The sequence below is a fragment of the Gymnoscopelus braueri genome, assembly GCF_963280865.1.
Source record: "Gymnoscopelus braueri genome assembly, chromosome: 10".
NCBI classification, from domain to species: Eukaryota; Metazoa; Chordata; class Actinopteri; order Myctophiformes; family Myctophidae; genus Gymnoscopelus; species Gymnoscopelus braueri.
The window spans coordinates 24,489,013-24,733,650 of record NC_137611.1 but is presented as its reverse complement, the minus strand read 5'-3'; the positions used below and the strand labels follow the sequence as shown (position 1 = coordinate 24,733,650).

The window sequence follows — 244,638 nt, the reverse complement described above, 5'->3', positions numbered from 1 at the left end:
TGTCCTAGCTCATATCAAAGTTGTATACTGTAGCCTAACCTCATCACTATCAGATTTCTAGTTTTACTGTAGGGTATGTCTATATCTACTTGGGGAAGAATAGAACAGACAATACCCCATTGAGAAGGGTGGATGCAATGAAGGTTAACAGCCTAGCCTACATATTTACAGTTAACCTTCTTTAATGAGAAAAACACGCACTGCTCATCAAGTGTAATCAATGCCAGTAGTCTACAACTAGATCTTAGCTCAATATAAAACATTGAGCAAACAGTCTTTTTTATTTATTTATTAAAAAAAAGATATAAGTAAACATTTAATTATAAATTATTTTCTCAAGCTATAGTAACAATACGATTTCATTCATGAAAGTGTTCTCTTTATTTCATTTCAATTATTATGCCAAATCTTTTCATAATGAATAATCTCTTGTGCAAGCTAGTTGAAGATGTTTGTTAACCTCTACAGCAATGTCATTAATTTATATACAGTGACAGGACATCATTATAGTCAATAGCAAAGGCTCTGCCTACAGAGATGAGATCAGTTTACTGGCACTCTGGTGCCAGGAGACTGGGTTGCTCACCATCAATGTCGACAAGACCAAGGAGCTGATCGAACCTGGTATGGAAACTGCCTGAGAAAAGAAAGACCTACAGCGGGTGGTGCGGTCAGCAGAGTGCATCATGGGAGTCGAGCTCCCCTCGCTCCAGGGACTGTATAGAAGAAAAGGTGCGTATAGTCAAAGCTCAGCGCATCATCAAGGACAGGCACCACCCCAGCCACAAACTGTTCAAACCCCTACAATGACCACGACCACGGCCTAGTATCAAGGGCCAGACCATCAGGTTTATGAACAGCCTCCACCCAGCTACCATCAGACTGTTGAACAAAGCATGACCACCGCCTGTCATCGTGTTGGCCTTGGACTTTTGCTTTCCTCATGGACATACCTGTGGATTATAAGCAACGTTTTGTGGACTATGTGGTTGACACTACAGTGACGCTGATACTCTGCACCTTAATCTCATGTACAACGCACTGATACTCTGCTTGCACTAATGTCATGAACAGTATATACCAGCTTCTATGCTCACGCACCTTATTTCTAAACCTCATGTACACAATGTTTGAATGTGTGAATATGTAGTTGTTGTCTCTTTTTTGATTCCTTCCTTCCCTTGCCCCGGCCCTGCCCCCCCCCCCCCCCTCTTTCTTTTCTTTCAAGAAATAATCAAAAACGATGGAGCCACTGTTTTACACCTGTAAACCTGTGATGTTAAAATAAAGATTATTCTGATTCTGATTAATAAAGTCAATCACATATCTAACACATAAAGATAATTGAAGTCTTTATAAAGTGTCTCCTGTAAAATACTCTACAACGGCGGTTCCCAACCTTTTCTGGATCAGGGCCCACATCTGGAAAGCGTTCGCGGCCCCATGTGCATTTACTGAGCATGTTTATTTTAATGATCAATCAATTGATTGTGATCCGGCTTGGATCAATGGAACTAAGTATACTTTAATTTAATGGTATCACAATGAAAACACGTTTTTCAAGGTTTTAAAGAAAAAAACATGACATTTTTTACATGATTCTTTTTTAAGAATAATGTCAAATTATAATAAAAATAAATGTAATGTAATAAGATACCAGGGTTGTGGCTCTTTCGGAGCGGGAACTTTTGGGGGGTGGGAGGGGTAACATAGACTGTTTTTGTATGCTTTATGTTATTGACCTGTATGTGAAAATATAAAATAAAGAAACCTTATCAAATACATATTTCTTTAATTAAATTATAATATAACAATTATTTGGAGGACCACTTGCAATAACCTAACAGCCCAACAGTGGGCCCAGCCAACAGGTTGGGAATCGCTGCTCTACAATTCTTAGGTGAGGTCATTTTTTCTTTGAATATTTTTTATCCCACGATTCTTTCACCCAGTGCCAATTGCCTAAGATGTAATCCTGGGCGCTACTCTCCCTCTGCCAGCCTGGGGAGAGCCCAGAACTGAGCTCATGCTTCCTTCAATGCATGAGGAGTGCGCAGGCCGCTTCTTGTCACGTGACAGGGGGGAGTTTCCCCGGTAGGACGTAGCGCATGGAGGGAACACGTTATTCTAACCAGTTCCTTTCCCCTCCATCAGGCGCCCCTGCTGACCAGGGGGAGGCAGTATAGATTACTGCATGTTTTTTGTGAGGGTACCTACCCTAGGGGACACGGGGAGAACATGCAAACTCCACGCAGAAAGGCCCTTTCGTCAACCCCACCTAGGGTATGGGCACTGATGACGCGGAGGAGAGAACACACCCCCAGCGCCCACATGCGTCCCCGGTGGGAATCGAACCCAGGACCTTCTAGCTGTGAGGCGACAGCGCTACCGTGCTCCCCTTCGGTGAGGCTAGACTATAGTAGTAAATACCAATCTTTGACCAGAACCAACACTTGAAAATAAAAAGAGTTGGTGGTTATAAAAGAGGAAATTAACCAAACCTGTGAGAACATGGGCTACTGTACAGGTAGATGTAAGAAAAATAATCCCAACCTTTGTAGACCTCTGTAGACAATGAAATGGTAAAGATGTGTTGGTATGGAACCTTTGTTAACAAAGTTACCAAAGAAAATAATAAAAAGTCCAATGGAGGACCCAAACAAAACAAGATAGCCTACTGTCTCTAGTCCAGTTAAAGCCAGAAAGAACGTAGGATACAGGAGCTAAACTGTCCTTAAATAGAGCCATGCTCAATCACACTGGTAGTATGAAGGTATTATTAGCATGAGGCCACCCCTCAGAACACTAATAGGAGATGGAAATAGAAAAGTTCAGCACTCAGCTTTCAGGTAAATAACCTTGGGCCTGTAACAGATGGTAAAGATCATTGCAAGAGAACCCAAGGGGGATGATAGGGTAGGCCCTACAGCGCTACCCTATAACGAACGCACAAATACAAAATGTCTACAAAACCAGTCTTTCACTGCATAATAATTTATACACACTTACAGTACAGAGCAAATGTGCCATTCAAATATATATACAAGAGTAAATCTGTCCCTGGGAAGGGAGAAGAAATACAGTTACTATAGCATCTATTAAAAAATAAACAATATTCATAGTAATTTTCACTCTCAATAAAACTCCACCCCCCATTTGGTTTCTGATGGCAATTATACCTTCAAACCCAATGCTTTTGTGTATCAGTGCCATCGAGTGCTTTACTTTGTAGTCCTAAAAAACAGAAGTGAGTTATCAATGGTTTAGCATCTTAGCAGCTTCTTCTTTTCCAGTTTTTTGCAGGCTCCTCCTCACCCTTATCTGTGTCAGTGTCTCGTTCCTTGTTGTTCTCCTCTAGCCTGGCATGGCCAGACTCGACTCGAGGTATTTTTTTTGCAATGGTAGATTAGTCTGGAACCAGGCTAGTTTTCCTCCTCTTCTTTTCACTTCAGGTCATCTTGTTCCTCCTTCATCTTCTTCTCTGGCTCCTTTTGGGACGCCCCACATTTCCTTTGTAAAGTCTTCAGCCTCCTTCACGTCATCATGTGATGATGAAGTTGTCAAAGATGGTGCCGGATTTGACAGATCCAGACCCAACACACCGATGTTGACCCAACACACCAACTTATAGATGGCTGATTCAGGACTGTATTCAGGATTGACTATCTATTATTATTATAACTATAATTATTATTATTATTATTAATTATTATTATTATTATTATTACATTAATAATAATAATAATAATAATAATAATACTTATTATTATTATTATTATTATTATTATTATTATTATTATTATTATTATTATTAATAATAATAATATTCACTCTTTGACCCCATACTCTGCACTGATGCTGACACGGCACTGTTCAAAGCACTGTTCAACATTGGCTTGCGGGAATAAACTCTCATTCCAGCTAAAGTGCCTGTGTGGGCGGAGTTGTGACAAATTCTAATATCCTCCTTGTTTACCTGTTCAATTGGAGGCTTGACCTTTTTATTAGCAAGGTTTTCTCATCTCCTGCAAGCACTGTTCCGTGTCACTTTACCGCGCTGTGTATTCGTCACACGTTCTGAGATCTGCAACACAGCGGTCAGACCAGCACAAGGGTGTGGAGTTGAGCATGTTATAGATATTAAGCCTAAATGTTAATGTGTACCCATGCAGCCCAGTCCTCTGGATGCCAATATCAGTAATGTGATCAGAATGCCATAGGTTGTTATTATGATAATTAAACAAATTATTAGTTTCATCAATCTGTATGTATAATTGCATATTGTATAATTGTTGATGGCAAAAAAAATACCGACATATATAGTATATTGATGCATTATTCATTTGCTAAGCCTATGGTTGTATTTTGTGTTTTCATACCAAGGAAGGGTATGCATGAAATCAATTGGTTACTAGCAATACCTTCATGCAGTAAAATAGAGCAGCACATAATGGAATCAATGTAACACCTATTTCTATCATTCAACCATAGACACAGTAGGAGGGTTACATGAGTGTGGAAAATTATACTCAGCTGATCTAATGTCAAGTTAGGCTTGAACACCTTTTTTAACCAGTACAGATCTTCACAGATTTAAATACATCTCTGTGGGAGCCAGGACTCAGGAGTTGTTTCCAGAGTGAACTCAGCGATGACAGAATGCTCATGTGGGCAACCCTGGCATTTTCACCCTTAGGGTGTGGTCACACCGAACTTTAATTGTGCCTATGAGGGAGGATTCTGCCAATGCTTTTCAATGGGAACAGAGCGTTTTTTAGCAGAAATCCGCAAATGACAACAAACCGCTCCATTCCCATTGAAAAGCATTGGCAGAATCGGCCCTCATAGGCAAAATTAAAGTTCGGTGTGATCGCACCCTTACAGTATATTGTAGTACTTATTTGAAGTAAAAGCACCGTGAATGTACTGTTCATTAAACAAAACAAAATGTACCCGATTGCATGTTAGAAATTAAACCAGGAGGGAAATCATTTAAATAAAAATGGGATTTCACAGAATAAAATGCATGAATTCACTTGACCGTGAAATCTAATTTCACACAGACCTTTAAGCTGCTTTGTTACTTTGTTAAAAATTAATTCAATCCTTTTTGGGGGAGATTGTTGTATAAGTCTCTTGGGTGCAGCACAGATGTAATTGAGGAAAATGAGAGCAAACTCAAACATTGGCATCTATTTTTTATTCTTTACAATTTGAGCTGCATCAATCTCCTGCTAGAGGTTGTTATAAATAATAGGGATACAGAAAAGCTCTTCTGGTAGAAAACACATGATCTGTCATCTCTCAAGACTTTCTGCATGTATGCCATCATATATATATATATATATATATATATATATATATATATATATATATATATATATACACACACACACATACAGTATATATATATAAAGTTTCACTGTCTAGGACTCTTCCTACAAATGATGACTTGGTACATATATGCAGAAAATCGACTTTCACTATCCTACCATATGTCAACATTTCAGAATGAAGCTCAGATGAGGGACATTTCATCATGGCTCCATGGATCAAACCCTTGTGAATAGGACTGAGATCTAGGTCCTAGCAGAGTGTCTAGTAGACCCTAAGGCCCCTGAGTTGCAAAGACCACAAAGCTATGGGGTCTCTGATATGTATTTGCTCCTTGGGGGGGCCGTATTGATTCTGGAATTCTCACAGTAAGTTCCAGTGTAACTGCACCTGTAGCCACAGTTACAGTAGGTCTGCATGGGAATAGCTAATCTAGTATGGAAGACTCCGGCTCCTATGTACAGTACAGATGATGGCAGAGTTGTTTTTCTTTCTGTTGGTTTTCTCATTGAGGGCGCTGATATGAGCATTGCATTCACTGTTAGATAAACGCTCTAGTTCACAACTTAACAGTCACAATGTTGTGAAAGCGGTCTACCCATCCATTTCCAGTAGAAACAATGCAAGCTATACAACATCAGCCTCCCAGCGATGCAGAAGCAGCATTTGTCTGCAACTGGTGAAATTCATGCTCAAAATTATGTGTCTCCGTAGCATGTGAACATAGCATTATTTGCAAGGTCAATCTCATTGCTACTGGTTCACAATTTCAATGACTTGAATGCAGAATGTGAGGGTGTAAACATACTGCATGGTGCTTCAGATTCTCTATGAGCTTTCTATGATTGCTAGCAAGCGTCACGCTGTTCCTCGATATCTTTCAGAAACAAGGAATGTTACAAAACCATACTTTAAAAGACTGGAGAATATCTCACCCACAGACTACCTAAAGATTACATGTGAATAATTTGTTACAGAATATGTGAATATGCTTTGCTACACCCCCCCCCCCCCTTTCTTTTTCATTTTTCTTTTACTTGTCCATTAACGGCATGTCAAGGCAACCAAGCACAATTCTCTGGAGTCTGGAGTTATAGTTGCCCTAATTCCACCCACTGTCATTTCTGCAAGCCAGCCTTTGTGCTCGTTCAAACAAAGTTCTAGGCATGTGCACACACTGGGCTAGCTTAAAAAAATATGATTGCTTGTCAGGGAAATAACAAGCAACTTTATTTCTTTGATATTCATGGTATCTATTTTCCCCATAATGCATTGAGCGACAGTCTACTCGCTAGTCTAATGATATCAAAGGTGAATTATTTGCTCTCTTCCAAATGCTTGCCCCCAGTATGTTCATGTTTCTCACAGGAACGCTGAGAGTGGCTTATGCTATGAGCTGATGAAAGAAAAAAGACAGTTCACACAATCGCATTTCGTTAAAACATAAGTAAAAAAAATGTCCAGGGAAAAATAATTGTATAGGCCAAAGCATAAAGCGGCCTGGTGTAGTGCCACCATGATGAGACCGATTTGAAACTGGCAGCGTGCACAGAAAGTTTGCTGCTGATCGGTACAGAAGTTTGCGAGATTAGCTCTGGAAATACATAGACACACACAGACACACACTGGGGCAGTCACAAGATCTCCGGCCCTTGTGGAGAAAAAAAAGCCTGTTCTGACTTGAAACTTTTCAAATGAAAAGTAAAGGTCCGCACACACAGCTGTATGTTGTATGCATCCGTATGCTGCTGCATGCTATGACTAATTACATAGTTACATATTATTCAGAGCATACATCTGTCTGTGCTGACTTTTTCCTTTCTATACATTACACTTTGTCCTGCATCACAGACTATCTGGATGTGCATAACAACTCTTTTTTTAATCTGACTTTCACTTGATACTGGGAATGCAAAAATGCTGGACTGCCCACAGTCATTTTTTGGTGTAAGTGATCTAGAGAGTAATAACACCCAGCAAAATTCTTCCATCCGATTCAAAACTCTTTGATGTCAATTTGGTTGATGACACAGCCAAACAAGAGTGTGTGTGTGTGTGTGTGTGTGTGTGTGTGTGTGTATGTGTGTGTGTGTGTGTGTGTGTGTGTGTGTGTGTGTGTGCGTGCGTGCGTGCGTGCGTGCGTGCGTGCGTGCGTGCGTGCGTGCGTGCGTGCGTGCGTGCGTGCGTGTGTGTGTGTGCACACGCTATTAACTCGAGTAACAGTTTACCAAATTTCTAGGAGAAGCCAAGCTTGAAAACACTGTTGAAACAAACATGAATAACAGATGCCAGGACTTTTCCTTCTGGAACCAATAAATAGCCTCCTTGCTAAGGTCAACACATGGCATTCTTCAGCCATCTGTGATTCTATCACAGAGCAAACCACAGTATCCATGCTAGAAAAGTGTTCAGGTGATCTTGGTATTTTGCATGCACAGTGGCAGGCAGCAGTAGAGAGCAGTGTTTCAAAGAACTGGCCCTGTACTGTATGTGCTGTCCCTCCTCAGAATACCCCTGAGCAATGCTGATGTTGAAAGAGTCTTTTCTCAAATGAACCATGTCAAATCAAAACTGAGGAACAGAAGGGGCCAGACTGCAAGCAGCATACTCTCTCTGTCCGCTATGGCCTGAGAAGACAAGGGTTTTGCTGAAAAGACTTTGTACCACGTTAGGAGATGCTGTAACGATTCAAAGGCGGAATGTACAAAGACAGAGGAGACAGGGGAGACAATGGATGCAGGAGCTGGATGATCTTTTATAAAGGTAAAATAAACCTTCCATCATACAGTCAAAACATTGTAGCTTATGTTATTTATGTGTATAATTATTTAGCTTAAATCTATTTCATTATATACCGTTTTGTCAACGAGGGGGTGGGGGGGGGGGTGCAGCGTGGACACGGTTTGGTGCCCCCCGGGACGGTTTTGTCAATTTTTTTTTTCTTCACGCCATTTGGTGCCCGCCAAAGGGTTGGTGCCCTGTGCTTCAGCACCTCAAGCCCGTTGGATAAGCCACCACTGCGCATGCACACACAATGTAACACAACAAGTAAAACTCATGTATTAGACTCATGTATTAATTATGTTTCTGTATATATTCTGCAAGGTTGTGGTCTTGATAGACTGGTGCATTCTTGCCAGATGCTCTACTCTAGCAAGGATTCCTTTGGGGTTATACAACTACCTATGCTTTTTTTTCTCCTTCTTTCTTTTCTTTTTTTTAGGATTCTGCCGACTGCAGAATGGCATTTCTTACATACAGTGGCTAATCTCCTAACCGTGAGGCTGGAATGACTGCAAAGACTGCACAGTTGTGACTGCAATTAGCATGAAATGACATTTTGTTTACCAAAACACAGCACTGGAGCGTGGCTGAATGCACACTGAGATGCTGCTGTTCCTTTGTAGATAGAGGTAAGCCTTCCTGTTGGAGTCTTTTGATTGTCTCACACCACTTAGCTGTAAACCAATGGGACAACAAAATTATCCAATACAGAAACACATTCCATTTGTGAGAAACAAACACCTGTTTTGATTCAAAAGATGTTGCACTCTGCTCTGAGGCACACTGGTGGGTGAATGGTCAGTGTGCAGACCATATTACCATTTCTCAGGTTAGATTCCAGCCATGTGTTGCATGCAGTTGTGGAAAAAGTACTACATTTTTTTACTTTTTTTTTTTATAGTATCAATACTGCCTTGTAGAAATATTTTGTTACACGTAAAGGACAGGAATTCCAAATGTACTTGAGTAAAAGTGCAAAAGTATTGGTATAAAAATGTACTTAAAGTACCAAAAGTAGATACTCATTATGCAGTATGCACAAGCTAACAATGCGACGCATTGTCAGCTTGTAGATCGGCTATTTTCAAATGGTCGAAATGTATATAGGGCTGAAGTGGGTAATTTATGTTTTGTAATAATAATCAAAATTTACAAAGTAACTAGTAATTAAAGTTTTAAAATAATTGTAGAGGAGTAAAAGTACAATATTTGCCTCTGAGATGTAGTGGAGTAGAAGTAAAAGCACTAAAATTGGATATACTCCAGTAAAGTAAAAATACCTCACAATTGTAGGCTAATTAAGTACAGTACTTGAGTAAATGTACTTAGTTACTTTCCACCACTGGTTGCATGTCTTTTATCCTATTCCTCTATATCCTCAGGTTCCTGTGATGAACAAAGCAATAATTGCTTAAAAGGGGAAAAAATGCTTTTAAAGAATATCACCCTCTCTTACCTTCAGGATATGATCCACCCCATACACCCCTTCCTGCACACTTAGATCAGCTAAGCACTAACACAGCACGTCTCCTCCTAGACTCAATCCCTCCTGGCTCCCAAGCTGTGGAATGACATCACTTTCAGATTTTTCATATTCCATCCTGATTGGCTAAGATTGGCTTCCAAAGTTTGCAGGAGTGCTTCAGATCCGAACAGGCCGATTCGCGTTTTTACCGATAACTGCACCGATCTGTGTAAAACCTTTTATGCGCACTCCCTAGAGGCCAAAGAAAAACGTTTGCCCTGCATTTTTCACATCGCCTTTTATAGCGCCACCAGGAGGCTGACTTATGTTAAACACAGTTTTTGATATTACTCCTTCAGATTTTATAAAAATTTCACGCAAATCGGTACACATGATCTCTATAGTCATGTGATCAAGACGGCTCTGTTTGATTTTTCATATTCCATCCTGATTGGCTAAGATTGACATCTAAAGTTTCCAGGAGTGGCCCGTTTTGAACAAAATGCCGCAAATCATGAATGCAGCGTCCGATTGTGGTGAAACTCTGCATACAGATTCGCACTACGTTGAGGAACAAATGCCACACTTTTAACATTGCCCATTATAGTGCCACCAGGAGGCCGATTTTTGCACAATTCTTTTTTGCCAGACCCAAGGGGTCGGCCTACATGAGGCTTTGTCCCTATTTCGTCCATACATGGGCATAAAAGAGGGTTCAAGTTTCGTCCCCCATAGTGATGGAGCTCACTTTTTTTTTTAAATGATTTTTTGAAGTGCATAATCCTATTTATAGGTTATTAATGTCAGCATGTGTCTCGCTAGCCAATCACAGTGCTGAATAGAGTCAGCCAATTTCGTCCCCCTTTCGTCCATACATGGGCATAAAAGGAAAAGGAATTTATTCTGGGTCTGGCAGAACCAGGTCTCCTGGTCTTGTTTATATTACTCCTATACAAATTGTGTTCAAACATCACGCAAATCGCTACACATTATCTCATTATCTCTCTCTTTTCATATTCCATCCTGATTGGCGAATTCCGAACAATCATATTTTGGGAAAAGTGTTCGTCCCAACTGCCAATCAAAGTGAATGCTGGCCAATCACAGCGACTCTTTTCCAGCCAATCACAGCGAGTCGTTTCCGGCCAATCACAACGCGTCAACTGTAACACTTCACTTAAAACAGACCGTTTTTTCCTCCCTTCATATTATGTTATGTTTTTTCTACGGATTCTCCCATCCTAACTAAACAGTTTGGCATGTAAGCTACGAGTGTGAGGCTACTTTGATCTTTCTAGTCTTTTATCGTGGGTTGGCACCTCAAAGGGACTGGTTTGCGTTGCACTTCTGTGAACATGGATTCATGACTATTCAACAAGAAGTTGAGAAGTGGATGACGACAGCTGCCAGAATTTGCACAACAGAAAATGTCATAATGACAGAGAGGCAGAGGTTCTTGAATTGTTTATTGTTTATTAAGGATCCCCATTATACACCGTAGTGGAGACCATTCTTCCTGGAGCCCAGGCAAAAAATTACAACAATACAATACAAATACTAATTTAACGTAGTACTGATCACCATGTCAGTAATTGTTATATATCTGGGTCCGATATAACCTGACACCGTCAAATGGAAGAAGCTTGCGACACACATTTGTTTCACAGCCTACTTCCCATCTGAGACTCCGGTCGCAGAATCGATGACAGACGGTTTTTCTTTTTTTCAAGCTACTAGGCAGGTGAATGGATGATCCCGCCCCTAGCAGCCGCTGATTGGTTCGAACACGCAGTGTTCGGGCAGCTTTACTCCCTGCGCAATCCCAGACCTCCTTCCTGAAATCAAATGCAAATGAGATTTCCGGAGGGAGGGGGTTTACCAGGCTAGGTCCGATAATCACAATCAGTTGATCGAAAGCTGGTGGGGCTTTTTGAGAAAACACCATGCTCAATGTCGCTTAGGGCCTCAAAATATTCAGAAATGGCCCTGGTACATGCCCCATTTTAAAGACATCTCTCATGCACAGGTCACACAATCACAAAAAAATATGACTGCCACGTGGACCTCATAGTTGGACATCTGCTCAGGGTCCACTAGACTGTATATCTGTGCAGAACCAAAGCAAACCTTGGGCAGAAGGAGTCTGTCTAGGAGGTTTGCACAGCGTTCCTGTGTATGGCTGAGTAGATTATTTGGCGGATATATATTTTGCTCATGAACTGGGCTTACTGAGAAACACTAGGACCAGTGCCAGACATGACTGCATTTGTTATAATTGTATATAATCTGCTCTATGCAAAATATTATTGTTTAAAATCTCTATGACTTATGACACAAGTCTTTAGATTTGAGAAGTTGTCAGACTATTTTCTGTTTTCAAAGTCTTTTCAAAGTCTTCTAGCATTATGGTTGGCATTAGGTTGCTCTTACATACAAAGATAACTAAAGTTGATTTTCTCCATAAAGTTGCTGTCAGAACGCAGCTTGTAAGCATGCAGTTTTAGCATATCAAATTAAGCATGGGTTAATTTACAGAGCACCCATCCATGTGGTCTGATATCACAGGAAACCTTTACCTGACAATTTAAATATGTACAGCATATTGAAGAATACTGCAATTCTTCCTCATGTCACATAGTGTAACTCAATGAATAAGAAGCCTCACAGGCTGGCAATGATGCTGCCAGTATAGAAACAAATGTGTAGAATGCTGACTTCTATGCCATGTCTCCCCCTATGTATCCAGCCTCGGAGGGCAAGCTATATGGGTGCGATGCCACGTCAGCCACTATGTGTTAGAGAGGATGAAAAGATAAAGGGGTTGACAATTTCACAGCCAGCTTTCCCATAGATCATGGCAGGTTTCACTGAACTGCATGCTGACATCATTAAATAAGTGATGTCACAATTTGAAAGTGGTCGGAGCTAAAGAGGTCTCACGTGAAATATGGATTCCAAGCTCCGATGTTCTTTTGTGTTATGTTAACACATCATCATAACAGTCTAGTAACTCAGCCGCACATTACTCACATTTCTTGTGTAAACAGAAACAGTCAATAGAGAATCCATACTGGGTTATTTGGACCATGAAACCGGAGGATTACGTTGAATGTGAGGCTGACAGAGCATTCATTCAAACCATTCGAGACAGCAGGCATCATCTGTTTCTCCCTGTCTCTGAGGGAGACCATTCGATAATGACCCCGTCCAATAAAGATTTTCTTATCCAGCAAACACTTATGTGTTTCCAGGGATACGCTTGCCATGTGGAGTGTCTGAACGTAAGTTAAAGTGTGGTGGATGTAATTGCACTAAATGTATAAGTTAATTGCAGAGAACTCCTACATCTCACACAACAAGGTTCCTCAGGACACTGTCAAGGTTGAGAGTTCATGGTTAGATAGAAATAGAACATTCTTCCTATGAAGCCCATGACTATAATGCATTATAAACATACTTATAATGCAATATAATCTGCTTAACACTTCTTAAATACTCATGATTCTTCATAACAATAATCAACACATTATGAACATTATAATGACTTAAAAGGTCCAGTATTATAATGCATCATAACACTTTAATTAAAGCACCTACAGTAAAGTGACTTGTAATCACACAAAAAAATGCATTATACCAGATATTATAAGGAATTATAGAAATTATTATAATGTATTACAACTATGAAAATGATAATACTATGATCCTGGCCAAAAGAAAAGCGACCAGTAGGTAGTATGCAGTATTTCTGAATTATGATACTTGACCTTATATGTAATTGTCCTTTTCTCCCTCTAGTCTACTCTAAATCTCTCCTGTCATCTCGGTTCACAAGCTCTCCAATCACTGTTACGCTAAATGCCTAAATTCTAAAATGTACTCATGAGTGTAAATATAGATTGATACTTATCCTATTTTAATATTGCCTAATGGGTGGGCTGTGGGTGGGTGGGTGGGTGGACAAAAAACAACAAACAGATAGACAGACCGTTGTCTAACAACGCAGATTTGCATGTGATAGGCTCGTCAGTCACCAGAACAAGGGACGTGTCACGCAATTAAAATGGAGTTTGAAGTTACAATGGGTTTATATATGAAGGGGTGTGTCTAACATAACATGCACTGATGTCAGACACAACATAAACTGTTGCCTAACACATATTTGCGCATGTGTCCCCTGGGGGCCCTGATACGCCCATACAGTATGGGCATCTCGTCGGATCGGCGGTGCGGCGTACTGTAGGTGTGAGGGCTGCATAGCGGCCCGAATTTCTAGTACTAGTTTAAAATGCTTAATGTGTTGTGATTATTGTTAGAAAGCATTATGGGTATGTATGAGTTCTTATAACTATAACAATACAGTGTAATTAGCAGATTATAATGTATAAGTATGTTTATAATGCATTATAGATATAGGCTTCAAAGGAAGTGTTACTGAACATCAGTGGTGGAAAAAGTACTCAAATGTTTTACTCAAGTAAAAGTATCAATACTGCAATGTAGAAATACTCTATTACAAGTAAAAGTCCATAATTCAAAATGTACTTTGGTAAAAGTTCAAATGTATTGGTATCAAAATGTACAAAAGTACTCATTATGCAGACTGTCGGATTTCTAATGTATTAAGTTTTCTAATGTATTAAAATAATTTTTAAAAAATTGCAGATCTACAAGCTCACAATGCGCCGGAACACATTGTGAGCTTGTAGATCGGCTTTTTTCAAATATTCTAAATGTATATAGGGCTGAATGTGGTTAATGTATATTTGTAACAATAATCAAAATCTACAAAGTAACTAGTAACTAAAGTTTTCATATAATTGCTGTCAATTATTTGCCTCTGAGATGTAGTGGAGTAGAAGTAAAAGTACTGAAAATTGGTAAGGTAAAAAATCCTGAAAAGTGTACTTAAGTACAGTACTTGAATAAATCTACTTAATTACTTTCCACCACTGCTTAACATTCTAATATTGCAGTTGATTTGTCAATGCCATGATAGCATATATGCTGCCTTATAGTGCCTTCCCTTGTTAGTGATCTTTTCTGGCTCATCCTCTTAAGGAACATCACTCTTTTTCCCCACAGTATTCTGTTATTATACTGCATTATTCATTCACCGCCATTACTGCAGATACTGCAAATGCCTGCATTATATACAGTTAGATATATACCTATAGATTTCTCTTGATTCATTTTTATTCTTGACTTATTCTGACTTGTTTCTTCTTTGTCTTTTCTCTTTTTCCACACTGTTGAAGAAAGCTTGGAGTGCAACAATTTCATTGCCTGCATTGTTGCTCCCAGCTGTATTCTATGCATGTGCATGTGACAATTAAGAAAATTGAACCTTCAACCTAGACTTGACCACATGAAGTTCATTAATCATGTAAGCAGACTGGACACATTCCCGTCACTGGTACTTTTGAACTGATAAGTCTTGAATAAATAACAATATCACAGGCTTCCAATCTCAGAGGCTGCCAATATTAACATTAACACTCTCCGTCATTGTCTAGATGTCCCTCAGCACCTTAATGAAGAAGTGACTGCATGAATCTAAATGCCCATCCATCTTATCCATCTTGCATTTCATTTCTGGGGCCACTGAGTCCCCTCCATAGAGGTGATACCGTGGCGACTGGCTGCCCATTGATAGGTGAAGCAATTAATTGTCCGCCTTCAATACCCGGCGTTACTCGTGAGCTTTCTCCCCTGCATACTGAACATGTGCAGACCTGGGAGCTGAAGATGTCTAAATACTAGAGAGGATGTCTGATATCGTCGCAGTCGGGTGGAAACCTTGTACGTCCAAAACTGTTACTCTTCAGGAAATGGAAAAATATAACCCATGGATCCAATGTAGTCTCACAAGCTCTTGTTAATACTTTTCATTGTTTCAATATTTACAAGACCTACAGACACACTTGACCACTTTCACTTAAAATACTTCCAAAAGTAGCAAAAAATGCTGATCTAAAAGCTCTCAACACATCACGCCGCAACGCGTTGTGAGCTTGTATACAGTAGATCCTACTTTAATGTGAGTGTGACACTGTAGTGAGACGAAGTAGGGCATTAATTTACGAAAAAACATAAATAGTTTATATATGGAGAGATACAAGGTTTCTGCATGCCCACAGCGAAAATATCAGCCATTCTGAGCTGCTTGAAAAAAGTCCACAGAAAGCAGTCCTACAGCCTGCTCATTTCCATTATAAGATGTTTGTGTCAATGGACAACTATATAACTAGACGGTATATCTATTTTATTCACCACTTTGTGTCTGTGCATCTGTGTGTAAATGGTAAATGGTGCATTTAGCGCTTTTGTTACACAGTAGTGAACAATCCAAATAAGCCAAAGGCTTCACTTCTAAACAGTGACCATATATGGGGAGACACCACACAAAACCACACAGTGAGGCAAGAAGTCCAAAGTCAATGTTCTTTTATTCAACCTAATACTACTAAAAGCAGAGCTGTGGAATGGGGCAGGGGCGTAGGAGGGGAATGCATTAATCCAATGTCCAATGGGGGAAGGAAAGGGGTCTTTCAGAGCTGTCCAGTGTTAAAAGCCATTAAAACTGTCAGATGCAGAGTCATTAAATGCCATAGATTCCCATGTCTAAAATCCAATTACAGCAGTAAAGTGTCTTGTGCATCTACTTCCCTTTCCAATGGGGGATGAGGATCCAGTTGGTTGCTGTTTGAGTCCAGGTCCTTCCTCTTCTGTCCTTGTGGAACTGTGCTTTTCCGTGGCCAGAGCAGAACTAGCCTGGTAAACCCTCCCTCCGGAAATCTCAATTCCATTTCATTTCAGGAGTGAGTCTGGCATGAACCGCCTCTCTGCAATATTGGCTGTGTATGCCAAACGGCCGCGCCTATCAGCGTCGTCGCTCATTGTTCTGTGATTGACAGCTTACGTTGGCCAATCAGGTGGCGAGTTCGAGTGAGCCCAAAACACGAACGGCAGCCATCTTTTTCTTGTGCGGCCAATTCTCCACTATTTTTTTACTTCAAAAAGCTCTCTAACTTCTATTTTGAGGCACGGAATTTACTTATAAGATATCGTTTGGATAGAATTTAGTTGTTTAACTTCATATATGTGGTCAATTAATCATGACAAAGCCTATTTAAAAAATAATAATTAGAGAACCGGTAGGGGCGGGCAGTGACACCATTGTACCCGAAAAAGGCAACCCATTTTGGGTATGGCTGTCTCAAAAGTCCCGTCGCGTCACATTAAGACTGGTGAACTGCTGATTGGCTGAAGGGGAAAAATTATCATTGGCTGAAGGGGTTGTCAGTCAACGGTATTACTCCCGCCCAACTCCAGCACAGCCAATATTGCAGACAGGCGGATCAGGCCAGACTCACTCCAGGAATCAAATAGAAATGAGATTTCCGGAGGGAGGGTTTACCAGGCTAGAGCAGAACTGCCTGATGCTCCAACAGTGGCCGTTAAATAGGGAGAGCCTTCCAGCCCAGCATCAATAGCAGCCTGCAATAGGGTAATTAGCTCATGCCCTGCACCTGTTCAACTCACTTGTCCAATTGGAGTCCTCATTGCTGAACTGCCGACACTGCCAATATAGACTGGCTTCCAAAGCACTGCAACTCAAAATGAAATAATAAAGAAAATCATGAATGCATGCACACAAAATCAAAAGGAATCAACGCAAAGCCAGCTATAATACAAATAAATAAGCAGTCTGTCAGCATGACACTTTTATTCAAAGCGCTTTACATAGATTGTGCATTCACCCATTCACACACACATTCATACACCGATGGCGTAGGAAACCATGCAAGGCACCAACCTGCTCATCGGGAGCAATTATGCTGTGTGTGTCTGTCTGTGTGTGTCATATTTCTTGTGCACGTTGATAGGAGGCCACGGGACATATTTTTCAAATCTGTCAATGACAATGGTATCATAATCCCTTTGAAATTGTCCCTCCAGCAGGATATGAGAGAAGATATGTGTACTGCAAGGCAGTGGCGTAGCCAGAATGCTAGCCGACGCTGGGCCTAGGCAGTTGCGGGTGGGCACGCATGCACGTGCGGCCAGACTGTGCGCAAAAAAAATGCTTTATATATATATATTTATTTATTTTTGATTATTTTTTGGGGGGTGGGCAGAAAATTACTTCCTGTATCTGCGTGAAGTAGGTGGCCGCCTTTTTAGAAGACCGGAAGCAGGTTGGAGTTATTATTTACAATGGAAGAGTGAATGGGAACACAGCTTCTGAACTATTCTTTACTGAACTAAATATTGGTCGTCACAAGCCACACAATCTTCCCAATTCTCCAATTCTTCCCCAATTTTCATTCTAAAATGGCTTTTTTCAGGGAGACAAATCAGGAGAAAATCAACATTAATATCGACCTTTCTCTGTCCCAGCAACACACTCTCGCGGAATCTACACCACCTGCCAAAATAAATGTCATCTTTGCAACAAGGCATCTCATAATATAATAGGCAGATTGCAGGATAAACAGGATTTTGTTGGCCCATGGTCTTTCCTCTAGCACCAACCTTTAACTCAGAAATCAATCATTTAAAATAAATACATAAATTACATTACAATGTTCCCTTTTTTGTTCATCATTAGTTGTTAGAGAACTGGGCTCAGCCTCTGAGGACAGCAGTGTTGGGTCAGGTTGGGTGTAGCCTCTAGGGGCCTTTTAGTTAGTATTTAGCTATTAAAGACTTATAGTCGATAAATGGCTGTGGTTAGAAATGTTCAGACTGATCAGAAAGAATACTATATGTCAACAGAATGCATGCAGAATGCTGAACCAGGTTAAAAGCTATGTTTAAAAAACGTATTAAAACTAAAGAACTTTGCTAAGGTTTCATGCTGATATAATCAGAATATCTGCACCTGTAACCTAACTCAGCATGGCATTGTCCTGTATCTCCTTGAGAAAATATACATTTACAGCTCAGGAGGTGTTTCAGATCCTTGGGCTGTCTGTTCCTTCGATTGATCTCAGTGACTCTGTGTTATTGTTGTAGCTGCATATCAGCAACAGGCCAGCCATGACAGTTCTGATAGATGGGTGTCACTGCAAAACGAGGATGCTGATTAGAGTGCTTCACTCTGCTTGTTTCAAGGCAAGGGGGACATCCATATAAATTGTCAAGTTTAACCATGCTGTATACAAATCATGATACCCTTCAACAGCATGAAAAATAAGAAGGACATCCAAACCCCTAAATTGGGCAGGTGCTGAGCAAAAAACTGTACATAAGAAAACAACAATAACCGCTCGCTGTACTTGTTGGACTCATTTGAAAAAACCCACTAGCCGCGCACGGGGCTCTAGCGAGGGCTTGCTTATTTTGGGGTACCAAAATCGTGGGATAAAAATTTCCTAAAAAAAGGTTTTTAAAAAATGGATTAAAAAAAGAAAAATACATGGGGGACCCCCTGGGGGTCCACGGACCCCCTGGGAGTCTTGGGACCCCCGCGGACCCCCGTGAAACATCGCGGACTCCTTCGGCTGCTTTTTTTTTTCTTTCATGAAGGTGGTTGCTTGTTTCTGGCAACACTGACCTGTCTGCTTGTCTTTTCCCAACGTGGCAACCCAGACTGCCGAGCGGCTGCGTTGAGACACTGGCGTGTTTTAATGTTTTGTGTGGGATGTGCATGATATATTAGCGTGAGTGTGGTGTGATAGAGAGACATGAGCAAAGTGAAAGCAACGGCGGGGGTTGAGGCGAAGTGGTCGCGTCGCGTGTGTTGTTTTTGGGGGGAGATTTCAATAGCGACTGCGTGGTGTTGCTTTCGGTTTTGCTCGGCGGTGGTCGGTGGCGGTGCTCACGCTAAAGGGAACAAAATGGTGTACCCGTAATGTTGTCCGGCTCGCGGTGTTTCGGTTGCGCTCGGCGGTGGTCGGTGCTGACGCTAAGGAACAACATGGTCGACCCGTAATGTTGTGAGTTTGTGCTGGCCGCAATTAATTATGCTCCGAGGAGGCAAATGTGTGGTGAGCAATGAAAAGTAGCCTACGCCACCCGTAAATTAATGGCGCGCGTTGTGGCTTGTGTTGTTAGTGACATGTGATATGTTGTTGTTGTGTTTAGTGCGAAACAATGAGATGGGAAAATTATGGCTTTTCATCTCTCCAATGTAATATAGGATATGTGAACATAATTAAAACTAGAAAAAGTGCTCCTCGGAGCACAGGTCTCCGCCAGGTCAGGTAGGTGGCCTACTGGTGGCGCTATAATAGGCCAATGTGAAAAGGGTGCTATTTCTTCTTAGACATTTCACGGCAATCGGACACTGCATGATTTCAGGTATTTTGTTCCAAAAATTTATTTTGGTAAATTCGACCTGCTGGTGGCGCTATAACAGGCCAATGTGAAAAGGGCGGCATATCTTCCTCGGCGTAGTGGGAATGTGTGTGCAACATTTCATGAAAATCGCATGCTGCGTTCATGATTTGAGGCATTTTGTTCAAAACTAACCAATCCTGCAAACTTTGGAAGCCAATTTTAGCCAATCAGGGTGAACTATGGAAAATTGGACAGATCCGCGAGATAGTATTTCGAGGCCACGATATAGTATTTCGAGGCCACAAGTTATTATTTTCTTCTGTCAAAGGCCACTCCGGGGCTCTGTAAATTTCCCCTTCTATTTGTCAACTAAACTTTCACATTCATCTGTTTATGCACCCACACAGACTGTGCTCCACCTGACAGAACAACTCTAATGCTGCTTCTGCTTTGAGATTCCATTAATTTGAACCACGATGCCGCTTGGATTTTTCTCCCACCCAAACATCTTTCAAAATAATTAAAGACTGCCAGCTACCATCAGTGCCTGTATTACTTTACAGACACTTATACAGTGCTTTACATAACATCAAAGATAACTCGAACTATTGCATGGCCGTTGCAGTACATGCAACCATTTGCGATTTACGTCCATGTGTCTGTCCAGACTCAATGACTGACATGTGAAGAATTTCAAAGAATTTAATGAACGTGTTTTGTGAGGTCACAGTGACCTTTGACCAGTGGTGGAAAGTAACTAAGTACATTTACTTAAGTACTGTACTTAAGTAAAAAAAAATGTATTTCCAATTTCCAATACTTTTACTTCTACTCCACTACATCTCAGAGGCAAATATTGTACTTTTACTCCACTACAATTATTTGAAAACTTTAGTTACTAGTTACTTACATAAATTATGATATTATGAAACATACATTAACTACTTTAGACCTATTTTATGCATAGGCTATTTGAAAATAGCCAATCTACAAGCTCACAACGCGTTGCATCGCGACGCGTTGTGAGCTTGTAGATCCGCTATTTTCAAACATTTTAGTACTTTTACTTTTGGTACTTTAAGTACATTTTGTTACCTATACTTTTGTACTTTTACTCAAGTAAATTTTGAATTCCGAACTTTTACTTGTAACGGAGTACTTCTATATTGCAGTATTGATACTTTTACTTAAGTAAAACATTTGAGTACTTTTTCCACCACTGCCTTTGACCTTTATCCACCTACTTGTCAGTAGTACATCCTTAAGTCCAAGTGGCTGTTTGTGCCAAAAGTCATGAAATGCCCTCAAGGCGTTCCTGAGAATGTCACGCAGCCTCTGTCTCTGCCACCCCATTTCCCCTGTACCTTGATTGTTACTTATTTCACCTGTGTTGCTGACCTGTCCCACATCGCCCTATTAACCCTGACAATTTGTGCCCCATTATGTCTGCTTTGTTTGCCCTTTGTTCTTTTGCCCTGTGTGTGATTGAGTTTATATAACCCTTGTAAAACAGCCACAGGGGTCTTCAACAGGGGGTCCGGGACCCCAAAGGGGGTCCTCAGAGTTACTACAGGGTGGGCCGCCAAATCTTTGTGTGATAGGATATCTCTTTTACTTTAACCACTTGAACCCCATCTGTCCCTATTCTGAGGAGAACTTTAGCCAAAAATAGCAGATCAGTGCGAGGCGTTATGTGAGCTTGTAGATCGGCTATTTTTGGCAAAGAGGTTTGGTGTAGAGGGAAGAAAGAGCAGACTAGTATAGAGTGAAAGATCAAGTTTACTAAGTAGTAAGTAGTAAGGGTTTAAGTGGTTTAAATGTCTGTACTAATACAGATTAACATGAATCCAACATACACAGTGCTGGTAAACAAGTGTATGAAGAAGCTATCTATGAAAAGTTTAATCTGTAACACAATCTTATACAATATGTAGTGGGGGTTCCTGCTTCATTCCTCTCTCAGCTAAGGGGTCCTTGGCCTGAAAAATGTTGAAGACCCCTGCTGTAAAAGTTGTACTTAAGAAGTACTTGTTTTTGCAATTTAAATCTATTTAAGTTAATTCCTTAGTTCCAGAGTATTGTTTCTGCATTTGGGTTGTTACGTAGGTTTTGAGAGTTCCTGACTGATATCACATTCACAAGTTTGGGATGGGTGGACGGATGGACGGACAGATGGACAGACAGACAGACAGACAGACAGACAGACAGACAGACAGACAGACAGACAGACAGACAGACAGACAGACAGACAGACAGACAGACAGACAGACTATAAGGTTTCGTGGTGGTTGGTGACCTAATGACAAGCCAGGCAGAAATGGTTGCAGAGTTGTGCCATTTACTGAGGAACCTACACCATTTACAAAAATGTTTCCATGACGGAGGCTACAACATGACCCCCGGCTGGCAGAGACAAAAACAGTCCCACCACTTTTCCCCAGCTGGTACATATAGCCACCACAACACCTACAGGCAGTCAATACTCATTTAGCTAATACAGGTCAAAGCACATGTCTAATCAACTAAATAAATACTAAACAAAAAACCCAAACTAACAAAACCCTCCAACTACACCCCTTTCTCTTCGGTGGCCCTTTGCTACAGCCAAAATAGCTTAACAAGATGATGGACATCAGCTGGCATCTTGAAGCTGCATTCTCCATTCATGGCATTCTCCCCTGAAACCCCGCCTCCAGGAGTTAGACGTCAAAGAGAGGATGATTAATAGGATGCCCACAGTACAATACAGCATAACCAAATAACCCAAATAAACTTCATGTATTGGCATGTTTTGTCAATCACAACAATCAATATGTCTGTTCTTCATCTTAAAGGTGTCATGACATTCATTTTCACTTTTTTTATTTTCAATGTTTTATTTGGGGTTTTATGACCTCAATTACACCCAAAAAACCTGAACTTAGAACATTCAGTGTATTTTCTGTGGTCTGGGGTTTTCTGAATAATTAGGCTGAAAAGTAATCTGAGCTTGGCCCTTCGACAGTGAGGTCACAGTCGATTAATCCCGCCCACTCTCCTCCTCGCCCCTCCCCTCCCCTATCCTTTCCTTTGGGGGGGGGCGGAGCAGAGGCGATGATTGACAGGCAAAATCCCTCACCAGCGACACCCGCAGGCAAAGATTTCTTTTTTCATTGCAGTTGAAAAGGCTTTAGAAATGTGAGAGAAAAACACCTGCCATGGATCACTGGAATGGAATTTTCACTTAAAACTTTTTGTACACTTTTGAAGGACCAGGACAAAGACTTTGAATGTGGTGTAAAAGTGAATGTCAACCTTTAAAGGTAGGGTAAGTGATATTTTTGGGTATTTTTTTTTTTTTTGTTAAAAAGGTTAAAGTACTATAAGCCAATCAGGAGAGAGCACTGAAAAAGCATTTTCTGTTTAATAAAGAGCTGGAGAGACATGGGAGACTCCTTTTACTGAACAAACACTCTATAGCAATCTGTACTATCACTATATGCTCTATTTAACACTTATTCTAACCTAAGTAAATCACTTACCCTACCTTTAAGAGGGGGGTGTTCTTCAGCTCCCTCACACAGATGTGTACCTACATACAGACGGAGAGATGGATGGACAGATGGATGGATGGACGGACAGATGGATGGACGGACAAACAATCCATAAACATAATGCCTCGGGCACAGCTGCACAGCTTCACCGGCGGACGTATAAAAAACAAGGAAAATTTGTGTGAGACATTTAATAAAAAGAACATAAGAAAACACAAAAACAGTATTCAGGAAGTCTATAAAAAGTGTGTTTAGTGTGTAAGCAGTGATTTGAATGAGAACACTGAATTTGCTAGCCTGCATGTATGTCATTCCAAAGTCTAGCAACCCTGTGGCAATGGCCCGATTGCCTTTTGTCTTCAGTCTCGACTTTAGAACTGAGAACAATAAACAATAAACCTTTCGTTGGTGTCGGGCAGAAACCTCATATCTCACGTTTTATGTTTTAAATAAAAAAAATGAATTCCCTACTTTGTCGTACAACAGTGTCATAGAATAGTAGCAAAAATAGCTGATCTAAGCTCACAACGCATCGCAATGCAAAGCGTTGTGAGTTTGCAGATCTGCTATTTTGGATTTTATGGGGTGGGTTTTTATAAATATTGAACCAATGAAATGTATCAACAAGAGCTTGTAACTAAATAACTAGGCTACATTGGATCAATTGGAACACATGTTCTTTTTTTTAAATGACCTGAAAAGTGTTGGACATACAAGGTTTCCACACACAGTAACGTTATGGAATCTTATCTAAGGGCCCTGCCCCGAGAATCTAAGGCTGCATTCTTGCTCATATGTTGTTAAAAGTTATGTGATGAAGGGAGGCTCAAATTGGTGTAATGTTCTCTGCTCTTCTGGTTTTAGTTACTGTAACAGCCTGGCTGCTGTATTCTGAATTAACTGGAGACAAGATGGATTTTTCTGTTTCTGAGGCTGGAGTATATTGAGCTGCCGTTATCTTGACAGGAAGAGATAAAAGAGTGTGTGTGACCGTAAGAGACTCAGAAAAGTTCAGAAGTTTAAAACTGTACTATTTAATCAGACCATGCCACCTTGGGAATTTCACACAAAGAGCTGATTAAGAATGGGCTGGAATACCAACACTGAACAACTAATAGTTCAGCAAAGGGTTATTTTATTGTAAAGAAGGGTTCTCGTGGTTCTCAAAATTACAACTGTAAAGTTAAGTTATATTAAATTAAGCACTATAGATGATCAAAATGTAATTAGGTCAGAGGTAGCTGTGACATTTACCAAAGTTTTCACTTTATCATTTTATCCTATTACGTTATTTATCCTATTGAGTCTAACAATGCATGGATCTCTTTTACAACTATTTGCAACCACAATTGACCTTGACCAATCTAATCAGTTAATTCGTCCAAGTGGATGTTTGCGCCGAATTTGAAGAAGTCACCACCCAGAACAATGTCAAAGCAAGCAGTAGTTTTGTAGTTGAGCCTGTAAAAAAATGTAATGAAAGAACAATAGCACAACAGAACAATATACAGATATATACAAAGTTGCGTTACCTCTGACAGTCAGGGTGGGGGCACCTGATTCAGCAAAACAGCAACATGGACAGGCCTGACGTGTAAACTGTATGCAAAGAGCATTAACATTTAGAAATGATTAAATCCACTAGGGCTGTAGTCGAGACCACCTAAAGCGAGTCCAAGTCAGTACCAAGTCCGAGGGGGGGCGAGTCCGAGTCAAGACCGAGTCCGGGAGGCCAGGGAGGGGGTCGAGTCCGAGTCAAGACCGAGACCGACGGGGGGCGAGACCAAGTCAAGACCGAGACCGACGGGGGGCGAGACCGAGTCAAGACCGAGACCAGATTTTTTTTTTTTTTTTTTTTTTTATAGGTACAGAAAACAATCTTGATCTGAAACACTGCAATTATATGTTTCTGACTTTGGAAAAGCTCAAAATTAGGTATGCCTGGCCTACTACAATGAGCTCTATTCAATAAGTATGCATAATGTGTGAAAATGTGTATTGTCACTATGTGTAAATAAATGTACATGGCACTTTTATGTAAAAATATTACAAAATGTTTGATTCATTCAAATATTTATTTGAAATAACAAGTAAGTAACATAGCCAGAACACAATGCTTTTTGCTAAACACAACTGTGCTGTACAAGCTCATTTTAACCACAAAAAAGAAACAAAAACAAATCACCTTTAACCCGTTAAAACCGGGAAAGCATCTGTGTCATTTTAGATTGTTGCTATACAGTATATAGCACCTTAAGTTTTTCAGAAAATTCTTAGGATTTAGAACATTGGTTTAGAACAGTGGTTCTCAAAAATAGCAGATCAAATACAAGCTTGTACATCTGCTATTTGAAAAATCTTGAAAGTGTTCTTCAACAAAAATATTTCTTCTGGGGGTCCCTGGCACTTTGCAGTGTGCTTCTTCTTTGCAGTTGTCTTGCAAATGAATTCTTTGTGTTCCACATATCCAAACCGCACAATAGCTGAATTGGCCGACATTTTCTTGAACGTAGGCTTAATCACATGTGTGTGTCCATTAACCTGTTTGGTCTGGTGTCAGTTTCCGACCAAAACCTTTCAAATTAATGGCTCGTCTTCAAATTAAAACAACACGCTCATCCAATGGTGTAAAATAAAGTAATTAAGTACATTTACTCAAGTACTGTACAACTTAAGTACAATGTTGAGGTATTTTTGGGCGGTGAAACCGCCCCTATAAGTGAGATTTGGAAAAATGTACATTTTCCTGCGCTGTGATCTGGGCCCAGGAAATTTGTACAATTATCCTGCGCTGTGATTGGCCAATCACAGTCTATTCAGGACTGTGATTGGCCAGTGTCACATGACACATGTGCATAGCCCTATATAAGAAACCATAACTTGAAAAAAACCAAAAATTTGTTTTTTTCAAGTTATGGTTTCGTCCATCATAAAGAGTGTTTCAATAAATGTATTTATCTTTTGTACATGATTGGTTGACTCCATTCAGTATTGTGATTAGCTAGCAAGACACCGCCCACTTCACACAGGGTGTGATTTTTTTTTACTACTGGATTATTTCCAATTTTCAATACTTTTACTTCTACTCATATCAGAGGCAAATATTGTACTTTTACTCGACTACAATTATTTGAAAACGTAGTTTGCAGCAGATATAAATTATTACATAATCAAAATATATTAACCACTTTAGCCATATTTTATACCATAGAGTAGACTATTTGAAAATAGCAGATCTACAAGCTCACAATTGTGAGCTTGTAGATCGGCTATTTTCAAATATTTTAGTACTTTCACTTTTGGTACTTTAAGTATATTTTGAAGCCAATACTTTTACTCAAGTAACAGTTTGAACACAGCTCAATTACTTTTACAGAGTATTTGCCTCATGCATACAGGTTGATGCTTTTATATTCATGGTGAAAATGTTTCTGGATGTAGGCCTACTTATTGTTTTATTGTATGAAATAAATAATAGGATTGATAGAATTATAGAAATAGAATTGATCTTAATATGAAAAGCAGAAAGAGGTCAGTCTCCCTGTGCGCAATTACGCACAATGTGGTACAACTTACAAGAGAATAGATAATTTAAGTGATTTGTACATTACATGTAGGTATATCTCCAGACAAGCCGACGACAGCATCGGTCAGGATCTAATGTTAATTAATGTTTTTAGTTTTGCTGCTTGGACTGATATATTTACTGCAGTGAGTGACACAGTATAATGTGCGCAAGGAAACCTTACTGAAAGCAGTCTCTATTCATCTTTAGATGATTAGAGACTGATGATTAAAACAACCACAGGCTACACAGTGAACACACAATAAATAAATAAACACCTGTTCGTGGATATAATTTTAAAAGAATATAAACTAGAGGGACAGGACTGCTGGTGTTCTGCTGCTGCTGCGCTGTCAACTGCTGCAAGATGATGTGCTCCAAGAAAGCTGTCCATAAGCGCCAGACAGCTCTCTTATAATGTTAATGTGAATGGGCTCCTCATAATATGGGTATAATAAAATTATTTCATTGCATTGTAGTGACTTGGTCTTGGACTCGAGTGGACTCGGTGGGGGTAGAGTCCCGAGTCCCTTAGTCCGAGTCCGAGTCAAGACCGAGTCAAATTATGGGCGAGACCGAGTCAAGACCGAGTCAAACTATGGGTGAGACCGAGACAAGACCGAGTAAATCAAAAAGCGGTCTCGAGACCGGTCTCGAGACCGAGACCGGTCTCGAGTACTACAGCCCTAAAATCCACAGTTGCACATATACCTCTGATAGTGAGTAAAAGAAAAGCCAAACAAAGTGATCGGGACACGGAACCATGAGGACTCCCTGTTTGGTCCACATGATTGTCTAAACCAGCAGGAGTTAAAAAAAATACTTAATTAAGAACTCTTAGCAGGTAAAAAAAAAAGTCACTCATACATTTCTGGCTGTAAGCTTTCCGTTAGCGGCTAACACACCAAGTTAATGTTGAATTATTGCAGCGGCGCCGGTGGAGGGCCAAATAAAATGACTTCTGATCTGCTATTATCTGTAAAAGATTTAGTGCAATCCAACAGTGTAGTGTGTAAATCATTTAAACATGTTTTGAGAGTCGTTAGGCAACCAGATGCCAGAGAATTAAAGTCATACTGTGTAACTTTTTCAATTAAAGCCATACAGTGTAACCAGGGGTCATCACCATGCTGGCTACGAAATGAGCAGTCAATGATATTACCAGAAACACTTATTAGACCCTCCAGAAAAACGCAGGCTAAAATCCTTGATTATGCGGGCTAAAATCCTAGATTTTGCGATGAAATATGCAGGGTTTTTATGTGATTTTATGCGGTGAAATTGCGTGAAGTTGCGAAAATATGCGCTGCATATTTGGCATATTATGCGATGCACATATTATGTGATGCGATGCGCATATTATGCGATGCTATGGGATGCGATGCGCATATTATTTGATGCGATGCGCATAGTATGCGATGTGATGTGATGCGATGCAGGCTTTTTATTTTATTTTTTTATATAGAATAAAATTATGCGATTGCATAATGGCTAGTCAGTACAGTATACTGGCTGAGTACAGGCATCAATGCAGCATGGTCCTATAGTCTGTTAAGTGTTTGGGATTTCAACAATTGGGTCTTATCAGCACAGTCAGTGCTTTTATCGAACAAAAGTTCATGTAATGAACAACGTCCACTTTCCCGTTTGAGTGGCGCACGCTGCATGGTGACTGAAACGTGCGCAGGCACTTTCTTCTGTGCCCAAGTGGAAACGGAATAACAGAACAAATTGAGATCCAGTGGAGGGAAAAGTACTCAAATTTCTTACTTAAGTACAAGTATCAATACTGCAATGTAGAAATACTCTGTTACAAGTAAAAGTCTGGAATTCAAAATTTACTTGAGTAAAAGTACAAAAGTATTGGTATCAAAATGTACTTAAAGTACCAAAAGTGCAAGTGTTAAAATGTTTGAAAATAGCAGATCTACAAGCTCACAACGCGCCGCGATGCGACGCGTTGTGAGCTTGTAGATCGGCTATTTTCAAATAGCCTAGGTATAAAATAGGGCTAAATTGATTTAATTAATGTATGTTTTATAATGTAATAATTTATGTTAGCAAAGTAACTAGTAACTAAAGTTTTCAAATAATTGTAGTGGAGTAAAAGTACAATATTTGCCTCTGAGATGTAATGGAGCAGAAGTAAAAGCATAGACAATTGGAAATATTCCAATAAAGTCAAAGTACCTCAAAATTGTACTTAAGTACAGTACTTGAGTAAATGTACTTAGTTACTTTACACCACTGAGTAAGATCAAAGTGATTTATACTTACTGTATAAACCACACGTCACGATGCATTGTGAGCTTGTAAATCAGCTATTTGTTGTGCGAGACACGATGCAACCAAGTATAAATCAGGCTTCAACTGGAGCATGCTAGCAGTGACTCACTGTGTTGTGGCATTGGTGAAAACCAGATTGGAATTGTCCAAATAGGTTATTGGTATTCAAGTAGTTACTGCCGTTTATACACAACGTTCTTTAACACTTTGGATAAGAATGTGAATTTGGAGATGGGTCTGTACTGAGGACTCAAGAGTAGTTTTTTTTTGTTTGTTTGTTTGTTTGTTTTTAAGTGGTTGGATGCAGGCAGGCTTGAAGTCAGGTGGTACAGTACTTAGCCAGTGGTGAAGGAACTATATTTAATGCACAAAATGCTAGGGAAAACTGGATCCATGACTTATTTAAGCAGTCTTGTGGGGACAGTATTTAGGGGTCAGTATTTAGGGGTCAGTAAGAGGATTTCATGTGTAAAATGTCTGTAAGGGTTTCTATAGATATACTGTACATGAAAAAATCCAGCCAATTTAGCCTCCAGGTATCAGAGTGTAGTGGTTTTATTTTATCCTGGATATCTTCACTTTTTTTCTTTCAAAAGAATAAAATAAACATAACTGTGCTAGACAACATGTTGACAACAACTATATCAATGGTGTTACAGTATTTTTGGGCTGCAGGAATTTTCAGAAATTATTTTGGAGAAATTCTGTGCTTGTGCATCCTTAACTACAGCATTAAATTCCTTCGTAAGATCTTTCATATGATTATAAAACACATTTAGTTTACAAGTTTAGCATTTCCTTTTGATCATTGAGCCAGGGAGAAGATTTATTTTCTTGTGTGTCTTACAGAGGTCATTAAATATGGTTAGTAAATGGACCATCTGATGAGAGGGGATGGAGGGAGTAGGAGAAGCAAGGAAGACATCAGAGAATTTTTCAGCAGTCGAGGAGTTAATGGGGAGCGAATGGGGGTACACATGATCTTGGATGGGAGGGGGAAAAACATTTCAAAGCCGATACTGGATTGAACAATGTCGGCGCTGGTGGTTTAAGCCAGCACTTATAAGCAGTCTAGATTATTCGAGGTGATTAACTGTGTGTGTGTGTGTGTGTGTGTGTGTGTGTGTGTGTGTGTGTGTGTGTGTGTGTGTGTGTGTGTGTGTGTGTGTGTGTGTGCGTGTGCATGTGCATGTGCGTGTGTGTGTGATGAGCAAGATGGTAAAATTCCAGTGAGATAGAGACATTTCCAGATTAAGGCCAGTACCTCAGAGGACTGTTGCCACAATTATTTGGTTAAGATTAATGCTGGTTATTAAGGCAGGCATACACTGGGCGACTTTTACACATGTTTGTCTCTGCCAGGCCGAAGGACATGGCCGAGACTATGTTTTGCACCCTGTCCGTCCGTCCATGTGTCCGTGTGTCCGTGTGTCCGTGTGCCCGTCCGTGTGTCCGTCTGTCTGCAAGCAGCTAATCTCCGGCACTGTTGGCCCGGTTGCTGCGAAACTGTGCACACACACTCCCTGGATGCCAAAGCCGAACACCAGGAGGCCGATTTTTGCTAAACACATTTTTGGATATTACTTCCTCAGATTTTGTCCAAACATCACGCAAATCAGTACACAGTATCTCTGTCATGTGATCTCTCCGATATTTCATATTCCATCCTAATTGGCTAACATTGGCTTTTCTTACAAGAGTAAGAAGGTAGCAAAAAGTGGAATTTTTATTCTGAGAGTGTACTTTATTTTTACACCATCAGATTGAGATTGTGCATGTCAAGTGTAAAACCAAACATTTCACGGTCAAGGCAGACGTCTGTCACTGAACTCTAAGACTGGATGCCATCAAGATACATTTTCATTTCCTTCAGGCATCCTTTTTTTTAAGATGTCAAATTAATTCAATACTGCTTGCTGGCTGAGTTGAAATCTGAGCTAATTTCAATGTTCTGCACCTCCCAGCATGGCTCTATCTTTGTCTATCAGAGGTCGCCCGTGGAGGGGATTGTTGGAAAGGCACCAACGGATGTAGAGTACCATTATCCTGCAGCTCCACTCCTGGGGCCAGTTGCACCACCTCACACTAAGTTCAAACTTAGCCTAGTTATAGCTAAAATGGCTTTTAAAAAAGCCATTTAACCCATTTAGCCGGGAAAGCATCTCTGTCATTTTTAGATTTCTTTGGCTATTCAAAAATAGCAGATATACAAGCTCATAGCGCGGCACCGAGTGCCGCGCTATGAGCTTGCAGATCTGCTATTTTTTTGTTTTTATGTTTAAATGTGTGCAAATCTTTAAATATATATATTTTTTAAATATATATTCAAAGATTTGCACTCATTCTCAGGATTTAAAAAAAAATTGCAGATCTACAAGCTCATAGCGTGGCACTCGGTGCCGCGCTATGAGCTTGTAGATCTGCTATTTTTGAATAGCCAAAGAAATCTAAAAATGACACAGATACTTTCCCGGATTGAATGGGTTTAAGCTATAACTAGGCTAAGTTTGAACTTAGTGTGGGGTGGTGCAACTGACCCCTGGTGTGTACAGTAGACCCTTAAACTGCCAAACAGTATCTGCCTCCACTCTCTTGACCCACCTATAGTCTCTGCTTGCAAAAGTACCAGAGGAGGAGTGGAGTGTGGATGATACGTGCCTGCGTGCGTGCGTGCGGGTGGGGATGTGTGTACATAGGTGGTGGGTGGAGTGGGTCAGTGGAGGCCATGCAGTAGCAGGAGCTTGCAGGTAGTCTCGCATAGCCAGACAACTATTACACAATCTCTGAATGATATAGAGTCTGGAATTTCTATTTCTGTTAAGCAGGAAGCTATATACCGGTATGCTTCGACTAATTAGATTTACAGCGTTTCCATTGCACAGACTGTATGACGGAAACATTTGAAAATTGTGTGAGTCAACAGTCTGTCTCGGGAGACTATATTGTGTTGTGTTACATGCAGGATCTGATAGCCTGTGCCCAGAGGTTAAAAACTTTGAACCCCTATCTGATTGGATCAGATTTTGATTTTAGGTAGTTCAAAACCAAAAAACAGGATTGGGATTGGACCAGGAAATTAAGTACTTTTGAAAAGTTTTAAAACAGGGATAGGATCAGTTTGATCCAAAAAAAAAATATGTACTGTATTACTGTAGGTCCTCCTGGAGAAACTCCTCACTGTCAGATTAAAAGAAACATCTCACACATAGGAGACGCGTGATTGTCTGTGCTTTCTCTAGGACTAACTGTAGGAGTAGCATTGACAAGGGACACGACTAAACAGGGAATCGGGAACTGCAACAACAACAACTAAATTAAGAGATTTGGGGGGGGGGATTAGTGAAAAAAAAACTTCAACAAAAGAAGCACATAGGCCTCCAGTGATCACAATATTACAGTAATTGTGGAAAATAGTATCTCGCATTGCCCGACCACTCAAATTATATAGGGTGAGACATAATTCCATTATTATTATTATATAAGTGTTAAAATAATTCATCGTTTAATTCAGAATTGTCTCTAAATTGCTGCGCTGTCCACCAGGTGGAGATAGGCCTACAAGGTACGATAAAAGCAATGATATGTCTGGTAAACTTGAAAAGTCTGAATCTGGATCAGGGTGATCCTATATATGAATTGCTTTGAAATATGGGACAATGTTTGGCTGAGTTGTCTGATCCTGCATCACAAATCATGGGATTCATAAATCTGATCCGATCTGATAGGGATTAGTAAATGTTTGAACTACTGGTTCCTGAACATGAAAGACAATCTGAGATGTCATAGAGAGAGGCAATGAGAGCATGGATGAACTCTGGCTAGAGCCGTGTGTGTGTGTGTGTGTGTGTGTGTGTGTGTGTGTGTGTGTGTGTGTGTGTGTGTGCGTGCGTGCGTGCGTGCGTGCGTGCGTGCGTGCGTGCGTGCGTGCGTGCGTGCGTGCGTGCGTGCGTGCGTGCGTGCGTGCGTGCGCATGCATGCAAGCAATCCTATAAGGGTGAAGTAGAAGAGAAATTAATGATAAAATTATCTGTATGCTTCAAGCGACATAATTGTGCATGCAGTAGATTACATGCCTTGCACTGATATGAACTCTACTCAGAGAAGAGGCTGACTGGGCTATTTTCACGATGAAATACACTGTTTAGGGAAAAAATAACTTTAATACTTCTTTCAGCTGAATTTGTTTTCCTAATCTATTGTCTGTGCATAGCATATTACAGCTTCCACAACATCCTGCTTGAGGTCCAGTGATACTATATGTGGACTAATCCTTTTCAGAAACAGCCAAAAGCACGGTAATTCTTATTCATAACACAATTAAAAATATGTAATTTTAATTAACATCATTTACAAAAAAAAACATCCTATTGTGAATTATGTGTAACAGTAACAGTGTTCTTGAACACTTCAATACTAAAAGAGTTTCATTGCATATTTACAAGGCTAGGAGAGGACACAGCAAATGGAAATGTACTGTAGCTGTTAAAACACAAACATAAAAGAGCACACACAGCTGCAGGGTAACAGGGGATTTAGTTCAAATGTCTTTTAAAATGCGATAGGTCATAGGTTAGGTAAAGGCATGGGGGGTCTGACCAAATCTCCCACTTAAAGGGATTCACACAGGGATTACAGTGTGCATTTACTGGGTCAGGGTTATTGTTGAGGAATAAATGATATATAATGTGTAATACTCTGTATCTTAGAATGCACATTTGTAAAGTCACAGTGTCCGCTTTAGTCTTTTGACCTTTGGGGATGTCATATTAAGACGTATGAAACATGATTTTACAGATGGTGTGGTCATCAGTAGCTAACGACCAACATTTGATATTAGAGATGTGCATGTGAATACAACATGAACACTATGTGGACACACTGTGATTGGTAGATATGGATTTGTCTGCCTTATTCTAAACATAGAAAAGCTCTTGGCTTTCAAAAGAAAGAGCCAAGTAGTAGATACTGTAGGTAGCAATTTTTGCCTCTGCCACCAGGGGGGGGGCAAAGAAAATATATGAACATATATGTTTTTATATATGCAACATATATGTTTATCATATGTGACATATACGCAATTGGCCGACTGCATATATGTCTCTATATATGTACATATATACTGTATGCTGCATATATGTGGACATAGAAGAGACATATATTCCCTATATATCCACATATAAGCACATATATGAACCTGAATATGGCATAAATAAAATGTCCGGCCCCCATGTCCCCCCTAAAAATCGCCTATGGGTAGGCTGCTAGTAGACAGTTAGATTAGGAGCATAAACTGTAAGAATGGCCATAAAGTGCTTTTGCCAATACAAAGGTAAGCTTGTACATCTGTCGTGTCATTATTGAATCCACCAGTACTGAGTGATGAAGATCCCCCAACATTACTTTAGATTGAGAAATGTAGACCCCACGGTGTTGGGTTTTGATTGATTGATTGATTGATTGATTGATAGATATGAACAGTTTGCAATTAGTACCGGACTGGATCCACGGATCCGGATCTTAAAATAGTCAAATCAACAGGAAGTTAACATTTTTATTTAAAAAACAAACAGTTCTGGGTTTGGTGATTATATTGTCGGAACCAACTTTGTTTGCGTTCGTTAATGTGCTAAAAGAGTGACTTTGAGAGCTGATTCACCGTACAGTGTAAGTCAATGAGGAGCATATTTTGAATTATCAAATTCTAATCAATGGAGCAATTATTTTGTATTTCTTGTCCACCTGAAGGAGGGTAAGGAGTTACACTTGTTGATGTTTGTTGGAAGGGCATTCCACATTGTGATGGCATAGCAGGGGAATGAATTTGACCCCATGTTTGTGCCTAATCTGGGCTGAGTGAGAACAGTGGAGCTCCCTCTGGTGTTGTGCCTGTGTGTGTCTTTCACGTTATTTAAGGGTAGGACACATACTGTACTGGTTGAAAAGTACCCAACAAAGTGCTCATTAAAGTAAAAGTAGCAATAGCCCAATATAGAAATACTCTGTTAAAAGTAAAGGCCTGCATTAAAAAAATTACTTGAGTGAAAGTACAAGAGTATTGATATCAAAATATGCTTACAGTACCAAAGCAAAATGAATTATATAACTTGTAACTTAGTTTTCTAATAATTGGAGTGGAGTAAAAAGCACAATATTTGCCTCTGAGTTGTAGAGGAGTTGGAGTATAAGTTAAAAGTACTGAATAATGGAAATACTCAAGTAAAAGTAGGCTACCTAAAAATTATACTTAAGTACAGCTAGTTTCCACCACTGCTTATAAGCCCCATATCTCCCCTGGCCAAATGGATATTCACTCTTGAATGAGCAGTAGATGTTTGGTCCCCCAGTGGGAGACCAAACCAAACATCCTCTCTGTCAAGACGTTTTTCTAGTAGGACCCAAATGCACGGAAGTCAGAAACTTGAAGTGGAAGACAGAGTTCAATTGACAACAGCGAACATGAACAGACTGGAAACTCAGGATACAAACACAATAATCCAACAAATCAACGCGCTCAAACACAGGGCTTTAATACACACGAGGATAACAGGACACAGGTGAACTCAACAGACAATTAACACAGGGATTGGCTGCGGCAAACAGGACACAGGTGATAAACATGAACCATAAATCAGGGAAGGTGAGACAAGACAGGTAACAACCACAATGGAAGACAGGAAACAAGAGCATACTTCAAAATAAGATTCAGGAACACACTTTCAAAACAACACAAGCAATGCAGATCCTGACACTCTCTCTCTGAGGAGAGGACACATGGATTAAATGTTTAAGTAAATTAAATGTGCAAAAAAAGGAATTGCTTCACAAGTGAATAAATAGATAAAAATGTAGAGACCTTAATCCATTAAAGGCTCTTCCTAATGAATCCTCTTTTTATTGTCTAAATTAGAGACAGTTAATACTGCAGCTGCTCTTTTTGCACAGTGAAAATGTAATGTAATGTGCAACAAAACACACCGGGCATGTACTCAAAACATTGAATGGTATTTCCTTTACAAAATTAAACAATGCAGAGCTCCCCACTTTTAACATTGGTGTAATGTATGCATATTGTTGTTGTAGTAGTGCAATATAGATGATTGTTTCTGATCTGATAAGTGTGATGTTTGAATGAGAGTTAAGAACTGGTAACAGTTTAAATAACTTTTTGATGTTAACTTGACTCACACTCTTACAACCATAAAACCACATAAAGTATTTATCATTCACAGATTCTGGATTTTCCTATCACCTAACACTTTAAATGCCAAGACCTAAATTCTCAATTGATTAAAATACTCTCCCAATACTGTAGCTGAAGTTTTTTTGTTGAAAGGTTATAGCAATATTGTGATAGTAATTATTGCAATAGAGTGTTTCTTCAGTAACAGGGGTCTTCCCGTTTCTCCAGCTCTTTAATAAACAGAAAAGGCATTTTCAGGAGGATTGCACATTTTCAGCCAACCAGGAGAGAGTACCCATTTATCAGCTTAAATTGTATAGTGTTCCAGTTCCAATTTTGTCTGCTCATTTCTTTGTGTCTTCACTTCCAAATGACCACTTACCATACAGTACCTTTAACTATTAAAACTATGGCTATCGTGTGGTGTTTGATCTGCATGTTCAGTATGTGTATAGATAAATGGAAGTCTCTTGTATTTGGATTGGATTGGGTCATACCATCTTTAAGTGATACCACGCTCCAGAATGAGCTCACATTAAGAATTAATCATCCATCGGTTTTAGAACGTTTCGAAAATGTATCACAGGCAGCTATTTTAACAACACACAAGTAGTTTGTGTAATTATTACACAATTATTACCTACTGCAGAGTGCAGACCCACTCTAGCCTACAGTATGTAAAAGTGCTGTAGAACTTATTGTATGACTTACAATAATTAGCTTTTTGCAGCAGACCCATCTTAATTCATAAAATATTTAATGCTTGGAATACTGTAATACACACTGCACATCTGAAGCTCAAGGGTGTTTCTGTTTTTTATGCACACCGCAACAATGATAGTAGCATAAAACATTTGACTGATTATAAAACTAGATTCATGTTGACACCTCTACCGTCATCTTCATGCAGATTATTTGTATTAAACAGATCAATTTATCAGCATTGTCCTTGAAATCACCAGATCAGATCTTTGTTTGCGATGCATGGCGGTGGCTCAAGACTGACAATCAAATTACCCCCTTGCTAATGCTAACCCCATAATGGAAGCATCCATCAGTGACTAGAAAGACACTAAACAGCTCTAGAGGCTATTTCCCTATGGGAACGACACGTCAATCAGATTCTTTTGTGAATTAAATAGAAATGCAGATCAGTCATGCTCATTAAACTTTCAGAATGATGAAGCAGATCAAACTTATTCTGCTTTATACATGAAACACAGAGGACTGGGCGAGAGTTAAGAGAGGTCCTTGAAAATATTAAGTTTGAGAACCACCGGCCTATAAATTAAAAGGCTTCATTGAAAGGCTGGCCCAATTACAGTACTCAAGGTACAAGGGGAAGTGATATGGTGCAACCAACCTGTTTATTCACCAACACCAACACATAAGACACCAACACAAAAGTGATTTAACCAAACAATATGGCCATATGGGTGGGAGCTCTTCTACCAGGTCACCACCAACAGCAGAGCCACATGTAAACTGGCAGCCTTTTATAGGAATGCCTCAGGTAATGAACCTGGATACCACTATAAGGGGTGTGTTAAGAACATTAGACAAAGGATACCTTTAACCGAACATTCTATAATAAATATGCAATGACTCCATACAGGTAAGTAAATGTTGCTCCGAAACATTAATGCTGCAACATCTACAACAACCCCAATTTATTTTTGCCTGGGGGAAAATGTGCTACACTCTGTCCTCCTCTCTTTTTTGTTGTTCTGTTTTTTTTTGCATTGTGGGAATTTGCCGTAATGGCAGTGATTTGCATCAGCATAACATCAGCATGTCATGTCCCTTAAAGGTAATGTATAGCCTACACTGTATACCTCTATAACAGTCATCAGAACGATAAATAGCAAACCAGAAATAAATAGCAAATGTAAATGAAATATTTGGATGTATAGGACTAACTTAGTTTTCTCGCCGTGGGTGTCTCATATGGTGTTGCTTACCCTGCTCATTAGCTGGTGTGCATCACACTTCTTGCGAAGACCAAATCAAGGATTGCAGAATTTGGGGATTAGCATAATGATGCTCTTGCCCTGTTAACTACCTCATTATTTGTAAACATGAGAGCTGCCAAGCAGTTTTATTACGTAAGGGCCTGCCCTGTATTTAGATCAGATCTTGAGGGAATAATCAGTAGTGCCATATCGTTAACAAATCCCTGGTACAGACTGACAGAATCAACCCAAAGTCTGGCTCTGCATGCGATTGATATGCAAATATGTTTTGAAACTGTTGTGGTTGTTGCTGTTGTTTGGGGATTTTGAGTACCTGCCTGGGTTTGTCTCTCAACCATGTCACTGAACAAAAACTGTTGAAAATCCGGCTATAAATTTGCCCTTATTGTTCCAGCTCTTGACAGGACGTCCTAAAAACTTTATAAGACTTGGAAGCAGTCAGGGTGGCGAGATTTGGTTAAGAAAATCCCACCTAAAACCAGCCCGACAAGCAGTTGTGAGAAAATAACATCTGTGCAATGTCAAATACAGTATGTTCCTATGCAAAACAGCTCAACCAGTCATCCAATTAGGAACTATATTTGGATAAATAGTAAATACATGGAGCTGTTCAAGCCTGTATAAGCTGTATTACTATTATAGCCTAGGGGCCCTGACTGAAAAAGGTGACAATGCTTTTTCAGGCAGGTCCTCTAATCTCTTAATACAATCTCCCAGAGGGGATCAGGTTATAGCGACCTGGGTGGCGTTTTTTAAATCTTGTTTCCTTTAATGTTTTTATAATCTTTATAATTATCCCTGCCAGGCCAGAACGGCCGAAGGTGAGGGATTATTGTCTCTGCCAGGCCGAAAGGCATGGCGAGAGAGTATGTTTTACCCCCTGTCCGTCCGTCAGTGTGTCCGTCAGTGTGTCCGTCAGTGTGTCCGTCAGTGTGTCCGTCCGTGTGTCCGTGTGTCCATCTGTCTGTTAGCAGCTAATCTCCGGCACCGTTGGCCCGGTCGCTGCGAAACTGTGCACACACACTCCCTGGATGCCAATTCAGAACCTTTTTTTCATGGGCCTGTTATAGCGCCACCAGGAGGCCGATTTGTGCCAAACCCATTTTTTTATATTACTCCTACAGATTTTATCCAAACATCACGCAAATCAGTACACATTATCTCTATAGTCATGTGATTAACACGGATCTGTCCAATTTTCCATATTCCATCCTGATTGGCTAAGGTTGGCTTCCAAAGTTTGCAGGATTGGTCAGTTTTGAACAAAATGCCTAAAATCATGAACGCAGCTTACGATTTCCGTGAAATTTCACACACGCATTCCCACTAGGCCAAGGAAGAAATGCCACCCTTTTAAAATGTGCCTGTTATAGCGCCACCAGCAGGTCTAATTTAGCAAAACAAATTTTTGGCACAAAATGTCTCAAATCATGAATGCAGTGTCCGATTGCCGTGAAAGGCCTAAGAAGAAATGGCACCTGTGCTCCTTTTTCTAGTTAGGTTTTTTTCACTCTTGTCTGTCTGTCTGTCTGTCTGTCTGTCTGTCTGTCTGTCTGTCTGTCTGTCTGTCTGTCTGTCTGTCTGTCTGTCTGTCTGTCTGTCTGTCTGTCTGTCTGTCTGTCTGTCTTGTCTTCTATGGTGCTTCCTGGTGCTTCCCTGTCATCTACAGCATGGTGCTTCCTATGGTGCTTCCCTGTCATGGTGCTTCCTATGGTGCTTCCCTGTCTTCTATGGTGCTTCCTCCACTAAAATAATAGTGGAGGAGGTAGTTCTAGTGGCGTATACTGGCAGCATGTACAAGATATTGGAGTTAATCGTCCAGCGGCTTGTGCGATTAGCTCTGGACACACACAGACAGACGGCTAGACTTCTGCAGAGCCACACCATACAAATGGTGCCATCCACTCAAGCCACATGCACTAATGCTCATTGCTCGATTCATCCTCCATCGTACCGTGTCACAAGCTGACAATGATGTATTGAATACGCTCACAACTGTACAACCCCGTATGAATCTGGCTTAACTCTCCACATAACCCTTGAAGCATGCATCAATGAAGTGTTGAACAGCAGAGGCCTGCATTCACAGATTTACTCCACCCTTACCCTATCCACAGGATGTTGGTAGAACACTAGGCAACAGTAGGGGGAAAGCAGGTTAGATTGTGATCCATTTTGTCTTTTTATTCGATTACTAAACTAATACTTGCTCAATTATAGCAACATTTTAAACTTAATAACTTGTCTTGTACAGTATCTGTCTGTAAACTAATGGTATTTATTTGACTCAATCTCAAACATGAAAGCCACAATTTCACTTCAAACAGGATGAGTGCAAAGGAACAATCATCCCTATTGTTGGGGTAATTGTTCCCATCAATGGGTCAGTTGTTCTGCTTATTCTAAATTAAATAAAGAGTACCATTAAACTATTTCTTAATATTTCAAACTTGCAGCACGTGTTCAGAAACACATTTTCTTTGACTTAATGTAAAACCTATTTAAAACATTTCTAAATATAAAGATATATTTGAATTTAGATTGACAGCATCATATCTCATATTTTATTGGTTATAAACAGAGCATAACTGACCCTGCAGAACAACCTTCCCCCTATGTGTGATATAGAGAGATATTAGGCTACTGTTTTTTTATCTGTCATGTAGCAGGGCCTCTTCACTAGCTCCACAGCAACATTCAGTAGTCTATGGGTCTTAACAGGGGGTCCAGCACCTTGCTTGAACCCTAGCATGCCTATTCTTGGGTGAACATGTGTTGAAAATAGCAGATCTACAAGCTCAAGTGTCTCAACGTGGCTATTTTCGTTGAAGAAATTTGGTATAGAGGGGGGCTGACCAAGTACAGAGGCAAAGGTCAAGTTTATTCATTATTGAGGGTTTAAGTGGTTAAATGTCTGAAAATAGAAAATACATATTACGATGAATCCAACTTATTAATAGAATAGATCATCTTCAAATAAATAAACAAACAAACAAACAAAAAACTTTAATTTACACAACACTGATTCAAACAAGCTATCTGAAATCTATGAAAAAGTTTCATCTGCAACACAATTTTGTACAATGTGGGGGTCCCTGCTTCATCTCATTCTCAGCTGAGGGGTCCTTGGCCTGAAAAACATTGAAGACCGCTGGTCTAGTTCATGCATTGTCTGCAGTTCACCTGCTCCTAACATGGCAGAATTTTTTTTTTTTTATATCTTTTGCTTTAACACGTTTCTTTGACGAGGCCCGAGGGAGTGATAACTTGCAAAGACGGGAGGTGACGGAGAGACAAATGCATCAACATAATGGACTCAGATGATGTGGTAATTAGCTGACACACTCATTCCAGGAACACATAAGCCTAATAAATACCATCTACTGTACCAAGTCACAATGTGTCACATCAATGCGTTGTTCGTAGATCAGCATAACACTGATCTTGGCGTGGCCCTCCGTCGTACGAGGGAGCTTACATTTGGCAAAAGGGTTGAATAACTATTCTCTGCATGCCACAGCTCTTTGGATTATAGAAAAGTGGCTTCAGCAGAGAAACTTCTACAGTAGGGTACAATTTGGCCGGTTTTTGCTATGTGGACACGGTTGAAGCTACTGAGCCATAACCACATTATAGAGAACTTTTCTCATAAACCTTTGGTTCTCAAACTTTTTCATTAAGGACCCCCCATTGACACTGTATTTGGCTCTGGAGCCCCATCAGAAAATATTTTGTGCCAGGGAACGGAACCCCATACAAGCGTTAGTACTACAGGCCTGCCCTACAGTACACCGTTTTCCTCCAGTGTTAAGCCTTATTTATGGTATCATACGACGCGTTCTGAGCTTGAAGATCCACTATGTGTGGTGCACGACACGTTGTGCGATGAAGTATGAATCAGGCATTAAGCACTTCCACATCACGTTACATGAACCAAGTAGGGAGTTATTAACCTCATGGCCCTTGCTGCACAAATATGTTCCCATTGTAATTATCAAGCCATCAAGAAAAAAAACTAAAAAGACCAACAGGTAGAAATGTCACAGCAATAAAGCATCTGACAGGCTCATCTGATCACAGTATGTCCCTGTCACACATCAACCTGTCACATGTCTCATTTTGCCCTGCAGGGCATGCAGTCTGTCATGTTTTTATTTGGTGGCATTAAACAATGCCACCCCCACTTTGTGTGTGTGTGTGTGTGTGTGTGTGTGTGTGTGTGTGTGTGTGTGTGTGTGTGTGTGTGTGTGTGTGTGTGTGTGTGTGTGTGTGTGTGTGCGTGTGCGAGTGTGTGTGCGTGTGCGTGCGTGCATGCGTGCTTGCGTGCTTGCGTGCGTGCGTGCGTGCTTGCGTGCGTGCGTGAGTGCGTGCGTGCGTGCGTGCGTGCGTGTCTCTCTCTCTCTGTCTCTCTCTCTCACACAAACACACACACATTGTTTATTCTTACTGTATGCTGCGTAGAGAGTGCCACTTTTCAAGCCCCAGGAGGACTTTAAGGCAATTCTCGTCCACATTCACTTGCGAGTGACATAGTATATCGTTTTCTATATGTTTTATACAGTGTAAATTAAGAAACAAAACTATTATGCACTGTCATGGTCACTGGCAAAATGACATTTCCGTTTCCACTTTCCACTTACATCATCCATGTCCACTTGTATTTTTTTCCCCACCCAGATCTACTCAGTGAAGCATCATTCATTGGCGTCACACACTTTGACAACCATTATAGACAAGTCTCTCTCCACAGCTCCTGAATGATGCTTCATGGTAATATCATGCAAGGATGTTTGATAATAATGTTCTCGTGATAATATCATTCAGTAATGCATGATAGGCAACGTCATTCAAATTGACGCCTGCCCTGTATAGAAGAAATTGTATAGTTCCATACAGCAACTGTTGCAGTGTTGTTGAATTGCTATTTTCATTCAATACAAAGGTGACATTTTAGAATGAAAAAATTGGCCATTTGGCTGAAATGACCACCACGCTATCAGAGTAGCACAAAGCTTTTTTCTGTGTCCAGTTTTGTCAGATTAAATCCTGACTAGATGTTAAACACTACATCATTTGAGCTTTAAAAGTGAGAATCAGAATAAGTGGGGAACATGTCTTTTAAATTCCACCTCAATTTTGAAGAAAGGATGACTCATCAGCTAAATTGGGATGCAGTGAATTCCTTCAAGAGGTTGAAGATTAGATTAGCCACTTAGCCACTATCAAAGATAATCTCTTTCCTTTCTGGGATTTTCTTCAAGGAAGAATGTAAGCAGAGTAATTAATTACATTTACATCAGTCTTTCCTGTGACATGCCGCACACTGCTGTGCTGGTAAACTGATGTCCATGATGGCTTTGTCTACATACAATTATTGAATTGAGTGAGTCACATAGAGTTGAATATAAATGAATGTGGGAGGTGATGCTCCAGTTAAGTTAACTGGCAAAGCTGTAATGTGCCTCCAGTTTTGGGCTTTAAAAAAAGAAAAGAAACAAGCACACCATGCTTAAGCATGCTTGAAGTTGGTGTATAATGGGGTTGACGGCACACATACTGAATGCAATGTGAGCTTGAGGGAGTCAGCCCTATATGAGTTGTTTTTCTCACTCTTTTCAAGATTGCAAACACACCTTACACACACAACCACACACATCTTCACCATAGCAAAAGTATTTAAGACTTTCTCCAGGCTCCACGCCACATCAACTCTCACAGACTGAGTATCAATTTATTGATCTAATGTTTGACCTACAGTAATGTCTCTTGCTGCATAAATCTTTTCCAAGTACAAAGCCATCCATATGTCTTAAGAAAAGAATAACAGGTAGAAATGTCATCAATAAACCACATGACACACACAGTAGTGGAATACATTAGAAGTATGTATACTGTATGTCAACATCACTTAAAAACATTAGTCCTTCTTCTCCCATATGACCCCTGGGGGAGCAGCATTTTGTACTGCAGTTTCCTCCATTCTGATGATCCACTTGCGATAATCACACTTTTATGGCTTGATGGAGCTTCTTCAATTGGAACCACTTTCATTCTTCAGTTCTGCAACGTGATGTAAAAGATTGCCTCAAAGCCAGTTTGCCACATGAAACCTAACATCCCTATTCTGTGTTCGGCTTCTTTCGCATGAAGATATTTAGTGTAGAGCGAAAATAGAAGAGACACTTGTATAGAGCCCTGGGGGACTCCAATCAACTATAAGTGGGGTTTTAAGGTTGGGTATAAGTGATCTGTTTTGGTCAGTGTCGTAGCCAGAAGAACGCTAGCATAGGCTGGGCCTACTGTAGGCAGTAGCGCATTTTTGCGTGTTTGTTACGGATTTCGGATACCTATATATACACTGTTATCAAAATGGCTGAATATTATATTAAAAAGTATTAATAATAATATATATATACAAAACAATTTTTTTTTTTGTTAAAACATTACATTCTGATAGTAATCATAGAGTGTTTTTCAGTAACAGGGATCTCCCTGATTCTCCAGCTCTTTAAAAAACAAAAAAACTCATTTTCAGGTGGGTTGCAAATTATCTACCAGAGAGTACCCATTGATCTTAAATTATATAGTTTTACAGTTCCAATTTAGTCTGCTCCTTTCTTTCATCACTTCCAAATTTGCTTATTTATCCTATGTATATCCTGTGCGAGTTCTCTCTCCTGATTGGATCAAACTGGTATCCTGACCTGAAAATGTGTTTTCTGTTTACCAAAGAGCTGGAGAGACAAGGAGGCCCCTGTTACTCTAAAAAAAACACTCTATAGCAATTGGTACTATCAGAATATAAAAATATCACTTACCCTACCTTTAAGTGGTTAAGAAGGTTGTGATAGAGTGTTATCTGTACTCTGGATACATCAACATTTGGATGCGTTGATAAAACAGTATACAGACAGACCCACTCCATATAATTAGTTGATATGGATTACCAATAAAGCAAGCCCTTTCTCCCTGGCCTTTTAAATCAGAAGTCAATAATATCACCCATATATATTTCTGCGAAATCGATGATATTATTTGTCCAAATGTTCCATTTGTGCACTCTCAGAGTTATGGGGATCCTTGAAATTAAACATTTTGAGAACCACTTTACATTGACATTGTCAGTCTATCATTGCCCTCTACTGGGCACTGGGCTCAGTTTTAGTGAGATCAGGTTCATATGGCAGGCAAAATATGATAAATGTGTTACTACTAGGCTACAGGTGAACTCATATAACTATACCATCGCTCAACAGATTTGTTTGAGTCAGCAAAATTAGTTAATATGAATATAAATTTTTTTTTAAAGTTTACTTAAACCTTATTTTATACTTCAGTTATTTGAAAATAGACGATCTACAAGTTCACAACGTGTCAATGCGACACATTGTGAGCTTAGTCGGCTATTTAAAAAAATCTATTTGAAAAATCTTTTGTGAAACATGTTGAATAATTGTGAAACATTCCGACAGCACAAATCTTCTCTTCTGGGTTCCCTGGCACAAAATATCTTCAGATGAAGGACCGCAGCCAAAGAAATGTTTGAGAACCATTGCTTCTGAGGACACTTGAGGTAAAATGAGGATCACTCATGTACTCAGAGACCACTCATTAAAACTTCAATTGGGTTGAGTGGCAGGCTGTTTGAAACGAATGGTTCAAAGTAATCTGAACATCAATTTGTGGAACAGGGGAAATTGATTTTTTTGTCTGTGTCTCATGTCTCTACTATCAATTTTTTGGTGTGTCTCTTGTCTCAGTGGCTCGTCTTTGTAATTGTAATTTCCTGGGATAAAAAAAAGGGCTGAACAGAATGAGATAATTGTTTTAACTCAGCACTGTGCAGTTCCTTTATAAGCTCCACTGATGAGAGAACCTTGGCATTTCAAATCCAGTCAGAAAGTGGGAAATCAAGGGAATCACTTTCAAAGTGGGTCAGAAGAAAACAACAATCTGTGGGAGATGAGATTTGATTCATCTTTTGACTGTGAAGAAATAAGAATGCATTGCAAATCAACAAGAGACGGTTACCTGAGGCTGTTTCCTTCAGTTGCTCCATTGTATCTTTGAGTTATTTTAGAAATGTTATCTCTAGCCAGCAGAAACTGTTGACTTGTAGTTTGCTCATTGTTAAACGTACTGTGGTGGACAGTAATGGATACTGACTACTGAGTACTGTACTTAAAGGAGTATTTCTCTCTAAGTAATTGAAAAAACATAGCCCCTCACGTATTAGAAGGACAATCTCACTCACCAGAACCAGGAATGTGTGTTTATATATAGGAAGGGGGCGTGTCTGATTAAATTAATATCAAATAATCTAAATATTGAATCTACTTGAAAACTGTCTGGGGTGCACTGCACAAAGCCAGAGCAGATGTTAAAATGACCCCAGAAGGGTTTTAAAGTGAAGTACCCCTTTAAGTACTTTTTTGAGTATATTTGTACTGTATTTTAGGCTATTTGTTTTTTTGGAAATGTATGACGTTCACTCCACTATATTTCAAAAGCAAATAATTGTACTTTACTTCTATGACAGCTGTATAGTATCTTGAACTTCTGAATATGATAGGTTACCAAATGTGGTGTAAATGTCGTGTCCCCAAACTAAACTACATATTTCGAGTGAATTTCCTTGTTAAGCCTGTATAATTGGGATGCCAGAAGAAAGGGAAGAAGTAAAAAGAGGAAGTTGGCAAGGGCTTTTGGGCCAAAATGAAAATGTAGGCTAATGAGTATTATTTTTTCATTAAGCTCAGAGTTACAGCCAACCTTGCTAAAAAAAAAAGATAAATGACTGTCCTTTTTGTTGATTCGATTGAAAGTTGAAGTGTTTCTAGGCTCTGTGTAGTATATTGCTTCTGCAAGCATGTCAGTGCATTCATTATGTGGTTTCAGAGTTAAAATGTTCTGTAAATACATTGTGAAAACAATACCACAATGCGCTGATATTAAAAATAAAATACATTATTAACAAGTTTGTTAACAGTACAGGTAGAGTCAAAGATTTTGCTATAAGGATAACACAAAAAGCCCTGGGGGCTTGTTTCCATTGTGGTTCATGTACTTGTACCTGTACTTGATTTAGTTGTGTATATTTATTGAACCATTTAACAAGAAGGGACAAGCAGGCTGCCCCTTTTTTCCCCTCTACACCACTATTTCTTCACTTAAATTTGCCTATCTACAAGCTCACAATGTGTTGCGATGCATTGTAACATGTTGTGAGTTGTAGATCTGCTATTTTCTGTGAATCTTTGCCCCAAAATAAGGACGCTAGACGCTGTGGTTAATATTGAGTTAACAAATTCATCATTTTATTAGGACTTTAGGTCAACTCTAAATCAAATGATTTGAGTTGTTATGGGTTGATATAACAATTTAATCTAACAGCTGACAGGTCATAATAATCCTGTCTACAGTACATGTCACAGCATCCATGACTGAAATCACACTGAGACATTGAAAACAAGCACCAAGAGAGAGTTTTATCTTTACTGTGGAACAGTATAAAGCATGCAGGGTAGACTGCAGCTATGTTTCCTACTCTGTTTTCACTAGAGGGCAATGGTGAGGTTTTAGACTTTAAGGCTATAGTGACCCATTCACAGTAAAAAATCTTCAGTGGTAATCCCTTACAGGTCAATTTTTTACACTCTCAGAATTTAATTAATATTGATTTACTTCAAATGCTGCATATAGTTCAAATGCTGACAATTTATCTCACGTTAACGGAACACAGTTGTTATTCTAATATTGTTATATCTCAATCAATATTTCAAATGACTGTGGAGTCTTTCAATGCTCACATAATAAACCTCCACGACAAGGAAAGGCCATTTGTAATCATTCATAAATATGTATATATAGTGATGTCTTATGGACTGTCACTGATGTAATCACAAGCATGATGCAAGAAATCACCTTTTTATTTTTACCAGAGTCAACAACAACAAGGCCCCCTTCAGAGAAAATTGTTTCTTTTGCATTCACATAGATCTTGGCAGTAATGAAGGTCAATATGACCCCCCATCGTGCGGAGTGAACATGTGACTACAGTAGTAGCACTCGTTGTATCGGAACAGTCCTCCACCACAGTCACATGTTAGACCCCACCTAGTTGCTATAAATGCCTTCCAGGACTGCAATGGTTAGACCATCTGGTGGAGGTCGGGAGAACAAATCCCTCCTGCTTACTCCCCAGTGTGCCATTTCAGAAGGTCAAGGAACTGTATGTTTCCTTCAGCCCAAGAAGAAAAAAAAATCAGTAGTGCATGCATGCCCCCACCACTGACCTCCCCACCCCCCATCCATAATTTGCCTGTTTCTTTATACGTCACCTCGAACAGTCATGTAAGCAGAGGGAGTACAGTGGATAGAGAATACCACATGGCGCCTCCTAAAAGATAGCCATCAGACACTGTAGTGAGCTGCCCATTCCTTCTCCTGTTTCCAGGCAGTTACATTAACAGAAGATGCTGCCCGCCGAATGCCCTGAATCCTCTCCATTAGTTCAATGTCAAGTTGAGCAATAATCACTGCTGGATATGAATGGAGCATCTGCACATCTCCCACAGTTGTGCTCAGAAAGCATATCAGCTCTTTTCAAGGTGGTCTGACCACCTACGGTACCAGCTACTGACGATTACAATAACAACATTTTTAGTTTGATACTTGAGGATAAACAGACTTTGAAGAGTTCCTTTTAACAGCATTTGATTTCATAAGCAGTATACTCCCAGGAAAACGTGTCAAGAACTGTTAATGATGAAGCCACGCCGCACCAAACAATGTGAGGAATTAAGGAGGTCCACACACGACTTAGTTGCAAAACCTATTTTGTCAGCAACAGCACACTCATGGGGGCCCTGACATTCTGTGTTGCTGTACTTGAACTACTTTACGATTGGGGACCTCATCTGACCACACCCCATAATCTGTGCTTGGGAATGTGCACACAGAATGTTTCTTTTCCCTCTGTCTGTTTTCTTTAGTCAGGTATCATGGGCATAAAACCAGTCAATCACTCCAGACATCTACAATAACACACTGAAGCTCACCTCGGGGTCATTCTTAACAAAAGAGAAATAACACAGCTTCTTTTTTTGCTCTTAAAAAAAAGGCAAATCTAGTCAGTGCCCATATAGACCATTCAACCTTTGCTTAAAAACAACAGGAGTGGGCCCGGATCGCTGGCGTAGCCTGACGCGCGTTGCAGGTTCGAGTCCCGATCCCGATGGCCATTGCTGCGTGTCACTCCCCATCTCTCTCCCCGTTTCCTGTCAATAAAGGCATAAAAGCCCCAAAAAAAACATCTTTAAAAAACAACAGGAGTGCAGTCCTCTGTTTTATTGTATACGGTGATAAATAATAAAACATAATGTCATACATACTTACATGTTCTTACATATACGTGAACCACAAACCTCCATTAATGTAAGACTGCGTGGGTGGCCTCCCATGAATGCGAGGTATGCCCTGATACCAGGGGAGATAAACTGATGTCTGTGGGAATTCTGACCTCTTCGGCGACCTTATAAAGGTCTCTTTACAATATCACAATTGATATGGAAAGGTATATATTTACACTTAATTGCTTCAGAGGCCTATTCGGGCTGGGGGATCCTGCCTGGACGCACATGAAGCTGTCTCCTCTGCACAACCGCTTAACAAGGAGGTCTTTCTCCACTGAAGACATCACAGGGTTACATAATTTTTTTTGTCTGTGTGAGTATGCAGGACGTGCTCAGCACCTACCCTGGGTAAAAAAAGGTTACAAATAATAATAACCATAATAATAATAACTCTGAGAATGTACAAATGTAACCAAATGGACCCTTACAGGTCTATGTGGTTACATTTGTACATTCTCAGAGTTACAAATGGATTAATTTACACTGAGGATTGTACTGCGTATAGTTGTTTTGTCTTGGTTGCATAAAATGTATATAACAAACCCAGAAATATCAAACATATGTCAGGTAAGCATACCTAAAACGATGATTTGTGGCGTCACTGGTGCTTTTGGTCCACACTGTTCCGTCTAACAATGACAGGATACATGGTTAAAACAACATCCAGGTCACACACCTTCCGTATTTTGAGTCTGGCACAGTATTAGGTTAATGTTTATCTAAACACTTTTGTCACCGCTGATGTTTCCTTTATTCTGGAGAGGGGGGGTGGGGGGGTACCCCAAACTACATGTGAACAGCGGCATTTTTGGCATGTGATACAAAGAAATCATCTAGACGTTGATAAATAAACAAGGCAGGGTCTAAAAACAGCATGTCTCCCATGAGGATCTCAGACTTTCATGTAGCTAGTATCTTTGACGTATCTATGTCGTATGACTCTAAATTTGGGCAAGATTTAACTTCCATTTTAAAATTCATTCAAAATTTATATTCCTTCCTTGGCCTACTGGCAAAATAAATGTGGCACTGATTTCAGTGGTTTGCGAGATTAGCCCCAGACAAGCATGCACGCATGCACACACGCAGGCACACACACACACACACACACACACACACACACACACACACACACACACACACACACACACACACACACACACACACACACACACACACACACACACACACACACACACACACACACACACACACACACACACACACACACACACACACACACACACACACACACACTCTCTCTCTCTCTCTCTCTCTCTCTCTCTCTCTCTCTCTCTCTCTCTCTCTCTCTCTCTCTCTCTCTCTCTCTCTCTCTCTCTCTCTCTCTCTCTCTCTCTTAATTAATCTTCTCCTCTATGACAAAAGTATTCCCTCCTACACTAAGAATACGTTTATAGTGCCGCCACCATTTACTACGGCCAATCATGATGAATCACAGTCGTAATTCAGCTTGATAGGCTACAGTTTGCCTAGATAGTTTAACACACAAAGTGAGTGGTGGAGTTGATTTAACTGTTTAATGCTGGTAAAACTTCCATTTACACTGTAATCACACTTTCCATAGCCATATATCTCCTGTCTTGTAGGCTATGTATGTAGGTTCTGAATCTGATATATTTTCAAAATTCACAGCATGCAGTGTAAACAAGCTAAACCAAAATTATATATACTGTGCTGGACTGATTCCCAATATAGATTGTGGAACAAAAAAAATAGCAGTGTGGTCTTGGTAGATATCAACACTGTTGTGTTAAAACAGAATCATTAGAACATTAAGTGGATTGTTTTGATCATGTTGTATTTGGCTCCATACAACAGTGTTTTGTGAGTTAATCATGATAAGGCCTTATCTGTATTTCACATACTGTAGCCTAATCGTACTGTATTGTACAATACCACAGTGATCAATCCAATCAGTCATAGTATTGTTTTACTATATGAAATTAATATGAAAGACGGAAAATCATTTTCCCAAGGTAATCTGTCTAAATGTATTTAGTGGGGATTCTTCTAGTAAATATCTTCAAATGGTTCAGGGATTGCATGCTGCTAATACTTTAAAAGCGTGATTTACCTGCAGGCACATGGCCAAAAATAGCTGATGAAATTTGATCAGAATAGATATACAGTAGTATTACAGATGACACAGCATGACTGAAGCATCATCAGTGGGAACAAAAGGCTTACTGTGGAGAATTTCCACAAGACACGTGTATGTGCGAATCTATATGATACCAACGCATGGATACTACAAGTCAAACATACACACAGGATGCAAGAAACAGATGCAGGCTTGCCAAGAAAAGCAAAGCCAACAGTCCAGTCTGGAAAGCATGTTTATATGTTGGCAAAAGGCTGTTACAATGACTGGCTTCATGCCTGATAGGGTTTGATAAAAATGGACTGAATCTGCAATGTTGCAACTTCAATTCATTGTCCAACACACTCCATGAGTGGGTTGTGTAAGCAAGTGTGACAGGGTCTGAGTGAATGGCACATTCACACGTACAATCGCCTGAATCAAGGAAATACTTTTTCGGTTTCGTTTGTTTTTTTGTTTAGTTTTTTAAAGATTTATTGTTGGGCTTTTATGCCTTTATTGACAGGATAGTATAGGCTGACACTAAATGGGGAGAGAGAGATGGGGAGTGACAAGCAGCAAAGGCCGTCGGGATGAAGGGACTCAAACCCGCGACGCGCTGTCAGGCTATAGAGCGTGCCAACGTGTCGTCACCACGGGGGGGCGAGGCATTGGGCGTGGCATTGGGCAATGTTAAGTCAACCTGGTTTTTACCACTCAAAGATGTCCGCAGCTACCAAAAGACACTTGATGACGCCCCCTTCGGGATTTTTGGCACGCTCTATAGGTGCCTGGACCGCTACGCCAGCAGTCCAGGAGTCATTTGGTTTTTAATGGGTTTTTAGTTTTAGTTTTTAGTTTCGTTTCGTTTTTTTCATATCACACAGGTTTAAATGGAAGGAATCTTAAAGATTATAAGATGAAAGGATATAAGCTATTAATAATTTCCATAATGATTACAATAAAAATGTCACTTCTGTATTTATCGCAAATGGAATCATGTGGATCTCAGGATCCACATGGGAAGGGCGTGGCTTCATTGTGGATCTCACTCAGACCTCAGACCAGCCTGTGACATCAGTCATCCATAACGTAGTATGACATATTACTCCAAATTTGGGAAAGGTTTCAGCCCGATCCAAACCCTATTGACTTCTATTATAAAAATTAAAGTTACATATTTATAAAACATATGAAAAAAAAGAATAGTGGCTGTACTAAGTTAGCCTACAAGAAGTGTGAACAAGGCATTTGGCTCTGATCGGTCCAGTGGTTTGAGAGATCCGGACAAATAAACACACAGACAGATACACAGACTGACCCTCTTATATGGTTACCCTCCTTCAGAGCCGCAACATAAAAATAGGGTAAAGCACCCAAAACTAGAAAAAGTGCTCCTCGGAGCACAGGTCTCCACCAGGTCAGGTAGGTTATTTTGGCCTCCTAGTGGCGCTATAATAGGCCAATGTGAAAAGGGTGCCATTTATTCCTAGGCCGTGCATGGCAATCGGACACTGCATGCATGATTTGAAGCATTTTGTTCTAAAAATTTGGTAAATTTGACCTGCTGGTGGCGCTATAACAGGCCAATGTTAAAAGGGTGGCATTTGTTCCTCAACGTAGTGCAAATGTGCATTCAAAGTTTCACCGCAATCGGACGCTGCGTTCATGATTTGCTGCATTTTGTTCAAAACGTCAAATGTCAATGTTAGCCAATCAGGATGGAATATGAAAAATCAAACAGATCCGTCTTGATCACGTGACTATAGAGATCATGTGTACCGATTTGCGTGAAATTTGGATAACATTTGAAGGCTTAATATCAAAAAATGTGTTTTACATAAGTCTGCCTCCTGGTGGCGCTATAAAAAGCAAATGTGAAAAAGGCAGGGCAAAGGTTTTTCCTTGGCCTCTAGAAAGTGTGCATACAAAGTTTTACACCGATTGGTGCAGTTATAGGTAAAAACACGAATCGGCCTGTTACAGCGCCACCATGAGGCTGATTTGAACATTTTCAAATGGCATTTCTTCCTCGGCCTAATGGGGATGTGTGTGCAAAATGTCACAGAAATTGCATGCTGTGTTCATGATTTGAGGCATTTACAAGTACTCCTGCAAACTTTGAAAGCCAATTTTTGCCAATCAGGATGGAATATGAAGAATCTGAAATTAGCCGTTTCTTTTAATGACTATAGAGATACTGTGTACCGATTTGCGGGATTTTTGGCCAAAATCTGTAGGAGTACTGTCCAAAAATGTGTTTTGCAAAAAGCGGCCTCCTGGTGGCGCTATAACAGGCCCAGGTGAAAAATTTGGGGCAGAGGTTCTGCTCTGGCATCAAGGGAGTGTGTGTGCACAGTTTCTCTGCGATCAAGCCAGCGGTGCCGGCTGTACACAAAATGACAGAATGACGGACGGACACACGGACACACGGACACACGGACACACGGACGGACGGACGGACAGGGGCGAAAACATACTCTCTCGCCATGCCTTTCGGCCTGGCGGAGACAATAATTCACACTGTTAAATCACCTACATGCATTGTTCCCTCTCAGATCAGGATTTGGACTGAGAGACAGGTACACTGTGGACTGTTTACTGAAGGTGCAAGGACTGGGAAACTTGAAGGGGTCACTGGAAGGGGACGCCTTACCTTCAAACAGGTCCCCTTCTAAAGGTTTGGAACATAATAGTACAAATTTGGATGCGACTCAAACCAGTGTTGAGAAATGGAAACAAAAACGGGAAATCAAACTTGTTGCACCATGTTTGAGAGAAATACTTAGTCCCATGCCTAATTAATGGAGTGTCTTGTGAGAAATTATTGGATGCTGGTGCCCATGTCAATATTGCAGGGAGGACTTCTCTGGCCTAGGATAGCCGGCCCAAGCACCAACACTGACAATGTGAGAACACAAACAAAGCTCACCCAACTAAGTGAGTCTGTTGAATGTGATCAGCAGGAAGGCCATTGCCCAGAATGAACAGTAAAATGTCTGGTTATGACACCAGACATGCCTTTATGGGACACTTCAGGTTACCATAATCTAAAGCCAATGCTTTAACCACGCCATATATACTTCATTGGCCGGAGTCCCCTGTGGGCCTATACTTTCCCCCTCCTTTTTTCCCTCTTCCTCAAATCTCTTTGGCGAAAACAGTCAATCTACAAGCTCACAACATGTCATATGGAAACAAGCCCTACATGTACCCTTTGAAAACCAGTTTCGCTGATACCGTCCCAATGAAAGACCTCCCGAAAGTCTTTGCATTGGTTCTGTGATGCTGTTTTTATTTTTTATTTATTTTTACCCAGTTTTAGCACATTCATTGAATTTAGACGTCACCAGACGTATCAGGAGGTGGAGATCTCTGGTCATCTGGCTACTTGGGACTATGTATAGGGCTATGTCATATTGGAACAAACTAAAACTATTACCCAGATTACCAGTACGATTAGTTTTAAAATGAGAATAAGAACAGCAATTATTCACAAATAAATCAGTTTAGGCTACATACGATATTGTGTATGAGTTGGTTGGTTATATATTTGTGGTGCTATACTTCACAGGGAACTAAAGTATTGGGCAGCTATAGATACTTATACCTAGCTTATTAACTAATATGTATTATGGCATGGCACCTAGAATAGGGTCTTTGTGTCTGTCAGTGTCTGTCTGTATGTCTTTCTGCAGGCTAATCTCGCAAACCACTGGACCAATCAGCACCATTATGAATGTGAGAGAACTAGAGCGTGAAATAAGGAGGTCCCAAAGGGCACATATAGGCCAAGAGACATGTTAACCTATAAGGCAACCAACTTACCAGGTTTTGAGCCCTGCATTCACTGCCTTAAGCCAGATGGTTTCTTACTCAACCCCCATGCTTATTTATTCCTGCCAGGAATGTGGAACCCCAACCCTCTAGTCAGCATATACTAACAATTGTCAGGAGCCACCTTCTCTTTATAGAGGGGGAAAATGTAATAAAATATTGTGGTTGCTCATCTGGAGAAGATGGGGGTTCAGTGTCTTGCTCAAAGACACTTCGACACTCACTCAGGGGGAGCCGGGGATCGAACTGGGAACTGGTCCCTGAAATGCCCCACTTTGAGAATTGAATGGAGAGGGTCCTGGCCAGGGTCTCTCAGAACCGCTAGCAATCAATGTCTAACTCGACAGCCTCCTCGTCTCGACCATGCAGTTGTTTTCAAGGGAGCCCTGGCCAGCATTCAGGAGGTATTTGAGCCTCCTCCACCCAGGGAATTGCAATCTCCTGCAGTGTTCCTGGGCCATGTGATCTGCAGCGAACGTGTCACCACCCACCTAAAGTCACCACTGTCAGGGACTGGCCAGCCCCCAGGACGCTAGGAAAGCTGTGGAGTTTCCTGGTTCCTGGACAGTAGAATGACGTTCCACTGTTGTTGCTTTGTCAGCAACTTTGCAGCCAGCTTTGCCAGCCCCCTACCCTGCTTAATGCGCACAGGGCAATCATTCCAGTGGAACGAGGCATGTCACAGTGCCTTCCACCAGGCCCTCTGTCCTGGTGTACCTCTCGACCCCAACTAACCATTCATCATGGACACAGATGCCAGTGACCTGGGGCCTGGGTGCAGTACTTTCCCAAGAGGGGAAGAATTGAGAGAGAGTGGTCACCTACTATACTTGTTCCCTCAACCGAGTGCAACTACTGCGCGACCCAACAGGAGCTGCTGGCAGTGGAACAGCTATATTCCTATAGATCCCGAACCCAACGACCGACACAACTGGCACCAAGAGCAGGACAGTGATGTGGTCCTAATTCAGGTGCCGGATTGGATTGAAAACGACCTTTCTGATAACATAGAATGGTCTGTGATATTGTCTTTGTATATCGTCAGTAAGGGAAATAGGTCCACAGAAAGCAGTTATACGCGGTGGAGCGCTTTGGATATCATGTCCAGAGCGCTCGCACAGAGCGTTTATTGATGCCCATAACGTTCAAACCTGTCAACCGTTGCTGTGCTCGAAAGTCCTGTCATCTGGCGTTATTAACAGCTTAGTTGGCAACAACATGAACATGGACATCTCATGGTTGTGGTAACGATTGAACGTCGGGTCATAAATTAAGATCTAATGACTAGCGCCCCTCTCCAAAAGTTGAACTGTTGTCTGCCTGAAGAGCCCAGGGCACTCCGCCAAAAAACGCTGGGCACCAAGAGCACTGGAGCGTGATGCTCGTCACCGGGAAGAGGAGCACTCCAGCTCATCTTTACCATAGAAATGCATGGCAGACAGGCTCTGCCAGCTCTACATGCCTATTCAGCAGTTTGTGGAAACTGTCCTTTATGCTGAATTTGCTTCTCCTCACCCCCCTCTATAGCTCTCTGATAAAGCTCATCAGGATGCCCTCGATGAAAGTGCTGTAGAATGTTTTAAGGATACAGGGGTTCATCCTGAATTTCTCCAGCTGCCTAAGGCTGTGAAGTTATTGTTGGGCCCTTTCATGTGTGGTGTGTGGGGCGCATGTGAGGTCCTCGGAGATGTGAATGCCGAGGAACTTGACGTCACTGACCCACTCCACTGCAACGTCGTCAATGGAGCTGGGGTCGTGCTCTCTTCTCTGCTTCCTGTAGTCCATGATTACATGATCCCAAAGAGCCCTGCGCAGGTGAAATGGTCTCCGCCCTTATTGCCCGCAGTTTATTTTTGGCCATCCGCTCCCGCCCGCTTCAAAGTTTAAATACCACCTTGCCTGGCAATATTTTCATCGGGACCTAAATATAAACAGAAAGAGAACTTGGGGGGCAGGATTTGACCATTTCAGCACCACGGACAGAGACACAATGGGCTGGGCATCAGTGCTATTACATACAGTACCTGTAATACCTGTCAGACCCTGTCATATCGTTCAAATATGTCATACATGGGTAACTGGCGGCCCGGGGGCCACATGTGGCTCCCACCTTCACTTAATGCAGCCCACAGGTTAATATCGGAATACTGATATATTATTGATTTCAGCTGTTACAATGCCAAACATGCAAACATGACCCTCATTAATTACTTCAGGTTGTTTAATGATGACTAATATTAAAATGATATTGTCTTAATGTCCAATGTATTTGTATTTAAGTTCATAAAGTTAACATAAGTATAACTTGAAATTAAATAAAAATGTAACTTTTCCTATTTGAAAATAGCAAAAATAGCCGATCTACAAGCTCAAACGCAATCTTTGCTACTTTTGAGTGACATAGTAGAATAGGACATTCATTTATATATGGAGATAAGAGGTTTCTGCCCGACAGAAACAATATGCAATGTGGCCCCCTGGAGTGAGTGTGGAAATGTAGTGGCCCTCTCCATCATCAAAGTTGCCCACCCCTGAAATATATATTCTCCTTCGCATGACAGTCAATAAGGCTGTCACATCAGAAACCACTGTGTGAAATGTCTTCTTTTATTTTCCTGCATAAAATATTTGATAGAGGTTACATTAATTCAAAGATAGTGCCAATTGACTTCAATGCATTCCATCAAACTTGCGGCTATGCCTCCCAGTGGGGCGGCCATAGCTGAGTGGTTAGTGAGCCCGCCTAGGGAACCAGCTGGCCCTGGTTGCCCCAGGTTCGATTCCAGGCTATCCCAGCATATGTGCCGATGATATGAAATTTGTCCCTGAGCAAGACTCTTAACCCCAATTGCTCACAGGTTCTCATTGGAAACAAGACCGCAAGGACTTTCATGAACGACCTGTTAAAAGGAATTATCCTTATCCTTAGTGCCTAGAAAGTTACGTATCTAACATCTCCTTTTTGGACCGCAGTTCCCGCCCACAGATCACTGTGTGAGTGATCTGCCCTCGTCCCTGTTGGCCATCTTGTCGTCATTGACGCTGTCATTGAAGCTGTGTGCAGTCAAGTGTGTACAGGGAGTAGAAGAGAGGACTCAGCATGCAACCCTGAGGCGCTCCCATGTTGTGGGTCAGTGGTTCAGATGTGGTGCTGCCCATTCCCACCACCCCCTGGTGATGCCCCGACAGGACGTCCAGTAACCTGGACAGCACATGGACAGGTGCAGGCCCATCCCTGAGCTTGGTGTCAAGTTTGGAAATATTGTGTTGAATGCTGAGCTCTAGTCCACAAACAGCATTCGTAAAGGCAAAGAAGAACCATGGTGATTGCATCATCAGTAGATCTACATTTATTCTATGCAAATCGCCATGTGTCCAGTGTAGCAGCTAAGACTGAACAAATGAAGTCCCTCACCAACCTTTTAAAGCTGCTACTGACAATTGAGGCGAGGGTCTCCAGTTGTTCAGTCGTTAACTTAGGTATACTTGGAGACAGGCACATCTTGTAGCCTGCGGGAACAATATAGCCTGGGAGAGGGAGAGGTTGAAAATATCAGCAATCACTCCCAACAGCTGGTCTGTGCACGGCCCAGGACACCATCAGAGCCTGCAGCCTGGCGGATGTTCACCCGCTTGAAGTCTCTGTGCATGTCAGCCTCTCATTAAACCTCGCCCGCCCCCTGTGTTGTGCCATGTGCTGTCACTGCATTATGGGAACCACATAATGTATTCATTTCTACGTCAGTAAGACATGTTATGGTGGTATTGAGCTTTGAATGTACCTAGGTCCCTGCACTTTACTTAACCTGCCATGTTAGAAAGAAGATTGTGCCTATAGTGCTGTTGTGAGAATGCATTTAGTTAATATTATATTATTCCATGTTATAAGGTTGTACACATTACTGGGTGTGAAATTTAAGCATTTTTCTCTCCCTCTCCCTCTCCCTCTCCCTCTCCCTCTCCCTCTCCCTCTCTTTCTCTCTTTCCCTATCACTGAATAGCAAGAATTTTTCTATACTAGGTTTTAACTATCTTGTTCACAGGACTCCTGCTGTCTGCAGGAGTTTGAGCTCCTGCAGACAGCAGCAGCCTCTTGGCAGCAAACTCTTATTACCATATGTCTGAATTGGGCCCCTACCCACACATTTGATCTCTTTTCAACTACGGGGGCTTGTGCCCAAGTTCCCTCAATGGCCTTTATCCCTCACTGCTGGGGGGGTTGGTAGAAAAGCAAATTAAAATCATTAGCACGTCTCCCCAGTAGTTGTAGCAAGAAATTAAAAGGCTCACACCAAGTCAACGGTTTTAATATTGAAATGAACCTGTCCATTTAATGGTGATTAAAGCAATTAAGCATTGCAATATGATATTCTAAGCTGGACTCATTTCGAGAGGAGGTTAATTATGTGCACCTTTCATGGGGTCGTCTTTGCAGCATGGATCATCGGGTAACCACTTTCCATGCAACTTGTGAAGATTATTATAATCATTGTCTCACCCTCGTGATTTGTACCTTGCAGCAAAATGTCATTAAAACTTTTCACGTCTGGGGGTTTATGTGTATGAGGTGAATTCTTAACACATTATCACTCAGTAACATTCACAGTACTGCCTTAGGACACTACTTCCCATACTCTCCTATTAATGGACAGTGACAAAGTTACAACATTTATCTCTCATCTGATTCCTGAATCCTGATAGCTCTAAATGGAAGGGAATTTGTGGCATGCATCACACGGCTCTCTTACGTCAATATCTGCTGGTTTAATGGTTTCTTTGCGGGAGGATACGCTCTATTTATTTAGCCTGATTTGCTTGCTGACAGATCTGAACAGAATAATGGGAGGGCAACAGGTATTTTTCCCTGTGGGCAGTTGATATAGGTGTCTGCTAAATCCATTGGATGATTTTAAACAAACACTGCCGATTCGGCTATCTGAGGGCATATTGGGTATTTGGGAGGATTCCCATTGGATACATACTTTGATAAAGTACTCTATTCCTACGGGAGAAGTCTCCATGGCACAGCAGGGTGATGAAGACCTTGTGGCTGATGGATCAAGTCCAGACTTGTGTTTGAGTAATGACCAAGGCTTTCCTTAAGGAAGTCCTGACCTGGCCTCATGCCTGGGTCATGAGAAGGCCACAGACTACGTTGCTTAACACAGTAATACATAGCAAAATCCTGAGTGTTTATTTAACCACTTTCAACATTCTCCAGAAACAGCAGATCTACAAGCTCAAGACGTGTCGTGATGCATCGCGTTATGAGCTTGTAGATCTGCTATTTTTGGCCAAGAGATTCAGTGTAGAAGGAAACAAGAGCAGACCAAGAACAGTTGCAACTCAGGTCCATTGCACTAAGAACAGAGGGTTTAAGCGGTTAGCTCTGGGAGTATAAAATTGGAAACATGAGTGTCAATTTTTACACTAATTAACACTCAGGACATTTTCTGTGTGCAGTTTTTCAATGCTTCACACAGTGCACACTGAAGGTTCCTTGACACTTCTGCAATGTTTTCTCCATCTGCTTGTTATTCTGTGTAAGTCTGGATACTGAGCCATCTGTTGGTTCACAGATTTAAGAATGATGTGGCGCTGACACCGTGGCAGAGGAGGATATCCTTAGAGATGGGTGGTAGCTCAGTGGCTGCACTGTCATAGTGACATTGTTTTGTCTGTTACTTTGCCAAGCTTGGCAAAGTGTGTCTTGGACATGGTTTGACTGCCAAGTGGAGTGAATGGGTACGACTCTTGCTATGCAGCAACACAACTCAGCTGTTAAATGGACATCAGGTGGGGGGAATAATGAAATAGTAAAACTCACTTTCCAAGTGACTTAGCGAGCTAGGGCAGATGTAGGCTGCCAGCTCTGTTTGTCTCAAGGATTATAAAACATCAAAGGGGCTACTAGATGTGTCCCCCCGTTTTCTAATTTCCAGTTGAGAAACAACATTTGTGATCTCCAGCCAGGGTGTTAACATCACATTTTCACGTAGGCCTAACAGTTCATATACTTAAAGATCAGGTGTCATTCTATGTTTGTTTTGCATCCTTCCCTTTGGGGCACACAATTACATTCCTCGAAGGCCCAAATCACCTCACCTTGGGCCACCCTCGTGTATGATCTTCCTGCTTAATGATGCAACCTACTCATCCTAAGGGAACAATAACACACAATGCAGGGAAGCAGCTCCCAGATTATTTCCTTCCCTTGATAAGGCACCACCAGAGAATGGGAGACAGGAGAGTCATTTTTGCACCCATGGGATGACTGGTCTGTGAGAAGATCCTGTGCTGTTTCAGCTGACATCAGCTCCATCGTCACCCATGAACTCTTGCCCCTCGGTTGTCATTCCAGCGCCGTCTGATTGACTTCCACAGCCATGCATGTTCTGTTCTGTAACGCTACTTAGGATGTAGGAGCTGACACATTCGAAACAAAGAAGCTGTGATGCAGTATGACGTGACTCACTGCTGATGATTATGGGAGGAGTGAGTATGAGCCTTTCACTGGTATAACGTAGGCCCAGGTTGTGTAACAGTTTAACAGAGACGTGTGCATGTTTACAGTATAACATGGAGTTGTACTTTCACTTCTCTACGTTTTCTAAGAGACTGGGTTCAAACCCAAAACGTGGTTATGACCAATACGTTCATCCCACGTCATAGAGATGATGTGAAGAGTATACAATGATGGACACATTCCACATCCCCTTCCACTCTGCAGGAACGCCTCCCTCTCTCTCATTGATCATGAGCGGCAGGGGGTAGACGTGCACTATTGTCAGTCCCAACAGTTGCCTACCATTGCCCCACATTGTTTCGGTCACTGAAGAGGGTTAGCTTGCCACATCAAAGCCTTTGACGGCCAGCACAGAGTTCTGTCACACAGACTGGATTTACGTAGAATGCCATGCGAGCATGGGAAGGGAAACCAAAATGCTTTCTCATCTACTGGCAGGCAGTCCCCTTTCTTTTTTGGGCATTCCTTGAAAGGGAGTTTATTTATTTGCCACAAAAGACACTGATATCCTACGCAGATGAGATAGAAATTATTCCTGATAACACATCTGATTTCCTCAAATCACTTATGCACAGTTCACTGGAAGTTTCACAATGTCTTGTGACGCTTGATGGGAAGTGTTTTTCTTTAATCTTTTGACAAAACAAAGTGAACTAGAAAAAGTGCTCCTCGGAGCACAGGTCTCCGCCAGGTCAGGTACGTTATTCTGGCCTCCTGGTGGCGCTATAATAGGCCAATGTGAAAAGGGTGCCAACCGTGCCATTTATTCTTGCATTCATGATGTGAGGCTTTTTGTTCCAAAAATGTGTTTTGCTAAATTAGACCTGCTGGTGGCGCTATAACAGGCCAATGTGAGAAGGGTGGCATTTCTTCCTTGGCCTAGTGGGAATGTGCGTGTGAAATTTCACGGAAATCGCAAGCTGTGTGTATACTTTGAGGCTTTTTGTCTAACGGACCAATCCTGCAAACTTTGGAAGCCAACCTTAGGCAATGAGGATGGAATATGGGAAATCGTACAGGTCCGTGTTGATCACATGACTATAGTGATACTGTGTACCGATTTGCATGACGTTTGGATAGAATTTGTAGGAGTAATATAAAAAAAATGGGTTTTGCACAAATCGGCCTCCTGGTGGCACTATAACAGGCCCATGTGAAAGATTTGGGGCAGATGTTCTGAATTGGCATCCAGGGAGTGTGTGTGCACAGTTTCGGAGCGACCGGGCCAACGGTGCCGGAGATTAGCTGGTGACAGACGGACACACACACACATACACACACACACGGACGGACGGACGGACGGACAGGGGGCAAAACATACTCTCTCGCCATGCCTTTCGGCCTGGCGGAGACAATAAAAGCCAGTGTTCAGTAGCCACTAAAGACAACCTGCAGTTGTGGGAGTTGTACAGAGGTCAGCAGCCCTTCTCACCCTTTTCTGTCAATCTAGATAACGGCCGTACAAATTTAGATAAATGGCACACGCTATCGTTGTGACCACGGGGGAAACCACAGCCCTGTCCTAACATCAACACCCTACTGAAATGTTACAAGACACCCAAACACCATCAACCTGTCTGTCTGACAAAAAAAGTGTACATAGTCATTTCCTTTACTACTTTCCTTGTAAATAATGATATTATACTTGACTATTGTACTATGCTAACTTTTATAGTATACTATTTTGGCAGTTAGTATGCAAGAAATTCACATTCAACAGGAAATGACAGAGAATCATGCCGTTACTGTATGTCGAGCTGCAACTTATAAACTACGAACATTTCAAATTCAAAACCTACAGTACAACATTTTTTATACATGTTTTATTTTGTGTTACTATTATTCCCACTCTCTATCATGTGGCATTATTAACTTGTAAATGTTAATAGCATACAATGCTAGATTGACATCATCTTTTGTATTTAATAAAGTGAAGTGAGTACCTTAAGGCTAATTTATACTTTGTTGAATTACAAAAATGACATTATTTCCAGCTAATAAAAACTTTCTTTGCCATATGGTGTGGCCATTCGAATAAGTATAAATTAACCTTTAGTAATCATCCATTTAAAACCCCATCTGTGAGTATACCTTCCTTCCTTCGCAGCTGTTTCTGTTTTGATGTTTGCTTATGCTGGAGCCGTCTTCTGTGCTATCTGATCTTTTGCTGCCACAAGGTCGCATGTCAAATCATGACCATCTGATCCCCAATTCCTTGAATTGTCTTTCATTAAAGGTTAAAGTCGCTTCCACACACAACAATGGTCAAAAGGCCTCAAAAATGCTTTGGCAACATTATCCACTGACTCCCTCTTCCAACCCAGAAAGCAAAAACAATACCGGTCTGCACATCACGGCAAAAGAACACTGCAGCCGAGACAGTGGAAACACGCAAAGCACACTGTGCTTGTTTAAAAATACATTTGTAGATCTTGAATGAGGTCACTAATGGGACAAGACGACAAGTCAATTAAAGCACATTAAATAACACAAACTCCTGCAATGACGCATCATTCCTCTGCATTTCCTATGCTGTCTGTTCCACTGGTCAACAAGTGCAGTCATGGAGTCACACTGATCCCATTAAGAAATCTCTTAAAGGGTCTGGTTTATTTAAAGGTAACAGACAGAACGCATCTCAAGGAGAACCTTCTCCTGTCTTTAGAGAATTCAATTATATAATTTGACTAGTCATGATGATGATATTAACCTATCATGTTAGGGGTTTGGTTTCACCCCATAGCACGGCACACTTGTCTGTGACTTTTTATATCATTCTTAATTTATTACCTCAGATTGGTGTACTACGTTTACTCTCTTATGGAGGTTTTTGGGATTTACTGCTCCTACAGTCATGTGCCTATAATGAAAGCAGCATGTTTAACACCATGGAAATCAATGGTAATCGTCATGTCTCTTTCTGAAATGTTGCTCCATGAGTGATGAGAGGATATGAAATTTTATCTTAAAAATCTTAACAGCACGATTCGCGTTTTTACCTATAACCGCACCAATCGGCGTGAAATTCTGCTCGCACACTCCTTAGAGGCCAAGGAAAAACCTCTGCCCTGCATTTTTCACATCTGCCTTTTATAGCGCCACCAGGAGGCCGACTTTTGTAAAACACATCTTTTGATATTACTCTTACAGATTTTGACGAAACATCACGCAAATTGGTACACATGATCTCTATAGTCATGTGATCAAGACGGATTTTCATATTTCATCCTGATTGGCTAAGATATGCATCTAAAGTTTGGAGTGGTTTGCTTTGAACAAAATGCCTCAAATCATGAACGCAGCGTCCGATTGCTGTGAAACTGCTTTGCACGCACATTCCCACTAGGCCGAGGAAGAAATGCCACCCTTTTAACATTAGCCTATTATAGCACCACCAGGACGCAGATTTTTGCAAAACAATTTTATTTGCGCCGCGCCTCCGACCAAGTGGAGCTTACTATATCATCGTGCTTGCGTTGTGTGCGTGTCTGTCCCATATTTATGGTCTTTCCGTGTGTGTTCACGCTCTCATTGGCTCGCGCCCCCATGTGACTCGAAACTCTGTGCTGAAATGCCAGCAGCTGCACTGCCTGTATACAGCGTGTGTTCACGCTCTCATTGGCTCGCGCCCCCATGTGACTCGAAACTCTGTGCTGAAATGCCAGCAGCTGCACTGCCTGTATACAGCCGGCAGAGTGCGGCAGAGTGCACTACTACAGTGTGGTTGAAATATGGCAGCCACAGTCAATCTGCGTTCGCCTCCAGCGTTCGCGCGTCTTACTTGTGATATTACTCCTACAGATTTTGTCCAAATCGGTACACATTATCTCATGATCAAGACGAATCTGGCGGATCTTCATATTCCATCCTGATTGGCTAAAAATCGTATATGCATCTAAAGTTTGCGTGCACGAGTGGTGCAAAAAATGCCTCAAATCATGAACGCAGCGTCCGATTGCCGTGAAAGTTCACACATGCCCGTTTTAGTGCCACCAGGATGGAGCACTTTTTCTAGTTGTCCCCGCCAGGCCGAAAGGTGGTTTTGCACCGTGTCCGTCCATGTGTGTGTGTGTGTGTGTGTGTGTGTGTGTGTGTGTGTCTGTCTGTGAACAGTTAATCTCCGGCATTGTTGGACCGGTCGCTGCGGAACTGTGCACACATACTTCCTGGATGCCAAACCCGAGCCTTTTTCAGATTGGCTTGTTATAGCTATATTGCAAGACACATTTTTGGATGGCACTTGAACATTTTCACATCAGCCTCATGGTGGCGCTATAACAGGTCGATTTGCGTTTTTACCTATAACTGCACTGATCTGCGTGAAACTTTGCACGCACAATCTCTAGAGTCCAAGGAAAAACCTTTGCCCTGCATTTTTCAAAACAAATTTTTGGAACAAAATGCCTCAAATCATGAATGCAGTGTCCGATTGTCGTGAAAGGCCTAAGAAGAAATGGCACCCTTTTCACATTGGCCTATTATAGCGCCACCAGGAGGCCATAATAACCTACCTGTGCTCCGAGGAGCGCTTTTTCTAGTTTGTCCATTATTTATGCAGGGGGTCCTTATAATATATGATTACCTTATTTAAGATTGTTTTTTTTTGTGTTCTGTCAATGTTCTGTCCTTGCTGTACCGCTGTCTATGTGATCTGAAAACAAAACAAGTGATACATTTTCTGTTCATTTACAACACAATTCACTGAGCCATATGGGAATGCTCGGAAATCAGGTCGATACGTACCGGTAGATTATTTTCATTAATGGATTTTCTTTGTCATTCTGATTACTCTGCTGGGTGTTGGTGAGTGTCTGAATTTGTCCATTTGTTTTTCACTAAAAAGGATATTGACAAAAAAGTCCAATGATGCGACACAAATATTTGTAAAGCTTCACTCGGGAGCACCTCACAGGGCTCATGCTGACGGTGTGCATTTCTTGCAACGTTAAGATGCAACGCATCAGTGGTTTGCAGAAATGTACAATAGTAAGGTTTTTTTGGTCTGGCGATTGGGTTGTTCTTCTCCACAGTAAAAAAGATTTAACTCTGACAGTATAAAATATTCACCCAAATGGTCCATTTGGGTCCTTTTTTTCACTCTTAGAGTTAAATGAACACTGAGCATTTTACTGTGGGAGGAATGTGGACAGAGGAGTGGCGCTGCTGTCACTTCCACACTGTACAAGCTTCTTCGGACAGACACATTACACCACATGTGAAAAGTTCATTTTTTGCGCCATGGGAACCTCACTGGGAGGAAATCTATGGACCCAAAGCAGTGGGTGGGTATCAAAGCTTGACCTTCAGACGTTCTCCCTGTGATTAGATATATTAGAGAAAACGGACCTGAGCGATTGTTGTCATCTCACTACATTTCCAGCCATTGTCTTACAGCTACTTCTAGGAAATCAAACTGGTGTGTGAGGAGAGACCACAGAGCTGGGATGTCACGACTTACATTCCTCCTTAATTGAACGCACGTGAAGACAAAGAAGGTGTGCAGGAAGCATAACATCGAGCCTCTATGTGCGTATGGGATAGTTAGACCCACAGCATTGAGGAAGTCTGTTATTTCTGGCATCCCATCCATTGATTCCCCATTCTGTCCCATAGTCCCGTTATTTCCCCTTGTCTGTGTGAGAACAGATGGCCACACACCCACATGTGGGGTGTATGGATCCATACTGTACTGCACATGTGCTGTACATGCATCTCAATGAGGGAGCGACCCTCGCTTTTCAGACAATAGATGGATATGACGTTTACCTCCTCAAGAGTTGATGAGTTCTCATCATTTGAAACCTCACGTATGGTACCATACCATTAACCCATAGTGAGGTATCTGCAGTATAGCCAGCTATATATAGAGCAGGTGTTTCTCTGAGCAGGTGTCAATGAAAACATTTCCTCTAAATCAATAACAATACAAATTGCGATAGCAAATAGCAATTCATTATAGTTTCTGGTGCAATTTTTCAAAGCATTTTCTTTACATAGCCAAACCACTGTTTTTATTGGAAAAGCAATCATACGTTTCCCTGGAAGGATCTAAGATAACTAGATACGCATGAATTATATCAAAGAAAGGCAAAGGTCCTTATCTGCAGCTTTGATAAATATGTACCGTAGTAGCATTTCCACTCCGGCACACTTCTAAGGAGATATGCTTTGTTGGGATTCTCTCTGTAGCACAAAGCGCACTTGTAGCTGGCACTGAGATGTTCAGTTTCCTAGAAAGAGGCATCATAAGGGTTGGTTTATGGATCCTGTACCTTAATGTGCTCAAACTCCACAGATACTGTATACCGTCCATCAAGCCAGTTACTCATGTTCCTTGTACCTGCTTGGCATATTTTAAAACGACAAAACTTGGGTGGCACTGTAAGCCACATCCACAACCCAAACCTGCAGTAGAAAACCCCCAACAGGATCAACCAGTGGTTTACGTTCTACCAATCAATCCTCGACAGTGGGGTGTAAGTGTGTGCCATCCAAATTGTCCAGTTTTGTGGCTGTACACGTGCACCTTAGCCTATCTGTATTGTGATCCCTGATGCACTCAGTCATGGAGGTCATAATGTTGACAGCACACACCGCATCGTGTCTGAATACGAACCATGTTTTAGTGGTGTTGTTGCACGTCTATTTCAACGCCACTGCCTGGCCTGCATGCATGTCTTGCTTGGTTTGTTTGGAGCTTGAGTAGGTCTGAGTGGTTGTTCTTATATAGGCACTTCAAGACTTATAAAATGGTAACAGGGATTTCTGTTTCTGTTTGTTTTTTGCTCTTGGTGTCTCCTGTTGAAGGATGTGTTAACTCCTTGTGTGTTTTACTATGGAGCTATATTATTGTCTCCGCCAGGCCGATAGGCATGGTGAGAGAGTATGTTTTACCATCCGTCCGTCCGTGTGTGTGTCCGTGTGTGTCCGTGTGTGTTTGTGTGTCCGTGTGTCCTGTCCGTGTGTTAGCAGCTAATCTCTGGCACCATTGGCCCGGTCGCTGCGAAACTGTGCACACACACTCCCTGGATGCCAATTCAGAACCTCTGCCTAAAATGTTTCACATGGGCCTGTTATAGCGCCACCTGGAGGCCGATTTGTGCAAAACCCATTTTTTACATTACTCCTACAGATTTTATCCAAACGTCATGCAAATCGGTACACAGTATCTCTATAGTCATGTGATCAACACGGATCTGTCCAATTTCCCATATTGCTTCCTCATTGACTAAGGTTCGCTTCCAAAATGAGCAGGATTGCTCCGTTTGAACAAAATGCCTCAAATCATGAACGCAGCTTGCGATTTCCGTGAAATTTCACAAACATATTTCCACTAGGCATGGGAGGAAATGCCACCCTTTTTCACATTGGCCTGTTATAGCGCCACCAATAGGTCTAATTTAGCAAAACAAATTTTTGGAACAAAATGCCTCAAATCATGAATGCAGTGTCCGATTGCCATGAACGACCTACGAATAAATGGCACCCTTTTCACATTGGCCTATTATAGCGCCACCAGGAGCCCACAATAACTTACCTGACCTGGCGGAGACCTGTGCTCCGAGGAGCATTTTTTCTAGTTGTTATTGAAATGTGAAATTTAAGTTAGGAGATGAAAATTCAGCACAGCTGCGTAGCTAACCTTGTTTAGGACCAAAAAGAACTGTTTTCATACAACACTGCCTCACATCAATCATTTGTTATACACTCTTACCAGAAAACAATTATCTTTCCATTATGAAATTATTACAATTACTGTTGTTTACAATTTAATGTTTTTCTTCCAGATTAGACCGTCCATTTTTCACAACATACAGTTATTCTTATGTATTTATCTTACTGGCACATAACTCTGACCCAAGCTGACACTGGGTCTCTTGATGGGCTGGTATAGAACGGTACTTGTTGAAAACAAAGCTAAATCGTATGTAAGACATTGGCATGCTTAACTCCTGTTTCTTATCAACAACTTAAAAGTTGTTGAAATGTGAGGTTAAACATAGGAAAAAAATGATACACATATATCACCTGTCACTTAGATGATTAAGTGCCAGTGATATAAAGAGGACTCTCCTGGGATTAGGAGGAGGCTTTGCCATAGTTTACAATGTAATAACTCATTTGTGTACGTCTATAAGTGTCTGGGGTCAAAGTTGCCGCTGAAGAAGAGTCTTACTCACGATTCCAGGATTTAGTCCTCATTATGAGGAAGTGTAAGTGGTACTGTGTTGCAACAGGAAGGATCCACCCGCGCTCACTATTTCATATATCACTATTTCATATATCATGGCCTGACATGGGGGGGCTTTTTTTTTATTTTACCAACCACAGTGTAATGAAAATACCTTAAAGAAACAGAAACATTAAATATGGAATTTAAGATGGGACGTATTTTAACTATTGAAAAACAGAGAATAGGACAGAGAAGAGCAAATCACACATCACTTTCTTGTGTCAAGTAAAGTATGTCTCAGGCGCTCGGGTAGCGCAGTGGTAAAGTCCCTGTCCACCACCACGGAGGTTGTGGGTTCAGATCTACCGTGCTGCGCCCAGCTTTGTCGGGCGTCTGTGCGAACACAATTGGCCCATGTTCGGGGGAGGGAAGCGGGCCGAGAGGGTGATATCGGTCATTGTACGTACTCCTACAGGCTGGGGCGGCACACCTGTCAGCAGGGAGTGTTGGGCGGGAGGAGTAGGACGAAGGCCCTATAGAGCGTGCCAACGTGTCGTCACCACGGGGGGCGTGGCATTGGGCGTGGCATTGGGCAATGTTAAGTCAACCTGGTTTTTACCCCTCAAAGATGTCCGCCGCTACCAAAAGACACTTGTTGACGCCCCCTTCAGGATTTTTGGCACGCTCTATATCCTCCCGGTGGAGGCTCCTCAGTGGCAGGTGAGTCAGTGGGATACAACAGCAGTGACAACACAGAAATGTGTGTGGGGAGGAATTAAATGGCATAACACTTAACGACTAAAAAGGGGGTAAAAAATAATTGGCTACTCTAAATAAATAAAAAGTAAAGTACGTTTCAAGTCTCTGCATATAGATTTTCACACTGTACTGAAATAAGTGGAATCCCAATCTTCCTTGAAAATCAACTGTGGTGTGCTTTGGAAAATGGTCGGCAGTAAATGTACCGTCATTGTCAGTGAGCTAAAAGAATGCCAGACCACCAGTATCGTCCTTTAAAGATGTTTTGGTTTTCTAAGACATTCTGAACTCTGGACTGAAGCCACTACTAGCCCAGGATGAGTCTGGGAGGAGTACTAAGTCCATGCTTTTATCAGGCAGCCTTTATTGTTTTATAAACTTGTTTTTATAACTGTGTTATCCCAAAAAATCCTGGATGAGGCCTCTGGGGCCATAAAGTCATGTTATCTTGGAAGAGATGTATAACACCTGCAAGGGGAGGCAGTTGAACCACGTATGACACTATACGATGCATAAATCCTTGCCTGAACTCTTGTCCTATAAGTGCTTCCTTTGCTGACACATATTTAGATTTTAGATTTAAACTCTCTCCGTCATGGGGTAATTTCTTATGTTCAGCTTTCATATTAGATTTTCAATAACACAATTTCAGGTTGAAGGGTATTAGCAGGATTTTTAAATGGCATTTTATTGATTTATTCAGAGAGGGGAGAGAAAAAGAGATATCAGGACCAGAGACAAGGGAATAACTATGAGATCAAACCAGGAACGTTTTTATGGTTTTATGGAACAAGATGATATGGTCACATCACCATTTTCACCCAGATGTTAGATGTTAGATGTTGATATCAAGTTTTTCTGTAAGTGAATTTTGATCGGTGTCCACCAATAACTCCAACATCCATGGACTGGTTACTAGGCAAGGTGTCCTCCATAGGGATGCATAAGGCTCTCAAAAGATGGGAGGAGTCTATAACATTCAGTTGTCATGGCATCTCAGACCCCCAACTATGTCTTTCAAAAATGTTTTTGTGTACATTTTCCAGAGGTGGAGGAGACATGCATGAGGCCTTCACAATAGTAATAAAAAGACAAAGAGCCAACAGCCGCGCATGACAATTGAGGGGGTCTGAGGCCCTAATAAAAGGACCCCAGTATGTTTGTGAACCTGCCCGTCTCAAAAGAACACACACATAGTGCGAGTTTAAATCTCCAACGTTGGGCGACAAACATAAGCTCCTATCCAGAGGCAAATTGTAGGGGGTTTAAATCAAAATAACTGTGCTAAACCTCTTCTTGGATTTCACCAAAACAATTTAAAAAGGCATGGTTCTTTATGACAAGGAATTAAAATTGTCTAATTTTAAGAGAAGCCAAATGAAGCGGCATTTAATCACAGTAAGTGAGCTCAAAATCCCTTCAAAGACTAATTGGTTAATGTTTAGTTAGTTATACGAACCTCCCGTAGATAAACCTACATTTTTACTGTTGCAATAGGTGTGAAGCAATTTAAGATAAGATCAATAATAAAAATTCCCTCCAAACATTCCAGGAGGCGATGCCTTTGTGGCGAACAAAGTAAGTTGCAACTTTTTGTACAGCTTTTTCTTAGATGCAGGGAATTCAGAACCAAAAGATTATCTGTAATAGAACCTAAAAGGAATTCACATTGTTGGGAGTGCTGCCAACGTTACTGATCAATGGTCTATAATGGTATACAAATTTTCAACTGGTCTTTTGTTGCATGGCACATGCAGAATAAGAGGATATCCTATGATGGTCGCTGCAAAAATAAACAGTGCACGTTACAGCTCCCTAATTACACTCCCCATCGTGGAAGTCAGATAAGCTACTGAATACCATTAAAGAGACATTAAGAATATTAATGTTTCCTGTCGGGACCAACCACACCAGACCTTACTGTATACCTTGGATATTTTATAAACACTTCGTAAGAAGACTAGGGGGAAATGTGGGGACATGAATGATAATTCTGCTGTCCTCTCAGGACAATATCAGGAGCCAAAGCAGCAACTTCAAACATACATTCATGATGAGCACCAAAATAATAATCATCATTATCGTCATCATCATCATCATCATCATCATCATCATCATCATCACCAGAGAACTTCAGATCTTTTAAACTTTTCAATCACATTTTTGTATGACTCCATTAGGTTAAAAATATTTAGGCAAACAATGACATACAAGAATATGAACATGAGTCAAGTCTGTTTATTTTTAGTCCTACTAGTGGGACTCTAAAGGCCAGTTCACACCAATGCAACTAGTCGCAACTCCTTGCAACAAAACAGTTCTAAGACTATATTGATCTGACAGGTCCAAAACAAGATATCTTGAAAACTACTGGCTGGATTATCATGGAATTTGCTGTGCACCTTCATGCTCCCCGGAGGATGAACCTTACTTATTGTGGTGACCCTGTAGCCTTTTGTCTATAGCATCATCATCAGGCCAAAAGTTTGCAGGGGTCTAATGGCCAATGCAACTCCTTGGTGTGGTGTAGTCTGGCCATGAGGATGGAACCCTTTGGTCTTTTTGATTGTAAGGATCAGCATGGCTTCTTTTGGCTGCCAGCAGGGCTCTTGTTTGGTACATTTAGGAATGTCTGTATCTGTTACATAACTGACCATGTTGACTAGGCCAGTTTGATGGTGGGCTTCAACTCCTCATCATTGTGATTTGGAAGCTATTAATGTTAGGCCAGTAGTTCACAGCCTGTGGGTCGGGACCCCCAGGGGGTCTGTGAACCGAGTCAAACAAAATCGAATGCCTCAACTCCCACATTCCAATTGCTTGTCAGGGTGGGGGGTCCCCAGTTCAAGTATGATTATTTTGGGGGGTCGTGGCCTGAAAAGGTTGAGAACCACTGTGTTAGGCTAATGTTAGGGTTGAACAGAGGCCTTTGACTACTGTATGTTTACTCACCGGTGGTTACTAAAGAATGCGTGCAGGTCTATGGCTGGGGAAGCTCCTTCATATACAGTCTGTGACGCATCCTGACAGTTACAGGCTTGGCCATCAAACTGAGGTCCTATGAATGTGGCCAACTTTGTGTACAGCCCACCCCATTCATTCGGTCCTTTTGTCTCTGTCTATTTTCACACGCTTGTAGCTAAATACACCCCCCCCACACTCGTCAGTGTGAGGTCACAGAGAAGAATGGGCTTTCTTTTTTCTCTATAGTCAAAACATCTATTTGAGGAACAAATAAATCAATTTGTACCCACGCTCTTTTACAAAGGAGATCTTTTGGCTACAATTACGGCAAATTTCAGTTGTATTACTTTATAAGAATGATGACAGTAATCAATACATTTTGTTGTGAGGCAAGCTTTTGAATGTGTCCGATGGAGAAAAAAAGTTATTTTGGACACAACTCTCCCTGTCCAAATTTTCTGAACCAATTAGATAAATTTGAGCAATTAGTCAAATGAGTTCCTCCCTGTCATAGTCAGTTTCATGGCTCAGTGACCGTGTGGGTTTGCCTGTGCTCCTGAACAAGTTTGATCCACCATCAAAGCAGAATCTTCCCCAAAAGAACACAAATCATCTGTATTGGATATCGACTTTAAATATTCAGACTTTCAGAGGGATGAGTCTATGTAATTCATCACGTCGTGCTACTTTGACAGCTGCTGGGTCAGTAATAAAAATTTCACACAAAATACTTAACTACTTAAGCCCTATTTATTACTTTGCCGTATGATGGTGTCGTGAAAAGTTAGCCGATCTACAAGCCGATTCACGATGCGATGCATCGTTTGAGCTTGTAGATCTTCTATTTTTGTTCTTTCAAATTTTTTGGAATAAAAAACTAAAAGGATGCAGTGAAGGCTTTGGTGGTTAAAGGTCAAATGTCAAGGTCACTGCGACTCCATGTCCATCCCATTCTCCTGAACACGGTATCTCAGGAACGCAGAGGGAATTTCATGGCAAATTTTGGCAAAAACGTCCACTTGGACTCAAGGATGAACTGATTAGAATTTGGTGGTCAAAGGTCAAAGTCACTGTAACCTAAGAAAAAAAAAACACGTTCATTCCTTCAAAGTCATCTCTATATATTCACGGATGAAAACTGCAACTGGTTGGCGGAGGCTTACAACCGTGATGCAGTATTTCTAGTTTGCTATTTCTGGGTTAAAAGTATCACAGTCAAAGACATACCGAATGTTGCAATATGACGGCTATACACTCGCTGTGTTTAATAACCTTAGAAGCACCTTTAGTGGACGGCTGGTTATGCCAAGATGTTCCACCGAACGAAAGTCTTCTGTGTCCGCAACTTTATAATTTTTTAAAAACAAAGTAGACTTTCCAGTGATGTTCTCTTGTTGCATTATGTAATATTGAGTACAATGTACAGTATGTTTGTGAATCATGTGTGCGTTATACTCTTGCTACCGTCACTAATATTTGTATACTTTTTTTATACTGTTTTTATGATGTTGTTGACATGTGGCAGCTAATGAAGTTTCCCTCTCGAGGGATTAATAAAGTTAATCCAATCAAATTAATGATGTGTGCTGTTACGTTTGAACCTCGCTGCTAAACTTAATTATCATCAGGACAACCGAGTCCCAGCCATTACAGACCATGACCCATCCATGACACAGAATTTCAACCATTCCTTTCAAGAGTATATGTCCCATTAGCTTGAATTTGTTAAACCTTTTTACACATTTTATTGTAGTTGTTGAAATAAATCACTCCCACATACCTTTAAACTATGTTTATGCTACATGCATGTTTTGAAGCATTCTCTACATTCCTTTCCCAATAGTCAAACCATCTCACAATTCAGTTGGTGGGTAGTCATGTCATGTGGGATGCCAGCCTCATACACTAGACACAACGCTGATGAAGGTTTGACGCCGAAACGTTGTTCTGTCTGCTCTGCAGTAAATCATGCCAAATGTATAAATAAAAGTGCCTTAAATGACAGTTCCCTGAGTGCTGGTATTCTCTTATAGAGATTTATTGTAAAATGCCTCATACACTGACATCTCTCTACTAAAAGGGCTCTCAGAAAGTTACAACACAGTTACAGACAACACATCAGACGGGGCAGAGTGCTCTTAAAGTCTGATAAGGCAGAGATACTTATAATACTCTACAACAGTGGTTCTCAAAGTGGGGTCCGGGGACCCCCAGGTGTCCTTGAGGGGGTTCCAAGCTGTTAGCCAATATGCAATTTAACCACTTTAACCCTATATACTTTGGCTATTTGGAAATAGCCGATCTACAAGCTCACAACACGATGTGATGCGTCGTGAGCTTGTAGATCTGCTATTTTCAAAAGATCTTTTAGAAGAGTTTAGAAGAATGTGGAACATGGGGATCCCTGGCACAAAATACTTTCAGATGGGGATCCGTGGCTAAATATATCAAAATTTGGGGGTTCTTGACAGGAAAAAATGAGAGAACCACTGCTCTACAATGTAAAGGTAAACTACACATGTACTGTATTTCGTTAAATCTTGAGCAGTGCCATTCACCCCTGTGGCTTTATGAAATGAATAATTAACTGTCCATTAGAAAATATATTTTCTTTGGATCACCGCTAATCAACTATGCATGTCGGACAGTCATAGAATGCAATAGTGCAGGACATTATGTCAGTGATTGGACCCGCCTTACAATCTTGATCCATGACACACATACACTTGCATTACTGTATGCATGCTTTACATTTTGTTTACATCAGCCACAGAGCAGACACAACATCTTGTAACATTTAAGTGAGTTCCTGCGGGAAAGTATTGTATGGTATAGTTAGATCCTTGGTTACAAGTTGGCCATCTCGGTTTTCCATGCCTCCAGAGGATAGGTGTTGGTTTGCCACTTGTTTGAACGACACATTCCCCCGATTTATTCTCTTCCAACTAGGTCTACCATAAACCACACAGTGCACACAATGCTTATCATTCACTTTGCCACAAGTAATTCTGGTCACCTTTTCTCCAAAGTGATTACCCAATACAGTGGTGTAAAGTAACTAAGTACATTTACCTACAGTAAGTACTGTACTTTAGTACAATTTCGTTTTTTCCCTAATAAAAGTTGTTTTCCTCTGGCCTTTCTGACATCTTGCATTTAACAATAAGCTTCCTTCTAATTAACCCTGATAATCTCACCTGCATATTAGACTATAAGCACACAAGGAACTATGTTTCCATATCTGTTGCTATTTTATTGGTATTGTTCTTTAAACTATTCACCTTATGCATATATCAGTTACTATCTGCTGCTATTTGAACTGCCTCATTCCATTGCCATTTTTGTCTTTTAACCATGCACCTTATGTATATAGACTCTATTCATATTAGGAATATTTAACATTTCTGACCAGTTTTCCCTGTTTTCTATCACTTTTCTTTCTATTCCCCTTTCTTGAAAACAGCAAATGATGGGAGCTAGGGCAACAAAGAATTTCAACCACTTTTTTACACCTGTAAGGTGTGATGTGACAATAAAGGTGAAGCTGCAGTTGAGTTGAATCTGAAAGAAATGTCGGTGCAAAATAATTTTTCCAAGTTAAGTGTACAATAACAAGCACACTGCAACTCTCCCAGGAATCTTTCCTCCTGTGAATCACCCTAAACTTGAAACCAGTGCACAGCAAGTCGTGAGTGTCAATAACCTTACAGGTAAAATTTTACATTCTCAGAGTTACACTGACGCTCAGAAGTTTTCAGAGTGCACTTCTTGGCAGAACTAAAATATACTGCTAAAACAAACTTACTGTTCAAAATAAATGACAGAACATTATGACTGGGAATAATCTTCTGGATAGAATAAACAGTGGTCAAATAGCAATAGTTTCATCCTTATTTGTGGCAAGGACTAAGAATAATTTACACTGGCAACCGCCAGTCGATTGAAAGTGCTAAAAATGCTAGCACTGGCCTGGCAGCTGGCACGATTCGCCTGATGGAAGGGAGTGCTCTACCCTTGTAGCAGAAGCTTGCTCGTCGTCTGTAAACAGGACGTGAAGAAGGTGTTGAACATCAGGAAAGCAGCCAGCCCAAGCAGACAGCTCCCTGAGCAGGTCATCAAGACCTGCTCTGACTTCCTGCGCACAAGCATGCACCTCCATATTAAACCTCTCCCTGGCCCAGTCAGTGGTCCCCAGATGCTTCTTAAAAGGTTTATCATACTGCCATTCTACCTCTACTTTACATGTAATTCCATCAACATAATTACTTTTAGTTTTAGATATTTTTATTGTCTCCGCCAGGCCGTAAGGCATGGTGAGAGAGTATGTTTTCCACCCCGTCCGTCCGTCCGTCCGTGTGTCGGTGTGTCCGTGTGTGTGTGTCCGTCCGTCCGTCTGTGACCAGCTAATCTCTTCCACCGTTGGCTTGATCACAGCGCCAGTGTGCACACACACTCCCTGGATGCCAATTCAGAACCTCTGCCCCACATTTTTCACATGGGCCTGTTATAGCGCCACCAGGAGGCCGCTTTTTGCAAAACAATTACTCCTACAGATTTTGTCCAAACGTCACACAAATCGGTACACAGTATCTCTATAGTCATTAAACGAAACCAGTGTTTAAGATTTTTCATATTCCATCCTGATTGGCTAAGAATTGCTTCCAAAGTTTGCAGGAGTGCTCCGTTTTCAACAAAATGCCTCAAATCATGAACACAGCTTGCAATTGCCGTGAAATTGTGCACGTACATTCCCACTAGGCAGAGGAAGAAATGCCACTTAAATTTTTTCAAATCAACCTCATGGTGGCGCTATAGCAGGCCGATTCGTGTTTTTACCTATAACTGCACCGATCTGTGTACAACTTTGTATGCGCACTCCCTAGAGACAAAGGACAACCCTTTGCCCTGCATTTTTCACATCTGCCTTTTATAGCGCCACCAGGAGGCCGACTTGTATAAAACAATTGTTTTGATATTACTCCTTCAGATTTTATCCAAATTTCACGCAAATCGGTAGACATGATCTCTATAGTCATGTGATCAAGACGGATCTGTTAGATTTTTCCTATTCCATCCTGATTGGCTAAGATTGACATCTAAAGTTTGCAGGAGTGGCCCGTTTTGAACAAAATGTTGCAAATCATGACCGCAGCGTCCGATTGCCGTGAAACTTTGCACGCACATTCGCACGACGTTGAGGAACAAATGCCACCCTTTAACATTGGCCTGTTATAGCGCCACCAGGAGGTCTAATATAGCAAAAAAAAAATTTTGAACAAAATGCCTCAAATCATAAATGCAGTGGCCGATTGCCGTGCAAGGCCTAAGAAGAAATGGCACCCTTTTCACATTGGCCTATTGTAGCGCAACCAGGAGACCACAATAACCTACCTGACCTGGCGGAGACCTGTGCTCCGAGGAGCACTTTTTCTAGTTATCTTGTATTGTTCTGTTAGCATAGTCTCTGCAGCATATGTCCCGCCAACATTTCGTTACTTGTACCTGTATGAGTAGGTGACAAATAAACCCCTCTTGATTCTTGATTCTTTTCAGCATCGGGGAGAGCCACGGATCCCTACCACACAGGCAGGCCAGCAGACATTTCAGCTGGTGTTGTCAACTTGTGTGAATTAAGGCTGGAATCGGATGCTGAAACGTGAAACCATCCATCCTTTGTCCAGCTATATTGAATTGGTAGGAATCGTAATGACTCACATGTATGGACATTCTTCTTGCAAATGATCATGCTAAGTGGTTAACATAATTTCCTTTGCATATATGCCACTAAGCAGTAAAATAAATGAACTTGACTGGAACATTTTGACAATATAATCCTGTCCACGAAGGATACCACAGATATGCTCTAAAAGCAAGGCATTTAATCTGCCCACTGCACAAGAGGTCATCCCGCACAGAGCATTGCAGTTTGGGACAGCCTGTACCTCTCCTCCCTTCAACTCCAACATGTACATAGTCAAGGCATTAGATCAAGGAATGGAACCAGGGCATATGAGAGAGGAGTCTGCTTCTCATGACCAATATGCCCCACATCATTCCAGGGCAACAGTGTGTGTGTAGGGTAAAAACAATACATTAAATAACAGTAGTATCGAACTTCCTTCCTCTGAATGAACTGTTCTTATCATCATGACAACAGTCTGTCATAAACCTCCTGGTTGCCAGAGACAACTGCACCGCACTGACACACATTTAGAGAATCCCAACTGAGCCATAAGTAGTACAGTACAGTTAATAATTGAAAGTTCACTGTGTAATTTTAGAATGGAACACTTTCCCTCATCACCCCCGGATGTCTCAAAAATAAATATGAAAGAAAGATTGGCTACATTGGTATTAAAGGTTTCAAGGCTAGCTGTATGTATGTCTAATAATAAAAACATCTAAAGAAAAAAAAAGTATCTGTATCCAACTCAAATGTGATACATGCATATCTGTATCCAACTCTAACTGCTTTCTTATTCTGTGGTTCAGTCAGTCGGTGTTGCTGTCACAAGCGATTGCGTTGGAGGTCAGGTACAACAGGCTGCTCGTTTCCCACAGTTGATGTTTTACCCTGTTACACCTATTACTCCATATCTGACAAGCATTAACTAAATGACCTTGCAGTGCTTTTCCACCATTGGAGTTGCTGTAAGAAGGTTATATTGTGTGGAGCCTTACAAGTACACCCTGAAGAAGACAGATTTAACCTTCAATAATCTATCATTATAATCTATCATGTTTCCACCTCATGGTCCATTACAGGACACTCATTTTGCTGTTTGAGATATATCAGCAAAACATTCCAGAGCATCATCCCCATTGCTAGTGTTGTAGGTTAAAACTCTGGGCCCATTCTCTACCTTTTTATTAACGGAGACAAATCTTGACTGAAAGAGATACAACGCAACACCATGCTCTGTTTTCCTCTCCCTCTATCCCCCCTTCCGCCTCGCTCTCTCTCTCTCCCCCTCATGTCTGTTTTCTCTGTCTCCATTGGTAATCCAAAGCTCACGTGAAAGGCCAGTCCGCGACAGGCGGTCTTGAAACATCTTGAGTGACCCTTTTTGTGGGGGGTAGGGTGTTTGAGAGGCGTTGAGATTCTCGGTAGCCCTTCCCTATATTCTGTCCATGATCAATGGTATGATAGACATGACAAGTGAACAGATCACTCACTGTGTTGTAATATGCAAACCACAATAAAAGTGGACACATTCAAAAGCACGCAATGTTCATTTGATTATTACAACACAGGTTTGCTGACCGTTGTAATATGCACAGTGACAAGGCATAACTGACATTCCAGAATTTGTCATAGGTTTATCAGGATACTGCATGACCAAGTATGCAGGATACCACTTTAGAAGTATTACTGTCATCTGCTTGCTAGATCATCACGTTTTCTATCTATTCATATTCTTATCCCATCTTGCTTATTTCTTTAACGGTATGACCCACATATTGGTCACAATAATATGACTTGTGCAAAGTAATATATTTTCTACATGTGTTTAATAAACTTCATAACATGCTGTGTGTTACTGCCTTGCAGTCTTGTTCTCAGAGATCATTGCATGTTTACAGATGAGTAATTCAACTGAATGACCAGTCACCACCTTAATAGAGGAGAGCTTTTAGGATCACAACAGATGATTCTAAATCACAACTCTGACTCATAATCTAGACTCTGAATCCAAGCAATAAAACTCTAATGCCTTTGTGCAAGGGCAAAATTGTCCACCGTCCACAGCTGCTTTTAGAACTAATACTACCACTCACAAAAGTCCAAAGAGCACAACGAGGTGCACAGGGAGGTCCCAGGAGCGGGGCAGGAGGCGAAAGAGGGGAGGAGGGAACCACGGAGGAGGGAGGGAGGGAGACCAGCCTTTTGGATTTCTCATTAATTCAGTGTGGCCTTCCCTTTCACTTTTTAGGACCCGCCCCCTTACCATTATCAGCCCTCAGCCATATATATGCAGCCTGTTGCTGTTGTTTGTGAGTATACATACACACACCACTAAGGACCACCACAGGCCTATAGCTGCACAGCCACCATGAGAGAGTTCAGGAGCAAGGCATTCTGGAGGGCCGTTCTGGCCGAGTTGGTGGGGATGATCGTCTTTATTTACCTCAGCATCTCCGCAGCAATTGGCAACAGCAATAATACAAACCCGGACCAGGAGGTCAAGGTCTCGCTGACCTTTGGACTGGCCATCGCCACACTGGCCCAGAGTTTAGGGCACATCAGTGGAGCCCACCTGAATCCTGCTGTTACCCTGGGCATGCTGGTCAGCTGCCAGATCAGTGTCTTCAAGGCACTCATGTACATTGTAGCTCAGATGCTGGGCTCATCACTGGGCAGTGCCATTGTGTATGGAACACGTCGAAATGCAACTATTGCACTGGGTCTTAATGAAGTAAGTGTCTCACTTCTCATGTTTGTTTTTATTACAGTATGTAATGTATGTGCAGGGATAAACGCTTTCCCACGGTGCCAAGAAATGTAAGAACTTTCAATGTCATTTAATGATATGTATTCAGAGTGCATCTCTTTCAAACTTTGACCTTATAGTTAAAAGTACAAAAAGAACAGTGCAAATGTGTAGCTAGCAATATATTTCCATTGACGGAATATGCATGTAGTGTGGTGGTAAAGTGTGGTGTTGGCACTGTGGTATGCCTAGAATTATTGTTATTGCTCACAATTAGATGGTGGTGATGCACAATTATACCATGCTGTGATGCACCGGATGAAAGCACTTAAGATAATCATGTGACAGTGATTAAATGCCTTACATTTGGGAAGTTTTCATGCTGTATTCTGGAAAATACAGGGGGTTCACTACTGGAGTCTTGTTCTCCATGGTGATAAACAACACTTGTCTTAATACAGTAATTGCATTCTTGATAAACATTGACTGACAAGGCATGACCTCCACTGACTGCATGGGTTGAGATCAGTCAAATACGTACGTATTACACAAGTTAACCGGAGTATTGAAAATTACATTAATTTTAACTAATTGAAAATAAATGAGCAGTCTGGCACTTCAGGGTCTTTGCCCAATTGCTGTCAGACATAATTGAGCCAAATTAGGAATGGCTTTCCGGGGGCCAGTTCAGCTACTTGCCAGCAATTCCTAAATGGGAAGTTCTAGTGATGAGAAACATCCATCTACCTAATGCAAACTGACAAAATGTTGTTGTTTTGGATTCCCCCTCCACTCCCCTGCTTCCACAGCTCAGCGACGGTATCAGTCCTAGTCAAGGATTCGGTATCGAGCTCCTGGCAACCTTCCAGCTGGTCCTCTGCGTCATTGCTGTTACTGATAAAAGGCGACGTGATGTCACTGGCTCTGCACCCCTAGCAATTGGCCTCTCAGTCGCATTGGGACACTTGGCAGCCGTAAGTTGGTTCTTACTGTCGTTCACGGTGCAGTATCTTGTCTACCCATGCAAAGCTTGTGCTGTACTATATAGAACAGAGGTTGAAACACAAAACAATTTGTGGTCTCAATGTACAGGAACCTCTACCACAGAATTTCATGCTCTTATCTTTTTTTACACACACTACACTATATTATTTAAACATCCCTCACACTTAGGCACCCAACACATTATATTTATAATTATTTATAAATATGTGCACACACACACACACACACACACACACACACACACACACACACACACACACACACACACACACACACACACACACACACACACACACACTGTGTGTGTATACTCTCTTTTTGCTGCAATGTCGAGGAGCTGAAACTTAAGAATCGTACTCTCTTATGTGTATAAAACGTACCAATGTAACAATAAAACATTGTTTTAATATCATACGTGCACCTGCTCTTGTCGGGAAATATCAGACCACCAAAGCATTTCACTAAATATAATATTGTCTCTTTGTTATTGAACACAGATCAGCTACACAGGCTGTGGAATCAACCCTGCACGCTCCTTCGGTCCGGCTTTGATCGAAAACAATTTCGGTGAACACCACTGGGTGAGTCACGGATTCGAACCTACAATCTTGCACACTTTTTAATACCTCACATTCTTGTGTGAGGCCATTGTACAGTCTGCCATGGCTAAACAATTCAATAACTGAATAACCAGCAACCCTCCATTATGTTACAAAGTCAACGTGTGATAACGTCTATTGTTTTATTATTAGCCAAACACAGATAAAACCACATCCAAGGGAAAGAATGTATTGCTCCAATGCAACCATGTGATACTTTGATTTCAGAGGTTCTCAAAGTGGGGTCCAGGGACCCTCTGGGGTTTCTTGAGGGGGTTCCAAATGGACCCTTACAGGTCTGCAACTCTCAGAGTCATGGGGGTTCCTTGAAATTAAAAAGGAAAATGTTGAGAACAACTGCGTTGTTTCATTGAGTGATCTCTAGCTAATGACCAGAGATACTTGCTGTGGCAGTTCAGGATCGATCTGATCTTAGTCTCTCGAGCCAGACTGTTGACTCCCACAATTTTCAAATGCTTCCGTCATACAATCTGTAGAACGGAAGCGCTGAAAACGTTCCAGGGGTAAAGCGGATGTCCCGCCAGCGCCCCTCCCCCCCACTTCCGTTTCGTCTTTGCAGTTACGTAAATGTGTCCAACTGTAAAATGAAATGATCAAAGCATATGGCTTGCTGCTTCGAATAAATGGAAATTCTAAAGTATATATAATAGATATTCTAAATGTATTTTCGTGAACGGAAATGACAGGTGTAGTTCCAGACTCTATACAGCGTTCAGAGATTGTGGAATATAGTTGTCTGACTACACAGGACTGATCTGATTTGAACCCAATGCAGGTGTACTGGGTGGGGCCGATGTGTGGAGGTGTGGCCGCAGCCCTCGTCTATGACTTCCTCCTGTACCCCAAGTTTGATGACTTCCCTGACCGCCTGAAGGTCCTTGTCAGCGGCCCTGTGGGAGACTATGACGTCAATGGAGCCGAAGACACTACAGCCGTGGAGTTGTCCAGCTCCAAGCAGTAGCCGCGCTGTAAAATCCTGACTGTTCATTTAACTCTGAGAGTGTACAAATGGAACCAAATGGACTCTCCTTGGACCTTCCACTTGTACACTCTCTCGGGTTTTAATGAACACTCAGGATTTTACTGTGCATTCAGCACCAGCATTTAGTGTAAAGTACTGAAGATCTATACTCGACTCTTGAAAAAAGACGAAAAAGCTATTGAATTTGCTTCGGTGTATCAGTGAGTTATGCCATTCTGAAAGGCCAATGATTATTTCATGAGGTTTTTTTATGGTGGTAATAGTCATTTAGGATCTAATTCTAATTCACTCAAATTTGACTACACACCATTTTGCACCCAAACCACTGCCACCCAAGCATAATATGTTTAGATTTGTAACAACCTCAAGTGAGCTTCTTTGTGTGTTAAAAATGTCTTCCCTCATCAGTATTCTATGTGACGCAGTTTGTTTTTGTATACATATTTCTAAGTACCTTTATGAGTATGACTTATATTTCTTTTGTATAATGTATTATGTGTGTCCATCACTTTTGTAAGTAAAATAAAACACCTGGCTGTTGGTAACAAATGTTGCTCTGAGTACAGTATTTCCGTTTCCCATAACCATTTTCCATATCAATTTTCCAATTGCTCTTTTGTTTAGCACACCTATAAGGTAATGAACAGTAGCCTACAGTAAATTATGACTGTCTGAGGACGAAAAAAGAAAAGGCAATAGTTTTGAATAAATTGCCTGTATTTAATGTGACTTTGTTGGTTAGTATCATTTTTGACATTTTAACAATGGAGACATTTAATGAACAAATGTTTAGTAAAAGTCATGGATGGACGACGTTTTAACATTTACCATGTCATGTCAGCATAATGCATTTTTTCTCATAGTGGATTTGAGCTATGCTACTGTACATTCCAGATTATCACTTCATCACAGCCTTTCTATGCTATCATGCCACTGTTTGGCATCAGTATCCAGCTATGTCGTAGGGCCAGTAGAGCCGTACTAATCTACTAGTAGATTCATACTATCCTTGATCCATAGCATGTACTCTATGTCATTTCCAATCCAGTTCCATGGTGAATGCCACCCATGTGCTAACCTTAACCACACCGAACCCATGCCTTAACTTTACCATACTAACAGTGCCTAACCTTCACTACAATTCATTCATTCAACCCATGCCTAAACTTAACTGTTTGCACAAGGCTTGATCCACATCCAGTGGTGGACAAAGTACTCAACCCCAGTACTTGAGTAGATGCTCCTGCTCAAATATTACTCATCGCAATTCACAACTATATTTGAAATAGGGCTTAAAAATACAAATAAGTAACGTACAGATACTCAAAAAGTTTTACTTAACTACTGTACTCAAGTAAATGTACTTCTTTATTGTCCACCACTGCTTACATCCAAGGATACTGTTGCTGTGTAAGCATATAGATTATGTGTGCTCTTTATCAGGATACTGCATGCCAAAGTATACAGGATGTCACTATACTGTAGAAATACAACTGTCATCTGCTTGTTAAAACATCATGTTTTCTATCTATTCCCCTATCCCATCTTGCTTAATTGGCTCACATATCTTGCTTATTTGACGCCATACATGTCTTCCAGTCATGTATGGCTTGTGCAAATGTATATCTCGCGCTTGCTTAGAGATGAGTAATGCAACTGAATGACCAGTAACCACCTTTAATGTAGGAGAGCTTTTAGGATCACAAGGATTATCGCAATACAACATGACACAGAGGTATGAGGCAGATGAGAGTACTGAATACACCCATGTTGTGATAACATGCAATAGCTCCATGTCTCCCTGTCCTCACACTCAAATGGTGTTGTTGTTGTTTATTTGTTAAAAACTAACTAGCTCTGCATTTCATGACCAGTTTCAGTTATGATGTATCATAGCATGCTGTCCAGGCTTACATAACATTAATGTTGGTGATTGTGTTTGCCATTTACTTACAGTGCCAGTGCCTCTTCTTGTGATTTGATACAAAACTGAAAGTGGAAAGAAATCAGAATAGCTACAATAGAAGAGCCAGTAGATTTACACTTGATTTATGTTTCGGTGACAGTGTGGTGCAATGACAAATAATGACATTTATTTCAAAAGAAAAAAGTGTGTAATTATATAGCTAGACCAGCAACTTTATTTGATAAACATCGAATACACCTAAAGTAAAGCTCCTATCAAAACATGACCTTGAAAATGTTATCATTATGATTTGACAGCACAATCCAATTCAGGTTTTAATCATTTAATGATCAATGTGACTTTTTAAACAAATACTACATGCCAGACAGGATTGAAATAACAGTTTGGCCTTTGATTAAATGTGTATAAAAAGCAACAGTGCCTTCTGTTTAATTGGTTGTGCACTACAGGCCATCAGTTCTTTCTTAACAGGTATTTAAGATGGCAAATGTCTCAGTTGATTGTAATTGGGCCTGATCCTTTAAATACACACCTGTAGCAAATTGGCCATTTCATTCACTCAGTTGTAATTGCTGTGCTGGCAGGAGGGTGCTGTTGTGTAGCTCACAGAATACTGCACAGGATGTCTGAGATCCAAACATGGTCATTTTGGAGGGCGGTTCTGGCCGAGTTACTATGCATGGTCGTGTTCATCTTCATTGGCATTTCGGCTGCTATAGGGGACAAAAACGATGCTTATCCTGACCATGAAGTGAAGGTAGCGCTAACATTTGGACTGGCCATCGCTACGCTGGCCCAGTGTATCGGTCACATCAGTGGAGCCCACCTGAATCCTGCCATCACCTTGGGGTTTCTGGCCACCTACCAGATGAGTTTCCTCAGAGCTTTTTTCTACATCTTAGCTCAGATGTTGGGAGCCGTGGCGGGCAGTGGTATTGTATATGCTATCAAGCAAGAACACACAGATTCCCTTGGTGTTAACAAGGTAAGGACGTGAATTCACGTGAATTCAATTTGCTGATGTTGTTTAACCCATTAAGGCCTGAGGCCAATTAAAAAAATGTTTTTCTAAATCTTATGTTTTTTTAGAAAATTTAAAATATTTTTTTCAAGATTTTTCAAAAATAGTAAATCTACAACTTCATAGCGCAGCACTCGGTGCCGTGCTATGAGCTTGTATATCTAATTTTTATCAAAATGATGCAAAGTCCACAGGGCTAGCTCAGGCAGACAACTCAGAGCAGTGCCAACTCCTGATCAGGTGATCAGTCACATGCTCACTCCATCTGATTGGGGCAGGCTATTGAAACCTTTCTGCTCATTCGTTTTGCTGCTGCTCTGACATCTTGCTGCTCTGCTGCTGCTTTGTACTTAGCGCTATGAACTATACATATTTTGTGCTATAAACCACCCTATAGAGCGTGCCAACGTGTCGTCACCACGGGGGGGGGGGGGGGGGGGGGGGCGTTGGGCGTGGCATTGGGCAATGTTAAGTCAACCTGGTTTTTACCCCTCAAAGATGTCCGCCGCTACCAAAAGACACTTGTTGACGCCCCCTTCAGGATTTTTGGCACACTCTATAGCTAGCATCCACCTGTGGGCTCTGTTTCTATGATTCCCTTAGGGGGTTCCACTTCATTTACCTGTATTGTCTATTTTGCAGATCATTTATTATATTTATCTGTTTACAGGGAATTAATGAATTGAGACGGAGCATTGAAGCCAAATATACTGCTTACATACTTATAATTGTTGCTTGTACAATATGCCTTATGCAGCAGGGTCTTGGCAGACCCTCTGTCTATGGTGCATTACAAATTATGCAAATTTAATTTTAGGTTCCCAAGAGTTATGAGGCACAGGGAGGAAATTCTAACTCGCTTCCTGTCTCCATTGTAGCTCAATGAAATCAGCCCAGGTCAAGGTTTTGGCGTGGAATTCATACTGACGTTCCAGCTGGTCTTGTGTGTTATATCAGTGACTGATACGCGGCGTGACGTTAACGGGTTTGGACCTCTGGCTATTGGATTGTCCGTTGTGGTGGGACACCTTGCAGGAGTGAGTACATCAAAGTTTTTCCGCTTCTTGTTTGGTTAATGGTTCATCTGTTTTGTTGTGGCCCAATACAATGGATTGGCGTGACATGAACGGCCTTCAACCTTAGCTTGCGTAGGATCATGAATCGGTCATGTGCTGCCAGAAAGGCAAGTGGTCTCTTCCTCTGCTCTGATGTTTACAGATCAGCTACACCGGGTGTGGGATTAACCCAGCTCGATCCTTTGGGCCTGCACTTGTTCAGCTGGCTTTTGAGGATCATTGGGTATGTATGTACCACAGAATAAAGTTCTGAAGAAATTTAAACCTTCAGAAATGTTACCACTGTCATAGGTGAAATCTTTTTAAAAAATCCAACGTTTTTCAAATATAGGGGAACTAGCAGATCTACTAGCTTGCATCACAACATGCCATAAGCTTGTATATCTGATATTGTAGTTTGTTTGACTATTCAGGTTAAAAACTACAGCATGTTAAAACATGGCAGTCTATATAAGGCTGACCTTATACTACACCATGACGTAAGCAAATTAATGAGATTATGTGTCATTGACAATAGTGTTTACTACTGTCTATGCTTGCACATTGGCACTCCAATGGGTTGCCCCTAAATCTAACGCACCCCTTATTAATTGTACTAGCTGCAGCTGCATTGCTCATTAGCTCACCATGTCTGCTGTAGTTGTCGGCGAGAGAGTATGTTTTACCCCCTGTCCGTCCGTGTGTCCTGTCCTGTCTGTGTGTTAGCAGCTAATCTCCGGCACCGTTGGCCCGGTCGCTGCGAAACTGTGCACACACACTCCCTGGATGCCAATTCAGAACCTCTGCCCCAAAATGTTCACATGGGCCTGTTATAGCGCCACCAGGAGGCCGATTTGTGCAAAACCCATTTACTCCTACAGATTTTATCCAAACATCACGCAAATCGGTACACAGTAGCTCTATAGTCATGTGATCAAGACGGATCTGTCCGATATTTCATGTTCCATCCTGATTGGCTAAGGTTGGCTTCCAAAGTTTGCAGGATTGGTCCGTTTTGAACAAAATGTCTCAAATCATGAACAGAGCGTGCGATTTCCGTGAAAACGTGCAGGCACATTCCCACTAGGCCGAGGAAGAAATGGCACCCTTTTCACATTGGCCTGTTATAGCGCCACCAGCAGGTCTAATTTACCAAAACACATTTTTGCAACAAAATGCCTCAAATCATGAATGCAGTGTCTGATTGCCGTGAAAGACCTAAGAATAAATGGCACCCTTTTCACATTGGCCTATTATAGCGCCACCAGGAGGCCACAATAACGTACCTGACCTGGCGGAGACCTGTGCTCCGAGGAGCACTTTTTCTAGTTTTTACCTGAATTGGAAAACACAACAAATCAGCCAAGGGTTTCATGGCCCTTTTTAAGCAGGCATGGGTCTTTCCAACTGATGACATTAGACATATCAATATCAATGACATGGTATGTGGCATGACTCCCTCTTTGCTCCATTTCAGGTATACTGGGTAGCGCCCATGAGTGCAGGGCTGACAGCAGCTCTTCTCTATGATTACCTGCTAATGCCTAGGAGTGAGCCCTTCAGCGAGAGAGTCAAAGTCCTGTGCTGGGTGGAGAATGACGACATTGACAGAGAGCCACTTCTGGAGGATATTAAACATGACGATTATCATGAGCGTGGCGTTAAGTCAGCTTAAACGTGTCAATAAAACGTATAAACATTTTGTAAGATTCTTTCCTGTTTTCATCTTTCTCCCCTTTTGCACAAACATCATCACTATAAATGCTGATCAAGTAGCATGTTCAATATACTGAGTATGAATACAAAGAAGGGGTGGATGTAAAAGGTTGGCTGCTGAATTTGTTGGTATGATTCTGTTCATAATCATTGGTATATGTGCTATTAATGCAAAAGGTGATGGAGGTGAAGATCTCCCTGGCCTTGTGTTGGCCATTGCCACAGTGGTCCAGTGTTAGGGTCTTGTCAGCGGAGCCCACTGCACTGAACCCTGCTGTATAACTTCTGCTGCCAGATCAGTGTCCTCAGATGTGTGCTCTACGTCCTGGCTCAGATGCTTGGGGCTGTCGATCGTAGCCAGCACCATTGTAAAATCAATCCGGCCAGAAAGCATTTATTTCGCTTGGCATTAACATGGTATGCAGTTGACTGAAATGTTTTGACATCAGTCTTAAGCCTGATTTATACTTTGTCGTACGATGTGTCATGCACCATAAATAGCCCATCCACAACCGCACAATGCTGAGGCGCATTGAGCTTGTATGGCGGAGCATAAATTAAGCATTGATTGAACAGTAATTTGCTCAATGACTATTGATTTGTAGAACTGAACTTTTAGTGGAATACAAGGCCTTTTTCCTTAAATTTCATTTGCAATATTTCTGTAAGCAAATATTTATCTTGATTTTTCAGTTAACCACTTAAACCCTCTATCCACAAGTTTCCTAGGGCGTTGTGGGCATCACTTCCTGTCGATTTCATTGGATATCATTGGATTTCATTGGATCACATTGAATCACATCGACAGGAAATGATGCCTACAACGCCCTAGGAAACTTGTGGATAGGCTACTTAGTAAAATGGCCGATCTACAAGCTCGCAACAGGTTGCGAGCTTGTATATCGGCTATTTTTGGTGAACACCACCCTTCAGCTTCTAGTGTCAATATTGTGAATATTGACCACTGTCACACAACAAAGAAGAACGGGTGGATTGTCATGCTTGATTAACTTAGGGCTTAATTCTGTGACTTTGGGTAGTTTATCATATAATTATTGTAATGCAACAATCTATGCATTTAGTTTAAATACTGACATAATCACAAGGCGTGCAGAAAAGCTGTGCTGATGCATTTCCTTATGTTGGCCTTTCCTTTGGTGAAGACTATACCAGCCCAGGGCAAAGTCAGTGGCCAAAATGAATAAAAATCCTCCCATTTGCTCGTTCCCCTATTATTAAAGTTCAGACACAGAAAATGTCATTGCTTTGCACAAAGTAAGGCAGAGAAATTATGTAACCTTTGTTTTGTGATTGCACTCTCCTAACACCCTATTGTCAACACCCGATTTAGAATCTAGTCAATCTGGAATGAGATTTATTCAATTGAAGGAATTTGGCTGCAATCCAGAATGTCTCGCCGTAGAGAGACAACTAAAGGATGTGAATCAAGCTACTGCACATTAAAACACTATACGTTATCTTGCAGGACAAGTATGATTAGACAAGTGGACATGAGGGAGATTTCATTTCCCATTTGGCAGCATCACAAGTATGTTCTTTTTTTTCCAGTAGTGCACATGACTGCTCTTGACATCCCATGTTCTGCGTACTTAACAGTCTCCACACCCTGTGCTAATCATTGAATAACCACCAAATGACTTTACATACCACAAGCAAATCATTCTTGGACGAAAAGCTAATCGGTGAGATCCTGTAGTAATGAAGTCAGTGGTTCCTAACCTTCTCTAGATCAGGGCCCTCTTGAAAATCTCTGAAGTGTTCATGGCTAACCCATCTGACCACTTAACAGGCTTTATTTTAGCATGTTTATTTTAATTCAGCGCTTAATCATTCGATTGTGTTCCAGCTTAATACCATGACATTTTGTAACTTTGAAAAATAAAATAAAGTTATTTTATCAAAATCTCTGTGTTTTGCCAATTTCTTTAAGGGGCCCACTTTGCAATATCCTCCTGGCTCACCACTGGTTGTGAATGAATCGCTGATGTAAGTTATTTTTGGACGAACCAGCACTCTGTTGCAGAACAACATCTGTAGCTGGATGTATCTCATTTAGTATTCATGTTATTCTATACTGGGTGTGATATGATCATTAACCTCAATGTTTTCAACTCAAATAAATAATGTAATTGCCTGCAAGGAGGATTGAGGTGTACGGTATGCTTTATTCTGGCAACAGAGAACTCACACCAACTGTCTATTCTTGTCAACATTATCTCAAGATAGCTATGCAAGTTACAGAAATATTTATAATACACAATCTACAACTTCCATTTATTGTCACATCACACATTTACACCATGAAAAGAGTGTTTGAAATTAGTTTTTTTTTAAGTATGAGTAAAAAATATCAAATATCAAAATAAATAAATATGAAAAATACATTTTTAAAGATATATAAAGCACATAGTGTCACGGGTGTCTATTTGACTATTTGTTTAGTTGTTTGCATCTGTGAGGCTTAGTCGTGTGACAAGCCTGACTCACATTTATTGCATTATATGCTTAACCTCCAACTATTAGTGTTAAGTGCTTGTTTCGAGGTTTGTCCTCAATAAGTTTTTCCCTACATTTGTCTCATTTCGCATCCATATTATTTGGCTCCCATGTTGAGCTCAGTGATTATGTCTTGTGCCAATGTAGTTTAGTACAATATTTAATCCAATTCACTATTTATTTTTGAACTGCCAACAGATACCCTAAATGTAATGTCTTCCATTGCTTTTTAAAAAAAACTTTATTTGCTTTTATTAAACTAAACAAAAAACTAAAAACTTGCATGTTAAAATATACACACAGTCTACCATAAATCCCAACAGGAACTGTGGTGTTCCCAGATAAGAGGGAGTTTTAAGACTAAAGTGTTTATAACTTTAACTATAACCCCACTAACCCCTATCCACCTCATCTCTACATTCTCTGTGCTGAGTGGTGTTGAGCCCTTATCTACAGCCACAGAGTAACTTACCATGCTCACTCCCTCTCTGTTCTTCGTCAGATTTTGGAAACGGTTCAATAAACTTTGTGTCAAGTGAAGGAGCCATGCTCAGAATAATTGTGAAGTGTTTAAAAGAAAAAATGGGAGGTTTAATTTAGAGCAGGTTGTCATTGCAAGCGGAGAAAGTACTCTGTGTAAGTGAAACAATGTGCCACTCAAACCTGTATAATAAAGCAATCATGGCTTCCCCTCTTTCTTTACTGCAGTGTGCGCACAAAAACATTGAAAATTATGTTTCAGCTCTTTCTAACCTTAACACTGACTGACACTCCAGGCCCCATTTTTGCAAGTTTAGTGTCTTTTAAATAACATCATAACACCCTGACATTCAGTTAACGGCCTCGACACAGCTGACACTGCAGACAAGCAACTCAAAGAACCCTTACATCCTCATAAATATTTCTTGTAACCGTTGAGCCTCTAAGGCATTGTGCGTTCATTCAATGCGAGGGCATTGAATGAACTCATTAAATGACATAATTAAATGACATCAAAGCTCTGTGACAATACGCAAGGAAACAATTCAGTCCATGAGGGTGCCACCACAAAATAAATGACCTTCTGTATGCAAGATGCTGGATTCATCAGCAGAAGTTGATGAAATCATGACGAAATCATGACAAAACTGCCGGAGACAACCTTTATGGAAGAAAGTTCCCGAAACCTCAGTATGGTTCTCCAGTCCGAGTTAATCATTAATGCTGCTGCCACCTCAAATGTCCTTAATGACATTTTTTAAATAATTGAGCGTATCAAATTATTAATGTACAATATTGCATGAGGATGTACACACAGACACACACACACACACACACACACACACACACACACACACACACACACACACACACACACACACACACACACACACTTTACTAGATTCCCATGATCTCCACTAAGTCCTAAAACCCCTGAATGCCATACGTTTTCATATCAAGGACCCCCCAAATTGATATGTATTTGGCCGCGGACCTCCTTCTGAAAATATTCTGTGCCAGGGACCCCCATAAGAGAATATTTGTGTGAAACGTATTCAAAATTGTTAAACATTTCCCCAAATTTTTTCAAGGTATTTCTTTTTGGCTGGGGTCCCCTGGAACCCTCTTGGGGTCCCCGGACCCCACTTTGAGAACCTGTATTCTAGGCCTTTAACCGATGGCCACCTGTTACCTGGAAGCAGAGATAACAGAAGCAGAACACATTGACTATCATAGATCTCTCCTTGGAATGGAAGGGAGTAAAACACAGCAATTATTATGATTCCACTTCTCATTTCTCATGGAGATTCATGTCAACCTTAAATCCGGGAAGAAATGTAAGGAGCATTTTTGGACATGATTATATGGATGACTACCAGGAAGAAGTATACAATTTCATGTATGTTTCATGTTACATGTTCCATGTATGGCTTCCATTCTATGCAAACAGCACCATGATTAAGCTGATGTCAGGTGTTGAATGGTAAATGCAGGGACAGATTAAATGATGTGTCTCATGGAGGAAAAACATTATATAGGGTAACGTTGAAATATGTGGGCCCCTCAGCCTATGCAGTGCAAGGAAATGCACACACGTCCACAATGAATTTAAACAGGTGCTGGATCAAAATAAATACATTCAAAAATGAACCAGTGAAAAGAAAAGCTATCCGCACACTATGTGAATGCTCCCAAAATGAGTTTGAATTTATTTGTGTGGTGGAACAAAGGTATTGATATGTTATTAGGAAGCCTAAAACTTTGGACTTATGGAAAATAGTTTTGTTGCTGTCCGGCAGAAACCAGCTAACTCAATTTTTCCGCTTTTGCATTTTTCTTTCCATAAATCAGTGCTATTGAACACCCTTTACGTCTGTGTGTTGATTAAAAAAATATTGAACCAATGAAAATTATTAAAAAGCGCTTCTGACAAAACCAGCTAACTCCATTGGATCCTCAAACTTTCTGCTAAACCAGCTAAACTCCACCAAAGGGGGGTGGAGTTAGCTGGTTTTGCTGACTCCAGGCTCCACCCCCTTTGACCTCCAACCTCATTGTGAGCTTGGCGGTCCATTTAGCTTTTCTTATCATTGATAAGAACAGCTAAATGGAACAAAACCTTCTAACTCCACTTTTTGTTTTGTTGTTGTCATTTCCTTAAAAATGAACATTTTTGAGTTATTTTAGCGATATCATATTTCATAGTTTTATCTTACATGATTTACAGTGTAAATCAGGTACGATAAAATGTCTACAGATGCTTAACTGGCCCACGTGTGTTCTCGAGGCTTAATCCGCATCCTTGGGTAAAGCTTTCATTTTACAATGAGTGCTATGTTACAGTCATTGATTTGACTCACACACCTAAGGGAGAGGCAACCATGCAAGGCACCAACTTGCTCAAGGGCACTTCCATACGAAGCCTGGAGGAGCCAGAGATAAAACAAGAGATCCTTCCACACAGTTCCCAGACGGACACTGTACCTTCTGAGCCACTGCCACCCCCAAATAAAACAATACACTCAAGAATAACCTGTCAACTCCAGTATAAGCTGCAATAAAAGATTAATGTATTTGCTTATCACTTAAACCCCTAATGGTTAAGCGGAGTTCCTCAGAGCTTTATACTAGTATCTTTTCTGTTTTCTGTTATTGTGGGCCTGTGGGGAAAGCTTTCGCTGAAAATAGCCGATCGACAAGCTCGCGCTGCCACGTGTTGTGAGCTTGTCGATCTGATATTTTCTGAGAAAGCCTTCCCCAAAATAAGGATGCTGGGGTTTAAGTGGTTAAACTCCATTATGGAGAATCCTTCATGGTGTATAGTGTAAAATACTGCCATCCTCTGGCATAGTTAGTGTAGGACAGTCGAATCAATGCCACAACGGTATGCAATTTATTTATTGAACACAATTGTGTATCCAGGTGAGCAAACACAGCACACAATTGTTACAAATTATTAAAAAATATTTGTAAATAATAATAATAAAAAAATAGAAAGTATTTATATAAAAGTAATATATATTATGGCGTGTGGGGTAAATATATTACTATCTCTCAAGCGTGAGAAAACCATGTAATACCTATGTGTAATACGCTCTGTGGCGAAAACGTGTACAATACTGCCACCCTCTGGCACCACCAGTGTAAGCCTCATTATATTAAACCATGCATTCTCCTAATTTATCTCTAAATTCTAAAATGTATTGCATTTGAAAAATGCTGGGAAAAGCGTTCTTTCTTAAACATAATATATCTATACATGTTTATAATCTCTAATTCACTTATTTATGCATGGACTTCTTTTATTTTTCAATAGAGGGTCATTCATGTTCACCCGGAAGTACTAATGGATATTGCTCTCTCCGCAATGTTGCCAGGTCTGCTTAGTATAACGACTTTGAGCTTGTTTTTGTTCGTAAGACCCCCATCTGAAAATATTTTGTGCCAGGGACCCCCATACAAGATTTGTGTTGCTAAAACGGTTTAAAAAAGATTCCAAAATTACCTTGTTTATTTACTCCAAGATCTGTTTCCTCTTAAAAAAAAAAAATAGCAGATCTACAATCTCACAACGCGTCGCTAATAGCCCAGTGCCATAATAGAAGGCTCTAGTCGCTTCTTTTGGGCTTGTTTTCATAAACCTGGTTGCTTGATTCTCTCGAAAGATCTGGCAACACTGCCTCTCAAGCAGTAAACATGTCGCCGTCCTTATTTAATTTTGTCGACGCTAAAGACAAATTTACGGTGAGGAAATTGCTTAGTTGTCTTGCCTGTTGAAAATACTCATTTATGAACAAGTGCCTGTTATTTGTTAACACGATAGCAGACAGTTTATTTCATCATTATGCCTTTTCTGTGTCCTTTTGTGTCGTTGCACACTATCGTTGCTAACGGCTAAGCTACCTTTCCCTCCTCTGCTCACACATGAACACACAGGCGTCCACTGCCAGTGCTTTGGCCTCCAAGAACAGCAAGCCTCTGATCAACGCTTTCAACCAGATTACTGGAAAGTAAGTTAACATGAATTAGACTCAAACTGAACACAAGGATACTGTTAATATAACCACAAGCTTGCAATACCGTCCATTGAGAGCCCATTCATGAAACAGGAAAGTCCTCTTTGTATTCTGTAACGACGTTAAAACTCACCAATATTGCAGCTGCTTGGGTTCTCCTCTTTGTCTCTGTTTGAGGGGGGGGGAATCCACCTTTGATATGTTATGAGCAACTTCCTGTCAATAAATTCAGTTTATTGACAGAAAGTTGCTCATAACATGTCAAAGGTGGATTTTTTTTCTTCAAAACAGTTGACAGAGACAGAGAGGATAACCCAAGCAGTCTGACTCTGTCTGTACAGGTGCAATATTGGTGAGTTTATCATTGTTTAATACATTTGGAAAGGACTTTTTCTATTTCATGAATGGGCTGTCAATGGAGGGTATTACAACTTGGATTGAAATAGCATCTAAGTTGCTTGCGGCTACTGTTACTACACGCCAGTCCATTGCATGTGTGTTATTCACCCTCTCCTAACAGTGAGACGGAGAAGAAAACTACACTTGACCAATCATTGAGGGGTGTCCTGGGAGATCAGATTGTAAGTAAATTGGCTTTATTTTGATTATCTTATTTTGATCTCAGTTGTACACATAATAACTGGGAGGGCACTGGACTATGGCTCTTTGGAGATTCTGAGCGAGCATAATTTATTTCTCTGCAGATTGAAAAGAAGGCAAGCTGTGATGATTATCTGTCTCTCATCTACCTCAGCATCGATGCAGTTACAGAAGGTAGGCGGGTCGCCTTGATGTTGTTAATAGAACAATAATTACTAACAATATATTTTAAACTCATTTGTGAGTGACATAGGTCCAGGCTTTGCTCCCTCTGAATTCCATTATCCCCTCTTTGTAATGAAATGATCAGCATGATTAAGTTAAGACATTAATGAAGATCCCCTCTCCATGCAGGTATCTGCTCTGCTACAACTCCATTCCTCCTGTTGGGAGACGTACTCGACTGCTTGCCTCTCGATCAATGTGACAGGATATTCTCCTTTGTTGAGGAGAATGTCGGCACATGGAAATCGGTAAGTTGGCTAACCCTTAGGGCAGTGGTTCTCAAACTTTTTAATTTCAAGGACCCCCATAACTCTAAGAGTGTACACATGAAGTTATTGTTTCCATTGAAGATCAGATGGAATATCCTATATGATTCTATTACTGTGCATTCTTCTCTACTCGCAGACTTCCTTCTATACTGCTGGAAAGAATTACTTGTTGAGGATGTGCAACGGTAAGGATAATATTTGAAGAGTTTTCGTCACAATGCATAAGGCAGTAAAGGTATAATACACATCGGCTTATCTCTTTAGATCTGTTGAGGAGGCTGTCCAAATCTCAGAATACAGTATTCTGCGGGAGAATCCAACTTTTCCTGGCTCGTCTCTTCCCTCTGTCTGAGAAATCGGGTCAGTAGTTAATTTGTATACTTTGCATTTGATGTGATGAATCTATGTCAGATTCCAATGCCAATTAACCACTTGCATCCCAGCATCCCTATTCTGGGTGGAACATTTGTCAAAAATGTCAGATCTACAAGCTCACAAAGCGTTGTGACGCACCAAGTATAGAAGCAACTCATGTTCAGTTTACTAAGTATGGAGGGCCTAAGTGGTTAATCGGGAGGTGTGCAAGCATTGCCTCCTCAATTAAATATAATGGGTCATAATCCTGCTCCTTGTGTGCCTGTTTATTCTACTTCTCTCAGGCCTCAATCTCCAAAGCCAGTTCAACCTGGAGAACATCACAGTATACAACAAGAATGAACAAGAGAGCACCCTTGGACAAAAGGTAAACAGTAATGGGTTGAGGCATTTGTGATGGAAATTCTTGTGAAACAAAACTTCTACCCGCTGACGAGAAAAATGTTGAGATGGTCTCAAAGTACAAAAGCAGGTTTATTAAAGGGTCTGTTCATGAACAGAGCGCAAAAGGCATGTGTCCTGCAAGCACTTTTAATACCATATTAGTGGCAGTGGCTCACACACTTCCTTTGTGGTATTTGTCACTTTATATTTGCATATACAATGAAATGTGGGCTCTGCATTTAACCCATCTTAAGTATCAGGTGCCCTGGGCGCTACCGGGGCAGCGCCTCAGGGAGCAGTTAGGAGTGTCTTGCTCAGGGACACGTAGGCCGGGGTCGGGACGCGAAACGGGTACCTTCTGTTTCCCAGGCAGCCCCTCTACCGACTGAGCTAAATGTCCATTTACCATTTACTAGGTCATTGCTAAGGAACAGAGGAAGTACCAACTGTAAGCAACCTCAACATGTCGGGTCAACAATACCAGGATGTCGCTTTGACACCTTCACGCCCTATGATTTAAATGTCGTAGACAGAGGAACCAAATTCTCTTAGATTTACAGGAGTAGTATTCTTAATGTACAGAGAAGTGATACAGTTCAGGGTACAAACATAAGGTCAGTAACGGGGCAGAACTTTCTTATCAGGACAGCAAAAATCTTCTACTTCAGCAGGCTAATACAATAGGCATGTATTCATAATGTTGTAAATCAGTATGAAATACATTTTTCTCAATACATTTTTCCCAATACACACACTCGTTAAACACTTAAGCCTTGTATACTTTGATGTACAACAATAAGTGAAAATAGGGGATCTACAAGCTAAAAGCGCCATATTGTGATGCATTGTGAGCTTGTAAAGACACAATTTTTTTCTATTATTGAAAACGTTTAAGAATATTTTAATGAAATATCTGTTTGTTTGGTCTATGGCAGCACACAGAAGAAAAGGAAGATGGAATGGAGGTAGAAGAGGGAGAGATGGGAGAAGAGGATGTACCTGCACCATGGTAAGGGGCACCATAAAAAACAAACGGCACCCACAGATCAATTATTCTATTTATTGACGGCAGCAAGAAACGTAATTCATCTAAAAGCCGTCATCGTCACTGATATTTTATTTGTCATAACTGGACCCGTTACAGTTGAAATATTGTGAGCTATCGGCACTTGTATTTTTCACCCAAGTGACACTATAACTTAAACCATGATCTAAAAATGTGCCGTCCATATTTCCTTGCTTTCACATTAGTCCCTTTCTATCATTGAAATTATCTTCAATAACATATTGACTGAATGTTTGACTTTTCAGTTCCATTCCAATTGACTACAACTTATACAGAAAGTTCTGGACGCTGCAGGACTACTTCAGAAACCCAGTGCAGTGTTATGATAAATTCTCCTGGATGACATTCCTCAAGGTAAAGCTGTTCACCCTTCACTCTAGAAGCAAGATTTGTCGTTTTATTGTGGTTTCGATGTTCCCCCGATAAATAAAATACTGTTGCCTATCACCCTCATAGGATTTGACCTTTGCAAATGTCAAATGCTATAGGATACACTGAGAGGTTGTTGTTTTTTGTTCCGTTCAGTACTCGGACGAGACCTTGGCAGTATTCAAGAGCTACAAACTGGACGACATGCAGGCATCTAAGAGGAAGCTAGAGGACCTGAGGACATCTGCTGGAGAACATGTCTACTTTGCCAAGTTCCTCACTAGTGAGAAGGTGAGAACAGATCTTGTTTTTCTCAGAGGATAGTTGGCACTAAACTTCCATTAAGATCTTTCGTTTTAGGGTTTTCCACAAACCCACCTGGGACTAAGTCAGTATCAGGACTCTACAGCTGTGCCCTTAAGTTAGATTGTGATTGTGTATATTTGGGCTTTTTGATGTTATTCAGTTTGTCTCTATAGTCTCTGCTTGGTTAGATAAATGAGAAGCACTTTTATTTTCTTTGTTTTGAAAGGTGCTATCTATACAGTATATAAAGAAATGCTTACCTGGTCTTCTCTCTGTCCGTCTGTGGTAATTCTGGCCTCCAGCTCATGGACCTGCAGCTCAGTGACAGTAACTTCAGGCGACACATTCTCCTGCAGTACCTCATCCTCTTCCAGTACCTCAAGGGCCAAGTCAAGTTCAAAAGGTACCTTATGGTTCATGTAGAACCACAACATGTAAAAACAAATCAGATCACATCTGTTGAAGCAAATTGGAACAAAGCTATTGGGAATGTGTTATCTCTGAACTTACTGGAATCTATTTGCTGCCTCTTACTATCTCTCAGTTCCAGCTGTGTTCTGAATGATGACCAGACTACATGGATTGAAGACACAACCAAACTGGTATACCAGGTTAGTCTTTAATCTCCCTTGCAAATATCCCTCATACTGGTATAGCTATTGTAATACACAAGAGTGCTTGTGTATTATATTGCTGTTTATATTATTGATTGTTACGGTATGTACACACAAATATGTTTAGGTATTAGATCATAATGCATACGGTAGATGCATCATTTGTTCAATATAAATGCTCCTGTCTTGAAAAAAGTAAACTTGAGCTAATGTGCAACTGTTAAACTGTAGCTGCTGAGAGAGATCCCACCAGATGGAGACCAGTTTGCCACCATGGTTGAGGTAAGTGTTGTTGACATGAATGATCTATTCTAGTATATTGCATCTGGTTAGAATATGTTTTTGTTCTGTCAGTGATTTGACCACCTCAATTTCTCACAGCATATCCTGAACACAGAGGAGAACTGGAATGTTTGGAAGAATGAGGGATGCGCAAGCTTTGTCAAAGAGAGGTATGACAACGTTGCAATGAAACGCACTCTCTTGCTATTCCATTTGTTATAAATGTATTCATTTGCACAATGTGCAATAACATTAGGGTAATTCAACTGGTTCAGCAGTGCTTCCGAGTCAATGTAAACAGCATTTTAGACTGAATTAAGTATGCCAATTTCTGTTTAAATATGGAAGGGCATTTTAGACGTATTCAAGTTAATTAATTAAGAGTTTTCGCAGCGTTTTGCAACACATGCAGCAGCAACAAACTGTTTGACGATGCACGCTCTACCTTCCAGTGATTTTGAACTTGATTTTCTGTCTCCCACAGAACGGTAGAAGACAAACCCAAGAGGCCCACCAGGAAAAGACAAGCTCCGGAAGACTTCCTTGGAAAAGGGCCGGACCGCAAGATCTTCATGGGGAAGTAAGATCTCTCAATATATGTGAATACAATTCAAAACAACCTATAGAATGGGTTCCTGTTGTATGACCTTGTGTGTTGTTACAGTGATGAGCTGACCAGACTGTGGAACCTGAACCACGATAACATGGAGGCCTGCAAGTCAGACAACAGGTCAGTGGCGTATATTTAATCACCTGATAAGAATGACGTGTTTTCAATTGAAAAGCATATGTTGTCTATATTGGCATTTAGAAAACGGAGGTGTACTCTAATTAATACACCAGCATACAGCCTACTGTAACTGTGCTCGCGTCTCCGTTTCCTATTTGTTTTATTTACGTGTGTGAATGTCTTCCATCCAGGGAGTTCATGCCGTCTCTGGATGAGTTCTTTACGGAGGCCATTGAACAGGCCGACCCTGCTAATATGGTGGAAGATGAGTACAAGTATGTCTTCACTTTATAAGCTCTTGAGTGTCACACACAACATTTCAGCATGTCTTCATACTGTTCCGTTATATCGTCGCTGTCGGATGTAAACCTTCCAAAACCATTACTTTTCAGGAAATGGTGAAAAAAAAAGAACCATTGTATCCGATGTGGTTCATATTTAATCACAAGCTCTTCATAATTCTTTTCATTACACATTTTAAGACCCGTAGATCTACACCCTCAGAATGTTATCGCAACATGTTGAACTTGTAGATCACTTGAATGACATAATATATACAGTACATATATAATTATTTTCCCCAAAAAGTCTAATATTGTATATATACATGCACAGTGTGTGTATGTATACAGTATGTGACACTAACACACCTATATATGTATACATACAGTATATAAATGGATGGACGGAGGGAAGGTTTTCCGGCAGACAGTGACCATATCTGAATTGCATGTGTCTTTAACTTCAACATCTTTCCCCCTGCCTCACTGTGAATTAGGGTTGTGCGAAATTCCAATTATGGTTGGCGAGCTCTACGACTTCTGTCCAGAAGGAGTCCCCACTTCTTCCAGCCCATGCCCCAAAAGTTCAAGAGCCTGGCAGAATACCTGGACATGATGGTTAGCAAACTGGCCAAAGAACTGCCGGTGAGCAAGTTTACTCTAGATGTCATATTTAATTGTGCACTCCAGTACAGACGTCACAAAACTTTAATATGCTTGTATTCTGATTATTCCACATCTGTAGAAGGACATCCCCTCAGAGGAGATCAAGACGGGAGAGGAGGATGACGACGAGAATGGAGACAACCTTCTCAAAGAGACCAATGATAGTAAGTTCCACCTTTCCTTGTTCTTGTCCACTGTCCCGTTCTGCACCCCTTCCCTCAGAATTTAACTATACTATTTAGGAACAGTGGGTAAGTGTCATAAAAACAGCATCCATTTGTGTTCCGAGTTTGCCATTTGATTGAACAAACTATTAAAAGCTTGCATTTTTACTTAGAATTGTATCTTTGTCCAGGTCCGAGCATGCAGAGCAAGCTGGTGACAAACCTGCAGATGGATGTCATTGCAGCCAAACTGGGCACTCAGTGGAAGACCCTGGCCACACAGCTGGAGATGAAGGCGGCTGAGGTGCGGGAGTTTGAGACAGACAGCGAAGACATTGAGATGCAGGCCAAGCTGCTCCTGTGTGCCTGGCAGGATAGAGACCCAACACAAGCCACCGTGGAGAACCTGGTCGCAGCCCTCAGTGCTGCAGGTTTCTCCCAGATCGCAGACAGCCTCAATGAGGCATAGATTAAGATAATTTGCTAGTCACCTAATGTTCTTTTTAATGTAGCCCACAAATGTTTCGTTTTTTCCAGCTCTAGAAATTGAAAAATCAATAAATGTTTTTCCAAGTATTCAGTGAATATTCCATTTATTGTAAGATGCTTGTTAAGAAAATGTAAGTCACACATTTGGTATAACAGTTTATTTTCACCATCTATGAAAACCCACCAGTCAATAAGTTATTACAGAGTGGAAGGTTAGAGGTCTTTAACATTGGGCAATGTGACTGGGAGAACTGCATGAAAAGAGTGAAGCATAGCATCAAGTCAGAGCAGACGTGTGAACTCTGAAAATCATTTCCAACAAGGACATCATGCAAGGCTCATCAAACCTCAATCCGAGTTTGAGTTTTGAGCTTGGGCTCTACTCGCCTCTTCCAAAGCCCACATTTGAGAAAATGAGGGGACAGCACCTCATAACATGTCAAGCAGAGCTGATGCAAGCCAGAAAATCTAAACTAGGAAAACAGACAAATTATCCAGAGACCCAATAAGTGAAGAAGAGTCTTAAACAGTGTTAAGATCTTCAATGCATCAGATTTGAAGAGATACAAGCCTGGATGCGTCCAAGTACAATAACCTGGCCATACATTTCTGTACAAACTGATTGGTTTACTGACTAGAGGAATACTTTGATTCTATGACATGAGCACCTTTATCGAAGGCTTTAAAAAATATACAATGTGTATAAAACATTTAATGAACCTGCAGAACAAGACATCAAACCACCTCCATGGATCCAGGATCCTCCTTTCCCCAATCTCAAACTGGTAGAATACTCAACTCCGTTTTGATGGAGAAATATGTTTTACAAGTATCCGTGTCAGTTACAAAACAGCAAAAAAAAAGTTAAGGTAATCAAATTTTAAAGACACCCAGGTTTATTGCACATCTATGCAGACAGTGCTTGGAAATGGCATTTTGTATGCATGTAGGATGTATCTGGCTCTATTTTTAGAGCTCCTCTGCATTTTTACTGTTCCTCTTCAAGTATTTCCAGTCGCCGGGGTCCGTAGAGTAGAACGTATGCTATATGCCAATCTCCACCACCGGACAGCCGCAAGATGTCTTCTGGAGACACCACGCTCACCTTGTCGTCATCAAACTTAACCCACTCATCTGTATGACAGAGAAACCAATGGCTTTATTTTCTATATGGTACAGAGGTATGACATTTCTACCATGATACTTGTTTGCTGTCATAAAGCTTTTCCATGTCAAGGACCCCCATCTGACAATATTTTGTATTTTCTTTTTATATTTAAAAAAATGTTTTACTCTTTGAAAATAAGCATATCTATTATCTTTTTTGCTGGATACTCCCTGGACCCCATTTTGAGAACCAACTGGCTTACAGAGTATGTAAAACAAAGGTTACCTTCTTTCCTCTTGACCCATCCGACGTAGTGACCTGATGAGCTAGAGCGACCTTGGTGTGTCAGCACTCCCTGCAGGTCATAGTAGCCACTGTTGTTGGAACCGAGGTCTGTAGGGAACAAATGAGTGTTACACGCCTTTGTGCTCCTTCTGCTTAGAACAGATTAGCTATAACGTGGCACGCCTATAGGACATACAGGTATAGAAAAACAACCTACCATCAGGGAAGGAGAAAGGATCATATTTAACTTCTTTCTTTGCGTCTGGTTTCTTCACCTATTGCAAGAAAACAGCAACATTTCACACCATTCAAAGCCGAAATTACACTAACACAGAACAGACAAATGTGGTTATAAGAGCTGGATGGATTTAATCCCGTCATACCATTTGCTGCTGTTTCTCCAGGTTTTTCTCCTCCATCTCCTTAAACTTTGACCTGATGGACTCCGTTTTCTTCTGGAGCTCAGAGGTGCACAGCTCGTAGACATCCAGCATGAGGGGGAACTTGACATCCTATTTAACCAGACAGTGACATTTCAGACCCGGTTTCAGCTTTCTCATGAAGTGACTCTTCTCAAATGGCCCTTGATTGGGCTCCACTCATTTTCAAATCTCACAAATGTCAAAACACCAACCTTAAGGACTTTGGCATTGACAGACTCCTTCTCTTTGTAGAAAAAACGAACCATCTGAACAGTCAGGTAGGCAGGGAGACGGCTGATTTTTGACTGTGAGGATGCAAATAAGACAAAAGCCCTTCAAATAAATAGATACATTTGGTTGTTTGATCTGTCAAGTCAATGGACGATATTGACCAATTTTAAATGAATCAAGTTGGGCATGATAAAGCTTACAGATTTTATATATAAGGCATTTCTCTCCAAAGATGGGGACAGCTTCGTGATTTCTTCCTGCAGTCTCTAGAGGGGGAAAGAAATACACATCATTAGATCCTTGTTACTATGGAGACAGACGTTCCACATGCCAGTGTGTGATCTTGTCACACTCGCTAGAGATGAGCAAAAATATAGCATATATTCCAACTAGCAGAAGTGGACATGATGTATCTTACTGGATGTGACTCACAGCCATTAAATTGGATACAGAACAGAAATTGTAAGCCTCTCCAAGAGTGATATTTACCAGCCTCAGTCCTGTGGCAAGGTATTTCACCTCCTGGTTGATGAAACAGCTGAGCTGAAGCTGGCTCTCCTTGCCCTTTGTTTGCTCCTCTTCCTCAGCCTCTGAGCACTTCATACTGAGTACAAGAGGGGTTAAGGAAAAGCCAGACAGATGGCTACATTCAACTGATTTTACATAGTATTAGGGCTGTCACCTTTTCCAAAAACCTAGTTCTGTAAAATTACAACCGAATAGAGGTAACCTAATTATTTGCTTCTTACTAAGTCGGCAAACAGACTTATCTGTGATCATTTTGCAATCATCTACCTGTCAAACAAAAATACATAATTCAAATCTGATTAAGGATACGTGGTTTCAAATTCCAGACCGAAATACTGGTCGATGAAGTTCTTCTTTGTAACGGCAGGGGCAGCTCCGCTCTCAGACTCAGTCTAGGAGGAAGAAAGGTCAGGTTTGCTATTGCTTCTGCCTCTGTTCATGGAAAAATATAATACCATGCCCATGCCCTTTATTATAATATAGCTGGATATTAGGAAGAGATGCTTTACCTCCATTGGAGTCTCTGGCTCTGCTGGCTCTAGCTTCTGCTGAAGGACTCTCATCATCTGCAACCAGCACTCGTTGGCATCCTGACAGAACACAAAGGGAATACAGACATAGAAATAGATTTGGTTGCACACCTTCACTCAAATGTATTAACCATCTTTGTCTCTATTCAGAATGTTAGGCCTTGAGTATGACTTCTTTTTTTTTTTGGTATTAGTGCTGGTGGGAGTAACACTGGTAGTGAAGAGGAGTTCCTTACCTGCTGGAGGTACTGGCCCTGGTCTCCCTTCTCTGCAAACTGCGGAAAGGCCATGTGAAGGAATTGCAGCAAGATGATGGGTGGGAGGCTGGAAGACGTCTTATCCATGGTGTCGTATAAGTCACGAAGGGCTGAGGATGAGAACATTACATCTCTCTTGCACTTATACATTTAAGACTTAAACATATAAAACTGTGTTTTCTTAATTAACAAATTCACTATATTATATACTATGTATTGTTAATCTAGGAATTCCCTCTGACCTGCTGTAATATACTGGGATGGTGCATTAGCTCCTGAAGACCGCAGAGCACCTGCGTACCTGTAAGTGCAGAAACAGAGACAATTTCAGCAGGGACAGACACGTGAAATACCATGTCTGACAAGGAGCGCAGAACTGAACACAGTGGCCCTCATTTATTAAATGAACGTACGACAGAGTGGATCTGGGAGAAGGCATAGAACCGGGTCCCCCAGGATATATTGAGGGAGCTGCTACGAAAGTATGGGGTGAGGGGAGCTCTACCGAGGGCCTTCCAATCTCTGTATGCCGACAGCGAGAGCTGTGTTCGTGTCCTCAGCAGTGAATTGGACTCGATTTCGGTGGCGGTTGGCCTCCACCAGAGCTGCGCATTATTACCCATGATGTTTGTGTTATTCATGGACAGGATCTCGAGGCACAGTTGTGAAGGAGCGGGTTTACAGTTACGGAGAGCTGAGGACCGCATCACTGCTTTTCGCAGATGATGTGGTCGTGATGACATTGGTAAGTTACCTCCAGCTCTCACTGGATCCGTTGCAGCCGAGTGTGAAGCTGCTGGGATGAGCATCAGCATCTCTAAATCTGAGGCCATGGTTCTCAGCAGGAAACCGGTGGATTGCCCACTCCGGGTAGGGAATGACTCCTGACCCCATGTGAAGGAGTTCAATTATCTCAGGGTTTTATTCACACGAGTGAGGGGAGGACGTAGTGGGACATCAGACGGAGAATCTGAGCAGTAGGAGCTGTAATGAGTTTGTTGTACTGTTTTGATGAAAAGAGAGCTGAGACAAAAGGCAAAGCTCTTTATCTATTCTACACGGTCAATATTCGTTCCTACTCTCACCTATGGTAATGGGATGCGGGTCATGACTGACAGAACAAGATCGTGGATCTCCCTTAGGGATAGGGTGAGAGGCATCTGTCAACTGTGAGAGACTCGAAGTGGAGCCGCTGCTCCTATGCGTAGAAAAGGGCCAGGTGGTTCGTGCATCAAGTAAAGATGCCTCCTGGTCCCCCCTCCCCGGGGACGTTTTCCAGGCACGCCCTGCTAAGAGGCCACGGGGCAAACCAGGGACCAGGTGGGGAATTATATCTCCCGGCTTGCATGGGAACGCATTGTTGAGTCAGAGCTGGATGAGGTGGCAGGGAAAAGGTAATTCTGGGATTCTCTGCTGGAAATGCTGCCTCTGTGACCTGACTCCAGATAAGCCTAAGAAAATGGATTGATGTACAACAGAAAACTGGGCGGACATTCATTTCCATACAATACTCTGCATTCATCAAGCAGTTTTCAATTTAGGGCTGGGTGCCGAAATTCTATAATTTATGGCACCAAACGGAAGGCTTCAAAACCATTAAGTACCAAAAAATGCCTTGTCATTCGGTACCAAATTTCAATACATACAACCCAATTTATGCTCCGTAGTATGCACCGTTGCATACCAAAAAGAACTAATCTACAAGCTAACAACAACGCAGTATGCTCAAAGCCATCCCTACCAAGACTGGTAACACGATTCATTCGATAAAACATACGGATCCCCTGAAGGGGTAGGTTTACTTTGAAAACCCGTTGGTTTATATTTTGTGGGTTGAAAAATGACAGATTGTTTTTTTTTGTTTGTTTTTCAGGGTTGTCTTTTTTTCAATGGTGCAGGAAAAACAAAGTTGGTGAATGCGTTTTTTATAGGGGTGAATTTCTTTTTTTCAAAATAAACCTACCACTAAAAAACACAATCTACCTACTAACGTCCCTTCAGGATCTCCATAGAAACACATGAACATATATTTAAGAGCAGAACATTGCTCCATGTTTGACAAGATAAAAGCACTGAACATTTCAACATTCCCCACAGATCGCAAAATAAATACTTCTAGGCTGTGCATAAAATGCCTATCTGCATTTCCCCCTCTTAAATCGCAGGCCAAACACAAAACACACGCATTTGTCCCTGCGAGATCTGAGTACGTTTATGTCCACTGTATTCGCAAATGGAGAGAGGAGAGCTCCATCCATGGTCTGTGTTAAATTCTTCTTTCTTTCTCGGACAAGACCACGTAATTTATCATTTCTACCCAACAGAGTAATTTATGAGTTCTCTTTGTTTTTAGTTGCAGAACTTTAGATTTTCGGATAAACACAGGAACAAATATTTTGAAGAAAAACCTACCTTCTGAGTGCACCTTTGAGCTCTGGCACAGAGCGCAGACACTGCACTGTGGCATTCATGTAACAGGTGTTGCCCAGGTTTGTCAGCCCACAAGGCAGCTCCATCTTTGGATCATAGAAAAACAAGGGGTTGGTCTTCTAATTAACTAATAGGTCACAGCATCTTAATTTCCTTTCCTTTATTAACATTCATAAGGCATCATTAGGTGTGAGGATGGAAGACTTTTGAATGTTGTGTGACTCTTGCGTATCTGCAAGTGTCTGGTAATATGTTTACTGTATACAGAGACCGACATGGCATAGATTCACAACATCGCGGTAGTCTATTTGAGGATATTTATCATGAAGAGATTTTTCTTCCTCACAGAGGCTGTATTGAGCGTGACAGACCTGTCCTAACCCTAAGCTCTGAGCGCAGGGATTGTTCAGCATTTTCTATCTGCTAGAGCTGCTCCGAAAATCCGAAAATATCTGATCTACAAGCTCACAATGCGTCGCGATTGTGAGCTGGGGGCAAAATGAAAGTGTGAATGTGCTGCACGGAGAGAGGGAGAGAAAAAAAACACTCCATGACCGGCCGCACTTCTCAACATAGACAACGGTAAATTGTATTTTATTTCACAGGATTAATGAGGAATAAGTCTTTGAAATGCCACATACATTTTTGTGAGTGAAATATGAGTCTTTCAGATCGGCTCTGGGGTCTTGCATGCATGCCCAATGTGCGCCCGACATTTCCAGTTCCAGGCACGCTCTTGTAAACAACCAAACGGATAGCGGGTGGTCTGAGGACCCGCAATGCGCTTTCTCATACGTGTGTGGGCACGATAGCAATCTCAGGGATAGCACAACTACACGCCCATCATAAGCATAATGTTCAGCGGGTATGGCTGCCACACGATAGCGTTTAGGGGTAACGCCAGCTGCATTGTGCGTAATTAACGGATAGCGCGTCGTGCCAAGGGATAGCGCAAGGCACACCATAGGGCCCCAAGTCTAAGTGTCTAAAAGCCCCACTAGCAGCCTCTAGAGCCCATGCTGCTCCTTATACTCAAAGATAAATTGAATGAAGGATGGTGCTAGAGGAAAAGCCATGTTGATATTTCGGGCTGAGGATGGCACTAGATGATAGGGTCACTCATATAGTTTGGGTTCTTCTTCCAGGCAGCAGAATGCACTGAAGTTTCATGGCTATCTGCCCTTTAAATATCTGTAGGGTTCATTTCTTCTGAGCACATTCATTTTCATGGCAAATTGTCCATTGCATTTTGAGAGTGTGTGGAATTGGAAATTATGGTCTAAAGGTGACACAAAAGGAAAGGTCATTTGGTCACCAATCGTTGGGGCTATCCTCCAGGGAGCACGTATGCACTCAGCGAGTTTCAAGGCATTCCGCCCATTAAGACTGAGATTTCCTGCGTGCAAGTGGAGATTTTGGCCTAAGGGTGGCGCTAGAGGAAACGTCATCAGGTCATCAAAATCATTAGAGCCATTAGTCATAGGGGAGCATGAAGGTTGGTACAGAAAATGGCACGGCAATCAAATAAGTAGCTCAAGATATGTTCTTTTGGTACCAAACTGGTGAACAAACAAATCGACACAGCCATTCGTAGAGCCCTGCCAATTGCAGGGCTAAACATCAGAGGTTAATTAGTATAAATATAAGAAATATTCAAAAGCAACCAAACAGAATATAAATAAACCAGATGAAGAAAATAGTTGATGTACAACAGCATAGAAATTGTCATGTAAAACAGCATCTTAAACCAAATAAGGTCATTGTCAGAATAAGCATAATCAAATTAAAACATGTGGAGTATTCCACTTATAGTCAAATTATTGAAGGAAAAGGTCTCATTGAGAATGGAAATCTCTTTTACAAGAGTGTCTCCACCTTAATCTAGTAACTAAGACTCTCTATTGGACTTCTGTTTTAGAGATTTGCAGCACATGGCAGATAATAAGAGCATGCATAGTCGAACAGTTCAGGTGGTTGTGAACGTTGTTTAGCAAGGAAAAAGATGACTGTCTGATACCAGAGCATTTTTTGTGGTGAGCCCGAAACTGGCACCAATGCACAGGATTTAAGGCATGGCATAAAGTTGATGGAAGGGCACAAACATTGTAGTGGGGAACTAGATAATCGAATGAAGGTAGAGAGATGCGTTTGTCTGAACCAAGTCTACAACCACTAGATGTTAAAAAGCAGCTGCTGTGCAAGGTGGCATCTGCAGTCATTAATCAGGCTATGCTCTGAAGCATGTAAATGAGAATATGAATGGAATAGTTCATAAATAGCCTATGTAAACAGCTTAATCAAAATATTGTCTTAGAAAAAGGCCAATTTCTTGCAGTCCATGTAGACGTAGTCATTGTTTGCAAAGATCAAGCGATATCTGCTGCGTCTGGTTGGTTGAGTACACCCTATAATTGTAACTTTACACCTCAAACTGAATAACTGAACAGACCTCAGGGAGACATGTTAGTTTAGAAGAGATTACATAATGTTTTAATCTATCCAGCAATATTTAAGTTAACTCACCGCTGATGCTAGCTGTTCCTCGGTCATGTCCTCTACAAACATGGGTCGGACAGCAGGCTCCTCGGGCAGGGCATCAGCAGATCCCATCATCAACAGGGTCATTCCCTACAAGAGACATTCATCTTCACTTTCAATAGTCACAGTGCTCAGCTTTCTCCCAATTAATCGGTGCAGCTCAACACATAAACAGTTAAAAGCCGCCTTTGTACAGATATTCGTGTACAATTACTATGCTCATCTCACTCACATTTTTCAGCTTGATGTTGCCCCACTCATCATCCTACAACAGAAGGACAAACATATAGATTAGAACATATTGTCCATTAAAATACTGCAGGACTGAAGTCCCAAGCTAAGCATGCTCTACCGACAGTAGTTTTTAAGGAATGATGGGTGCAGACTCGCAGCAAACAGTCTCAAGAAACAGTCTGCACTCATTTTGCATTTTTTTGTATTACTTTTTTCAAATGTACAACCTATTGCCCATCTCTGAAGCGAGGCTGCATACAACTTCATTGTTACCTTTAGAGTGCCTCCCTTCACCATGACCTTCTGTCTCTCTGGCTGAACTCCTGACAGGGCAAACAGCTGAGCCTTGAACACCATGGGCGGCTCTTCGGTGTTCAGCTCAATTCCATCAAACTTCTCCTTACCCCATTTCACATTTACTGAAACGCACACAAGATACAGCACAGATTACTTTAGTTAGCTTCAAAATCACATAGGGAATGACGGAATTCAAACGTCATAATACCATGATGACACAGCATATATATAACTGTTGCATACAGTCAACAAAAACAAACAAAGTAACAGTACTTAAGTGCCCAGATGGTTTCCTAGCTATGGCTCTAAAGTTAAAGATGACAGCTGGTATGTGTAGCTAATACTTTTAATATAACTACTAAACCAATGTGGAAGACGTTTTAACTTCTGTTGTCTACATCCTGTTGGCTAACAAGCCTAACACAGTGATTTGACTTTGTTTGTCTTGCATACTTTACTTGCTAGTCATATAGAAACATGTACTAACTCTTATTGACCTGGTATATCAACATATTTATGGACTGATGGGGAAGCAGGTATAATGTGGCGGCGATGTGTTGACATTAGCTATAATACACAAGTTGACAACTAGCCGGCTAGCTAACAGTGTTTCCATGTCCGCTTACTATAAGCGACTTTGTGCTTCTTTTTCTGTAAAGTTGCTTGTAAATATTGGTAGTTGCGTGTTGCGGCGCATCGCGACGCGCTCTGAGCTTGTAAATCTGCCATTTCCAAATTAATGTGGCCTAAAGTTGCTTCTTTTGGGCTTGTTTTCCTAGACCCGGTTGCTTATTTCTCTCACAAAATATGGCAACACTACTAGCTAACTAGCTTGCCGCTAAATCAGTTTCCTAGCAGAACAGAAGCCAGACCAACGCAGCACTGCTCCGCTCATTCAACGCAGTTAGATAGTCAGTAACACTGAATAATGTTATGAAGATACGTTATCATTTGGTTTTTTAACACACTTTAGTGCACAACATCTTCCACAGTGATTCCCCCCCCGACGGCCTGGCTAGCTTTAGCCTAGCCCTAGCCGAACAGTCATAGTGTTGCTAACGCTAGCCAACATTTGACTAAAAAACACACGTGTAAAGGTTTTATGCATAATATCACCTCGCTACAGTCAATGTGGTGCGTTAATAACGGCCTACCTGTAAACACTGGCATGTTTGGCCACTTTTGTTTCCTTGAACACTATTAGTTCCTTTGACAGTCCACCCGGGCGCGAATATAGTGTGTGTGTGTGTGTGGAGTTGACTTGGCTGTTGAACTTCATTCATACAGAATGACGCTGCAACAACACACGCTGAAGCCTAATCCACGCGCTCTGGGATCGACTATCGGGAATCCGTATCGAATCGATCTGGGATCGACTACGCCGATCTGACGCCGCGGTACGTGCGTCACGTGTCACGGCAAATAATGAATAGAAAACGCCATGAAATAAAAAAAATATTATATAATGCAATAAATAAAGACATTTATTTATTTAATTGTATTTTTCATTTGTATTTTGTATTTACATCATCGTGTTTGTATTTATTTATTTCCTTATGGATCTTACTTATTTACTCTAACTTACTTGACTATTTATTTACTATTTACTTTATTTTTTTGGACCTACGGACTTCCATATGTCGGTTAATATATCAGTGGTTCTCAACCCTCAGAGTTACAGACTCAGGAGACCTGTTCGGGTCTGCTCCCAAAGGGGGCTAGATTTGGGCTAGATTTGGACCCCCCCCCGACCAGACTTTGAGAACACTCCTGATTATAGTGCCTGTCTGATGAGCACAGCCCTTCCATATGGAACCAGCTATTAGTCGGTTGAAGAGCTTTAATGTTTTGCAAACAGTTATTCTAATCATGTGTTAACTGATGTGACCATGTGGTGGCGTGGTCTCACAAACCTCTGCAGAGTGCAGCTCCCAATACAAAGTCTCCTGCACAAAATCTTTGATTTCTTAGGATAAGTTGCACAATGAATTCCTCCTTTGCTGTCCACAACAACAAATGTTAGCTAATATCACACACAAACATTTGGAGTTTAATTTGATAATAGTACCGGAAGAGTGGGCACCTGACAAGTCTGGGCATCTCAATGTTGAATTGGCTATTTTTTTCAAAAAGTATTAAAACAAAATAAATATATGCTTTGGTAAATGGTCTGACAATGATTTGAACATGCTTGAGCATTTGACATTTAAGCCTAATATTTCAACTATTGCTACAAAACCTGTGAAGCCACAAGCCAGTCATTATGGCATAAACAAAGAGTTGAAGGGTAAATGTAGGTCTGATGATGTACCGTGCATGTTCAAATCATGTATACTTTGCATTATTTAAAATAATGCTTTTCAAAAGCATAATTTTATTCTTTACGTTTTCACATTAGAAACAAATAGCCAATTTCCTATTGAGGTTCTCAGGTGACCACTCTTCCTGTTTCCATAAATGGCTACAATTTGAATGACTTGTCCAGACAAAACTGCTTGTGTTCTGTATTTCCCAGAAGCCTTTCACGTTACTTGTACTGTAGGAACCCTTTATCTACAGATACATCTGGCGGAAGCCTACCTACTGTAGTAGCCCATATGGCCTCAACCTATGTTCCCTCAAACCTAACTCTAACCCAACCTTAACCAAAACCCTATCCCTACCAAGATGAACCATAATAGGCTCCGTTATGTAGTCCCATGTTTCCAGAAGGTGGCATACCAGTTTCCTGTTCCGGTTAATTTCCCCATAGCTTCATTTAATTGGCTCAGCAGCAGATTATGCAATACATCAATTAGGTAGGTGTTTAAAACAGGGGGGGGGGGGAAGAGTAATTGAAAGAAGGGTGCTTCATGCATTAGGACACCATCGGTCACCACAAGCATGCGTTTTCAATTAGTCCAACATGGATAACTTGAAGTTGAATCTGGGGCTGGGCTCATATAGGAGGGGGGCGTCTGATCAAATGAATATCGGCACATTGCATTTCAAATCTCTAAATATCGACTCAAGCTACTTAAAAACTGTCTGGGGTGCACACAAAAGCCTGAGTAGATGTTAAAATGACAGACATTCTCACATTGAGTTTTAAAGTGAAATACCCCTTTAAGCTCAAACGGGTAATTACGGTACTGCAAATACACTTGGCTGCTGAAATTCTGAACCCACTTGCCACTATGTGTAGCTAGTACAGTCAAATTAAATCAGAATTTATGTTTGTAACAACTATTCATCGAGCTCTGAACTATACTAGCTAGCAAGCCAACAACCCCCAAAATACTTACCCTGCCATGCAGGTACAAGTCGCTGTTGGGACATAGTTCACTTGATGACTATAAAATTATATAATTATAAATAACATTGATTTCTATCGACCAAACCCCAACCCTCCACGCCACATTTAAATAGTAATATAAAACGAACATTTTCTTAAAAACATGTGAAGTTAACTACAGCAAAAATGGAGAACTTAAATACAGAGAATGATAGATAAAGATATGTTTATTGACACATATCCATCAGTGCGGCCTCCAATGCAATTAAACATGCAATTCCTCCAAGACAAAAATAAGAGTAGATCATAGTTCCAGTGCTTTTTCAACTGAACAAAACATGTATAAAACCATTTTGATTCTTGTGGAGGTATTTCCATGAGCATTTTGTCTCTCTAATTATGTACACTGCGGGGGGTTTGCATTAACGGGACATTACCACATCATAACTTTTAAACTTAGAAAAGGGCAGCCACTGACAGGCATTAGCCTACAGGTACACCATCCTGAAATGTATCATGTTGATAATGGACTCTTTGTTTTCACACACTATCGCAATGCATCCATATCCATAAAGAGGCAATATATATATATATATATATATATATATATATATATATATATATATACATATACACATACACACATATATATATATATACACTCAAACCAGAGAGGAAAATTCTGATAAAACCAAAAAGGATTTCTTTAAAAAATAAGATGGAAGAGTTAAGATTTGTCTTGTTTTGGAGATAAACGCAAACAGATATGGCGGTAAAAATCATTATCCAAACGTTAAGGCACTAGGTGGGCCAAATGCTACACCTGTTTAGTCTTCTACAAATAATTTACAATTCAAACAGTGCAGTTTTACATTTGTTAACTTAATGTTTTTCCTTTTGAACCATTTATCTATGAATCAATGTAAGGCAATACATTACAAAAAAAACATTACAAGAAAACAACTTATTACAGAAACAATGTACCCAATGAACACATAAAAACAAAAAAAATCAATGAAGTTTTAGGTCTCCTATATGCCATTACAACGGAATTTTCTTATGGCTTGGAGCAATAAAAATAATTATTATAATAAAAATAATGCATAGATTTAAATGATGATCTTCTTGCATGCTCCTTACTCAATACTCAAAATATCTAATACTCATTTCCCAATACTCTGTCCCAACCCTGATAACTGACTTGCAGAGTAACAAGAATAGAGGCAGAAGGCCACTGAAGTCCGTCGGATGAAGGCATCAAAGTCATTTTTTACTGGAAACAGAAGTATGCTTGCATTAGTATCTGCTTTTACAGACGGGGAAGGAAAATACAAAATACGCTTTCATCCTCCCCCAGGATGCACCCACCCACTCACCGCAGATTAAGCCAATACCTGCACTACAGTACCTCAGTGTTGACCATGTACATACATGCAAGAGTCCCAGCAAAACCCCCTTCAACCATCCCTTTCCCATCATGACTGTTGGATTATGTGGAATAAGTAACCCATGGTGCGAGTTCCTCCTTCTTGTTCAGGTCCATAGTTTGGTTACAGAGAAGTGAGACATCTTCTGGAGTCTAGAAGAGCTGTAAGAGAGAGTGTGTGTGTGTGTGTGTGTGTGTGTGTGTGTGTGTGTGTGTGTGTGTGTGTGTGTGTGTGTGTGTGTGTGTGTGTGTGTGTCTCTCTCTCGGGTTTGGAGGAAGGACGGGAAAGTGGGGGTGAACAGGCCTCAATGTCCCTGATGCCTCAGGTCTGACAAGTGTCCCAATTTTCCAGCGCTGGTCTTTTTTTTAATTGACTTTTCATAATTAATAGGGGAGGGGGGAGATTACAGAGTCCAAAAAAGAATCCAATGGGTCAGGTGGTTAGCTGGAAAAAAAAGAACAGAGACAGGTGTCCAGTAAAAGCACGCCAAGACATTTCTAACTCGGTTAGTACCCAGGCTAAGTTAATGAACGACAGGCAGAGCCACTGCAACTCCATTAACACTCATCATATTTGATAGAGGAAATGCAAACATTCATGTGGGCTAAACGCTGACAGCAGGGTTGAAGAGTGGCTATGTGTTAGTCGTTGAACCCAACAATACTTAAGCGCCAATAAGACAAAGTATCCCAAGTGTCAATTGGAAAGAACAACCCAGGAGCCAAGCAACAACCCAGCCAAGAACAGTGGCTGCTGTTAGAAACACCCATGAACACGGTTAATAAATACGCAAGGTCCAAATCTTAAGGACAAAATCTAAAAACCTAGACTGTTTTTTGTTTTGTTTTCAATATGGTCTGGAGGTGCTGTTGTCAACAAGTGCTGGATGTTGTATCTGCTGCTTGGAGGCTGGACTGCGCTCTGCTATAACACAGGAGATAAACAGCAGGTCATATGACTGACTTGACCACATCGCAGTCCACCAGAAGGGACAAAAATAGGTCTTCTGACTGGAGCACACCCTCACTAACTTGCAAAAAAACCATCTGAGTGACTCAAGTGCATGCCATGCTACTGTCTTCATATGAACATTTGTTGCAACTAGAACAAACAAAGAAAAATTACTGGTTAAAAAAACATGGATCTAGAGAGACAGAATGTGAGGTTACCTTGGCTTTCCTGTGATGCTTTTGGGGTTCTTGCGGAAGGACTGGTTTCCTCCAGAGCGAGTGGACATGGTACGAGGCGAGGCCCTGGAGAAGGTGGAGGGAGGCGTCTTGGGTATCTTCTTGCCCAGGTGGCCGATCCATTTCTTCTGCTCATCTTGGGTCAGGGCCAACATGAGCATTTCTCGGGCAGAGGTCACATCGTAGTTTACTGCGGAGTTAAAGACACAACTCTTAGACACATGACCTCAGTCACCATGTGTTTCAAGGTCAACACAGGAAAAAAAAAATCACACCCAGTGTGAGTAAGCGGTGCCTACTCTGTTTGATGAGTGTGTTCTGGTATTCAGGTCGTACTACTCTATTTAATGCTACTCTATTTACAGCTGTAGCTGTTTATGCTGTGCTCATACACACCTACGGACAGACAAACACACACAGTCAAATGTACAGCGGCTGGCACTGCTAAAAAACACCACTATGCTCAATAAAGTACACAACAAAAAGGCTCTGCAGTAAAACCCCAATTCATAATTAATGGTTTAGCTTGTCAACAGAATCTTACAGGTTTTTGTTTCGGTTATGAATGGGTTGTTTCTAGTACTGCAATTATTGTTGAAGTTAAAAACAGGTATTTTTGATAGTTGTGAATTGCGAATAATGTTCAATTAAAAACCCTTTAGATTCAATCGTAAGCTTGCCATTCCTAGACCACGGCTGCCCCCAAAGCCACGTCTGCTCCAGTATGTTACCTTTGCAAGGGGCGATAACGTCCTCCTTTTTGTCAAGGTGGTCCTTGTGGCACTTGACATGGCAGCGGCGACACTCCAGGGCGGGTGGAGGCTTGAACACGTGCCACAGTGGCTTGGCGCAGGCGTCGCAGTTGGAAGGGAAATGATACAGTGTGGGGATGAATTCATGGCCCTTGTGGGGAAGGCAGTTAGTCTTGTCCCCCTGAGGAACTGTCTCCATGTCCACTTCCTTCCTGCACTCTCCCTCATTGGCATAAAGAATCTGAACATGACAGAGAGAGACAGAGAGTAAGACTTACGAAACATAAAATATTATGCAATAATATGCTTTAGTTTTTTTTATCAGCTATGATGTGATACTGTAAATGCACATTGTTATGGGGGGGAAAAATGATTGAATGAATGAATTACTTTGTCGTATCAGCAGCCCACCTCCTATGAGGTTCAAATACAGTACCAATGTGTTACCATAATAAGATACAATAGTCACAACACAGACACACACTGTCCAACTGGCACATACAGTATGCCAATGCATAACAACGCTAATTTAACAACAATCTATTTGGGTCTATGTAGTGCGACATGGCGGGTGGTTTCATGACCTACTGAGACTTTGTTATTTTAGCATGAAAGATGTTTATTAAATGTGTGAGAAGTCCAGAACAGGAAAGGGCAAACTAAACTACAGTACCTGGAATATCCTTGGAATCTCCTCCGTCTCAGCCCGGTACACGTCTCCCTGTGTAACTGCTCTCACATGGAACAGTTTGCTGTAATGCACCACAAACCATAAGCAATAAGGTATCAGTAACACGACTAATGCTGACAAACTGAAAAATGCAATCCTTCTCAACAGTCTGACAAACAAGTAGTAAGTTAGCACATAATAGGGCAAACTTGATGGTTATCCTTTAGTGTTACAACAATGTCCTCTACAAGGAAATATGGTTTCAAAAGAACAGAGGAGAATAATAAAAGGATACTTACTCAATATCTAGTACCATAGATGGGTTGGACTGTTCTTTATCTTGTTCATCGTTGTAGAACAGAATTTTCTTGCTGCTAACCACCACATACTACAGGCATAAAAAAGACAAGAGGACAATTGGTGTTGGCCTCAAGGGGCTGGCAGCATATTTCAATAAAGCAGTTAATGTGAAGGTTAATGGAGGAAAACATTAAATCCACTTCACATACCTGCTTCTTCCATCCGTATCGCTTGATATTAGTACGATTAGGAATGGACAGCCAGCCCTCCAGTCTTGATTCTATAAAATGGCCCAGACAAGTAAAGAGAAGGTAAATATATACAAGCATTCTGCATGGACACTGTGGGGGGGAAAAACGCCATGCAGTGATTTAAATTCAAACTCAACTGCGATATAACAAAAATGTAAAGTGATAAAGGTTGCAAACTTTCAAAACAACAGGTGAACTCTTCGCAGAGTTCTGCAAGGGCTTCACTTTAATATAACTGAACTGGGGTAAGTGACAAGAATTAATGTAAGATATTCCATGCTGTTACTTCACACTCCCAATGCATGAGAACATATTATACAAACATGGGGTAAGTAATTGTTCTTTAGCATGTTAGAGCGGTTGCAGGATGTTCTCTTTATTTTTTTGTGTGAAAAGGATTTATTCTAAATAAATTTGCATAAATTTCTTGTCAGTTCACCACAAGCTTGGTCACTAACTTCCTTCTGAAAACAGAACTGATATCCTCAGTGACGTGTACTATAGGCTATCTGGTAATTATGTTAAAGTGATACCAACTGAAAGTGCAGAGCATGCCTTTGGCACAACGAAAGCTACAGGGGAATAGTGGACTAAGAGGGGCTTGAGTGCCAACATGACTTTGTGAAGGAGTTTCTTGTTTCCACAGAGCACTACTTCTACTTCTGAGGTGAACATGCCACTGCCAACAAAAGAATAGGTGTTTTAAGTATTTGAAGCACACAGGACTGGAAATTAAAAAAGGGTGTGTTCAGTTTCCAGACACGTTTTGAAAGGTGCTGAGAGTGAACTGGTGTGTTCTAGTCTAAGAGCCTCGTCGGCTGCGTTCAAACAATTTACGAAAGATAATTTCTCTCCCCACTCAGACAAGCTTCTTTCAAACGTGTTGTTGTTGAATTTCCTCACAAGGGACAGGGCTTTTGTCACCCCTGACAAAGAGAATGGAAAATAATACAAGAATGCACAAGACACGAGCACACAACAGCAGCAGCAGTGCAGGCCAGGCACAAAGGCAGTCCTACACTCCAAAGTTACTCACAGAGGGGAAAGAATAGAAGTTACAAATACAAGGAGAACCAACTGGACATGAGGGAAAATAAAGAGATGAGAGAAGGATTTAACAACAGACACCAGTAATCAATGACAGACCCTGGGACAAGAGTGTTCGCAAGTAATTAAATTAGTTTGTTTTAACTTGTTTGGAGTTACACAAGGACAATTCCAATAGTGCCACGAATAGTTGGCAATCACACAAAAGTAAACCAAATTGAATTCCACATACTTTCCTGTGATTGTCAAGACTTTATGGCTCCCATTGTGTTGTCCTATGTGGCCAACCCACACCTGGTACTCCAAAGCTTGTCAACGCATAAATTATTTATTTATAAAAAAAAATCTTAAAAAAACACCATTTGATAGAGGTCTGGTGACCTGCTAACATGGTTAAAATACACTCAAGGTGCCTAGCACTAGTCAACACATGATCCACAATATAGAACCTAAAGTACTCCACACAAAATAAATGAGAAAACAGCAGAGCATGTGACTGCAGTCGATGATTTTAGCAACTGTTAATGCCAATAAAAATAAAATCCCTATGTGCTTTGTACATAGTGCTTCTATGTGCTTCTGTCGACATAATGTAACCCACAGCAAAACATTACTGCGTTTCTTATAATAGAAAGATAAGATAAAGACTGCTCTGTTGCTCCTTGCTCTTTGCACAGTTTCCTGTGTGGTGTAGTTTAGGGTGGGTAGCTATCCATTTTTATTCTTATACACACAAAGATATACTTGGAACCTAGCATGAACCATGTCCCCACTTCACCAACCACTTGAAACCAATGTAAGAGTAGAATGGAGGGAGAGCTGTGATGAAACCAAGGGTGCGTTCATAAATTCAACTAGAGGGCGCCGGAGCGCACTTGGAGTGCTTTCTTGTCATTCTGAAATTCTGTTCCTTTTTGGAAATTCAGAGCGCACACAGCACACACATGCCCTAGCTAAGGAGACAGTTTGTCAGAGCATCATGGTTGAAGACAAGGAAATTAAAGTAAAATGCGATGGTTGTGGATTGTTTAGTGAACGAACAACGAAGTGTCATCTATATCAGCTTGTTAGCTGGCTAAAAAGTGCATTTTGCATATATTGTCAAATTAACGTTATATGTTATTTACATACAGTATTCCTTCTCGTCACTGTCTAGAGCGAGAGCAAGATTTACGAACGCACCCTAAAGTTAACTCTCAGACATAACAAGTTTAACATCCTGTAAACAATATTTGGGGCATTTAAAAGATGTACAAATTATTTGATGATTTTCTTAATACCACAATTTATAAGAGGAAAGCCAAGGGGATGCTGTGATTGAAGTGTGACTGATATACGGTACAGTTAATCACACAGTTAATTAGTACACCATCACCCTGGTGCCTACAGTCACCAGTGTGTTGTATTCTACTGAGAGAACAATATTTGCTTATTAATTCAAAATAGTTATGGAGACATTTAACCTGCCCACGCTAAATTACAACGTATCCACAAAAGGCATCTAAAACACACTAAAAAATAGTTACACCTGATGCCGATTCTAAAACCAACCTTCTAAAATCCTGACCTACATTTTCTGAAAATATACAACAACTAAAATGACAGAGGCGTTCTCAGATTGAAAATATTGATAGGTGTTCCAGATCTAAACGGGTTAAGACTATATTAGCATGTTAAAACGGCTTCCCTGCAGGATGCGGGCGGCAGCCCCCCAGTCAACCCCAGCAGAGTCCCTACCTGCGATGTTGCTGTCCGTCTCGTCTGGCTGCAGGCTGGTAACGCTGGAGTTGTCCATGCGAAGCTGCAGGTCGTTCAGCTTCTCTCGGAGCTGCTCGATGTCACTCTCCTTGCTGTCCAGCTGCATCTGCAGCTCGTTGCGATACGTGGACTCCTCGGACAGTTGCTGTGGGCGGAGAAGCACAGAGGGAAAAGATCTGACTCAAGTGGGTGTCTAAATAATGAAACTGGGCTTCAGGGTCCACTCGGATTGTTTCTTTTTTTTTGTGAACCAGTGGTGGGTACAAATATGGAATCTCCTTAACTTAAGATTGGAAAATGTTATTATGAAAGGTTAAATGAAGGGGTTTCTATTTCTTTTCTTCATCTATAACCTAAAATGTATGGTTTATTTGTGAAATTGTATACATTTCTGGTTTATTTGTGGAATGGAGGACACCTCCATGTGTTTACTAAATAAATGTTTGGGGTGTACAAATTCAGACTATAGCAAATGTCTTTGCCGGAAAGAAGACAACTGTATCAATTGCTATCAGCGGTTTACTTTGCACTCAGGTGTTTCTAATCGATTATTTGAAGATGAATACATCAACCTGTTCACACTGTACATTTTACAATTGATCGAGTAATCGTGACACTTTTTTTTTTTATATAAACTAATTGACAAAATAATAGGCACCTAATCCCTATTTTACACTTCATCGTACAGCGGTGTGGTGCAAAAATACCAATGTGATGCGTTGTGAGCTTGTAGATCTGCTATAAGAAAAACACCCAAATTGATTATTTTATTAAAATATCTTTTTATAATCAATTAAATCGATTAGTTTGATTAACTGTTGCACAGCTATTTTTCAGTTTTCAGAGCTCAAACATGGCTGTTGAATTTGCTTAAAGTAATGAACTAGAGTTTGTGTCACTCACCGCTTGCATCTCACTCAGCTCCTTCTGGTACTTGATGGCCATGTGGTTGAACTTGTCCTTCTCCAGGTTCAGGTCGGCCTGCAGCTTGCGGTTCTCCTTCTCCTTCTTCCGTAGGTCGGCGGTGCTGCCCTTCTTCTTCTGGTCCAGCTTCATGTCCTTGCGGTTCATGATCTCTGCCAGCTTGTTCACTGCCTGATAGGTTGAAGGAGATACAAGTGGGCCCATCAGCCACGATTCTCAGCTGGAGTTTTAACAATGTTTTATATAACACAGGACAAGGATCTATACCTGAGTCTTCAACGTGCGCTCTGTCTGGAGGACCTTCTCGTAGCTGGCCTTGATTGTGTTTGCGATCTCCTCCTTCTGAGCTACATACTCTGTAAGGGAGACAATCTCAGCTCAGTACGACATAATAGCCACTTATACCCTACAGCAGGGGTCTTCAACAGGGGGTCCGGGACCCCTAGGGGGTCCTCAGAGTTGCTACAGGGGGTCCGCCAAATCTCTGTGTGATAGGATCATTGTTTTTTACATGAACCACTTGAACCCTAGCATCCCTATTCTAAGGACAACTTTAGCCGAAAATAGCCGATCTACAAGCTCACATAGATCGGCTATTTCCGGCTAAGAGGGGAAAAAAAGAGCAGACCAAGTACAGAGTGAAAGTTTACTAATAAGTATTGACGGTTTAAGTCGTTAAATGTCTGAAAATACACATTAACATGAATCCAACATCTATGAAAAGCTTTAATCTGCAACACAATTTTATGTAATATATAGTGGGGGTCCCTGCTTCATCTCTCTCTCAGTTAAGGGGTCCTTGGCCTGAAAAGGTTGAAGACCCCTGCCCTACAGTATATATACTTCATTGACTACAGTCCCCCAGAGGTCTATACTTTTTTCACCTCCATACCAAATCTCTTTGACAAAAAAAATGACCTACAAGCTCGCAACGGCCCGCGTCGTGAGGTTGTAGATCAGCATTTTTTGCTTAATGTTTACCCCAGAATAGGGACACTAGAGTTAACCATTTGTTGATATGGGGAGAGTGAGGGATGACAGACAAACATGGCCGCACCTTCGTCCTGTGTACGAAGCTTCTCATCAATCTCGGTCTTCTCCTTGGCGAGGTTCTCCACATCTTTGGTCAGGGTTTTATTGGATTCCTCCAGCTGCGGATGAATTAATTGTTGTTTTACACGTCCCACCACTTGCAGCACAGACAAAAATATGTCACATCAAATAGGTGTTGAATATTATATATAAACACATGTGGGAGAGGGGGGAGATTGTGAGTGTGTTCACCCGAGAAATGGTAGCTTCCTTGTCCCCATTCTCCTGCTTGTGTCTCGTGATGGCCTTCTTGTTCTCCTGGCTGAGCTCAAAGTATTGCTCCTCCTGCAGGGCCCTGGCCAACTGCTCCGACTCCGCCTTGGTCACTGTAAGGTCCAGCTGGGCGGACAGGGAGTCCCTTTTGAACACACACAACAAAATTGTGACATTTGGCAGGTAAACATGCATCATCGTCGCTTACCCTGTGGAAAGGGGTGGGTTATTCTTACCAGTGGTCGATTTTACCTAATTTTGGTTAGGTCTGTATACTTTGAGATATTTTGTTTATGTATTATGGTTTGCCTGGTAACCGGACATCATTTTGGGACCTAAAATGCTATTATAAAATTATTAATAACTTAAGAATGAGCTGGTGGATTTTGGATGCTGCTGTGAAGACTTAACACATTTAAAGAAGGATTTTCTTTCTTTCAGTAATCACCTAACAATATCTCAATAAATCAGTAAAAATATCTGAGTGAGTAGTTAGTTCAGTAGTTTGAACTCTTGTCTTACCTTTCACTGTGCAGTTCCTGCACCTTCTTCTGAGCATCCTGTACCTGACGGTTCTTCTCTTCAATCTCCTCTTTCAGCTCCTTGACCTGAGTTTTGTAAAGTGTCTAAGGGCGAAGAGAGAGACAGTTTAGTTGGGCCTTCATACTGGACAGAGGGGGTACTAGTAAGGTAGTAGGTGCCGTTTAACTTACAGAGAAATACTGTTCGGCCTCAAGCTGGTCCTGAAGTTCCCTCATCTGTCCCTCGTTGCCCCTGTATTGCCTGGTGAAAACACAAACCACAGGTAACCCACACACACATTATTGCTACAGAATCTTTCATTTATTCTATACTTATACTTATACTCAGTGGTTCTCAAACCTTTTCATGTCAAGGCCCGCGAAATGTATATGCATTTGGCTGCGGGCCAAATACATAGAAATACATTATTAAAAGATATAAAATATTTGTGCAAGATTTGTGTTGATAAAATTATAAAATGTTTTCTTTTTTTTAAATTCAGGACTTCTTTTTTTGGCGTAGCATTTAAAAAAAAAAGTTGGTCATGGGTGGTATGGCTGACTTTGAAGCATCAAACAGTACAAGCTCACGATGTCACGCATCGTGACCCCACTTCGAGAACCACTGCTGTAACTCATTCAACAACAGCGGTAAATTCAAAACACGGTCCTAAAACATGTTCCAGTAAACACGAGGCAAATAGACCTCATAGCTGACCCAGGACCTGTGCTTAACATGGAACTACAACTGCAACCACTCCCAGCAGACACAGCCAGGGGATTAGCAAAGGGGTGGAGGGAGTTGGGACTCTGGGTAAGCCCTAATCCTGTGGTGTAAACATTGCCGGCGAGCAGCTTTGCCACAGTCACCCTCTAAGCTGGAATAATAGCTCTTATTTGAGAATAACAGGCAATTGTAGGGCCATTTACGCCGCGACTTCCAAAGAGCCTTAGAGACCGGGCGCAGCAGTTGACAAAACAGGCAATTCCGTCTGGAGGCTGGTAACAGCAGTACGGGGCAGGTGGCAGATTGTTTCATGTGTTCAAGAATATAAAATAAATGCTTTGAGTCTTTAAAAGGGAATCCCTCCCGAGACACTGACGACAGAATGGGGAACTGTAAATCAAGGTACTATTCTGTTCATTTTTCACAAGATGACAATAGTGAATTGTGTAAATGTTACCAAACTGAAAATGATCAGTCATTAGGGCAGATTGTACAAGATGAATACATTCCAAGTGACATGTTCCTACCCCAATAAAGACCTGTGTGCTTTCCTCTGCTCACCTGTGTAATTCAGGGTTTCCGTTCCTGAGGAGTGTAACTAACTTCCAGCTAATGTCTATGTTTATAATGTGTCGTGTAACCTCAGCATGGGATGGACCAATCATGTGTCATGACATGAAAATAAACAACTGATTCATGGATAACAGGTGCACAAAACAAAAAGGGCCAAGGACTATCTCCATTCGCCCCCCAGGGTAGAAACAACAGAGATGAAATGGGGGGCAGAAGGCACAACTCTACGGGAGGCAAGTCTGGGCAATATATTGATACAAGTAAGACGCGCGAACGCGGGAAGCGAACGCAGCTCGAAAATATTGTGTATTTACGGACTTGTAATCCGTGTTATTTCACCGTGATGGGGAGAGAACATTTACATTGTGTGTGTGTGTGTGTGTGTGTGTGTGTGTGTGTGTGTGGCAGGCTGTTGTGCATTTTAATCAGAGCATTGTCTGAATTCCTGCACTCTGGCGCACTCTGGCGGCTGCTTACAGGCAGTGCACCCACGTGAGTCACATGGGGGCGCGAGCCAATGAGAGCGCGGCTGCACACAGAGAGATTCACACACAAGCCGAGCACGGTTTCATAGTAAGCTCCACTTGCGCGCGTCTGCGCTTTTCGATCGCAATATTGTGATATTTTACTGGTTATATTCACTTATGCCTTATTTTCAGAAATTGACAAACATTTCAGAAGTAGCTAAACTTTTGAAAGAACATTCATATCATAGTAACAATATCGTATTTGGTCAAAAGAACGTGGTGATATTTGATTTAGTCAACATCGCCCAGCCCTAACGGGAGGCGGCCCTGTGGCGAGAGGGTGGATTCTCACTTGGTCAGCTGGGCCAGCTGGAACTCCAGCGCACGCTTGCTCTCGAGTGCCGAGTTGATCTCCTGCTTGAGCTGCTTCTCCGAACCCCTGAGGCGCTCCGTGTCCTGGGAGCGGCTCCTCAGCTCGTTCTGGGACTGGGAGCGCTTGCTGGACTCCTGCTCCAGCTGCACCCGCAGAGCCTTCACCTGGAGAGAGGGAACGGTGAGGTGATGACAGGACAAGTCAAGTCACTTGATATCAAAAATATATATATGTAAAGCACATTTAACCACTTAACTTTCAAAAACAGCGTATATAGCAAATCTACAAGCTCACAACCTGTTGCAAGCTTTTAGATCCGCTATTTCCGCTAGTTTTGAAAATGTTTAACCAATTAAAACCGGGAACGCATCTGTGTAACCACTTTAACCATTATTTTATACTTTGGCTATTCAAAAATAGCAGATATACAAGTTCATAGCACGGCACAGAGTGCCGCTCTATGAACTTGTAGATCTGCTATTATTTTTCAAATCTCGAACATTTGTGCAAATATTTGAATATATATATTTTTTAAAGGGAACATCTTTGCTTCTGGGGGTCCCTATTACAAATTATTTTGAGATGGGGGTCGGCAGCCAAATGCATATCATTTTGGGATTCCTTGACATGAAACAGTCTGAGAACCACTGACATAGCAACAAACGTTTCTTCAGAAAACTGTTCGGATTCACAGCCGACATTTTGTAGAATTTCTGCCTACGACATGTCTAAAATAGGGACGGCAGGTTGAAAAGTTGCCATCTTCACCTCATCCTCGAGCCTCTCTTTCTGCTTCATCAGCTGCTCCATCTTCTGCACCGACTGCTTGAGGTCAAACTCCAGCATGGAGCACTGCTTCTCCACCTCCACCACGCGGCACTCCGCCCGCATCCGCGCCCCGTTCTCTTCAGACACCTTGTGCTGAACAGCTGGGTGGGAGGGACAGGGACAGTAGGTTAGCTCACTTTACAGGGCTGCAACCGTCTCAATTATTTAATTAGGGATGATTTTATTCATTACTTTTTCGAATAATCGAATAAAAAAGGAGACAGGAAAAAGGAAAAGCTGACGAAAACAAAAAAAACTGCATGAATTCAAGGCTTCATGGGGTGTGTAATTGATAGAAAATAAGACATTTTTTGGGTGAACTACTCCTTTAAGCCCTATCTAATACTTTGTTGTATAACAGTGTAAAATAGCGAACAAGCTCACTACTCTATCACGCTACGGTGTCGCTTGCCGAAAATAACTTTGTCGGCCATAAACACTGTTGTGCAACGCAGTATAAATTAGGCATAACTCTACTGTGTCAGGAGCGAGCAGCAGAGAGCTAGACAATTCACACAACACCACCGTAGCTTCTTGCTAGTCAGAAATACAGTGTACGGCGAGTAAGCAAACAACGTCGCACAAGGGTGAGACGCTGGAGTGAGACATTGTTGTCAGTCTAAGGCAGTGGTTAACAATTTTTCTTTATTTCAATGACCTCCATAACTCTGAAAGTGCACAAACATTTCTACACTCTCAGAGTTACAGTTACAGGCCTGTCAAGGTCCATTTGAACCGCGCCCACCCCCCCGCCCAAGGAACCCTGAGGGTCCCTGGACCCCACTTTGAGAACCACTGGTCAAAAAGAGAAGTGTGACGGGGTGAACACAGGAAAACTAATTTCCATATACTGTATATTAAACCAAGCAACCTTTTACATATTTTTCATAAGACGCTGAATAAGATTGCACACATAACTACTGGGATTCAATAATAAGAGCTTGTCTGGTTCATATACTGTATGCTCGTAGAAAATACACCAATAGTCCAGCTTTTAATAAGCGGCAAGGCACAGTCTTGACATGCCACGTGGAGTGCAGTGCACTCCCTGAATTCCTGCTACCCAAAAGGCCCCTGGGTGCGAGTCTGTTCAAGTGGTTCTACTGCCAAAGGTGCAGGTGGGAGGAAAGAGAGCGAGACAATGAGGAAGATGAAGACGATGGGTGGGGGTAAAGAGAGTGAGAGCGCCAGGGAAATGAGGAGTAGACAAAAATTAGGAGCGGGGGGGGGTCTGTGCTCTGACATGGGGAGGGGGGTGCTGGCATACCATGCATGGCAGCAGACTTGGCCTCCTCGATGGACTCGTATTTGTCGGTAAGCTGGGCTCGCGTCACCATGTGCTCCGTCTGCTCCTGCTCCAGACGCTGCTGCAGGGTTTTCAGCTTGTAGTTCAGGTCTATCTCCAGGTTGTTCTTCTCCTGTGAGAAGAGGGACAGAGAGATGGGGCAAGTGTCAAAGCAGGGTGATTGGCAAGCACACGTTTAGTCAGGTGAGAAAATAAACATGGCTGCTATATGATGTTGCTGCTGAAATTATTTGTTGGCAGAGCAAAATAAAACACAAAAATAATCGCCGTCTCCCATTACTTGATAAACAGTTAGAACTGTAGTAGAACTGTTTTTTTTTGTTTTTTTTACAAATCTCTTTATTGATTTTTTTTCAGAAATTAAACAAGGGCATCATGACAATAAAATAAAAACAAAGGTCTGATTTTTTTGACAAAACAAAACAACAATTAAACAAGACACAGCACAACAGAACAAACAGTAAAATAGATAGATAGAATGTAAATTTTAAACGTGAGACATACAAAATAATAATAAAATAAACAAACAGGACAAACAACAGACAAGACACTCATTCATACCAGGGAACAGGAGGGGGAGAGAAGGGGGGGGGGGTTGTTTCTCTGCACAGAACACTAATTTATGAGTTATTTTTCATAGTAGGGATGTCAATGAGGTCCAGAAAGGTTATAAAATTTAGTGGAACATATTAAGAAGTCATTGAGGGGGAACCAATGTAGTCTCGACGTCAAGAGAGACACTAATTTGTGAGTTCTTCCACCATAGTAAGGGTGTCAATGTGGTCCAGAAAAGGTTGCCAAATGTTGTGAAACATCTTCAAAGAGCCGTTAAGGGAGAACCTGGTAGTAGAACTGTTTAACTCATTAACTGCCATGGACAAATGAATTAGTCAAATTCTGCTATGGCTCAGCCTGCCAACGACGAGTTCCACTATTACACTATTACTCTGGCAGTTAAAGAGTTAAAAGCAACGTCACACTCGAGGTCATGCTGTTGTACCGGATATCAACAAAGCTGTGATTATCTTCAGCACTTAGCCTATGCCTACGACTGAATCAGAGCCATGTTAATAGAGTACACAGTACAAAAGCACCCGTCTGATATTGCTTAATTATTTTTAACTGTTCCCCGTCCTTGCCCTTTGACCTAATCTACATTTTCTGGACACAGGAAGTAAAATGTGGACTGCAGTGGTTCCATACCTTCTCCAGGTTGTTGCTCCTTTCCTGGGCCTGTTTGCGCTCCGTCTCTACTTTGGAAATGCTGACCTTCAAGTTTTTGTTATCTTCTTGCAGTCCTGTCATCCTTGCTGAGAATGGAAGACAAAAAGGCAAACTATTTACAGTATTCAAGGGTAAAGATGCAAATATCGGGGGGAAATTACTATTTCTAGAGCCCGATATATCGGCCATTATCTGACTTTTTTGACATCGGTATCAATGCATTTATTAAAAGAATTATACAGCCATTTAATAACGGTGGTCTCCCCGTATCTCCAGCTCATTAATAAACAGAAAATATATTTTCAAGTGCGTTGCCAATTTCATCCAATCAGGAGTACCCATTTATCAGCTTAAATGTTATAGTGTTCCAGTTTCACGTTTGTCTGCTCATTTCTGACTCATCACTTGATATCCCAACTTAGAAATGCATTTTGTGCTTACTAAAGACCTAGAGAGTCAGGGAGACCCCTGTTACCGAATAAACACTCTATAGCAATTATTACTCACTCAGAATATAGAGCCATTTAACACTCATTTATTTTAACAAAAAAGACCACTTACTGCACCTTTAAAGCAGCATCTTTTTGTATGGCAGACTTTCCTGTCATCACCTCTATTATTATTGCATGCTCCGTGTCAAAGTTGTCATACTTTACGTAGCGTACAGCTTCCATTTTACAGAGACTATTTCATTAACACTACAGATCTGTCCACATTTCAGAACACATCGCCTACCACTTCAGTACATCCTATGAGGTTTTTCAAAGACTTGTAACCTATAAAATCAGAGTGTTGGCTGACAGATTAATCAGAGGCCGATTTAACTGCTCTGGGCGTTGTCAGTGCCTGAGCATGTTTCAGATCAGTGGGTTAAAGTCATGGATGCCGACGGTTGATATTACTGGGGGTGGAAATTTCCACAGCTGTCTTGCACTGGCTCAAAAGAGGCAGATTAGTAGTTTTAATTGAAGATCCGGAACCACACTGAGGTCATTTTCTTTCTACATTTTAAATCCAGCCTGTTTTCTGGATCTATTTAGTGTGCCATCCTGCATCTGTCTTTTTAACCAAACAAAAAATGCAGGCAATGCAAACTGTGATTTATCCAAGCCACAGTCAGTGAGCAAGCCCCAGTCTTGCTACAATATTTGTGTGCATGTGAGTGTTCTACTCTCTGTCATATCATTCCTTGATGCTTTGGTAATAATTAGCACAATAAACCACATTTGAAATAAAAAAACTGAAGTGAGCATCCTCTGGTACCTTGCAGCTCTCTGATCTCCTCAGAATCCTGACTGTAGTTCCTCCTCTCAGAGTCTAGTGTGCTCTGCATCAGCAGCAGCTCTTTGTCCAGCTGGGCCTTATCCACCTCCACCGCACGGATCTTCTCCTGCATCTCCCGGTTCAGGCTCTCCAGCTGGCTCATGGCCTTGTCCTTCTCCGTGTGACTCTTCCTCAGCCGCGCCGCCGTGTCCGACTCTGCCCGTAACAGGTCGTTGGCTTCCTCCAGCTGTCCATCAAAGACACAAAAGAAAGGCAGGGGGGAATGTTAGATATCACTAGGAAGAACTGGAGTAGAGAGAGAGGCTGACTGAGCCACATTCAAACCCAGGGTGTTACCATTAATTGGTTAGTGCACCAACAGGTTGAGCCATCAGGATGCCCTGAACTGTTAAAGTCTAATACTTTTTTGTGTTTGCTGGGTCTCGGAAGCATTAGACAATGTAGTTGTTCCCTTCTCAGTTTTTCTTTTTCTTTACATATTATTCAAAAAGAAAAACATTACTGATGATTGTTAAAAAATGACTGGAATGATATCCATGTTTTTTCCATTTGTGGCAATTGGGCAATTTTGAGGTCTGGAAGGTTCATACAAGTCCTCCCATTTAAAAATTTTACCACTTAACACAAACTTGACACATTATGCAACATCAATACTGATTTGAAAAGTGAGACATTTTCACATAATAAATGAATATCATATCTCAAGGTGTTGCAATACGGTGAAAAGTAGAAGCATGTGCAGCTCCCAATCTTGGAACTGTATCGGGTGCATGTTGAGTATCAAAACAAACAGAATACCACCATTCACGGATCAATACTTCTATTTACAAGGTCTACAAGGACGAATGCGTTTCAGAACAAAGCCATTATCAGCGTGCTGAAACACATTACTTTATAGCTTTTAGCTGAAACGCTTTCATTCACCCATGAGGAATGGCATGTTTGTTTTAATTTGTTGCAATGTTATGAACTCATGTAGATGATTCCAAGGCAAAGAATATATCTTTATCATTTTTATCATTTTATCGTGCATACCTGATTTTGAAGCTGGGTGATCTTGTCATTGGAGGCCTGGGAGTTTTGGCTGAGCTTCCTCGAATCTTCAAGCTGCTCCTTCAAAGTAGACACTGGAAATATTCAAAGAGGACATGGATCACACATATTAGCCTCATTTAAGCACCTCTTTGTTACTCACTCACAGCCTCCTTCAGACAAAATAAATCAGTACAATATTACCCTGGGCGCTGGCATTGAATGTTTACTGCACTGCAAGCAAACATCTCTTCGTACAAATATGTAATCCTAGATTAAAAACAACTTAATGACTTGTGAATGAACATGAACTTGTGAATCCTCTTAGTGCAGTCGTCGCCTATAAGACAATGAGGGCATTTGCATGGTTTGCTGTGTGACCAGAAGTGTAGCTGGCAGTGAGCAAGATGAAAGGGCATGCCAGGCTACCTTGTCACGCCCCAAATAATCCATTTGGGACATATGCTTGGGCCAGATCAAATGACAGTGAGAGGAATGGTTTAGTTGCTATGGGCACAACAAGGCTTAACACAAGACAAAGACTGCACATTAAAGCACATGTCACACAACATCAAAGACACATCTTCACTATGTTCACACATGTGTTTGAATCACACATCGATAGAGCTGCTTTACCCTCATTCTCCAAATTGCGTCTCTTCTCCGCCTCCTGGTCGGCTTTTCTTTGGTACTCGGTGGATCTGTGCTGCAGCATCATCTTGTCCTTCTCCAGCAGAGATGTGCTGGCCTCCACACTCTTCCTCGTGTTGGCCTGTAGCAGGGATGAAACAACAAACCAATATGTTAACTCCACAAAGCTTTTAACTACATAAAGCCTGTTCTATACTTCATCGTACGGTGGTTGTTGCACAGCGAAAATAGCCATCTCTGCTATTTTCACTACGTGACACCGGTGTACGATGGAGTATGAATTATTAAGCAAAAGGGCTGAGGATATTTTTGAGAATTATTGCCTATAATGACATGCCAAAAATAGGGACGCCATCACCAAATGATTTAGGCGCTTGATTGTAACATCAGGGTTGTGTGACTGTACTAACCACCCGTACACCAGTATGTGCTGTTAGCAACAAAGTTCTGTCAGTGCAAATTTCTATTTGTAATCCCAGTGACATTAAATAGATAGTTCACCTCTTCATCCAGTTCTTTCATGATCTTGTCAAGCTTGGTGTTCGACGTCCTGGGGAAAACATGAATTTAAAAAAACATGTTTATCTTCTGTTAATTTCTTTTCAAGACATACTTCACATTGATCTGCCCTTGCAATTTTCCACATTATTCTTAGGACATGTACATTTGTGGGCAAGGCGACCTGATGAATATTTATTTGGTATGTTGTTATGCTTCTAAAAAAGCTCTCGCAGGGCGTTGGTTGCTTCCCAAGGTCCCCACTCTCTATTAAGGAGTAGATAGATATAGTTAATGACATCTATGATATGGAAAAGATTACTTTTTCTTCCCATATTCAGAAGGCTGTGTGTTCTGGATTAAGTGGGTCAAATATGTAAGGTTATTACGGACAGATTTTGTAGATGTACTGAATGATTATATAATGTCTCATTCTAGCACACTTCATTGATTATTATCTTGTTTTCTCTTCAGTCTCCCCATGTTATACTTTTCATTGCCTTTGTATATTCACTTTATCGCTCCTAAAATGTAGTTTTTAAATTGTAAAACTCTGTGGCCAACAGAAGAAATGAAACCGCTTTTGGACTGGCAACGGTAAAACAAAGAAAAGAAAAACAAAAGACATGTTTTCAGTTGGGTGTTTCCATCCGAAGATCAAGGCAATTAGCTGAATAAATGAGCCATCCCATACCTGCACTTCTGTTCCATTTCATCCTTCAGTTGCATCTCACTGTGGAGCTGCTCTTCCAACTGGAAGATCCTTTTCTGTAGATTCTCCAACTGAATGCAAGAAAACAACACAGAATAGATGTTTGCAAAGCCTGTCCGCACAAACATCTCTTTTTCTATGTCTGTCATTTTGACCGTGACTTATGTAGGGTTGCCAAGATCATGACATTTTCTAATCAAATCTAATCTAAATCACAAACAGGCCATATTTCATAATCTTATACTGACTATTGTTTTAAATGGGGTAAATAGCCGATCTGCATCCCATGGCGACGCGTTGTGAGCTTGAAGATCTGCTATGTCTGCTATTTTGGAGAATATTCGAAAGTAGATGAACATTTTTCAACAGACGCATTTTATACAGATCAATGAGTGAAAACGATTATGATGATAATGCGAAATAATTGAGATTATCTCAAATAATTGTGATTAGGTGATTATATAACAATCATGACAGGCCTATGACCTTTTTGACCAAACATTTTATCACGTCTTCAGGGGAGCCTACTGAGCCTACTTCAGTAGGAAACGGCTGTTTATTCCAAAGGTAGCGGGGTATGTTCCTGGTGTTATTAGTTCCCACTTCTCACTACTTACGTGGCTCTTGTCCTCCTTGGTGGCGCTGCTGCGTTTGTCACTAGTCTTGCTGGAGAGACGGGGAATCCTGGAGATAAAACACATTTTTATCAGAGGGATGGCCTGTACAGAACCACATCAGCAGATGATCATGAGCTGTGAAATTAACTCATTCACTGCCAGAACTTTTTTTTTTTGCGTTTGCCCACTGCCAGAGATCTTTAATTAAAAAAAAAAAGTACTCAGGAGCCGAGATACAAAATGTTTAAGTTTTAAGTTAACAAGGAAGTGGATGGGAGTCTAGATCTTCAACAAATCATATCTCCTTGGTCTTTGGGTTAAAAAACAAATAAATAAATAAGAAAAAATTAAAAGTCGTTTTAGTCGTTCTTGGCAGAGGGGGCTTAAAGGACAGAAGTCGTTTTAGTCGTTCTAGGCAGGGAATGAGTTAAAAGACTGTTGGCACTGCTAAGCAGAGGCTGTTCAAGTGAATACTGAGTACACTGTGTTGTTTGCAACAGCTAAATCCATTTACTGGTTTACGTACTGGTTACTGCTGTAGTAGGTGAAGCCGACAAAGGGGAGCTGGTTGCCCACGAAGGCCTTTGGTATGGGGAAGGTCTCCTCGTCTCCTCGATCCTCCTCAATGTCGTCAAAGTTACTGGTGTCAATGTCGCTGCTTAGTTCAGGCACCACCGGGGCCGCCGCTAAACAAAGAATAAAGCTTCATTGAATTTATGCTCCATCACACGACAGTATCACCAGCCGAAAAGAAGTGAACGCGTTGCACTGATCATTTATTTTCAGCAAGCGACACCGTCGTACTACGGTATATAAATTATGCTTAAGGAACGGGCACTCGTTAAGGGTGATTTGCACTTCACTGTGCGTCAGAGTCGCACACCCAAAATGGCTCTGATCAACAAGCCTGTAGATCTACACAAAACGTAAGTGGACAGTCGGATTAAAATGAGGGCTTCCACACAGCTATACGTCATGTAAGAACATGTGACATAGGCTATATTTTGTCCTTCTTAGCCTTAGGCTATAGATTTACAACACTTAAACACACAATACATCATTGTATGTGTCACTGCACTGCTGATAAGCTTCCACCGTCAATTACACAGATCGTTATCTTCCACACCGTTATCTCCTATGAATATTTTCCTCAAGAAAATCCTGAGGAATTTATCTTCTGGATTTTGCGGTAGATTGCCTGTGTAGCAAAGTAGATAAAAGGCTTATAATCTACAATGTTTAGCCTTTAAGCCAGAACCTCCATGACCTGCAGGGGCTCTGTGCAGCATTTTCATTCATTCACATCATAAATTCAAAATCTTTCCTTTGGGAAAACTACTACGTAATCGTTAAACCAGGGTCAAGCAGGTAGCTGACGTAGCTGGATAGCTAAAGGCGTGGTAGAGGGGCTCTGAGCATCAAAGTGCTAAAAAGCATCCCAGTAGAGGTTTTAATATAAACCCAGGGGAGAACTCAGGCCAGGCAATGGATTTGACTCTCCTGCTTCTAGTCTCTTTCAGTTCCAGTGCCAACCCTGCAGCACTAACATTTGCGATGGTCTGCTTCACCCCTGGCTCTTGGCTTCCAGTGCACTAGGCTGGGCTGTGTGTTATTAGACTTCTCCAATGGAGCGGGAAGCCCTCGTTCAGTCTTGTAGAGGATATAGAGAATGAATGGTCCCTTTTCAAGAATTTCCTGTTACTGTTTGGCCATTTGCAAAAGCAGTTAAAGGCATACTATCGTGCTTTCGATGTGCATTTCAGTTAACTGACCATGTAGTCAATAGAAACTACAATATTTATTTCTCTTTCATTGAAAAGAGAAAACTCTCCTTTCTGTCTATTTATGTCTGTCAATTCCCATAAAGCATTTTGTGGGGAAGTATACCGTAGGTCTGGTGATTGCCAATATTGTTATTGCCACCATTATATCAACTTGATTCACATTTTTTGGAAGTCAAGATCTCTATTTTGCCATAAAAATATAAAACAAAGAATGTCATGATTACTGAAGGTAGTGGCTAAACCTCAAGAAGTAAAGGTTGTAGTTTTTACATTCAGATATTTCCCCAGTGAAATCACTGGAGTAAACTTTTCAGCACAACATTATCAGCGTTTCAGAGACACACAGAGGACTGCTGAGTTGTATGGCTGCTATTAGGACATCAGCCCTACAACATATACTGTATGTAAAGCTATAATGTTGACAATCGTGATTGTCTCCATTTAAGCAAACGCTTCCAATGAATGGAGGCATTAAAAATCAAATGTAACTTGTAACATGTAACTCACTCTCTCTGATGTTATCCCATGTCCACTGGTCATTCTTGAAGAAAGGATGCCTCTTGATTTCATCCACGCCATTTCTGCCAAGTCGCACTTCCCTGAATGAGATCAGGAGAAGAGAGAGCTTGATCAATGCACGTTTCAAGGTTTCATCACATTATGGCTTTAATGTTGTTTATAATGTGTGGTACCAGATGTACCATATGAATGGTCTTAAGTAGCCTTCTCAATGTATAGTGCGACAAGACTGTGAATTCTACCGTCATCCAGCCAGCCAGCCAAATTATGGTAAATGCTTTCTCTGGACGTTAACTTTATCAGCCAGTTATAGTTACTTTTTTAGGGGGGTTACATCTATGTGGCTGGTAAAATTATGAAAGCGTCTGGTGAAGAATTGGAATGCACCAGTCACTTAAGATTTCTGTCCTGAGTGGAACATTCTCAGTGGCATTTCTATCCTGGTTCCCTACAGCAATACATTTGTGCTGGAGGATAATCAATGCCCAAACAAGGAAAGACTCTTAAGATAAGGGCCCTCTTCACGAGCCACTGCTCCTTCTGTGGCTATCTCACCTGTCAGTCAGGAAAGCACAGATGAGATTCTTGGCATCCTTGGAGATGTCGCTGTCATCGGGGAAGGTCAGCGCATTCTTGTGGTTCATAATTTTGCTGTACGTCCCCACCAGCGAGTCGGCGTAGAAAGGCGTGTCGCCTGTACACAACGCAAGGCAAACAAGGTCTGTGAGTTACTGCTATGTCCACATCGATTGCCCATGATGGAACAATCATAGACAAACATGAGAAAACGTATACAGTACAACATAAACATGGCCAGAGCCACAAGAGCTGGAATGTCCATTCTGGAGAATAAATAGCAGAATGAAACACAGGATAGGTGCCACAGCAACAAGACTCGATGCAACCCTTCCTTTCGATTCAATAGGTGCATACAAAAGGTGACAAACTGTAATCATGCCTTTCCTGTCAGGGCTCACAGGCCTTGGAACAAACTCAGACAAGGCAAGTCATGACCATCGTCTCAAAAGCCACCTTTTTGGGAAAGTCCATCAATAATTGTCGTTTTATTTCTTTGTGTTATTCCCGTTCCTTAAAACACTATTGACATGATTTATGGTAGAATAAGCTTAAAGGTCCAGTGAAATTACATTTTCGGTCATTTTATTTTGAAGTTTCAGTCTGAAATGGCCTCGCAACCAATCAGGAGGTTCAGTCCCTTCAGGCTATGTCACGGTAGAACCTCACTCACGTGGTGTGCAGTGTTGTTCTTTGTAGCCTGCAGGCGCACGCTGGCCAAGGGAGAGAGGCAGCTACTGTGCAGAATGTTTGTTAGTTGCTTATTTCTAACCTACAATGTTTTCAGATACATATTTTAGTGTGCTGATTAAGTTTACAATGAGTAATACACCGTCTGGACGTCATCTTGAATGAGATTCAAAATGGACTACTTCTGTAATTAAAATCAGCTGTGTTTGGAGGAAAGTCCAGCTATGGGAATCACACAGGTGAACGAAATCAAGATTTATTCATATTCACGAAAGTGTATCTATGTCATCAAGCAGCATGTTTTCGTTCACAGGAAGTAATTAAGATTGTCTTTTTAGGGACTTTTGATATAAAAATACAAAAATAATTTGGCAACTATTGTTAGGTATGCCCATATGATGACCACGGGTATGCTCTTAACACATACAGTGCCAAGATCGCGTCCACACGTTCTTTCAAATCCATCGCTTGAGTGCCAGGATTCCTAAGAACGAGTTGACACGTTCTTTTGAATTTTCATTGTTTAATCTGTGATCGCACGGCTGTGTTTATTTCTCATCAACACTTTCGTTTTCCACTTACGTCACACTCACCCGGAGCCGGATGTAAAAAAAAAAAATCATTTCCGGGTCACGTTGTTTTTCTCCGGTGATTTTCGGCCAGAATAAGGAAAAACATGGTTTTTCACACGGTATAAAAGACAAACGAACAGCTCAACTTCTATTTTCTTTGGTCCGGGTGACTAACAGTCATCGTCGTAGTGTATCACATTGTTTTCAGGCCGATCAGCGGGCCGGGAATTGTCGAAAACGTCACATCCTTTGAATGACCGGATATGACGTGGGCCTGTTTGGGAGGGGGTGAGCGAGGTGATCAATGTTTGGATGTGCTGCTCTCTACTGGTGGAACAATCGTAGGTGCTTGACAACACAATCAGAGAATGTATTTGAATGAAAAATTACAAAACAAAAAAATTAAAAAACACGCAAATTGCTGGCACAGGGGTGAGTACATTATGAATAAACTCTGGCAGTCAATGTGTTAAAGTGTGGAAAAACTTATTTTTTATTTCACCAGACCTTTAATAAATTGAACTCAAATTTCAAGGTCCCAGACAGCCATTTCACCTTCATAATCACACTCACCAACAAGCATTTCATACAGGAAGACTCCCACGGACCACCAGTCACACTCTCTGCCATAATATCCATCTCCTCCTTGGGATTTTAGTACCTCAGGCGAAATGTAGTCTGGAGTTCCCACTGCTGTGTCACATCGTACCATACCGTCCTGAAGGGAGGGGCAACAGGCAAATAAACTATTTAGACTATCTCAATCCCATAACGAGAAAATAATGCATGGCAGTGGGTGTAATGTAACACAAGACATGTTTTACGGGAATGCATCTGTGTCATTTCAGATGTCTTTGGCTATTCAAAAATAGCAGATATACAAGCTCATAGCGCGGCACCGAGTCCTTGTATACATCTGGTTTTTTTTTGGTTTTTTTTATCATGAAGATTTTTGCACATCTTTGAATATGTATTTTTTAAAAGCGAACATTTTAACTCAGATCTTTGCTTCTGGGGATTCTACAAATGTCTTCTAAATCCTAGCAGTAAAAAAAACAAAACGTATGTTGCTAATAATATCAGTGGTTCTCAAACCTTTTTCATGTCAAGGACCCCCAAAATGATATGTGTTTGGTCGCGGACCCCCCATCTCAAAATATTTAGTTTCAGGGACCACACCCGGAAGCAAATATTTGAGTTAAAAATGTTCGCTTTTAAAAATATATATATTCAAAGATATGCATACGATTTCTTTTCAAAAACAGCAGATCTATCGTAGCGTGGCATTCGGTGCCACGCTATGAGCTTGTAGATCTGCTAATAGCCAAAGAAATCTAAAATGACAGAGACGTGTTCCCGGATTGAATGGGTTAAATTGACATAGCACTCACATGATCTCGTATAAAGATACCATGCAAGTGGTGTCATAATGCTCGTTATATGGTGGCACACTAGAGACTGAATGTGATACCTTGTTCATTTTCATACAGGTGCCAAAGTCTGCCAACTTCAAGTGGCCTGCTTTGTCTAGCAACATGTTATCAGGCTTCACGTCCCTGGGGAGACAAAAGAGACAGACTGTAGCACAGCAAAGCACAACGCATCAGAGATATAGTGACACACAATGCCTCACAAGGGCTTCACTGCAGTGGTGGAAAGAGTACTCAAATATTTTACTTTAAGTAAAAGTACCAACACTGCAATGTTGAAATACTCTGTTACAAGTAAATGTTCGGAATTCAAAATTTACTTGACTGAAAGTACAAAAGTATTGGTATCAAAATGTACTTAAAGAACCAAAAGTAAAAGTAGTCATTAGGCAGAATGTCCCATCTCAAGTTTTCAAACGTATAAAAATCTTTTGAAAATAGCAGATCTACAAGCTCGCGACGCATTGTGAGCATTGTAATTGTAGTATTTGAAGTATTGAACATTGGAAATACTCAAGTAAAGTAAAATATGTCAAAATTGTACTTAAGTACAGTACTTGAGTACATGTATTTAGTTACTTTACACCACTGCTTCACTGCAACAAGCTATATACCCATTTTGTAAATAGACAATTACTGTCCTATGCATACACAACTTATTTACATTAAATGATTCGATTTTATCAATGGAAACCTGAAAACAGCTAGTTAATATTCAATACTGGGTTTTACTTAAACGGTGATGTAATTTTAAGGACGGCTGAAAGAAGGAGCCGTTTTCAAAACTAATACTGATAGGGAGAGAGCAGAAATGAGAGAGCAGAAATGTACTGACAGGGAGAAAGCAGAAATGTAGGTCTTACCGGTGGATGAAGCCCATGGCGTGGATGCCGTCCAGTGCCAGGACCACCTCAGCTGTGTAGAAGCGGGCCCACTTCTCTGGAACGTCGTAGTTGCTCATCAAGTTGACCAGGTCCCCACCGGGCATATATTCCATCACCATGTAGAGGTAGCGGTCATCCTGGAAGGCAAAAAAGAGCTGCAGGGGGCAAGAGAGGGGAAAAAAATAAAACAAAGTTTTTTAATTTCATGAAAAGTGTCTGTTATTCAGTAATGGTCCATAATGCTATTGAAGTATCACAGAGGCTTTGAGGTCCTTTTATACCTGCACTACCCAGGCGCTGTTGGCAAAGGCCATGATGTCCCTCTCCTCCCAGAAGAAAGCGGAGTCCGACCTCTTGATCATCTCAAATTTGCTTAGCAGCTTCATGGCGTAGACCTTCCTTGTTGCTTTGTGTCTTACCTGGAAAAGGTCAAAGGGTGGCATTTGCTGTCATTAATGTACAGAAGGGACAAAGGGCAACAATGCCCCTCAAGTAATAGGGAGGGGGGGAAACGTTACACCACCAGTATTGTCTGCTAAAATATTACACTTTGCTAAATCAAAGCTAGATGCCTTTTCAGGGGTTGCCCTTGGGGGAAAATGTAATAAATTGAAAGTGTATAAAGATTGTGTAAATGCTTTTCCTATTCCTATAATAATAATATAGCACTTTGGATGTATACTTTCTATATAATAATATAATGCAATAAGTAAACCAAGCAACAATGGGAAACTTACCAACTGCACCTCGCCGAATGCTCCTCTCCCAATAACTTTAACTACCTCATAGTCCTCTGCTTTCATGCGCAGATCCCGGATTTTACTAATTGTATCCTTATCTGGAAAAGAGAAGCAAAGACGAATTATTGCATTGATCTCATGACCGCAGCCTTATCCTTATAAGAATTCACTAATCAGAGACAGTTGAGTTGCTACATAATGCAGGACATGATGGCTTACTGGCTATGCTTCTCCAACTGTCAAAAAAAACAAAAACAAGGTGGAAGTTCAGATCACCACTATCCTGTTTCTTGACTTTCTCCAAATGTGGGTGTTGTGCTTGCTTTGTCCAGATAAAACGGGGGTAATTTATGCGGATTTATGGAGAACTTCCACACTGTTGGCAAAGAGAACGGGAGAGGAAACCTCCCTTCGTTGACAATGGGCCTCTCCACAGCTGAGAGAGGCAGCTTGGAGTAAGTGTACTGCTTACTGAGAACAGGCCTCTCCCTGATGCAACAATGCTGGCTCCCCTAGGGGAGACAACATTCACTGCTCAGCCAAATTTGGTCATAGTTGAACTAAGGGGATACTTATTTGATTCACATGGGTCACAACTGGCACAGGAATGAGTGCATGGAAAGGGGGGGGGGGGCATCCAAGTTCAATTAATCTAAAAATAAAAGTCATGGCTGAGGCTATTAGAAGAAGAACATTTGAGAGTGAGTCATTTCCACTTAGGGCAGGAGATCCAGGGAACAAGATCCCTACTAGAAGAATTCTATACTAGCTGGCTGGATTAAAAAAAAAAAGTATGAACATTGAAACGACTTTTATTCAAAGAGGTTGTATATAGATTCACAGAACGTATATAATTTTCTCTTATACAGTAAATGAGGGCCTGTAACAGAGAGCAGTCAGTTGATGTGATGGGTGGTGCACTGCAGAATGCATGCAGCACTCCTGGAAAGCCTTCAGAGTCCAGAGCCCTTGAGGCAGCGCATGCCATTGGCGACAGGTCTTTCTCACACAAGACAGCTAGTCCATTAATGTCCATCACAGCATTTCCAACACTTGGCTGTTGAACACTAAAAGTACTGTACCAAAACTAATTGAACAAATGCGGAATGACAGCTTTCGCCCCAAGGCTGTGCAGTTAGTTTGCAGTGACACTTGAATAGGAGAATACAAGATTTCACAGTTTGCCAGAACTGTCTTGAACGGGCCCCAGTTAGACTAAGAAATACATTAAAAAAGGTCATGATATAAACACAACTGAACTCTGCTGTAGCAGCTCATGGGTCAATGTGCAGGTCAAGAGCGGACTACAGAAAATAACCGGGGCAAGCTGTGGGAAATGCATACTTTTATAAGGGCAGGTCAATTCAAGCAAGGAAGTAGATGTATCCTTGCTTGCAGCTTTGTCTTAGTATTTTTGTCTCTGTCTGACAGAAACCTTGTACATTTATATCTCATCTTTTCATGTTTTTCCATAAATGAATGAATGCCCTATTTCATTACTTTGTCGTATCACAAAATGTTCAAACATTTTTGCCTGACATGCCCAAAAATAGGGATGCCGGGTTGAAAGTCCTTAAAGTCTGTCTGTGGGTTTTTATAAATTGAATCAGTGAAAACTAAAGTACAGTGTATTAACCCATTGGGACCTGGAACGCATCTGTGTCATTGTTTTGATTTGAGCTAAAAAGCATTATTTTACACGTTGGCTATTCAAAAATAGCAGATACCGAGTGCCGCACTACGAGCTTGTAGATCTGCTATTTTTGAAAAATCCAGAAAATGTGTGCAAATTAATATATTTATATTGTTTTAAAGCGAACATTTTTAACTCAAATCTTTGCTTCTGGGAGTCCCTGGAACAAACTATTTTGAGACGGTGGTCCTTGGCCAAATACATATAATTTTGGGGGTCCTTGACACGGAAAAGCTTGAGCACCACTAATACAGAAACGTGTGTTTTTTCCGAGAACTGTTAGGATTTAGAAGACATTTTGTAAGAATCTGCCTCAGGTCTTAATGGGTTAACAAGAGCTTGTGACTACTGACTGAATAATAACCACAATGGATCCATTGGAACACAGGTTCTTTTTTTGGAAATACAAGGTTTCTGCCCAACAGCGATAATTGTTTTGCGTGGTTATTCTTAAAACTTCCTACTCCATCCTTCATAGTTGTTCTCAGACTCCGCCCCCATAGACTTTTTACTCTACCCCTGTATTTTCTACCATAGCTCCCCAGTCCGTGATAGAGGGGAAGCCATCATGATAGGCATCATGTGGGTCACCAGCCATTCATGAAAGCCCCTTTGTTGGGGGGAACACTACGGCAGCAGACACAATTGTGCCCGAGCCTGCATGGAGGCGGTGACCCAAAAAAAAAGCCCTCGTTCCTGGGCTGAGGCTTATACCAATATGTAGCGGGGGTCTGCAAATATGAATGATAGGAGCGAAAGACAAGGAGGAGGGGGGAAAGGAGGCCATGAAGGGAAAGGGCATTGTATATGCTTTACTTACATCTATTCAAGAAGTTGTCAATGCTCTTGTTTTTCCTCAGGGCAGGGAAGTCAAGGTCGTACACCAGCGCATCCAAGCCGTCCTGTGGGGAGGGGAGGGGGGGCGGGGGGGGTGGAGAAGGTGGTGAAAAGGAGATAAACAACAATACTACAGCCTGTCACAGCTCCTCCCTCTGCTTGTCAGCATCAATAAAAAACAACCGAGAGTCCTTTTCTGGTCTTCATATATCTCACAGACTAACTAAAAAGCTCAGATTTCACCGCCAGCCTAAATATTAGAAGTTTGTTAAACTTATTAACTGATCCATAAAGGATTTAAAAGGGGCACATTTGGGTAATCCAGCCTCACAGCTAGCCCCGTGTGGAATGATTTACTCTGGGAAGCATGAATAGTATAGAACAGTGACGCATGTCTAATAACATGACTGGGGTAATTAGGGCAGCGCCTTATGATAACCTCTGAACACCGATCACCCGTTTCCTAGAGCTACAATGCATGTTGATGCACTGCAAGTTGGACATGCTTGTATCTACCCCTCCAATCTCAAATATAGGCTACGTCATTATCTCAGATAGCTGATAGAAAGCAGTGGTGATGACAGTGTTCAATCAATTCTACACCAAAAACTAAAAGGGCAATACTAACAGTGAACTACCCAGAACACATGACCGCCAAAACATAACATAACACAGCCAAAGTGTTAATAAAAGAAAGGTCATGTCATAGCGTAAACTGTAAAGAATGCCCCCTTGCATGCGCAATTTTACACTATTCGTTTTGCTGTGCAGAATTATGTAAAACTGCTTTCAACATTGAAGACACCACCAGAATGCAGCAGGGGAGGGGTGGGTTCTCCACCAGCTATAAACATAAGGGCTAGTTATCCTCAGGCAATGCAGCAGAAGTGCCACCGACAGGATTTAATCTAATCTTCTTTAATCCAGGATGGTTGACACAAAGCGAGCATACAAATACTAACATACTGAGCCTAGGTCAAAAACATAGCGCATTGCCTCTAGTCTGTGTGGGCAAACCCTGCAGATGAGACATTTATACAGAACCATAAGGATAGGATGTGCCTAACCATGGGACATCTTAAGACAAAAACCGCTGTCATTGTTCAAAATGAATTAGGAGAGGATTTTTTATGATCAAGACGACTATTAACAAGTTATCTGTATGAACGCACATATTCAGAGGACCAATCCTGGAATACCTGAACACTGAGGGAAGCCCCTGCCAAGTAATGAGACGGTGTCATTCTGCACCTCTGAGCAAAACAATGATGACACACACACACACACACACACACAGTGAATCAGCAGCTCAGACAAGTCGAGGAATCCTCTTAAGAAACTCTGCGGCACAGTGGAGGTCAGGGCCATGGAAACACCCCCCACCCCCCCCTAGGAATACATGAAAAAAGAAAATGCCTCAGGGATGGATGGAGGGAGGGAGGGAGGGAAGGAGGGGGAAGACAGGCAGGATGGACAGAGAGAGGAAGAAGAATGGGAGGAGAAGAAAGTGGATCGGAACTGGGAAGGACGACGGCAATCTAGATGGAGGGACAGAATGCAAAAAAAAAATAATAATAATCAGGGGGTAAAGAGTAATGACAAAGCACGACAGCCGACTGGACATTAAGATGGCCAAACTGAGAACAGTGGATTTTTCACCCATCATGTATCATGTATCAAGCCTGCCATGTACCTTACCTCTCTCAGTCACAGCAGTGAAAGTGGAGAGAAGGAGGGCAGCAAAGGGACTCTTACACAAGGCAGGGTATGGAACGGCAGTGGAAAAATGGAGCCTTTTGACCATACAGTAACTAGGCAGCCTGCGCTGTGGAAAAAAAAAAAAGCTGAGGAACCGAGTCCTCCAGGACCCTAATCACACAGCTCTGTGCTCAGCAATGCACGTTTGCATAACTTCCTGCCGCAGAGAACTCTGGACAGCCGCAGTAACATTCCTTAACAGGACTGTACACGTCAGAGAGCTATTTTAAGTATGCGGCCAAACAAGTTCTCAACAAAAAAGTGAAGGAGAGGGGGGAAAAATATCCATCCCAAGTACAAAGTCGCATACTGAGCTTCATTTTCAATCAGCACTTGAGTCGTGCTTTAACATTATTGTGGACAGACCGACAGAGAGAGGTAGGATGTTCTTCCAAGAGGAGAACAAATGAAGGAAAAAACAAAGAAAAACCTGAAGACAGCCATGCAAGGAACCTAAGCCCCACAGGATGGTAAAAGCCCAGGGTGAATCACTCCAGGATACGAAATACACAGTAGGAAAATATAAAAAACATAAGTTTTGAAACACTTAGCACCAAGTGATTCTTTCCCTCTGATCCTGAAAGGGTTCACAGGAGCAAATAAAAGAAAAAGAGGCGGGAGCGTGTGTGTGTGTGTGTGTGGGGGGGGGTACACATGGACGTAGTCTCCCAGAAGATAACCAAAACAAAGATGACAGACAGACAACACATCACAGCATTTTTACCGGCAAATGCGGGAAAACGCTCAACATCAGTATCCAACTGCTTTTCAGATAACAATATGCTGCACTATGTCATCCTGTAATTAGGCATTCAGACCACCATTTCAATTGTCGTGCAACCTTTATTCGCGGACACAATGATTCTTGCTCGCCATGTTTGTTTTCTTTGGTGTTTCCGCTATATGTCAACAGCTAAATAAATCAAATCATGGGAATAAATGTTTTAGATATCTGATTGGTCAGCACTTGTTTACGCCGTAGCGTAAAAAAAGGGCCCTACAGACAAGGGAAGGGATAGATACAATCAGAGACAGACAGACACAGGTACAGACAAACCTATTATATTATCACAGTCCCAGGTCTGTTCATCATTATGTTATGATAAATGGCTTTAATCACTGCACAGAGATAAATCATGCTTCAGCTCCTTCATTCAATAGGAGGGTGGTAACTAGTAGGTCCAGATAGATCATGCTTCAGCTCCTCCACTGCATAGGGTGGTAACAGAAATGAGTTAAATCATGCTTCAGCTCCTCCACTGCATAGGGTGGTAACAGGCACAGTTAACTCATGTTTCAGCCCCTTCACTGCATATGGTGGTACAGGCCTGCGTACACCATGCTTCAGCTCTGTCACTGCATAGTGTGGTACAGACCCGGATAAATCATGCTTCAGCTCCTTTATTACTGCATATGGTGGTACAGGCCCAGATTAATCATGCTTCAGCTCCTTCAGCGCGTAGGGTGGTAACAGGCCCAGGGGCACTATGTATCAATTCAAGCACTGGGACTTCTACAAATCATATGTGGCAGTCTTGGGAACATTTCTAGGAAAACAAACAGGAGCTAGCAGGGCTTCTCTTTATCCTATTTCTGCTGATGCTGCTCCAGGGAAGATGGCATGGAGACACATCTCCGGGATTACTGGGTAATGATATGAAAAACTTTCTCATCACTTGCCCGTTAAGGGCAACTTTAAAGCGATACAGAACACACAGTGGCCCAGCGGTTGACATTACACATGGCAAGCATTTCTTTAAGCTTAAGGGGAGAGAACTACACTCACAACTCTCTTTTTCCAGACATTTAACTTGGGAGTTAAATTTTCCATGGGCAACCCAGCCACATCTTCCTGCACTCTGTGCCAGCAGAAGGCATGCAGACTGGCCTGAGTCAAAAACTGTACCTCTCACTTCCCCTTTCCGACACCTCTTCAAGACAATAATGCCTTCCACATCTGAACAATCGCGCAGGCCGACATCCTCAGTTCCCCATGCAAAGGCAGTTCAACTGCAGCCAGAACTCGTTCCAAGTATATACAACAGAACTGCTGAGTGCTGATCTGCTGAATGATACTATTCAAAACACACACAAATTACACCTTGGTTCCTCATCCAAAATACTGCATAAGGATACATATGAACTAGGCCATGATAGGATTAGGAAGCCAAATCTAATAAAAATACTATTTTAAAATTCATGTAATACTGTCTCATTCCACCTGGGAATAAAACAGTTTATGCAACATTACGACTTTCAAAACAGAGGAGTTCTCTCTCAGGTTCTTTGGAAGGTAGGACTCTTCACCCAAGCCCCTTATTTACACATGCACACTCCTGCAGTACATAATATCTACTGACAGGAAATCCCACTTACCTAGAAAGACTGCATATCTAACAAACCTACTAGATAAGTGGCAGTGACAGTGAACCCAGGCATGGCAAAACAAGGGCATTCCATTTCCTTATGAGGCCCCAGTGAGAGAGACTCACTGTCATAAAGGCTTTCATGTCAAAATACAATTGAGTTATTCCTACAGAAGAGAGCGCTCACGTGATTCTACTGACTGAGTCTTGGATTCTCAAGCAAAAAGACCATCATGCCTTGCCTCCGCCAGCACTTGTGACCTCAACCACAAATAACCAACTTATTAAACATTGACCCGGGATCTCAACTCGCTTTTCCACCAACTCCACTAGCCAGGGGGTGCAGATTCCTCTGTAAGTGGGACAATAGAACGAGGCCTTCAGCCATGTAAGTAAAAGATGGGAGGGTGTGTGGTGGGGTGAGGCTGTGAAGTTCAAGGGCTAAATCAAAGGAGGAAGCTCTCCATTTATATTATCAACTTAAACCCCATTTATTTTGTTGACCAGGGTCTCTCAGGGCTCTATACTTGGTCAGCTGATTTTTCCCCTCTACACAACATAGCCAATCTATGCATTACGTTGTAAGCTTGTAGATCTGCTTTTTCCATTGAATGTTTGCCCCCAAAATAGGGACACTACACATGGCATGTGGTTAAGACTAGATCATTTTAGTCTGCATTCCTGCCAATGATCGGTCAGTTGAGGGAAATGCAGATCTACAAATAGCTCTGCCCATTGTTGTTCCCTTAGCTGAATAGCTGAGGAGAGCAGTTTACAACTGGCAGCCGTGGGCCGTTCTGACAATAGGGGATGGACCCAGTGCCGAAAACCACAACAAAAATGTGTATTTGTTTCCGTCTTTCTGATGTGAGATTTCATCATTGCAGAATGGAGGTGATCATCTCAGCCATTGCTGCCCTATAGGAAGTGATTAGCCTACTTAGCCAGCTGATTTCATTTGGCCTAGAGACTTCAAGTTGTACATAAGTTTACAAAGCATAAAGTATAAGGTGTACTGTAGTAGGCCCTAGAGATGTTATGCATCATGTTACTACGGAACTGTTATGGTCCAACAAATCCTATTTCTTGATTACCATAGTGTGGACACAGGAATTCGTATGCATTTGCAATAATCTCTCACCGTCAGGCTGCGTTATCAGTGCAGGCAACACCTTACAGGTGGGGTAAGTTTGTCCATTAAAAGGCAAAGGTCACTAGAATGAGGGCAGGCACCCTGTATTTATTTAGAGAGCCCTACAAGCCCTAGACAACATGCGTGCGTGCGTGGCTGCATGGACAGGTAAAGTCAAGTAGATCTCAACAGGACAGTAACCAGTCGGCAAGTGTGCAGATCATGTCCAAGAATCAAATAGCCTAAGGTGGAGAATCAATGGAGTGTGGTACAGTCAACAGACGTAATCGAATGGGGTTGTCAAGTGTAAAAAAGAAAAAATAACAGATATTTAAAGCCAGCAATGCCTCATGATGCGATGGTTGTTAGCTTGTAGATCAGTTGCTTTTTGAAAACTGACACGTCGTACTACGGACTGGAGTATAGGCATGGAGGTAAGACAGTAGACTGTAGCCTTGCAGACTAAATGCACAGTGTCATAATGTATGTACATCATACAATCTGGCCAGGTTAATGATTATGACTACTATGGTTAGAATATGCTAGATGTATGTGTACTGTAGCTAATTGTGGTGCTCTTATCACCACATGGTAAAAAATGTTATCCATGACTAAGAATAGTATACTTTCGATGACAACAAACATTTCAACATTAATAATGTTTAATAATCATCAAACCATTCTGCATTTTATGGCGTGGCACAGTTGAATGGCAGTTGTTTAGAAGAGGGTGTGTGTGTGTGTGAGCGTGTGTGTGAGAGAGAGAAGAGGGGGGGTCACACATCATATACGTTATAAATGACTGACGTGGTAGACTGAGATTTTCAGGGGAGCCACGCCACTATTAGACCCCATCTTGTTTTAAAGCTGGGACACCTACAAGAGGGTTTTGTGTGTGTGTGTGTGTGTGTGTAGGTCTGCAAAAAGAGGAACATTAATTAATTCAAGGGACTTTTCTGGCAGAGACCTGACAGAATGGGTTGCATTGAGGGCATACTGGTTGCGCGCATACTGGTTCTTATCAGTGTGACGTTGTCTGTATAGGATGAAACTTTGGCCAAATGTGGAAATGAATGTCCTCATAGTACTGACATCATAGACTGGCCACAAAAAGTCTGAGATCCACATGGAAGCCACGTTGTTATTAGACCCCATCTTGTTTTGACAGCCCACAGGGACAAATGATGCAATGTCAATCTCAACAGGTAACAATAAAGTAGTTAACTTTGGCCCGGCAACCATTTCTGCAAGCTTGGCAGTTGGCACTAGAGAAAACTCTGTATAATATGTAGCTTTTTAGGCAACCATCCCGCTAACATTGGGCCTCATTAACAAAGCTATACATAAATGTCATACTATATTTTAGTGTATATTTAGATTTAGAGAAAAGACGGACGTGCAATTCACGAAAGGGTGTGTAAAGCCTTGATTTGTGCGGATCACAGGTGAACAGGTGGGATTGATCATTTGATATGCGCATCATATGTGTATCCACCCATTCGTAAAACAAATGCGTGTTCATGTCTGCCCCATCCACGCCCTATTTAACACCATAAAAGGTAACCGGAAATATCCAACGTGAAACGAACTTCACCCGCTGAGATCTCCATAGTGCAAGTTCAACTGCGTCACTCTGCATCAATAAGAACAGATCTGCAAGCTTACATCGCTTTGCGTCAACGCTTTCACAACTTGCAGATCAATGTATTTGGCAATCGAGTCCCTTTGCGTGATGGCTTTGCTGAACGTGGATATATTGCTCTTATGTGTAAATGAAAAGAGAAAAATCCATCATCAATGGGGAATCCAAGCCAATAGAAACTGCAGCCTCTCTTCCTGGAAAGGTAGCATGCTATCATAGAAGCCATTGTTCTCGCATTAATAAATGACCAAAACTGCCTGCCGATGATGTCATTGGTAGGCGCTAGGCGGGTTTCTGAACTGTCCCCAGCCCTCCTCTGAGACACAGTAGATAAATAAATGGTAAAATATTATAATGAAAATTAGTGAGGATATTGTTTTTAGGTATTGTTTTTAAAAGCATGTACTTTTGAGTACTCCAGTACTTTAACTCAAGTACAAATTTGACAGAGCAACTTTCACTTGTAGTTGAGTAATATTTAACAAGGAGTATCTGTTACAGAGAATACGACATCTAGCATCAGATCACCACCTAATGCGGCGCAACGCCAGCGTGACGTCACATCTTTATTTCCACATACTGAACCCAGCATACAGATAGAACTACAACCTAAAGATACAACCAGAGAAATAGCTAAAGTAGCTATAAGATTATCCTCAGAGACCAGTGGAATACTGAAACTTCAACAATCATATCTCCACGACTAGAGGACAACTCCCCACTATTATCCACGGAATCTTATTCTTCATCATTATTCTGAATATTCTGCATGCTATTTATTGTTAAACATTGAGGATTCAAGTGACAATTCACAACCCCAACAAGTGCCTAAGTGCATCCTTCATTACAGTATCTATACTTTGACTCAAGTACTGGAGTAGAGTACTTTGTCCACCACTGGTCTGTTCATTCCCACTGCCAATCAGCTGACAACGAATGCTTCCTGCCACTCATTCTGGTTTACTCAACGTCTTGCTTATGCGCAAGGTTTTACAACAAATGCACAGCTTTATATATCGCTTGACAAAAAGGCAGGCGTTCCAACAACCAAAATTATCAAATGGAAGAAAAATAATAATAATCATCATATTCTCAAAATGATCTACCGGGCCAGATATGATTGCCGCGGGCCGGTTCTGGCCCCCCGGCTGCCTATTGCCGACCACTGGCCTAAATGTTTTTTAAAGACAGATTTTTAAACATCATGTAAACAATCACGATGGTCTGAAGAACCATCGGCGATGGCTATCCGTCATCGTCCATCGACACAGCCCTAGTCGTATCGCAGCTCGCTGTTTTTATATAATGAAAAATTATCTCTTTAAATGTTTTGCTTTATATTCTAAGGCTACAAGTTAACTCATGTTATATTTTGGCAGATATGTTAACAGATTATAAGCCACACAAGCCAAGTGAGTAGCTCAGCTAGAGCTCCACGACTCATTAATTCCTCGACTCATTATTGCCCCCCCTTCGAATGTTCGAATTTTAATTGAATTTTTCCCCATAAGTTGAGCTACGACATCCAAAAAAGCTTAAATTGTCCAACAAAGGCCGGGAAAACCAACATTAAATGTTAATAGGCTATACTAACTAGATTACATCACTGCATTGATGCAGAATCATCCACATCGCAATGCATTAGAATACTTTTCCACACCTCTAATTGACATTAAGCAATGATACGATTAGCAACAATTCTAGCATCCAATTCACTCAACACTGACTAATGCCAGGTGACAACTTCAAGAAATGTCACACCCATTAACATTCCTTCCCAGTTCCAACACTCCAGTGTATTCCCTGGGTAGAAACACTAGTACTAACACTAGGGACACTAGTAAATTAGCCGATTTTCACGCATTAAACATCAAATACATTCAATTGTGAATAAATATCATAATTCTAGACCGGCTAGAGAAGGCCTGGTCTATCAATAAAAGTAATTCATTGTTTTTTGACACATTAAGCCAAAAAGCTGGCTGCATAAGTTCTATAATATACATTATTACATGTTTAAACCATTCAGGATTACGCCACCATTGCACGTATTCAAAGTCATTCTGGATAAGAAAAAGGCTAATTCCCCCATCAATCAGTCTGAAAACCAATCTACTACAGCCTAAAAGCCTAGTTATTTCCTGTGATTAGTATTATTACAGATTAAAAGTTCAAATAAGAGATGAAAGAGATCAAAACGTAGTGGGGCTAATGCGCCCCAAGTGTCAAAGGAAGAACAAAGGCTATGCCAGGAAGCCCTCATATATTTCAAATAAGACCAAAGCCCACACCCAACAAGTTCCAACATATCATCTCAGTCATTCCACATCACCAACTGGTGAATTGGCTCAACCGTTAAAGAACCAAGCATACCAGTCACTACTAGTAGCAGCAACTATTCTATTACAACTTTTTCATTACTTGATTGGTACCTTAACTAAATGTAGGCCAACCATTTCAATTTAAAATCCCCTTTTTAAGGATGTTTCAGCCAGGGGTACAATTTAAAAGCAGCAGTTGTTATATGTGAGCTATTGGAGGCATGCAGAAAAACAAACAAACATACACAGAACAATATGCAGCCCTTTTAATGTCAGTGAGCTCTCCCATCACAATGCCAGGAATTCTGCCTGTTCAGAATGGCCCTCAGAAGCCTGCCTGGAGCACAGTGATGGTGGGCAGCACAACACCAGATAAGGCCCTCTCTTCTCTCCAGCAGAAATTATTTAGGGGGAGTAGATAAGGATGACAGGGCTAGAACACAGCCCTTGATAGGCCACCCTTGAGCAGAGTGGGAAGGTGCAGGCCAAAATGTCAACATCATGCAACGCAGGCCTGGCTTCTCTGAAGAGGGGGAAAAAATGCATTCACCACAACACCAGTCCTACACTGCAATAGCAACCACAGTAAGGTACAGAAACATGGGCACTAAAAGGCTTGCATTGTGCATTTTGATGGAACCTATTACTCATAGCCAAACATGTCGGAGGCTGCTTTATGAGTTAAATGTCCCGATTCAAGGCCTTCAGAAACATGAGTCTTCGGTCCACATAATTTTGGTTTATGGGTAGAGAACGAAGCCCACACCCAGCTACCTCAGAGCTGCCTGCCTGGTCTCAACTCTCTCTCTCCAGACGCGCAGAATGGCTTAGAGACACACAGGGGACTCTAGGCCAGTCAAAGACAAGAGGTTATTTGATTAGCATGGAATTTTATTAAGCTGTGGGTGGAGTTGCATGGTGGTGGAGAGTGCCTCAGCAAAAGGCCTCCATTCATTGATCAGAGAGATTGCAGAGGGGGGAGAGAGAGGAACAACACCCTTGTGTGTGTAGCTACTGACAGAACAGTCCCCACAGCTTTTAGCCATTAAAATGCAGAGCGTGTGCACTTTTAGGTGAGTTTAATTGGCTTTCTCTAGAGTGGGACTGGGAGGTTAGAGAGGCAAGGTAACTTCTCTTGTCAATAGCAGCAGACTGCATTTACAGCAGCCTACACTAACAGAAATACTCCTGAGGTGGGTGTGGCGAAAGCAAAAGCCTCCTCCCCAAAACACACTGCTTCTATGCTCTTTCTCTGTGAACCACTACACAGTAAAATCCTTGAGTGTTCATTTAACTCAGAGTACAAACTAAGGTAACAAATGGAACCATGGCAAGGGTCTATTTGGTTAAATGTGTACACTCTCATTTACAAATGGATAAATTAACACTGAGGATATTTGTCTTGACAGCTGATTTCATAACGATGACACTACTCTTTAGTCTTTAGCCTACAAAAACTATTACTGGTCCTTGACAGATCAAATACCAATGCTGGGCTCCAACTAAGAGTAAATTCCAAAACTGCCAAAGACAATCTCGGGAAATCCTGGCCAGAATCTTCCATCAAATCACAACAATAGTGTTGCATGTGGCTTTTTGGCTCGATTCATCTACACAAAACATCTCAGTACAGAGAACTGCATGAGTCACATCTGGCTGAAGAAGCCAAAATGCCTGTGAAAATACTTTGCTACCTCTGCTGAGCTATGCCGATCATCAACAAACCCTAGCTCATAAAAAGGAAGCATCCCCTCGCATCCGCTGCACTGTGTGCCAGTGACGTTGATTGAGTCACGTAATATTAAAAACTGGAGGTGTTGCTCTGGGGTTCAGCACGTGGCAGCAGCAGTATTCTTTCCCCAGACAAAAAGAGTCACTTCATATCATGGGTTGTCACACAGACACAGGAAGCAGCCAGGACAGACTCCAGCGATCAGGCAACAGGTGTACTGATGCAGCTGGAGGTCTGCACTGCAGGTTAGAACAGGCTTGCAGGCGGTGGTACATAGCCTAGTGGCTATCACTTCCAACTAAAAATCACAAATCAGACTACCAAAAAGCTAGACAAAACAGCCCACCCACAAGTCTATAACCTTACGTTTCACTCGGCCAAAGACAAGGGGGGCTCTCACACACACACACACACACACTCGCAAAGACCTATGCAATTTCTGAAGGTTGGCTGCTCAAAATCACTCCCTAAGTTGATCAGATGATGTCTGTCAAACGCTGCCGTCATCTCAACTGGTGGTCACCGCCTCTTCAATTCTCAAGTCCTTCTATCTGACAATACAGTAGTATCACGACCTATGGAGGCTGTGGTATCCATTGTCGTGGAGAATAAACATCAACCTTACACATTTTTTTGCAATTACAAACTCATACTTCGGGGCTGCAAATAAGCATGGATGGGAGGGGAAAGAGGAAACAGAAGAGGCTCAACTGCTGAGAACTTCACTTTTCACAAAAAACTTTAGATGTAAAAGTGCATAGAAAAGGCGCTTTGATTTCAACTCTCGGGCGACGTGTTAAGCCGCCACACTAACACCTTTCTCCAGAGAAACTTCTCTCCGTGGCAATGAAACAACTTGACCGTCTCCTCTCGCCCAGGCGGTGTGTTTTTCTGCTCCAAGGAATAGTCTGACCCCGAATGGCTGATTGGCTAGCTACTTAGCCAGGCAGCTAGCAGGCTAGAAACTTACCAAAAGGCAATCCGTGTTTACTTCTGACTTGGGGTCCTTCAACATGGCATCGATTTTCTCAAATCGAGCCTCCAAACTTTCCCCAGCTGACATTTTTGGTTCAGTTGAGTTCCACTGTAGTTCCAAAAAAAAACAGAAGCAGCGGACGAGTCAGAAGGCTAGCTAGCTTAGCAGTCGGTGGTAGCTAGCTAGCCAAATGTCCCCCTTTCTTCGTGTGAACTCTTGACCAAACTTCAAAGAAAAGACGTGTTTGTTCTCTTATCCTGACAAACCGCGGAACGTTTACAGTTGCGTTGGACACACAAAAGCCACATTTTCAAAGAAAGGGATGTTTGTTTCCCAGTCAAGTTTGGAGAGTGGCAGACACAACTTTGAGCAGCAGAAGATAAATGCGGCAACAGATTAGTGAAGTGGAGCCTCCACAGGATGCCGCCGCTCCGCAGACAGAGAAGAGGCTTTCGAAAAATGTTGCTGCATCCAAAACGCAAAAGGTAACGAAAAGTGAAGTAGAGCCTCGGCTAGCGGCGCTCGATCCGCGGCGAGGTTAGTCCAGGCCCGCGTCCATATCTGTGCCAGGGCCCTTGCACAAAAAAAAAAAGACAAACGAGTCTGACAGCTGCAAAGTAGAAGTGGCGAAAAAAAAACTTCTCCTTCCAAATTTCGATCACTTTTTTTAAAACACGGCTTCTCGTTAAAACATTCAATGGCAGCCCTTCCGCTGCACGCCTCACATTGTCACCTTCGGTCTGTTATGACAGGCCCGGGTGGTGCTTTTCGGATTCCAAACACATAAACAAGCTTTTAGAGCTATGTTATTTTTCGTAAGAAAAAAAAAGAAAACAGTCGATGCCCGATTTTCTCCCACAGCCTGACCAACATGTCCGCCTTCCTGTTCAAACACCCCGGAGAAGCGACTTCGAAACGTCACGCACTGCGCATGCGCGCCGAGGCGCATTCAAGGAGTTGTGAGTTCTGGTTGAGAGTGAACGCAACATGTTGCTGAATGCTGATTCAATGTTACTGTACACACTGATAGCTCTACTGCAATGGATTCAATGTTACACACTGACAGCTCTATTGTAATGGATTCAATGTTACACACTGACAGCTCTACTGTAATGGATTCAATGTTACACACTGACAGCTCTACTGTAATGGATTCATGGTTACAATGTTACACACTGACAGCTCTACAATGGATTTAATGTTTTATGTTGTTACTACACACTGACATCTCTACTGTAAAGGATTATATGTTACTAACAGCTCTACTGTAAAGGATTGCGTGTTACTACAGCTCTACTGTAAAGGATTACATGTTACTTTCAGCTCTACTGTAAATTATTACATCTCAGCTCTACTGTAAATTATTACATGAACAGCTCTACTGTAAAGGAATGTGTTACTAACAGCTCTACTGTAAAGGATTACATGTGTTACTAACAGCTCTACTGTAAAGGATTACATGTTACTAACAGCTCTACTGTAAAGGATTACATGTTACTAACAGCTCTACTGTAATCATGGATTCAATGTTTCATGTTGCTGCACTGTAAAGGATTACATGTTACTGACAGCTTTACTGTAATGGATTTAACGTTACACACTGCTGTAATTAAATGGTGTTATGCTGTTGTTATGTATAAAGTTAATTGAGGTTTATAGATTATTTATACATCAGCGCTGTTTTGAAATGTCCCAGTTCTTCAGTTGCCAATCACATTACTACAACGACAAGTATAAAGTTATAGGTAACACTTGCTATGCGTCCCATGTCTATAATGCATTATAAACATACTTATAAGGCCTTATAATCTGCTTATGATACTGTAGGCTATAATTATAGTTATAAGAACTCATAAATAGTCATAATGCTTATAAAAAATATCATCTAGCCCAAAATAAAAAGTCTGTGGGTGACCAGTAAGTATGAACAGTGTTATAAGTAGATTATATTGCATTATAAGTATGTTTTGAAAGCAAGCATTACCAACCAGGTTGAAGTATAGCCATAGGGTGCGTTCGGAAATATATGTCCTCATCAACCGTGTTTTCTTAACCCTAAACTAGGTGATAAGAATAGCCTATATAGCACAGCTTGATACAAAGGGGCGATGTTTCACCACATGAATAAACTTACACATCACAGAGTAGTATTGCACATCATTTATTGCATCATTTATTGCTAGAAATGAAAATAACAAAATAGTAGCAAGAAAAGAAAGTGACCCTATGGGGGAGCTCATTCTTTTTAAGAGGAGCCCACCTCTCCTGTGAGTGACTCACAGGAGAGGTGGGTGTGCTGCTGCCTTAATTATTATTATTAGTTTCGTGTGTGTGTGTGTGTGTGTGTGTGTGTGTGTGTGTGTGTGTGTGTGTGTGTGTGTGTGTGTGTGTGTGTGTGTATGTATATATATATATATATATATATATATATATATATATATATATATATATATATATATAAATGATTAATTAAAATAAATGTGCCCCAGGATTATATATAGGCTAATAATAAGTAGGCCTATAATAGACTATTTTAATTTCAATGTTGATCAAAATTAAAAAAAAGATTTGATCCATTAAAATAGGCTTAATAAACTTGAGCTATCCACTTTATGTTAAATGCATGTTAAATGTTCATTGAAGGGAAACGTTATTTATAATGTTTGTATCTTGTTAAGTATTTTTGTGTTGCTTTTTAACCCATGTTAACCCATGCTAGACGTATGAACACAAGACAACAGCCGCGTCATTTCCAGCTATTCTGCATTTCTACCAACAGAGGGAGATGTTCTCAAGCTTTTGAAACTCAAAACTCACTTATGTACGTAGTAACCTTATAAACTGTCAACAAAACAATCACTTGAATAATAAAATAAAGTTTGCATGAGTTGGTTACATCCACAAAATCTTGGCAAAGGTTGGGGTCAGTGAAATATCAAAATGTTGATGTCGACAACTTAAGACAACATGTTCTGTTCTGTTCTGAACGTTTTATTTCTTATCGCCTTGCTGGCTCTCTCCATTGACGGGACTCCCTCTGTCTTTGGTGTTTCACCCAGGTGGGCGTGGTTATATGCATATCCCTAAAAAAAAGGCATAGTTTTAACTTTTAACCTCAGTAAAACGATGCCTAAACCTAATCCTAAACTTAACCTCACAAAAACTATGCCTAACCCTAACCTTAACTTCAGGAACTATGCCTAAACCTAACCTCAAAACCACGCCCACCTGGCCGAAACACCAGAAAAAGAAACACCGCTCCAGGCTCCACTGACGGACAAGTCAGCGCGTTCACAAACCAAATGGTACAGTAACGCACTGACGTCACTTCGGTGGCTCCCTCACCGTGTCAAAGCCTTCTAGGAGCAGCAAAGCAACAACAAACAGAGACAGCATTAACTCAGTGTGTCGATGGACGTGGCGGTGTGACGCTTCTCAATTCGGATTAAAAAAAAGGTAAGCATGCCGTGCGATTATTACGTTCAATAATGACTTAATACACTTTTCACAACAAGTGTCTCATGACGCACTGGAAGCGGCGTTGATGAATACATAGGTACTGTTTGACCTATACGCTGGCAGCGTTGCCAGATTTCGCGAGAGAATTAAGCAACCACGTCTAGGAAAACAAGCCCAAAAGAAGCGACTAGGCCACATGAGCGCTTCTATTTGAAATTAGCCGATCTATAAGCTCACAACTGGTCGCGTTGTGAGCTTGTAGATCTGCTTTTTTCAAAAACTCGTGAAATAAAAGGTGGAATATTTGGATTTGTTTTTAAAAACATTCTAACAACACAAAAATGCTCCATGGGCACAAAACATTTATGAACACATTTGATAACCAACTGGTTTAAAAAATAATGTAAAACATTTGGAAGCAAGCCTAAATAAGCAAGTACACGTTAGAAACCAGGCAGCCCAAAATACAAATTTGTACAAGCAACTTTACATAAAAAGAAGCTCAAAGTCGCTTATAATAACCCGACATGGCAACACTGACTATGCGCTGTCAGTCAGTGCGTTCTGCGTTGAATGATGCAGGTGACGATTAGCGGCGCTGCTCTGTTCTGGTCAGCGATGCTACCAAGTTAGCTACTGTCTATGACTGTAACACTAATGTGCACTGTTTAATTTCAAAGGGAACCAGAACATACTCAAACTTAGTAAGTATGTTTTTTTTTTCTTTTAGTAGACTCAAGTATAGTGACAACTCGGTTATTCATGAGTTAGGCTGTCCGTAAACCTACCTAAATTGAAGTAACGAGAGAATCGGACCGTTTTCGGCTTCGTATTCTAATGTCGCTCGTCTCGTTACTGCAATAATATTCTTTGACCTATTTATTAGGCTAGTGCCAGCCTGCGTTCCCCCAAAAGTCTGTCTATTAGCTAAATAGATCTACATCTTATTATGCCGACGGAATTCATTTTATTGGACTTAATAAACCCTTTGCCCAGGTGGCCAGGTCATATAGGGTAGTGGTCCCCACATCATGATTTTCTTGGGGGACCCCAGATGACAGTCAAGTGACAATTTAAGGACCTTTAAGACCTTTTTAATACCTAATAATAAGAAAAGCACCATTACTGCATAAAAAGTGATCAACAAACTATACTATTATAACAAACCAAATTGTCAAATAATATAAGAAAGAGGCAAACATTTTGCAAATAGCCGATCTACAAGCTCATCAGCTTGTAGATTTTGGAGGGTCTCAGCCTGAAAAGGTTGAGAACCACTTGTGGCATCTTGTGATAAAACAGTAGTAGTCCATATCAGTGCAGTGTTGTATGATCGATTCATCCATCAGTAATTATTTCTGTGTTGATGATATTAGACTTGTCTACTAGGTAAGAATGAATGCCATATGATTGCCAAACAAACCCTTAGACATGGAAAGTGAAACCCAAATTCACAGATTTTATCTATTCATTAATGCATTGCCTGGGGGGGGTTGTTGATGGTCTTGGTTCTTCAGCAGCCATGCCAGCCAAGATAATGTCAGATAAGAGCGACTAGAAGATGCAGTGCCAGTGTGTGGTCTGTCTGTCAATGTAATTATTATGCAAACCAAACCAGTCTATCTTGACCAGATTCTAATCTACTGTCCCCCATGCTTCAAGTCCTAAAGGTTGCATTCTTATTATATGTCTCAAGACCACCCTCTCCTGCTTCAGAGCCAAGGACAATATTAGTGATTAACCTGAAAGTCCTGAATATAAGTTATTATTTGCAGGCTTAGAAATGCTATCAGAGCCCACATGCACACTACTAGCCTATCTCCTATTCCAGTAACACTGCACTTCATAAAGCTCATCAATGTATTTTTTAGGTGCGATCACTAGTTTTTTTTACATAAAAATGCAAGTGAATGAAAAGAGAAAAGAGGAACCATTTTGTTGGTGCTGACTGCTGATTATGATTTATTTAAATTCACGTTGAGTTGCCATGTATCAGTTCTAACTTTAACTTTAACAGAGTATGTTGTGTTGCTGAGTGTGGATTGTGAACTTTGTTGGGTGGCCTGTCTGTCTCACCCACACGTTATCAGAGAGGGCAAGGGCTGGAGGGTTCGGTTCAGGGGTTCCTGAACGCTGACCATCTGGCCTTGGAGGGGGGGGGGGTGCTTCCTCACTAGCTGTCTTTGTTCCTTGAGAACAATTGGGAGTTAATCTAGGGAGGAGATAAATGCAGCCCCTGTGACACAACTGTTGCACTATAGGACAGGTTTCTCTCTCGCCCTATCTCTCTTTCTCTCTCTCTCTCTCTCTCTCTAGCCTTGAAGGAGACATCTCTCTCCATGAGCTTTGCATAATTCTTTACGTTTTCCAGTTAGGTGACAGGCTTTCAACTGTTGAATGGCACTTCTTGAATTTACGACCATGCTGGTTTTGGTGAAACTGCAAGCGAGCCATACTGTATGTGGTTGTGCCGACAGAGCTGTGATCAAAATGTGTCCATCTATCATCATCCCCTTGTTTTTTCTTCTTAATTATATCATTTTAACTTTTGGTATGAACAGTTGGTAACAATGAATGAGTCTACCCCAAATGTTTATTTTGACAGTCAGTCTCATCATTTTAAAAGATTTTGGCTATATAGTACCTTGAGCAAAACAGATGGCAGACTAAAATGGCATAATAAAATACTCAGGCCTACTTGTTTAAATATAGACGTACAGACAGTAGTGTATTTTCAATCTTTTGTCTTGCACAAATATACCTTTCTACTCTTTTTTTACCTTGTAGCCTGGTTCATGTTTCAAGGATCTCCTGGGTAGGACAGAATATGTCTGAAATACTCTCTGACATTTCCTATAAGAAAGCTAAAAGCATGAAATGGATCACTATAACCTGATCTGTTCCCATTTTAAGCCTTTGTTACCAGGGTAACATTATGGTGATTTACTTTAATACCACACACTGTCATCTTGCCATCTGTACTATACATGCCCTATTCTTTTTCATATTTCAGTCACAAAGCTCTTCTTCTATGTTGCGTTTATTCAAAAGCATTGAAACCCAGGATTCGAGGATGCTGGTGCATATTTCAGTCACACCTTCTCTAATTATTATTTTCTGTTATGACAAAACAATATGTGGTGGTGGGGTCACTCAGATGTGGGGTCAGTGTCATAACAAAAAGCACTAGGCTACATAGTGATTGATTATCAATACAGTCAGGAATGCAGAGGCGTCAGGTTCCGCTGTGGTCTTTGCTAGCAGCAGAAACATATCAGTTTGAGTATTGATCTACTATGAAGATTCATCCACAAGACAAGAACCACCCTTACAGTTAATTTACACTACTTACAGTACAGTGCATCAGGCTTTTTTTTAGATCATGAAAACACTTAAGGGACTAGCCAATCAGATTGTTAATTGCTTTTCTTCAATGTTTTCCGATGTGATTAGAGGTTGCAAGCTTACAACATGTTACGGATGCGACACGTTCCTGCAATAGTTCCAGCTAGAGGAATCTGTGCTATTGAGATGTGATAGAATCCTGAAAACAAATGACGCTCAAAACTACCATGAAACTGCTTAGATGGCTGCTGAATCTTTCTATTTTGCATGGGTTGCTTTATTTATTTGAAAAATTAGCTGTATAAACCTTAACCATTTTAGACAATTAAACATCACCAACAACTCAGCAGATAGGATAGGTTTGCAGAGAGACCTTTGCAGTGAAATACTGTATAAGTCATCAGTATTCAATCAAATCATGTGGTGCTCATAATTTCAAGTATTAGCCTAAGCAATGTCTATCTTGTCAAAATGTTCAGTTAGTATCTAAAGCTTTCATTTAATTTGGCTATTTAGCCTAATCATGAAGCATCAGTGTTGTGGATTGTCTCACTGTTATTGTGCCAAGACAAGCGTCTTTTAACCTTTTAAACTTTTAACCTGTCCTTTTTTTATTGGGGGTCAAGAATGCCAGCAACCCATCTGCACTGTCAGCTCTGTGTAAAAAAAAAGGGGGGGGGGTAAGAAAATATTGACACTGATAGTTTAATACAGATGTGCCACAGATCAGAATTAGAAGTAGTACACACACACACACACACACACACACAATCACATTTGCCTGCATGTTGTGTTTTTATTTTCATGACAAAATCACATCCATTGTGGTACTAACAAGCAGATGACAGTTGTACTTATATAGTGACATCCTGTATACTTGTGCATGCAGTATCCTGATCAAGTGGAATATATCAGTCATCATATTGGTATCGGCAATTTCGGCCTTAGAAATTGTATTGAACCAATATCAAAATAATCAATCGGCTTTCGCCCATATGTTATTTTATAATATTTATGTTTGAATGTGAACATACATATAGCTGAAAAGGCCTTTTGTGAGTCAATCAGTGTTTTCTGCGGAATCCTTCAAAAGGGTCAACAAGATGGAGAAAAAATGTAAATAAAACATTTGTTTATGTTCGGATATGGGCCAAAATTTCAATATTGTGCATCCCTGGTTTTGGACTAAAGAGGCAAGCCATGTGTCAAATACGTCAACATTTGTTGGAAAGAGCATTCATAATGTTCTGCTCCTTTTAGACCTTTTATTGACCAAGTCCCAAAAATGCAGCATGAAAGTGGAGAAGAGAAAATATAGATAAGGTGTGGAGGGGAGGGGGGGGGGTGGAATGGAGGTTGAAGTAGATGAGGTTGAAACATGTGGGAGTGATGATGAGCAGAGAAGCAAGACAGCTGGACATGGACAGCACTGATCCTCAGGCTTAGAATCCTCGGCCCGAAAGACATGCATGTTAGGTACTCATGCCAGTGCCCTTGACCAAGGAACTGGCATTACAAATGGAATTGGTCCCATAGCACTGCACGTGCACGGGTGGCTGCCCATGGCTCCTTAGAATGGGTTAAATGCAGAGGAGAAATTTCCCCAAGGGGGACAATAAAGGAAAAATAAATCAAATCAAATTGACACTCTCTCAGAGTTGAATTAACAGCGAGGATGTAACCTTGTAGGCTTACTGAACAAAGCATTTTTTCAATGAATTTAAAGGGAACGGTGTGGCACCAATGGTTCCAGCCTGATCAGAGCCCCATTACTGAAGTCCATTCTAAAATTAAATGCTTAGAAAGTATAAAAAGTGAGGGGGGAAAATCTGCTCTGGCAGCACAGGCACTCAATCAATTTGGCACTGATTGGTCCGGCGGTTTGTGAGATTGGCTCCGGAGTCCGGACACAGAAAAACACACAGAAAAACAATTCACTTTAAATCAGGCTTTATTAGCCTGTATTGTAAGGAGCACTTTTTATTTCATAATTTGAAGCACATTATCATGTTAACCCATTCAATCCGGGAACGCATATACTGTGTCATTTTAGATTTTTAGCCATTATTTTCTACTTTGGGCTATTCAAAAATAGTAGATCTACAAACTTACGAGCGCTACAAGCTTGTAGATCTGCAATTTTTTTAATACGTGTTATCTAATGTTTAGGTGCATGTATGTACATATTCTTGTATGGGTATCTGTACATGTACTACATTTACTGTATGAATTGGCATTTTGTGGGAATCAGTGGGCGTGGGAGTGGATCAGTCCCGGGAGAGATTTTGTGTGTGTATTGTGTTGTTTTTGATTTGTGTATTGCATTTGTTATACATTTGTGTAAAGGATCTCCTTGAAAACGAGATGATTCATCTCATGGGGTTTATCCTTTTTATAAAGGCACTAAAAATTCTTGTGCACATCTATTCCCATGGGGATCAGACAGGTAAACACGGTTCTATTGTCCTTTACTTTTCTAAAATGAAAAAAGGAGTGGAGAGGAGCACAGGAGGGGAACAACTGTATGTCCTGTATAAGGAGTATGACAGGGTTGCACAATTGGATCATTAAAGCCAATCTCACAAAGGCCTTTGCTCCTCCCCCCGCTGAAAGGAGAAGTCAAAGGTCTGTGACCTCTTCCATTTATGTGCATTGATCCCTCTGCTGGAGGTGGGGCTTTCTCGCCCAAAATCCCTCTCCCATCAGATGTTATATCTTAGTTTCACCTGCACTGAGTGAGGAACACATATTTCTTTCGCATGGCCATTAGTATTTAAAGTCAATTTGACGTCATTAGCATTTGTTTACAAAATGATCTTACATGCACTGTTTATCATAGTGACTGGATTTTTTTATTTTTTAAACCTCAAATTCAACTTAACAATCAATCACGTTCTTCCAGAGGTTACATCTCCTCATCCCTTTCACCAAGCTCAGTAACTGATATTCTGTGCACTCAAATGCCACTTGCATTAAGCTACTTTGGATGCTCTGACTATCATGTTATCTGAAGATACGGTTGCGGAGCATTGGTCTGTGGTTAGACAACTTGCCCCAAATATCTGACCATGAAGTTGTGTTGTGTTGTGTCGGGTGTGAGTCTCCTTCACGCCCAGGTGTTAATGACCTGCCTAGGAGTGAAGGAGAAAGGCTCTGTGGACTAAAATCCCTGCCAGATAAAATCCCTTTCTTGCTCACGGCACTGGATCTCATCTTGTAATGATTGACGATTTGAGAGAAATGTACAAGGAAAGATAGGACATACAGTACGTAGAGTACAGCCAAAAAAAGGCTGAACATCTTGCTCTGTTTATTGTGGGAAGCTCTGGGCTTAGTGTGTGTGTACTACATGTCCTGTACTTGTACTTCTAGTTCTATCTTTGTGAAAAACCAAATGTCTTTATTTTTTTTTATTGTGCATACTATTGTGCAATATGGGTGGTATTACACCGATATTGGAACCCTATACATTTGTGGCTTACATCAAGGGTAATCTAACACAAATATAAGCCATTTCACTTTGCCAAATTAAGTACCAGGGGCAGACGAGTGTTTCTTATATTGCAGTGGTGTAAAGTAACTAAGTACATGTACTCAAGTACTGTACTTAGGTACAATTTTGAGGCATTTTTTACTTTGATAGAGTACTACGTTCTAATGTCCAATAATTTTGAATTATTTGAAAACTTTAGTTACTTCGTAGATTTTGATTATTATTACAAAACCACTTCAGAAATATTCACTAACGCAATTTGAAAATAGCCGATCTCCAAGCTCGCAACAAGTCGCTTTGCGACGCATTGTGAACATGTAGATCGGCTATTTTCAAAGGATTTTTACACATTTGAAAACTTGGGGGGCCTTCTGCATAATGAGTACTTTTACTTTTGGTACTTTACTTGGGGCAAGTTTATTTATACAGCACTTTTTATAAACAAAGGCAATTCAAAGTGCAATAGGTAAGGGATGAATGTAGTCAATGGAAATCGTGTGTGTGTGTGTGTGTGTGTGTGTGTGTGTGTGTGTGTGTGTGTGTGTGTGTGTGTGTGTGTGTGTGTGTGTGTGTGTGTGTGTGTGTGTGTGTGTGTGTGTGTGTGTGTGTGTGTGTGTGTGTGTGTGTGTGTGTGTGTGTGTGTGTGTGTGTTACTCACAGTCATGAGTAACTGATAAATGGTACTTCCTGTTGTGTTGCAAGTTATCTGTTTCAGATGTGTAAGACAGGCATCATCCTGTAATCCTTATTGACCACGTGACTGACCGAACACACCTCAATCCCCCTTTTCTCACTCACTCCTCAACCCCTCTGCCATTCACCCGCTTTCCCAGCAACCTCACATAAAGAGCACTCACTCACTCACTCACTCACTCACTGCACCCTCTGTGTTCCTCTGCATCAGATCAAAGTTGAAATACCTCTCTGGCAGAAATGAATGGAACTTATCTAGTACATGCCCCTAAGTCATTCGTCAGCAAGCGTGTCCAGAACAAAGACGAAGGATGACCATTAAGTGTGACAGTTTTTCTCTGGACGTGTGTGTGTGTGTGTGTGTGTGTGTGTGTGTGTGTGTGTGTGTGTGTGTGTGTGTGTGTGTGTGTGTGTGTGTGTGTGTGTGTGTGTGTGTGTGTGTGTGTGTGTGTGTGTGTGTGTGTGTGTGTGTGTGTGTGTGTGTGTGTGTGTGTGTGTGTGTGTGTGTGTGTGTGTGTGTGTGTGTGTGTGTGTGTGTGCAATGGAGGTGGGTGATTGCACACCACAATGAAAGATGAATGACTCATTCCAGTCTTTTTTTCCATGGGCTATGCTTTTTAATTAGCCACAGTAATGGACAAATGGGGTTAGGAACCCTGGAACCTGAGACATTCCATCTTCACATCACAACTTGCATCACATTGCAATAGGATCCTTGCAGCGTGAGCAGTGACCTCACATCTCTACACCCACCGTTCCCCTTTTTACTTGACTATTCTGCATTCTATGCTGGGCTCCATTGCACCAAAGTGCTTTCACAAACAGCAAATTTGGATGTAGGGGTGTTTTGGAGAGCACTTAGTAATGATATATCTGTGGTCTGAGTATTGAAATTAGGAGAGCAACCGGGTAATAATCCACTCTTTCCCTGCTGTGGTGGAACAGTGTGTTCTCATATTGTCTACAGCAGTATTCTCCACTGTGCAGAGATGCCGTCCCCAGTGGAACGGTACCTGCAGCAGCCAGAAAATGATGGCTGCAACTTGCTCATTATTTTTAAAGAGCACATTGTGTACTCTGCCGCTGACTGCATTATAATACGACAGGCTGAAGGCCAGTTAACGTTTTGTAAGTTGAACTGGGTCATGTAGGGTTTGGCAACGAGTTTTACAGAATCAGAATCAGAATCAGTTTTTTATTGTCACATCACAGGTTTACAAGGTAAAAAAGTGGGTGAAATTCTTTTTTGTACATCGTTCCCATCGCAACGTTAGTTTCCATAGAAAGAAGAGGGGGGGGGGAGAAGAAGAGGGTGGGGGCAGGTGGGAAGGAGATCAAAAACAAGAGAGCAACAGAAGGCCAGACAAGTTATCTACATATTTACAAATTACCTGAGATAATAAATAAAACTAAAAAAACTAAACTAAGGTGCCTGAGCATAGCAGCAATGTATTGTACTGTGCATGTTATACTTATACTGTGCATGATAGACAAGGGCGTTAAGGTGCTTAAGGAGCACAATAAAAAGACCCAAAAAAAGTCAGTGCGTTATACAAGGGATTAAGGTGCAAAAGGTCAGTGCGTGTCCACCTAGAGTGGACTGACCCTAGTATAATCCGCATGTAGCTCCATGAGGGAGTGCAACAAAAAGTCATTTGTACCTGGTGTAGTCCACAGGTGTGTCCGAGGGGGGGGCTAAAGTCCAAGTCATTGTCCCTGGTATAATCCACAGGTGTGTTCAGGAAGAGCCAGAAAAGTCTGCGCCGCCTGCTGTCAGGCTGCTGAACTCATCCAGGCTTATGCCCCATTCAGCATTCTGACAGCGGCTGGATTGAAACTACACCAAAATCTGGTGGTGGAACTCTTGATACTGCGGTAGAGCCCCTTGCCCGGTCGCGGTCGTTGTAGGGGGTTGAACAGTGTATGACTTGGGTCTATTTTTTTTTACCGTGTCAATGGTTGTTTGAATCACTTATTAGTGTTAATTTTGCGATAAGAAATGATCAAGACGGTCAGTCGTTTAACAACCGATTAGTAAAATGAAGATCAGCATCACTGTACTGAAGGACATGGTACTGTAAATGCACAATGAGAGCAGGTGCGAGGGGAGTATTCATTTATGGAAACAAATTTGACAAAATATTCTATCTTGTCAATTTGTAAGCCTCTTAAGTCTTGTAATACGTTTTTGGGAAAGGATGAGGACTAATGTCTCCCCTGCAGAAAAGACCATACGCACAGGTCTGTTTCTATTATCTTCTGCTATTCTGCTGCATTTTAACGATGAAACAGATTTTATACTTGTTGCTCTAAATATCTGCTGGATGTTTCTCTACCTGCATGCTGCCAGTAGGCAAAGAAAGACACTGCACATTTTTCAAATCAGCCTCTGGCACTATACCAGCCCGCTTTACATTTTGGCCTATAACTCCTGAACTGTAGGTCATAGAATCAATTCCTTGGATCATGACCCAACTTCGTATACGCCATGCCCATTTCCTATATTTTCCACCATTTAGCATTTATTTCTACAGATTTTGTCCAAACCTCACACAAATCTTTACACATTATCTTTGGAGTCAATTTGCGAGAGTGAAATCATTTATTTAAAAAATGCCATTGTTTGTCCAATCCATTTATTTGTCTCAGAAACATGATTTTGTACCAATATTCGCCATATCAGGTACACATGTCTCATCAGGAGTCATGACAATGAGCGTCAAACTTCTTTTTTTTTTTATCCAAAATTTGTGGGAGGGGCCTATAAACAAGACCAGGAGACCTGGTTCTGCCAGACCCAGAATTAAGTCCTAGTATGTAACACACCTACAAACCACTTTATAACTGAAAAGCATAAATCAGATATTAGGACCTTCAATACAAATCTGTAATTATAGTTTCTAACCTCTTTTCCTTCAACGTTCTCCAGTTGAAAATCACATCAGACGAGGCTTGAGTTAAACTTTCTATTTCCAGGACTCTATTATAGGTCTCATACCATCTCTTAAGCAAGGATGCCTCTTTTATAATTGGGTTGACAAAAATGGTTGAGTTGAATGACACAGATAAAGATATACCCCCATAATGAGAGATACAAGCCGCTACGTCACGGCTAAGCCGGACTTCACATGACGTGTCAGCCTGTGTATGCCCATGTATGGACGAAAGGGGGACAGACTTTTTTTGGCTGGGGCCGGAGGACAAATGGACCATGCCCATGTATGGACGAAACAGGTACAAAGCCTCATGTAAGCCCGACCCCTTGGGTCTGGCAAAAAAAGAGAGCGCCATATCAATCAAATTGGAATCGCATGTTGAGGTGCCTCTATAGAGCGCATCTCTAAATGCTTTCACTTCAGTTCATAGTGGCCCGAACCTCTAATGTCATAAAAGAAACGCTATCCCCCACAGCCTCCATGGTGCCTAAAGGTAGCTCTCCACTGCACCGACGTCGGCGGCGTTAAGCGCTGGAAAGCGCCTGTTGTGTGGCCGAAAATCTGTTGTCAAATGGGCGGTGTGCACACTGTTGTGTCGGGTCGTAAGTTGTAGGGAAGCGTCGAAAGCTGACCAAACAAGCTCGGTGGGCTACCGACAGCTACTGCCGGTCGGTAGCAGCACCCCGCTGCGGTGGAGAGGGGGGAGAGAGGGGGGCGTAAAGTAGAGCTCCCTGGTGGGCTGTTCAGCTTGTTTGGCCAGAGCAAATCAGTTTTCGTTTTTTCCCTCTCGTCTGCTTCTGGTGCAGGATAAAGATCGATAAGCTGGAGATATTGCCCTTGGCACATTTCAACTAGATACCATATTCTAAACTCACTTCCTTTTACCAATCAACTCCAAAGCAAAGCAGTGCTACGATTAGCACAAAAATGATCTGTGTTATTGTTTTGGTCCAAGCTGTGTCCGCTACTCTGAGCTCTGCAGGCTGCAAAGTGCAGTCGGCCGACCGTTTGCAATAGTTTGTGCGGTGTGGTGACCACAACTTTTGGACAACTGAAAATCCGACGACATAGGACCCGACTGCCAGTCGGTAGTAGTCTGTTTGGTGGAGAGCCACCTTAATGGCTGTAAGCCACCAGGCCTGGCAGAGATATGTGCTCCACGAAGAACATCTTTCTAGGTTACGTTTGCAATGATTTAACTGATTTTTTTTTTTTTTTTCAAGTTTTCTTTATTTTATATTTTCACATACAGTTCAATAGCAAAAAGCATACAAAAACAGTGTATGTTACCCCTCCCCCCCCCCCCCCCCCAAAGTTCCCGCTCCGAAAGAGCCACAACCCTGGTATGTTATTGTACCATTAACACAAAAGACAATAGAAAATAAGACACAATTGCAATGAAAAATGAAAACAAGTCAAAAATAAATAAATAAAGTATACACAGTAGAATATATATATTATTAAAGAAATATTTAAAATGAATTAAAAAATTATTTATTTTTAATTAACTGAACATTTTGATTTAAGTTTTTTCTGCATTACCATTGTTGATAAGAAGGCTATTTACGGACAACTGTTGAAAGCATGAACGCTTTTAGACAGAGGCTATATTGTTAATCACTTCAGCTGATCTATCGTGGTTTTAATCATCTGTGTTTTCAGGTCCCATATTCTCTACTGTTCCAAACCTCCCTGCCCACACACACATTTCACAAACACAACAATCCAAACAGGTCACCCCCCCCCCCCCTTCTCTTTCTCTCTCTGTCGCACTCTCTCACACTTTCTTCTCTCTCTGCCTCTCTCTCTCTCGTTCTCCTTATTACTGAAACACAAGGTCATAATGTGTGGCAGGCTGAGTGTGTGCGTGTTCGGTCTGTCTGTCTGTCTCTGGTACCATTCTTTGCAGTAGGCTGTCATAGACCGGCCAAGGCCACGGTGACCAGGACCCAGTGCTCTGATGCGCCGGTACTTAGTGTTCCTGCCTGGCTGGGAAGGTCATTCTTGTCTTTCAATCTCTCCATTCCCCCCCACCCCCCTCTCTCTCTCTGTCTCTTTCTCTCTCTTGTTTGTCACTCTGTTCCTCTCCCTTTCAGTCAGAGAGTACATGTTCAATTTGCATTCAAATCCTTAGTGTAAATGTATTTTTTGTGCTAAAAAAAGAAACACTATCTACTTTACTATGTATTTTACCATGTACTTTTATAATATAAAGTATACAATTATACTTTTGTAGATCTGGTCACCAACTTGATGCACACACAGCCTACGTGATGATGAAGTCAATAGTACACAGTCTACACTACAGGATAAATACATGAGTATACAGCCTACGTGATGATGAAGTCAAACGTACACACAGCCTACATGATAAATACATGAGTATACAGCCTTCATGATTATGAAATCAGTAGTGTATACCTTAGATACTGTACACTGCTCTGTACTTATATTTCTTGCAGTGGAGTTAAAGGGATATTTCCCTTTCAAGAAAAATTTGGTCATTTTATCGTCTACTCAGGCCGTTGTGAACCCCCCCAGACAGTTTTTAAGTTGCTCAATTCAGTATATAGATATTTGATATTCATTTAATCAGACACGCCTCCTTCCTATACAAACCCATTGTAACTTCAAACTCTATTTTAACCATGTTAGATTCATCAAAAACACCCGTCCTTGGTTCTGGTGACTCATACCGCCCCCCTAATACGCGAGGGGGCCGTGTTTTTTCAATTACTTTTTTCATTTATTTTTTATATATTTTTTGGAAAATGAAAAGAAATAAAATACAATAAAAAATAAAAAAATAAAAATGGAAAAACACGGCCCCCTCACGCATTAGGAGGGCAGGGTGAGTCACCAGAACCAAGGACGGGTGTTTTTGATGAATCTAACATGGTTAAAATGAAGTTTGAAGTTATAATGGGTTTGTATATCAAATATCTAAATACTGAATCAAGCAACTTAAAAACTGTCTGGCGGGCTCACAAAGGCCTGAGTAGACAATAGAATGACCAAAAGTTTTTTTGAAAGTGAAATATCCCTTTAAGTTGCCCCAGCCCATATGGCCAACCATGACATACGATCCAGTAGCCAATACGGTGTCTACGTATATTATGTCTATGGTATGTACATCCTTGCCTACATGATGATGAAACAAGTAGTATACAGCCTACATGATGATGAAATCAGTAGTAGACAGCCTACATGATTAGGATTGAAATCAGTATTATATAGCCTACATCAGTGGTTCTCAAAGTGGGGTCCGAGAACCCCCAGGGGTCCTTGGGGGGGGGGGGGGGTTTCAGAGGGTCCCCAGCAAAATGGGTTAACAGCATCATCACAATCATTTTCAAAATAACAGATAAACAAGCTCATAGCATGTCACTTTGTGCCACGCTGCGAGCTTGTACATCTGCAATTGTCTTTCCTTTTTTTTTAATCTTGAAAGTATTGGAAAATTTTGAATAATAAAAAAAGATTAACACAAATCTTCTCTTCTGGGCGTCCCTGGCGCAAAAAAAACACTGGCCTACATGGTTGTCAGTAGCATTATATAAAAACTAGTGATATTTCTATCTTGTCAAGTGAACAAAAATCAGCAGAGATGTCTCCCTGCTCTGTGCGTGCGCTCATGCGTGCATGCATGCGTGTGTGTGACTGCCTGCTTCTTTTGTCTCAATGAAAACCAGGGATAAAGAGAGAGGAACAGAGAGAGCCCACTCGAGTGAGACCTCTCTAAAAAGCCTTCCCACATCATGCACGTCATGAACCTGCAACACAGCCTTTGATATGGATTGAGCCCTGTTGCTGAACAGTTATATGGCATCTGTCTTTCTAAGGTTCTCCTGACTGCAGCAAGCTTGCACAATCCTAGATTGGATATTAAAAAAATAGCAGATATACAAGCTCATAGCGCAGCACAGAGTGCCGCACTATGAGCTTGTAGATCTGCTGTTTTTGAAAAATCGTGAACATGTGTGCAAATCTTTGAATTATGTCTTCTAAATCCTAACCGTTTTTTTGAAAAAACTTATGTTCCTAATAATATCAGTGGTTCTCAGACTTATTCATGTTAAGGACCCCCATAATTATATGTATTTGGCCATGGACCCCCATCCCCCCCAAAGCAAAGATTTGAGTTTTTTTTAAATGGCAGATCTACAAGCTCATAGTGGTGCCGTGCTAAGAGCTTGAATATCTGCTATTTTTCCGAATAGCCAGAAAGAATGACACATGCGTTCCCGGTCTTAAGGGATTAAACACCACAGAATGTCTTATTCAGCTGAGTTGGCTAATGGATGTTGGGTCCATGACGTCATTGGGGTGTCACACATCTGAAATGCAAAAATTGTTTATAACAACAAATCATCATTTGTTTTGTTTTTTTTCTATTTTACTCTCATCATCCCACTTGGAAGTTTGAAACTTATTGACCAAGTGATGTTTTAAATGGCCACATCTGCCAGTCTGGAAAACATCACATCCCTCACTGGATCAGTGACACCGGTGCTGAATGGCTTTACTGTCACTTTTTTCTCATCAGCAAGGTTTGTGTGTGTGGCGTCAAACCCCCAGACAAAGGATGTCATCCCCCCACCGCACCCATTGTCCCATTAAGACAAAAAAAAAAAAGTCCTGCTGCTACTGTGGCTCTCACTGGGGTAAAGATGGACTGATGGGATTTAAGTTCTGGGCTCTGTCACCGGGGGCAACCTGGCTTGTATTAATAGAAAGGCTGAACCTGTGGGGGGGAGGGTGAAGGTGGAGATGGGGGGGAGGGAGTGACGGAGGTTAACGGGGGTGCTGCTGATGCGGCAGTGGCGCCTGGGGTCAGGAAGCTGTGCATGATGGATACAGCTGATCGCCCGGTTAGGAAGTTTGGGGAGAAGGAGCGGGGGTCTTCTTCCTCAGGACATTTAGAACCCTCTTTGTCAGGGTGTCACTCAAATGGATTCAAGGTGGCTCTGAGACTCTTTTCACTGGGGGCAAAAGAAAGGAGAGGTCCTATTGTGAAAGGTCCCCTGTCTCAACCACAAGAGAGCTCTTTCTTGTGTCCTCTCCACATGTGCTCACTATGACTTCGTGGCTAAATTAAGTTAGGGTTGTCTGCTTCTGAAACTTTTTCAAGGAGAAAGGTCTGGTCTATTGAGTGCATTCCTTTTGTCTACATTTAAGGTTTAAAAAAATGATGTTCTAACTTCTAAAATGGTTGATTATTTTTATTAACGAATAATGTGGCCAGAATGATAAAACTTTAAGGAGATACCGTAAGTCATTTGGGGTGTTACACATACTGTATATTATCTATGAACTGTCAGTCTAGTGAAACGTTAACTGAAAATTGACGTTTCTGAAACCTCCCGCTGGTATCCCGTCTCTCCACCAGCCTCTGTGTGACCATCATTAGAGGTGGAGGGAGGGTAGAGTGCAGTCAGTGCGGGATGGTCCCTGGAAGCGGAACCCGACCCCACGCTACCGCCTGTCATCTGATAAGAGCCAATGTTTTGATAGCACTGGCACTCTCAACATGATCCATGGCTCCCCTTTTACACCCCATAACAAACAGGGCTGTCCAAACAATAATTTAAGGCCAGGACATGGCCCGGTCAACCATCATCAAAAGATCTCGTCTTGACTGGGGATGAGCTGTTAGGTGTTGACCAGATGCTGCGGTGATGACATTAAGAAACATGACTCATGGCTCGCTGTCCCTCTGAGAGGAATACTAATGTTTCATGCTGTGTTTCGAGGAAGACATTTTCAGTGTCCCAGAATAGGGGGAGAGTAAATTGGAACAATTGGTTCTAACGTAAGAGCAAACATAATTGTTTAGCCAGAGAAACCAATTTGACCATTCCAATTGTTGCAATTACTAATAACATCCAAGGAATGTTTTCCTTTGAGTGGCTTCCTCCTTGGTCCATTTTCTGCTTTACCATTGACCGCTGGTTGACCACTAATGGATGACAGATTTACAGTATGAAATAGAACTCACTGTTGTCTTATTCAGTATAGTTGCCCTGAATAAGTCCATAAATGCATTAGGGGTTCTGTGTCCCGCTCTGTTGTTCAGATAGAGGTGAACTGGCGTTCAACCCCGACAGTGTTGTAAAATGCAGATTGGGTTCACTTACAGGCCTTCCGTTTTATTACACAGCCATGAACGCCATTGTAAACTGTCACTCATCCTTCACTTTCATTGACTCGTTCTATCAGGGCCAATAGCCAAAGATCAGATCTTATCTGTTTTGGTCCCTTTTGGAAAACAGACTCTTTTGGGGATAAAATAGGTGGCCAATAGCAATTCAAAAGTAGGGTCCCTTCTAGTAGTCTCCCTACATACCAACAAAGCAACTTTTTACCCTCTAATATATGGCAAGACATTTGCTTTTTACATGATTCATTTGAGGAGTACATTTGATACATTATTATTATTATTACATTATTAACATTCACAGTAAGTTGCATTTTTTTCACAGTAAGTTGCAAGGTTTCCACTCTTGGGTATCCATATCAACAACTTTAAAATATGTCAAATGTAATGAGGTGCTGCATAAGTTCATCCCAGAATGTGGCTGAACATATTTCTAAAGTATTCATTATAGGCTAGAGTATTTTATTTGGAGGCTAGAGATATGTCATGATCATCTTCTAGTGGCATCAAATATTATCGCTCTTTTTGTTATCCAATGATGATGGCCCTTTGTTTCAGGGATTTAGTTTAAGGTTAAATACCTTGCCCTTAAACTCATCCACAGTGCCAGAGTGTGTTGCAAGGTCACCACTCCAATCAACCTGGTGTGAACACAATGGCTGCTTGTCCCCTAATGAATTGGCTCCACAGTCCCTCAGCAATCCACCCTCCAAACCCCTCGCAGTCCTTCCCAGGCCTGCTACCCTTTCACACACACACCCCCCCATCGCCCCTAATTTTGAAATGAGTTTTATGACTGGACAGTAAACTTTCAGTGACTTAATGATGATGACTTCTTCATCTGCCCAAATGCTCCTTTTGTCCGCTGATCACCAGACCTCAGCCCCGCAGCCATCCCTGCCCCCGTTCCCCCTGGTCACTCCAGGCCTTAAACCCTGGTTCACCCCCCTTTATAGTTCCACAGATAATCCCTTACAACACACACACACACACACACACACACCAACCCGACATACACACACACACTCACACACACATACACACAAACACACACCCTCAGGCTATTATCTACATTGAGCCTAGCTCTCTGTCCTTCTCTCCTTCTCACTGCTGCTCCTGCCGACTTCAGCAATGGCATTCAGCTGGAATGTTTGCCTTTTGTTTGTGTGGCCCACTGGAAAGACATGAATGACCTTAGCTCATCTGCTATCCTCACTAGTGCCGATTTGCACTTCAGGGCCCAGCAGGTAGTCCTGGCGGGGGTGGGGTGGTGGGGGGTTGGGGTGGAGAGAGCGGGTTTCGGGGCTTTTATAAGGAAATTAGAGCGGAGGTACTGCCACCCCGGACAGTAAATGACAGTGCGAGTCCTCACACCTTCAGGTTTCAGGTAGACGAGCGTGAAGTAGAAGGAACAGGGGAATCTTTGTCGTGGGAATTTTCACGTGCCGGCTGTTGTTTTGTTTTGCTTGTTTTTGTTATTTTTCACTTGTCTGTTTAGCGACGGCTTTTGTTTTCCTATTATGAGGCCCGAGCCCCAGACACGTGTGGTTTAGCACCGTAGTAGTTGCTGCTCTTCCTCCCCTGATACTTGTCCCTCATCTGTCCGATGTGCTCATTGTGACCGAGATCCTCGCTTTAAAAGTGTATTTCACACGCATGTTCAAAACTGCATCTTTGCCACATGTTTTATTACCAAACCCTGATATGGGAATTTACTGAAAGTTAGATCAGGTTTTTCTTTTGCAAATACGAATAGATGCCGTGCCGTTTTTAGGATGCTCTTTTATTTACCATCTCTAACATTGGCCTTATTGCTGAGTCCAAATTGCTTCACTCCAACCATCACACTGCATGTGTTGTTGGGTCCACTGCTGAGTCAGCTAAAGACAAAGCAGAAGCATTCCTCTGGGAATCTTAAGATTATGTGGCAGACCCCCCCCCCCCTCCCTCTGAGACCTCCCACAACCCCCGTCGGCTGTCACGTGACTCGTCTTTCCTCAGGTGGCGTTGGCAGGGATACTTCCCCTTTGTCAGGGCCTTTAGCAGGGGCTCAATGCAGCGATGAAGGATTGGATCAGGGGCGGGCCGCCATTCAGACCAAGCTCCTTTGTTTTTCAGCGCAGCCTCTTTTGAGGCCGGGTTTACTCATTATCTCCATTTCCAATGGGCTATTTAAAATTGGCTACGTCAAAGTCAGGGACTCGTGACATAAATCACACTGACAGCTCTCTTCCCCCAGTTGAACTTGCGACTTCATTGGAATCAGTGAGGGACAGATCGATCGCTACGCTGTGATTTCACTAGTTTTATACATGATCCCATTAGTAGCTTCTTCTTTTTTTTCCCCAAGTGAATGATATTTAGATCATTATTCTCACACAAGTGTAATTGACATTCACCAAATATAATCCATGCTAGAGCCTCAGTGAACATGTGTGGTCCAAAAGCAATGCCACTGGACAAATTTCACAGTCAAACTCAAGCCCAATGTTTAGACAAAGGTGGTTGATGCAAAGGAATGGGCCCGTAAGTACTAATGGAGACCCTGATTGGCCAGAGTGGTGGTTTACAGCTGTCCCTCACACCGCCTGTGCCCTATTATAACCATTGGAGAGGAGGTGAGAAGAGCCGTATACAGCTTGATTAAAACAACGGTTTGACCGTGTCAGTGGTAATGAACTGGAACATTTGTCTAATCTTGGCTCACTGAAGCAAAACCCCTTGGATACTGAAGTGAAATGAACAATGAATTTTCAAGCTGTTAATTGCTTAATTAACATTTTATCACTGTAAACTTCCACTTTTCAGTTATTTGTCATTTTTGTCTGACCCAGGTCTCACTGAATACCTCACATAATGTACGTATCTGTGATCTGAGCTGAAACGTCAATGGTAAAGAGTAATTCATTGCCATGGTGAGTGTTGAGAGTATCTGCCCTGATGCCAAGCAGCTGTGTGTTTACTGGGAGATACTATTTACCTGACACATTCTTGCTGACTTTACTTAATGGATGAAATTAATTACTTCACAAGAACACAAAAAAATGGCAGCCTCAAGGGCAGCACACTATGGTCACATTTTGTACATAGTAACCTCTTCATTCCACGCACAAGCCAAGGCTGCAGTAAATGATTAACATGAGCTATTAGCCTAGCATTTGGAAACGTTGTTTTGCAGCCAAAACGAGATACAGGCAGTGTAGGGATGAAGTTTGACTTGGCAGTGTGCTGGCTGGCTGTATTTACCAGTCAAAGTCATGAGATAACACACTGACAGTGCTTCAGCCGCTGCCTGGTGGGGAATGTTTTGGGTGATAATTCGCCCACTGATTTTCAGAGGGAGTATGAGAATGTTGTAGTCGATGGAAATACACTCCAAGGGAGTACATCAGCCAGTCTCACGTCATGATTTTTCACTCCACGCTTGTATTTTATGCAAGAATTAGCCTATTCTTAAATTGGTGAAGGGAACATTCATCCTATGTCTTCAGTCCTGCAGAGTGACCCTCCATTATTACAAAGTAAAATCCTCAGTGACTGTCATTTGATCTGTGTGTACACTCTTAGAATTAAATTTACTCTGAGGATTTTACTGTGTACATGGAAAGCTGCTCCAAACAGCACTGTAATGATAATGCAAACCACTGGGGCTATAATGACACATAATCCCTAACATCTGCCTGTGCCTGTTGATTTGTGGTGCATCTCCGTTTATTTATTTTGACCAGATGAGCCCCTGGTATTTATAGCAGGAGTAAAAGCCACAGTGAGGGGTCAATCCCAGAAAAGGCTGTTCAGGCTGGGCCACAGAGACAAAATGCTCAAGCTGACCTGACATTCTTCTCCCCATTTCGCCTGGGATTGGTTCTCCTATCTCCAAATTGGCCCCCATAAAAAAGGGGGGTGTGGCATAGAGAGAGACGGGAGAGAGTGAAGAAGATCAGATTTTAATGATTCCTCCATGCGTGTAAAAAAAGCTGTGTCGCCTCTACATCCGCATTACTCAGTGCCAGTGGTGGATCTCTTGGCGTGCTGGGGGTCACGCGTGGCAGGGCGCCGCGGTGGTGTGCCAGCGGGGAAGATGTTGGCCTCCTCTTTGTTTCCCCCCACGGTTCTGTGGCCCTCCAAGAGCATCTGTCACCACGGGGGGTCAGTAGGGCCAAGATGAATGAGCCCCCGATGAATTCTCTCTCCCTCCTCGGCAAATGGCACAGAACAGGGGAGGGCACAGGGGACTGAGGGGGAGGGCTCTGTGTGTGTGTGTTTGTTTGCATGTGTGAGCGAGAGAGAGAGAGAGAGAGAGGGGGGATCTGTTGTGGTGAGGGACAGAGAGTGGTTTTCAGTCCTTGCTGTGTGGAGTATCATGACCAAGGTGGCTTGAAGCAGGCCAGATAAGGATCATACTGCCTTTTCTGACTGGATACTGTCCTCTCTGGTCCCCTTTCCAATGGACCTAACACCTACTATGGACTATTTTTTGACATAAGGTTTTCCTTCACGCTGTGGGATTTTATCTGTTTGGAGTAGGATTTATTTTGGAAGCTTTGGGTCTGCTTGCCGAGGACTAATGGAAGGTACAGACAGACGCATTTTGGAAGTGTTGGCACTGTCACATGCAGCATTTGGCCTAACATGGCATTCATGAGATGGGCTTTTAGCACCTATTTCAGACGACACTGATAATTGTTAGTCATTTTCTCTCTCTCTCTCTCTCTCTCTCTCTCTCTCTCTCTCCCCCCCTCCATTTCACCACCCAACACCCCCCCCCCTCCCTTCTCTTGATGGGTGATGTCTCTTTCAACAAAGCTTTTCTAATGTTAACAGTAAGCTCTGCTCATTCCTGCATTTCTTTCATCACTATGGACCTTACATGTTTTAAAGCCTAAGAGTGACGTGAATGGGAGAAAAACAAGTAGGCCTATTTTATCAATTATTTACCTGTGTTTATATTTTACCTATACTGTATCATTTTGTGAAGTGTTAAGCTCTCTCAGACATAATATTGTTTACATAAACATTATTAAATTACATGGTACCCAAATTATTACTTACTGGACAAAGCAATGACCTAGTGTCAAGTTTTACTACCATACATCTCCTCAAGCTAGATCTTTATCAACATAGGAAGAAGGATTCCTCATGTTTGTTAACCACACAAAAATAACTGACCTAAAAGCTCACAACGCGTAGCATGAATTTCTTTTAGACATTATAAGGACATCAGGTTGAAAGTGGTTTTAAAAAATATATATAATAATAATGGTTGTACGATGCTAGTCATAATGAGCCTAAAATCCTTACTCAAGTAAAGTAAGTTTAAATTAATCTTGCCCCTGTCCTTCTGTTATCAGCACTGTAATGTAATTATGTAGATGAAGGAGTAAACAAAAGGAGAAGAGGGAGAGAAGGAAGGGGTTAGGGCAAGGGTCAGCTCCCTGTGATGGAGTTGAATAATATCTAACATTTTTAGGATAGACTCCTTCAATGCCCTTTAGATTTGAAGCTCAGTTGTTAAGCTATGGGTTTTCATCGTTTTGCCAAAACCGTCAGTCATCATTAGTTGCTTGTTAGTGAAGCATTTCGATTATGAAAGATGGAGGTGTTTTTTTTATGGATGGAAGCTGAATACAATTTAACTTGAGTGTGTTGTGTCATTTTGTTTATAACACACACTAAGGCTAAATTGCTTCTTGACCATGGTCATATAAATTATGTGTGCAGTCAGCAGTAAGTACTTTTAGATTACGTTTTGTCTTAGATTTCTTAATTTTTTATTTTTTATAAATCACTAAACCATATTTTTCTCTGACAAAATCTGTCTATTTTCTCAACTTAATTGACTTAAGCACAGGAGAGATATTTCTCATCTTAAAAGAATACTCATGTATTGTATGCTATCTCAGTTGAAGTGCTGTGTGTGTGTGTGTGTGTGTGTGTGTGTGTGTGTGTGTGTGTGTGTGTGTGTGTGTGTGTGTGTGTGTGTGTGTGTGTGTGTGTGTGTGTGTGTGTGTGTGTGTGTGTGTGTGTGTGTGTGTGTGTGTGTGTGTGTGTGTGTGTGTGTGTGTGTGTGTGTGTGTGTGTGTGTGTGTGTGTTCACTATTATGCATGCATCTGCATGTTGGCAAATGCATGAACATGCACTTGCACTTGTAACCAAGTTTCGCGTGAGGCTGTTTGTGTGTGTATGGGAGAGGTATGTTCTCAGCCGCCGCCTTAAATCCCCCTTCTGGCCCGAGGTGAAGTCCTCTGGCAGCAAGTCCAGCCCAAACGGTGCCTCAAATGTCATTACCAGAAGAACAGGACCTTATTGAGCACCTTGGGCTGTGCCTGCATTGGTGTCTAGATTTACGGCTCCGTCGGTCTCATCTCTGTGGCCATCTGTGTCTGTGTCATCCGCCCTTCACTGCTAGATAGGATCCAAATATGTCAAGACTCTGCTGTCTTCTTGTCAGGCACTTGGACCTAATGACTTTGGTTGGGGTTCAAATTCTTTGCATGTGTGTGTATGTACAGAAGTTGGATAAGAACGGCCTAGTTAGTTGTTCATTAAGTAAGATCGTATGGATTTTCTATTTCGTCTCCTGTCTTTACCGTTGACAGTGTAAATGTTGAGTTTGATTAGCTCTGTCATGGTGGCTAATCATTCACAGGAGCTTTAGTATGGCCTGAAAATGCCAACCAGCATGTGTGTAAATTAGCATTTTGAAGAATTTGAACTGTGTGATTTTAAAATGTCACAATGAATTAACCATATAGGCTCAGTATAATCGTGAAAATAAAATAAAATCTATACTCTGTCCCCAAAAAAAATAAAACTGAAAAAAATATTTAGTTGAAGAGCCGTGATAACAATGATAATCGTGAAACCTTGATTATTTCACTATAATTATACCATCAAAATCCATAATCATGCCCTCCCTACTAGACTGAGCACTATTGCCCACAATAGCACCACTCAGTCAGAAATGATGACGCGGCCGATTTTATTTGTGTCAGTCAATGTTTTGAAAGGAACTTTGCATCTGTTATGTCAGTGGCTAAACAATGCTAAGGTTCAATATAACTGGTGTGTGTGTGTGGTAAAACTCAAACACCCGCAAACTCAAACACTCAAGTGTGTTTTATGAAAATACCCCCAGGGCCATGGTATCACATAACCCCTCTCTAGCTCCTCGATACTGGCTACATATGTCAGGGCTTGATGCAATCTGTTGCATTCCCTCTTAACGTTTGACTGGCCATCCTTATAGTTCTTAGAGCACCCATTCACTGAATGCGCATGTGAAAGCAATTGTTTCTGGGGCTTTTTACATATGTGCTGGTTCTGGTAGAATTACATCACACAAGATCAGGTTTATATGCAGATTTATATGTGAGTGGTTCTTAAACTCAGGCTCATGTGTCCTTAGTGGCCCTTTAAGGCTACCAGCAAATGAAGAGTAGAGCAATTGCATTCTTTATTTGTTCATTTATTTAGATTAGAAATTGAGTTCGAAATTGGCTAATTTAGCCTATATGGGATTTTGGGCCTTGTTTGTGTATATGTTTGTAAGTCTGTAGTAAGATAACGTTTTTATCATTGACAGTGGTGCCCTTTTCCAATGAAAAACCTTTATTTTTTCTTCATCAGGTCTAAAGAGCTGCCGCTGAGAAAGAGATGCCAGTGCTGAAACCTTCTTCCGAGTGATAGTGACCCAGCATGTAGCAGTGGAAAACAAAGTCCCTTCGCGCCTGGGAACAATCAGAAAAGGTACAGTAAGACACCTCGCTGTTAATGTATCTCATTATCTGTGTTTTAGCTGAATAGTGGAGACTCTACTAATGACCACAGTAAAATCCGCAGTGCTAATTTAAGTTGGAGAGAGCGTGTTCTTTTAGCATGGGGGTTTGTGCTGTGCAGCAGATACTCGTCTCTCGTCTCAACAGGGTGCTAGGGTTTCTGCCTTTTCATCCCCTTTATCTGGTAGAATACGCTGGGCAGAATATCAGATCGTCTTGCTTTGCCCTGGGGTCAGATTCATGCAATCTGTTAATACCACCCAGAAGCAGTGGCATGGACTTGACTGACTGACCCACTGACTGACTGACTGACTGACTGACTCAGAGGCAACGTCCGAGTTCACCCGTTCACTTAGATAAAGACCTCTTATTTTGCCAACGTTGCTTTGAACACTTAATTGTTTCTCCCCGGAGCGTTGTGGACCACTTGTTAATGTTTGTTTGTTCATCCATCAAACGCAGTCCAGCCACCAGTTCACCTGAAATAGCCCCCTTGCAACCTGACCTCGGCAAACGCCTTCCTCTGAGTCACACCCAAGAAACATCCGTTAAGTGACCTCTGCCATGGACATGCTTTGTTTTGAGAGGTGCAGGTGATAAAAGGTCATTTGCCACGTTCACCTCTGGCTCAAGCGAGGTTAATGGCAAATCTGTCCACTGAGGCCTGAGGGTCAGCGAGCCAGAAAGGACTCTGTTTTGACTACACAATCAAACGGACAACCGTTGCCTAAAACACCCTTGGGCACAGGCTTTCTTTTACCTCTCTCTCTCTCTCTCTCTCTCTCTCTCTCTCTCTCTCTCTCTCTCTCTCTCTCTCTCTCTCTCTCTCTCTCTCTCCTGTAGCCTTCCTCCATCAGTTAAGTAAGAAAATTCTGCAGCGTCTTTTTTTTAAGCTGCTTATCGCCGTGACAGCACAATCAGGCACTGTTAATCTTGTCCTTTTGTCTGGGTCAGTCAGATTCCTCCTGTTCCCCCTCAGTCCTCCGGGACGGTCCTTAGGTAAACATTGAGCCCGAAACCTGTCCAGGCGTGGGCAAAATGACACCTGGAAGGAGAAAGGCAGCTCCAAACTTGATCCCCGCCCACCCTGTCCTGTATTGACAAAATAAAATGGACCAGGGTTTCTGAGTGACTAGAGACTGAAGGCATTGCAACGCAAGTCCTACACATGTTGTTTTGCTCAATGATATATACCAAGTACATGGTTTTAGATGTAGATTTTCTTTCATTGGTTTGGATTTTTTTGTAATACAAAATAAAGGAAAAAGCAAGGTCTTATGCACACCTGATCAGCTCAGGGATGGGTGCGTAGGCAGGGATCAGACGGATAAAATAACCTGCACACCGTCTACACTTGCACAATAAAGTGTAATACAAAATAAAAGTTATATGATTATTTCATATCAAAGGTTTGTTTAGTTTTTTTCCGTAGCGGCGGATCTGCTTTTGTGTCAATTGAATGGGCAGTCTGAAGTCAATTCGCTCATGAATAAAGGTGTTTGATCACTCACTTGATAACCGTAGCGTAGTCATAACACAGGACAGATCAGATCATTAGCTGGTCATGTAAGTGAGCCAACAGCTGCACAAACTCTTCAGAGGTGGGTGATGGTGAGGTGACTGAACTGTTTCCAGACAGCTGAAGCCTTCAACCTGGGTCTACACTTGGCTGCTGTTGGCGTCCATGGAAAACAGCACTAGTCACTGCAGGTCAAATGTGGCTCAAGGACAAAAATGGGAGGCATTTTAGGCAAAGACTGTGTGTCAGGAAACGGGCCAAAAGGGCTGTTTTGTTTTGCATCTTCCCATCCCACACAGTGAAATATTCCTGCTTGCTGGCTGGATACTGAAAATGCTAGCACTACGCATTGAGAAACAAAATAAAGAACCGGCCACTTAATAAATGGACATCATGGGATGGCATAGCTTTATGAGCCTTTTAAAAATTATCTTGCGTTGTATTTCTATCCTTCCTTTCCGTCTCTCTCTCTCTCTCTCTCTCTCTCTCTCTCTCTCTCTCTCTCTCTCTCTCTCTCTCTTTTTTTTTTTTTTCTTTCTCTCTTTTTTTTCTCTCTTTCTCCTTCCCCTCCCCCCTTGTCTCTCTCTCTCATTCTGGCCACCAGGCCACATGTATGGCCTTCTGTCCAGCTGCCACCTGCCACCAGAGAGCCACTCAACCTCAGGCCCACACGGCCGACCCCGGCAGATGTCCCCAAGTGGACATTGGGGTACAAGGAGAGGGGGGCAGGGCAGGCAGAGTGACAGAAAAGGACAGAAGATTTGAAATGAAAAAGGCAAACACTTTATGCTTTGGCTGTGCTTGGAATTGAGAAATAGATGTATTTTTGGTGTGTACGACGTATGTGTGTATGTGTAGTATATTGAGCCCATTCTGGGAAGAACCTTTATCACTCAAATAGCTCAAGTGATAAGTGCACACAGAGCAACAATGAGCAACACAAGTACCTTGAAGAACACATACAGCAACTGAGTAACTAATAGATACTGTATGCTGCTGGAAAGTCGTGTGTGTGTGTGTGTGTGTGTGTGTGTGTGTGTGAGTGTGTGTGTCCACTGTGCAAGACATCCAGCACCTATTTATATATTTACTCTTTTCATAAAGTGTGTTGTCGCCGTGCAGCGCTTCCTGTTTTTTGCGTCTACTGCTAAACGATGTGATGAGCTGAGCAGTATTTCATTCTTCATTCATCCACTCTCCTTGTTTTTCTCTCTGCAGATAATGGGGAATTCATACGCCGGGCAGCTGAAGTCTGCTCGATTCGAAGAGGCCCTCCATAACTCTATAGAGGCGTCGCTGCGCTCTACCAGCGGAGACCCACAGCCCATCTTCACACAGCTCTATCTGGAGCCAGAGCAGTACCCTGGCAACATGGAAGGTACATTTGATACGGCTAAATCAAAAATAAAGTCCACACAGTGCGTGGCATAAAGGGCTCCCGGTCAAAGCTTTATTTTTGTTCAGACTAAAACAGTCTTCTTCAGACACTTGATACTACTAATTACCAAGGAAAAGAGGAAACAGTGTTGTCAATGCAATAGGAATAACAAAATGCAATAGGAATAACAAACTGCACAAGTGCTTCAGAATGCATTTCTCATTCACACACATCTCATGGTTAATTATTTTCAATGCCACTTCACCTTAGGTATGCCAGTGAAATGTCATGTCAGGCCATTGGCAGGCAGACATTGCTGTGTAATGGGCTGGGGCATTGGTTGACCTGTGCTCATGAATTTCTAAATGGCTCATAGAAAATAAAAAAAATACCATACTGGTATTAAATAATGCAGCAATGCATTTATGTCAGTAAATGAGTAAGAAATGATTGAATATAGTAGTATTATTTCTTCATTGTACATTTTCAGGGGATGTTTCTGACAGTTATTGATTTACGGTTGTTATATTGAACAAGCGCGTTCCTAGTTTATATGCGGAAAAGTCAAAGTGAATCAACGTGACGTTTCCCTCAGACATGAAGCCGAAGGGTAACCTGTCTCTCCATGGCGGGGAGCCCCCAGGCCAGGACCTGCTGAACGGTCACTCCTCCAACGATGTTAAGGAGGAGGATGATGGTTCAGACACCAGCAGCAGCCCTCCATTACCCTACCTACAGACCCCTGTCCCAGATGGAAGCTGTACCCTGGATGGTAGGTTCAACATCACACACACCACACTAGGGCTGGGCAATTAACCGAAAATATATATCAATCCACATTTAGAACCAATAACTGACTTGCTCATGTAGGTTAATCGAATCTAGAAGCCGGTATATATGTTTTAAAATGTCCTATACCTACCTATATAAAAATGTTAACAAAGTTCTAATAGATTATTTATAATTGGCTAAATTGATTAGTCTAATTAACTACTTACTGTATTACACTTAGATGTACAATGGTGGTGTGCAGAAATAGCAGATGTACAAGTTTGTAGATCGTCTATTTTTTGAATAATTGTTTATTAAACTAGGCACAATTTTGAAATAATCATGATATTGATCACATCACATCACGCACCTCTATGATTGGGTACCATACTCTGTACCTTTAAGGGTACTTAAACGTCAGTACTACTGAGTACATATTGACGTTAGATTAATAAAGACATATAATAATGTACAGAAAAGCTTTTTAAAGCAACCAATAAAATATAAAAGCTCAATAAACACATTGAATTATCACCCCAAAACATGAAGACATACAATTAAAGACACAAATTTAAATCTGTGCCAAATTTCAAACAAAACAAAAATCCCCACTACCTTGCATCACTTATTTTTACCCCGAAATTGAAAGTTGACTTCAAAATGTTAATGTCACGTGTCATTTGATCCAACAGCATAGACACAACACTTGCTTTAACTTGAGGTTTACGGTAGCTTTTAGGGATACATGGGTTAGGGTTGTTTGTGTATACTAACCATATTGTATGGAAGTTATTGCCATGCATCTTGATATGACCAAGCGTGGTATATTGTCGATGAGACTTTATCCTGCACAAGTAGATTAGTTGTAATATATTGTATGTGTGCCCTCCTCTGAATAAACCTCTCATTCCTCAGGGTTCTGTCAGGCCGGCAAAGACCTGCGGCTTGTCTCCATGGCAACAGAGACCATCGAAGCCCCAGCTGGCTTCGAGCTGGTCGGTGCCAAGTCCCCCAGTGCTCCAGAGCACATTTTAGTGTGCGCTGTGGACCGGCGCTTTTTGCCTGACGAGAATGGAAAAAATGCACTTTTAGGTTAGTCCAATGCACTCGAATCTCAAACGAAAACATTGAAAGAATGAGATACTGTAGACCGGATCATCACTTATCGACGTTCTCTAGCCACACGGCAGACGAAACTCATCAGGGTGACTCAGTAGGAAACGTAGTGTTATTTCAGGCAGGACACTCTGGTCCAGATGAAAACCATTTATTGCAATGATATTACATGGTATTCGGTGGTGTGGCCTGCTCATGTGATGCTCGAGAACAAATCTGCGCAAGCATGACACAGACTTGACTCTGAGCTCACAAAACCCCCATGAAGCAGAGCTCAAAGATACATAGTTATTATAGGGAAATGATACTTTTCACTGCACATACTTTTATGGTCGTGTGACAATTTACAATTCCAACAATTTACAATTTAGGCATTTAGCAGACACTCTTATCCAGAGCGACTTACAAGTGCGAGATCATAGTAAACACGAACCCTAGTCAAGAAACAACAAGGTAAATAGTCACATAAGTAGAGTTCAAAGAAAACAATTTAGTGCCTCAAAGGAACTAAGATTTCAGTTAAACAATAAACCTAGCATCTGTCTAAACAGTACAGTATCTAAATAACATTCTTAACATTTGAAGAAAAAACACTAAATTACAAAAGATGTGACCTGAAGCTCCATTTGTTTTTTTCCACACACACTCACGCACACACACATTACATCTGATGTATTTATGTATGTATGTATGTTTCCACAATTTGTAGGGTTTTCAGGAAACTGTGTGGGCTGTGGTGAGAAAGGCTTCCGCTACTTCACGGAGTTTTCGAACCACATCAACCTGAAGCTATCCACTCAGCCCAAGAAGCAGAAGCACTTAAAATACTACCTGTTGAAGAACCCTCAGGGTGCTCTGTGCAAAGGACGCATCATCTGCTGGAAAGGTCAGAAATCCTCCCCATTTCCCCCATCATCTGTTGGAGTACTAATAAGTAGTACTCCAAGAATTAATAGAATTAGTAAATAAGTTATTTTTGTATTTTTTTAAACTAGAATTACATGTTGTTTATTGTGATGAGCTTGTGCCATCGCATACGTTTAGCCATGTAAATGTATGTCCCATTTCGTGTACATGGCACGTGTCAAATGTCTGTTCTCTAATGACTCCATCCTTGTTGCTTCTCAGACTGTAAAACCCGTCAGTTCTCCAACAGCGCCTCCACCTCCAAACCCAGCTCCTCCTCCTGCTCCTCCCTCGGCAGCAAGGAGAATGGAGGCACCAACGGACACCGTTCCTCCCCCTTCCCTCTGTCAGGTGAGACGATGACCACCAACCATTCTACAGCACAATTCTGCACTTGTAAACCACAACAGATGGCCGTATTTTGAAGCTAGCAGCGTTTCACAACAGGCTTTTTGTGTGATCGGTATAGTAGATTTTAAACAGTACTTTGGGTTGAGCTCCTACACAGTGAACATTTACACTCTCCCGAGTGTAGAATGAGTCTCAGAGAGACTTTGTCTCTCGCCTTCCTTGCAAAAGCACACCAAGAAGGCAGGCTGATTGGTAAAAAAATCTTTGGGGCTTACAGTATTGATTTATCCTGAACCTGGAGGCTTTCAGAGCTTGTCAGCAGCGATCCCACACATTAATGTGCTGAGCAGCTGTGTTGCAAGGCTCTCATTGTTAGCATAACTCGTGCCTGCTATCTCCTGACTGCGACCTTGAGGCGCATCCTGCTCCCAAAGAGGTCGGTCATGCTCACTCGGTAGGCGGAGGGATTGGCCGCCCCATGCTATCCACAACCCCCACCCCAAGCCAAAACCGGCTGCTGGTTATGGAACCTGTGTTTATCCAACACTGTTTGCTGAAAAACGATCCGTGATTGGCTTTTGGGTGTTGCGTAATGACCGCATGTATTGCTCTGTAATGCTTTTAGTCGTAGCAAAAGGTTTGATTGCACCATGAACAACACCAATTGACCAAATGAGCGATCAGAGTAGCCTTGGGAACTGGCTACAAGTACATCCCCAGCCGTGATGTACAAGTATATCCCCTTGAATTAATGCTAGTATAGGTCACAATGACCCCAATCCAAACCTTGATGTTGAGTGCCAAGCACAGGGAAGCATTGGGTCCCATTTTATTGGGTCTTTTGTATGACCTGGCCAGGAAATTGAACCCGACCTCCCAATCTCAGGACGGACACTCTAACCACAAGGCCACTGAGCTTGGTGTTCACAATGTTGTTTACTCTAAAGGTTGCTGGTACGGCTGTTATTTGGATTTTGCGCCAAAGCCAATCGTACAGCTTTACAGAGGTGACTCAATTGATGGACTTCACATAATAGTACTTTAGGTTACTGGTGATCAATGTGGGGTCTAATGACCCCAGGGGTCCTAGAGGGGGTTCCAGGGGGTCCCCTGCTAAATGACGGTTAGTTAGGAACAGGTCTGTAACTCTAAAGGCGGTTACACACCGGCGAATATGCGAATATACGCAAAATTCGGACTCGTTCCGAATAATTAAAAGACGTTTTTTTTAAAAAACGTATTATTGTGTGTAAGGACCTTGAGAGTGAATAAGTGAAACCAGATGGACCCGTACAAATGGGTCCATTTGGTTCCATTTGTACCCTCTTTAGAGTTAAATTACCACTGAGGATTTTACAGTGTAGATTGGGGTTGCAGGGATAAGAATGAAATGGGGGGGGATCATGGCCTAATGCATGACAAACTGGGGGTCCTTGAAATAAAAAAACGTACCATTGCAGTAGGTCCACTAACTGTCACATCTACTGACGGCATTGCTGATGTTTTTCTAGAGTCTCCACCAATGAGAAGCACACAGGCCTCGTCGATGTTCTTCGGAGGGCAGGACGTGAGCAGGGACTGCAGCTTTCTCAAGCCACTGGCCGCTTCCACGCCAGGGACCAAGACTCTACCAATAGGTGAATCTCTTTTTCAATACAACCAATATTTCTGCAGTGTTCAGTCAGCCAGCCTCTCTCTCCTATTGCGTATTGAATTTTGTTTTAGCATTTTCCACTTAAGTCCAATCTCTACGTAGAATTTGGAAAAATCGATATTGTGAACGCATAGTTAAAACACTTTCACACCTTCCCATTTGTATCTAGGCTCTCGTTAACCCATTGATACCTGAAACGCATCTGTGTCACTTTAGATGTCTTTGGCTATTCAAAAATAACAGATATACAAGCTCATAGCGCGGCACCGAGTGCCGCGCTACGAGCTTGTAGATCTGCTATTTTTGAAAAATCGTGAAAAAATATATTTTATATTTTTTTCAAAAAACTGTTAGGATCTCGATTTTTTTTAAAGAATCGCCTCAGGTCTTAATGGGTTAATGTGAAGGGATTTTAGACACTTGGTACCTTACCCTAAGAGATGGATGGCCAAATGTGAATGCACAGATATGAATGCAAACAAATCGCCTCTATGCACGCGCGGGAATGCCGTAATGACTTTTTAAGGCCTTGCTATCCATTAGCCACTTTACAAGGTTGTGATATTGACAAGCAAAGGCTACACACACCAATCAATGTTTTAGCGTAATGCATACACAGTGAATATGAGATTGGAAAAAACGCCCCATCAGGTCATTGGCAATAGCCACTCATCTATAGGAAATCAATATCTTAGTGTTAGGCCTGACTCATCTTTATTTATTGCTTAGGCTTAGTAGACAGTAACCGTTTTAACCCATTGAGACCTGGAACGCATCTGTGTCACTTTAGGTTTCTTTGGCTATTCAAAAATAGCAGATATACAAGCTCATAGCGCGGCACCGAGTGCCGCGCTATGAGCTTGTAGATCTGCTATTTTTGAAAAATCGTAAGATTTTTTTTAAATATTTTTTTCAAAAATCTGTTAGGATTTTGAAAACATTTTAAAGAATCGCCTCAGGTCTTAAAGGGTTAAATGCATGTTCATGTACTGTATGTAGAGCCATTTTAAAAAATATATATTTTAACCCTTTCTAAATCTTTATTGCTTAGGCTTAGTGCACAGTATCCGTTTTAATACACATTCATACATAAAGCATTTGTATAGCCATTTAAAACTATTTAAATTTAAAATGTCTAAATGTTGTAATCCATATCGACTGTGTGTGTTTATGTTTGAACGTGTGCAGTTCCCACAGCTCTGAGGGTGAATGGACCAGCTAACGGCCTGGGTATTGACCCACGTCCTCCCTTACTGAGTCCCTCCCAGGTCTCTGCCGGGATCCAAGGCCAGGGGTATCGCAGCGCAGACTTAGGAGACAGTGCTGGTGAGCCCCACTCTCACAAATGCAGTCCCCCAGGGTTCTATATTAGGCCCCCACCTGTTTCCGCTCTACACTAAATATCTTCGCTGAAAAGATGAGAAGCTCACAACACGTCATGTTGCGATGCGTTGTGAGCTTGTAGATCGGCTATTTTCAAAGTAGTTATCAGACCTGTTTAAAAAGTTTACCCTACAGGGTTAGGAAATTATATATTTTCTTGTATTTTGAGCTTTTGTTTATTGTCTTTTTTTTTTACGTGTTCAGCCTGTTCTACCATGAACTCTTCTACCATGAACTCTGGTCCTCCAAAAAAGCGCCACCGGAGTTGGCATCCCAACACCCTGGTGCCCGTTCCACCAACTGCCGTGCCCGTGCCAGCCATTCGGCCAATAGTCTGCTCTCCAGGTCAGTCCACTCAACCCAGGCTGATCCTCTAGCCCTCTTATGCGTTCCATTTCCATCTGAGCTGTAATTGACCATACTCATAAGTATTCTACTCATAGTAGTCTGACGTGATAGCGTAATTGCCACTGTGTGAATAAGGCCAATTTACACTTTTAAGTGATTTGGCATTTGGTTTATTCATCGCATGTTATCAGCCGTGAATCACCCAAGTATCTCCATGTAGAGGTTGCTGCAGATTGATTTATGTCAGACGGCTATTACAGTTATATACTCTTCTTTTCCCATCTTTTCAAACTACTTGAGCACGGTGGGAACAGAAACAATTACAGCCATCCATCCACCTAAAAAAAGAAGGCATAATCACTTGTATTCTGGCCTTTCAGTCTCCTAGCAATTTGTTCTGCTCAGTCATTAGAGGTTTTTTAATCTCTACTAAAGACATTTCTTCTTGGTGGCCTTGACTGTGTAAACCCTGGCCTTTTACTGAACATTTTTAGCCCACTTTTATAGCCCACTTTATACTCAGTTGTGTAATGTTTTAATTTGGTTGCTTTAAAAACAAATCCTCTTGTTTTAATATTTTCTCATGTTCCTGTTTGTTTGATTTGAATTTGACCGTGTACAGCACTTTCGTTGGTTGACCTTGGTCGTTGTAAATGTACTTAATAAATAACAGCGTGATGAGACACCAGTAATTAACAGCAGGGTCTGTTGATTTCCCAGCAGGATCTGTGCTAGCCATGCCCGCTCCACAGCCGCCTGTTGCAGGGGTTGTACAGCCCCATCCTGTCACTGCCGGGGAGACTGTCATTGTCCCTGACAACCTGCTCAACACTTCAGGAGTTCGCCCTGTCATTCTCATTGGTATAAAAAAAGAAAAACAGCTTCTCTCTGTGTCTCAGTGTCCTTGTTTCTAATAACCGCTGAACACTGTGTAGATTCAATAACATCCTACATGTCTTCTCAACACCAATGTGAATCTGTGACAGAGAGTTAAAAAACACTTTCTTAAATCCTATATACACTTCATTGACCACTGGGTTCTATACTAGGCTCCCTTCTTTTTCCCCCTCTACACCAAATATCTTCACCGAAAACAGCAGATCGACAAGCTCATAACATGTCGCAACATGAAACTTTGTGAGCTTGTAGATCTGCTGTTTTCGCTGAACGTTCGCTCCCAGAATAGAGATGCTGGGGTTCAAGTGGTTAATCCCATGGGTGCCATAGCTGGCTTCTAGTACGTACTGACCTCAAATGCAGTGCATTGCAATTTCATTCTAGAATACTATATAAACATTCAATGTTTATTCAATTCAGTCAACATATTATATGTGCAATAATATTATTTGTAATAATTGTCTTTTTATACCTTTTCTTTGCAGGGCATGGCACTTTACCATATTTTTATGGGAATGTAGGGGACATTGTGGTGAGCCCCCTGCTGGTCAGCTGCTATAAGAGCAGCCTGCTGACAGAGAAAACCTTGGAGAATCTTGGCCTCAGCAGCAACCAGATACTTAGCGTAGAGACCACAATTTTGCTCACATTGCAGTACCTGGCACGACTAGGTAAGACACGTATTCAGCCCGCAGAACAGGTTGCCATTAATTATTTTCAGTAACTAGTTGATTGATAGGCAAAACATACGCCTGTTTGTCTATCTGTAGGGCATACAGTTTAATAGAAAACCCCATCTACATGCTTTTTACTGAACAGTGGCTTATTAGGAGCTCTAAGTATCAAACAGACTCCTCAGTAAAGAGTATTTAGCATATTGTTTAGACAGATGCTAGGTTTGATGTTTACCTGGTAAAGTTTCTTTGAGGCACTACATTGTTCTCTTTGCATTCTACTTATTTTACTATTTACCCTGTTGTTCGTTGACTAGGGTTCATGCTTACTCTGCTTACTCTAATCTCACACTTGTAAATCGCACTGGGTAAGAGCATCTGCTAAATGCCGAAATTATAAATAGAATACAAATAATTGTTATTTTATGTGATATACAAACACTAGTGCATCACCAGCTAAACGTATATAGTAGAAAGCAAATAGCTGGCCTTGATGCATACTCAGTGTTGCACATTCAAGTGTCTTTATTGTGCAAATTCTACGTGGCTGTATGTCTTTAGCCAACAACACAATGTCAAACATTCAAAGGCAAGTCAAGGTTCGAAGTCGTTTCATGTGCTAATCTCTAGGTCTCTCTCTCCTGCAGGCTCGGAGCAGATTCCACTGAGAGAGGAGTTTGAGCAGATAGCGCTCAAGGCCATGCTGTGCTGCCCCGGGGGTCCGGCCATCTCCCCGGCCCAGCTGCCGTGGTTGGCTCGGCTAGAGGCTAGCGTCTCCGGAGGCAGTGTCCAAGTCCTGGTCACCCATAACTCTCTGGGCGAAGGCATCTCGGAGTCCCTGCGGTCAATCAGCGAAGGACCCCAGCACCAGCAGTGCCGGCCCACCTACGTGGTCATCATCTGTGCGTCCAAAATGAGCGGAAATGAATTCTGCGTACTTGTTTTAGGTGAGTACTGACTGTAGTCAGGCATCTTCATCCCACTGGTTGGCATCAATAAACCTGTGATAATGATTGATTGATTGATTGATTGATTGATTGATTGACATTTCTATTGACAAAAACATGTATTTGAACATAACGATCAAAAGGATAAAAACTATAATATACATTATTTGATTGTTGAAATTGTTGTAATGAAATACTGTAACATCATGTTTGTCTTTGGATGCAGGGAAGTACCAAGCACGGGCCTTAGCAGAAGGCATGCTCACAACCAATGAGTTTCTGAAGGAGATCAGCTATGAGCTCATCACAGGGAAAGTCAGTATCCTGGCGTCTCACTTCAGAACCACCTCACTGGGTGAGTGTTGAACCCACAACATGAACAGCAAAATTCAATTACCAATTGTTGGATTTTTGGACAAAATTTGAACTGGACAATTGGACCTAATAGATTATATTTGTTGGGTTCTCTCTTCTGATTGGATAAAATTGGTATCCTAACCAGAAAATGTATTTTCTGTTTACAAAATAGCTGGAGAGAAGGGTAGACCCCTGTGTCACTGAACAAGTAATGAATACTATTGGAATATAGAGCTTTAACTTAAAAAACGACAACAAAAACAAATCGCTTGCACCAACCAATTAAAACCTATGGTATGACGTGAATAAGCTGTGATATGCTACTTTGATGACACGTTTTATGCAACGTTATACCACACCTCAGTATTTATTGGTCTCTGGCTGGTTAATGGTTACTTTATCAATCATAATCCAAGTGTGTTATAAGGAATTCATGTGCATTGGGTTTGTTGACCGTGGTGATCTGCTATTCCCAGGAGACAACTTGGACAAGCAATTGGTCAGATATCAACGCCGACGCAAGGGACAGGTCATCCAGCCCTTCCAGGGTGATGTGGCCGATCATATCCACTCCCAAGAGGCCGCCAGCATGCTGCCGCCCTCGGAGTCAGGTTAGACCAGTGATCCTCAACATTTTTAATTTAAGGACCCCTGGTTGTGTTTGGCCACGGACCCCGATCTATAGTACACTCAAAATTCCTCAGTGTTAATTTTCAGAGGTACAGACCTCTAAGAGTCCATTTTGGTTCCTAACTATCAATCATTTAGCTCTGTCTATTGTTACAGAACTACTGTAGTTTTAAGAGTAATGGCCTATCAGTGTGAATACAGTGCTCTATCTGGACTACAGAAATGTGTGTCTGAGAGTAAATGTAAATCCACAGACATTATAAATGCCTGAACAAAGGGGCATTTTAACTGCAAGTCTTCAGTGACTTAATATCATTCTCTCTAGAATGTCCTCAAGCATTTTCTTTTCATGGCTTGCATCATAAATTCCAATGCTCGCTGTGAAAACACACCCTGAAAACCAACCACAGGGGGTTCAAATGTGCATTGATAACCCACAAACAGACTGGTGTTCAATATCGTCCGTTGTATTGACCGCCGCATCGGCACTCCGTGTCTCTCCACCCCGCCCGCCCTACCCCTCCACAGAGTTGTTGAGTGACGCGTTCCAGATCTATCCTCCCCAGCTGAACGTGGCGCGGAGCCTCCTGTCGCAGGTCTGCTCCATAGCCGACTCAGGCAGCCACAGTCTGGACCTGGGACGCTTCTGCAAGGTGGACTTCCTCGTTTTGGTGCCGCCCTCCCATGTGCTGGTGAACCAGACCGCACAGCGCATCCGACAATCAGGTACCGTATGCTAACTTGATTTTGTTTCCATTTGTACCGCTCTGCAGCATTGAGACCTGAAGCCGATTCTACATGTCTCCTAAATCTCAAAAGTTTTCTGAAAAACGTATGTTTCTATATCAGTGGTACTCAATCTTTTTTCATGTCAAAGACCCCCAAAATGATATGTATTTGGCTGCGGACCCCCATCAAAATATATTGTTCCAGGGACCCCCCCAGAAGCAAAGATTTGAGTAAAAAAAAAAAGGCTTTAAAAATATATATATTCAAAGATTTGCACACATTTTCACGATTTTTCAAAAATAGCAGATCTACAAGCTCGTAGCGCGGCACTCGGTGCCGCGCTACGAGCTTGTAGATCTGCTATTTTTGAATAGCCCCAAAGTGTCAAATAATGCTTTTTAGCTCAAATCTAAAAATGACACAGTTCCAGGTCTTAATGGGTTCAATTAACTCCTCAATAATCCATTCCTCCGTCATTTGCGCGTTTTTTATGCAGGCGTGCTGGTGGACCTGGGGGTCGAAGACGCCTCCTCGGCCCACCAGAAATCGGACAAGTACGTGGTGCGTCTGGACGGGGACGTGCACGTCAAGATGGAGGCCTTCATGAGGAAAGTCAAGCAGAACCCTTACACGCTGTTTGTCCTCATCCACGACAACTCGCACGTTGACCTCACCAGGTAAGAAACCATCAACAACGGGAAGTCCCGCTCTCTGTTTTGCAGTGGTGGAAAGTAACTAAGTACATTTACTTTAGTACTGTACTTAAGTACAATTTTGAGGTACCGGTATTTGTACTTTACTTGAGCATTTACAATTTCCAATACTTTTACTTCTACTCCACTACATCTCAGAGGCAAATATTGTACTTTTACTCCACTACATTTATTTGAAAACTTTAGTTACTAGTTACTTTTCAGATATAAATTATGATATAATGAAACATACATTAACCACTTTAACCCTATTTTATACCTACTGTAGGCTATTTGAAAATAGCCGATCTACAAGCTCACAACGCGTCGCGACGCGACGCGTTGTGAGCTTGTTGATCTGCTTTTTTCAAATATTTAGTACTTTTACTTTTGGTACATTTTGATGCCAATACTTTTGTACTTTTACTCAAGTAAATTTAGAATTCTGGACTTTTACTTGTAACAGAGTATTTTTATATTGCAGTATTGGTACTTTTACTTAAGTAAAGAATTTGAGTACTTTTTCCACCACTGTCTGTTTGTGTAATCTCTTCAATGCAAAGCTGTTATGGCTGCAAGTCCAGCCTTGTCCTTTGTGTTGTTTTTTTTATTAAGGAACGGTGCAGACTTGTTTTAAAATAACAAGGAAATGATACGTACATCACTCCCATGGACATGAATTCTACATTCTAGACTACACTTATACATTTTCTCTATTTGTATCATTTTATTGTTTTGTGTTGAAACATGTCCTTGTGAGACGCCCACCAAGCCAAATGCCTTTTAGTGCAAACCTCCTTTGCCTTTAACCCATTAAGGCCTGAGGCGATTCTTTAAAAAAAAAATCCAAATCCTAACAGTTTTTTGAAAAAAATATAAAAAATATTTTTTCAAAATTTTTCAAAAATAGCAGATCTACAAGCTCGTAGCGCGGCACTCGGTGCCGCGCTATGAGCTTGTAGATCTGCTATTTTTGAATAGCCAAAGACATCTAAAGTTACACAGATGCGTTCCAGGTATCAATGGGTTAACCAGTTCCTCACATGTCATAACGTTCTGCGGAAACAGGCGAACCATTTGACAGAAGTAGCAGATCTTGAGCTTCTAGATTGGCTGTTTTCGGCAAAGGTGTAGATGGGGGAAAAAGGAAGGGGGTCTAGTAAGACCCCTGGCCGGATTCTGGTCAACTAAGTTTATAGGGTTTAACCCATTAAGACCTGAGGCAATTCTTAAAAATGTTTTCTAAATCCTAACAGTTTAAAAAATTTCACGATTTTTCAAAAATAGCAGATCTACAAGCTCATAGCGCGGCACTCGGTGCCGCGCTATGAGCTTGTATATCTGCTATTTTTGAATAGCCAAAGAAATTTAAAGTGACACAGATACGTTTCAGGTCTTAATGGGTTAAGCGGTTAAAACCATTCCAACGCTGCAATTTGTCTTTGCATTACTTCTTCACATTGTTCATTTGGGATGTTGTGCTTTGCACGTGCTGTCACGTGGCAGGGTCAGTTTTTATAGCTATAACTGGCCCTGATTTCATGACTTTGACCACGCTAATCCGTCCTGTCCCCTCCCTCCCTCCGTCCACAGTGCTCTGTCTGGCTCCGTGTGTCACGGGGAGCTGCAGGGCCTGGCCGACAGGGTGGTGAACTGTCAGGAAGTCCTGGAGGCCGTCAATCTGCTGGTACTGCAGGTCAGCTGCTTCCCCTTCACCCTGCAGACCCGCCAGTCACGCATTAGTGTCCATAATGAAGTTCACTGGCCCTCCAGCGACAGCATGGTGGTGAGTCTCTTGTGAAGTGGTCAGTGTGTGCATCATCTGTGGTCTCGTTACACCCCCTAGAGGAATAAAGATGGTATTACACAGACCATAGAGAGACGTCTCTTATAGCAGTGGCTCTCAAAACTCCCCCATAACGCTGAGAGTTTAGGACCCGTGAGGCTCCATTTGAACCCCCTCAAGGAACTCTGAGGGTCCTTGGACCCCACTTTGAGAACCACTGTTTTATATCATGGTTAAAATTTGATCCATAGTTGCTTAAATGAGATATAATCTCATGTGACTATTATCATTATCATTATTATATTTGACCTGTTTTACCAGATTTTATCCAATTTTGTTTATCAAAGAAAAACATTACACATTCTCATTTCTTTAAAAATAATTCCCCAGCTTACTCATTTTAGTGAGCTCTAACACATGTTAATTCAAATTGAAACTCCTAATCTCTGTTATCGTTAATCAAATTAACAGTTTTTTGTTTGTTTATTTTTATCAAATGAAGTTACTGTTTTTTTTTATTAATGTGAATGGTATGTCAACAATGGTCTTCATAGAGATGCTTGTTAACATATTTAAGAAATATCTCAGTAAATAATACACAGTGACAGTAAATAAACAAAGGATGTACAACAGCACATTGGAGCCCGAGACTGATATCCATTTATTCCAGCAGAGGGAGAAGCCTAACAACGACTTGATGTACTTTGGCCTGAGGGACTACAGCAGATCCCTGCAGTGGGGCGTGGCCAGCCCCATCCTGCGCTGTGACGACGCCTTCGAGAAGATGGTTCGAACGCTTCTGGAAAGGTCAGTGTTGAAGCGACTCAGTGGGAACCTGCCAGTTCAACAACCAACCAGCGCTAACCTCACAGATTCTCCTCCCGTGATAACCCATTAAGACCTGGAACTGTGTCATTTTTAGATTTGAGCTAAAAAGCATTATTTTACACTTTGGGCTATTCAAAAATAGCAGATATACAAGCTCATAGCGCGGCACCGAGTGCCGCGCTACGAGCTTGTAGATCTGCTATTATTATTTAGGAGACATGTAGAATCGGCTTCAGGTCTCAATGGGTTAAATGAGTTGCTTAACCCATTGAGACCTGAAGCCGATTCTACATGTCTCCTAAATCTCAACAGTTTTCTGAAAAACCTATGTTTCTATATCAGTGGTGCTCAATCTTTTTCACGTCAAGGACCCCCAAAAGTATATGTATTTGGCCGCAGACCCCCATCAAAATATTTTGTTCCAGGGACCCCCAGAAGCAAAGATTTGAGTTAAAAATGTTCGCTTTAAAAATATATATATATTCAAAGATTTGCACACATTTTCACGATTTTTCAAAAATAGCAGATCTACAAGCTCGTAGCGCGGCACTCGGTGCCGCGCTATGAGCTTGTATATCTGCTATTTTTGAATAGCCAAAGTGTAAAATAATGCTTTTTAGCTCAAATCTAAAAATGACACAGTTCCAGGTCTGAATGGGTTAAGGGTAAATGCCAACGCTGTGATTAACGGACCTCCCTTGTCGATATCCCAGGCACCCTCACCTGCACAGCATGGTGATCCGTAGCTACCTGCTGATCCAGCAGTACACGGAGGCCATGATGGCCCTGACCTCCTCCCCGTCTCTGAGAGACCACATCACCCCGGAGACCCTGGCTATGGTGGAGGACCTCATCAGCGCCCCGTGCAGGGAGGGATCCCACGGACGGGGACACATGCTCCTGGTGCGGGTGCCCTCCCTGCAGCTGGCCATGCAGGCCCGAGAGCGCCTGGAGGACGTGAGGGACAAGCTGGGCCTCCAGTACCGCTTCGCCGTGCTGTTGGGCAGCCCTGCTACCGAGCTCAGTCTGCCCAGGAACTTCAGCAGCCGCCTCAGGGTGAGTACGACCGCTGTCATGACGTATCATTACTGTTATAGGGATATATGCACAGGAGATTAAATGTTTTAAGCTGGTGTTTTTTAACTGCTTCACGTTTCATATCATCGCTGTCAGGCAGAAACTTTGTGTATCCGTATTTCAACTTTTTTTTCTTTTCTGTCAATGAATGCTCTACATTGTCATACTACAGTGTAGCAAAAATAGCATAAATAGCCTATGTTTTAAATGAAAGTGAAAGTGGTTAAGTCTGTCTGTGGGTTTTAAAAATATTGAATGAATGAAAAGTATTAACAAGAGCGTGTGACTAAATAATAACTCCATTGGATCCATTGGAATACAGCTTTTTTTCCATTTTCTGAAAAATTTCATTTTTGGACATACAAGGATTCCACCCGACAGTGACGATATTGTAGCGTTGGTAAGACATCGGTGTAAATCATGTATGCTGTGCATTGTGTTTTGCTGCAGGCCTGGCGAGGTTGTGATAATGAAGAATGGACGCCACGCACCTACGAGGACCTGGAAGGGCTCCCCTGCATAGTCATCCTTACCGGGAAAGACCCCCTGGGAGAGACTTTCCCAAGGTGCGCTGCTCTCTCTCTTTGTCATCTCTTCATAATCCATCTCCACCTGAGAGTTCATCACACAGTTTTCAAAATGTTTAAAAAATAGCAGATCTACAAGCTTATATATATATATGCTAATGTTTTTTCAGGTATTAATGGGTTAACTAACTTACATTCTGCCCTTCTGCCCCTTTTAGGTCTCTTAAGTACTGTGACCTGCGCCTCATCGACTCCAGCTACCTGACACGTACTGCCCTGGAGCAGGAAGTGGGCCTGGCGTGCACCTACGTGTCTACGGGTTTGGTCCAGGAGCCGTCCATGTCCCGCGAGACCGAGGGAGAGAAGGCCACCAACTGTAACGATGGCGATGAGCTGGACAGGCCACCGAGCAATGGCAGTGCCACTACCAGAGCCTCCGGTGGGTCCCTGACCTCCCTGAAACATGGCATCATTATGATTAATAATGTCAACCCTAGCGGCCCTATTCTGGAGCGAACATTCAGCAAAAATAGCAGCTCTACAAGCTCACAATGCATCGTGGCATGTTGTAAGCTTGTAGATCAACTTGTTTTTGATTTTGTGTAGAGGTAAAAGGGGGTGGGCAAGTGTAGACCCCTGCCGGACCCCAGTCAACGAAGAGTAAAGGGTTTAAGTGGTTAAATAGAACGTTTTCTTGAAATCTTTTTATATCTTGTAAGCTATTTATGCCAACACCCTTCCTCTTCCTTCTGTTTGCTTGTTCTCTCAGGCTCATGTGCGGAGAATGGCGTCAGCTCCTCGGATGTCGCCGACTGTTTCCAGAAGCCCTCGATGTCCTCCTGCCCGCCCGAGGGCGTCCTCACCAGAGACGAGGGCACGATGCCTCAAGGGGTGAAACAGGAGTGCGACTCCCTGGGCAGCCAGCTCCCGCCCAACCTCTCCAGATCCTCCAAAGCACCTCCCTCGCTCTGCTCCAACTCCTCCTTGGCCTCCTCCTCCTCGTCCTCCTCGTCCTCCTCGCCGTGCTCCTCCTCCATGCAGAGGCCCAGCCAGTCCACACAGTGCGGCCGCGGCAGCGCCAAGCCCGCGCGGGTGTCCCCACGGACGGTCATCCTGTCCCGAGCGGCCTACAACCTGCTGGCCGGGGAGTCGGGGAGTCAGCTGAGCTCCTATTCCCTGCTGCCTCACGCCGACGTGGCCTGGAGCAGCCCGCTGAGACCCATACCCACTCAACACATGCAGGGGGCAGAGCAGAGCATGTTCTACCGCCAGTGGACGGTAGCCAGACAGCACCACGCCGATTACGAAGCCACCGCCGTGCCTCATCCACGACGCCTGCTGCTCAGCGGACCCCCACAGGTAGTGCAGTTACCTGTGTTCTCCCGTATGGAGCTAACGTGTTTCATTCAGATGACGATGAAGTTGTTTTGAGTCGAGTTAAAAGCGATACACAAAATGAGCCGAAGATAAGTTGGAAAAGGGTGTCCAGTTGAAATTAATGCGGGATGAAAGTTGCAGCTGCAGCGTTAACTGACTGGTGTGTTTTTCTGCCCTAGGTGGGAAAAACAGGGGCCTACCTGCAGTTTCTGCGCATCTTGTTCCGCATGCTCATCAGACTGTTGGAGGTGGACGTGTATGATGAGGAAGAGGTAGAGGAAGGTGAGGATTTGCAAGCAAGCTGTTCATTTTGTTCCATTCAGTTTCACATTCTTTCCTGTTTAATACCTATAGATCTACAATCTAAGAACCGACTAAATATTATAGACCGACTGTATTATAGACACTGGACAGCCACAGCTGAATTGGTATAGAGACCGCCTGGGAAACAGAAAGTCCCAGGTTCGAGCCCCGGGCTATGTGTCGAGGTGTCCATGAGTAAGCCACTTAACCCCTAACTGCTCTCCCTTGTTCACTCAATATGACCACCTAAACAGCCTTCAGCTGGGTGAAGCTGAAACGGATTCCCCCCGCGGGATTGATATGCTCTACATTGCATTGCATTACTATAGATAGTAGACACACTGTCATGGTGGAGAATGTTCTTCTCACTCTCACGCTTTTTATGCTCTCATTGAAAATCTCCAGAGACGTCCGAGGTTCCGGTTCCAGTGGGCACCCGGTGGCCTGACATCGAGGAAATGCGCAAGATGCCCTTTGACCTCTATCCCCGCGACCCCAAGTTCAGGAAGGCCAGCCCTGTTTACACTGACAAGTTGCCAACGAGTCTGAAAGGTCAGCAGAACCCTACAACCACAGAGTCACATTTTAACCACTTGTTGTTCGTCAAAATAGAGAAAATGACTGATCGCATCACGTTGCGTAGCATTGTGAGATCTGCTATTTTTGCAGAATGTTTGCTTGTTTTTGCCAAATGTTTGCCTATTTTTGCTGAATATTCACCCATTACGGTTCATATACACTGTGAAAAGTGTAAAAGCTGTCATTCGGAACTCATTTGAATGAATACATTTATATTTTAGTATGTTAATGTATTTGAATATGTTAATACAATATCATTAGCACACCTGCTGTGGTTGGAGGAGGTACCGGTAGTCTTCCTACACTTCTATTGGGAAATCGGTGTCGGGTAGGACACCTACTGGTTGTCAAGTAGTACTGCCTGAAGTTCATGATTGCCACGTACCAAGTACTAGTACTTAAGTGCAATATCTCACCTGGCCAAGCAGAGATTCTGTCTTGGAATAATGCTAGAAATTTGGTTCGTCATGTGGGAGACCCGGGATTGAATCTCGGGTAGCACACAAAAGTTAGGGATTGCATCTTTAATTTCTGGCTTTCTGCCAGCTCTGAGAGTGCACAAATTAGGGGTGTGCCGATATATCGTCCCGCGATATATCGCGATACGTTTTCGTGACGATATGTATCGTTTTGGGGGGAAAAGATATCGTTTTGATTTTTTTTTTACAATGATAATAATCAGGCATGCAAACAGCCCCGAGGTGAAAAGGGTGACAACAGGTCTTTTTTTTTCCGGGTCAGGTGTCACACTATTGCCCTATTTGGATTCAAAACGGCTATTGTAGCTGAAAAGCTACAAGTTCGCATGTCTGAATAACGCAAAAACATAATTATTTGTTTGCATTTGCTTTTTTTTCTCCCCCATATATTTTTCATAATAAAAAAGTGCGTATCGTATCGAAGTTGTGAGCCAAATATCGTATCGTTTGGTGAAATTAGTGTATCGGCACACCCCTAGTACAAATGTAAGCAAATTGACCCATTGCTACATTTTATACAAATGGATATATTAAACAAATTGTATTGTGTAGGAGTGTAATTGGGACGGGGATGTAAGCTGTGTATTTAATCATTGTAAACAGATTTTCTCTCAAAAGTATTAATAGTAATAGGATGCATATGATTGTTAATTGGTATGCTGATGAAAATGATTGTTATTTGGTACGTGCAGATGCTAAAAAAGAAGGAGAGACCCAGACTTCGATGAAAAGAGAGACGGTGTCCATCCGTCTGAGTAGGTTTGCGGCCCATAATGCCTTTCACCACTGTGAGCAGTGTCACCACTACCGTGAAGCCAGCCCTGCAACACAGGTACGAGCAATACACCAGATTCTCTCCATTGTCTTTTTAGAAATCTACATATTTTCATAAATATGTATATTTTATACAAATATACACTTTGTTGATAATTTTTGTGTGTGTGTGTGTGTGTTGCAGCTGTCTGAGTGCGCCTTCCATGCCTTCACCTTCTCCTCCTCCATGCTGGGCGAGGAGGTCCAGCTCCACTTCATCATTCCCAAATCCAAGGAGCAGCACTTTGTCTTCAGTCAGCAGGGCAGCGTCCTGGAGAGCATGAGGCTTCCTCTGGTCTCCAACAAGGTGGGTTTCACTGCATGAGTTATGCCCTGGACCCCGTGGTTCTCAAACATTTACATTCTCGTGGACCCCCCCATAACTCTCAGTGGTACAGACCTGTAAAGGGTCCATTTGGAACTCCCTCAAGGAACCCTGAGGGTCCCTGGACCTCACTTTGAGAACCACTATCCTGGACCCACGGACACTGATCATTATTCAGCTATATGCGTTTTGCACCCACACCCTTGTACTCCTTAACACATTGATTGCCTAGATCCAGTTAACTAGTTTTTCAAATCCATCACTTGATTGCCTAGATCGAGTTAACTCGGTTTTTTATATATTTTTTATATTTTTTTTTTAATTTGACCCAAAGACCAAGGAGATATGATTTTTTGAAGATCTAGACTCCTATCTACTTCCTTTTTAACTTAAAACTTAAAAATTCTGTATCTCGGCTCCTGAGTACTTTTTTTTTTTCAATGAAAAATCTCTGGCATAAAACTGCAAAAAATCTGAAATAATTCAGGCAGTGAATGTGTTAACCATTTAACCATTTTCAACCTGGCATCCATATTTTGGGTATTTCACGTCTTTTTTAATTGTTGTAAAATGTAAACGTAAAAAAACAATTAAAAATAATTGCTGGCAGCGTGGCTATTTTCGCATTATACCGCCGTATGATGAGTCCATGAAATGTAAACTCATGAATGATTTTCATGATGTGTCATGTGTACATAATTTGTACTATATGTATAATATATAATAGTGATCCCTCCTGGACTAATGTTAGATGTTTACAGACATAATTTGGCTTCACGCAGTGTAGGTTAATAAGCATCTTATAAACTGTTAATTAATGCTTGTTAATAGGATGTTCATTTGGAGTGCTACCCAAACGTTATGAAGCATGTCATTCCTTATATCCGTTGTGTCTGTATGTATGTATGTATGTATGTACTGTATGTATCTCACTCTCTCCATCTCTCTTTCTCTCCGTCTCCAGGACCCTGGTCTGTTGAAGAGTCCCATCTTCACCCCCACCACAGGGCGCCAGGAGCACGGCCTGCTCAACCTCTTCCATGCCATGGAGGGCGCCAGTCACCTCCACATCTTGGTGGTCAAGCAATACGAGATGCCCCACTACAGGAAGTACTGGGCCAACCACATCCTGCTGGTCCTGCCCGCCATGTTCAACAGCGCTGGAGTCGGTGAGTGGTTTTACTGGGGCTGGGCGATTAACCGAAAATATATTGAAACCGATGTTTAGAACCAATAAGCGACTTTATCTTGCTCATGTACGTTAAATGAATATTCGAGAAGCTGTTTTTTGATAATTATATCAAAGTATGAACACAAAGTAATTCTAATAGATTATAATTCACTAAATTGCTTTAATCAACCACTTAACCCTGTATTCTACTTTGTTGTAGAATGGTGGTGTATTAAAAATAATGAACGTGGGGCTTCCCAACCCCTCTGAACACTTTATATGCACTCTGAATGTATTCTGCATGCACTTTTCATTGATCTGGGGTTCCTTTCTACCTACAATGTTCGGGTTCCTTTCTACCTACAATGAGACACTCAATCAGAATCAATCATAACCAATAAATCAATCAATAAACCAAATTCCCAAAAGCTGAAAGTCTTAATTTTTCAATAAAGGACAGGGGAGACTATAAAAGCTTTTAGCCTGCCATAGATTTAAAAGTAGTCCGGTTTGGTGCAAGCTTCAGATCCTCTGGAAGTTAGTTCCAACTATGTGTGGCATAATAAGTAATTTGCGTAGATATAGTAGCCGAAGTATGCTTCTTTCGGTGACTTATCTCATTCTCCCTGTTGATAGTGAGGAATTTATAGCCCTCTGTCAACCGCTCACAGCTTATCTTCTTTTGGGGTCAGCCGTATTTGTGTTCACCACACGTAACTTGAGATATAAGGAGAACCAATGGAAAAGAGCTACTGTGATTGAAAGCACTTAGAAGACAGTAGTGTGACTTGTGAGTTGGCCAATCAGATCGTCAAGCCCTGAACAGACTCATGGCACCACTTTAATAACCCCTTGCTCAGGATCCCTGGAGCTCTGTGGGTGATAGTCCATATTTCTTGATCTTTAACCTGTAATGGTGCTCAGCCAGCAGGCTCACCACGGCTTTTAGGCTTCACTAAAAAACTATCATAGACCACATTTACTTCTCATTTAAGCATTTGGCTTTGTGGTTGACACGTACTCATCCCAGAACTAAAAGGAAACTTGTGAATGTTCTGTGTTGTAGGAGCTGCTCGCTTCATGATCAAAGAGCTTTCGTACCACAACCTGGAGCTGGAAAGGAACCGTCTGGAGGAACAAGGCATCAAGAGACAGGATGTGTGGCCTTTCATCGTCATGATGGATGACACCTGTGTACTGTGGAACGCCCAGCAGCCTCCGTGCAGCAGGTACATTTTTTTTTTTTTAGGAACATTCATACAGCTCACACATGGTTCATAGAGATTACAGGAGCAATGGTCAGCGTTAGTCAGGCGTAGCTGACCATAGTATATCCATAGTATTATTACTTACTGTCCTCCGTTTCGCTTTTACTTCCCACAGCGAGACACCAGAGGGGGGTCCCAGCCTCACCAACGTGTCCCTGAAGACGGTTCTCCAGCACATGGAGTCTACACCCAAGATCTCCCTGTATGCCATGTGTGGTACGCGCAAGTGGAGCAGCAGCTTGGTTCGCAGGCCCCCCGCGCAGCCGTTCACCCGGTGTCACCTCCACGACTTTGTCATGCTGAACGTGGACCTGACACAAAACGTCCAGTACGACCTCAATCGGTGAGTCCGCACTGGAGTGACCAAACCGACTCAGTCTTGCTTTGTAGACCAGTGGTTCTTCAACTGGTTCCTTGAGGGGATTTCAGGGGGTCCCCAGCAAAATGATTCATAGTTAAGAATCAAAATAGACCCTCAAAGGTCTGTAACTCAGAGAGTATACAAATGGAACCAAATGAACCCTGAGGGGTCCATTTGGTTTCCATTTGTAACACCCTCAAAGTTATGGGGGTTCCGTGACCTAATGCTTACCAAACTGGGGGTTCTTGAAATTAAAAAAAAACTTTGTGACATCTGCACTCCCTGACATTGTGGCTCTCGCTGTGTTCTCGTGTTGTGTATGAATGCAGGTATAGCTGTGAGGAAGTGGACTTCAACCTGAGGGCCAACAGCAGTGGCCTGCTGCTGTGCCGCTTCGACCACTTCAGCCTGATGAAGAAACACATTTCGTTCGGGGGCCACAAGGACTTCCTGGTTAAACCCAAACTCATGGTGGGTCTTTGTTTAGTTTCCTCCCATAGACCCGGTATTCATTTTTGTTCCACAACACAGCAAGGGTTCTGTGTAATGCTTTCAATGTTTACTTGGCTTTTTCTCAGATAAATCACATTTCATATGAGTATTGTACTTGCATGTTTGAAGCATAATTAGTGGACTTGATCTCTGTTTTTGGAGTGAGTCTTGTTATGTTCTTCTCATTATTATTTATTATAACTTTCATTCAATGCTCCTTTAAAACTTTGGCTCGCTCTATCTCCGTCATACTTTCACCTAGAAGTTTAGTTCCAACTTTACAATGTTTGTCTTCTTCCCGAAACATTTTGAAATGTTTTATACTTTTTGAAGTATTTAGCTTTCTGTAACTGTAAGTTCACACTGGAAATCAATGGATGAGGATGACGTGAAGGTTCGCTCGTTTTCGAGCCCTCAATGTTTCTTCAGGAACAGTACCATTCTAGTTAAATAAAACATTGTTGGGGTGCCGGCCGGGTCAGTGCCTCGACCTCATAATCACAACATCCAACAGTTTGGTTCTGGCTGGAGACCTGTGTTGTATATCACCCTCTGTCTTTGTCCTCGCTTTCCTGTCTCTCTTCACTGTCCTCTCTGAATAAAAGGGGGGAAATATTATATCTAATGCAATATAATAATAATATTAGTAATACATTTGATTAATTCACTTTATATTTTACACAAATCTCAATGTGCTACGTGGCATGAAAACTAGAAAATAGATTTAAAAAAAGTTAAAATTCAGTTAAAATTCAGATAAATTGTAAGAGACCCCCCTCCCCGACTATACACGGCTAAGAAAGAGTTCAAAGTTATCATGTCTGGTTGCAGGAGATGGAAAACCCGGCTCCCATCAGCCCGTCCCATTACGTATGTGCACCTGACAGTGAGCAGACCCTCCTGGCCGCACCGGCCCAGTTCCTGCTGGAGAAGTTCCTCCAGAGCTGCAGCCACAAGCTGTTTCCCAAGGCTGTCAACAACAGAACCAACCCAGTGCTGTGCATCGACAGTTATCTCAACATCGGTCCAGAGGTAAGGGGCTGTCTTGGGGTGTATGGGGTGGCAGGGCAATGTAAGCGCTTTTCTAACTTGTGAAGGGATTGAAGGGTTTACTCAATTACTCACCCCATGAAGCCTTGAATCCATGGAGATATTTTTTGTTTTGGTTGCATTACTGATCCAATATTCCAATATTAGATGGATTGAAGTAATTAATCTCGAGATTTCAATCTCGTCTAGCGAGACTTCTGTTTTTTTTTTTTTTTTTGGTTGCATAGTGTTCTGTCACTATGAACGTCAGATCTCACCAAAAAAAAAAAAAAAAAGCTATTAAAATATGTGATCTAACCTAAGGCCTATCCGCGCACCTTTTAACACATCGGGTGCCAAACACGGTCTGAACCGTGTTTGCGCAGAGTAGCGGTCCGGTGCCGAACACGGTCCAGACCGTGAAATATGTCTTTTTGTTTTTTTCGTTTTTCTCCACACGGGCGGGGCTAGAGCAGCTCTGGGAGTACCCATTGTGATCTTGAGAAGGATAGGCCAGATAGATCACCGGAAAAACAAAAACATGGCTGCCATCCACTTCCTGTCTATTTCCTTCTTTAAAACACCTATATCTCCGAATCTGTTTCCGGTGGGGAAAACCGGTCATGCGCGATGCGCGATCCCCCCCCATTGTAACTCGCGAGTGAAATGTTATCGTTCCAGGCTGTAGCCAGGGTCATCGCGCAACATGAATGGATGTTTTTTTTTACATGGATTTGCTCCTCGTGGAGTCTAGAGCTTTAAACAGCAAAGCGCAGTCAATGGGGAGAATGCTGGCACCCAACGTAAGTTGTTATGAAAAAATGCTGGCACCCAATGTGTTAAGCTGTGGCGGCTCAGGGGTGGAGTTATGAAATTTTTCTACTGTACCATTCATCCTAAGATATCATAACGTCATAGAAAAGGTAAGAAAACTTTAGTCCAAAATTCGCCTTTAAGAGGAGCAAAACTATATTTAACTAATTGAGTGCCAGAACTATTTCTGGCTATGTGGTCCCAGTGCCAGAGATTTTTTTTTTTCCAGTATAATGATCCCCTGATGGGTGCTAATCACTGAGGGTTGCACTGTGTGGTTTCACAAATGTCATCGAGGTCATCGCGACCTTGTTGACATTAATTGTCTGATGTTGAAAATAGCATGTCTGGGCCAAAAATTCATAGTAAAAAAAAAAGTGCTTAGGAGCCCAGATACAGCCTTTTTCAGTAATAAGTTAAACAAGGAGTGAATGGAGCAGCAAATCTTCAGATAATGATATCTTGGGTTCAGATTTTTTTTCCCTCAAAAACACGTCATTGGCGGTAAAACGTGAAACACGTCAATGGCACTCAACGAGTTAAAACATTTGCCTATAACCTCTGCAGTACAGTACACACATAAATATGTGTACATAAATATATATTGGATCGGGAGTGCGACAAAAACAGAAAAAAACTCCATGAATTCAAGACTTCATGGGGGTGTTGCTGTTTGACCAAGTACACAGTAAGATCCTCATGACAGTGTTACGTTAATGTATCCACTTGTACAGTCTCAGTGTTATATTAACACTCACTTTTACAGTGTAGTTTATGCCTTTTATGTTCTGAATGTGTGAAGACTGAAGGTGCTGTGTTTGTGTTGTCCGTCAGGTGCCCGTGTGCTACATCAACTCGCGTCCACACTCCACCAACCTCGACCATAAGGGCCTGGTCTTCAGTGGTCTGCTGCTTTATCTCTGCGACTCCTTCGTGGTATCTGGTCTCCTCAAGAAATTCCACTTTCTCAAAGGTAACTCAACATTCTGCTCAAAACTTTTTTTTTTCGGCTGTTATTTGATTAATTGGGATTATGAAGTATGAATGAATGAATGATTTTATTACCTGGAACGCATCTGTGTCACTTCAGATTTCTTTGGCTATTCAAAAATAGCAGATATACAAGCTCATAGCGCGGCACTGAGGCATTTCTTCCTCGGCCTAGTGGGAATATGCGTGCAAATTTTCACGGAAATCGCACGCCACGTTCATGATTTCAGACATTTTGTTCAAAACGGACCAATCCTGCAAACTTTGGAAGTCAACCTTAGTCAATGAGGATGGAATATGAAATATCGGACAGATGCGTCTTGATCACATGACTATAGAGATACTGTGTACCGATTTGTGTGATGTTTGGATAAAATCTGAAGGATTAATATCCAAAAATGTATTTGACATAAGTCGGCCTCCTGGTGGCGCTGTAAAAAGCAGATGTGAAAAATGCAGTGCAGATGTTTTTCCTTGGCCTCTAGAGAGTAGGCGTGCAAAGTTTCACGCAGATCGGTGCAGTTATAGTTAAAAATGCAAATCGGCCTGTTATAGCGCCACCATGAGGCTGATGTGAAAAGTTTTAAGTGCCATTTCTTCTTCGGCCTAGTGGGAATGTGCGTGTGCAATTCTATGCAAATGGCAAGCTGCGTTCATGATTTGAGGCAGTTTGTTCAAAACGGACCAATCCTGCAAACTTTGGATGGTAACCTTAGCCAATGAGGATGGAATATGGGAAATCAGACAGATCAGGGTTGATCACATGACTATAGAGATACTGTGTACTGATTTGCATGAGGTTTGGTTAAAAACTGTAGGAGTAATGGGATAAAATGGGTTTTGCACAAATCGGCCTCCTGGTGGCGCTATAACAGGCCCATGTGAAAAATTTTAGGCAGAGGTTCTGAATTGGCATCCAGGGAGTGTGTGTGCACAGTTTCGCAGCGACCGGGCCAACGGTGCCAGAGATTTGGTGCTAACACACAGACAGGACACACACACGGACGGACACACGGACGGACGGACGGACGGACAGGGGCGAAAACATACTCTCTCGCCATGCCTTTTGGCCTGGCGGAGACAACAAGACGCTCTGGATTGTCCGGGTGGCACACAACACCCAAACCATGGCCTCACCACTGTGTAGAATGGGGTTAGATCCCTCCACGGTGCATCAGCCCTCCAACTTGAGGGTGGGAAACTGTCAGGGGGGGGGGGGCGATATCAGGGAACCTGTTCAGCAGGGTGGAGAACTAGGAAAAATGGCACATTCCTCGCATTCGTTTACACCCTCCTGGTGAAACGTATTACTTAGTCAGATGAAAAGATTCAGCTGGCGACTCCTTGTATATTGGAGGAGACATGTGGTTGTCTACACCCTCCCAACTGGGAGTTAGTAGACAGGGACTACCGTACACATGAGGGAGAAACTGGGAATTTGCATAATGATTTAAATTGAGAGAAAAGGGTCAAAACGAACTAAGTGTGCATAGCTGAGCTGCGTGACTGTGTTTTGTGTTTTGTGTTTAATTTAACCCATTAAGACCTGGAACTGTGTCATTTTTAGATTTGAGCTAAAAAGCATTATTTTACACTTTGGGCTATTCAAAAATAGCAGATCTACAAGCTCAGCTACGAGCTTGTAGATCTGCTATTTTTGAAAAATCGTGAACATTTGTGCAAATCTTTGAATATATATTTTTTTAAAGCGAACATTTTTAACTCAAATCTTTGCTTCTGGGGTTCCTGGAACAAAATATTTTGATGGGGGTCCGCGGCCAAATACATATAGTTCTGGGGGTCCTTGACATGAAAAAGTTTGAGCACCACTGACATAGAAACATACCTTTTTCAGAAAACTGTTGAGATTTAGGAGACATGTAGAATCGGCTTCAGGTCTCAATGGGTTAATATGAATGCAACAGTACCCATTGTATAGTTCTGCAGTTCGATAACATTTTTTACTTTTGGCCCTGACCCACGTCCACAGGTGCCACGCTGTGTGTGATCAGCCAGGACCGAAGCTCCCTGCGGCAGACCATTGTCAGGCTGGAACTGGAGGACGAATGGCAATTCCGCCTGCGGGATGAGTTCCAGACGGCCAACTGCAGTGAGGATCGGCCCCTCTTCTTTCTCACTGGCCGCCATGTTTGATCGCAGAACCCTCTGTGAGTGTGTCCCCCCTCCTCCACTTTAACACAATCAGATGAAAGGATAACCACTGATTCAAAAAACCAGCCAGCAATCACAGTTCTTAACAATTTCTACGGGAGATCAGAGAGGATATTCTGGAGCCCGAGGCCCAAAGTGCCCCAACAATGGACACGTGGCCATCGAACGAGGCTCTGGCTACATTGATCTGCACTATCATAGTCCACTACACCTGGCACAGCAAGAGGGGTAGTGCATTTCTTGACTTCTGGTTTGGCTTATCCCTAACCAAGCCTGTTTGCAATTGAAAGAGACTTTGCTGTGAAAACGCTACAGCTGACAATGAACGTTTTTTTTGTTTCGTTCTGCTGTTGTATCCCTGCAAAAAACAGACTCTATCATCAATAATGTGATTTACATGAAGACTGTACAGTATGTATACTTGGACTGTGACTGCAGTATGACCAATACTGGATATACTTCTATCTCAGGGTTTTAAAGAGAGTTACAACCGAGTGCGTTGCGAGGATAAACGGACCTTTCTCCTTATTCAGTGTATTTTGTGCTCATCAGTACCCCGTGCGTTGGTACCCCCAGTGTGGCTCACCAAAGACATCCTCAGCTGCACCTTGTCTGTATCCCTATGCTTTCCTCATCCAGACAAACCCAGCGAAGCTCATGGATCATACAGAGATCGCTCACTACATCAAAGGAATGTAATGCTCATGGAAGTTGCCCAGTTTTTGGCGTGCCAGTGTATTGGATTTCCCAGCTTCACTTCAAAGGTCTTACACGAGTATCAAATTGTACAATGTCAGCAGGGTTAGAACAACTCGTGGGTATCCGAGCTGCTTCGGTGCAACAACGAATGTCAAGCCACTGCGAGGAACCCCTTCCCTCTCGTGCCTTTGTGTTATTTATATGGCATCGGTTCTCTTTCAGACGAGAAATCTTGCAAGTCTTGATTTCTCTCTCCTGAAGAGGGTCAAAGTTGTGCCCTTGCATTTTATTTAGAGCAAAACAGGCGTATGATTTTTTTCATCTGAAGGATTTCATTAAATTGCTCTGTTACTTTATAAGTGTTAGCCAATCAGATGGAGCAAAGCAGGAGTTAAGAGGAGACTATTTTGACAATGAGATCGGTTCGCAGTGACTGATGTTTTATAAATAGTCTTCTTTATTTCATGCTATGCAGTGTATGCATAATCCCAGTAATACTCTAAATGCAGTGTGCAATGCAATGCTTCTTTACTGCCAACTGTTCTACTATTGTCTGTGCCTGTGATTCTGCCTCTTATTGTTATAGTGTTATGTGCCTGTGGCTACCAACGATACACCTTAAACCCATCACATAATTCATCATTCACATAGCAAACACCAGGTAAAAAGGTTAGTAATATGCTCTGAACCCCCCACCCCCACCCCCACCCCTCCCACAAACAAAGAAAAATGGATAATCATAGAAAGGGAATTCATATACTTGAAAGCGGGTAGGAATGTTTTAATATGTTACTGCACAGGGTCGTCCAAAGAATATGCCTTAAGTGATGTTGTTGTTACACAGATGTCACTGGTAGCTGAAGTTCATTCATTTTACGGACCAATGAGAATGAAGAACCCGTTTAGAAATATTGCTTTCCCCAGGGAACCGAGAGAAAGGCAAATGAATTGGATGTAGGACTACTGTCTGTTGTCTAAAGCTTTGTTTACATTATTAATATATTATAACAACCTTATAAAAGCTGCGGGTTGCTGATGTTTTTTGTTTTTTTTGCATTGCGTAACTTTTACTATTATATTTTTGGTCACAATGTCTTTGTCTGCATTTTGTGTTGTTGGCAAAGGCAAAAAGAAGAATCTACCTAGATGTGTTCTTATTACAATGTTTTTTGTATCCCTCACTATTGTCGTGTTGGATGTTATTGAAAATGAAATCCAGATCCCATCACAAGGGATACTTATTTATTTGATGAGCAGTTTGGACTGATAATCATAGTGAAGTGTAATATTTGATTGCATGCTGAGCTCGCTTAAATCAAAGTGTGTGCTCTTCAACAGACCACCAAATGAAGGCTTTGCACAAGACCCACGTGAATGAGTCTTATATCTACTGAATGTTAAGCGGGTAGGGAATGTGAAATTGCACTATACAACTAGCCAGCAGCAAAAACAAACCAAAACATTCTGATAAGTTAATCAGTGAACGTCCCAAATACAATGACTCCATACCCCTAAAACAGTGGTTCCCAAACGGTGTGCCGTGAGACACACCAGTTGTTTTGTGACACTATTGCAATTCATTCAAGTTATGAATTATTTCCTTTCCCAATACAGAGGCAAATTCTATACCCAAATGTTTTTAAACCACTTTCAACCTGCTGGGAAAAAAAGAAAAGAAAATACATTTATTTTACAAATTCTTTTTACACATTTAAAGAAATAGCGGATCTACAAGTTCCCAACATGTCTCGATGCTTGTAGATGGGCTATTTTCACTTTGTGACTTGTCCATTGGTGTGCCTTGGGCACAAAAAGTTTGAAAACCACTGCCCTAAATATTGACACTGATGAAAGTCTCTTTCAAATTCATCAAACTCAAATGACCCATACAATGTGTCTCGTTTGATAATTAGCTGAACACATGAACGTAATATGCAACTTGCTTCTCACAATCTTCACTGAAGTATCGACAGCGTAGGGATGGGACGATAATCGTGTTTATCGTTTATTGTGATAAAAAAAAACGCTCACAATAATCATATCGCAGAGATTTTAATTTATCGTGAAATCGTCCGTCATACACTGGACCTGAGTTGGCTCATCAAGCCTCTTCGCCAAAAATAGCAGATCTACAAGCTCACAACGCAGCAACGCGTTGTGAACTTGTAGATCAGCTATTTTTGGCTAATGTTCCCCCCCCAGAATATGGATGCCGGGGTTGCAAGTGGTTTACAGAAGTGTCATTATAAGAGTATTAAGCATATTCTTATTATCGCGATCATATTGTTAATCGCAATAATGGTGACATTTTTCATATCGTCCCATCCCCCCAGCGTTACCCTTTTGGCATCTGCGTGATCTACCTCATGTTTACTGTTGCAGTTGTGGGCTGTGAACATACGTATGACTTTGGAACCATGCTTTTGTTGTTGGAAATTTATGAATGTAATAAAATAAAAAAATGACACCCAAAAATACGTTTGCTGCCCTTTTTCTAAACCTGACACAATGATAGGGACATGCTTTTGTGCGTAACGTAAGCGTGTGCTGTTTAGATAAATCCCAACAGCACTGCTGCATGTGACCTCTCTTTGGACTGTGATTAATAATCCTCTATCCACACACACACACACACACACACACACACACACACACACACACACACACACACACACACACACACACACACTCTAGAATAAGCTGTCCCTTACAAAAGATTTGGGCATCTGGCAGGTTGTACAGTATTTCCAAGAATCCCCCCCCCCCTCTCTCTCTCTCCTGTATGTCTGCTTTTCCCAGTGTATACTCTGTAATTCTAAGGTTTAATCAAAGATGTAATGCTAATTTTTCTAAACATCTTTAGTGTTGGTTCTCTGATTTCCATCTGTGCGTGCTGTGTGACCTATAATACGAGAGAGAACCTGCTGGACCGACCCTGGACCTGCTGTATGCAGGAGGCATTGTTAAGGAGGCATTACAGCTCCACTAAAAATAAGGCTTGCCTCGTACCAAAATACACGCAGCGTCAGGAGGACCAGTACTGTTTAACAGTGGTCGTCCAGAAGGAACTGAGGGAGTGCTGCAGGTCAACAGACTGGCATTTATTTGAAAGGGTCCACGGTGAGGACATCGATGGACTCTCCCATTGTATTACAGAATTCATATATTATGTCATAGAGACGTCATAGACACGTCCTTATCTTATCTGATCTTATCTTTTAAAGCCCATATACCTGCTGCGTCAGCCCAGTACATGTCTGGGGAACTTTGCCGCAGTGGTGGAAAGTGAGTACATGTACTCAAGTACTGTACTTAAGTACAATTTTGAGGTATTTCCAATTTCCAATACTTCTACTTCTACTCCACTACATCTCAGAGAGATTATTATTACAAAACCACTTCAGACCGATATATACTTTGGCAATTTGAAAATAGCCGATCTACAAGCTCACAACGCGTGTTGTGAGCTAGTACATCTGCTATTTTCAAAGAACTTTTATTCATTTTATACATTTGAAAATTGTGAAATGGGACCTTCTGCATAACGAGTACTTTCTACTTTTGGTACTTTAGTACATTTTGATACCAATGCTTTTGTACTTTAAAAGTACATTTTTAATTCCTGACTTTTACTTGTAACAGAGTATTTCTAAATTGTAGAATTGATACTTTTAACTTAAGTAAAACATTTGAGAACTTTTTCCACCTCTGCTTTACCGTGACTGGGAATAACCCTCTCACTATCAAGAGCATAGCTGGGCTGTTTAATGGATGTGATGGGTGTTTCTCTAACATCACTGTAAGGGCATTGATTGATTGATTGAAATTTTTATTAGGCAAAAGAATGTAAAACAACACAGTTACATTTATAATGCTTTTGTCTAAAAGGTCCGGCGAAAAAAGTCCTTGCGGACTTGTTTCCGTTGGGGTCCTTGAATTAATTTCATAGACATATATAGTAGCAACCAAACAGTTCAAAAATCAATATGGCACAGGGCATTTCCATGGACATTGCTATTCTAGATCCTCTTGACGTAATAGGAACTTTTCATCAGCCTCCAGCTCCTGTGTGGTACAACACCAAGGCTATTTTCATTTCAGTACGCTGATTCCTGCACCTTGTAATTGCTCTGTTGGGAAAAGTAGCAACATATTGTAATGTACAGGAATCCAAAAGGGGCTTTTCTCTCTCTGAAGACTTTGGATTTCTCATAACCCTTAATTTGTATGTTAAAAGGGGGCTAGGGGTTAATTGTCTGTTGAAGTAAGACAGTTACGTGTCTAGCATGCAGTGGTGGAAAGTAACTAAGTACATTTACTCAAGTACTGTACTTAAGTACAATGTTGAGGTATTTGTACTTTACTTGAGTATTTCCAATTTCCAATACTTTTACTTCTACTCCACTACATCTCAGAGGCAAATATTGTACTTTTACTCCACTACAATTCTTTGAAATTTTTTGTTACTAGTTACTTTTCAGATATAAACTATGATATAATGAAACATACATTAACCACTTTAGCCCTATTTTATACATAGGCTATTTGAAAATAGCCGATCTACAAGCTCACAACGCGTCGCGATTGTAGATCGGCTATTTTCAAATATTTAGTACTTTTACTTTTGGTACTTTAAGTACATTTTGATGCCAATACTTTTGTACTTTTACTCAATTACATTTTTTATTCTGGACTTTTACTTGTAACAGAGTATTTTTATATTGCAGTATTGGTACTTTTACTTAAGTAAATAATTTAAGTACTTTTTCCACCACTCTGTTGAAGTAAGACAGTTACGTTTCTAGTGGCACATACCTTCCTCTCAGATTATGTGGCTAGATATATGACTGTAGATATAACTGTAGATTTTTTAGGTTACGTGTGGACAAATATAAGACCTTAGGTATAATGTAGGATTGTCGGTTTAGATCTTTTCGATTATGTGCATAGATTTTTAACTTTAGGTAATATATGGATGTTGGTTTACATGTTCATGCTCAGCAGTGGGCTTAGATAACATTATGTTATGTCATTATGTTACCACAAAGCCTTGGAGGGAATGTCTCCTGATAATTTCCTCTGACATATTTCTAGCTACTCAGCCCTTGGGCAATGTGGTACTTAACATTACACCACTTTCAAATGCTTAGCTTACTTACATGATTAAACGTTTCTTGCGAGTTATAATAGAGGGAATGCAAATTGGTAATTTGACTTTGAGCATTTCATCTCAACACAAACATACATTTGGCCTGTTATATATCAAACGGGGTAGATACATTCTCACACATAGCTACTGTGGCTGTAGATACTAAAACATTAGTTGGGAGATGCAATTCTGCATAACAATAATATCTAGTGTGATAAATGGTAACAGAAAATAAATCTGCTAGCTTACTCTAACAATCCCCAGCCTTCAATACCCATTTAGCTAAAACCAATACCCATCTGTCAGTGGGCTTATTGGGGGGGTAGAGAGGGTGGGGATTATTTATGGTCAACCTCTGGTAGATCAGACCCACTACTGTAGCAAAGTGCATCATATCAGTGTCTGAGCCAATGATGAGCGTGGAACAATCTGATTCCACGAACCCCAAAATGCACCATTGCCAAAGAAAAAGCGGGTGAAATGAATGAGTTTGACAGATGTATCAGTACTCTCTGACACACTAGTAGTCATATGATAAGCTAGCTCCAGTGGCAAGCTGTCAAATGCCAACTTCTAGGGGACAACTCAATGTCACCAAGGGTGAAGACCTCTGGGTGCAGGCTTAACACCTCACGTGACCGGTGAGCTTAAAGCTACACTGTCCGGAAGGATTTTAAATAGGACTGGTGTTGGTTTGTAGCCATATTTGTAAAACCTCATTGAAGAGTGAGAGAGAGAGAGCGCACATGAAAAATATAGAAAGAAAGCAAGAAAGCAAGAAAGAGACAGACAGACAGACAGACAGACAGACAGACAAAGGTTTAGTGTAACTGAGGAGATGCTGTACATAAGACAGGGTGAGACATTGGAGTATGGCAGCATTGGCAGGTCATCATTATTCTAACCTAAATGGTCATTCAAGCAATCCAATATTCTCAGGAAATTCATTACAAGCTGAACCACAGGGCAAAGAGAGAGAAGACAAATGACCCTACACTCTATTTAATAATTTATTAAATACAGCATAATACTGTACACTCATGTTGATAATGTGCATATTACTACTATACTATACAGACAATTATTTTTAAAATGTTATTGCTGCACATGTTAAATAGAATGTTTCTTTCATTATACAGTGTATGTAATGTACAAAATCAAATTCAATGTGCCACGAAAAACAAAACCGCACAACATGTCCTTTGTGCTACAGGTTATGCAGTGATGTTATCGTAAGTTTCAGGATATGGCCTGATTCGCTCAGAGATCTACAAGCGATGCGACTCGTTGTGAGCTTGTAAATCTGCTATGTTCCCACATGACACTGGCACGCAACTAATTTATGTATAAATCAGGCTTAACATTGATGAAACACATGCTACTCAATGGCCACTTGGCAGAACAAACTGACACAATAATTCCACAGGAACAGGAAGTCATGATCCTTCATATGGTGCACGGCTGAAACCCAGGCTGTCGGTAGCCTGTTTCTATTTCAATGCCAACTCATACATAGCAGCCACCTCCTTGAACCTTGTTGGCTGACAAAACAGATGCCAGACAACCCGGTTCCATGATGCTATACGCATCTTGTAACGCAGCATTCGCCATTCAGTTCAATTGACCGTTTTCGTAGCAGCCATATTGACATGAAATAGCAGGTAAACAGTTTCATTCATTCAATTAATAATTAAGGTTCCTTTTCATTTAGTGTAGCAGAGCCTTTTCAATGAGCCAACATGCACAATAGCAGCACCCTGACACCCTGAAAAGTAATTAGTATCACTGGTAACACCTGTGTTTATCCTGCTATTTAATGTTAAAATGGCGGATGTGAAAAAAGACTATTGGTTCATGCCAAGTAAAGTGCAATACGTCAGTCACATCACTGTACCAAGCACATTCAGACTAAAAGAACCAAACAGGTTAAGACTTAGATCTACAACGGGACAAGGACAGCCGTGGAATTTCAGTTGTGGTCTGTTTGGCCTTTGGGGTAAACTTCCCATATATCAAATGAAATCAAGTGTCTTACATGAGGGAATTAGAGGCATGGTACAGTCGTATAAACTAAAATAGTGCCATTTAACATTCCTTGTCATTAGTGATTCGTTTTCCATAATATATATTTGTAGAACTATTTGGTGTAAAGGTAGAATGTGTTAATAAAAAGTGCATGCAGGAAACTTCAAGAAAACATGTTAACTGGGACATACCGGTAATACTGCTTGGAAAAATTGTTAACAGAAAAATGACCAACAAAATAATAACTCCACAGGATAGGACTAGGGGTAAATAAAAGAAAATCCCTGAGGACTACATTCCTACTGATATGAGTTGTAAAAAGATGCTTCATACAAAGTAGATTCTGGAGTGTTAACTCTGAAAGTTTAAAATAAATGGACCCTCGTCCGTCCATTTATAAACATTCAGAGTTAAATTAACACAATGTACTTTACATTACTCGTGTTATGCAGTAGTTTTGTTCATTGCACATGGTGATGATATACCACAATTGTCTTCATTATACGCAACTAAACAGGATGACCACATAGTCAGCTCTTTAACATTGTGACAAGTGTCCATGCTTGCTTTTCAATAAGTATAATATTGATTGCAAGGCTACATACAGTTGTTGAGCATATATGGAGGTATAAGTGCATGTTAAAATGCAGCATAAACAAATATTCAACAAGATGTACGAATGTATGAATGAGAAACATTTTTTTTGCTTGTGGCTGGAGGAAGGAAAAACAAGGCAAACAAACTAAAAAAGGAAGGAATGATGGAAGGAAAAAAATATGGAATAAACCGAGGAAGGAAAAACAAAAGGGACCGCGGAAGAATTGAAGGAACAAACCAAAACATTGGAGGAATTGGTTTTCCTAGCAAGATAGGTCTGTGAGCCCTCCGCCTTCCTCTATGACAGCCTTGGCAAACTGCTTGAAGACCCGGTCCATGTAAGTGTTCTTTCGAGGCCACAGGCCCTCCAGGAAACCAATATGGCCGCCATGACAGGTGATAAGGAGTGCCAGGTTAGGATTCTGCTTCACAGCCTCCACTGGAATGGCTGTAAAAAACAAAAAACAAAGCAAAACTAAACAAAAGATACTGTTTTCTTTTCTCCTGCTAGGTTCTAAGACCGGCTGACTGATGTCAGTCGGGCATTCAGCCAGTCGGTCAGCCTGTCAGTCCAAATGTTCAGCCAGCACTTTCATAAAATGTGTTTCTCCTCCTGTGGAAACTACTACACCCATCCAGTAGCGTTGGGGGCTGAAACGTACCATGATTCGGTGAGAAGACATCGTCAGCAGCATTCAGACACAGCATTGGCACCTGCACAGATTTCAGCTTGTGGATGGGGCTGGCATCTCGATAGTAATCGTCATTGGTAGGATATCCAAACATTATAGAGGTGAACCTCTCATCGAACTCTCGGATAGTCCTTGCCTGCAGGAACAGTTCGATATATATAAAAATTATAGGACATGACAGGTACATAATTTTACTGGATTAGCGTCTATGTATTATTTAAGTTGAAAGTAAAGTCTACCTTCATAACATGATCTATGTCGTAACACTTTTCAAGCACTGGTCTGTGTCTGGAGAGGAGAGCAAAAACAGATGAACTCGTTTGAATATCAAGGTCAAGGTGTACTTTATTATCACAAATAGGGAAATTAATCAAAAACATGATAAAAGACAAATAATTACTTTGGTTTTGTTTTTAAAACACACACGTTTTTGTTTCAGTACAACAATGTGACTTACTGACTGACATAAGATAATTTGTGCAGCCCTAGACGGCAATATGTTATTATGCAAACCCCTGACCTCCCAGCCACAGCTGTCTAGGCTGGGATGGGTATAGGGTCCTGGTGGCTCTAGAAACTAATCTGGGTTAATCTCACACTGGGCCATGCAGACCTGTCCACAGAGGCTTGTAGGCAGCTGGTGAGGTAGGAGTTGAAGAGGAAGCGGTCCAGGGGTTTCTCCAGTGACGCGGTGCATTCAAACACATCCCAGCCCGCAGAGAAGACCACCACGCCCTTCAGGCAGGTTTCACGACCTTTGCGGCCCAGGTAATTGGCCAGCATCATCCTGGACATTGAGGTTTAGAGGATGGGATAACAGGATTGTAAAGGGAAAGCGATAGGGAAATGCTCCATAATTGACCAATTCTTTCCTTCATTGCATTAGCGCAGTGCAGTAAAAAAAAATGTTTTGGCATGGCATGCTGAGAAGCTGAGCTGTATCATCTGCATTAAAACTGAGTTATGCCCCAAACAAATGTAAAAAAACAACTAAAACTCCCCTGCAGTGTGACGGTATAATACCCTTTGATTTAAATCCCCAGTCTGCACAGCAAAGTCCTCAGTGTTACTTTAACTCAGAGTGTAAGAATTAATTTGGGTCTCGTGTTACAATTTAGTGAGTAGTATTTTCGTGGCTAAATTATTCCATTTTAAGTGACTTTTCCACAGCATGGTACCGGCTAAACTTGACTCTACTAACTGCCTATTTTTGGATTTTCCATTGGGCAAAATGTAAATTTTTTCATTACATACTTTTTTGGTATTAGCTCTGTTCTTTCAAGTAAGCTGAGGCATGACCAAAAGCTCATGGGTAAACACTGCAGACTACTGATTGGTCAGTGAGAATCATTACTAGCATCAATGCGTCATGACCAGGCGCCAAGTAATCTCCGCTGAAGCCCACTTCGGGGAAAAAACAAAGCCAAAAACGTTCAGATCACATATATGATTCACACTGCTAATAACTGCTAATACACACTGCTAATAAAGTATTCAATCAATCAATCATAGGGTCCCACTGGGCATGTATTGTTTTAGCAGGTCAGTGAAGGGTCCTGGACATATGCTTCAAAGTGAGGCTCTACTCGCAGCACTGGTGGACCAAAGTACTCTACCCCAGTACTTGAGTCAAAGTATATACTCCTGGTGAAACATTACTCAACTACAAATGAAAGTTGCTCAGTCAAATTTGTTTCCAGTTAAAGTATTGAAGTTGCTAGATCAAGGAAACTATCTATTTTATGAATGATCTTGGTCATATTTGTCATCTTTGGCCTAACTCAGTCATGTTAAATGTGCTTTTCAATCCTTCAAGTTGAACCCTATTCTCTCTCTCTATGCGAGGTCAAATTGGCTGCTCCATTCTGCTGATAAACTGGCAACAGGTCTTTTGTTTGTGAATTTGGCTCGACGCCGAGATCACCGCAATTGTCGGGATTTATCAATCTATCGTGACTTTGGTTTGACTTGGTACGGCCCGCTCAGATCTCACGTCTGGTCTGAAGACGTGTAAATCCTACACCTGTTTGTTCCATCGTAGACCTACTCTGCAGCATTGGGGGAATGAATTCAGCTCATTTGAATTTAGGTGGAGCCATGATTTTAGGTCAGTTTATGTCGAATTTAGAACTTTCAGGGCTGTTGGTGGAGCATTGTACTGTGTTGTGGCTGCATAGTAGATTGCATTCTTACCCTTGAGTGACTTGAACTTGGCGGGGACAAGTAGTTTGCCATTGTACTTGGGAACTGCAACTGCTCCTTTGACTATTAGTTAGGATCTTGAAACATTGGGGGCTTACCCCAGCTCAGAAATCTTTAGAATTTCACTCGACAATTGCAACATTTTCAATGGATACAGATACGGGAAGTAAAGCTGAGTGTCTTGCTTTTCTATTGTCTGTCTTTGACGTACTTCTATGGGCTGGGGTGGCGCCGTTCAGCAGGGGGTGTTGAACAGGAGGAGTAGGAGGGAGATTCTACATACTCCCGGTGGGGGTTCCTCACTGGCTGTTGAGCCAGTAGGGTACAACAGCATAGTTAGGGAAGTTAGGGAAATGTCTGACCAATCTGCAAAATAAATGCTCACCAATAGCTTTCTACACAAATGTGTTCATAGAGGTGTCTACTAGCACCTCTCAATTTGTTCCAACTGAACTCCCATGGGAAACTTCATTGGAGCCAATCAAAGTTGGGGTACTCGGTGGGTCTGGACAAAAAAGGAAAAAAATACGGGGGGAAAAGGCCAATATGAACTTGTGGGATGTCTAATTATGGGTGTTTGGAGGTCCCGAGGTGATTTAACGATATGATTTAATAAGTGGCCGTTTATAAAAAAGAACAAGCGATTAAGTGTGAGAAAGTTGACATTTCAAGATCATTTTATGGACATGAGATTTTAGGCTAGCTAGAAACAGATCTGCTAATTAACTCATCCCATAAGATAATTCCTTTCCTTTAAATCCTTACGGTCTTGTTTCCAATGAGGGCCTGTGAGGCGTGAGCAAGTAGGGGTTAAGAGTCTTGCTCAGGGACAAATTTCATTTCATCGACACATTTGCTAGCCTGGCCTGGAATCGTACCTGGGGCAACCAGGGCCTCTGGCTCTCTAGGCGGGCTCACTAACCACTCAGCTATGGCCTCCCCTAATATATGCTAACGAATGATTGCGAGAGAGAGAGAGAGAAAGAAATATATTAGATAACCGTTCGCTTATCCTCTGTTCTTTCGATTGATTAAAGTAAGTCCTCTTGCGCGAGTATTAAGTTATATACCGTTAGAAAATAAACAAATTAAAACGGTGGCTTATCAGGCAATACCAGAACTTTTCCTGCCAAGGAGGGCATGTGAAAACGGTCTCTCCAGCCAGTTATGCTCATTTCTTTGCTGGAAAACTTCTGGCACAGTAGTGAAAACGTGGCTTAGCAGTGGCAGAGACAGAAATGTGTGGGGAGGACTTATTGGCATAATGACTAAATTGGTAAAAAAAAATTGGCTACTCTAAATTTCCAGAGCATTAGTGTTAGCATTAGCTTCAACTTTAGCATTGTTTAGTAGGCTCATGAGCATAGGGCTAGAAGTCGCAATGATGACCAGCTACATTGAGGGGAATCCTACAGTGGAAAACAAAGTAGAGTTGAGCTGGTACCATGCAGTAAAAGCCGTATCAGACTGCTTCACTTCAGTAAAGAAGTGACGCAGTAACATTGACAACCTTAGTCAGCTTGTAATGAAGGCCTCTCTTACCCGCCCATGGAGACTCCAGCAGCCATAATTGGAGACATTTCATAGTTCCGCTGGATGTGTTCAATGACCGCCTCCAGGTCCTCAGTGTTGGCAGCACAGTAGGTTCTGGGAGTCTGGGTTGAATAGAAACACAATGCACTCATTCTTTCTTTCTCTTTTAAATATAATATCTTCGCTGTCGGGTGGAAACCTCACATGTCCAAAAAACGTTACTTTTCAGGAAATGGAACGAATTCAACGAAACTTTTCAGAAATACTGAAAATAGCCGATCTACTGTGAGCTTGTAGATCGGATATTTTCACTACTTTTGCTTGACACTCTTGTATGACGCAGTAGGGCGTTAAGTGACGTAAAAACATAAAAAGTTCAAATATGGCCTGGGCGGTAGTGTGACGGTCCAGGCACCCTAGGCTGAGATGCCAGCCTGACAGCGTGTCGCGGGTTCGACTCCCGTTCCCTTTGCTGCGTGTCACCCCCCATTTCCTGTCAGCCTACTTTCCCTAAATGAAATATGGAGTTACAAGGTTTCTGCCCGACAGCGACAATATGATTCATGTCCAACATGGATATAGGGTGCAAACATGACCGATATGTTACCTGTGCAGCAAAACACACAGACACTAAGGAAATCTTGAACCAAAATAGCTTAAAGGTTTCATCACGTTCAGTTTTACCACACATTAAAAGTCTTTGTCATGGTCCTTCAAACGTGTATAGAAAGTTTTAACAAAAAAAATCCACTCCATTGATCCATGGCAGGTGTTTTTCTCTCACATTTCTAAAGCCTTTTCAACTGCAATGAAAAAAGAAATCTTTGCCTGCGGGTGTCGCTGGTGAGGGATTTTGCCTGTCAATCATCGCCTCTGCTCCCCCCCCCCCCCCCCCCAAAGGAAAGGATAGGGGAGGGGAGGGGCGGGGAGGGGAGGAGAGTGGGCGGGATTAATCGGCTGTGACCTCACTGCCGAAGGGCCAAGCTCAGATTACTTTTCAGCCTAATTATTCAGATGACCCCAGACCACAGAAAATCCACTGAATGTTCAAAGTTCAGATTTTTTGGGTGTAATTAATTAAATAATAAAGCCCCCCAAAAAACATAAAAAATTAAAAAAAGTGAAAATGAATGTCATAGAACCTTTAATGATCCTTTTTTTCCATGAACCATGTACTACATTTAAGAGGCAGATAGGTAATGCATGGAATATAGGATCTACCAGGTTACCAAAGTTTGAGCAAAGTAAATTAATACGTTTGGGATATAGAAATATGGTAACATAATGACAATACCACCAATATACAACCGGTCACATGTTTTTTACGACAAACCTCACAAACTGTTTATTGTACTCTCCTCTCACCCAACACAACCAGAACAAGGCCAGAAGAACGAGCTTGGATAATAGACATACAGTACATGTGTAAGGATATAATTGTGTTTTATATGTATTACTGTATTTTTTTAACCCAATAAATCCAGTCAAGAATGTTGCCTTGCTACCAGGTCCGCTAAATTAGTTCGACTTTAGACTTTTAGACCTAAATAATGACATCATAAAAATGTAACACTGCACTAACACTGCACCATGCCCATTGGGAAAGGGCATAATCTTTCTGAGCCTGAAACAGTTTGCCAGGCAATAGCCTTTACTTAACGGACACAACAAATCACCTCTTACTTGGAGGAGTCCATTTAACAAGGCCAATTCTTGGGTTGCAGTTGTCTCTCCTCAGCTATGGCCCTTCATTGAAATTCAAGCAGAATGTGCAGGGAAAGTAAATGCCTGCTTTCTGCACTCAGCAGGCTGTGTTCCTCTCATAGGCCAACACAGGTAGAGGACTTTGCAGTAACATAACAGAGCCCACTGAAGTAAACAAACTCTGGTACACAGCTTGCTGAGATTTAGAGGAAATACTTGTGACATATTCAGCCTTGCTGGTCCTGTAAACATAAAGGGAACCAGCAGTTTTGCCTGATCTCATAGCTACATGTGCTTTTAAAAAAAGTACTGTAACTGCTATTCAAGCAGAGGTCTAGAATTAGGGCAGTAGCATTTGTACTGTTCTTTGGACAGAGGGCATCTCTCACATAGTGGGCCACTCTGAAGCACTGGCCTATTTAAACAATGAAGACTATTCACAATTGGTGGCCACGGAGAACACACTGACAACAACGTATGAATGCTAAATCATTTTCATGAAATGTTGCACAAATACCCAGTTCATATTAAGAAGAAATATTGCTTCTTCTTTTTTTTTTACCATCAGTTCTTCAGATAGTGCCACATTTTTGTTTTAGTTCAGTTGAGGTCACCAAATCTCAAAAGAAACTTTCAAATTTGTTATTTAGCATTTCTCACAGATTTCAGAGCCTGTCTCTTTCAGATAAATGTGCAGCAGATAGCCAGCGTGGGAAAACAACAATGGCAACTACAGTACAAGGCATAGACCAGCCATTGATGCAATGACATTTTTATCAAAAGGAAACATTGTCAGCAAACCTTGGCTACAAGACACTACCATGTCTTGTAGACGAAGGGAGATGGTTGGGTGACACTGATAGTATGATAAGAAAGACACTGGCTATTCTGCAGACTTGAAAGAATGTGCCCCTGTCCAGAAGCATTCTGTAGGTGTCAATACAGAGTAGACATACATTGCACAGGAGCTTAGGCCCATTTTTTGTTGACTAAATATAACTGAGAGTAGGAGGACAGATGAAACCTGGTGTCTGAACTGCACGTGCCGTGGCAAGGTCATGTGTCTTTGGGTCGACAATAAAATACACTATCTGTCCACCTGCAACTTAATCCCTGCTATGGGTCAACATGGACTGTCTGTACAGTCCACATGGCACGTGTACAATAGACATGCTCTGAGCTAGCTGACTGCTGAAGCAGTAGAAAGGGCATTTCTATAATTCTCAATGTCATAATCCTATTTTCCTTTTTAAAGGTTTCATGACGTTCAGTTTTACCACACATTAAAAGTATTTGTCATGGTCCTTCAAACGTGTATAGAAAGTTTTAACAAAAAATTCCACTCCATTGATCCATGGCAGGTGTTTTTCTCTCACATTTCTAAAGCCTTTTCAACTGCAATGAAAAAATAAATCTTTGCCTGCGGGTGTCGCTGGTGAGGGATTTTGCCTGTTAATCATCGCCTCTGCTCCACCCCCCCCCCCCCCCAAAAGGAAAGGATAGGGGAGGGGAGGGGCGAGGAGGAGAGTGGGCGGGATTAATCGGCTGTGACCTCACTGCCGAAGGGCCAAGTTCAGATTACTTTTCAGCCTAATTATTCAGAAAACCCCAGACCACAGAAAATCCACTGAATGTTCAAAGTTCAGATTTTGTGGGTGTAATTGAGGTCATAAAACCCCCCAAAAAACATAAAAAATTAAAAAAGTGAAAATGAATGACATAGAACCTTTAACTACACACACATCTCTGGTGTTCTGGTTGGGTATACAATGTATTTCAAGCTAAAATAAAATAAAAATAATTGAGCAACTGATTTATTTTTGTTTTTGGTGTAAAACATTGTGTATGTACATGTATGAGTCTTACCAACAGCGTTTCACCAGACACCCCTCTGTTGTTGAATACCACACATCTGAAACAGTCAAAAGAAATGTGCTCATAAATTCATTTATGACATACATTTGAATGACAGTACAGCCATCTTTGTGAGTCCTTTGAATTTGATTCTACAAGATTCTGCTTTTAATCACTTACGCCTGATTCATACTGCTTCATACGACTGTGTTGTGTGCCTACAATGATATGCCACAAATAGAAACGCCAGGTTGAAATAATTATATAATAATCAGAATCAGAATAAAATAGTCCCTTTTATAGTTGTTGTTAGTGGTAAAAATCACCTGTACACTGCAACAGTGAATTATTTTAAACAAAGTGACTGTGCATGACTGTAGTCTACAAGTTAGCCTACTGACTGCCAAGTGCACATTCAACACCTTGGCCCAAATTTATTTTTTTCCCTAAATGTGTTTGAAGAAGGCGAACTAGGAATACAATGAGATATATAACGAGACACAGCTGTATAAAATCATGTTGTTTATAGCTACTGGAGAGTAAAGTCCCCCCCCCACACACACACACAGCTCACTAGTCATCTATTATCTGCAGGAGTCAGACCTGCTGTTTCTATATCACTGTAAGTCAGCAGCAGGGTGCAGTCAAACAGGGGGGGCTGGTTGATAAGGAGTGCTTACGTACTACTCACTGCAGCACAGAGCACCAGGCTGGACTGGACTAAGCTGCGAAGCTTGTACCAGGATAAACTGTGATTCATTAAGCTACACAGACAGCGGTGGATGGGCAAAAGATGCTGAGTTTGCCTGCTGTCTTCCCATTCCTTCCACATTCAGTTTGAAAGAATGAGTGCAGGGAGCACAGAAGGGGTGTTTGTTTAGGGAGAGAATGGTGGAGAGGGGGTGGGGTAGAAATCGGTCTCCCTCTGCATCAATGCGCTTGCAATGTTCGGCGATTTACCAAGACAGCGCTGGACACTAGGGTGGCACTGGCACACTTCTCGATGCACCTGCTCACCTGATGTAACTCTACACATTAAATTCCCAGTGTTGATTTAACTCAGACGGGTATACAAATGAAGCCAAATAAGGGTCCATTTGGCTCCATTTGTTTTCATTTGAACCATTTAGTTCCATTTATACACTCTTCAGAGTTAAATGATCAGTAAGGATTTTACTATGTGTATTCTGTATAATCTGTAAAATCAACTTGAATGAAGACATAATTGTATACATGAATGACTCGTATCAATGGCACGCACAGTGTGACAAACGTATGAATCAGGGCTCTGTGGGCACGATGCCCAGTCTCTCTGGCCAAGAGGACCACCCACCTATAGCCCAGATCCCGGCTCTGTTGGACCATGTGCAGTATGTAGGACTCTCTGCTGGTTCCGGTGAGGCCTGGGAGCAGAAGAACTGTGGGTCTGATGGCAGGGTCAGGGTGAGAGGGACTGTCATCGTTGTCAAACCAATCCAAAGAGATCTGCCCTCCATCTGCTGCCTTAATGAGCTCACTGCAGAGACAAGCGGGACATCGAACTCAGCAACAAGGATCTGACCAATCCTTGGTTTCTATTCCCTGTGCGTGCTTGCTTGCGTGCGTGCGTGCGTGCGTGTGTCTCACTTCTCTCCCTGTCTTTAATACACACATGACTCTTGTTTTTAAAGCATGCTATTATTATTATTATTATTATGCACTAAAGCAAATTACGTAGATATCACAATACTGCAAAGAGATACAAATGCAATACATTGTTGTACATACATTGATGTAGCTTTAATTACAACAGCAGGCGTGCATGTCATTGTCACAGTGTATAAAATGAATGGTGTCTCTTGCAGCTGTTCTCAGATGGCTAAACCTACAGTACATGAACATCCGGCAGAGTACAAGCAGAGTGACAAGCTTCTCGGCATAATTGCGTTACCTTGTTTCTTATTCCCAGGTAAAATGATTTACTCCGACACATCAATCAACAACAGTGTCAAAGGGAATTTGATATGGCGCTAGTGGAGTCCCACACAATAAAACCTCTGAGTGCTGATTTAACGCAAAGAGTGCACAAATGTAACTTTCATTTGGTTCTATTTGTACACTCTCAGGGTTAAATGGACACTCTGGGTTTTACAGTCCACCTGCACACAGCTCATTGTGACAACCGTTTTATTTCCCCGGTGATCGTCCTGTCAGAGACTGCTATTCAAGAAGCATCTAGTCAAGAGAAAGGAGGGCTGGGGGGGACCTTGCACCAATGTACTGTATCACTGTAAACTCCTGTTAATTTAACTCAGAGTGTGTACACATGAAACCATATGGACCTGTAATGGTCCATTTGGTTACATTTTTACACTCAAGGAGGATAAATAAACACTGAGGAATACTATGTTAGGGCAAATGAATTGCCGGGGCTAAAAATGTAGGCTGGCAGATGAGGTCATTGATTAGTCCCCGTGCAATCCATCTTAAACGCACGCACGCACGCACGCACGCACAAACACAGAGCAGTAGAGTAAACCTGGCCAGGCCACGCTGGAGACATCAGCATGAAATTACAGAACCACCATAAAATATGCACCTTAAGGCCAGACTTGAAAGTTAAGGAGGCCCAATCCACAGTGAGCAACCCACAAAGCGTGAGGAGATGATCTTTTATAAATGTAGGTACTTTATAGGTTCACTGATCCTCTACTAGGAGTGGAATTTCTCCCAGATAGGCTTGGATAAATCCGACAGCTTTCAGGGTCTCTGTCATTGGGCAAACCTTGGGGTAACTTGATTATGGGTGGATGTCTTATGGATGGAGGGAAAATGTGATAATGTCAGTAAACGTCATCGCTGTTACTGGGTTTGATTATAGATGGGTGGCTGCAGGACTTGACATGGCCCCTCTGCATTGTGGGAAAGTGTTTCCCCTTGATTGAGTAAAGGCCAGGGCATACAGTCAAAATGAAAGGTAATGTGAATGTCCTTGCTGGAAACAATGCGAATGATAGGACAAACAATCTGGGGCAAATATCCATCACAGAATTATGTGTTGTTGGTAATTGAATGTAAAGAACGGACATCCATGAAAGACAAAAAACAAACAAGCAAAAATGCAGTTATTCCTACATTTAACTCACCTACCAATTCCTAAATAATATGCTACAGATAAACCTAAACATTTTGGGGGGAAAACAGACCACCACACTGCACTCATCACAACAAATGGTTTGGAACAGATAACTATGGACTATGGATCCTCAGGCCAGGACTTTGCCTGTGGATTTGTAAACATTTGGGACATCTCTCTAACCACTAAGGTCACAAACCACTAAGTTGCAAATAATTAAATCTATGCGCCTGCGAGTGCTCCTGTTCAAATAGGTTCTTGCGCGGCGTGCAAGGCCGTCCCATGAGCAATGCAACCCTGCTTCCTAATAAGTAGTAAATAGTAAAATCAACAGGATGTTAACAATTTTATCTAAAAAACAAACAGTACTGGGTTTTGAGATGTTCTGAATCTATATTGTCTGAATCAGCTTTGTTTGTGGTCGTTTATGTGCTAAAAGAGTGACTTTGAGAGCTGTTTAACCGTACAATGTAAGTTAATGAGGAGTGTATTTTGAATTATCAATTTCTAATCAATGGAGCAATTATTTTTGATTTCTTGTCCACCTTTGGAGTTACATCATGGCAAGGTTTAAACCCACATAATCCCGATGAGGATGATGTATACACCCCTCCCTACCACAGTTTTAAATCATTCCAATGCCGGGGGTATGAAAAGCATTGGCCAATGCCATTGATCCTCGAAAGAATGTACAGTATCTGAGCAGCTACTGTACAGTGGTCTCAGCCAGCATGACGGTGCAAAAGGTCCCATTCACCTTTGAGCTTTTGAGTCTTAGTCACGAGCAAGAGTGGGATTTGTTTCCTAGTGTGAAACTTGTATTGAAGGAATCAAGGATCAGGTAATCGCAGACCCAAAGTGACCATGCCAATTTCTTATGCTTTTAATAAACCTGCCCCTCAGCAGGCCTGGAATAGATGGCTGAAATAATTCTGGTATTAAATTACGCTACAGCAAATGTTCCAGCTTTAACATATCCCACACACGTTAGGCTTATCTCTTAACAGACATGCACTCCACCAGTTCGCCCATTGATCCCGGGACAAGCAAAGGCTTTCATTTTTCGATGAATTGAGTACAAAGGACCCCAATGGAAACAAGCCATAGGCGTTCTTGAGTTCTTATCTTTTTTTTGGCAAACCGCTAATAAAGTATTCAATCAATCAATTTTAAGAAACAAAGCAATTTCTCATTTTCTGTGCTCTTGGGGGAGTACTTACTTTCTGTAGCTGACCCCAGGTTTGGCTGTAACAAAGGGTCTCAGCAGGGTCTGGATGCGGCTCTCCCAGCACCAAAAGGTGGGGTAGTAGGTTTCTGACACCACTGGACATTGTTCCCTCAGAAACTGGTAGAACTTCTTACCTCCTGAGATGAGTTGTGGTTTCTACAAAAAAAAAGAATATGTTGGTTTTAGTCCAAAATTAACATGAAAAATTCTTACACCATGATTGTCACATCTGCAATGTTTTTAGAGTTTGAGTTTTTGCCGATGTTTCGGTCTCCCAACCTTTATCAAGACAATGACAATGTTTCAGAAACACCATCACAAGTGACAAATAAACTGACAAATCATGTGTTTGAAGTCAAAGGAGAGTCATTGTTGTTTTTTGTACTCCTGTATTAAATTACTGGTAATTTTTCAATGTCAGTGATTAAAATAGCCACTTATTTTATATATATATATATATATATATATATATATATATATATATATATAATACACACACACACACACACACACACACACACACACACACACACACACACACACACACACACACACACACACGTATACATACAGTACAGTATATTTCTGAGATTTTGTGAGAATTTCATTGAAACTGTTTATTGTAAGAAAGGAGGGTCCTGCTGGGACTGACCTCTCACCCACTGTCTGCACTGTGTAACTGGCAGGAGGTCAGCACAACGCATCTGGAAGAAGCTGCATGATTGGCTTTTCTACTTTAGCAAATTTAACACATTAGCTTTACATTAACATTGTGTGTGTTTAAGATTAATACAAATAAAATACTGTATGTATAGGGATATGGAGTGACCTAGTAAATGTATTGCATAAAGCCCATTACTTTGGCCTAAAGCCATTCTGTAGCAGACTAGCCATCTTAATCTGTGATCCTGGATTCTATTCTATCATTTTAGATATTACATGACATTTGATTCTTTATTTGGACTATTATTTATTTTTCATAAACTTCTGCAGCATTACCTTTCAGCAATAGGCTACATTTCATGTGTAGCTTGGTTTGTGATAACTAATCATATTGTTATGTAATATGTTAAGACTTTGTTAAGACTTTCCAGTGAACAATAAACTTATTGTGACCCAACACTGATGACAGCATAAGAATTTCAATTGCCATTAGTTTCTTAGCCGGGGTCTATTGAGTCATCAAAATGTTACAATAGCTTAAGACATTGACTTGTGTAATTACTAATACATAATAACATGCCACTCATTTTGGCCTACATCCCACTTCAAGGGGATGGCTAATAGAAGACCCAGGGTCTTCAACACTGGGGGCCATACTAGTTACTACAGGGGGGCAACCAAATCTTTGTGTGATATGGATTCTTTTTTAAACCACTTCAACCCTAGAATCCCTATTCTGAGGGGTAGACCTCGAAAATAGCAGATCTACAAGCTCACAACGCCTCACGCTGCGATCGGCTATTTTCGGCAAAGAGGTTTAGTGTAGAGGGAAAAAAAGAGCAGATCAAGTGCAGAGCCAACGGTCAAGTTTACAAAGTATTGAGGGTTTCAGTGGTTAAATGTCTGAAATAAACAAAAAACGTTAATGCACACAACACTGGTAGTCCATGAAGCTATATCTATGGACATGTTTAATCTGCAACACAATTGAACGCTATGTAGTGGGGGGGCCCGGGGGGGTCCTTGCTTCGTCTTTCTCTCAGCTATAGGGGTCCTTGGCCTGAAAAACGTTGAAGACCCCGTTAGACTTTCACTGCCTCCCATCACATCACATCACATCACACATGTGCGGGCGTATAGGCGTCAGGGATACAGAGCAACCTAATCTATGTATCCATCCATCATGCAGCGGTCGTTTCTGGGTGCAATGGATGGCATTGAGCCTACAGCAGTGCTCCTCTAAGGAAAACATAAACGCTGACTAAACCGTGGGCCGTGATATCATATGAAATGGTTCATCAAAGCAGCCGGTCAATAGATCCCTACCTTTGCTACCGATATCAAGTAGTAGCAGGTATATGCTGCGCTGAAACCCAGCACCAGGGACAGACCCACTCCAGATCCGAATAGTCCGACTTTCACTTGATTTTCGAGATACAGCGAGAGGTCCCTTGTCAAAACGTTGAAATTGAAGTCCAGGGAGATCATCGCAAGGTCGCTCTGTTCCCTCGCACTGCAAGGATAGATAGCGGCCGCTGTGGCTCAAGTGGAATGTCAGCTCTCTCTCCGGATGCCTGCGGTGCTATGGGTGCTGCTATGGGAGCTGCTAGTGTGAAGGAGACGGTCATATGGGTGCTAGTGTGAAGGAGACAGTCAAGGGGAGCTGATCTGGGGGCGATATACACAGTGGCGGATGATGGCGCTCTCTGACCAACTATATGTACATGGGCATTCAAGCAGACCAGAGTCTGGCACCACCTACAGTTCATAAAGCGGTTCTACACTAGGCCTACACAATGCGACAGGCTGTTTTTTTTTGGGGCCCAGAAACACATAATTTGTCCAATGAAGGAGATTAATATCATACTTATACGTGAGGCGTCAAAGTTCCCACCGACGAATGTGAAACAAATCTGCATAATTAACAATGTGTCAAGCGTTACGGCTATCGATTACAAATAAGAAATAATCAATATCAGCCTAGTGTGTAATGCTATGCATATATAGGTGTATTGCTGTATTGTTGTATTGTGCTTTCTGCTTTGGCAATGTAAACGTATGTTTTCTCATGCCAATAAAGCCCTTTGAATTGAATTGAATTGAATTGAATATAGGCCTTTATATGGTGCTCACTGCTCAGTGACACTATTTACTTGTTACAGGTCTAACAAAATAGACCAGTGTGTATTTCTCACCAAGGAGGCCAATATGTGTTTATTATTCACCACAATATACATGCAACATTTAATTTAACATTGAGCCTCATTCACACACAGAAATGATTAGGCCTAGTAGAATCTAGGGGAAAACATCATGGGATCATTCATGAAACGCAGAGTCCCTCCATTTTCTTTCTTTTTCCTTTTACCATTTACATGTGCGTGCATGAGTAGTCATGATTAATGCCACTGCCAGCTTGTAATTGGATCATGCCTGCATGTTGAGTTGCACAGGTACTTATGTGCACAAAGCACAATCTGCACATATTCCAGTAGCCTACTTACACAGGCTACTTGTAAGCACCTGCATCACGGTGTTTGCCGTGACCTTCTCCAATTAAAATTAAACCTTTATAAGCGTAATCATGAGTAGCCTACCATGTGGGAAGCACTGTCTGCAGGCACAGTTAATTAGACACAGACAGCCTGTCTGTGACAGGTGGGGTAGAGCTGTCGGATTAGGATAGCTCTGGTGTCTGGTCCATAGCGTTCTAACGCTATGGACCAGAGCTAGGATTAGGATAAAACACTGATGCAAGACTGCACTGTCGTCTGTCAACAGGTTGAAGAGAGTCTGGAAAGGTGGAGGCAAGTAGCCAACTAGAGAGAAGGGGAATGAAAGTCAGAGTAGAGGTGGCGAAGGTGAAAGAGTTTAAATAGCCTACCTGGGGTCAATTATCCAAAGTAATGGGGAGTGTGGATCAAGAGAGGTAAAAAAAAGAGCATGTATAGGGTGGCATAGATGGAGGAAAGTGTCAGGAGTGATTTGTGACAGAAGCAGTGGCGTAGCCAGAACGCTAGCCGAGGCTGGGCCTAGGGCGCCAGTGGCGTAATGGAGGGGTAGCAGGTGATGCGGTGCGGGGGGGGGGGGGGGGGGGGGGGGGGGCACCAGCAGGGCCTGCGCTGATACAAATATTTTTACAGCAAAAAAAAAGGAAAAAGTTGATTTATATTGGTCAAATAGAACCGAATTAGACCCAAATTAGACCGAATTAGACCCGAATTTGACCAGAAATTCGGGTCTAATTCGGGTTGTAATTCGGGTTGTGCACGCACGTGCGCGCGCGCGTGTGCATGTACGTGAAACTCCCGCGGGGAGGCCCCGCGATTCTGCGTTATGCCACTGTAGGGCGCGCGCGTGCATGTGCGCCCGGACCGAAAATGTGCGGTTATATGGTTTTTGATGCTTTTTTTGCGGGTTTGTGGCGGATTTCGGGTACCCTATATCAGTGTCTATCAACCTTTTTTGTGCCAAGGCACACCTGGCATAGCCAAAAAATCCCAGGGCACACCTAGATATACGGTATATATAATTATATATATATATACGGTATATCTATATACACACACTAGGGGTGTGCCGATTTTCACATTTCACGAAACGATACGATACGATATTGGGCACACAACTTCGATACGATTTCGATACGATACGCACTTTTTTATCATGAAAATATATGGGGGAGAAAAAAAGCAAATGCAAACAAATATTTCTGTTTTTGCATTATTCAGACATGCAAACTTGTAGCTTTTCAGCTTCCACTTGCCGTTTTGAATCCAAATAGGGCAATAGTGTGACACCTGACCCGAAAAAAAACAGCATGTTGTCACCCTTTTCACCTCGGGGCTGTTTGCATGCCTGATTATTATTATTGTTTAAAAAAAAAAAAAAATGTTTTTTTTTAAAACTGGGGTCAATCATCAGTCATCCTTTTTTTTTTTTTAAACCTCCTTCAAACGGCGCGGCACACCTCAGCAGTAGCCCCGGCCCAAAATTGGGACGTTTGCCAGGGTTGATATACACTGCCCTATATGTACACTGTTATCAAAATGGTTGAATATATATATATATAATATATATAATATATATATATTTTTTAAAGTTTTAATTTCTTTCTTTTTTTTTGGGTGGGCAGAAAAACCAAATGGGTGGGCCCAGGCCTACCTATGCCCACCCGTGGCTACGCCCCTGGACAGAAGGGTACCAGCAAGAGTGAGAGGGAATATGTTATAAGACAGTAGTGAGACCAGCCATGCTGTAAAACAGTATCACTAAAAAACAGGAGGTGGAGCTAGAGGTTGCAGAATTGAGGATGAGGAGAGACAAGGGTGGACTGTGGACAAGATCAGAAATACATTAGAGGATCAGCCTACATTAGAGGATCAGCTCAGGTTAGGTTTGGTGATAAAACAAGAGATGCTGAGATGGTTTTGGATGGTTTGGAGGAGGGATGACGCCGGCCTAGACTGCCCCAACGCTCCTGATTTCGTGTATAGAGGGGCGGGTTTATAGAGCCGGCGAGAGATTGCGCCTGATCCCCATTGGTTCACCGATCTGTCCGTCAACCCCCGCCCCGTTAACACAACATTACGAGCGACGCCCACTGCACTCTGGTTGGTTGGGAAATGAAACACTTCCTCATACACCGACTCGCTGGGCCAAGCTTTTATTTTTTAGCAAAACTAAACAATAAAAGCCTGGAGATCGAGGCTAACGCCGGCCGGGTACATTGGGGATCTCATTTTAAATAAGCCGTTGTGCTTTTATGAGCGATCCATTTTAGAGGACCTTGTATGAATTGTACTTCCATGTAGGCCTACTGTTTCCAAGTCTTTTCTAAATAAAGTATTCAATCAATCAATCAATCAATCAAACAAACAAACAAACAAACAAACAATCAAAGAAGGATACTGAAGACGGAGCTGCCAGGCAAGAGGAGAAGAGGAAGGCCAAAGAGGAGGTTTATGGATGTGGCGACCCCGATGGGAATAAACCGAAAGAAGAAGACTCAGATGTACGTGTAGGCTAGGAAATTTCCGCCCGATGGGCAAGCACATCCAACAGTCTTTCAGCGCTAAAGGGCAAGACCACTTTGGTAGAGGTTTGGGTTGTGTAGTTACCTTGCCATGATGTAACTCCAAAGGTGGGCAAGAAATAAAAAATAATTGCTCCATTGATTAGAAATTGATAATTCAAAATATGCTCCTCATTGACTTACATTGTACGGTAAAACTGCTCTCAAAGTCACTCTTTTAGCACAAAAACGAACGCAAACAAAGTTGATTCAGACAATATAGAACATCACCATACCCAGTACTGTTTTTTTTTTAAATAAAAATGTCAACTTCCTGTTGATTTTGCCATTTTTAATAAGTAGAAAACCCGGACTGGATCGGCGGATCCGGATCCAGATCTTCAAATAGTAAAAAAGTAAAAAACTTTTCGCTTAAAAGTACCCTTTTAAGGACAGAGTTAGTGTGTTGGTCAATTGTATAATTATCTCCACCAGGCCGGACTACCGAAGGCCGGAGATTATGTTTTTGCCCCTGTCCATCATTGTGTGTGTGTGTGTGTGTGTGTG

At 41.6% G+C, this 244,638-nt stretch overlaps 7 protein-coding genes across 13 annotated transcripts; 4 read left to right on the top strand and 3 right to left on the bottom strand.

The window, feature by feature from the left end:
* The first annotated feature begins 82,193 nt into the window (after positions 1 to 82,193).
* On the top strand, positions 82,194 to 85,769 carry LOC308093203 (aquaporin FA-CHIP-like). The gene is made up of 4 exons (XM_080439459.1): positions 82,194 to 82,598; positions 83,423 to 83,587; positions 84,116 to 84,199; positions 85,014 to 85,769. Exons 1-4 carry the CDS (start codon positions 82,236 to 82,238, stop codon positions 85,197 to 85,199), a joined length of 798 nt encoding a protein of 265 aa, XP_080295585.1. The 5' UTR covers positions 82,194 to 82,235; the 3' UTR covers positions 85,200 to 85,769.
* Positions 85,770 to 87,769: 2,000 nt separating this feature from the next.
* On the top strand, positions 87,770 to 90,898 carry LOC308093467 (aquaporin-1-like; the record flags this gene model as incomplete). Its single annotated transcript, XM_080439803.1, has 4 exons — positions 87,770 to 88,132; positions 89,047 to 89,205; positions 89,387 to 89,467; positions 90,701 to 90,898. The coding sequence occupies 4 exons, from the start codon at positions 87,770 to 87,772 to the stop codon at positions 90,896 to 90,898; spliced, it is 801 nt and encodes a 266-aa protein (XP_080295929.1).
* A 6,701-nt stretch (positions 90,899 to 97,599) lies between these two features.
* thoc1 (THO complex 1) lies at positions 97,600 to 104,849 on the top strand. Of its 2 annotated transcripts, none has more exons than XM_080440903.1 (21): positions 97,600 to 97,680; positions 97,873 to 97,946; positions 98,473 to 98,533; positions 98,657 to 98,726; positions 98,907 to 99,025; positions 99,183 to 99,231; positions 99,311 to 99,406; positions 99,706 to 99,788; positions 100,741 to 100,814; positions 101,117 to 101,225; positions 101,397 to 101,531; positions 101,849 to 101,949; positions 102,091 to 102,157; positions 102,392 to 102,442; positions 102,542 to 102,612; positions 102,927 to 103,022; positions 103,107 to 103,172; positions 103,364 to 103,447; positions 103,951 to 104,098; positions 104,199 to 104,283; positions 104,457 to 104,849. In XM_080440903.1, the coding sequence occupies exons 1-21, from the start codon at positions 97,633 to 97,635 to the stop codon at positions 104,750 to 104,752; spliced, it is 1,983 nt and encodes a 660-aa protein (XP_080297029.1). In that variant the 5' UTR covers positions 97,600 to 97,632; the 3' UTR covers positions 104,753 to 104,849. The 2 variants fall into 2 exon arrangements, with proteins under 2 accessions (XP_080297029.1, XP_080297030.1); XM_080440904.1 differs by having other exon boundaries at positions 104,475 to 104,848.
* A 66-nt stretch (positions 104,850 to 104,915) lies between these two features.
* On the bottom strand, positions 104,916 to 114,936 carry usp14 (ubiquitin specific peptidase 14 (tRNA-guanine transglycosylase)). Its single transcript, XM_080440905.1, has 16 exons — positions 114,787 to 114,936; positions 113,609 to 113,754; positions 113,334 to 113,366; positions 113,087 to 113,191; positions 110,546 to 110,649; positions 108,376 to 108,434; positions 108,113 to 108,243; positions 107,856 to 107,936; positions 107,656 to 107,738; positions 107,308 to 107,422; positions 107,019 to 107,084; positions 106,800 to 106,892; positions 106,549 to 106,677; positions 106,383 to 106,440; positions 106,166 to 106,273; positions 104,916 to 105,906 (listed from the first exon to the last, which is right to left on the bottom strand). Exons 1-16 carry the CDS (start codon positions 114,800 to 114,802, stop codon positions 105,761 to 105,763), a joined length of 1,473 nt encoding a protein of 490 aa, XP_080297031.1. The 5' UTR covers positions 114,803 to 114,936; the 3' UTR covers positions 104,916 to 105,760.
* A 2,177-nt stretch (positions 114,937 to 117,113) lies between these two features.
* On the bottom strand, positions 117,114 to 160,500 carry rock1 (Rho-associated, coiled-coil containing protein kinase 1). 3 transcript variants are annotated; one of them, XM_080439416.1, is made up of 33 exons: positions 158,987 to 160,500; positions 147,049 to 147,130; positions 144,533 to 144,633; positions 144,077 to 144,214; positions 143,775 to 143,950; positions 142,953 to 143,037; positions 142,055 to 142,199; positions 140,199 to 140,337; positions 139,632 to 139,723; positions 137,867 to 138,026; positions 137,341 to 137,407; positions 136,706 to 136,794; positions 136,015 to 136,063; positions 135,499 to 135,634; positions 134,866 to 134,957; positions 133,810 to 134,056; positions 132,526 to 132,632; positions 131,284 to 131,434; positions 129,957 to 130,117; positions 129,168 to 129,352; positions 127,241 to 127,310; positions 127,050 to 127,153; positions 126,507 to 126,672; positions 126,280 to 126,373; positions 125,490 to 125,578; positions 125,202 to 125,393; positions 124,278 to 124,443; positions 121,452 to 121,522; positions 121,242 to 121,330; positions 120,946 to 121,024; positions 120,252 to 120,513; positions 119,503 to 119,710; positions 117,114 to 119,254 (listed from the first exon to the last, which is right to left on the bottom strand). In XM_080439416.1, the coding sequence occupies exons 1-33, from the start codon at positions 159,077 to 159,079 to the stop codon at positions 119,206 to 119,208; spliced, it is 4,134 nt and encodes a 1,377-aa protein (XP_080295542.1). In that variant the 5' UTR covers positions 159,080 to 160,500; the 3' UTR covers positions 117,114 to 119,205. The 3 variants fall into 3 exon arrangements, with proteins under 3 accessions (XP_080295542.1, XP_080295541.1, XP_080295543.1); XM_080439415.1 differs by having other exon boundaries at positions 117,114 to 119,257; positions 158,987 to 160,498; XM_080439417.1 differs by having other exon boundaries at positions 117,114 to 118,777; positions 158,987 to 160,496.
* Positions 160,501 to 163,037: 2,537 nt separating this feature from the next.
* greb1l (GREB1 like retinoic acid receptor coactivator) lies at positions 163,038 to 219,893 on the top strand. 4 transcript variants are annotated; one of them, XM_080440734.1, is made up of 34 exons: positions 163,038 to 163,155; positions 186,706 to 186,825; positions 189,592 to 189,751; positions 190,347 to 190,523; positions 191,438 to 191,614; positions 192,348 to 192,524; positions 192,767 to 192,895; positions 194,407 to 194,532; positions 195,738 to 195,875; positions 196,137 to 196,277; positions 197,004 to 197,141; positions 197,663 to 197,848; positions 198,499 to 198,798; positions 199,025 to 199,153; positions 199,632 to 199,766; positions 200,314 to 200,511; positions 201,011 to 201,191; positions 202,800 to 202,992; positions 203,666 to 203,799; positions 204,534 to 204,876; positions 205,348 to 205,463; positions 205,643 to 205,863; positions 206,194 to 206,783; positions 206,981 to 207,083; positions 207,510 to 207,656; positions 208,855 to 208,994; positions 209,121 to 209,282; positions 210,265 to 210,469; positions 211,538 to 211,700; positions 211,855 to 212,082; positions 212,430 to 212,571; positions 213,424 to 213,624; positions 215,269 to 215,407; positions 217,415 to 219,893. In XM_080440734.1, the coding sequence occupies exons 3-34, from the start codon at positions 189,595 to 189,597 to the stop codon at positions 217,576 to 217,578; spliced, it is 5,880 nt and encodes a 1,959-aa protein (XP_080296860.1). In that variant the 5' UTR covers positions 163,038 to 163,155; positions 186,706 to 186,825; positions 189,592 to 189,594; the 3' UTR covers positions 217,579 to 219,893. The 4 variants fall into 4 exon arrangements, with proteins under 4 accessions (XP_080296860.1, XP_080296858.1, XP_080296859.1 ...); XM_080440732.1 differs by having other exon boundaries at positions 203,663 to 203,799; XM_080440733.1 differs by having other exon boundaries at positions 197,001 to 197,141.
* A 4,599-nt stretch (positions 219,894 to 224,492) lies between these two features.
* abhd3 (abhydrolase domain containing 3, phospholipase) lies at positions 224,493 to 240,559 on the bottom strand. The gene is made up of 9 exons (XM_080439665.1): positions 240,384 to 240,559; positions 238,387 to 238,550; positions 235,385 to 235,567; positions 234,064 to 234,109; positions 230,503 to 230,615; positions 227,372 to 227,545; positions 226,998 to 227,046; positions 226,729 to 226,894; positions 224,493 to 226,514 (listed from the first exon to the last, which is right to left on the bottom strand). The coding sequence occupies exons 1-9, from the start codon at positions 240,543 to 240,545 to the stop codon at positions 226,330 to 226,332; spliced, it is 1,242 nt and encodes a 413-aa protein (XP_080295791.1). The 5' UTR covers positions 240,546 to 240,559; the 3' UTR covers positions 224,493 to 226,329.
* Positions 240,560 to 244,638: the final 4,079 nt, after the last annotated feature.

What these genes read in the sequence shown, in the direction of transcription:
- LOC308093203 (XM_080439459.1), top strand. Translation starts at nt 82,236, where the DNA reads ATGAGAGAGTTCAGGAGCAAGGCATTCTGGAGGGCCGTTCTGGCCGAG. An exon ending in TTGCACTGGGTCTTAATGAA is followed by an intron (nt 82,599 to 83,422) that starts GTAAGTGTCTCA and finishes CTGCTTCCACAG; the next exon opens with CTCAGCGACGGTATCAGTCC. An exon ending in CATTGGGACACTTGGCAGCC is followed by an intron (nt 83,588 to 84,115) that starts GTAAGTTGGTTC and finishes TATTGAACACAG; the next exon opens with ATCAGCTACACAGGCTGTGG.
- thoc1 (XM_080440903.1), top strand. Translation starts at nt 97,633, where the DNA reads ATGTCGCCGTCCTTATTTAATTTTGTCGACGCTAAAGACAAATTTACG. An exon ending in ACGCTAAAGACAAATTTACG is followed by an intron (nt 97,681 to 97,872) that starts GTGAGGAAATTG and finishes ATGAACACACAG; the next exon opens with GCGTCCACTGCCAGTGCTTT. An exon ending in CTTGTTGAGGATGTGCAACG is followed by an intron (nt 99,232 to 99,310) that starts GTAAGGATAATA and finishes TTATCTCTTTAG; the next exon opens with ATCTGTTGAGGAGGCTGTCC.
- usp14 (XM_080440905.1), bottom strand. An exon ending in ATCCCAGTATATTACAGCAG is followed by an intron (nt 108,244 to 108,375) that starts GTCAGAGGGAAT and finishes TCTCATCCTCAG; the next exon opens with CCCTTCGTGACTTATACGAC. An exon ending in TGGAGAAACAGCAGCAAATG is followed by an intron (nt 106,441 to 106,548) that starts GTATGACGGGAT and finishes TTCTTGCAATAG; the next exon opens with GTGAAGAAACCAGACGCAAA.
- rock1 (XM_080439415.1), bottom strand. Translation starts at nt 159,079, where the DNA reads ATGTCAGCTGGGGAAAGTTTGGAGGCTCGATTTGAGAAAATCGATGCC. An exon ending in CCTGTATGAAATGCTTGTTG is followed by an intron (nt 140,338 to 142,054) that starts GTGAGTGTGATT and finishes CGTTGTGTACAG; the next exon opens with GCGACACGCCTTTCTACGCC. An exon ending in CAAGTCTGCTGCCATGCATG is followed by an intron (nt 130,118 to 131,283) that starts GTATGCCAGCAC and finishes CCTCCCACCCAG; the next exon opens with CTGTTCAGCACAAGGTGTCT.
- greb1l (XM_080440731.1), top strand. Translation starts at nt 189,595, where the DNA reads ATGGGGAATTCATACGCCGGGCAGCTGAAGTCTGCTCGATTCGAAGAG. An exon ending in ACTTCAGCAGCCGCCTCAGG is followed by an intron (nt 204,877 to 205,347) that starts GTGAGTACGACC and finishes GTTTTGCTGCAG; the next exon opens with GCCTGGCGAGGTTGTGATAA. An exon ending in ATCTCAACATCGGTCCAGAG is followed by an intron (nt 213,625 to 215,268) that starts GTAAGGGGCTGT and finishes GTTGTCCGTCAG; the next exon opens with GTGCCCGTGTGCTACATCAA.
- abhd3 (XM_080439665.1), bottom strand. Translation starts at nt 240,545, where the DNA reads ATGATCTCCCTGGACTTCAATTTCAACGTTTTGACAAGGGACCTCTCG. An exon ending in ACTTGATATCGGTAGCAAAG is followed by an intron (nt 238,551 to 240,383) that starts GTAGGGATCTAT and finishes TTTTTTTTGTAG; the next exon opens with AAACCACAACTCATCTCAGG. An exon ending in CCTGGGGTCAGCTACAGAAA is followed by an intron (nt 235,568 to 238,386) that starts GTAAGTACTCCC and finishes TTGTCTCTGCAG; the next exon opens with TGAGCTCATTAAGGCAGCAG.